This window comes from Nyctereutes procyonoides, unplaced genomic scaffold (genome assembly GCF_905146905.1).
Source record: "Nyctereutes procyonoides isolate TBG_1078 unplaced genomic scaffold, NYPRO_anot_genome, whole genome shotgun sequence".
Taxonomy (NCBI): Eukaryota; Metazoa; Chordata; class Mammalia; order Carnivora; family Canidae; genus Nyctereutes; species Nyctereutes procyonoides.
This window is the reverse complement of record NW_026575142.1, coordinates 21143081-21393786: the sequence shown is the minus strand read 5'-3', so window position 1 is coordinate 21393786 and position 250706 is coordinate 21143081. Positions and strand designations below refer to the sequence as shown.

Sequence of the window (250706 nt, the reverse complement as noted above, 5' to 3'; positions counted from 1 at the left end):
TTACCTTGATTACAGCATATTGTTATAATTGCTCTAATTATTAGCGACGATCGCCCATCTCTTTCTGCGCCTAATTTGTGAATTAAAATTCATCACAGGTATGTATGTACAGGGAAAACACACACGTAGTATATACGTGATCCGCGTAGGCGGCGCCGTCTGCTATTATCCAAGATTCCAGGTACCCACCGAGGGGCCTCGAAATGTATTTCTGCGCGTAAAGGTGGACTACGGTGATTACACCATGCTCACCCCCCGGGGGTGCAGCAGGCCCCCTCGGAAACCCTGGGTGCTGCTCTGTTTCTTCTCCTCCCCCAAGCTCCCCCATCCCGCGCTGTGGAGGATTTCCAAATGTTTCACACCCTCTTTGTTCTTTGACCAAATTAGGTAACATCTGTCCCTGGCATCCGGTCCGCCAGGTTTTGGTAACCTCCGCAACCCCAGCCCAGGGAAGGGCCGGCAGTGCCTCCTGGAGAGGCGAGCGGAACCCTCTCTTCCAGCCACAGACACACACCGCAGCACCAGCCACCGCTAAAAACCAGGGCTCGCGAACACCCAGCTCGTGAGGACACCGGGCTACGCCACAGAAGGGAGATCCTCAAGTCCAAGAGCTCGTGGAATCCAAGTTCTTCATTCTTCTGACGTCAGAATTAGGACCCAGTAAAGAGCAGTATCGGTCTGGGTCCCACGGTGGGTATGGTCTCCAGGAGACATTCAAGGAACCGTGCAGTAGCCACCCAAGGACAGAAGGGTGGTCCTCCTGAGGGATCATGACAGAAGTTAACACGTGTGGATGCTGTGAGCCAGGCAAAGCCCTGGCTCCCATCCGGGTCCTGAATATGGTCTGGATTCCACACGTGAGCTTTAAGAGTTTCATGTCAAAGCATGCAGTTATATTGAGGCCACTCCAGCAAACTAGAAAAGAGGTTATATACTTGCAGAGAACTTGAACTAAAGACATAACTCCTCCTCCTTCCCCCCTCTAAAACGGTATACTCTGGGCATCTAACAGGAAGGGGAATCCGTGGTTAAAGTTTGTGCCCACCCTGCTCCCAGCAACTAACTCTCTCTCTCTCTCTCTCTCTCTCTCTCTCTCACACACACACACACACACACACACACACACACACACACAAAGAGCAGGCTGTCTTTTTTGTCGCAGAAAAGGGTGGTTGAAAACTGTTTATATCTTCGGAATCACTGGAGTACTATTTCCCAATAGTGTGTCCTGCTCTACTTCCCAGGATAAATGTTTAACCTCAAGAAAGAGTATTCATTTGTTGGAATGAGATCTCAATCGTGTCTCCCCTCTCCAGGCATTTTTCTCGTTTAGTGAACATCCAAGGAGTATCCATTTGCAGGCTTTATGTTCCTTCTCTAACCCCCATGGCAAAAATTATAATGCCTGAAGTCATCAGGGACGAAAGCAAAACGGACAAGTCTCTGAGGAATGGGAACTTAAACAGTTGTGTCTTGTAGACTGGTGTTAAATATTGAATTTGCATCTAGAGACCTTGAGGCTCTGTACCAAGAACTACTAGAATTAGCTCATTCACATTTCTGAAGCAAGCCAACAAAAGAACTAGTTTTTCTCCCTAAGAGGTTTACAAAAAAATAATTCTAGGGACGCCCGGGTGGCTCATCGGTTGAAGGTCTGCCTTGGGCTCAGAGCATGATCCTGGGGTCCCGGGATCGAGTCCCACATCAGGCTCCCCGCACGAAGCCTGCCTCTCCCTCTGCCTATGTCTCTGCCTCTTTCTGTGTGTCTCTCCTGAATTAATAAATAAAATCTTAAAAATAATAATAATTCTAAACAAACAACTATGCAATCTAAAAGAATACTATGAGACCTGGTACAGTCTAGAAGGATACAGAGGCATTTTTTCATCAAAAAGGAAGTTGTAACGGGAGATTTTCCTTCCCATAACTAACAAAGATTTCTGAAACCATGAGGCAGATATGTTGGGGCCAAGATTTCTGTAACACTACGGTATCTTGGTACCAAGATTTCTGAAACATTAAGATATCTTGGCACCACGATTTCTGAAGCACCAAGGCAGGTATCTTGGTACCAAAGACCGGATCCTCCCCTGTTGTCCTTTTTGACTTGAACCTGTAAAATGGCAAAGGAAGCAGTTTGCCTTCTGACCCCTCTCCCACTGTCTGCCCCTTTGCTCCTTTCCTTCCTCCCTCTCCCTAGGGATCCTAGCCTTTCTACCCTTCAAGGAAAAGGTGACTTCCCTGTTCTACTACTCTCCCTTCCTTTACTCATCAGTTCAAATTTCTGAACCCTTTTTGTTGAGAAAGATGACATACATCCAGAAAAGAAGTTCACAGACAAAATTGTATGATGACTTATCACTAGACAAACACTGATGGCAGGTCATGAATTGCAGTCAGCCTCTAAAAGCCCCTCCCTCCAATCCAGATGTTCATGGTAATTGGCTCGACTTGATTCCCTTAAGGTTTGATTTACAATATTCTTTTTCAAGTGGCTGTAGCTCTTTCATTCTTCTATTGTATGTGACTACCACAGTTTATCCATTCTACTGTTGGTAAGCATCTGGACTATTTCCAGCTTCTTACTATTATTAATGCTGCTGCGAGGAACATTTTGTATATGTCCTTTGATGCACATGTGTATATATTTCTGGATGGTATATATGAGTGGCACTGTGAGGTCATGGTACACGTATGTTCAGCTTTGGTAAATCTGCTAATTTCTCAAGTGAATTGTACCAATTTCACCCCCTGGCAGCATAAGTTTCTACAGCTCTTCACATCCTTGAGGATTGGAATATTACTCAAATTTTCACAATAGACATTCTGGTTGAGTGTGTAGCCTTATTTCATACTTTCCTGATGAATAATGAGGTCGAGCACTTTTTCAGGTGATTATTTGCCATTTGGACATCCTCTTTCGTTAAGTACCGATTCAAGTCTCCGCCCATTTTTATGTTGCCTTTTTTTTTTATTCTTTTATAGGAGTTCTTCATATATTCTAGTTACCAGATCTTTGTTAGTTAGATTTGGTAAGTATATTCCTCCATTCTATGTCTTCCATCTTGTAACTCTTAATGGTATCTTTTGACAAATGGAGGTTCTTTTAAGTATTACATAGCCAAAGTTATTTTTTATAGCTATTAGTTTATATCCTATTAGAAATTTTCTATATCTATTCCAGAAGTTTATTGTTTTGCCTTCCACAGTTAAATCTGTCATCCAACAAGAAGGATATTTTTATCCCAGGGTAGGAAAAGTGTGAAGGTGTGAGGGTGTAAAGATATTTTTTTTCCCCATATAAATAGGTAATTTTTACAGCTTCATTCATTGAAAGGATTTTCCTTTCCTTACAACTTTCCAGTGACTCTTTTGTCATCATTTAATAGTCCACCTGTCCAGGACGTTTTCTGGGCCCTCTCTTCTACTCCATTGGTTTACTTATCAGTATTTATACCAAAATTGCATTGCCTTAATTACTACGATGTATGAAAATTCTTAATATTCAGTAAAGCAAGGCATTTTATTTTGTTCTTCAATTTATTAATTTTAGAATTAGCTTCACGAGTTTTACAAAGAGCTGCTGGGATTTTTTTATTGGCTTGCAATACATCTATAAATCAGTTCAGAGAAAAATAATATTTAAAAAAAATAACATTCTCAATCCAAGAAATTGCTGTGTCTTTCCATTTGGTGTATCTTTAATTTGTTGCAATGATATTTTATAGTTTTCTGCATAAATACTTTGCATGTATTATTAAACATGCTCTTGGATATATGATATATTTATTTGGGTACCTTTTTAAAATTTGATTTTCTATGATCTTTTTATCCACATCATTACTTCCATACATTAATTTTAAAAATTTAACTGAAAACATTTTTAGGTTTTCAATATACATGAATGACCATATACTATTTATCTATAATAATGACAGTTTTATTTATGTCTTTCTAATTTTCATATCTTTTATGTTTTTCTAGCTTTACCACACTGCTTAGGAATTTGAGTACAATGTTGAATACGAGTGAGGATAGCACAGATTTTAGTTTTATTGTTGATCTCAAAGGAGTAGATATTAAATAAAATATTGTCATACCTTTGTCATAGATATCCTTTATCAGATAAGAGAGGAGGGCTCCTTCATATTGCTTTTTGCTAAAAAAAATTTGGGGGTGGGAAGGGGCAGAGAGAGAGGAGGAGAGAGAATTTCAAGCAGACTCCCTGCTAAGCAAGGAGCCTGACTTGGGGCTTGATTTCACAACCCTGAGATCATGACTTGAGCTGAACTCAAGAGTCGGCCGTTTAACCAACTGAGCCACCCAGGCACCCCCTGCTAATAATTGTTAATCAGGAGTGGATATTGAATATTATTAAGCTGCTTTTCTGCATCTACTGAGTTGATGGTTTTCCCCCTTGGTTCTAGTAAACCAATGAATAATGTTGACTTTTTAAATGGTAAACTAAACTTACATTAACAGTATAAACCCTACTTATTCTTGCTTATATATTTTTGATGTTTAAAGTTTTTGTAACTATGTTCATGAGTCAAATGGTCTGCAGTTTTCTCATAAAGAAGAAATATTTTCATTTATATATAAAATACATATAAAATAAATATAAAAATATGTTTTATTAAATATATAGTATATTTAATAAAGTATATTAAATATTTTATATTAAATATATAATACATTTTTTAAGATTTTACTTTTTTTGAGAGAGAGAGGAAAAGAGAGCAGGGGGAGGGCCAGAAATAGGAATAAGCAGACTCACCACTGAGTGCCAAGCAAACTCAGAGCTTGGTGCCAGGACCTTGAGATCATGACCTGAGCTGAAGTCAGATGCTTAACCCACTGAGCCACCCAGGCATGCCCCTCTCATAATATTCTTATGAGGTGTTCATATAGGGTTATGATGGCCTAGAGATAGGAAGTGGTTTTTGTTTTTCTTTCCTCTAAATGTATATATAACATTGGTGTTATTGTTACTTAATTATTGATATAATTTACTTGAAAGCCATATGACCCTGTGCTTTCCTTTGTGGGAAAATGTATAATAAATGATTTAATGTCTTTAATAGTTATAGGACTATTCTTAATTCTTATTACTTCTCATGTTTATTTTGACAAGTAGTATTTTCTAGAAATCTATCTTGTTCATCTAAATTTTCAAATATTTTAGCAGAAAACTATTCGTATTTTCTTTTTACGTTTTTAATACATAAAGGATTTATTGTTTTGCCCTACTCTTTATTCCTAATATTGAATATTTGTGCCTTCTCTTTTTTTCTTGATTATATTCACCAGAATTTAACAATTCCAAAGCTTTCCAGGAATGATCTTATTGTTTGTTTCTGTTATATAAATAATATAGAATAAAAATAAGCAATATAAACAATACAATTGTTTATTTCTATTTTTATCTTTTCTATTTTTATCTTTCCTATTTTCCTCTATTTTCTTTGGTTTTATTTGCTCTTCTTTTTTTTTCTCTAAATTTTTTACATTGCAGTGTTTAGCTCTTTGATATTTAGCTTTTCATATTTTTTTTAATATTCACATTTCCAAACATATATTTCCTTCTAGGTATGACTATAGCTGTATCCCTGAAGTTTTAATCAGTTATATTTTCATTACTATTCAGTCCAAAATGTTTATATTTCCATTGTGGTGGTGTTTTTCCTAGCTGTCTTTATATTTTGTTCTTTTTCTAATAGATAGCTTAATCACTTTGTTGTTACAGAATATAATCTATATGATTTCAGTCCTTTGAAATTTGTCGAAACTTGCTTTATGACCCAACATATGGTCAATATTTATAAAATTACATGTGTGCTGGAAAATAAGGCGTTTTTTGCAGTCCTTGGGTTTACTGTTATATATAATATGTCCATTAGCTCAAACATGTCAACCACGTTGTTTACATTCTCTGTTTTTGTACTGATTTTTTGTTTGTTGTATCATTTTCTGAGAGATGTTCTACTACAATCTCCCACTCTGTGAATTTCTAAATTTATTTTCACTCTGTGTGTTCTATTGTTGCTCTGTTTTAAGGCTGTATTTTTAGAGGTTAGTTTAATGTGTTACATGCAAAATATGTTGTGGCATGTTAGAATGATTGGGTCTTCATGGTAAATTGAAGCAATTAATATGTTTAAATGGCCTCCTTTACTTCAAGTATCTTTTCTGCCTTCAAACATCTTCAACATCTGTCTGATGTTAATATGGTTTGGTTGATGTTTTATGGTACTTTTTTTTCCATACTTTGTGTTATTTTTCTTTAACTTCATGTTTAAAAGTGTCTTTTGTGAATAACATATGATTAGGGCTTTTTGCTCATTTGATTTTTATCCAATCACATGATCATTGCTCTTAATTGAAACATTTAAACATTTTGGGTTAAATCTCTGTCCCATTGACTGCTCTCTCCTTATCTATTTCTGTGTACCTTTAATCCTTTTTACTTATCTTCTTTTGGACTATTTCATATTAGTTCATCTTTACCCCTCTGTTTATCCATTTGTCCCGTCAGATCCACTTTCCATCCTTTTCCACCTGCCCTGGGCTGTAGGAAGGTCAATTTTATGGATGACATAAAAGTAATTCCTTGCTCTCTGATATCTGGTTGGTTTTGTTCAAAGGAAGCCACCAGCAGGAGATTAAACAGTGAGGAGAATATGAAGTTGGGATATCTATTCCCTTTTCCACTATCTGCCAAGTTGCACAGTCCACTGCTTGTGTAGGTGTTACTTGACCCTCCTCATAGGACTATATGGAAATTTCAGGCTGGGAGAACTGCACAAATGCTGGTACTCTGGTTACTGCTGTTGCTGTGAGTGACAAATTGTCCCTTATCTCAGACCCAGGAATCTTGTGTAAGCCAGGGCCCTTGAAACTACAGTAGAATAATTTTTCAGCTTGCAAGTCAGTCAAGTAAAATCTCAGACCCTTCACAGTTCCTAACACAATAGAGTTCTACACTATCTCCTTTTGTTGTATTTTGTTTTGTTTAAACTTGTTCACATCTTTATAAGGAGCTCCTTTATTAAGGTTTCTTAAAGTAACCTAGCTTGAGTATGCCATCTTTTTCCTCGTTTTTTAAGTTGGAAGTAATGTACATTTTTACTATTCATTCAGTGATTCTATCAGAGATTACAACATATATCCTTGATTAACCAAAATACATTTGTTTAATTTAACCAACTTTCCAGGCAGTGCAAGGATCTTAGAATACTTTATCTCTATTTACCTTTCTCTCAACTTTTATGTCACTGTTTTACATATGAATCTCTGCCTGTTTTGTGTATGTATATTGTGTCTTCATAATATATCATTAACATTATTTGACACAGTCAATACCCTTTTGTTTTTACTCATATGTTTACCTTATTGTTGGTCTTTATTCTTTCTGAAATCAAACTTTAACCTACAATTTCTTCTAATGAGTCTACTGGTGATTATCTGTTTTGTTTGTTTGAAATGTTTTTATTTTACCTTTACTTTTCTACGTATAACAACTATATTGTTAAACCATACAATTCATCACTTCAAGATACAATTCAATGGCTTTTCATATATACCAGATTTGTGCAGCCAACATTACAATCAATTTTAAAACACTTTTGTCACCCCAGAAAGAAACCTTGCTCATTAAAATGCTCTTCATTTTACCGATGCAACCCAAGTAATCACTCATCTATCTTCTGTCTCTATAGAGTTTCTTATTCTGGACATTTCATATAAAATGAATCATACAAAATGTGGTCTTTTATGATTGGCTTCATTCACTTAGCATAAGTTTTCAAGGTTCATGAATGTCGTGGCATGTATCAGTACTCCATTCCTTTTTTATTGAGGAATAATGTTCCGTCATATGTATGTATATTTTATCTATCCATTAATCAGTTGATTGATATTTGGATTTTTTTTTTCACTTTTTGGCTATTGTGAAAAGTGCCACAATGAACATTTGTGTACAGTTTTTTTGTTTCTCTTTGTAACTACAGAGCTGTATGATTGTTCCATGTTTAGTCACTTAAAGAACTGCCAGAATATTTTCCAGACTCTGTACCATTTTATCTTCATACCAACAATGTATAAGAGTTCCAGTTTTTCCCCATTCTCTTTTTTTGTTTGTTTTTGTTTTGTTTTGTTTTTCCCCATTCTCATTAGCACTTGTTATTATCAGTCTTTTCAGTATAGCCATTCTAGTGAGTGCCATGTAATACTTCATTATGATTTTGAATTTGCATTTTCCAGAGAGTTAATGATGTTGAACATCCTTTTTTTTTAATTTTTATTTATTTATAATAGTCACACAGAGAGAGAGAGAGAGAGGGGCAGAGACACAGGCAGAGGGAGAAGCAGGCTCCATGCACCGGGAGCCCGACGTGGGATTCGATCCCGGGTCTCCAGGATCGCGCCCTGGGCCAAAGGCAGGCGCCAAACCGCTGTGCCACCCAGGGATCCCTGAACATCCTTTCATGTGCTTATTGGCCATTTATATATCTTCTTTGGCGATATGTCAGATCCTTTCCCCACTTTTGAATTATTTGTCTTTTATTATTGAGTTATAAAAATTCTTTACATGTTCTACATTCAAATTTGTTATATTTGTGACTTGCAAATATTTTCTTCCATTTTGTGGATGTCTTTTTCCTTTTTTGATGATGCCTTGGAATCACAAAGTTTTTAATTTTAATAAAGTCCAGTTTTTTCCCTTTGATACATATGCTTTTGGTGTCATAGCTAAGAGGACCAGGGTCACAAAGATATACTCTTATATTTTATTCTAAGAGTTATAAAGTTCTTGCTTTTATATTTAAGTCTATAATACATTTTTATATATGATGTGAGAAAGGAGTCCAACTTTTTTCTTTTATATTTGTATATCCATTATCATTTATTGAAAAGACTAATTTTTATCATTGAATTGTCTTGAGATCCTTGTCAAAAGTGAATTGACCATGAATATGAGGGTTTATTTTTGGACTTTCAGTTTTAGTCCATTGATCTACATGTTTTTCTTAGGTCACTACTACACTATTTTCACTATTATAGATTTGTAGGAAGTTTTGAAATTTGGAATTGTGAGTTTTCAAAATTTGTTCTTTTTTAAAGATTTTTTAAGCTATCCTGGGTCCCTTGAATTTCCTTTTGAATTTTATTTTACTTATTTATTTTATTTTATTTTATTTTATTTATTAAGATTTTATCTATTTATTCATGAGAGTCACAGAGAGAGAGAGAGAAAGGCAGAGACACAGGTAGAGGGAGAAGCAGGCTCCCTGCAGGGAGCCTGACATAGGACTGGGTCCAGGATCATGCCCTTGGCTGAAGGCAGCGCTAAGCCGCTGGGCCTCTGGGGCTGCCTTCCTTTTGAATTTTAAAGCCAACTTGTCAATATCAACAAAGGAGCCCGCTGAGGTTTTCCTAGGGATTGCACTGAATCTGTGCTTAAATTTGGGGAATATCAAGTCTTTCAATCCATGAACATGGGATATCTTCCCATTCATTTAAGTCTTCTTTGGTTTCTTTCAACCACGTTTTGTAGTTTTCAGATTATAAATGTTATACTACTTTTCTTGAGCATATTACTAAGTAATTTTTGTATACTTATCTTGTATCCTGCAGCCTTGTGAAACTCATTTATTAGTTCTAAATAGTTTTTGGGTGTTTTTTGCTGTTGCTCTTGGTGGATTCCTTAGGATTTTCTATATACAGGATCATGTCATTTGCAAATAGAGACAACTTTAGTTCTTATTTTCAATCTGAATATATTTTACTTTGTCTTTTTTTTCTTTTCCTCTTCTTCCTCTTTTCCTTCTTGTCCTCCTCCTTCCCCTCCTCCTCCTCCTCTCTTGGTCTTCCCCTCTATTGCTCCTCCCTCTTCTTCCTTCTCTGTCTCCTTTGCTTCCTCCTCTTTCGTTTTTTTTTTCCTTTTACTTAATTGCCCTGACTAAAGCCTTCAGTATAATGTTGAATAGAAATAGTGAGAACAAATATCCATGTCTTATTTATTATCTTAAGGGGGAGTATCTGATCTTTTAGCCTTAAGTAGGATATTACCTGTCAGTTGTCATAAGTGCCTTTTATCAGTTAAAAAAAAGTTAACTTCCATTCCCCTACTTTTTCAGTTTTATTATTATGAAGGAGCATAGGATTGTGTTTTTTATTTATTCTTATTTATTATAAAAGTAGTTTTACTTCTATCCACCCTCTCCCATACTCTTAAGATTTTCTTTTATTCTGGGTTTTTAGCCAATTTCACCATGATGTACTTAGGTGAGGATTTCTTTTTATTTATTTCTCTTGCAGTTTGTACGTGGTCTTGAATTTGTGACATAATATATTTTTTTATCAATTTGGAAACTTTTCCAGACATTCTCTCTGTAAATAGTGCTTCTTCTTCTTTCTCTTTTCTCCCTTTCTGGGATTCTAGTTGTACATATCTTAGACCTTATCACTGTGCCCTCCTTGTTTCTTAACCTTTATTATGTATTACCAATGTTTTTATTTCCCCATGCTTTGTTCTAGGTATTTTTTCCTGACAGCTGAGTTCAAGATATTAATGAACTCATCCATTCATACATAATTTTGGATATGTTTTTAGTTTCTAAATACCCACTGCAATTCTCATTCTTCTCTCTTATCTCCTTGAAAATAATAGGTGTTATTTAGAATATGTGTTTGATAATGTCCATATTTGAAGCTCCTGTTTCTCTATTGTGTGCTATTTCTATTATATTTTATTCATATACTGTCTCTTTGTGCACCTGATTATATACTTTTATTGCTTACTTGACATTGATTTGCAAAATGACTTAGAAATAATTGAAAGACTAGGATGATGCTACTAGCTTCCTTTAGAAAGGATTATATTTGCTTCTGCCTGATTCCTGAAGGAACAAGCATTCAGGAGTTACCTCATCTGGAGATGGCTCAAAGGTAAGCTTTAGGCCCCCTAAAGACTTATCTATTCTCATTGTCTGTCGTTGCTAGAGTACATTCACTTGGTGACCCATCTCTCATCAAAGGGTATTAACCAAGACTCCTTTCTCCACTTTTATAGTGCCTTGTTGCCTTAGCTCTCAAGAGAGCATAAAAAGTTGCTCTACCTTTCCACTTTCCTCTAGAATTGATAAAATGTTTCATTTGATCAAGCATTTTCATCAAATCTAAACCTATTAAAATAGGACTTTTGTAGTCTCCACCCTCCCAACTCCATGCTAGCTGTGATAGCAATGCAATTTGTAAATTGTGGAAAAGGCTATCTGAATTAAGAACCATACAGTTTTTTAAGTAGTTTTTAGAAGTTTAAGTCCACCCCTGAGTCTAAGTTCTTCTAAGATAGGGGGTTGCTGCTATGGCCAGCTAGTGCTGGACTTATTTCATAGGAACACAATCTATTAGAGATCCCATTATCTTCTGGTAAGTCGTCTACTGCCACAAATGGCCATTTAAATAATCTTTGCACCTAGTTAAAAATGAAGCTTCTAGGAGCAATAATTGAGCTGACATGCAAAACTACCTGTACTTCTTATGAATTTATTAATTCATCTCCTCCCATAGCCTTCAGATGTTTGTCTTGACTCATGTAAAAATTGTGGCATGCTTATAAGTTCCTATAATGCCCCAATTAAGTCCCATTACTAAAAATGTTTCAGCAAATTTGTGATATGCCTGCCTGTGTTGCTCTTGCTTTGTGAGAAGAAATTTGGAACTCCAAAACTATCAGTCTGACGCTTTTATGAGCTACTACATTCAATAGAATATCATTTTTTAAAAAGTGGAAAGAAAACCACAACAGTACTCCAGGGAGCATGCTTTATTCTCTAGCCCTGGAAGCATGATTTTTAGTGAGTGCCTTTCAACACACCTGTGCCTGTCTTTATTAGATCAAAAATATGCACTCTCTTAGTCTCCTGAATTCCAGATGGCTCACAGAGAGTCAGCTACCAACTTTTTAAATGAAAGTGTAAAGTACAGCTATTTTACATTTCAACTTTTATTACTTTCAGTGGCTGGATATAGTTCCTTTTTCATTGTTATTATTTTTTAATGTAAACAAATTAGGTATCTCTTAACATCAGTTCCAGCGGAGCCAAAGACTAGCCTTTGAAAAAAAAATGCCTTAAATGAACATCAGGATTAAATAAGGAAAAAAAAAAAAAGAGGGGGGGAGGGGAAGAGAGAAAGAGAAAAAGAGAAAGAAAAAAAAGAAGGAAGGAGGGAGATAGTGGCAAGATAAAATATACGTAAAAATTTACTTAAGGAACATTCTCCAGAAATTGAAATCTCAGGTAACAGTTTTTAAACCAGCAATGCACCATGGATTTGGCCTAAGGAAATCTGAGAATAAGCCTGAAGAAATTTCCCTCAGGAAACCTCTTTTTTGCTCATGGTTCTAAATAACTTGGATTTTCCAAGAAAATTAGAATGTACCTGCAGAGTTCAAATGCTTGTGTAAGAAAGCTCAGTGTATTGTAGTCCATTTACAATATTCTGCACTTTGTGTACAAATGCTTCATTTGGTTTTAGTTTATGTTCCTTTCCTTATCCTCAGCATTGGCTTTGACTTCTTTTTTGTATATTTTGGTTGTTGCTTTTATTTTTAATGTTATATTACTGTATGTGTGTGGGCCAACCTCAGATGTTTTTGGAATGAACCTAGTGATGGGGAGATGAATATATAATAATAATATTTAATAGCTTATAATGATTACCGTGTACTCTACAGCTTTGTGAAGAGCTAAATGACCCACAAAGTGGGTATGGACAAAGAAGCATTATTTTGTTAAGGCTATTTTGATTTTGTATTTTCCCTTCTACTTATACCTAGCTACTATGTATTAGGGATCTCTCTTTTATTGGACACTCGAATACCAAAGGAATAGGAGGAAGCTAGAGGTAAGATTTCAACCTCTCTTCCAGTACCAATCCCATATCACTATACCCATCTAAGGCCCACTTCCCATTTCTTCTTTGAATCCCCAAATGTCTCTCTCATAAGAGGATTTATCCAATGAGCGGATGATGCCTAGATAGGTATGCCTTTGCTTTAAGGATAAGATGGGCCATCCGTTCCTTTCTTAAGCATTGATGCAGAAGGTACTGTCTAATGGGAATGGTGTTCTAATAGTAAGCTAAACCAGGCCTTGTCTCAGCCTTCAAGAAACTTAGATAATATTTTAGCAAGCACATGATTTTATAGGAGTACAATTGACAACTTAGAAATAGGTATGAGAATAATGACATTTCTTTTGGCTCGATACTGAAATCTAGTCTTTGATGCTGAGCTGCTATTTTGCCTAATGGAAGATACTCAGTTGAGTTCATTCTTTCTTATCTACTGATTTCTTTTTGCCACATGAGGATTTACAAGTCGTGCTCAAAATTTAGTTCATCATTCTCTCTTTTTTTTATCATCATTACCCCCAGCTTCACCATGAAGAGGGGAGAGGCCCACAGGCCCACTCTCCCCTCTCTCCCCTCTGTCCTCTGCCCCCTCTGGGTTCCTCCTCTCCACTCCCTCCCACACCAGCCTGGGCCTCCCCCTTCTTCAGTCTTTGCTGCTCCTTCCCTCCTCCCTCTCCCCTCTGCACTGTTTTCCAAACACCACCAGTCCCTCCGTGTCCACTCTTACCTGAAGGAGAGCTAGACATCATGTCGTTCAGCCCTGCATTTGCTACCCGGACCCTGACCCCGCAGGATTCGGGCAGTGGGCCCCAGATGCACATGCATGAACCCGAGATCCCACAGGTGTCCCCTGACTCTATCTGGGGTGACTGCCTTGGCGGCAGGAATCCAGGGACACAGCCCTGGACGGGCGGGAGCTTTGTGCACTCTGGCATCGTCCTCTTCAGGCCCCCCTGTGCCCACTCTGACCCCCGGGGCACAGGCGGGCGGTGAGCCAGAACGTGGCATCCATCTGGTCCCCTCATCCGTGTTCCCATCGCAAGCGCGTCCACTCCCCAACGAGGAAGGTGGAAGCCTAATTTCTGTAAGAACTGGTAGAGGAGGATGGCGTGTGACTGTCCTGATGCCTCTGTGTTTCTCCAGCTCCACGACCAGCTCCGGGTTTGTGGCAGGTAGCCTGACCTCTCGCTGCACTTTGATGTGACCGTCGGCATCGCTGGGAGTTTCTCGTGTGCTTCTCACCATTTTCCTCCGACACATCTTGTGGTTTGGGGAGTGAGGAGGCAGGAGCTGTGAACCCAAAGCCGCCACCACAGATTTAGGGACACACATTCACTAGGACAGTCCACTGATGGGCGAAGGCTGAGCAGGCCAGAGAGCGCAACACAATGAAACTGACTGGGCAGATCAGTGTAGACTCTGCTGTCCCGTCTGGCCCAGACCTGTGCACAGGGATCCGACAGGGCACATCACGCACAGCACAGCTGAGTCCTCGGCTGGGGCCACACTGCGCCTGCATCCTGGGGCCGGGAGCGGCTGTGCCTTAGATGGAGCGGCGGGGAGAGATGCCCTTGGGACCCACAGCAGACGATCAAGAGCACGAATGCTCAACACAGAAAGTAAGATCACGAGAGTCATGTTTAGTTGGTGGAGTTTTTTTGTTTTTGTTTTTTTGGGTTTTCTTTTTTCTTTTTTTCTTTTTTCTTTTTCTTTTTTTTTTTTTTTTGGCTGTTTCTCTCCTGCTTTAAGTGAATAAGGTCACACGTGAACAAAAGTTGAACGCGTGGTACACGGGGACCTGGCTGCCTATATGTCTGTGCGTGTACCTATGTGGAACAGTATCCATGTGGGGTTGGCTTACAGAAGAAGGTGGCCCCTGTCTGTGACCACAATACCACCCAACACTGAGGAAAACTGATGGTAATGAACGTGTCACATCCGAATGCAGATTTCCCCAATTGTCCCAAAACTGTCTTGTGTAGAATTTTTGGATAAGATTAATTGGGTTTATACAGTTCATTGGCTGCTACGTCTCCACCTCTTTGACTCCTGATTCTAGAACATTCCTCCCACGTCATTGACTCTACAAAGCATCCAGTTGTTCTGCAGAGTGGCCTTTCTGTGTGGTGTTTCCCTATACTGCCTGGACACAGGGATGTAGGTCTGTGGGTCTGATTACCAGGTGTCCTAAGGGCAGAGCCGGGGGACTGTTGGTGTCAGCCACTGCACATTGCGTCACGTTCAAGGCCCGTGGCGTCAGCACAGCCGTGCTCAGCTGTGCAGCTGGATTCAGGACTGAACCCCACATGTACTCCCTGTAAAGCCACATCCCCATTACGGTTACAGGGGAGCCAGCGCAGGGCAAGCGCAGTCCCGGGGTGGGGGGCGGGGAGGGGTGCAAACATTGCGTTCCCTCCTCTGCACGTCTGTTTCATCTGCATGTCTGCAGACTCATGAGCCTCTATTTCCTAGTGTTTTACAATAAATGAGTCTTTACACGTCCATGCTCAGCACCAGACCCTCCTGCGTGTGGCTGTTCCCACCAGAGCACCTCCTGCATCCCATCACACAGCACTGGCTCTCCCCTGGACTCTGCCTGCCTCCCGTCATGAACTGGCCCTTTCAGTGATGCGGCTCCCATGGGAGGGATGCGTCCGTGATGGCTAAGTGCTCCTTCGGTGACAACAGAGGGTGTTGAGCTGTACAGTCACATGGGCCATGTGGGATGTGTTCTGAGCGGCTACAACAGAAGGCTTCTATTCGAACCCCAGTCCTGTACATAATGTCCAAGATTTCCAGCTTTCATTGGAAAATCAGTCATCATACCACCAACCAGGAAGATCTCAAACCAAACGAAGGACAGTCAGTAGACACCAACGTCGAGATGACACGCACGTTAGTATGAGAGAACAACTACTCTGAGACATACCTTGTGCAGAGATCTATACTGGGGATTTCCATCCCTACCTGTAGGATCCATTGGAAAATTTGGGAACGTCATCTGCAAATTCTTTAGGAAGCTGAGAAAAATAGATGGGTATCATTCAGGAGCTTCCTTCGACTTAATATCCCAGGTGCCATCTCTCCATATACATATATGAAGAAAGAAAGTCTATTTTCCTGTTGAAAGATTGCCCCATCTGGCTATTAGAGCCCAAGACCATCAAAGATTTGAGTCTTTCCCCCCTTCTCATTTTAATTCCATGTGGCTACCAGTTAAACCATGTCAAGTAGTCAGTTTGTCAGACAGTTGCAATCTTTAGTATAAATAAGAAGCTACTATTCTGATTTTATATGTCAGTGTTAGAGACATTTTTAGCAAGAGTCATATCTACTAATACAATCAATTTCAGATCAAAGTAGAAGATTAGACTTGGATCTGAGGTGAATTTAGACTCTAGAACTGTTAGTCCTGCAAAGGTAGGGACTATATTTATCTTGTTCATTACTCTCTATTTTAGAGTACCTGGTCCTTAGCATTTAATATATCTGAATGAGTGAAAATTCTATCTTCGTAGGCCACTGAGAAGTAGCCACTCAATTGGCTTCTGGTGGCATCAATTATATCACACAATTTCTTTTGAACTTCTTGGTAGGCTGTAGTAGTCTCATTTTATAGATGTCAAAAATTAATTAAAGTAGTTAAATAAGTTTCCTGTTGTCACAAAGCTAAAGAATGAATTTGGAACCTTGATGTAGAGAAGTTCAAAGCCCAAACCCTTTCTGTTACATCATGGAACCCATAGGAATAAATCAAACTAAATAAATCAGAGATCACAATTAAGCTGGCACTATCAGGTAAAGCTTCTTGGAAAAGATTTATTTGAACTAGGATTTAAAGGTTGTTCAGCATTTCAACCTAGATATCAGCGGGAAGCCTGGGTGGCTTAGCAGTTGAGCGCCTGCCTTTGGCCACATGATCCTGGAGTCACGGGATCAAGTCCCACATCAGGCTCCCTGCGTGGAGCCTGCTTCTCCCTCTGCCTATGTCTCTGCCTCTCTCTCTCTCTGTCTGTCTCTCATAAATAAATAAAATCTTTTTTAAAAACCCTAGATATCAGCAAAGCTAAAGGGGCAAGGTATTGCATATTATACTGGGGAAACATAAAGTAATAAAATCCAGCTTTAGTGTATAACTAAAAGTTATAGAATGGTAGGAAATGAATCTAGAGAAGTCTGACACATCATTAAATTCTGGAATAGCAGATTAAGGAAGTTGAACATCCTTCTAGAAGTAATCAGAAGCAAACAAAGTTTTTAAAGAAGATATGGAACATGATTAAAGCCATGCTTCAGAATGATAATTCAAATTTACCTGTTTCTCACTTGGCAGTAAGGAGACTAGTTAAGATGTTTTTAAAGATAATGCATGTGATGGCAGTAAGAGGGGAGACAAAGGATTCAAAGAACTGAGTCTCAAAGCAACATAGGTAGGGGAATTCCATGAGCATTAACAGAAACAAAAGGATGATGTAGGAAGACCATGCATTTGATTTTGTAGACATTACATGTGTATTGTTTGTACTGCATCCAAATGTAGGTGACCAGCAGAAAGTTGGAATGTGAGCCTGTAGCTTGAAAAGTCTCAGCTAGAATCAGCTAGCTGAGGATTCTTCTGCTAGGAGGCAATAATTGAAATCACTGGGTAAATGCGATTATCAGAGGCAAGGGTATGAAAAGTAAAGAGTAAAGACTTGAACTAACCTCAGTCAGGAACATTTCGGGTGCAGAAGGAGGAAGAAGAAGCCTCAAAGTAGACAGAGAAGGCGCGGTCAAAGAGGTAGGTAGTTATTACTTCCCTCAGGGGGTTATTTCTGCTGGTTTCAAGACTGAGAACTACTGTCTTAGTTTAATGATAGAAAATGATGAAAATAGCTAGGAGGAAGTAAGTTGGTAAATATGGATTAGGCCAAGGCAAATTTGATGAGCTGAATAGAATTTTTTTGTGGCCATTTACTAAAAAAAAAATTTATTTTACAATGCTACTTCAAAGCTGCCTTATTTTCCCAAACTTTCTCCGCTATTTTGAATTAAAGTAATAGGCAATACTAATGGATAATGGATTCCTAGTAAATTCTTAAGACATTCAGCCATATTCTTCTAAGCAATGTTTTGATTCAAATGTGAATTGAAATACTAGCAATTGATGTAATAGCAGACTTTGAAATGAAAATAGTCAATAGAATGACTTTATCTCAGCTATTAACGTACTCTTTCTAATATTTTGTCTCTGAAATGCTAATCCCTCTTTGCCCTCTGGTTTCCTATAGTCAGTAACTTAGAAAATGTCATTTTACTTTTTAAAATTTCCAATTCGACATAAGTAACATTTGCTTCTCTATCCTTTCATAATGTTAAAGCCATGGAAATAATATTCTATCTACAGATATTTTCGATTGACAAGCATACAACATATTTCTACTGTTTCAGTATGTAATACTTTTATATAAGTATACAAAAAGTGAAAAAGTATCTTTATTGTTCAAGATCAAAACTTGTTTCGTCTTAAAGGTGTGCATATTTTATAGCTTTCTGAATATATTTTGCTAATTTAGCCTAGTTCTTTTTGAATAATAAAGGCTTTAGAAAATTGCTTTTCAATTACAGAAAGAATTTTTCTTCAATTAATCTCTATTATTAACTTCAACTGACAGGAGAACCAGAGAAAAATCTGTGTAAATGCACAGACCATTTAGAAATTGTAATCTCTGTGTTGATTTGTTGTCATTTTTTTTAAATTTTTTTTATTTATTTATGATAGTCACAGAGAGAGAGAGAGAGAGAGAGATAGAGAGAGGCGCAGAGACACAGGCAGAGGGAGAAGCAGGCTCCATGCACCGGGAGCCCGATGTGGGATTCGATCCCGGGTCTCCAGGATCGCGCCCTGGGCCAAAGGCAGGCGCCAAACCGCTGCGCGACCCAGGGATCCCGATTTGTTGTCATTTTTAAAGAACATTTTGATTGGCAAAAAATAAGAAAAGGAATCGATGTCGTAGTAAATATGTTAGGAGAAGACAAGTAGAATAAAAATTAAACCAAAAAAAGATGAGAAATACCCAATGGAAATTTAACAGAATGGTCTCCAGAGTCTAATAATTCATTATTGCAAGGTGAAAATATCAAATCTTCTATTTGTAATTATTTCTTATCTGAAAAATAGAAAATAAGTTAAGCTGTATTAATCTTTAATATAGATATTTACACTGGCACCCTCATTGCCTGTATTTATCAAGAAAGCATGGATCATATGATGTGTGTAAAGTATATCAACAGTATATGGCATTATCCAAAGGTCTTTAAGAATTACTCCATCCTTCTTGGGTTCCCTTTCAGTATTTTGCCATGTGTTACAATTTCCTTGTTCCATTAAGTGAATTTAAAATTTTTTTATTCTAAATATTATAACCTTTAAATATTTTATAACGAGGAGGACAATGACCATGTTCATTTTGTTATACAAAGAAGTTCACTGGCTTTCTTGTTGTGCTTAAAATGATTATTTAATTAAAAGATAGGTTACACATTTTTCTCTTACACATTAAATAAGTGCTCCAAATTTGAACTTTGCTGCAATGATAAGTGGGCCTCAATAGAATGTTACCTTGTAGATATTTTTTGAGAAAAGAAAGATTTTAATTCATCCCATCAAGATTAAGTTGATGTTTTAATAATGAGTGATTCACTGTTTCTCATTAATATAGCAAAATATTTTTTAAATGGATCTTCAGGGCAGCCCAGGTGGCTCAGCAGTTTAGCGCCGCCTTCAGCCCAGGGCCTGATCCTAGAGACCTGGGATAGAGTTCCGCATCGGGCTCCCTGCATGGAGCCTCTCCCTCTGCCTGTGTCTCTGCCTGTCTCTCTCTCTCTCTCTCTCTGTGTGTGTGTGTGTGTCTCATGAATAAATAAATAAAATCTTTTAAAAAATGGATCTTCAGAGGCGTTTCCATTGTTATGTGATTTTGCTGCATTTTAATAGCAGATACAAATATGTCTTCTATACTCATAATAGCTTCTTAATTTTAAAAAATAACATTTTATAATCTGTTTAAAAATATTCTATACAATGATTTCAGTGAATCTTGAACACATTGCTATAAGTATAACAGTGCAACAACTTCTGATCAGGTTTCAAAAACAAATGATTGGTCCCCAAGAAGCTACTCCCTTGTGTCATTTACCAAGTTGCTGAATTTCAACAAGATGTCTACGTATTTGGTAGATGAGACTGAAAAACAAGTATCAGAGTTTCCTAAGTGCTTTCCTTGATGTACTCATTCCATTGAAATATATAAATTTTTTTGTGAAGTATCTTTTCATCTATGTCAGTCCTTAAAACCAGGTTTAAAGGGCTGAAATTGATTCTCAGATCACTAAATGTAAGAAGAAGGCTTTTATAAAGTTAAGCATATTCACTTACATTGCTTTCACTAAAAACAATTATCAGTATTTTATTAAGAGTAACATTTTAGAGGTACTGAGTGGCTCAGTCAGTTAAGCGTCCGATTCTTGATTTTGGCTCAGGTCATGATCTTGGGGTTGTGGGATCAAGCCCCACATCAGGTTCTGTGCTCAGTGCAGAGTCAGCTTGAGATTCTCTCTCCCTCTCCCTCTGCCCCTTCCTCCACTCTCTCTCTAAAATAAATAAATTTTTTTAAAGAAATAAACATTTTATAGGGGCGCCTGGGTCACTCAATCAGTTAAGCATCCAACTCTTGGTTTTGGCTCAGGTCATGACCTCAAAGTCATAAGATTGAGCCCCACAACAACTCTGCACTCAGTGCAGAGTCCACTTGGGATTCTTTCCTCTCCCTCCCCCTCTGTTCTTACCCCTGTGCTCTCTCTCTAAACTAACTAAATAAATAAAATCTTAAAAAATTAAACATTTATATATCATTAATAACTTTAAAAATTATCTAAACATTATTTCATCTTTAATCTCGCTTTATATTTTATTTCTATAACTGTTTTATTTCATACAATATGGTAGTACATTAGTAGATATATTTTTTATAAGTTAATATGCATCTTTGAGATACATTAAATTTTTTCACTATTAAGGGTTTACTCTTGGGGTGCCTGGGTGGCTTAGTCAGTTAAGCATCCGCCTTTAGCTCAGGTCATGATCTCAGGGTCCTGGGATTGAGCCCCCTGTCTTGCTCTCTGCTCAGCTGAGAATCTGCTTCTCCCTCTCCCTCTGTGCACTCTCTCTCTCAAATAAATAAATAAAAGCTTTTATATAAAAAAAAAGGTTTACTATTCAAATAGTTTAAGTTCACTAAATCAATAAACTAGAGTGAACAAAATAAAATGTTTTTCTATGAGAATAATAATTATATTTAAAAGTAAAGAGTACTTTGATATCTATTACTATATAGGCACCAATGAGAACTGTATTATCACTTTCATGGGCCCTATGCACTCTGCCTTTATGGGTTTCTTCCATCAAAAATATTTAACATTTTAAAACTGCATTGGTATAAAAATGAATATAATAGAATATATTAATATTACTCATTTTCTCTAACCTAAAAGTTCATTTGCTTCTTTCAATTTTAAGATAAATTGAAACATTTTTATGATCCCCTTAAAGTATTGAGGGCCCTAGATCTTGTGCCACATTGATAAGTTGTCCCTGGCACCAACACCATAAGAGAGGAAATAAAGCTTCTCATGTTTAGATTTTTGTTTCTGAACTGGTACACTATTAGTTGCAAAATAGACACATAAGGAACAGTTATACTTTTTGAGGAAGGGTTATTACAGAGGGTGTATATTTTCCCCAAATAATCCCTCAAAGACATTAAATCTTCCTGTTTGAAAGATGGTGGATTCTTTAGAACAGCAGTTAGGACAAGTGAAAGGAGGGAATATGGACCTAAAGCTACAACCTAAGAACAGTTGCACAATGAAAGCAGATTATATACATTACAACCAGAATTGATAAAGCCAAAAGTGAGGGGTCCAATCTTCAGTCAGATTAAACCCTGAACTCCATCCCATGGCCTACAGGTCTGACCCTTCCCATTCTTTGCTGTTTCATCTTAGCCACATGGCTTCTTTGCCATGCTTCCATCATACTGGCCTTTCTACTGTCCTCAAACACAAGCATACTAGCTCACTCCAGCCTAAAGGTCTTTGCTGGCACATTCTTTCCCTACGTTACAGTAAAGCTAGTCCCTGTGTCATTTAGGCTTCTGCTTCGTGTCACCCCCCCCACCCCACCCCCGCCCCGGTCTTTTTTTAGCCACCCTTTTCCTTACTACGCTGTTATATCATCCTGTTGTGTTTTTTCATTGTACATATCACTGTCTGAATCTACTATGATCATTCATTTGTTTATTATCTACCACCCCAAATGGAATATAAGCTCTGTGGTTGCAGAGGACAAGTCTGTCTTGATCACTTGCAGCCCAGCAGTGCCTAGAACAATGCCTAGCATTCAAGAAATACTTAACAAATGAATCAGTTGAGCTCAATTTCATGGCTACCTCAAGCCCTCCCTCTTCTACTTCCATTCAAGCAGCTCAGTTCATGGCACTGTCTACGATGTGACCTTTCCTTTTTAGGAATGTCATCTTTTTAGAAATTCAACACCTAGTTTAACATTCCGTATCTGAAAACAACAATCATAACAGATACAGGATAGCCTAGTATAGAACTTGGCAACAGGAAAACTTCCCCAAATATCTTAAATGCTCATATTTACTGGTGCTAAGAAACTTCACTTCACATGAGTATGTATCACACAATTACTAGCTAAATGAAACTCCCCGTTGTTTCATAAAACATCTTGTGCTATAACTTAGGTGACAATTTTGATGAAATGGCATCATGCATACAGTGATCATCTATCTGTTTCTCATAGTGGAGGCAACAGCAGAGAATGCAAGGCCTCATGTTTAAATGTGATCTAGCATCATTTTTAGGCCCTCTTTCTCCAGCCATCGAGAGCTATTCCCAGAGAGTTTTTCACTCCCTATGGGACACTTTTGATAGGCTTACTGTCAAATGGTCACTAATTGGTAATACTAAGCTCTAAAATTAAACTATGGAAGATGATTTTGGAGTTCCCCAATCACCAATGTTGACTTCAGTCATGAATCCTTCTGGATTCTCTTCAATTTTCGGTCCTTCCTGGTCAGACTTTGTTACCCATCCATCCCCACATACACTCACAAACCGATCAACCAGGAAGTGTTTATTTACTGCTGATGGTGTGCTCAGTACTGTGTTAAAGCTTTGTGGATATGGAGGTGAAGTGAAAAAAAAAATCATTGCTGTTCTTAGAGAACTTAGAGTCCAGATAAGAGACAAAATTACTAGGCATTAAAAAGCATCGATGGTTGTTAACTGGATTTGTTGGGGTGATCATGTCACAGTATATACATATATTAGATTGTTATCTAGTACACCTGAAACTAATATAATGTCATATGTCAATTATGTCTCTTTCTTCCTCTCTCCTCTCTCTATATATATTTGTATATAATATTATGTATATTGCTTTTATGTATTATTTATATATTTGTGTATATAAAATGGTAAAATAAAAGCAACAACACCAGCAACAAAAAGCACTGAATCTTAGAGGACAAAATACAACTATAAGAAGTGGACCTAGAGCTCATTCTCCAAGTAAGAGAGAAGGGCATTTCAGGCAAATGGATAAAAGGCATAAAGAAAGGATGAATATGGCTTGTTTGTGGATTTTAAGGAGACTGATTAAAATGGACTCTATGTTAGGGAAAAAAAGTGGGAAATGCGGTTAGTTAGCAAATGAGAACGTATCATCAAGACGTTGAATGCTAGACAGAAGCATTTAGATTTGTTTGAGCAGAAAACTTGGAATTATATTTACTCTCATCTTTCTCCTGATGTCCCAAATTTGTAGAGAAAATAAAAGACTTCTTTTTGTTGAATAATTCCTTCCTGGAAGTCTTCTATTTGTAGTAATGACAGTCAAAACCCTCTGAAGGTATGTTAAGAATAGTGGCTGAAACCTCAAGCTGGGATTTTTAGCATTTATATGTTTTTTTCATAAGGTCCTTTTGCTATTTTTAAGCTTAAATAATTTGGTTTGGAGGAATGAGAGAAATGATCTTTAATGAGAGGTGACTTTTTTCTGACAGCAAATGGTTTTTTCAATTTCAGCTAGTCTTAGGACACATTTAACTATCATAAGCGGTTTTTGGTTTGTCTCAAGATCTGGAATAAGAATATATTAAATTCAGCTAGGTAATACATGCCTAAATATTAATATTTTTTAAAATATAAGTCATTTCTATCACCCTGTGAGCTAAATTATTGTTAAAAGAAAGAAGAAAATTTGTGGAGCAGGTATTATGAACTATGGCATTGGTCAGGATAGACTAAGATAAATTACTGTAAAAAATCTACATTCAAGTCCCAGTAGTGTAACAAAGCAAAGATTTATTTCCGTCATGGGTTGGCAGGGGTCCTGTTCTGATAATTGCTCAGAGACCCAGGCTGACAGAAACGTCATCATTTGCAGTTCCACCATCTGGAACACATGGTCTCCGGGCTCCCAGCCTCAGAGGAAGAGAGCATGGAAAATGGCACACTGGCTCTTCCGTGCTGTGACCCATTCGTCAGAACTAGTCACGTGGCTGTGGCCAAGTGTGCAGAATCTGGGAAATATAGTCCTCCACGTATCCAGGACAGGTGGGAACCAGAATCTGGTGGGCACTAGTAAGTTCTGCCAAGACCCGGGAGGGAGCCAGTGTGTTCCAGAGGTCTAATGTATTCTTCAAGAAAGCTGAAAGGAATAATATTATCCCCACTTCTGCAGATGAAGAAAACCAAAGTAGTGTGATGAGGTAAAAAGGAATTCGGGTCAGAGGTCCTGGGTTGGAACCTCAGCTCTGTTATATGTATACTGAGATATAAGACAGATCTACTTACATCTCACTCCTGAGGGACACACACTTAAATTGTGCACATCACCACTGGATGGTTTCCCTGACCTGTTGCTGTCTTCCTGTAGCATTCTGAGATGCTCTCTCATCACTGTTCTATATGGCAACTACTGTGATAGTGGTCAATTTCTTCAAGGAAACGGCTGTTCTTACTCACAGTTTTACTCCTTGAGCCATGCCCAGTAGCTGGCACCTGGTACTGCTTAATATTTATTGAGGGAATAAATTTAAATACTTAACTCCTGGTCATCTGTTGTGATAATAGCAATGTCAATGAAAATGACGATGTTGATGACGACACAAATCAGCTTGCCATATTCTAGCCAAGTATAGCCAAAAAAAGTTTGTTTTGTTTTGTTTTGTTTTTTGCAAATTCCAGGGTTTTTTAAATCTGTAACAAAATTACCTAATATTACACGGTAGTAGACTGTATATAAAACTCACAGGCATGTTTATTTACTATTTTATTAATTTCCTAGGGCTTCTGTAACGAAGTGCCACAAACTGTGTGGCTTGAAACAACAGAAATAAACTGTCTAGGGTTCTGGAGTCTAAAAGTTAACAAGACTGAGGAGAATCTGAGGGCTGGGAGGGAGAATCTGTTCCATGCTCTCTTCCTGGCTTCTGGCAATGATTGGCAGTCCTTGCCATTTTTTGGTTTTTAGAGGCACCATTACAGTCTCTGCCTCCTTCACATGACCTTTGCCCTGTGTGCTTCTCTCCTGTCTTCTTGCAAGGATACCAGTCATACCATGTTAGGGCCCACCCTGATGATGTCATCTTAACTTGATTACATCTGCAAAGACCCTATTTTGAAATCAGGTCATGTCCAAGATATTGGGATTAGGACTCAACATATCTTTTTGTGGGATGCAGTTCAACCCATAACTATGAATGGTATTTTTTAAATATTTAGGCCAACATTGATAAGATCAGTAGACTTCAAATAAAAATCTAGATTTCTACTTCTCTTAAAAAATCAGAAAATCTTGAAAGAGATCATCTGCCTTCCTCCATGGATCAATCCCCTGTCACTAACATACCTTTCCCTTCATATCTTTCCCTTCATCTGGGGCCTGTGCTCTCCAGCTTTCCACACTCCCCACTGATCATTAATGCCTTCCTGGCCAAGTTTCATCTTTAGTACTGAACAAGAATTATGACAGCATCAAAATGCCAGAATTCCCATATTCAGCCCCCTTTCATCTACTACATTGGCCTACATGGCCCTGTTGATTTACAATTTTGGAACTCCTGTTATGAAAAAATTTCAGTGCTACTAGTAGAGACAAAATTTTGCTAAATTCATTTTATTGTACAGTTTTTCTTTAAGACTCAATATCATTTACTACCAAAAATAATTTATTCATGACAAATTGTTTCAGAATGACTTATTTAAGGAGTATGGAACATAATCAGATAGAGCCCACGAGAAATGGAGAGTGTCAAAGGAGAAAATAAGGTCAATAATCACTTTTCAACAAAAGCAACTGAAATTATGCTGGCAATAATTAAAAGGAAGAGACATAGAAAATGAATTGTATTATATGACCCACCCATGGGCAAGATAAAAAGATGCTGTGTTCAGAAAAAAAAAAAAGATTTTAATACGATTAAAAGTCATAACAGTCAACTTTTAAGAAATACACAAAAAGAATTTATAAGTGAACAGAGAAAAATCTCTGAGGGGACTCATGAAATGAGGGTAAATGTTAATTCTTTCTTAAAATTGTTGTTTTATTTATTACTAAATAGAAAGTGCTAACTCTATGCAGTATTCAAGGACAATGGACTTAACAAAAGGGAGCAACAGTAATCTTCAGACCTACTGGACTGGACATGAATCTCTCCCACAGTCGTTACATTTTATATGCTTAAGACTCATTTCATTTTTTTGAAGATTTTATTTATTTATTCACGAGAAACAGAGAAAGAGGCAGAGATGCAAGTAGAGGGAGAAGCAGGCTCTCTGCGGGGGACTCAATACCAGGACTCCGGGATCACGACCTAAGCCAAAGGCAGATGCTCAACCACTGAGTGGCCCAAGACTCATTTCATTTTTATTTTTCACTTCCTCCACTGAATCCAAACCTGCTTCTCCTTTTGGATTCTCCAAGTTAAAAAAACAACCCTGTTTTCGGTCACCTGAGCCAGAGACATCCCTGCATGCCTCATCCTTGACCCTCCACCACATTCAGTCAGGGATCTGGTCCTGTCATTTTACCTCATAAATATTTTGGAAGAAATCTTTCCTTTTTTCTGTCCTCACGGTCCCCACCTTCATGAGGCCCTCTCTACCACATACCTTTTTCAAAATGGACCTATGAATAATCAGATGAATACATTAAAGTGATATAGGTCCTCATCATCGTCCATGTGGCCTATTCCACTTCCTGGAAATTGGTCTCCTTACCACATGCCACCCCCCCCCAACCAAATTGCTATCTTTTTTCCACACCCACACTGTAGCTATTCACACTTCTGTGTCCTATATAAAAATTGCCCCTACTCACATGCATTTAATACCTTCTCTTTCACCTTCTGTTACTCATCCCTCAAGTCCATTTCACTTGCTCTGTGGAGTCTTCCTGGTTGAGTTAGCTTCCTTCTGTACTGTTCTAGTGTCTCTCTGTGCATATCTCAATGTACTTGCTCCTCAAAGTAGGGCCCCGGGGTCAGTAGTCTCCACTGCCTGGGAGCTTCTAAGAAGTGCAGAACCTTGGGCTCCCCCCACCCCAGACCTACTGAGTCACAATGCACATTTTAAGATGATCTCCAGCTGATTCTAATGCACAGAGAAGTTTGAGCTGTGTGACTTGCGATATCATTAGAGGTTTGGAGTTCTGTCTTTTATACTGAATTCTTAGCTCTTCTAGATGAGAACCACACATTCATTTTTGTATCATCTAACAAAGTGTATGCTGAGCACTTACAATATATAGAGGAGGGAAAGAGAAAATGGGAACAGACAGTTTAGTGATCACCCAAGTAATAGTGGCAAAGCCAGGACTCCCCAGCACTTACATATCATCCTTTCTCCTACCCATGCTGTGCCTCTTAAGACATCTTTCTTCTCTATTCTAAAATCAAGAGATGTTGGAAGACACCCTTGCAATCACAAGGCTATTGAAAGTGGCAAAGAGGACTCCAGGACACAAGTTTTTCTCTTGACACTTAGTTGAGGATCTTTACGTGGTGTCATTTGGCCTCTGTCACAAGAACAAATGTGAAACACATTCATTGAACTTCTGTTCTCACAATTCAAGTTTCAAAGAGCATCTGCCATAATGAATAAAAATATATTTGTATTTCTCCAGGGTGCTTCGATTCAGTGGGTCCTGGGTTAAGTCAAGCTCCGTGAACATCATGTTTATCTCAAAGTTAAAACAGGAGCCCTAACTAAGGAACAAAAAAGGTAAGAATTAATTATAAATGTAAATATAACTAGTCAATTGACAATTTGATTTTTTTTCCTATCTGGTGCAATAATTTGTAGCTTATAACATTAAGCATATTTTTACAGTACATTTTTAAAATGCATATAATGGCTTCAAGCTTCCGTTTTGAATGAGACATATTTATACTCCAAATGCCACATTTACTTATGTATTTCCAGTGTGTCTGAATATTTTGGGAAGGAAACAAATAGGATGATTGTGTAATTGCCACCAATATGTTTTGCTTTGCTTTGTTTCACTTTTAAAATAACAACCGTATTATGCCATAAGTGGCCTATTCAGTAACGAAGGCAACAAATTATTTGTTGCCTGTGCTGTATGTGCCAGGCACCATCACAGGCTCTGCCCTCAGAATTCCGCTTCCCTGAATTTTGTGGACTAAAGAGGGGAGATAGCCAAAGCAGCAAGCAGTTACAATGAGTTCATGAAGGCAGGTAAACACAGTTAACTGCAGGGCATCTAGGCAAAACAAAAACAAAAACAAAACAAAACAAAAAAAACACCTGGTCTAGGCTTCAGAGACCTAGAAAAGCCTTTGCAACGAAGATGAAGCTCAGTCCCAAAGAAGAATGGAATTTAATCAGGCAAAGTATGTGGGACTTTCCAGACAGAAGTATAGCTGCCTGTGCAAAGGCCCTGACCTAAGAGAAAGAATGGAAGATTGAAAATAATTGCAAGTAGTTCAGCGTGGCTAGAGCAGTGTTATTGGTGCAAGGTAAGGAGTAGTTTGTGGTGTGATGAGGGTTGATGTCAGATAGGAAAACAAGGGCAAGATCATGAGGGGTGCTGAATACTATACAAAAGAATTTGGATGCCATTCTAAACAAGAGTAATATGCAATGCTTTTTTAGTGCTTATATGAGTGGGGCACATTGCTCTAAATGTATCTCATTTAGTCTTCACATCTGGTGTATGTTCTAGATACTGTTTTTACTCCCGATTTTATAGGAAATGAAACTGAGGCACATTGCTCTAAATGTATCTCATTTAGTCTTCACATCTGGTGTATGTTCTAGATACTGTTTTTACTCCTGATTTTATAGGAAATGAAACTGAGGCACAGACACAGACACTTTACCAAAGTTGCACAGTTGGGCAGTAATGGAGCTGGGCTCCTAAAGGTAATGAGAGGGGACATGATGTAACTTTTGTTTTGTAAAGACCATTCTGGCTCAAGTGTGAAGATAGGATTTGAGAAGATATTTCAGCAATCCAAGTCAGATAAGCTTAAGACTTGAGCGAAGTTGAACCAATGGGGGAAGGAAAGAAATAGATAAGTAGAGGGATGCTTAGGGGCATAGTAGGACTCGGTGATGGGTCAGTAAGATGTAAGACCAAGAATGTGACCAAATGGGCTTCTCCAAATAGAGCACGAGTACCAGATTTTAGGACATATACAATCAAATATGCATTTCCTATGACCATATTTGTAATTAAAATGACTAAAATAAGTATCAACTAATGTCCAGCTGATGACACAGAATTTAATTTGAATAGTGGCATAATTTAATGAAGAAAGTGAAAGACCTAGGTTTCGCTTTATTAAAAAATACTATCTCATCTAACCAGGGTGTTATTTCATTCTTTGGTTACTTGTAGTACAGCTCTCTCCCTTTCTGTCTTTTGTTTTCCTGCCAATTCTAATCACCTAGCAGGAGAACCTCATCTATGTGTTCTCTCAATGTTGACAGGAACTCAGAATTCAGGGAATTTCGCTGCATCTTTTGGACCCTTCTTGATAACTCAGATTCCAGGTTATGAGTATCTTCTTTGATCCATTTCTCTGATTATCCTGCTTTGTATACCAGTATCTGCACTTGGGTCTTGCTCCCTGTAATTACCTGCCATTCACAAATCTTTAAACCCTGGCCTCTCCAGCTCAGGATCCCTATTACTAGATGCCAAACCTATCTATTAGTTCATTAACTTGTTCATATTTAATGGTCTCTTCTGCAATTTTTTTGGGTAATATTGGTAATTTTATGTTACAACTAACATCTTTCAAATACTGTTGCTTACGACTTTTATCCATAATCTGTATTAAAATGTCAACCAATTAGGATTATTCAGCTGTGTCCAATGGTCTAGTTCATCTTTGAAAAGACATTTTTGAACTTTTTAAACTTTTGTCACTTATTTTCATGATGCGCCTTTCCTTTTTCCTTGGCTGTAGAGCCAAACTTTGAACTCTCTTTCAATTTTATATCCCCATTTCCTTCTCCTTAAAACAACTATCCTGTGTGTTCATATTTCAGGTCTTCACCCAATTTATAGTCCTGCCTGCACTTTTGGTTCCAATCATCCAAATTCTGTTCATTTCCACTAGGGCCAGTGTTCAGGGCCAATGTAATTAAGAGCCATTAATCCCCATTTTATATTAAATTATTATTAGAACAGCCAAAAACATGAGAGTACATAGTCATGTTTTAAAGATAATCTATAAGGCAGCCCCGGTTGCCCAGCAGTTTAGCGCCATCTTCAGCCCAGGGTGTGATCCTGGAGACCCAGGATCCACTTCCCATGTCAGGCTCCCTGCAGGGAGACTACTTCTCCCTCTGCCTGTGTCTCTGCCTCTCTCTCTCTCTCTCTCTCTGTATCTGTCATGAATAAATACATTAAAAATCTTTTTTTAAAAAAAATAAAGATAATCTGTAAGTTAAGGGAAAGGTGAGGGAAGAAACTTTTCTATTGCTGAAAGGACAGAGGAACACAAACTGCATTTATAAAAACCTTAGAAACAGAAAATGATCAGGGCAAGAATAAAGAAGAAGCTAACCTATTCTTTGTTTTCATTTATCTCCCTGTATAAGTAGTATCTGTTATCATTTATTTCTTGAGTATAAATAACAAAAATATAGCAAATCAAAGCAAGGTTTGAATAATACAGGATTGGGGCAAAATGGCTGGTTGACAATAACAAAAGATACTCTGGATTTGGAATACTTTGTAAGTGCAGGAGTAGCAACAAAAGAAATGTGAATTATCCGTTCAAGATAAAAATTCCCAGGAAAGATAAAAAGTAGAAGTAAATTAGAATGATTAAAATGCCCCTATCTAAAAAAATTAAAAATAAAATGCCCCTATCTTTCTTTGTCATTAACATCGTAGGAAATCATTCCATTGGTAAACTTTTGTTGTTTAATCTACATCTGATTTCACAGTTTACTGCAGGGGTCAGCAAACTATAGCCAGCAGGCCCACCAGCTAAGAATGCTTTTCATATTTTTAGATGATTGAAAAAAATCATAAAAATAACATTTCATGGGTACCTGGGTAGCTTAGTCAGTTGGGTGTCTGCCTTTGGCTCAGGTCATGATCCCAGGGTCCTGGGATCGAGCCCCACATTGGGCTCCTTGATCAGTGGGGAGCCTGCTTCTCCTCTCCCTCTCCCTCTCCCTGCTGCTTGCTGGTGCTTGTGCTGTCTGTCAAATAAATAAAATATTAAAAAAAAGAATAACATTTCATGACATAGAAAAATTAAATGGAATTTAAAATTCAGTGACCATAACGTCTTATGGAAAAATAGCCATGTTATTTGTTAACGTGTTGACTGTGGCTGCTTTTGTGCTATAATGGCAGAGCCGAGTAGTTGCCACAGAGACCATATGGCCAGGAAAGACTGAAGTATTTACTATCTGGCCATGTACAGATGAAGTCTGCCAATCCCTGATTTCATGACTCAAATTTAAGTCTCCTCTCATTTGATAAAGACCTTTTAACCAACATATTTTGTAAGTATTCATTCCCAAACCAATGGATGCCTATATAATGACATAATTTGGAAGTGAACAAAACAAGCCATTTCCTATACAGATTATCATGTTACTTAATTACCAGTTGTACAAAAACAGTTATTTTTATGGCATATGTAACAGCTGAGCAATCTAAAAAAGTTATCTAAGATATTTTATTTCTGTTTTTGACTCCTATGTACTTCTCTGGAAAATTCTTTGTAAAGAAAACGAGGTTGATTTGGACATACAATGAGAAATAAAAATCCTTAGAAATCCTAAAAGGAACAGAGGATAGTGACAAATGAATAAAGGGAAGTAAAAAATGTCATTTTTATAGCACATAAGCATATCCCTTCAGCAATTAATCCCCAAAAATGACATGTGTTTTTGGAGCAAGTTTACCATACTAGATTGAACTTGACCCCCTATATGTAAAGGCCACTAAAACAATTCCCTCAGAAAATCTGTTGTATTTTCCTACATCATCAGTGTACTCAATAACTTCATTTAAAAAAATATAAGAGTTTTTAAAATAAATAAATAAATAAAACAAGAGCTTTAGTTTTTGTTAACATATTCATAAATTTGGAAATTAAGACAACTACACAGTATATATAGCGCAGGTAAACACATATAAACAATTATCACAAAGCAGGTCATGTCTATATCAACCAACAGATTTTATTAAAGTTTAGGAAGAATGAACTTATATACTGATTCAGTTTGATAAACTGAATTTTAGACACTAATACAATAGATTAATAAAATTATATAGGAATAAAGGAGAGTTTATAAACTAGTATTCCAAGAAGAAGATATTCTATCCTTTATGGTTTAATATATTTATTTTGTAAAGAATATATACTTATTCAGCCTGCATCCATCCCAGCCAGTACTGTGGTTAAGCACACAGGCTGTGATCTATAAAGACTTGAGTTTAAACCTCAACCTCATCTTTAACCAGCCAGATGTTCTGAGACAATGTAACTCCCTTGGTTTCTGTCTCTCAGTTTCTCTCCCTAGAAAGTAGCAATAATATGCATGTCATAAAGTTAACTAATATAAACCTTAGTTCATTGTTACCATTTTATATGGGGCTTTATATGCCGGGCTCTATGTGAAGAATTTTTACATAATAGGAGTATGAATATTTATTATCTTCTTGATTTTTCCTTCCATCAGTTTATTAAGCAGATCATTATTCCTGGTCTCTTCTGCTATGATTTTTTTCTATTGATCTTTGTGCATTATGAGAAAATGAAAATGTTTCCAACAACTCTATGTTGTTTTTGAAATTTACCCATCATATGTCCATATTAAGTCTTCAACCAGTCCCACTAGGGCCAGTGTTCAGGGCCAATGTAATTAAGAGCCATTAATCCCCATTTTATATTAAATTATTATTAGAACAGCCAAAAACATGAGAGTACACAGCCATGTTTTAAAGATAATCTGTAAATCTTAAGGGAAAGGGGAGGGAAGAAACTTTTCTATTGCTGAAAGGACAGAGGAACACAAACTGCATTTATAAAAACCTTAGAAACATAGAAAATGATCAGGGCAAAAATAAAGAAGAAGCTAACCTATTCTTTGTTTTCATTTATTTCCCTGTATAAGTAGTATCTATTATCATTTATTTCTTGAGTATAAATAACAAAAATATAGCAAATCAAAGCAAGGTTTGAATAATACAGCATTGGGGCAAAATGGTAATCTTTAGTCATATCTATCTGATAAGTAATAAAATACAACCGTCATTGACTGCCATAATGTGGGGTTTTAAGTTTGCTCATCAAAAAGCAACTTCTGAATGCAGATGCCTGCTCTGTGAACTACTCTGTAACCATGGAGGCAGTCCTAGTGTAAGCTTCACTGAATGAGGTCCTGTTTTAGTCTGGTGTTGGCTTGAGGAGATTGGAGCACACCCAGTTGGTCACATCCAGGACCTCATTGGGAATTTCCCTTTAACATGGGCATGACTCAGGTCTAGTAAATAAAACCAAACATTCCTAAGAATGGGAATTTTATGTTTCTGGATGAATAGCCATTTCTGAATGCCTATTCCAATTGTCTGATTTCTCTGTTATACCGCTGCTTGGAAATTTGGATCCATTCTATAGTAAACTGCATAGCAAATCATGCAGAATTTTGGCAAATAATCTTTTTGTTCAAAAGGCATACATGCCTCTCTGAATTAATAAGACATTGGTCTAGTTGGAAAGTGTCATGCCATTCACGAATAGGAGGACTAGGGGAGCAAGTGAAATCTTTCCTGAAGATTTGGTCTTGGTTTGGTTTGATTTGGGCTGCCAAAAGATGCATCTAGGGGGATTCCTTGTACGTTTAAGAAACTCCTTAATAATAAATACACTGTGAAAGGGGAAGCCAGATAGCTCTGGAGCACCATCATCTTTTCTTCCAAAAATACTTGGGATCTTTCCCAAAGGGGAGAGAGTAGATTCTGTATTGTCTTAAAAAGGTTGGATCATTCTCAGAGGTGACATTGAGGCCACTGAAGGAATGACTCAGATGAGGTGAATTAAATGGAAAGTCCCCAAATTTCCTCATAGAGAACCTTGGAACCAAATCTTTCATGAAAAGATTTCTGTACCAAGAACCCACACTCTCTTGGGAAGGGTGTTTCCTGAGTTTGCCATTCTCCAGGCTATAGGCTATCTCCAGACAATCAAGCTATATTGGAGTTCAGAAAATAAAATGAGACTATGTCTGAAAACTCCCCACATTTCTGCATGCAAAATGGAAAATTTGATGGGTAATCATTCAATTTAACCAACTTCAGTCAATAATCTTTCATACACAACATAAAAATAATCCATTGTAATTTCAAAAGTTAGCTAGTTTGGTTCACTAAGAGTTTCTTTAATGTTATAAAACTAGGGCAATAGGTACTGCCAAGTCCTAGGCATATGGCTCCACCATGTGGATGAGCCTCTGCAAATAACACTCACAATTTTTAAAAGGAGAAGTTAGTTATAATGAAAATTGGAGATCATAGGTCAAACCCTCACTTTATGTAAGAGAGAGACCTAGAGAGGTCAAATTATTTACCCAGTTATGCACCACTACCAAAACTAGAATTTGGCGGTTTATTAAAGTAGTTGCTTGAACTAATTAAACTTTACTGTTAATGCACTCATTCATTTTAATTATTAAATAATCAGATGATCATGTTCAATGGGTATTTGCTTTATATGGGTATTGCCCATAATCCAAGCTCATTTCTTATTGGGCAGGGACTCTGTTGTGTAAATGTGGTGAGGCGAAGCCCCACTTCCCTCAAAGGAACTGGAAGAGCTTTCATCCCCTCTTCTCATCCCCACCGCTAAGTAAGATACCAGCTTGTCACTTAGGTGTGCCAGCAGGAAGATCTGTGCAGGAATATTGGCTATGAAGGAAGTAACCGAATCAACGTAGTTGGGAGTTGTTCTGGAGGCAACAGAGCAGTTAAGTCAAGTCTCAGTGGTAGTGGCTGTTCATGTCAGCAGCAACAGCACAGGCCAATGGCAGCACTGCTGGAGGCAACGTCGCTTCCAGGCTGATCATGAGATACAAGCTTAGCTACATTCTGTACTTCCTAGTGCCTAATTCAGACCCACTTTCTGAGCTTGGTTCTTCAGGCCTCTTGTGGACTACCTTAATCTGCTCCATCTGCTTCCGCCAGAGTCCTTTTCTGCTTAGTAGTACCAGAGCCAGTTTTTATTATGAAACCAAGACCCCAATTTTTTTTAAAGCCAAACTTTTTTTTTAATTATTTATGATAGTCACAGAGAGAGAGAGAGAGAGAGAGAGAGAGAGAGAGGCAGAGACATAGGCAGAGGGAGAAGCAGGCTCCATGCACCGGGAGCCCGACGTGGGATTCGATCCCGAGACCCCAATTTTAAAAAAGTTGTTACCAGTATGGCATCGCAGCACAGAACCTCAGTAAAACTGGCAAAATCCAGCACTTTCATCTGGCCTGGTTGAGGAATTTAAAATCCTAGTCATTTTAGGAATGGAATTTTGATCTGTCTGATCCTAACATGCAAAAGTGAAATATCTAATTAAATTATTTTCTATGATCACCAGGGAACAAATCCTACTACCCTGTGGCATCATGCTGTTTATTTGCCAAGAAAGTCCACATGTAAGTGCTCCAGTCACCAGTCCCGGTCCCTGAGTTAGCCTAGTCTAGCTCATAGCCATTGAGTCATCCCCAGGCTTTAAGACTCCTCTCCAAGGCAGCAGACATCACTAGTAGGGAAAAGCCATCTCCTTGGCTCTCCTGAGCCCCTTATCTGCAGAATTCATGATCATAATAAAATAATTGTCCTAAGCTACTAAGTTGGGTTAGTTTTTTTTTATGCAGCGAAGATAACCAGAACAGGAACCTACACCAATTCAATGACTAATGGACTAGTTGGATGGCGAGGAGATTGGAAAAGCAGGACTGGAGGGTTGTGCGGGAGTTTGGAGAAAGGTTATGTTGAATGGATATGACCTCTGAGAATGAGCTGTGAGTGTATTTCTCAGGAAGCTGTATGTCCCCCATGAGGCCTCTAGTATGTATAAGATGACCCACTCAGTAGATATAGGTCAGCCTCCCTTCTCATCAAGGCCAGTGGATTTACAAACCAGGTGTCCATTGTGGAGGGAATGAAGATTATGTATGGCAATGGCCATCTGGCTACAGCTTTGATGACTGCTCTGTTCTCTGTTATTGGTAACTGATCATGAACTCTTGAAAAGCATGATACCTAGTGGAACCAAAGGACTATTTGGTGTTAGTTTGTCTGTGTGGGATACTATCCTATTATCTTTGGGGCAATGCAGAATGGGGAACAGTTTTTTCCTTGTTGCAGTAGATTATTTAGTTTGGTTCATTTTGCTGTCCCTGGTCATTTTTCTTTGTCATTACATGATCCATAGATTAATTGGTTGCCTTATACAAGGCCATGATATCCCAAGCAAAATTTCTTCAGTTTAAAGGAGCTAATTTTTAAAAGATGCAAGGCAAAAGACTAATGTTCAAGGAATTCATTGGTATTATCACATGCTCCATTACTCAGAAGAAACGAATCCTTGCAGATTCAGATGTACTTTATCCAAGAGTCAACACCTCACGAGTCTGATGTGTGGTTCTGCAGGGTGTGGTTTATGTTCTGCACAAATGACCATCACATGGAGTTCTTTTTCCCATTGGCCAGAATATATAAGTCTGGGATTCTAGGGTTCAGAATTGTGATGGAGGCTCTTAGGATTATATTTACTGATTCTTTTGCCAATTGTTTGCTTTCTATCCTTTTGATTTGGAATTCTAATAGCACCATGAGTATAGGGGTTCCACTGAATTGGAAGCTAGGTCTGAACCTACTTAGTTTGGTTCTTCATGCCCTATGTAAGCAAGCAAAAACAAAAATCAAAAGAGAAAAGATGGTTAGTGTTGTCACTGTATTACTGTGTTTGTTCCCCTTGAGGGAGAGTTACTGCTGCTTTTGTGGATAGGAAGGAAATGTCAGTGTTTGCCTTATTTGAGCAAAGCCACCAGGGGCTTGTATCCTCACCATACTGGGTCAAAAATCGTGACCCACTGAATTTCAAGCTGAAGGCAAAGGAAAGTGTAGTGGAGGAGGAGAGTCATAAAATTCAGTTAATCTCTCAGTTGCAATACAGAGCAACCCCACTTAGTCCTCATACTCCCTTTTTGCTGAATCACGTTGCTTTGTTTTTGCTCCTGCAAATAAATTTGCTACCAAGAATTCTGACTGGACATGCTCTCCTAATTTGTCATGAACTCATTTTCTGGAAAATGATACAAAAGGCCATGAATGGTTATGAGCTTATAACTATTGGAATAAGATAAATTTGTAACTTTTTTAATTAAATTATATTACTTAAAGGAATTATCACTGTAAGAAGAAATATTTCAAGTAAATAGACATAAAAATTTTAAAATAGAGTTTATGACTTAAATGTTTCATCAGGTGGTTATTTAAGGCCAGAGAGTTTCTCATTTCTGGATTTTAGAGTTGTGGAGATGGTACCTAGGAAGTTATTGGTTTTTAGATGATTTTTTAATCATAAAAATATTTATTTCTCAACTTCACATAAAAATTTTCCTGTGCTAATCATAAGGGTGATATTTCAACTAGTCTCTACCATGAAATTGAACTGCTTTCCTAACCTATTCTTGATAATATAGTAATCGAGTCTAGAAACAGAGCCTTACTGCTTTAGTATATTGAATTAAGTAGCTTATTATTGGGAAGAAGAGTGTCAAATTTTAACTCTAAGCATTTTTCATATTGGAGAGAATGTTGATAGTTCATGATCATATTTAATATATTAAAATATCAAAAATATTTTGGGTTTTAAAAAGTGATTGCCAACTATGGGATGGAAGTAATTAAGCATTTTATAAATGTTAGAATTATTTGCTACCAGATAGTAAAATAAATTCCTGAAGGATGCAAGTTTTTGCATCATACAAAGGGAATAATGTAATGATTTGACGGTGTTGGAACCTTTCAGAATAAATTGGTAGTTATGTCAGAATATTATTTCAGTATTAAGAGTATTTTATCACAGAAAAATAATTAAGATCCCAAAATGATTTACCACAGACATTTTAAGCATATCCAAACATTTCCACATAAATTAAACATGATGTAATTGAGTGTTACATTAAGCAATACACCACTGTTGATTCATGTGGAAATCACAGAAGTTTCACTGATTATTATCCTTTCAGTGTGTACTAATGGAGATGACATAGGTATTTTCATGAGAATCATGCTTTAAATCAACTCTGATACACCATTTGTAAAGATTGAGGTAGAGTTGTCAAAATGTCATAGTCTATTCATGCAGATTCATGTTGTTTAGAACTTAATTTATAAATAAGCACTGTTAGGGTTACTTTAAATAAAACCATATATTTAACTAGCTCTTTGTGTTTACCAACACAAGTTACTGTCTATTAAAAAGTGACTTTTTATGGTTTATTTTCTGTTTTAGCATAAAGAAAATAAAGGCAATAGGCTGTTTCGTCATTCTGGTCTTTTGCATTTCCCAATGATCACAAAAATGATTTGATCCCTATTTACTTACATCCACATGCACCAAAAACAATTTAGGGCAGATTACTGAGATTTGTTTTTCATATAGAAAGATTTAAAGAAAAATTAAAAATAAATACATAGACTTGGATGAAAAAATATTTTGAAATTTTAAAAATTAAGTGTTTTAAACATGGTAAAGAATGTTAAGAATGAAAAAGTTAAATGGACCAGGAGTGAGGTTAATATCTAAAAAACATACACTTGCTACTAAAGAGCCACAAATTTAGCTCCAAGCTCTCCAGCAGCCAGATATTCCTTAAATAGCTTGGGGCTGTCTTCCTACAAGAAGCCAACAACCAGTGTGAATGACCTTGAGGCTACTCAGCCTTGCTTAGTGTGGTATAAGAAGATTGCAAGTAGACTGTGCTTTACACAATATATTTGTTACTGAGAAACTGCAGAAATGGAAACTTTGCACTTGGATCATTTTATAAATGTACTAGTGAAAGGATTGTAAATAGTCCCTTTTAAAGAAAATCTACAAATGACTCCCTGTGTAACATGGTGCCAATACACCTACTTCTCTTATGCACTTGGAATGTTCATGATTGATTTTCTGAAATTGATGTATAATATTCTGGGACCATTCTTTTATCTCAGTATCATGGTAGTAGAAATATTCAATAGATGCTCTGAATTTTCCAATGACTTTACCCTACTTGAGAAAACCTCTAATGTCTGCTTTGCTATATTGTGTTGTGTTAGTCATGTTTCATTGCCTTGCTCAAGTTTCTGAGGGCACAGAACAGCCTCCATATTTAAATTTTTTTGTGCAATACACCAGTATTTGAAAATACAAATACACACATATATAGCTATATTCAGAGATACCCTAACAGTCCCCAGTTAGTATGTACCATGTTACTGTCTACCAAACTCTAACTATTGAACCAGGCATCACTTAAAATATATTTATCTTTTAAAAAAAGTTTTGTTTGTGCTGAAATGTGTCTCCTGTGATTCTTGAAATAAAAACAACTAGATTTAGTAGAGACTTTATATTTAAAAGGGACCTTATAGATGAATTATGTTTCCCATTTTGCAGGTGAAGAGCACAGGATGCAGAGAAGGTAAGGTTTGCTTCCTGTTGTCACCCAGGGCCCTGCACTGAGCCTAACACGTAGTAGGTTCTTAGTGAGTACTGTAAAATGAAGGCTGAGTGCTTATTATTCCATGATGGCACTGCACCAGCATTCATCTGTGATGGTTCATTAGGCCTCAGAAGTGCACTGACATGTCACCTATGAAAGCAGAGAAATTGCACTGTGGTGTTATATTCCCATTTGAGAAGCATAACTTTCTGTACTAATACCTGGCATTTTCAAGTGCTAAAAGATCAAAGTCAAAAAATAGAGTCAAATTAGAGTCCTTGCCCAATTAAGTCATTAAGACTCATGACCAATAAAAAGCCCAATTTATACTTATATTTATTAAGTTCAAAAGTGCTTTAGGGCAATGATCCACTTGGAAAAAAATGTTTCAGTGTGGATGACTCAGAAAATAAATCCGTAGCAACATTAAATGAGGGTATAATCACTGCAGACAGACTAAATCTGTAGATGTCTAGCTAGTTTACCTCAGCATGAATGAAAAATAGATATACTAATCAACTATACAACAAACTATATAACCTAAGTGACAGAAACTATTTTAATAATTAGTAAAAAATAAAAAAGAGCCGTTAATTTCCCCACACAGCATCTATTTATACTGAATAAATGTAAAGAAATTGAAAGCAGTTCCTCTGTTTGCAACAGAGAATTGAAATAAAAGACAGGAATAATTGGATATTCTTAGTGACACAATGTCACTATCACTTAGTTCTTCTGAGAAATTATTTAACTAAATACAGTGCTATTTAAGACCTAAAGCTGTCCACTACCAACAGCTAGTCAGCCAGGGTGTCTTTTAAAAGAGACACAAAACAGGTTAAGAGTGAATAAAAGGGGCAGCCCGGGTGGCCCAGCGGTTTAGCGCCGCCTTCAGCCCAGGGCGTGATCCTGGGGACCTGGAATCGAGTCCTACGTCAGGCTCTCTGCATGGAGCCTGCTTCTCCCTCTGCCTGTGCCTCTGCCTCTCTCTCTGTCTCTCATGAGTAAATAAATAAAATCTTTTTTAAAAGAAGAGTGAATAAAAGAATATTGGAGAATCAACTATGCATACCAAATAGAAATTAAAGGCAAAATAGTCGTATCAAGATTGAAGGTAAAAAAAAGAAAATGAATAGGCACAAAAAAGGGAGATTTAAAGCCACATTGATGATTATGAGCATTTTTTATTTTGCAAATCTCAAGCAACATTTAAAGAAATTTAAGAAGAAAAACTTGCACAGTTCTTATTTCTATTTTCACTGCCTCCATTATTCACTGCTACCTTCTTGTTTGTTTACATCATACGATATAATCAAACTATACACATCACTTAGTGCTCTGCTTTTCTACTTTTTGTTTTTCTGTGTTATTATATAGTCCATGTTTATAATTATTTGAGGGAACAAGATATTCCATGGATGTTTACTTATCTGTTTGTCTATTGTTGAACAATCAGTTTGCTCCTTAGGTTTTATTTATAATTAACACTGCATTTGAATTCTCTCTACTTTTGGGTTTTTTTTTATTTTTAATTATTGCCTTACGATAAATTCCCAGGAATAGGGGAAACTGCGCCAAATGGGATGAACATTTTACCGTACACTCCATAAGTGTTGCCAAATTGTTTTTTAAAAGAAATATTCTAAAAAAAAAAAAAGAAATATTCTAGTTTACACTTTCATCAGCAGTATCTGAATGTATCAATTTTACCCAAAAGTTGACAGCAGTTTTGCTTTATCATTTGACCATACATGTGCTTTGGGATGCTTTTTCTTTTCTTTCTTACCCCACTATCCCAAAGGGATGAGTAGATGAGCTTGGAGAGCACGGAATTTTTAGTCAGGTTGGATAACCAAGGAACCTTGTTTTTATTCAGCAGCCATTGTTACATCTACTCAATAGAATACTATTCAGGAATAAATAAGGATAAACAGAAATGCTAATAGTGGCATAAAAAACACATTCTGGAATTCAATTCAGAGGATAAGGAAGACTTAAAAGGTTTGGCTTGTCCACTTATGTTTCCAAATCCACACCATCTGAGAGACAACTGTGTATACCCTTGTTTTATGCCAAAGACTTTCTTGCAACACAGTCTGTTTCCAAGGGTAATACAAATCTATTTTTCCAAGAACATTGCTTGCTGCCTAACCATTTCTAGCTACCTACAAAGTTCAGAAGAAATGGATCGAATGTGAGGTCCTGTAATTTTGCTGGACAGGCATAAGGGGCCAATTGGGAATGTTGCAAAATATGCTATCTAAAAGAATAGGGCATCTAATTTATTTTCTTGGTATTTATCTCTCTCGTTCTTTTCTAATTAATTGAAAATCATGTGCTTTTTAGAATGTTTGACTTAAACTGTAATATTTACAAAAATACCTGCTCGATATTAAACTCCTCTATATTTGTTTACAAGAATGGACTCTGGAACTAGATTGATTGCATTCAAATGCCAGCTTTGCCACTCAGCTGTGAGACTTTGCATGTTACTTAACCTGTCTGATTCAATTTGCCCACCTGTAAAATGGAGGTAGTAATAATAATAATGATAATACCACCTGTCTCAGGACTGTTGTGAGGATTAAATGAACTGTGATTATCATCATGTCTGGAACCAGATAGTAAAACATTCAATTAATTATCTGCTATGTTGATATGTGAAAAATCTGATTTTATGCACTGCACAGACTCCAAAAATCCACACTGCAGTAGCTTATTAGTGACCTTCATTTCTCCTCTCCTTGAATTGTCATTTTTCCATTTAATATATAATACATAACAAAAATCCTAATAACACTAGCTAACATAACTGAATGCTTGCTATGTACCATACATGTTTCATACACATTATTATCTCACTATCATCAATTTTTCTTTGAAACTGATGTTGGTTTTCAGACGCAGTGACAAATGCTTAGAGAAACTAAAAAACTTCACTAAGTCCGACTAGTAAGTGGCAGAACTTGAAAACACTCCTGCTCATCAGACTATGTGCAGAAAAGGAGAGAAAATGTATCCAAATATTGCTAATGGTTTTCTCTGGATCATAAAATTAGAAGTGATGTTATAAAATGTCTCTATATTTATCTCTGTTTTATGTAATAAGAACATATTACTTTGATAATGTTATTTAAATCTCTTTCAAACTGTGTAGATATTAGCATTTCTACTTCAAAATGAATAATAGTTGCTTTATTGCTCACTCCTGTGAACTAAAAAGTAGTCTATCTTTGAATCAGTCTTTTTATCCTTTGGACAAAGCAGTTCTATTACAGCTTTCTAAAAATGAATATAGTGTTTTAGAATTTGAATTTCATCTGCTTGTTCTCAGCACAAATGTAACACACACAGATCCTTTAAAAATTCAAGTTAAAATCCAGCGTTAGTCTTAACTTGGCATCATAAAGTTTCCTTGCTCTTACCCTTCATGTCTCTGAGGGAAATGCCCTCATGAGTTCACTTGGGGATCAGCAACTGAGAAGAAGGCCGAATGGAAGCAGAAACAGTCTAGTGATACTCAGAGGAGGCTGGTTTGTCCCTCTGTCACTTCTCAGAACTTATAAGGAATGGAGAAGAGGAAAGTAGGTAGTGTGTGACAGATCAGATCCATGGCCAACTAACATCTATTCTGGTGCCTACTAGATCCGAGATGCTTTTATCCCATTCTGTTTTCCAAGACCAGTGTGAAGTAAGTCTTCTAGTCCGACCTTACACGTCAGGGCAATGAAGCTCAGAGATCAAGCAGCTTAAATACCATGCAGTTGATAAGTAGTAGAAAAGGGATTTGAAACCTGGTCTTTTTTTTTTTAAATTTTTTTTAATTTATTTATGATAGTCACAGAGAGAGAGAGAGGGGCAGAGACACAGGCAGAGGGAGAAGCAGGCTCCATGCACCGGGAGCCCGATGTGGGATTCGATCCCGGGTCTCCAGGATTGCGCCCTGGGCCAAAGGCAGGCGCCAAACCGCTGCGCCACCCAGGGATCCCTGAAACCTGGTCTTAACCCTACTCTTTTCCTCTATATAATGCTGCCAACACATTCATCATTCATAATGCCCAGAAGTTAAAAAAAAGGCAGTAATTTGTTATTTAGCATTATATGTAAAAAACTATCCATAAATTGGAATACTGTAACAAAATAGAATTAGAAAAAGAAGTATGGGTCTGTGTGCACATCAGCTCTGTAGCTCTGTACTTCCTTTGCTTTTTTTTACAGAAGAACCTATTCTTTGATTACATGCTTCAGCTCAGGATAGTGTTTAGTAGATCTATAGTCCTCACTATAAAGTACAAGGCAAATTTTCATTTAGTGATTTGTAGTAAATAGATCCTACTTATAAAAACAAAGAGTTGGACCCATAATGCTACTGTAACTAGAACCACAATCCACAGACCTGCTAATTATTTTCTCCTCTGAGATCTCTGAAAAGGTGATGATAACGAATCCTGTGACCCATCTCTAAGGCTTTCATCATCTTTGACGTTTCTGTCAATTTATTATTCTATACATCTGTCAACATGGAGATTAAACAGAGAACAGTGTGGGCTTAGATTGCTTTCAGAACTTTATGAGGATAAGGACATTTAGACAATGGAATATGTTACTGAAACACGTTAGGAAGATTTCTTTTTCTTTTTCTTTTCTTTTCTTTTCTTTTCTTTTCTTTCTTTCTTTCTTTCTTTCTTTCTTTCTTTCTTTCTTTCTTTCTTTCTTTCTTTCTTTCTTTCTTTCTTTCTTTCTTTTCTTTCTTCTTTTCTTTTTTTTTTTTTTTCCAAGAGTCTGAGCTGTCATTTGCCTGGAATGGTTCAGGACAGTTCTGCCTGGAGGCAGGACTATGGACTCATTAACCTCCTAGCCCTGCAACTCTGTCAATCTCAATTCTCTCCACGGTTTCAATCAGATACAGCTGCCTCCAGTTTCATTCTGGTTGGTTTCGTGTGGCTGTGAGCTCTTGCAATTTTCTGTATTTCAGGGGAAAAAAAGCATCTATGTGTCTGTAGCTGTGCATGAGGCGGTGTGTATGGTGTATCTTTCCTCACCGAAAGGCTCAGCATAAAATGTATTAATAGATGAGTGCACTGGTATATAGAAAAGCTCCATGTGCCAAATATAGACGATTCTTATTATTTCTCTTTGCATATAGATGAATACACAGCTGTGGTGCTCTCAGGAGGCCTAGGAGTCGACTTGGTCCAAAGGAATGACTGTGCTATTTTTGCTCTTTCCCTCACATTATTTCTCAAGGCTTAAGGGAATTTAAATGTGACTTACTTGGCAATGACAAGTCTCTGCCCCCTCGGTGCCTCCCGAATGAGATCATTTACACAAGTCACTTCACCATATCCCATTCTGTTTCTTCATACAGAAACAATAGATAGAATCTAGATTTCAACAAAGGACAGGTTCTTCTCCTGTCTGCACCCCCCACCCCACCCCCTCAATGCCACTGCCCAAATGGCTACTTTAAATCATGTTACTATTAAATTCACAGTACTGGTGTGAAAATTCATTAAAACATATGTTTTCTAGAAGAGACAAAGGGTCATTCCACAGAACCTTACTATTACTAATGGAGAAATTGGGACTCTGAGAAGTTAAGTGGCTTGGATAGGCTCTCCCAGTGAATTAGTGGCATTACGGAGATTGGGACCCAGATCTCTGCTGTTCTGGCCCAGCATGCAGACCTCACTGCCTTACTCAAGACCCTTTGCACTCCCGAACAAAACGGACTTTAGCAAAAGCAATAAAATCTCTCCTGAAATGTTACTTCAATTTTATCATGAAATAGAATTTTGGAACAAATACATTTATTAACACACCTGTTATTCCTTGTAATTCTTTTTTTTTTAATTTTTTTTATTTATTTATGATAGTCATACAGAGAGAGAGAGGCAGAGACACAGGCAGAGGGAGAAGCAGGCTCCATGCACCGGGAGCCTGACGTGGGATTCGATCCCGGGTCTCCAGGATCACGCCCTGGGCCAAAGGCAGGCGCCAAACCGCTGCACCACCCAGGGATCCCTATTCCTTGTAATTCTTAAAGAATTCTATTATTTGCAAAACAGCGAAATTTGTTCTTTGTGGAAACCTGTTAAAATGGAGTCAAGTCAAACTTAAAATACACAGTGAACACAAATTTAGAGACGGTGAGCATTCAGTTATTCTACTAGGCAGAAGGAATAATAAAGACCTTGGGGAAAAGTGGGGAAATGATTAGATGCCATAGCACTTTACAGAGTGGGCACTTAATGAATGTTTTTAAATTTGATAAATGAATTCACTTACAGGAATTTCTGAGTTTGTAAGCCATTATTACAAGTGCTTTGAAAGATTCTGTGCCTTCTAAATGCTTATGTGCATTTATGGCAAAATATGTTTAAAAGTGGAAATCATGTCAACTCTGAGCAAATTTAATCTAAATAACCAAAATTTCCTTGGTGTCTCTTTTGAATTTGAGGAAATCCTGCAATAGCTGAATCGAGATCGAAGCTTGGCCATTGTCATAGTATTGTACCAACATTACTATTGCCTCCCACTATTTCCTAACAACATTTGTAGGGAGGTGGATCAATATTTCCAATGAGAGAGTAGAAAAAAAAATAAATGATCTATTTCTCAGGCAATCTAAAAAAAAGTAATTTACTGAATTGCTCATCCATTCTTTCAACAAACATTTATATCTCGTGCCTAATGTTACAGACAATCTGGAAGAATGAAGACTCTGGACTCAGCATACCTAGGCTGTGGTCTGGTTTTCTGTTTGTTAGATATGTGATCTTGGAGAGTTTGTTCCTCAGTTTCCTCATTTGTAAGGTGGAGGTAATAATACCTATTGTTGTTATAGGTTAAGTGATTTAACATCGATAAAGCATTTAGAAGAGCATATGGTAAGAACAAATTGATGCTAGCCTCTAGCAACAAATTGTTGCTAGTATTATGCATTATGGACTACAGTCGGAGGATAAACATAATAGATATGGTTCTGTCCTCATGGAGAATAAAGGTTAGTAGGGGGGAAATAGTCATTAAGTAACTAACTGAACAACTTCATAGCTTTATACTACATTTACATTAAGTGCTAAGGGCAATATAGTGTGAATAATATAACACAGATGTAACATCTCTCTGAATAAATGTTCATGTGTCATTTCTTCTATTGCGACCAAGTGAAACCACACTTCACTTTGATATTCCACACCTTGGTGACTGAGTTTCAACATCTTTGCTATTTCTAGGGTAAATCTTACCCTTTCAAGTGAGCAGCAAGCGGAATTTCACATCAGGATTATTGTGTTGGACAGATACCCTTGAAATATAGTAGTTTTCCATTTTTCTTCTCATTTCTTTATGACCACTTAGAATTTTTTTTTAAGATTTTATTTATTTATTCATGAGAGACACACAGAGAGGCAGAGACATAGATAGAGGGAGAAGCAGGCTCCTCGCAGAGAGCCTGATGTGGGACCCGATCCCCGGAACCAGGATCAGGCCCTGAGCTGAAGGCAGATGCTCAACCACTGAGCCACCCAGGCATCCCACCACTTGAAGTTTTAAGAAAGCATTCCTAATTTCAGTTTTGCTACATTCCTTAAAGCAAAAATCTCTGTGATGCTCCAGAGACCTTTGTCCTGATAAAGACAAGTACTTCTGGGAAGAAATGAAAAGACCAACTGCCAGTGTTTGTTGAAGGGGAACTCAGTTGTTCCTCACATTATGCAACAGATGGCATTGACAGCCTGATGGCTGAGACGGAGGAAACATACATTCCCGTTCACCCAACCACCGCTAGCTCGCTCCACGACACCGTGGCATACTTACATATTCTTTTCTTCTTCTCATCCCACTGTTCAGCCTTCTAGAAGTGAGCTCATTCGGATAACCTGCATGACTATTAGCCATATATCCCTTAAATGCACTTGGCATCTCGGCCCCTACTCAGATATCAAAGATGTTTGAGGCAGATTTTAAATTCATATTTAAATGAATGTCAGCTTGTTCCAGAGACAGCTCATCTAGACAAGGATTTTAAAAAGAAAAGAAAGCTGTCAAAGCATCTTCAAGAAGTCAAGCTTGTTTGTCTGATTTCCTTTTCTTAAAAAATAAAACAACACAATTCTCACATTAGGATTCCCAAAACCAAGACTGGACAAAGAGTGAGCCAAAAGTCCCAGAATTACTAAAAATTGTTCATGTTACCTTCAATGCTTGTATTAATGACTTCTCTTATTTTTTTAGACAAGGTTTTTGAGGTCTCTTCTAAGATACAGGGGCGGTCAAAATATTTTATTGCCTTTCTCCCCCCTTATAACAACAGGGATATTCCTTACGAGAGGGGAATAGGAAACTTTGGACTCACCCTCTAAAGTGGAAGACACAGATAACAAACGCACGGGCGGCCTGCAGTGTGGGGGGGTGCAGTCCAGGACTGCCCTGGGGTAGAGAGTGAAGTGTTAAAGCCATTCCGCTGTGTGGTGCTTGAGTGCACTAAAAATAGGTAACCCTGAACTATCCTGCAGTTGAAGGACAAGATAAAAATAGGAAATAAACTTGAAAAATAAATAGAGTACTGGGATTAACAACTCAACCCACAGGATCGAATTCACTAATAAGATTTGTTATTTTTATTGAATGCAAAAGATCAAGCGCCATTTAGATATTTAAGAGAAATATTGCTTATAGAAGAATATTCTGAATTTAAAATGACTGACATTCAGGCAGTGATAACTTACACTATTATTTGGGATAGGGTTTCTTTAACCTTTTTAACTGGGATGTCTCTTTATATCTTTTAGTGATACTCTTCCCGCTTTTATAGAAACAAATAGAAAAAAAAAGAAACTTGGATATTGTCCATCAGATAGATAGATAAAACTGATCTTGCAGATGTAGCTAAAACCCAGCAGTGATTCGGAGCATCACAGCTTTGCTCTTGTATTCAGTTCCCAGTAAACAGTAAGGACTGAGAAGAGTAACGTGGAAGCATTCAGCACTCATTTAGCTACTACAGAGACAATATCAAATGATTTAAGATTCTTCCTATCTGCCTAAAAGACGATATTTAAAATTCACAAATTCTGTTTTGGAAGAATCTATCCTGGATTATTAACTCTTGGCCCATGTTTCAGCCCTCTCCTGTTGTTGCCTTCTGTGTTTCCACCAAAAATACTCTCAATTCTTAGCCCCGCCTCTCTTTCCTCCCTGTTCTCTTCCAGTGCCACTGCCATGATCCTAGGGCCAGAACTCTATCAGTCCACAGTTGGATTTTGGCAAAGGATACTTAGCTTTTGAATTTCTGCTTTTGTCCACTTCTAGCAGGTTAACTTAAATGTATAATTATGTTCTCTTTCTGCTCAAAAACTTCAGGAGATTATATAGAGAATGAACTTTAAAATCTTAGCCTGGAACTCCAGATTTTCTAAACCTGCTACTCATTTTTAAAAGTAATTAAGTATCCATTTGTTTTTACTTACCACTTTATTAATTTTAACCCCAGAGTCCTCTGTCCCAGTTCATAGCATAGAATAATAAATGTTACCAGTAATTTACCCTGTGCTCCTTGCTACTCTAATCCCTTCTACCTTCCTCTTGGAGATAACGAATGTTCTAAATTTGATATTTTTCATGCCTCACTTCTCAAAAGTTTTAGCGCATATATATGTACAAATAAATTATAGATCTTTGGGGTGCCTGGGTGGCTCAGTTGGTTGAGCATCCGACTCTTGATCTCAGCTCAGGTCTTCATCTCAGGGTTGTGAGTTCAAGCCCCATGTTGGGCTCCATCCTGGTTGTGAAGCTGACTTTAAAACAAATAATAAAAATAAATAATCTTTAATTTTATAAAAAAGATTATCATTCTATATAAGTCCTTCTTTGGCTTGCTTCAATTTTTTTCCTTAACATTTTGTTATTAGGATTCATTTGTGTTGTTACATGTAGCTATAGTTAATTAATTTTCACTTTTGTATGATGCTTTATTGGGCAAATATATCTCAATTGGCTTTGGGCTCGTTACCTTTTTTTTTTTTTAATTACCAAAGTGTGCAAAGTGTATTGCAGACATTCTTGAACATGTCTCCTGGAAAGCATTCCTGCTCCAGTTTCTCTTGGGTGTATGCCTGACAGTGAAATTGTTGAGTTTTAGGCTGTACCAGTAAAGATCCTGGCAGGAACAAGATCAAATTGTGTAATTGAGGAAAGTTTAAGAAAGGAGCTATTACAGGCTGATGAAGCACCCTAGGACTAGCAAGGGCAGGGAATCATAACAATCTCTATCCTTGAAGAGGCAAGGGGAGGAAGTGATTATTCAAGCCTAAAGGGGGTAGTTGCAGCTGTAGCAGAGGATTACCCAACAGAGGTCTCTGGCTTTTTTCAGCCAAACAACAGCTTGGCAGAAAGGAAGCTGATCTCACTGAAAACCCTGACCTCACTCTCTACCCTTCTCTCCAAGGTTTTGCCAGGATCTCTCATTGGCTGAACCCAACGAGAAGCCGGAATGCAAGAGAACCCACTGATGAAGTCTACAGAGGTCAGCTTCTAAGAATACAGAGCAGGGTGGAGAGAGCTGGACACTGGATCTAGAGAAGTAAAAGAATATATGCAAATGTTAAATATTACAGAATTCCATCCTATTTTCCAAAGTGTTTATACCAATTTACACTCTCAACGGCAGTGTAGAAGCGATTCTGTTGATCTATCCTTTCCAAAACTTAGTATTCATAAACTTCTGAATTTTTGTCAATAGGTTCAAATGGTATCTCCCTATGGTTCTGAGGTGTATTCCCTCAATTACTTATGAAGCTGACCTATTCTTTTATTTATTAGTAATAAATATTAGCTAGACACATCAACTCTTCTATAAAACTCCCATGGATGTATTGTGGAATTTAACAAGTTCATTCTAAAATTTAAATAGAAAAGCAAAGCCTCAAAAATGGCCAAGATGTTTTTGAAGGAGAAGAAAAGGGAGTGACTTCTTCTCAATATATGAAGGCTTGTTATAAAGCTATAGTAATGAAGAGAGGTGCAGGAGTACACATCCTAAAGCAACTCATTAATTAAGAGAACTTCAGAAATGATAAAGATGGTATGTCAGGTCTCTGGAGGAAGGCATGCTTATTTAACAAATAGAGTTGAAAATATGAACTCTTCATATAGAAGGCAAAAGAAAAAATAGATTACTTTCTCACACCATACAAAAAATGAACTTCAAATGCATGCAGACTTTAATAACTTCAGTGTTTTCAGAAAAAATTCCAATGAATACTCTTTTCTGAACTTCCTTAAGGTAGGGAAGGATTTCTTAACTATGATACAAAAAAAATCCTAACCATAAAATAAAATACTAATATACTCAATTAACTTTAAAGGATTTTTTTTTCATTAAAAATGCAAAGAATAGGAAACCGGGGTGCCTGTGGCTCAGCCAGTTAAGTGGCCAACACTTGATTTCAACTCAGGTCATGATCTCAGGGTCATGAGATTGAGCCTCAAGTCCGGCTCCATTCTGGGTTTGGAGCCTAATGAAGATTCTCTCTTTCTACTTGCCCCTCCACACCCCTCTCTCTCCCTCTCAAAAAAAAAAAAAAAAGGAAACAATAAGCTACAAACGTGAAAAAAGACGTTTGTAGTGCATTTAAGGAACAATGACTAGTCTCAAAAATATATAAAAATTTCTCAAAAATCAAAAAGGAAAGGACAAATGACCCAGTGGAAAAAGAGGCAACATAATTTTCTAGCACCCTTTTTTTATGACCATGTTTCACGAACTCTTCTAGTTTATAATTCTTAGAGGACTGTAATTGTGTCTTGTTATCTTTGTCTCATTATCACTCTGCTCAGTGCCTGGTAGAAAGAAAATGGTCAACAAATGCTCATCGAATCAATGAACAGACTTGCCACTCTAGAATGATGTAAGCTCTACTAACAAGATAGCATATGCACACTGCTTTCAGAGCCTGTGCTCTCATTTGCAGTTTGGACACCTTTGTTCCTGTGTTTTCCAACAGGAACCAAAGGAGCATTGTTTACCAAAGGAACATTACCAACTCCTGTACGTCTTTGGAGTCCAGATCATGAGTCCTCTTTGCATCATAAAGCCTTCACTGCCTCTTCCATCTACCAGATGTCCTTTTGGGACATCTCCTGCACTGTTGAATTGCATTACTCCAGATTTCTACCTCTGTGCCACTTCTCCCTCTTAGATTCGAAACTCTGTGAGGGCAAGGGCCATTCTCTTCTAAAGTACCTCTCACCATTCTATAGGTACTCAATTAATATTTAGTGAGGATGTGTCACAACATCTAGTACAAATTAATAGCCATCTGTCATGTTTCAAAATTGCAGAATAACTGTTCTCAGAGAAATATTGGTCACTCCATTTTGATTTTTCCCAGTTTCACATACTAGCGATCAGTTTACAAAGGCTAGGGATATACTCTACCAGTGATAGCTTATTGCAAAAAACAAACAAACAAAACCCAAAACTTAGCAGTGATTAATCATTCCAGTGCAAATATGTGACTGGAAAAAAGGCAGCAGCAGGGCATAGTACAAAAAATGAGGGCCATGGAATCAGATATCTGTCTTTAACCTCAGCTGTACCCTAAGTGAGGGCATTCATAGCTGCTCTAAGCTCATGTGTAAAATGGGATGATAAAACTCACCTCAAAGATCACCTAGCATATTGGTGGTGCATAGATGATACTTAACACATTTCATTATCCTTAGTTCTCTCCTCCCTCTTACAAATGATAGTATGTTCAATCAGATCTTGTAGCGTTATGTTTTTTAGTTAACACTTAACCATCAAATCCTTCAATAAACTTTGCTACCAGCAAGTTGCTCTTGTCAAATGAACACTTGCATTATATCATATCCCCTGACTTGCCTAAAATTCTTAATTGGTGAAAGGGAAACAATGACCAAAAAGTAAATCTCCCCCTCCCCACATGTGTATAGTACACTTGGTTGCTGTAATAGGTAAGTACCTCAGTAATTGACTTCCCAACTTTACTATTAATAATTTCATACCTTCAGGAAAAGTGAAAATCATGTATAACTAATAATCCATATACCTCCCACCTAGATTTAACAGCTGTTCTAATAATTATCATAATAATAATGCTGAGGTTAATGAGGACATTAGAAGAATTTCTTATATATATTATTTCTTGGTGATTTGAAGGTATCTAACTCCCACCAAGAGAAGTCACCTAATGGGTTTCTTCACTGTGAACTCTTCAGTGAACCTTTCCCTATTCATTACAGGAGCAATTTCCAGACTGTGAACTACCAAAAAGAACAAAGTTTGCGCTACTCTTTTCCCAAATTCCACTTTCTGATTTCTTGACTTAGCTGCACCTGGGCCTGCTCTTTCTCTTTTCCTATGTGGGGAAAAGAGAAAGAGCTTCCATTTACTCCCCCCAAATTTTCATGAAATAGTAGGCCTGCCAGATTTAGCAAAAAAACTTATAAGACACTCAGTTAAATGGGTTGCTTGGGTGGTCCAATTGGTTAAAGCATCCAACTCTTGATTTCAGCTCAGGTCATGATCTTAGGATCCTGGGATGAAGCCCCACATCAGGCTCTGTGCTCATCAGGGAGTCTGTTTGGGATTTTCCCTCTCTGTCTCTTTCTCTCTCTCTGAACTTCGCCCCTCTTTAAAATAGATAAATAAATCTTTAAAAATTTTTGAATTTCAGATAAATGATTAATTTTTTAGCATACATATAATCCAAATATTGCATGGGACATACTTATACTGAAAAGTAATTAGCTGTTATCTGAAATTCAAATTTCACTGGGAAATCTGTATCTTATCTGGCAACCTCACGAAATAAATGAGTTCAAGGAGGTTTGATGGGGCTGTAGATCTCTGATATTTGGGCTCTCATGCTCACAAGTCTGAAGATAAAATGAGACAGAAAGATAAAGGGAGAAAAATTTCTGTACCACAATAATAAGGGAATGATTAAGTTGGATTTGTTTTTCTCTAATTGGGAGTTAGAGTGTCTGAGGTATAGTTGTGTTGGACTTAGTAAATAAAATAGTCTGTGGGATTCTGGGGAAAATAGGGTATGTGGACCTGAACAGACTGAATGAATTTATGATTAGGGTTAAAGCCATATGTGTATGAGTTTAAGAGCATGTATTGCATCTACTGCCACATCAATTCTGTATACCCACCAATCATGAAACCTCAGAGGCATAGCTAGAGGGTTGCATTTATGGCTCCCACATCGGTGTCAGTGAGGGGGTGGCCATGTGACCCTGCTGGTCTTGGCTGAAGTTGCTCAGGTCAGGGGATCTAACTATTGAAAGCCTAGGGTGGCCTCAGTTGGGACTCTCTCCATGTATCTCTCATTCTTTTCTGAGGACCATCCAGCTAGCTCAGAGATGTCTTTCGCACAGCAACATTCTGGGCAGGGAGAGCATGCAAATGCATGAAAAATTTTGAGGCCTAGTCTCCCAACTGGTACAGTCATTTCCACCTCATTCTATTAGTCACAAAACCCACATCTGGGCTGGGGAAAGGGCTTTGTGTCTTTAGTGAGAGAAAGAGGAAATGGCAAGAGGTGTGGATACAGTGAGGTAGAGAATAGGGGCCACCACGATGGTCTACCCCAAGGAACGAGGATGGCTAGGAACATAAGAATAAATTGGAAAGTAAAGAAGTTGCTTGTTTTGAAAACTATAAGTTTGGAATGTAGCACTTTTCTTTCTCCAAGATGAGTAATTTGCAAGACTTCCAAATGAATTTCTCCAGTTTGTGAAGCAGAAATGCCAACAGCTCTACACAAATTACCAGAATGTTTCACAATTCCTCTCGAAATACCTGTCAGGAAAGTTCTTCTGAGGGAGCACATGGTGGCATTTTTCTTGCCATAAACAAAATATATCCATCCATATGAAGAGTCTGAGGTGTTAAAAATGAAAACTTACAAGAAAGTGGTAACACTGAAGAGAAAAGGAAGACCAACTAAAGATCCAGAATAAGTAGATTACTGTGTTGGTGTCCCTTGAGATATAACACGCTTTAGTTCATTTGCAAAGGTCAGCAATTGGAGAGAGCACACTGAAAAGGAGTTGTGAGAATCTATCACTTGCCTGCTTATGTGACCTTTGTAAAGCAGCAATCTCTGTGTACTTTTTTGCTCCACATGTAGGTCAAATAATATGAAAATCATGTGTAAACTCTAAAGCACCAAATAAATGAGCTATTTTTACATCAAAAATAATCTAAGACAAAAGCATTCTGCCCATGGAAATCTTCATTGTGATCTCTAACTGCAAGTTTTCTTTTTTTTTTTTTTTCAAATCATTTATCAGAATCAATAGATGGTAAAAATGATGAGTTTGAGTCTTGGCTTTTTTTTACATTTACTGTTTCTCCTGGTGGTAGGTAGAAAATGAACAGGCACTAGACAAATAATTGTATCAGTTGGGACTCTTGGTTTCAAATACAAGCAACTTCCTGTCTCAGGAAAAAGATTGGTCTCGCTTGAGGAGTTGGATCAGGTGGCAGTAGGGATCCTGTTGCCAGTGCTGGTGGTCAAGGCCAGACCAGGCTGTAGAGTGGGAGGGAGCGTCCTTCTTCAGAGGGACGGGGAACATGTTAGGTAAATAATACCTGTTCATGTTCTAATAGCAGTGTTAGAAATAGCTTTAGGGGCGCCTGGGTGGCTCAGTCGGCTGAGTGTCTGATTCTTGGTTTCCGTTCAGGTCACGATCTCATGGGTCATGAGATCAAGTCCCAGCTGGCGCCCCACATCAGGTCTGTGCTCAGTGGGGACTCTGCCTGAAGATTCTCTCCCTCTGCTCCTCCCTCCACTCACATGCTCTCTGTCTCTCTAAAGTAAGTAAGTCTTTAAAAAATAGTTTTTTAAAATGAATTGTGTGTCAGACTCTCTTAAAATTCATTTAATCCTTACAACTGATCTCATGAGGAAGATGTATTATTTTATTTTTTAAAGATTTATTTATTTTAGAGAGTGAGCACATTTGTGCAAGCATGGAGAGGGGCAGGGGGACAGGGAGAGAGAGAGACCCTCAAGCAGACTCCTGGCTGGTTGTGGAGCCAGATGCAGGGCTCGATCTCAGGACCCTGAGATCATGACCTGAGCTGAGATCAAGAGCTGGCTGCTTTCACCCACTGAGCTACCCAGGAGCTCCAGGAAGGTGGTATTCTTAAGGCAGTTTTTCAGAGGTTAAAATGAGGCCCAGAGAAAATAAGTCATTTGCCCCGGATCCCATGTCTTGTAAGAGGCTTATCTAGGACTCAAGCCCAGGTATTTTGACTTTAGGTATAACCATGTACCACGGCAAGAAACAAATAGAACTATGAATGGAAATATGATAGAGTAAGTCTCTATATGGAAAAAAGTTTTTCCAGAACATTGCTGGTGTAAAAGGCAACTTCCTAAATGATATTAGAGTTGTTAACATTTTTAATGTTAAAAACAGTAACAACTATAAGAAAAAACAAAATACAAAAACACAATATAAATATATGTATTGGGTATAAATATATTGTTTTGGATATAAATATATCTACATAGGGATTTATTTCAAAACATTAACAGTGCTTGGGGCCCCTGGGTGGCTCAGTTGGTTAAGCATCTGACTCTTGGTTTGGCTCAGGTCATGATCTCAGGGTTGTGGGATTGAGCTTGGAGTTGGGCTCGGCTTTCAGGATGGAGTCTGCTGGAGAGTCTCTCTCCGTCTCCCTCTGCTCCTCAGCTCCTCCCACCCCCACACCCCACCTGCGTGCTCTCATGCACTCTCTCTTGCTCTGAAATAAATAAGTTCTTTAAAAAACAAAAACAATAACAGTGGTTGTCTCTGGAGAGGGGAGTGGCATGCTGGAGACAGAGAAGAGTATTTCACTTCATTTCTCATTCCCTATAATTTATATAGAATCTGGATCACTTAAAAATATGTCTTATAAAGAAATAACCTGATTGGGGGGAGAGGAAAAGAAAAATGCCTATATGCAAAAAAAATAAATAGGAAAATTGGTTTTAAATAATTTCTGTATCTTTTTTTTTCTTAAAAAAAAGATTTTTATTTACTTGAGAGAGCACGAGTGAGTGGGGGGTGAGGAGCAGAGGGAGAGGACAAGCAGACTCCACCCTGAGCTGAGTCTGATGTGGGGCTCAATCTCACCATTCTGAGGTGGCAACCTGAGCCGGAATCAAGTCAGATGCTTAACCTACTGAGCCATCCAAGGGCCCCTCTCTATCTTAATTCTGCTATTATTTGAGAATATGGCTGGTGAAAACCACTTGTCTCAAATTTCTTTCTCAATTGAGTAGGAAGGTTAACACATGTTCTCCTCCTAAAGCAGTGTGGATAAGGTAATCGTTTCAGAATGTATGTGTATGTGCTCTTTAAAAAATATTTTAATTAGGGCAGCCCGGGTGGCTCAGCGGTTTAGCGCCGCCTTTGGCCCAGGGCCTGATCCTGGAGACCTAGGATCGAGTCCCACGTCAGGCTCCCTGCATGGAGCCTGCTTCTCCCTCTGCCTGTGTCTCTCAAGAATAAATAAAATCTTAAAAAAATGTATTTTAATTATGAACTACTTCAAGGATGCTAAAATCTGGAGTAATACGAGTACACTTGATCCTTGAACAAATGGGTTTGAACCATTTGGGTCCACCTATATGTGGATTTCCATTGGTATGAGAGTGTTAAATGTATTCTCTTCCTTATGATTTTCCTAACATTTTCTTTTCTTTGGCTTTATTGTAAAATTGCAGTATATAATACATGTAACATACAACATGTGTTCATCAGCTAGTTATCAATAAGGCTTCCTGTCAACAGAAGGCTATTGTGGTTTGAGGGAGTCAAAAGTTATATATGGATTTTCGATTGTGCAGGGGATCGGCACACTGAATCTCCAAGTTCTTGCACGGTCTAAAGTACTTGTTTTCCAACTGCAGTTTATAAAATAAAATACTACAAAACAAAATTGATGACACCTGTAAATTTCCCCAGTCCAGTCTTCATGTCTTGGTACCCACTAGCAAACCTGTGTATTTTTTCTATGGATACAGCCATAATATTTGGTATTGTTTTGCATATCTTTTATCACGTGTCATAAAACATGCAGTGTTCCACAACTTGCTTTTCTTGCTCATTTTTGAGCTATATCCATGTTGACACGCATAACCTTGGTTGTTCATTTTGACTGTCGTACAGAAGACTGTCATATGAATGTACTGCTAACGTTGAGTACTGGATAGGACTCTTTTCTACTGTTATACACAACGCTGCCATGACTTTTTTTTTTTAAAGTCATCTCTACACCCAGCATGGGGCCTAAACTCACAACCAGATCACGGGTCGCATGTATGACCCATTGAGCCACCCCGGGGCCCCACTGTTAATGTCTCCATATGCACAGGCATAAGTACTTTTCTAAGGTAACATGCTAATAAATCTTTATTAGCATGTTACTAGCAAATTTGACGGTTGTGCCCTATATTTTCCCACCAATAGTGAAAGAGTCCCATTGCTTTGCTTTCCTTGGCAACACTTGCTATTTTGAAACTTACATTGTTGCAAATTTGATGGGTGTGATGTATTTTTCTTGTTTTAACCAGCATTTCCTTATTAGTGAACAGAATTCTTCCCATGTCTGCTGACTTTTCAGATTTACTCTTATATTTTTTTTTTCAGTGTGCACATTTCTATTGGGTAGTCTTTCATGAGTTTCAGGAATTTTATATTTTTACACATATATATTGAAAACATTCTTGTGGCTTACTTTTTCACTTCTATAGTATTTAATGTACATGCCTTAAATTTTAATATATTTAAATTATACCTTTTATGAATGTCCCTTTGTGTCTTAATTTTTCCTATGCTGATACATGAATATATTCGACAATTTTCAGGTAAGTTTTAAAATATTACTTTAAAAAGTTGTATTTAGGGGCCCCGGGGGCATAGTTGGTTAAGCATGCAACTCTTGGTTTTTGCTCAGGTCGTGATCACAGGGTCATCAGATCAAGCCTCACATTAGGCTCCATGCTGAGTGCAAAGTCTGCTTGAGTTTCTCTCTGCCCCTACCGCCCCCGCCCCCTGACGCTTTCTCACTCAAATAAATCTTTAAATAAAAGTTGTCTTTAATCCAACTCAGATGTATTTATGGTTTGAAGTAGGGATCAAAATTTACTTTTTTCCATGTGGATAATCAATCATAATTTTACAAAAGTCACTCCTTTCGCTATTGGTTTACGATAACAGAACTTAAGTTTCCATATATGAGGGTCTCTTCAAGTCTGATTTAAGGAAATAGCAACATTTAACAGTGTGCACCTACATGCATCAGGAACTATGCTAAGCATTTGATATGCTTAGATCACGCACTTTGGAGCTGAAGGGGCTACATGTATACCAGAGAGCCCTGATGAATGATGGGCCTTACTATGACTTATTTGTTCACTGGTTCATAGAGATAGATTGATGAAATTCATAAGTATGCTGCTTGACACAAACCAAATATATAACTTGCTTTTATTAAACAGAGGGGGAAAAATCAACACATTTTCCAAAGAGGCAGATACCCCAAGAGCTTTAGTGAAAACCAACATAACACCAACTTGTTTGACCAAGCTTTTAGAATGAGCTATTAGATTAGGACTAGAACATGAATGAGCTCTAGACCCCAGTACAGTTATAAACCAGCAAATTAGGCATGGTTTTGCTTAACAGTTTTAGCTTTAATGTAAATATATATTATTACTTAGAACATTAGCATCTGAACTACATAATGTCTTTATCATTTTAATTAAAACCAGAATTTCTGGAACCTCCAAATAGCCTTTGAAGTTTTCCAGTATGGACCTTGACTAACCCCTATTCCTCACTACATATCAAAAGTGAAATAAATTGTCCCAATAGATCAACATTTTCATAAGGTGATTTCTAAGGCTTCTGGCACATAAATGTGTAATATCTGTGTGATGACAAATGTCACGATTATATACAAAAAAATATTTAAAATGTTTTGTGTGCAATTTAAGTTCTAAAGATTAAAAAAACAAATGTTCCATGTTAATAAAATATTAAAATACTATGAGCTTCCCATAAATTTGACATTGATTTTGTAATTACATGAAGAACACACAAGATCAGACTTGCACACTAAGTGATTCATCATTTTAATTAACTGTTGAACCGAATATACTTGTTTGATATTAGTTCTCTAGATCATACTTTCAGCCAAGAGACTTTAATATAACTTATAAACATTTCCAATTAAACTGTAACATTGAGGCAGTAAATGTTAGATCTACATTTGCTATGTATCACACAAATAGAAGTCTACGAATCTCCATGGATCCTTTTGTTGAAGTCACCATTGTAGAGAATGTGTCAGTAAGTGAAATCAACAAAAGGTGACTATTTCTCATTTGAAAAAAAAAATGAAAGTCATTAACACCTTGTCTTAAAGTTCTAAAGCAGCATATTCAGCTTTTAAGGCAAAAAAAAAAAAAAAGGCCAAAAAATATCATAACTTATAAATTCTGTAATTCTTTTGGCATTAAAAGCCACAGCACAAATTCTTACACTTTGACAATATATTAGTGTACATCTGAATATACATTTGCCAACATTCTCCATTAGTATGAAGTTGTTCTGTGAAGCAGAGGGGAAGTGTACATTGTAACAGGGCAACATTTAGTGGCCATCCTGGGCATCAGAGGACATGGAATGGCTGAGTCTTGACCTTCCGTTCACGGATATTGTATTTGATGGAACAGTAACCTAAGAGAAAGAAACACATTTTGAACCCATCAATTTAAAATGAGAAAGCAATCTAATTTTCAATTTTCAACAATTACCGCATTTTAACTTCTGCTTAATTGTAAATAATATTTAGCATTTAGTATTCAATAAATCACAAATAATCAAGAATAAATGTTCACTCTACCATAAAATTAAAAACGAGAGAGTTGTTATTTCCACAACAAACAAGTTAAATAATCCATTAACACATCTTAGTCTTTACAAAATTACCAAATCAACTCAAAGGACAAGAGCACAAACAGACTGCAGGCCAAGCTGTTGAAGAGCATTTTTTGCTAAATTAATTCTGGCTCCCCAAAAGTGCCTTGGAGAATGTAGAAAAATAAAGTGAATTCCACAAAGCAAAGCATTTTACACTTTTTGTATCAATGTTACATAGTAACCTGAAGTTCCCCTTCCAGGTACCCCTTCTTTATAAGAAAATACAGCTCTCGTTTTTAAAATACTTTCATATAGGGGAACCTGGGTGGCTCAGTTGGTCAAGCGTCTGCCTTGGGCTCAGGTCATGATCTTGGGGTCCTGGGATCGAGCCCCACACTGGGCTCCCTGCTCAGTGGGGAGCCTGCTTCTCTCCCTCCCCCAGCTTGTGCTAATAAAATCTTTAAAAAAAAATAAAAGTTTTCATATAAAGGACTAGGGGATTCCTGGGTTGCTCAGCAGTTTGGCTCCTGCCTTCGGCCCAGGGCATGACCCTGGAGTCCCAGGATCGAGTCCCATATCCGGCTTCCTGGGTGGAGCCTGTTTCTCCGTCTGCCTGTGTCTCTGCCTCTCCCTCTGGGTCTCTCATGAATAAATAAAATTTTCTTTAAAAAAAAAAAAAAGGACTAAAAAAGTCAAATCTATGACTGCTATGCCAAAACAGCTACAGAATGAAAAGTAGTTTTTTCTCCCAATAATCTCTTAATTCCAAAATTCTATGGCAAAGTCTCCTATTTACAAGTGGTAAGTGAATGAAATACACAAAGAATTTCCTAAATTCCAAGTTGTTTAGAACGATTTTTAAAAGTCATTTGCATTCTGTTGAGTAAATAGGTATAATATTTTGAAATAATCATACATAAAATGACAGTATTTTAAGAAAAATGGTTAATCTCTAGATTACAATCTGACTCATTTAGACTCTTAACCAAATGTTATCATCTTCTCACAGGAAGAGACCTGAAGTACAAAAGTCCAGTGGTTCTGCCAGCAACAAAGTCAGTGGAAAGGAAAATACAGTGGACAAATTTAGTTTGGATTGGGTTTTTTCATTCATTGCCTTTTACTAAACAAAGACTGGTCATCTACACTAATCAGCTTGTTTGGCTCTCTATGAATCCGGGATGCATAGAGTGTTGCCACCATCCACCTGAAATAAAAACACTAAAAGATGCCACCTGGGTGACTCAGGTGGTTAAGCTGCCTTCAGCTCAGGTCATGATCCAGGATCCCTGGATCCAGCTTGCTTCTCCCTCTCTCTCCTCTGTCAAATAAAATCTTAAAAAAAAAATAAAAGCTAAAAGAAATGTTGCCACCAGGGGAAGGAAATTCATCTGCATTTTGTTTAGTATTCCTGTGGGATTCCTTTCCAAGATGGTCAACAGACAGCAGCAGACAGGTAGTGACTTTTCATTATGTAACTTGGGCCCAAAGTTTCAGTGTTAGGGATTATTTTTGTGATTATTGCCAAAATTGCAGTTTTTATAATTCTTTGTAAAGTAAAAGAAATTTTAAGCATTTATTTATATTTTATTTTATTTTATTTATTTTTTTTTGTTTTAAGCATTTAAAAAACACACCGATGACTCGAATACAAGTAAGAGATGTTTACTGAGGCACCATTTATGGAATGGAAAAACTAGTATCCAGTTAAATGTCCATCAGTAAGGAACAAATAAACCATGGTTCATTCATAGAGTCAAATACTATGTAGTCTTAAAAGAATTGGGGTGTGTGTGTGTGTGTGTGTGTGTGTGTGTGTACATAAGACAGAAAATTTCAAAGAGATATTTACGAATCTTTTACAGGATTCTATTTTTGTATGTATTTAAATATGTTTGTATACTACTAAAGTGGTCTGGAAGGTTTCACTGTAATCCATCACGAGCAGTTACTTAGCGGGGAGAATGGTATTTTGTTTGATATTTAAAATTTTGTACACTAAACTTTCAAGCATGAGAAGACATCATTATAGACTAGCCCATAAATTCTGGAAGGCCAGAAGCCTTGTCTAATGTAATGCCACGATATACGCATGTTTATTTTAGTGCCTGGCACAGTGTAGATCAATGAATATTTCTTGAACGGAATATGGTGACTTTTTATAAGCATTTATAAAGTACTGCTTGAATTTTTTGAATAATGAACATGACACAATAAAGACATGTTTTTAAAGTAAAGAATTTAGTGTTGAGAGCATCTGCTAGTTGACTGTGTATCCTTTAAAGAGTTTTCAAGAATATTCAACGTAGCTTTCTCATTCTTGTGAGAAACATTAACTATGAAACCATCATTTATTTTTAATTTAAAAATATATGGCAAGAACTGCCAACCTGAAGCCTTTGGACTGTTGAAATTCCAATCGAGGAAATATGAATCAAAAGCAGAGCAATTCAATGAATAAACCAAGCCAGCAAGATTCTGGGTGACTTAGCTAGTTTTTTTTCTTCCTTCTAAGGTTTTGATGTAGCCAAAGATGAATTTTACATTCTGAGGAAATGGTTAATATCAACTACCGAATGCCATTCATCAGTTTATTTTCAGACTTTATTTTTACAAATGTATATTCTACTTGTAATAGTGTGATGACTTTTAGTGACTGAAACATCAGTAAGAATCAAGAGCAGCCAAAATCGTTCTTGCATCAACACAAGTCAGTGACAACAGGTTACCTAATCTCTTATTCTCTGAAAGCAATTTGCTGATTCACACATAAATCTTAACACCAACCACATTTTATGAAATATTGAATAAGATTTATTAAAACCTTAGAAGAAGACAGATCTCCGTGACTACACTGGGGTCAAATAGGGGTAAGGTGTGGAAAACAAAAAATCTTAAGAAATATGAAAAAAAACAGGGCATGTTCATGACCACATTTACACTAGAGCAGTCAACTAGATAATTGTTCTAATGCGAACCAATTATTATAATGAAGGTTAATTACGTGAGTATGAACCAGAGCCATAAGGCAGGTTGGTACCTGAAGTTAAATTGAACATTTGGGTGCCAAAATATAGGCAAACCTGGAGCCAACTTTCTGATGAACAATCTAAACCTACTGTCAAAATCACTGAAGATTTTATTTGGCACCCGAACTGTTGTTCTATAAAAGAAATGTTAGAATTTAAAACAAACTGGGAGGAATGTTCAGTACAGGACAGAAATATGGGGCTTAAGCAAAGATCACAGGGAATTAGAGCCTTCTTGTGTCCATTTCTACTGCCTTTTGCAATATAATATTTTTTGAAATATAACACGTGTACAGAAAAGTGCACTGAACTTACCTAAACAACCCAATGAAAACAAACACAAATATATATGCATATATAATCCACCACCAGGCCAGGAAAAGAATAGCTCCAGCTCCGCCTCCCCCCCACCCAGCTTGTCTTCACTTAAAATGTTGACATTTTCTCTGTTACTAGAGGTCTATCATTTGCACATTTACAAAATATTGCATAAGATATTTATCTTGATCACTTAAGATTTTGGGGTCCTTCTTCAATTGTGTGCCTGTCTTGCTCCCACAGGCCCCCAGCAACCCCCTTCCTTTCCCTGTGGAAGTAACCCTAGTGTGATCTGTATAATTACTTCCTCGCTTTTAAAAATAATTGCCACCTACGCATCTGCCAGACCTTACACATACAGATTTCTACAGGTCTTTACACGGGTGCGGCGTGTGGCTGCATTTTGCCCAGTTTATCCTATCTGATGGTCCACTCTGAACACGGTGCTTCTCTTCTTTTCGGGTATTAAGGTCCTGTGTACTTGGGGCTATTACAAGCAGGATTTCCCGAGGGTGCTTCGAGCCCAGTCCTGGCCCACCTCAAGGCCCTGCAAGCACCCGGGCTGTCGCAGCTTCTACTTCAGAAGCGACCCCCGCACAGAAGGGGGCACCTGGGCCTCCCTAGCAGCCCCCCCACCCCCGGCAGGGGTCAGACGACTCACCCTTTTCAGCCTGGCTGCGGCCTCCCCCGAGCGGATGGCGGTCAGCAAGCTCTGTCGGGCCTGCTCTGGGTCAGGGCCCTGCAAGGTCAAGGAACTTTGCCTTCGAAGAATGAACGACGGGCAGTCTGTTGGAGATGGTGTTTGGGAATTCTGCTCATTATGTGCCGAGTTATTCCCCTATAAAAATAAATGCAAAATATTCATGTGAATACCAGGCGAAGAATGGGCCATTAAAAAAAAAAAAAAAAAAAGATCCATCACCAGTATTCCTGAAGATGCCCATTTGCCAGGCCGTGCCCTCCGCCACGCGGTCCTGGGTCCGCACTCAGCTGGAAGGCGAGGGCACCCCTTGCCCTCCCTCAACCAGGAGGCTAAGTGAGACAAGGGGCACTGCTCTTCGCTTTATGAAACAGCGGTAATTTTACCGTCCTTGGGTCAGACGGTGCTGATTTTGCCAGTGGAGTAGGCGAGAAGAGCCAAATTAATAATGATAAAAATTCCACAGACTAAAAAAATGCCACATTTTTATAGTTACGACATACTAGGTTGTGAAATTATTGTTTTTGACAGTACAAAATGCACAGATTGATGATTTTATTATTGGTTGAACCTAACGTATTTTCAAATAAAGGAGTATTAATGACTATGCTACATGTAATTGCTTTATTTTGGGGCCCTGGAAGTCACAGGGGCTAAGTGATGACCATGTCTTATTTTTCCTTTTATTTTTTACTTTAATGGACTAAAAGTAGGTATTAGCAATTTCCAAATTTAAGAATCAAAAATTTAATTAGACTTCTTAGGAAAGAATATTTATGATTTAACTGGAAACTATTATCAAATGATCTTAAAAATGTCTTTTGTTAAACCGCCAAACGTCTTCACCAAAGATGAGCTAAACAGAGCCCAGGCAGTGACTCAAAAACTGTATTATCTAAATCAAACTTCTGTTGTTTGGGAATGGCATTCCATCCTAAGAAGAAACACAGGCTTTGTTCCCAAGAAAAGAATTAATCTCTAGATCATACATCTCTTCCTGACATTATATCCAAGCTAAGAAACATAAATGTGAAATATATAAAGAAATATTCCTCGAGATGACTATTGCTTTGAGATTGTGGAAAAATCTTTATTTGGCAATATCGTTAATGTTCTGTTACTCTAGGAATGTTTGATAAAGTTGTATAAAATACCTCTGGAACTGTCACACAGTTCCAGAAAGTAATCTTTAAACACTATCAGAGTAAAGGTACACAAAATATTTTTTAAAAACTGCACGGGGATTATTGTAATGCATACTCTAAATTTCATCCTTTCCTCTGACTATCCTGTTTGAATCTAGCAAATTACACTACTCAGTTGACCAAACACTAAGTCAGCAAATGACCCTTTTGATGTAAGTTACTAAAGTTAGACAGTGGCTAAATGACATTTTAGTCAACATACCAATAACTGGAAAAGTTGACACTGCATTAAGAAAAATGGGAAATTAAGAAAATTACCTATTTAATCTCTGGCTTCGGTTTAAATTATATGTGTCGATGTTTAGGAATTCTGGTTGAGTGTATGTGATGGAAAATGCACAGCTGAGAAATGTTTGGTTATTTTATCTAGTCCTTAAATACTGCTTATGTTTCTATATAATTAAAACTATTTATTTTGCTATTATGTAGACTCGGAGAAGAAAATAAGCCAGAAGGTCCAGAGAAGTCGTAAACAAACTGAGATAAGCAAAACAGGAAAGCAGAGAGTCAGAACCAGAAACCAGTACACGGCGCAAATGCATGAGCAAAGAAACTGTAATACCTGCTAATGATACAATCCTAGAACGATGACCCTAGAGTAGTGCCCAATCACGTTCCATGAATTAGAAGAACTGAGAGTTAACAATCAGATTTTATGCGTTGCTACTCTTTTCTCCCTGTGGTAGCTTGCTACTAGATCAATAGGGATTCCGGGGGCAGCTCGGGTGGCCCAGCAGGTTAGCGTCGCCTTCAGCCCAGGGCGTGATCCTGGGGTCCCCAGATCGAGTCCCACATGGGGCTCCCTGTGTGGAGCCTGCTTCTCCCTCTGCCTGTGTCTCTGCCTCTCTATGTCTCTCATGAATAAATAAAATCTTTAAAAAAAAAATAGGAATTCGGAGCTAAGTAACACACAAACATAGCAACATGCCTGTCAAGTCAAGCCCCACTTAAACCATGTTGTTATGATGAGCCCTTGTTTTTAAAAGGGTGACATTACCTTATCACTCACGCATAGCTGGGGGATGCCCGCGAGCTGATTTACAGACGGAGCCTGCCCTTCTGTGTCGGGTGGAGGTGGGGTGGCCGCACCGTCCCCGCCCGCCCCCCTGCGCACCTTGCTGAGGGACTGTGACCGTTTCACTACGGCGAGGGCGAAGGGTGAGGGAGCAGAGCTCGCGTAAGGTCTCGGGGCACCGAAAGTTTTCAAAGTCTTCAGGTTCAGCGCTGCTGACTGACTCGCAGGGAGAGGAGCAGGGGAGCTGGGAGGAGGAGAGGCTTCCATAGGCTTCTCCTTGCTGAGGTCACCGAGGGCACCGACGGGGCCTTTAACAGGGGGCTGTGGGAGGGATGGAGTTGCTTGGCTTAAGGGAGAAAGAGTTTGCTCCGGAGGAGGTATCGCATCCCTCTCCTCCTCTTTCTTTACTAGTTCTTTTGGAGCGGGGTTGGGGGCCACTTGGACACTCTTGGCAGCCGCAGATGTCACATAGTGGCCTGAAACTCTTTTTTGCATCTGCAGGAAAAAAGAACTTGGTTTGGTCTGGGGATTTGAAACCCGAGATTTAAGTTTTGACTCCAAAATATGGTTTATGTCTTCCAAATTAGGCACGAAAGGAGCTGTGCCAGTGTCTTTTGTCATTCTGGGAGTAGGTTTCACGGGCTTCCCCACGGCGATGTGGGGGACGTGGGGCGAGCTCTCCACGCTGGGCACCTGATGCTCTGTTCCCGCGGTAGGTTTCAATTTAAGGTCTGCCTGTGGCTCCTTCGGGCTTTCAGAAATAAGTTCGGTTTGCATGGCAGTTTCTTTCACATTTTCATGAATGTGCTTTTTTCCTAAAGTATGTATCTCCTGGTCATCCTTATTCCCAGGGGTTTCTGATTCCCAATTTTTCAGTATCTCCAAGGATTTGGGAGGCACTATTTTATAAGTAGTCATTCCAATTTTAGGTATGTACTCTCTTGTGATTTCATTTGAAGGTTTTGGCTTGGGATCGTAGTCTTGTCTATAAAGTGGATAATTCTTTATATGAGAAACAGTTGAATTTTTATCAATCCCATCTAGAGGAGGCAAAAGATCATCATCACCATGTGTATACATTGGATCTTCTATGGTGAGTTGAGTATCTGACTGTACCGTCGGGAGGCCCGGACTCCTTAAATTCCTTGAGGCATCTACAGAATCTTGGGGACTTAAAGATGAGTGTTGAGTCGGTTTATTGTTACTTGAAGTCTGCACGCTTTCATTAACTTTGAAGCTAGACAAATCATGATCTTGGTGGTTCCCATCAAAACTGTCAACGGAAGGGACTGTCTGAATGGCTGCATCTTGCATTTTTGTCTTTTCCTCCCTGAGTTGATTCAGTTTTTGGTCTTGTACGAATGAAGCAGCCAGATGATTTTCCTTATAACTTTCAGCAGTATCAGTTTTATGTGCCTGGTAGTTTGATAGTCTGTCAACTTCCATGTCCACGTTGTTATTTTCGGCAACACCTCCTACATCGATTTCTGTTCTCCTCACTCCATTTTTCATATGGTCTGTGTTCGGTGGAATGACAATTACTTCATTTTGATCTACTGAGAGAAAAAAATATTGTCAAGTTAAATGTGAACAAGTAGAAAAACCTCAAGTTTTCAATGCCTGCCTCCCCCAAACTGAAATAGGTTGGTTTGAAGGCTACAAGACAATTTTCAGCTAATTATACAAAAGCAGGTAGTAGCATTAGGGAAAACAGCACAGGCTTTGGTATCATAGAAACCTGAGTCTAGAACCTGGCTGGGTTTACATGTTACTTAACCCCTTTGAGCCAAACCTAGTTTGCTTAGATATAAAAAGGTGAAAATATGGATATTTTATATGTCATTTATACAACATGCTAATTAGGATAGGGAATATCCCTAGAACAAGCACTCCACTGAAGATAGCTACCTTTCTCCTGATAAGTAGACTTCACATTTCAGTCAATGTTAAGAATGACAAAAGAAATGGAAAAATTCCAAAACAGTACTTTTCTTTTTTTTTTTTTTCCTATTTTGATCCGGTCTCTTCTATAACTCCTAGTATATTTATATTTCACACCTTACATTAAAAAGGAAATAATCCTAGCAAATGTTATCAGTTTTAATTAAGGCAAATAACGGAAGTATTACCTTTAAGAGGTAAAGTGAAAACAAAAATCTAAGTTGACTGTCTTGTTAACTAGGTGTCTTGCTAGAGACTCTTAGAGGACTTCATTTTTAGTCACAATGTGGGTGATTTCAACTACATAAAAACGATCATGTGGGTCTTCATTTTTCTCTCAGGGAAAAGATACTTTATTTTCCTGTCAGAGTTCCAAGCGGAGAAAACCACCTCTCTTTACCCTGGATTTCTTTTCCTCTTAATTCTAATTCAGATCACCCAAAACCAAAAATCACTCGCCAGTGTCTAGGTTAATAAGCAACAGTTGCCAATCAGCAACATGATGGCAAACAACTGGAATGAGGCATCTAGAAGGAAACACAGGTCTATGAGTGCGCACCATGTGTCTAGTCCACAGCAGTGATTTATACACTGGGTTCCTCTAGCCAAATGCCCAGAATTATTTCTCGTGGATGACCAGTTAGCCACATCTTCAAAATCCTTAGTGGCCTCCCCTTCCAGGAACAGTAGTTTGCACTGTTCAAGTGAAATGTGAGCCTTGGGAGTCAGATCGTGAAAGAATGTCAAGTATTTCTCTATAGTTGTATTGTCACTGATTTTTACTTACGAGATAAAGAGCAAATTCAGTGCCTAAAATGTCATGAGCTATATTAAATAGTTCCTCTGTTAAAAAAAAGAAAAGAAAAAATATGTGTGCACGAGAAAAATATCATGTTGCCAGGTAGATTTGTATACAAACAATTTCTTAAAATACCTTCATATTTGTACACTATCTAATTGCATGGGTTCTTTTTGTTTGTTTGTTTTGGTCATGTTGGTATGTTTTCTACTATGTTACAAGATTCTTATATTAAATATCTAATTTTTAAATGGAATTCATTTTTATTCTTCCTAAAAGAAATGCAACTGATTATCAGAATATTTATTGTCTATACAACTGACCTCTTGATGACTAATAATTAACTTTCATGATTAGTGACACATTTGATTAAGAATCATCAAAAAAGCACACTTCTGCACATTTCTCTTATTTACTTGATTCATCAGTATTTTTAGTATCTATACGAAAAGTACTATTGTCAACACTGCTATGAGGACAAAAGAATGTAAGAAGAAATGGTCCCTGGCACCAGGAAATGAATATAAATATATTTCCTTCTCTCTTGCTTATTTCTCATTTTCCAATGAATAGTATAGCTCAGTCACACAAGAGAAATATTTTCCAAAACAAAGTATCAACAATATATTTTCAAGTCAGTTCCCTGTAACAAACCCTAATTGGTTTTAGAACTCCAAATGTCTATTTTTCACTATTCTCTAATTCTGAATTTTTTTTAAATTTTTATTTATTTATGATAGTCACACACATAGAGAGAGAGAGAGAGAGAGAGAGAGAGAGAGAGAGAGAGAGGCAGAGACACAGGCAGAGGGAGAAGCAGGCTCCATGCACCGGGAGCCCGACGTGGGATTCGATCCCGGGTCTCCAAGATCGCACCCTGGGCCAAGGCAGGGGCTAAACCACTGTGCTACCCAGGGATCCCCCTATTCTCTAATTCTGAATTGATCATCAAAATCTCATAGTTATTCCCAATGATAAGCCTGGAAACCTAGAATCATTGCTGAATTTAGTAGCTAATCCATCCTTACAAAGACCTGACAATGACACTAACCAAATGTCAATGAATGGTTAGTTAGGCCATTTTCCAGTGATAGCCAGTAGAAGGAAGAAGTAGATTTTGTGCTATCCTGTCCTGTCCCTACTCAAAACTGACACCAACAACTACAAAATGAATCATCTGACTTAAGGATCATTGAAACAAGTATATGGGATAGCTAAAAAAAGAAGGAAGAGAACTAATTAAGATAATGGAAATTATTTACTTAAAAAATCACCTATGGGGCACCTGGGTGGCTCACAGGTTGAGCGGCTGCCTTCAGCTCAGGTCATGATCCCAGGGTCCTGGGGACTGAGTCCCGTCAGGCTCCCCATAGGGAGCCTGCTTCTCCCTCTGCCTACGTCTCTACCCCTCTCTCTGTGTCTCTCGTGAATAAGTAAAATCACCTAAATACTTTGATTTTAAAAAGTAGGAAAAACCTAGAGTCAACAAAGGTAATTGCAAATCAAATGTAAATTTAAAAAAATATATATTATTACAGAACTATACCTGTGACCCTAGAACAAACTTGTTGCAGGTAAAACAACATATATCCATGTCTATCTATCTGTACGTGACACTGGGATAATCCACATTTTATCCAAACATGAATATGTATATCCCTATGTTTTCTAAGAATCTTCACCAACTTTTGCATATTAACAGACTGGAGTTATGAGAATTCATAAGCCAATTCCTTCACATCTCCTTAAAATATCATTGTACATTCCTTGCATCTTGTATTTGTGCTGTATCAGATTTCTGAAGTTCAACCTTAAGTATAGCTCTTTCTCAACTTACGAAGGGGCTACATCCCAATAACCCCATCATAACTTGAAAAGATTGATAAGTCAAACGCATTTACTACGTCTAAGCTACAAGATATCAATAGCTTAGCCTATACTACTTTAAATGTGCTCAAAACACATTAGCCTATAGTTGGGCAAAACCATCTCTCACAGAGCCTCCTCACAAGAGAATAGTGGTAGATGTACAGGTTGTTTACCCTCATGGGCTGACTGGGACCTGCAACTGCTGCTGCCCAGCATCATGCAAGAGGATGATATTGCTAGCCCAGAAAATACCAAAATTCAGATTCTGAAGTATAGTTTCTATTGAATGCATATCACTTTCATACCATCATAAAGTCAAAAACTTGAGTCGATGAATGTATGTATTTTAACAATATGTTAGTATTCTACTACGTGCTATGAGGAAGTCAAAGTATCATATATAATTTCTCTAAAAAAACCTGTCCAATCTGGTTAAGGAGTCAAGACCTTTTAGAGAAATACATGGCTTCTAGTAAACAAGTAACAAGTGAACTGGCAAGATTTGGAGAGTAGTTGGATGGGTGAAGGTAGGTGGAAAATTATATTCCTTGCAAAGAAAAAAAAAATGAGCATAGCCCGAAAGATAGAATGAAGTGAAATAGATCATAGCAAAGAGAAGAAATTGTCTTGATTTGGGGATGAGGGTGTTGAAGATTCTGGTAAATCACACCACATAATTAGATGATTTTAACTTTAAAAACCAGGCACACAAGTTTCACCCAAGTAAAGCAACTTGAGTATGAAGGAAAACAGGTTTGGACTTGGGAGTCAGTAAAAAAGAAAAAAAGAGAAATCCATCACACGTAGATGCATAGAATACACATCTTTTAGATCCAAGATAGTAGGTTAGACAACTGCTAAGATTTAACAACAAAAATAGTACACATGGTGGTTAACAGCACACTTTAAATAGTAATATTGCCTGAGTTAGTTCAAATCCAAGGTCCACTACGTACTAATTATGGGAACTCTTGCGAATTACATAATATCATTTTGGCTCAACTGCAAAGTAGAACTAAAAATAATAAGACCATAAATGAGTTAATATATAAAATTAAATGAGTTTACATAAGGTGTTAAGTATGGCTCCTTAGAAAATAGTAAGTACTGTGACAATGTTGGTTACTAGAACTCACCGTTCTTCTGGTTTGTGCCCAATGACTTCAAGTCTTTTACATGGTCAACTACCCTCTCTCCATTGCTTGCATCATATACCATCATATGTGGTCCTCTGCAAAATAGGATATGGTATGTTATATATTGATACTATTTAAGTACGCGCACGCGCACACGCACACACACACACACACCCCAGATGAGAAAACAGGCAATAATTTCCAAAGACAGATGGAAATAATCATTTTCTTTCTGCCAAATACTGGAAATTTAATAGCAAAGAAAAAATACAATAGAGAGGAAATGCTGCTATGAACCATTAGCTTTCAAAGAGTGGTCCTATTACAAAGAAGATCTAAAGAGCTTGGTAAAAGGGACACTTTTCCAAAAAACAGTGTCTTTTTGTTATTATTTGTCCTTTAAAGGAAAAGAAAACTAAACTAGTCTTGGATCTGGCAAAGCCAACTTCTGGCAAATCAGGATGTGGACTGACCTCAACTGGTTTTGTTTTTTTTTTTTTTTTGTGATAGAAAGGTTTAATTTGGAGACAATCCCATGCAAATTACAGTAAAACTTTGACGAAGATGGTTTATTTTGCCTACTTGATTTCATCTTTATTCACGTTGTGGCATTTCTAACACCGTATAAGTGTACTGTAGTATAGATTTCAATTCCCAGGATGAAGGGGAAAGTGCACTCTCTGCATTATAAAGTTGACTGTAAAAATAATATTAGTAACTTATCATAATCTAATATGCATAATTGTTTTATAAAATCAGTGAAAATCCTTGAGAAGCATTTGGTGAAAAATTAAATGTTTCATTTAGATCAAACAGAAAATAGGGAAAACCCATACAATACACATACTTTTATATTTAAGTCATACAAATTAACTACATGCTATAGCTTATCTGACATAGCGATACCAGAACTGTTGAATTTGAGATTTAAAAACAAAACATGCAAATGGATACTTTATTAATAAGCATTCTTATAATTATGGTGACTAGAATCTAAACTAAAGGGACTACTTACTATATTTGTGTTTAAAATATCAGATCTATAATTCAGAGACTAGTATTAATTAAACAAACCATCACCAACACTTCTGGCACATAGACTACTTACTGTCCATCTGTGTTTCTAGCTTCTTGTTTTTCTTCTTTGGAGTTTTGTGAGGACTCTCCAGTAACATTGCCAAGGGCTGAGTCAGGATCATTTTTCAGTGTATTTATTATATCAGTAGATCCAAAAGGGACGTCTTGTGACTTCAGAGCAGTGTTTTCAGCCTCATCTTTAGGCACTTCACTCAGTTCTTCCTTTTCATCTATCTCTTCAAGGCTATGATCAGAGCTTATTCCAGCTACAAAGAAATGAAGATATAATCCTAAATATTAATTTGCCTCATTCATCCTATGCAATCTGAGCAAGAAAATAATTTTTTAAAATTAATAATTAGCTGGCTCTTTTAAAAGCTAGTCCAAAACTAATAAAATACTCTTCTAATGGTGAATAATCACATTAACGTGCAAGCAAATTATCTCAGGCATATACAACTCTAAAAACAAAGAATATATTTTAGAAAACATAGAATATATTCATAAAAATATGCTATCACACTAGGTTTTATTCATGGTAGAGAAACAAGTTATTGAAACTCATAAGTTATATCAGATGTCTACCTCTGAAAGACCTCTACAGATCTTTGAATTTAAATGACTTTTACATTCATACAATAACTCTAAATGTAAATTAAAAGAACATGAGATTTTTATATTGTTTACAAAGTACACTTAAAAAATCTGACTCAGTAGTTATCACAACAACAATGGAGAATGATCTGAGCCCCTTTTAAAAATGATGTTCACATCCTCCTCTATAGCTGTTAAATCAGAACCTCGGAAGGGTGGGACCAGGAATTTTTAAGGCTCCTAAGGTGATTGTAATACAAAACCAGGGTTTAAAACCACTGACTTAGATGCTTAATACACTTTTTGAAAATACAAACAAGTATTATACAATGAAAATTATTCCCATTCAGTTTGATTCTTAGAGGCAACTTCCTTTAAGGTTTTTCCTATATATTATCAGAAAGTATAATGAGCATACAAGCAGATTTGCATACTCCTGCTACCTTCTCTCTTTTCTGTTAGTTCATTTAATATAAATGGAAGCATACTATACCTGATGTTTTTCAACCTGTTTGTCCACTTAACTGTCTGAAAAATCATCCCATATCCATATGTGCATGTGCGTGTGTGTGAGAGATTCTTTTCAAAAGCTGCAGTTAATACTTCATCAAATAAGAATGCGTTTCATCATTTCTTTAACACCACCAACAAATGGCCAACAGATTAAAAGAGGAGACATCCTAATTGCTGTCCACACTAGCTGTGAAAGTTAATTTAAACCAAAGAATGAGGTTCTGAATCGTTATTTAAATATAAGTTCACACTTCCATTTGCATAACAGCAGCTGAACAAAGTTTAATTTTACCCCAATGGGGGAGGAGAGGTGGTATAACATTGGATCATAGTGATCAGCACATCCACAAAATAAAAACTTCAACCTATTAGAAGAATATTAAAAGTACTTAAAATGTATGTCTTTATCTCTAGGCAGACCAACAGAAAATTGTGCTATTTATGCTATTTAATAAACAAATATGGAGACTTTTAATGACAGTTTCATGGTGAATGAAAAAAGTAGATTTCTCAACCAAAAAAAATATTAAGGCATTTGAATTTAAGTTAATTTTTAAAAAATATATTTTGGCAAGTCTTGTTTTATTATGACGTGTGACAGTGTCATTATGAGAACAATGTACAATATTATGCATCTGCAATAGCACATATTTGTGTAGTAAGAGTATATTTATATAATTTGAAAACTGAGAAAATGAATGGCTGTTCCAGTTTAGATACAAATGTGTTTTATAAATGGCCCCTTGGCATATATTAAGCTCTTCAGCAAGTTAGATTAACTAAGGAAACACTTAGCAAATTATTGTTATCTCTATTTCTCTCTTACCCAACAAAAGTATTTGACATAAGGCCACCTCGGTGGTTCAGTCTGTTAAGCATCTGACTCGGTATCAGCTCAGGTCATGATCTTGAGGGTCATGAGATGAGCCCTTTTTCGGCTCCATGCTCAGTAATGAGTCTGCTTGAGAATCTCTCCTTCTGCCACTATCCCACCCTCCCCATCCTTCACCCCTCATTTCCCCCCACCCCCACTCCTGGGCATGGGCATGCACACATGCTCTTGCTCTCTCTCAAATAAATAAATAAATAAATAAATAAATTTTTTAAGTATTTCACTCTTTTCTTTAAGTATGGGGTCTCTCACTGAGAAACTGATCTCAGTTAATTACAGTATAAAGAATGAGTTACATATTTCAAAAATCTTTTCAAATTATTTTTCTGAAATTTTGTAACTTGATAGTTACAAGCATCACACAGGCTTACCTTAAAAAAAAAAAAAAATAGCTAGCTTCAAGAGTATTCCTGTTCTTAAAAGTCTCAGGAAAGGCTGGGATTCTTTTTCAAAATTCTAGAATCCAAAAAAAACTTTTAGAGTTGGTTGTCTGACTAGCACAAATTTCCCCAGGCTTCAAAAAATAATAAATCAAGTTTGTTTTGTATTTGTTATAGTATGATGGCCACATTTGAGGACTACAATAAAAAAAAAAGATTGGGTAGGGGCTGTGAACAATGAATAAATTTCACAAATATCATAGCGCAACTATTATATTTCAGCTTCGTAAGTTTTTAGATTTTATAAAATTTATTTAAAAGATTTATTTTTTTAGATTTTAAAGATTTTATTTATTTATTCATGAGAGACAGAGAGAGGCAGAAACACAGGCAGAGGGAGAAGCAGGCTCCTTGCAGGGAGCCCGATGCGGGACTCGATTCTGGGATCACGCCCTGAGCCAAAGGCAGATGCTCATCCGCTGAGCCACCCAGGTGTTCCATCAGCTTCATAAGTTTTAAGGGAAGAATACTTACTTTCAAAGAACACAGTGTTCAAAATCTTTGAAGTTTTAAGATTTAACAACTTCCAAAGTATAAGTGTTAAAAATAATACAGAAGTCATCTTTTAAAAGTTTAATTATTGCAATTTTTACCTTTACTTAGCTTTATATGATTTGAATATTTTTAGATGCTTTTTTTTTTAAAATTCAGAGACAGAGAGAGAGAGAGAGAGAGAGAGGCAGAGACACAGGCAGAGGGAGAAGCAGGCTCCACACAGGGAGCCTGACACGGGACTCGATCCAGGGTCTCCAGGATCACGCCCTAGGCTGCAGGTGGCTCTAAATCGCTGCGCCACCCAGGGGCTGCCCTATGATTTGAATATTTTTATCTTAAGGTTTTCAGTTCTTCTAGGGAAAGCAACATTGAAACAAAAAATAAAAATTCAGGGGATCCCTGGGTGGCTCAGCGGTTTAGTGCCTGCCTTTGGCCTAGGGCGCGATCCTGGAGTCCGGGATCGAGTTCCACGTCAGGCTCCTGGCATGGAGCCTGATTCTCCCTCTGCCTGTGTCTCTGCCTCTCTCTATGATAAATAAATGAATAAATCTTTTTAAAAAATAAAAATAAAAATTCAAAAATTCTTTAAAATTGACAAAATGTAATATGTAAAAATGAAATTTATATACAAGCTTTTAGAAGACATGTTTGTAAGTTTTGTAGCACTTTACTTTTAAATAATTAAAGCTTATAATTTCACTGAGACTTTTGGGATACTTTGTATATTTTTCCTGGATATGATTGAAATCCTTCTCTTTGATAAAATAAAATCATATTAAATTATATCTATTCTATTCCCTTCCCCTCTCCCTAAGCGAGGGTGAGCACTCTCTCTCAAATAAATGAATAAAGTCTTTTTTAAAAATGGGGGATGGTGCATCAGTGGCCCAGTCGGTTGAGCATCCCACTCTTGCTTTCAGCTCAGGTCATGATCTCAGGCTCTTGAGATTGAGCCCCGCTTCGGTGTCTCCACTTAGCATGGAGTCCGCTTTAGATTCTCTCCCTCTTCCTGCCCCTCTCCCTGCTCAAGCTCTCTCTCTCTCTCTTAAATAAATAAAATCTTTTTTAAAAATAACATTTATTCTGGTGAACTATTTCTTTTTATTCATTCAAAAAATGCTCACTCTATTGGACACTATTTCAGTTGCTGCCAGACAGAGCCGTTTTCTCTTTTTTAACAACTGAGATACAATTCACATTCAGTAAAATTCACTTCTGGAATTCACTTTGGAATACTCCCATTTTCATAGATATACAGCTGAGTGACTGCCACTACAATCAAGATAGGGAATAAGTCCATCAATCTCCAAAACCGCCCCAGGTCATCATCCCCTGCCCCTAACCCTGGACTCTGCTAACTACTTTCCCCATAGCTTTGCCCTTACAAGAATGAGATCACACAGCATCTAGCCATTAAGACTGGCTCCCCACTTAACATAATGTGTTTGACATTCACTCATGTCATTGCACGTAGCAGTCATTCCTTTTTATGGTTTTGGTGGTAGTAACCCAAGATATGGATTAATCATAGTCTACCCATTCCTCAGTTTAGGGACATTGGGTTGTTTCTCATGTTGAGCAATTATGACTAAAAATCCTATAGAAATTTACATGTAAGTTTTTGTACCCACAGAGGTTTTCATTTTTCTTGGAAAATACCTAGAAGCGGGATTGCTGGGTTGTACTGACAATGAATGCTTATGTTTTATTTTTAAAAACTTCTCAAACTATCTTCCAACCTGTCCACACAATTTTGCATTACAATAAGCAGTATGTGATATTAATTCTAAATAATGACTCACTCTGAGCTAATAAACTGAATAAAATTATTTATGATGAAATACAGTTATTACCTAACTATAAATTTTTGCCATCTGGTAATAAAACAATTCCAATAACTTAACATAAAAATCTCAGTCAAAAGCAATACTACAGAAAATAGGCCATGCCTAGATAACAAAAGAGTAGTTCAAGAAAGAAAAAATATAAATATAATCCTTTATATTCATAAAGTTAAACACTGGAAATAATAGAGTTCAAAGAGTTTTGCCCAAAAAAGCAGAGAGCCAAATAGAAGAAAAGCTGAAATCCTCCGAAGCCATGCTTTGCCATATTCATCTATCTGGTTAGGGAAAACATTCCAACTCCAAACCTATAATCGAATTTCAAGGGAAAGGGGGAAACTACTATTTCTTTGAGACATTTTTACACAAGGGATGACCAAGTAACCAAATTTTTCCATGGTGATAATCTTAATCTGCATTGAACCACTGGGCAGGAAAGGCCCAGTTACCTACTTGTCAGAGATGCTACAGCTGCCTCGGGTGTTCCTGGGCCCTCGGAGAGAGGGGCTTCATCCAGCAGTTTGGGCACAGTGCACTGCTCGTGACTGGGGAGCCCAGGGCCAAGGGAGGCTTCTGCCAAAGAAGTAAAATCTGTGGAAATGGCACTTAGACAACAGAGTTAAGGCAAGCAGAGAACAAGAAGCATTTTGAAGAAATCAGATTGGTTAGCTCACAATTATCCGTGCGTTAAACAAGAAGAGGTAACTAGGGGAAAAAAGGAAGAGAAAGAGAAATCGATATCAAGCAAAGTTTGAATAGCATTCACACCTTTTTTCTAATACTTTCAAATCATCTCTGTCACTTATATAGTTTGATATTATTTAACAAAATTCCTTTGTAGGACAAAACAGTATCATTGGTATTATTCTGGGCAGGACTGAAGAAATAAGAAAAACCATGACTAGTTATATTATGGTAATGTTTTTAATCAAAGAGGACAGGAGAATTCCTATATAAGACATGTCACAGTCTCAAATACCTAAAAATCACCTAGGGATTAAATATTTAGGAGCATTTGGGTGCGCCTGAATTTCTCCTGTGTTTATGAATATTAATTAGAAAAATTAGGTAGGGTTATATTGAGCTATTTTCATACCTATAAAATTATCCCTATGCTAAAATACTGGCATACTAATATTCTATTTTTGGTTAGACAGTAGACATATTCATTTATGTCCAAGAATTAAGAAACTTTACCATGTTTATTCTTATAATAGCTACTATTAAAAATATAGGGAAACAGTATTAAATCGAATTATTTTATTTTTACAGGCATTTATTTGGAGAATCCAAAGGAGACCATATAATAGAAAATGTTTCATGATAACAATTTTTTACCACTGAATTAGGACACTATGTATGTTGAATTCATGCCTCGGACAGTTGCATGAAGAACGGGACCTTACACTTTGGTGTAAGTTTTCTAGTGAACACACTAAGGTACATCCCGAACTAAGATGTGTCCTACCTTTTGGGAGGGACATTAAGAAGTGGTAATCTGACGTTGCATACGGAAAAGTCTTAGGTACCATCATGGAACTGAAATTTTGAGTTCTGTCAGTTTCATACTCAACCCAGGGTGGAGATTTTTTCATTTCACCATATAAAATTTGGGAAATAGAGTCAAAGCATCTGTATCTCTTTCCTACACAGAGTTAAGTTATAACTAGATTCATTCCCTCAACCAACATGAAAACTCTTTTTCAGTAACTACGTGATGTGGAACAAAGGAGTCCTACCTGGGCTGGCCAGACCCTCGGGAGAGTTTGCTTCCAAAACACCGTCTGTAGGAACTGTATGTCCTGTCTGCAGGGCTGGAGGACAGAAGCAGCACAACTTAGAAACAAGCCACACTCACGAATGTAGCAATTCCTTAGTAGCTTTATTTTTATAGAATTTGAGGAGAGAGAGCCCTAACTTTGTTAGAAGCCATTTCACCATCCAGCTTCAACACAACTAAAATCTCCTTAGCTTCCCCTTCCTCCAGGTAGTCAATCCTGGAGTCGGAGTGTCACAAATGATCTCAAGCTCAATTTTAGGATCAGGGAGCTGTACAATTATTATTTTTTCGTTATGTTGCAGATTTTAAAAAGGTAGTTCAGTGAGAATAATCAGACTATTAATATCACTAAAATTAATTAAAAGCTTAAGTTTGTTTTTTAGTAAAAAGACCTGATTCATAACCTATCTCACTTTACTGTGTATGTGAAACAGGACACACATAATATCTACTGGGAAAAGTAACATTACCAAGCACACGACTATGTTCAGCACTTTGATGCAGGGGTATTTTGGAGGGTGGGGAAGGTGCTTTTCGCTTTGTCCTTTTCAAAGATGAACTGCTGACAGAGGTACTACTGAGCTGCAGTGAGCCAGTCCTCACTATGCCTGCTCCACAGGGATTCTGGAAAACAAAATGACCAGACACGATCTCTATTTAGAAATTAACAGCGGAACTTCAGGAAGAGACCGACCTTTATATCAACTGCTTCATATACCAATGTGAGACATAAGAGTCATTCATTCAAAACCACTTACGGAGCATCTGCCATGTGCCAGGAGCTGAACTAGGAGATGGATATGTAAAGTAAAATAAATATGGTCCTTCTCAAGAAACTTAGGCTAGGATGGAAGAATGGCATACAAACAACCAATTAAAATGTAGAGGACTCATAAGCATTACAGTCAAAAACTAGCTTTCAAAGAAAATTATGGAGAAAATATTGATGTAAAGTAAGAGGTGAAAATGGAAGAATATCTGTACATTGAGACAGCTGGCTTGATTAATCGTTTTTTTGTACTAATGTATTAGTGACAAACATCTCAAAAATTTCTATGTCATCTGAGGTCACCGACTCTATAGCCGGCTAATGCTCACACTCACAGCATGTGACTGTCAGCAGACCCTAAGACCGTCCTGCCTCAGCTGGCTGCCTGGTGCCTCCTGGCACCCAGCCATGTCATCTCTTTCTCTTTACAGTTAACCTGTTTAAAGGAGCTGTTTATAGTTTTTTGTCTCCAGTTTCTCATCCCCCACTTGAACCCTTCCAACCAGCTATTTCCCAACTTCTGATCCATTGAAACTATTCCTATCAAAGTCATCAATGACGACCACCACACTAAACTAGTGGCTAATTCTTTGAACTCATTTATTTGACCTGTTATAGCAGCACTGAACACCCTCTTAAAATTCTTTTTTTCTTACCTCCAGATGACCACCTTCCTATTCTGCACAGATCCCAATGCTCCCTTTTCTTTTAGGGTTGTTTTTCATCTCAGTCCTTGGATACTCTCTCTTTAGTATCTATGTTCACTCTCTTGGTCATCTCTATTCCCTTGGATTTATGTATTATTAATGTTGACTAATTCTAAACTTATGCCTCGATCCTGGACCTCGATCTTCTATTTAATATCTAAGGTGATTAGATGGCATGTCTAAAACTGAGATCCTAATAATCCTTCCTTTCCCCTCTCCCATGAAAAATAATCCTGTTCCCGCAGTCTCTCCTGTTTCAGTAAAGAGCAAGTCATTCCCTTCCATTTGTTCAGGCCAGTAACTCTGGATCATCCTCTTCTCCTCTCTCCGTCTCTCTCTCTCTCTCTCTCTCTCTCTCTCTCTCTCTCTCTCTCTCTCTCATCTCCTTTCTTTCTCACAGCCCACAGGAAGTCCATCCTGTTGGCTCACCCAGTTTGACTGAATTATCAAGAACCTCCTAACTGGAATCTGCTTCCACACTGCTTCTCTACAGCCCTTTCTCAACACGCCAGCAAAAGGATCCTATTAAAATAGAAGTTTGACTAGGCCACTTTGTTCATAACCCACTAACGGCTTCCCAATGGGCACAAGGCCAAAGTCTTTGTGAGGACTCCTAAGGCAATTGACCACCTAGCCCCTAGATCTCTCTGACCACCTCCTCCTCTGAGAATGGAGTAGCAGACTCTGCTCCAGCCACACTGGCCTTCATGCTGCTCAAGTGTGCCAGAGTGTTCCCACCTCAGGTGGTTGTACTTCCTGTTCTCATACCTGGAATGCTCTTTAATAATATGATGTCTTTCTCATCTTCTTCAGTTAATTTCTCAAATGTCACCTTTTCAATGAGCTCCTCCCCCTATACTTTTCCCAGCTTGATCTTTATGATCAGCATTTAATAGCTCTAGAACCTACCATGTTATTGGCTTATTCACCTTCTTTACTATCTTCCACTAGAGTTGAACATAAGAGATTTTTTTTTCTTCCTACTTTTCTCACGGTTGTATCTCCAGAATAATGTCTAGCTCATAGAAGTCTCTCAATAAATAACTGTTGAGTGAATGAAAGAAGGAATGAAATACTGTCTTCTCCTCTTGTGAATAAAAGGCCTTGATAAATGTGGATTAGGAGAAGATGGAAATCTTGAGTCATTCCAATGTTGAGACAATGCAAGTACACCTAACAGAAGGGAACTAGTTCATACAGTGTTTGTAGTCCTAATTAATGCCTTGCTACACACCAAGAAAAATGTAGCAAACTTTACTTTTTGTAATTTCATATGTCTGTCAGAGAAGAAAGAAAGAGGGAAAGTTTGGGTTTGTTGTCATCACTGTGAATTGTGTTTGGTACTAAAAAGGAGGGCAGGTCATGTCACAGGGAGAGAGCACAGTCAGGTCCATGATGGCATGCACCTGGTGGAACATGTCTCTCACTGAGGATAACTTCTCTTAACAAGGGGACACGCAGGGTGGCACCTGGCTGACCTGACTGATAGTCAAACCACTAAATATCCTTCATCCCAAAGGAGGAATAGCTGCAGCCACCAACCTCCTCTCCTCTCAATACTGTAGAGCTTTCAGACCTAATCCAGTAAGGAAAGAGTAAAACTCACCATCTAAACCCAGATTGATTCAGTTACTAAAGCCAATTCTGATTAAATCTAAGGGCCATTCCTCATCCCTGCCCCACTCTGGAGTGGATATGGGGACAGATCCCTCATTGCAGTTTGGACATTTGAAACAATCAGGAGTACCTTTGGCAATGAAGGGCTGAGAAAGAAATCTACTATATTAAGCAGCTGGATGAGCAATATTTAAATATTTTGAGTAGAATGTAAAGTTTTTTTCTTATTAATGATATATCTCTGGGTTTGAAAACTTTAATTTGCTATCTTATAAAATTAGCAAATTTAGGAGTTTTTAGGAAAAAGGAAAAAGGCTGAAAACTCTAAAAAAATGTGACACTTCACTTTTCAAAATAATGATGTAAAAATCAAAAGCAATAGGTCATTTTATTTCTCAGGTGATTTTACTCTGTAAAGCCCTATTAAAGCATGCCTCCTTCCTCTCACAGACCTAGTTTACCAGTAAGAGCACAGGAAGTGATCAATAAGTCATCGCTGAATGCACAAATTTGGGCAGCATTTGATTTTCCTCCTACTTCCATGCTGAAAACATGTTTCCCATGCTTAGACTGATTGCTTCCATGAGGTCTAGACCTGTGTTCCCCTGTAGGCCAGATTCCCAATCACTGTCATTTGTTGGTCTTTTCTATTACCTGATAAAAGCAGCCATGACTTGAATTAGTCATGAATTTCTCCTCATAGGACAATATCTGTTTAGGAGTTAGAGCTCTTAAATTTTGGTCATAATAAAATATACAGTAAAGACATTAGAAGGGAGAACTTTGCATATAAGGACTTACAAGTTTATATGAACCTAACCATAACTCAAAGACAAAATAAAAATAGACGCATGTGTTTCATTTACATCCCTACAGGTCTTTTTTTTAATTAATTAATTTATTTATGATAGTCAGAGAGAGAGAGAGAGAGAGAGAGAGAGAGAGAGAGAGAGGCAGAGACACAGGCAGAGGGAGAAGCAGGCTCCATGCACCGGGAGCCCGACGTGGAACTCGATCCCGGGTCTCCAGGATCGCGCCCTGGGCCAAAGGCAGGCGCCAAACCGCTGCGCCACCCAGGGATCCCCTACATCCCTACAGGTCTTAAAACAAGCTAACTTCTTTTTTCAGGAGATTCATAATTTGTATGAATAAAGAATTTAAAATTTGCCAAAATATACAGATTTTAGTTTTACTAAAAATTTTCAATAGTATTTATGAAGACAGTTGTGGGAAAAGAAGGGCAAGGACGTGAACATTTTGAAGGAACATATATTTTGTAACTTTATCCTCTAGTACTTAACTCTCTTTGCCCTGTCTTGTAGGTGTACATGAAAGTAAACGGACATACATTATTAGAGCTGCACTTGGATCCAAGAGACTGAGAAGGAAGACATTAAGGAAAACACCAAGATTGTCACAGAGTGGTAACAGGAAGATGTACATGACTTGTCATAACTGGATTCCATGCTATAATTATGGTTAAGACTTATTAAGTTTATGACAAAAATGTAATTTTAACAATTTACATAGTATGGTCCAAGAGCAGAAGTTTTCAAAGAATAAGAATGGTGGGAGTTTAGATAATCAGCAACAGATTAATGATGGAAATATAAGTTTTATCCTGAGGTACAATATTACTGTTACTGTTCAAGGAAATAGCTTAATATATATTTGTCTTTTAAGACAGAGACAAGTGTTTTTGTTGTTGTTGTTAGAGAGAGGGAGAGAGGGAGTCTTAAACAGGCTCCACCCCCAGCACAGAGCCCCACACAGGGCTCGATCTCATAATCTTTGGATCATGACCTGAGCCAAAATCAAGAGTCAGACACTTAAATGACTGAGCCACCCAGGTGCCCCTGCTTTCTTTTTTAAAGACTTTTAGAAAATAATTCCAATCAGCTAAGAAGGAAAGGTAAGGTAAGGTAATAAAAATCAAACTTGGAGTTATTTTGTGTTAAATATCACTATTAAGACCATAGTAGAGGAGCCCCCAAGCCTTGAGAAAGGGATGTTCTATATCTACTGCAAACATCCTTTTCTTGGGTAAAAGCCCGGAGGAAAAGCAGCAGCATTTAAGTTAGAAGATCTAGGTGTTCCTAAATAGACTGCACCAAGAAATGTGGTGTGTACTGAGGAATGTGGGTGGAATATACTTAGCTAGCACACAAGAATAGAGAGACTCCTAACTCAAGAATGACTACTTCTAGAAAGCAGACTCACTAAACCACCGCAGCTGCTTAAGTAAACACATCATGAGTTCCCATATAAAAAGCTAGGAAAACAAAAGCAAAAATGAACTACTGGGACTTCATGAAGATAAAAAGCTTCTGCACAGCAGAGGAAACAATCAACACAACTAAAAGGTAACCTACAGAGTGGGAGAAGACATTTACAAATGATGTAGCTGATAAAGGGCTAGAATCCAAAACCAATAAAGAGCTTATCAAACTCAACACCCCAAAAAAACAAGTCAAGAAATGGGCAGAAGACAGGAATAGACATTTTTCCAAAGACATACAGATGGCCAACAGACACATGAAAAGATGCTCCACATCACTCATCATCAGGGAAATACAAGACTATAATGAGATATCACCTCACACCTGTCAGAATGCCTAAAACCAACAACACAGGAAACAACAGATGTTGGTGAGGATGCACAGAAAGGGGAGTCATCTTACACTGTTGGTGGGAATGCAAACTGGTGCGGCCACTCTTGAAAACAGTATGGAGGTTCCTCAGAAAATTAAAAATAGAGCCACCCTGCAACCCTGCAATTGAACTACTAGGTGTTCACCCAAAGAATATAAAAATACCACATTAAAGGGGGACATGCACCCTGATGTCTATAGCAGTGTTATCAACAACAAATTATGGAAAGAACCCAAGTGTCCACTCACTGATGAATGGATAAATAAGATGTGCTGTGTGTGTGTATAATAGAGTATTAGCGTAAAAAAGAATGAAATCTGCCATTTGCAAGGATGTGGATGAAGCTAGAGAGTATTATGCAAAGTGAAATAGGTCCAGTCAGAGAAAGACAAATACCATATGATTTCACTCATATATAGAATTTCGGAAACAAAATAGGTGAACATAGGGGAAAGAAAAAAAAAAAGAGGGGCATATAAAAGAGACTTAAAAAAATACTGTCTTTGTTTAAGAGAAAGAACACGATGGGGGGGGGGTTGGGTAGGGGCAGAGGGAGAGGAAGTAGTAGGTTCCCCGCTGAGCAGTGAGCCCAACATTGGGCTCAATTCCAGGACCCCAGGATCATGACCTGAGCTGAAGGCAGACGTTTAACCAACTGAGCCACCCAGGTGCCCCAAAAGTGACTCTTAACTATAGAGAACAGTGTTGCTGGAGGGGAGGTGGGTGGGGGATGAGCTCAATGGGTGACAGGGATTAAGGAGGGTACTTGTGTTGAGCACTGAGTGTTATCTAAGTGATGAATCACTAAATTCTACTTCTGAAACTAATATCACATTATATATTAACTGGAATTTAAAATAAAAGCTTGACACATTAAAAATAAAATGCCAAAAAAAAAAAAAAAAAAAAAAAAGGAAGGCCCTCAAGTGTCCAACCACACTGCGTCCTCAAGCCCTAGTCCTGTGTCCTTCAAGAGTATGTGCCTCATAGTCTCTCCACCATTCCACCCTTGCATTAGTCAGGCTGGAGCTATCCGGTATTTTTGAATGTGAGTTGGTGTCTAACTGGAGAGAGGCTTCTAGAGGGTTTACAAGTTGGAAGGAGGCCTAGTGTAATGCTTACCAAATGAGCTTTGGAGACAATGTCAGGGCTTGAGCCCGGGAACACGGCCATCTAGTGTCTCTGCAACCTTCAGCCTCCTCATCTATAAAGTGGGAAAAGTAACAGTCCCTACACCTCAGAAGGGGCTGGATGCTTATGTGAAATGACATGTGTGAAAACTCAGCACAGTGCTCTGTATACAGTATCTGTTCCATAAATACTAGCTACTGTCACATGCAGCTCATCTAGTGTAAAGTATGGGAATGCGATCTGTAAATAAAATAAGCAAATGATAGTTCTAATGTAGAGTTAGAGTGAAAAGAATGGATAAAAGGGGGTAGTTATTCTATGGCTGTACTTCATCTGCAATTAATGGTGGTGGTAAGAGTCCTAGTAGAGTTCATCTCCGTTATAATCAGCCTTAATATCCCAACAGTGCCCAGCATTCAGGAACTGGGGCTTAGTCCACTGCATAAGCCAAATTCATCATGATTCATTATGTGTAAAAATTCCACCTTGAAGTCACCTCGGGCAGCTCCATCTTACTTTAAAGGAATTTAATAAAACCGCAATACTTAATACTTGCTTCAATCTTGGTGATGGGTATATGACTGTGTATAATATGTAAATCTGAATATTTCTTAACTTTAATGTAAAGAATTAAAGTTGAAAAATTGTTTGGAACCGTCTTTAGCTTTTGGCACCAAGATATGTTTCATCTGGCCAAATCATGACTGAAAAATTTTTAAAGAGGTTGAGATTAAACTATATTTAAATCCAGAGGGTTTACAAAACAAGAACACAGAGGTTTTTTACTTACTAGGGGAAAACACTTTGGTTAATGATTAGAGATGTTCAATTATTTACTTTAGAGTCACTCAGTCTGCCTGCTATTAGGAAAAACTGCACCCCTAACAGGAATGCACATCACTGAATTTTACAGTCTGTGAAAAGGAAAAAGCTGCACAGAGAAAGAGAACACTCTAGGGAAAGTGGCAAGTCAAGCTGAAAACCATGCCAGATACTTAATCCCTCAGAATTCACACCCAGATCAGGATTTACTGGTTCAAAATGGAACTAAATTTAGCTGAAGAAAATAGAATTGAAAGGCATTCAGTAGATTTACTGAGTACTAGCTCTGTACAAGTTATTAGATCACTTATTAATCACAGTGGAATTATAAGATGTGGGTCATTGAAATCAATATATTCTGTATAAAAGAGTCAAAGCAAAAAAATGCAAACAGAAAAATTAGAAAAAAAAACTTGAATCAAAGGACAGAAATACAGTAGCCCAACTTCAAGGACATTTAAATGTTTCTGTTAGAAGCTTTGGGTTTTTCTGTTTATAATTTCCACATGTGGGGAGGGATGGGTTAGAGAGGAGAAAACCTAAGCTACCCCACTGAAACGGTCTTTAAACTCATACTTTTTTTCCTTCTTCTTAAATGACAGATTCATATTATCCTTCTCCAAACTGGATATTCTCTATAAATACTATGACGTACTATTTCACTTCCTATGAATTATATCCCAATGCCTTTTACATAACTAGCTAAAGGTCAAGCTCGAACTCTTAACTCTTGATGGAAGAAGTCTTTCTAAGATAATTTTACAACTTACACAACAGATCAGTTTTAAACTCCAAAACATGTAATTATAATAAAGTAAATGTGATATAGAAATATGAGGTACTGTAATGAATTTGTAAAATAAGCAAATTATAAAGGCAAGGTTTTTTTTTAATCACAGTGAATTCAGTTTTATTACTGATTTGATCATGAAATTAGCACAATCCCGTATTACATGCAAACAATGCATACAATGATGAGGGGGGAAAAGAGAAAAATCACTGTAAACCCCAACAAATATAGGTTACCTCACAGAAGTTTGGTGTCCAACCTTTTATACATATCCTCTATATTTGTACATACACACATTTTTTTTTACTGGTATTGGACGAAGGCATATATGCCAGTTTCTTTCTTTATAAAGTTTTTAAAAATAAAATGCTATTTCAGTGAGGCGAGGGCATGTTTGTATTGCTGCCCTGAATCTCTTTCCACATCCTTCCAATTCCCTTAAATGGTACTTCCTCTGGACTCCTAAAAAATCTAGGACTTATATATTCTATTTTCATGTTCTCTCAATAAACCAGTTTTAAGATCCTTCATTGATAGCACTGCAAGTCTTAGCCTGTCTAGGTCAACTTAGATTAAGAAAAATCCTATCAGCAAAGGAGTGTAAGAAATGGAGGTGGTATGTCAGGTACCAGACTACTGTACTTAGGGCAGTAGTATCAGGGCCCGGAGCTCTTAAATCCATACCCTGAGTCATCTATTTGCCAATTTTAAGGGTGTTCCTATCAATTTGCTCAAATACATTCTATGACAGCAAGTAATGAGATTAAAGCTGGATTCGCTTAGAAGTGTCTAAATACCACCACTTGTAACTTGTATATCTTTTGGTTACTAAACTTATATATTATATTATATATTAATCCTTTCACGGGATTCTGGGTGGCCAAGCTTGCCACTAGATTTCTCTCAAAATGGTCTAGATTTAAACTCATTAGTCAATAATAACATCTGTATCCTCCAGTTAAACTCATTAATCTGAGCATATCTTCCTCAAACTTTGTATCCTCTACCTCTTTTTATTGATGCTGAAAGCACTTGGGTTGCCTTTTGTGTTATAGTCATGAGTTCAGGGAGAAAGATGTCAATCAATGTTTTCTTTTTGTTATTGTACTTTAGAGTTTCAAAAATCCTCAGAGAAGTAATATCAGGACTAGGCCTCACTATCTGATAAACTCTGATCAAACCAAAGATCCACATAACAAAGCATTTTTATCTCTTAAAGGCCAATTTTAAAAGACAACGAAAGAATAAAATAATTTGATCATACTAGAGCTGGAAGAGGCTTTTTACAAATTTAGTTACAAAATGTTATTGTACAGAGGAGAAACTCAAGCCACAAAGTAGTTCAATGGCTTATTCTTCAAGGTAGAAGACAAAGAAGACAATGGAAAAAATGACAAGAGACCTATTGGTAGATCCAAGACTATCAAGCCAGAGTAGGGCTTTTTCTGCCACAATATACTTCCTTTCCAACCCTCTCCATGCATATCAGAAAAATAAAACACAAATTTTACAACCTGGGTTATACTCTTGCAAAGTTTTTAAATCTCTCTCCCTGAGGCAACCTGTGATTTCATTTCATCAACCCTATAATACTTTGAGATATCATATAACCAAGTCTTATTAGTGGTAATCCCTTACTAATGACATTTTTTAAATGCCCAAAGATGAGGGCCTAACTTGGTAATACATCTCAGATGAAAAAAGAGAAGATAAGTCACCAGAAATCAGAGCTCAGGATCAAGTTAAAAAGACAGACACGCTGGGAATCGAGGTTCTCTATGGTCAGTGATCAGAACAAAGTGTCTAGGGGTAGAATAGTGAACATCTATAGATTGACTTAAGGGCCTCCGGCTGAGTAAAGGGGCAATCAAGGGAACAAACGGGGCTCAACTCAGTTCATATCAGAAAGGAAGCCAAGGCTGTATGGCAGTCATCACCCAAGTGACCCCGCAGTCCTGTCACCATGGCTTCAGGAAAGAGGCCTGCTTCTCTCTGCTGTGGTCTCTAGTACATGCTGGTTACCAAAGAAAGGTGTTTTCTCCCCCATGAGCTCCCAAATGTCATGGTGGTAGAAAGTCTAAGTAAGCTTCATACCATAAGAACTTCTAAAGGAAGATTCCTAACACTGATTATCTTAAATGTTAATTCAGTAGGTACTTCAGAGAGGCACAACTTTTATGTACTGGTAGAGAAGAGGGAAAAATCCACCTTAATTCCATTTATGACCTATTGCTCTTTGAATAGTATTACTCTTTAAAAGTTTAACAACTTTATAATGAGCATAGTTCTTTACATCTGGGTCAGAGGTAAAGCTGGCAGAAACTAAAAGTAATGGCTCAGAGGATTTTCAAGAGCATTAAATGAGTAATGTGCTTAGTACCTGGTCTGAAACGTTAGTAAGTGCTACATAAGCATTAGTCATTAATTTTGCTCTTGTGATTAAGACCCTTTGAAAACCTGAATAAAACTACCAAGAGAAAGTATATTTATATATGAGAAAACCTTAAAAGGAGGAAGCAGATTATACTGCACTCGGGCATTTCTCTACTGAATGAAACAAGTCATATTTTTGGAAATACAGACAGCTGTATCCCGTATATCAAACTAAAAATGCCATGGCAACCACTGTTCCTAGGCAATTGTAGAATTATGTGTGTGGTTTTCTTTCTATATGGTAAATGTAAGTGGAAAGTGGCGGGGAAAATCAAATGTTGTGTTATAACCTGGAGAAAAAAACCAAAAAACTAGATTTCTTAAAGATTACAAATACATGCTCTCTTTTTACAACCTTAATGACTGCATAAAACATCTAGGATGAAAACTCATTAAGCGAAACTAAAACCAAATATATTCTTGCACATTTTATAAATATATGACAGTATATCATCTTACCTGCTTATAAACCATGATAAATATTAAAAGGTAAAATTGGGTCAAAAATGAATAATGTCAAACATTTCTTAAAAACAATTAAATCAGCTGTTAAAAAATGAGCACACTCTATGTATTAAATTTCACTTGCATAATACTGGGTGGCAAAGTATTTCCATTTCTCAACATTTGAGTGTCTGCACCAGAATGCAAAATAAGACCAAATAAAAAAAAGTTCAATCAAAATAATTCTTTATTGTGTTTCCAGCCAAAAGCCAATATCCTAAAGAAAAGGAGGTACCGTTCTAGCAGCCTGGGAAGAGCTGTTTTACTGCTATGTACACATATAACTCCAAAGAGCAAAACCACACCAAATGTGCAAAAATAAAGAATTCTCGGGGATCCCTGGGTGGTGCAGCGGTTTGGCGCCTGCCTTTGGCCCAGGGCGCGATCCTGGAGACCCGGGATCGAATCCCACGTCGGGCTCCCGGTGCATGGAGCCTGCTTCTCCCTCTGCCTGTGTCTCTGCCTGCCTCTCTCTCTCTCTCTCTCTCTCTCTCTGTGACTATCATAAATAAAAAAAAAAAAAGAATTCTCCAAAAGTTTCTGTGGGTCAAGTTTATCTGCAACTTGTGTCCAACTCTTTTTCCTCTTATTCAATTGGAAAATACTCTTAAAAGGCTGATTTGTCCATAATACTAGGACATCCTTTGGTGACAGATTTTATTGAATGTGCTCCTCACAGAAACTTGGTCAGCAAATATGGTACAGCTACTGGATTTCTGAAATTAGTTCCAATCTCAGAATTCTAAATCCTTTTCAATTTAAGTCAATGTCATTGCATTTCTGACTTTTGTCATGTGTGAAATAAATGACAATCTACATAAATAACCACACACATATCATCTTATTCTAAGTAACTGTATGCATTTATATAGTAATACATGCAACATGGTTTAGGTAAACAACAGCAGGAGCCAGCCATTACATATGTTGTTGCATAAATGGCATTTCAAATCTTTAGGCAGAATCATATTCACAAACTGCTCAAAAAGATCTGAGAAAAACTGCCAGAAATTTTCTAATTGGATAGTTCTCTTCTGCAAATGAACATTTCCAGATTTCCATAGAAGACAGTATATTCACCTTTATAAGGAACATGACACAAAGGCTTGAAATGTAAAAAAGTACATAGAAATTTAGGGACATGAACAAAGATGATAGCAATGACAGTAAACTATGGATTCTTTAAAAGACATTCTTTAGGTGGATAAAAGAATTTTATTTGCAAAAAAGTTCCAAAAAACAGGTTAGATTCTATTACTAACTTGAATCTTTCTTGAATTCTCTTTGGAAACTACACAATTATAGTTGCCAAAATTAACTCAGAAAAAATCAACAGTCTTTTATGTGAAGAGTTTTAGTTTAGGCTCCAGAATCACTATCCAATACTTTAATTTGCCAGTATTAAGAAATGCCTTACATAAATGAGACAAATTATTAAATACTGACACCAAAAAGCATAAAATAGATGTGGTGGACATTTTTTTCCAAGCTACAGGTAGACTGATCCATAAGCCTGCGTAAGACAAACAGAATATTGAGGACTACTTAAAAGAACACTACCATGAAGTGAAAGCTCAAAATGAATAAAACTGCGTTAATTATAAGTCACTTTGTCATGCATTACTGTTATTTATCTCTCTAGCTCTATCTTTTGACACTTCACCCACAAGAGATAAGCGTTTGCTATTTCTAATGTAATGTATTTCCAGTATTTTCTTTCTGCTTTATTAAAGGATGCTTTGGGGGAAAAGGATAAAAATCAGAACGTTGTAGGTCTGTTAAACAGCGCACCCTTGTGGTTTATTCTAAATCCTGAACAATAAAAATCTACAGGATAAGAATATATCCAAAATTCTTCAGGGATTTGAAAATAATTCTTTTCCAGTACTTTTTCCAAGCCTGCTATTACTTTCAACCATCAAAAACAATGCCTTTCTAAAGTTAGAAATTCAAGGGTGACCTAGTCAGAACCCTCTGCCTTCGGCCTAGGTCATGATCCTGGGGTTGTGGGATTGAGCCCCACATCAGGCTCCCTTAGAGGGGAGATGTGATTCTCCCTCTCCTTCTGCTCCTACCTCTGCTCGTGCTCTCTCTCTCTAATAAATAAATACAATATTTAAAAAATAAAGTTTCAAATTCAAAACTAAATTGTTTAATAAAATGTCTATAGTAATAATGAGTATTTTTTATTTAAAATTTATTATTTTTAAAGATTTTATTTATTTATTCATGACAGACGCACAGAGAGAGAGAGAGAGAGGCAAAGACACAGGCAGAGGAAGAAGCAGGCTCCATGCAGGGAGCCCAATGTGGGACTCAATCCTGGGTTTCCAGGATCAGGCCCTGGGCTGAAGGCAGGGCTAAACTCCTGAGCCACTCAGGCTGCCCTATTTTAAATTTAAAACAGGCAGTAAAGGGATGCCTGGGTGGCTCAGTTGGTTAAGTGTCCGACACTTGATTTCAGCTCAGGTCGTGATATCAGGGTCATGAGATTGAGCCCCACATCAGGCTCCAATCTGGGCGTGGAACCTACTTAAGATTCTCTCCCTCACTTTGATCTCTCCCCTCCGCCCCAAGCTTACACTCACATGAGCTTGGATGCTCGCTCTCTCTGGAAAAAAAAAAAAAAAAAAAAAGGTATACATGGAAGGTGGTGGATGCGTTAATTAACCAGATGGCAAGAATTCTTTCACAATGTATATGTATTTCAAATCACCACAATGTACACTTTAAACAACTTACAATTTCCTCTGTCAATTATACCTCAACAAAACTAAAAAGAAGGAAAAAAGGCAGAACTGTCCCCTCATTTTGATCGGTTTGTAGAGGGCCTTGAATGCCTAGAAAATAACTACCAGTTATCAAAGTTTCCAAACTGGGAAGACAGGTTAAGTACTGGTCTTCTCCTTATTCTGCACCCTGGATTTCTCTAAAGCCTGACTTCAGCAGAAAGAAAGGAAGGGAGAAGGAAAGATAAGGAAGGGAGACTAAATGAAGGACTCACTAATTGGTTGCAAAAATAAAAAGAAAACACACTGAAAATGACCCTGAGCTTTTAAATCTCAGAGAACAAAAATAAGTTTGATTTTCAATATGTTGATTTCCACATAGTGGCGAGTGAATAAGCAACCATGAGTTCAATCTGCAACTGGAATATTGGGAATGGAATTAAAAAGTTGACATATTTGTTTCCCAGCGCTGTTGCAACAACTTAGTATGACCAAGTGGCTTAAAGCAACAGAAACTTGCTCTTTCACATTTCTGGAAGCCGGAAGTCTGAAATCAGGCTGTTGGCAGGACCATAGGTGTCTGAAAATATAGGGGAGAATCCTTCCTTACCTCTTCCAACTTCTGGTGGCTCCTGGCATTCCTTGGCTTATGGCAGCGTAACTATAATCTCTGCCTGCATCATCACATGACCTCTCCTTTTTGTCTCTGTGCGTGTGTCTCCCCTCTTACAAGAACACCAGTCATTTGATTTGGGCCCGGCTTAAGTCCACACTGATCTTATTTACTGACCCTTAGCTTGAACATATCTTCTGGGGAGACACTATTCAAACTACTACAGTTAAGAAGTCAACAAAGAATACGTCTTCTCTGAAAGAGTACGGTAAATATAGGCTAAGACCATGGATTCGGGTGCCTCCAAATTCAGAAAATGGGTAAGGGAAGTGGTGACAAGAAAAAAAGAAAAAGAGTTGAAATATAAAAAGAGAATCAGGACCAAGGAAGAGAGAAAAATCAAGACCAAGGGGGTGATTTAGCACATCAATATGATGAAGAAGTTAAGGAAATAAGTGCTGAGATGTCCAGGAAAGCATGAGTTCACATGAGCATGCACACGTGCACGTGTACACTCATGCACGCACACACAAACACAACCAACCATAGCTTAAGAATTGTCATGAATAAATAAAAAATTATACTTCAGCTTCTCTAGGGAGAAACATAATTCTGGGGTCCTACTTAACAATACATCAAAGAACTACCCAGATGTCCAGATCAAAAGAAAAAATAATTAGAAAATTGTATAAAGATGTCCAGTTTGCCAAAGGCAACATACAAAAAAAAAAAAAAAGATTACTTAACATGGGAGCATCAACTGGTCATAGAGCGGAGGGTGAGAATCAAAAGAAACAGTTTTTGGTGAGGCCACTGGAAACATAGCCTAGAATTTTAAGAGCAGACTATTTCTTAGACGATGTAAACCTCTTCAGGCCCAAAGCACAAAAGAAGTTTACTGAAATAGAATGCATGAGGTCATCTGGAATAAAGATTTGTGACCAGGGGCTAAGATTTATTTCTACATAAGAAAAAAGACAAAAAATAAAAAGGAAAAAAGACAGACATTGGTAATTTAAAATTTAAAAACAATCCTAAAAGTGCTACCTTTTAAATGCCTTACTATGAAGAAATAAATGTAAAGGAGTTACACCCACAAAATGAAGTCTTTGGGGACCGTGACTCGGCCTCTGCTTATCTCACTCAGTTTCAATCTCCGCTTCCTGTTCACGCCCAGGCGTGCCATAGGCTTCACAACACGGTTCCTGTTGCCTGACTGAGGCACTCCCACGTAGATGTTAATACTGAACCCAAGATCGCCTCTTCTGTAACAACACTTCACCCAACTACCGAGTAGTTACTTTGGAAAACTTTATAGCAAACGATTCTATCATTTGAAAAAAAAATAATAAGTTTCCTCCTGCAAGGTGAGATTTTACATTTACATTTACATTTTACACATAAGTTTCTCACCTGCAAGGTGAGATTTTACACCATGGACATTAGATAAGAAAATCTCAACAAAAATAAGAAGGCAGCTTAATAGATAACTACTGAGTTTAAGCATCTTTTTTGCTCATTTCTACCCTGGTTGCCATTTACTTTTTAAAGATTTTATTTATTTGAGAGAGTGAGCGAGCGAACGAGACAGCATGAGCAGGACGTAGGGGTAGAGGGGTCAGAGGGAGAAGCAGACTCTCCACTAAGCAGAGACTCCAGGATCTGACCCGAGCCGAAGGCAGATGCTTAACCGACTGAGCCATCCAGGTGCCTTGCTATTTACTTTCTGAAGGCACATGTGATAGTTTAAAAATTACAATTAAAAACTATAGTTACAACTTTTTAAAGTTGAGAAAACACAGAAATGTTTGTTACTTGGTTAGGGGGTTAGTTTACTTAAGCATTTAGTTTACTAAACTTCCAAGGGGAAATAAAACCCTTCAAGCAGATACATGAAAACTTCTCAGTGTCTCAAATATCTCAAAAATAAAATCTGCTGTCAAAGTTCCTTGAATCATTTGTCTGATTTCAAGCAACAAAACATAAAGTCTCCTGTTTAATCACATTTACTTAAGATTAAGACTTCATTTATAGTCACATGAGTAAAGCAAGGAACACACAATTTTTTTTTATGATAGTCAGAGAGAGAGAGAGAGAGAGAGAGAGAGAGAGAGAGAGAGAGAGGCAGAGACACAGGCAGAGGGAGAAGCAGGGTCCATGCACCGGGAACCCGACGTGGGATTCGATCCCGGATCTCCAGGATCGCACCCTGGGCCAAAGGCAGGCGCCAAACCACTGCACCACCCAGGGATCCCCGGAACATACAAAATTTATAGGCATGAAAAGTAGTTTGCAAATGGACTTCCACAAAACAGCAAGCTCCAGGGAAATGTGGGAGTAAACAGAAGCAATAGTAAGTCAGTATGGGGAAGAGACATACCCAGAACATAAGAGTATATAAAATTAACTGGAAAACACTCTATATGAAAAAAGACTTTTTTTTTTTTTAAACTACAGACTATCTATGTACCAACAAGACACCAGGATTCCTATGAGAACCCCAGAGTCAGTTCAAGAAGATACATCTAGTTAGAAACCCATGAATGCAGCATAAAGACTGGAAAAAAAAAAGTCCAAAATTAAATATTTGCATTCCCAATATATGCATTAAGCACCTCTGGTTGGGCCGTCGGAAAACACAGCTTTAAGGTGTATGGATGATTTATTTGCTTGAATATAAAAGCTACTTAAAATCGACACATTTGTTCTTCACTGCATCACAGAACTATGCATAGGGTAATCTCTTCCCAGTGCCAATGTTATTAATAAGAAGGTTATTACATTAGATGGCATGTAATCATCTTAGTACATATCAGTGATGTTACCAATCTTATTAGCAGTTTATGTGGAAAAGGAAAATAAGAGAAAAAATAGAGTCCCCTGCCCCACCTTCAAAACACAAAACAAAATCACATACCTTCTCTGTTTCGTCCACACTCAAGGATTTCACTACACAAGAAGCTGGCCTCTCCTGGACGTGAGCGAGGTCCTGGGGGGCGCTCTGAGACCCTGACATTGGAGGCAGTGGAGCTCGCCTCTTCTTGGGTGCATCCGATGGCAGTGTGTTTGAAATATATGGCTTGGAAATGGTATTGGACCTTGTAAAGGTTGGGCGATGCTTACTCACTAGAGGAGTTGCAGGGGCACTTGCAGTCTAATAAAGAACGAAAACGTAAAATAAAGCACATGCAATTAAAAACAGATGAGAAGAATCTTATAAAATACTACATAAGAAAAAACTTACCTGCTCCCGCTTTTTCTTACTGCGTTGAAAAAAGCTGAAAAACCCTTTATTTTCCTTCTCCTTCATAATGTCTAGGTTTTGTGATATTTGGCAGGATTCTAAAATAGAAGAAAAGCCTCTTACTTTGGTGCATGGGTTTACCTCCAAGTTTTCCCTCAATTACTTTCCTTTGAAAAATGCATACGATGATAAAAGCTACTCATTACGGTCTACTATGAACCATGCACTCTGCTAGGCATTTTATATCTTCTTTCTTTTTTTAAATATTTTTATTCATTCATTCATTCATTCCATTCATTCATTCATTCTTCAGTCCATTAAGCATCTGCCCGCAGCTCAGGTCATGATCCCAGAGTCCTGGGATTGAGCCCTGCGTTGAACTCCCCGCTCAGCAGGGAGTTTGCTTCTCCCTCTCCCTCTGCCTCACCCCATCCACATTCTCCAACCCTACCCCTGCTCATGTTCTCTCTTTCAAATAAAATCTTAAAAAAAAAAAAAAGAGCAACACGGAAATTTAGTATTTAATTTTATTGTTCCTATTTCACAACAGAGCAGTCTGAAGATTAAAGAAATGAACATACATACTTGGAGCCAATAATCAAGAAATGACAGAGCTAGGACATAAACTTCATTCTCTGTGACTCAGAGTCTGTGTTCTATCCACAATTACCAGCATTTCAGAAGTTAAAATGGACATTTTGAATTAAATGAGATATGAAACTTTCATTAAATTTGTCCTTTTGTTTACTTTGAATTTTTATTTTGTCTCAGAGTTAAGCAATTATGAAATATTTTATTCTCTGGGGCACCTGGGTGGCTCAATTGGTTGAGCATCTGCCTTCAGCTCAGGTCCTGATCCCAGAGTCCTGGGATCAAGCCCAGCAACAGGCTCCCTGCTCAGTGGAGAGCCTGCTTCTCCCTCTCCTTCTCCATTCACACGTACATGCACACTCTCTCACTGCTCTCTCAATCTCAAATAAATAAAATATTTTTCAAAAATATTTTATCCCTTAAAACATGATGTATTATAATTACTTAGTATTTTATTGAGTGTTTCAAAAACATTATTTCTTTAATATGATGATTCTCAACTAGGGGGCAATCTTGCCCCATCCCCACCCCAGAGAACACTGGACAATGTTTGGGGACAATTTTGATTGGCACACTAGGGGTAGGGCAGGAGAATGTGCTACCAGCATCTACTGAGTAGAGGCCAGTGATGATCCTGAACACAATATAATGCACAAGACAGCTTCCCCAAAACAAAGGATTATCTAGGCCTACATGTCAATAGTGTCAAAATTAAGAAACCACATTTTAATCAGAATGGCAAATGTCAAACCTCATGATTGCATATTAACATTCCCTTTTCCAGTCAGATTTCCTAACGTCACCTACAAAGGCCTACAAACTATGACAAATCCAGTACTGCTGAGAAACCTGGACCCAGATGGCCTCTAAATACCATTTCCCCCTAAAAAGGGACCACAGCCGCATAAGAATGGTTGATTCTTTGTCAATATCATATAGATTGTAAACAGGAGTCTGGAATATCTACTTACAGCAGAGAGAAAGCAATAAGAGTCCCCTGGGGTCATTTTAAAAGGGCACAGGAATCAATCTGATTTTTGTTTAAGATTTTATTTATTCATTCATGACAGACACAGGGAGAGAGGCAGAGACCCAGGCAGAGGGCGAAGCAGGCTCCATGCATGGAGCCCGACGTGGGACTCGATCCCGGGTCTCCAGGATCACACCCTGGGCTGAAGGCAGCGCTAAACTGCTGGGCCACCGGGGCTGCCCTGATATGGTTTTCACTGGCCAGAGTCAGGACAATCTGGCAGCATATGAATTACTCAATAAATTGAAACATTCTGCATATATTTAATTCCATGAATTTGTAGTGATGCTGAAAAAATAACTGATCCTTACTGTTTATCTCTGTGTACTGCTAAGGAACCAGTCTGTTATTTTAAAAACTGATGAAGGGGAGCACTTGGGTGGTTCAGCCATTTAAGCATTTGACTCCAGATGCTTAAAAAGTGTCAGCTCAGGTCATAACCTCAAGGACCTGAGATCGAGCCCTGCATCAGGCTCTGCACTCAGCAGGGAGTCTGCTTCATATCATCTCCCTCTCCCTTTGTTCCTCCCACACATGCACACTTTCTAAAATAAAACCTTCTTAAAAATTTTTTTCCTGTAAATGAATAAATAATAATGAAGGTAAAGAATCACACATTTTTCCTGCCTCTTCTGAATGAATTCTACCTACAGAGACAAGTAGCTGACATGGGGAAATTTGCTGTTACAGAAATAGCTCAATAAATAAAGGAATATTTGCAGATGATGATTATCTTCCAACACCTAATCAAGATTTAAGCAATGACTATTGATAGCTAACATCAAAAAAGGGAACTTGAAGGGTGCCTGGATGGCTCAGTCTGTAGAGCATGAGACTCTTGATCTTGCGGTCATGAGTTCGAGCCCCATATTGAGTGCAGAGATTATGTACGTACATACACACATGTGTACATACATAAATGTAACTTGCTATTGCGGGGGTGCTAATGGAAGTACATAATACCACCTATGAAGTATTCTTGCCAAAAGATCTCACTCACATCTGATCAAGTCTCTAGATTTATCAATCAATTTACAGGAAATAGAGACAATCAAGAAACGTGTTAAGTAGCACCACGGGATACAATCCACAAAATTCTGAATGTGAGAAACTCAGTAAAACAGAAGACCCAGTTTCTTCAACAAATGAATTGTAAATTTTAAAAAAGGAGAGAGAGAGAGAGAGAGAGAGAGAGAGAGAGAGAGAGAGAAATAAGGAGCGGGCAATCTGTCAGTTTTGAAAACATTTCTATAAGGAGCACACACGTGTTTTATGATAAATCAGAATAGAATTTCAGTGATATTAGAAGCAAAGTACTATATATGGAAATTTGTGGGATATATCCAAAACAGCACTTAGAGGTAAATGTATAGTCTTAAATACATTTAAATCTTAAATACATACCCTTTTGTAGGACTACATGTGCAGTCTTTTTATTAAAAAAAAAAAGTTTAAAAATTAAATAAATTGGGGCACCTGGGTGGCTCAATTGGTTAATAAGCACCTGCCTTCAGCTCAGGTCATGCACCCAGACTCCCGGGATGGAGCCCCCCATGAGGATCCCTGCTTCTTCCTCTGCCCCTCTACCCCACTTGCTCATGCTCTCTATTGCTTTATCTCTCAAATAAATAAAATATTTTTTTAAAAAATTAAATTATGACAAAATAGGGGCTACTCCAGGAAAGCAAAGATAGTTAATGCCAATAAATATATCAGTGCAATATGCCTCAATAACACATTAAAAGAGAATTATATCTCACAAATTAAAACCATAAATCTGATGCTTTAAATATTAAATAAGCAGTATGCATTCTGTACAATGAGTTTACTGACAATACTAACTTAATAATGAACATGTGGATAGCACTTTATGGTTACAGATTTTTTTTCACATCCCTTATTATCAGAAATTATCACAAATTACCATTCTGATTCCTTTTTCTAAGGTAGGGAATGTAAAGAAATGAAAGCAGATGGTATTGTCCCATTATACATCTGAAGCTTTGGTGACCACAGAGTCTGAATAACTTGCACCAAGACACACAGGCATTAAATTGTAGAACTCAATATGATATCTATTCAAAAATGATGTATTAATACCTCTAACTTTTCCTTTTTTTAAGAAATGTTATCTCGTTTTAAGATAGAATCCTCCACTAACTGAATGTAGATATATAACTAAATTCAGTTGGAACAGGAGATAGAAAATTCACACGGTGGACGGTGCAATAACTACAGCCAAAATATTTCATATAGTTATTTTTGGTAAAGCAATTTCCAGGCACCCTATATCATCCTCCATACTATAACCTAAGTCTTCCCTTACAGCTCTAGGACAGAGATCACCACAAGTCAGAGTTAAACACTAAGAAACACAAGGGCTTGAGCTTACTTAGAAAAACAACTGCAATTTATAGTTTCCTGTTTCCAGGAGAGAGGCTGTAAGTAACTGCATATAAAGTTCTAAGACTTCTGATATTATTAAAATAAGGAGGCAGAGGCATTTACAGCATTGGAATGATCTTGTAGATCCTGACACTGTAAAAGGAGCTTTCTTAATTTTCCTATTCCAACCTCTTGAGATTATATTCACAACATTTAATACTCTGAATAAAGACATTTTCTTGGCTGGACGGGATATTACAAACCAATACATTCAACACCTTCAAAATCAAGCCAATGGAATTTGCTTTGGGTTATGTATTTAGATAATGGCAAAGGTAGGAGCAAAAGTACCAGGATGTTGCTACTGGAAAAAAAGCAGAGACGGCTTTGTCCAATCTCTTATTATAGAAGTGGAAGGTGAGATCCAGACAGATAAAAAGCTATTTGCCCTATCAGCTTGCTAAGTGAAGTTTGACAGCTAATGCAGTTTCAGAATTAAAACATCTATGTTCTGATTATTAGCTAGTATATGCTTTACAAACACAACAATTTTCAGCTCCTTTGATTAACCTAGTCTTTGTGATAGCCACTAATAATAAATAATCACACAATTAATTTGTAGACTTAATTCTTGGGATAGAGAGGCTTATTATGCTATCGGAAAATTGAAGTGGTAAAGAAAGAAGATTCCAGTAACACAAAATGTGTAGTTTCCTTTTTTTAGTAGAATGGGAATTATTATAGCAATCAATTATCTGAGCCTATCCTTTTTTAATGGAGGAAAAAGGCTTCCAAATTTTATTACTATTGGCTAATTTTTAATAAGGTTTTCTTCTATAAAAGTAATGCATTCCCATTATAAAGTTCTGTTAATATAAAGAAAAAAAGAAAAACAATCACCCATAGCCCTACCACCCAAAGGTAATCAGTATTACATTTTTTAGGTACTTCCTTTCAGAAATCTTATGTAAAATTTTTTTACATACTGTATTAAACATTTAAATGCTTTAAACCCTAATTTTAAATAAAGCATTTTCCATGTTATAAAATATTCACAATTTAATGCTGCAAGAATTTCCTATGATGAATATTTCCTGATTACTCTGAGTAACTGTTCAATGTAAATAATCAGAGATCCTTCCACAGTACCACCAAACTATCAGCAACTGTAATGAACCCAGCAAAATCATTTTTTCTTGTCTGAGAGTCAAAAATATGTTTTGCACATTCTTAGGATGATATTAATTTTTAATCAATTATTGAAATGTAATTATTATATTAATTTCAAAAATCAAGGGGGGGGCTTACTTTTTCAGGAGATAAAAGGCAAGGGTTTTCTTATAGAATGTGCATATTAGTAATGTTAAAAGGTAAAATTAGAAGCTTATTTTTAATTTATCCAATAAAATAGAGATTTCATGTTATAATTTTTTCTACTGATTCATATGTCTTACCTTGTAAAGATGATTTATTGAAGGCAGTAACAGAAGTGGCTACAGAAGGAGGGGGTAAAAGAGGGTAAATTGACTGTAAAGATGATGTTTGTTCAAGAATAAAACATCACTGAGTTGAAATAGCTGTCTATGGATTATATAAATCCACAATTTCAGGATAAAGTTTGAAGTGCTCCATGCACAGATGATGTAGTAAGTCATCATCCTTCACTAAACTTTTGTTTCTAGTAAAACAGATTCATGTTGAATAAATAAGCTCGCAGTTGTCTATCAGCATAGAAACCAACATTATCTACAATCTCCAAATTTTAATACATTATTTCTGTAGATTAATACTGCAAGCTATTTTTATTTAAATATTTTAGGAGTTAGATTAGGCCAGTTGATTTTGGATGAACCTAGAAAAAAAAATCTGTCAAACTTACAAATTTGAATGATAATTAAGACTCAAAACCATGGTGAGTCTACAGTAATTCACACTTGATAAAAACAAAAATGAATTTAAATGTAAATCTTTATTTTCTGTTTAAATCTTGATGCCACAAAGAATTAAGCTAAATTCCACCAAAAAAAATACTCATAGATTGATGGAAAAGTGTAACCAAGGTGGATGACAACTAAGAAAGACAAGTTTTTATTCTAATTTCAGAAACCGAAATCAAGTTCAATTTTATTACATTTCACTTTCTCATCTTCTCAATGACACGTATTGACTTCTACTTATAGGATCCATTAACTCGCCATTATGAACTTCAGAAACCTTATACATAAACACAATATATACACTTTTATGCACATCCTGTCAAATGAATAAAACAAAAAATCTTACCTCTGCTGACATCCATGGCATATAATTCTCTTAGTCCCAGGTCGTTAAGAGATTTTGTCAAATCAAGGGGCTCCTGAGATTGATAATCTTTCAACAACAGTGTATGAAGTGGATCAAACTCACATTTGCTGCATATAATGGGGGCAAGTTCTTGGAGTGGTGCATGTGGGCTAACTCTCACTATTGTCTTCTGTGTTTTCTTAAAATTGATCACTACTCTCACAGTTTTCTGAAACACAGATTAAAACCAGTTATTACCATAATTTATTACTAAGACAAACTTTCTACAATGATGTCTACAATAAAGAGATGATTTACAATTATATAGAGTCCTAAAATATACAGTACTTTTCTATTTTGTTGTAAAATTATTTTTTTACTGAAGCATATTCTTAGAAAAAATTGGATTAAGTAGTCTAGATTAAATCCATAACCCTTGTAAAGGTGTTAGATTTTAACTATAAAAGAGAACGTAAAAGACTCATATCTGATATTGATATTTTTGTTTGTTCCCCAAAATATTATAAAATGAGCAAATATCCATAAATAACAGTTATACATGTTCTATTTAATGCTTTGATTGAATATTTATCTAATGGTTTGTCAACTGTCTCCATGGAATAAAGTATTTTGGTTAAAATATAAAATTTTTGTGCTTCTCTCTACTGAAAAGAAGATAAATAGATAAATGAGATAACCCGTGTAAAAAGCTTAGCATAGTGTCTAGCACATAGTAAACTATCAATGAATAAATTTTAGCTACTGTGATTACCTATTGTCACTATTATTTGACAATAATATTTTGGCTAATTTTAATATATTAAAAGAATATTAAAATATTCCTTGATATTAGCTACCTAGTACTAATTAAAATTGAGAAGATTTTAAACATATCACTTTAATCTAATTAACTCATATACAAATGGAACTTAGAAACATGTTACCATGGTAAGTGTAATCTATGGTTTGCAGATCCTCAAAGTTTAACAGGTATTCATTAAACTAAAACACCATGTATAATCCCATGCAATAGAAGAAATACTATTTCCACCTAGATACATAAGATATGTATCTATATAGGAAAAAGCCCAATATCCTAATTCTTAATATCAATATTTTATAGAACATTAATGGTTTAATACTATAAAATAATTAACTTTTTAAATATAAAGTTACATGATATGAAGAATATATAAGAATATACACACTCAAGTCATATGTAAATAAACTATTAATTTAATTAGCCTTTATATATTTTCTGAAGTTTAAAAAAAGTTGGCATTCCTAATGAAAAAATATTTCTTGAAACCCATAAAATTCTATTCCTATTGCTTATAGCAACAGAACAATTTTATAAAATGAACTAATGATATTAGAATGATTCTGGTTAAAAAAAAAAGATTGATTCTAGTTAAAATTTTTTGAAAAAAAAAATATATTTTTTTTGCTTAAAATTCATATATTATGGAGCACCCGGGTGGCTCAATTAGTAAAGCGTCTGCTTTCGGCTCAGGTCATGTCGTCAGGGTCCTGGGATCAAACCCCGCACTGGGCTTCCTGCTCAGCGAGGAGTCTGCTTCTCTAACTCCCCTTTGCCCCTCCCACACCTTGTTCTCTCAAATATTTAAGAACTCATATATTACAGAAAACTGAGTCATTACATAGCTCAAATGAACAATTTAGAATAAGTTACAACCACCACTTACCAAGTACAGCAAAGCCAAAAAATATTTTTAATAAATTCTTAAATAAACTTTCATTAAAAGATTCAAAAACCTTTCTCTAAATATCAGACACTTTTTGGGACACCTGGGTGGCTCAGTCAGTTAAGTGTCTGATTCTTGATTCTGGCTCAGATTGTAACTCAGGATGAGATTGAGGCTCACACAGGGCTCCATGTTAGTAGGGAGTCTGCTTCTCTCCCTCTCCCACTGCCACTGCCCTACCCTCTACTCGTGCACTCATGCTCTAATAAATAAATCAATCTTTAAAAAATACTTTTTAAAAGAGTAAGTTAAAACACAGATGACTGGGATGTCTGAGTGGCTCAGCGGTTGAGCATCTGCCTTTGGCTCAGGGTGTGATCCCGGAATCCAGGATTGAGTCCCACACTGGGACTCCTGGGGAGCCTGCTTCTCCCTCTGCCTATGTCTCTGCCTCTCTCTGTGTGTCTCTCATGACTAAATAAAATCTTTAAAAAAAAAAAAAACACGTCACTTATAATTGTCAGATTCTGATATGGTCCTATAGATCACTTTAGAGCATCTAAAAACTAAAGTATTCCCCAAAATCTAGTTAATCCAAAGACTGATAACCAAATGAATCCTAAACAGAGTGGTCTAAGCAAACAAAACAGCCATGTTCACATCAAATTTAACCAGGGAAATCCATTTTTATTTCATTTGAAGTAAATATGAGCTGCAGATAATGACCAAAAACATCAGTTTAATATTTTTGCCAGAAGAAATCAAAATCACAGTGACAGTCTTACCTCTGGTATTATAGGTGTAGGTTTTTTCTTATCCAAAATTTTTGGCTTTAAAATGACTTTCTCCACTTCCAACATTCCTATTGGTGTGTTTGGCTTAAATTTAATGGGATTATTTTCAGCTGACTGTAGATCAATTGTGTAACTGGATGGATTTAAGTGATACTGTGCACAGAGGAATATCAACAAGTCCATCATAGGTTTACTGTAAAAAAAAAAAGTAATACTGATCATAAATCATAAAACAACTTCATTAAGTGTTAAAGTTATTGTTCCTGGCATTTTTTCTTAGGGTCATTCTGTTTTCAGTGGATAAAAACAAGGCTATAAAATGTATGAAAGCAACTTAAAAATCTAGCTACAAGATTTTTTCCCCCACTACAGGAAGTGGTGTACACATGGGAGCCTGAGCCCTCCATTCTAAGTGTCTCCCTGACTACAAGATATTTAAGTGGACAAAAGTATAATAGCTAAAAAGTCCTGAATATTGTTCAAGACAGCTTGCATCCTAGTGTTGGTTTAACCATTACTTATATTTTGTATCTGCCAAGTAGTCATCCTATTATAAATTTCAAGAGAAGTTCTCCCTTACCCAAGAGTACTTAGTTCAGCAAATGCTCCTTTCACAATATTATTTTGAGTACCAGCAGTCTCTGGCTTATAAACTGGTTATATTCCCAAGATCTCATAAAAATGAAGCATTAAGAACCACTACCACTTCAGGGTGCCTGGATGACTCAGTCAGTAGAGTATACAACTCTTGATCTTGAGTCCTGAGATCAAGCCCCACTTTGGGTATAGAGCTTACTTAGAGGAAAAAAAAAAGAAAAGAAACAATGAACTGTCACCACCCTTTGGGCTTCAGAGAGCACAGTTAGTATCTACAGGAGGAAGCCCACAAAATTCTGAAGAGTATAGTTTTCCTAGTTCATTCAAATGACATTTAATATTTTCTAGGCCCTGGAGACACAATACAAGTGTTACAGCGTATCTACTCTCATAGATCCACACTACTAGATGGACTAGCCCAAGTGTTGGCAAACTATAATCTGCAGGTCAAAGTGGAACCATAGCCAACTTTTGTAAATAAAGTTTTATTAGGACACAACCATGCTTTTTTTTTTTTTTTTTGCATAGTATCTAGGGCTGCTTGCGTCTTACAATAGCAGATTTGAGTAAATGTGTTGGAAACTGAATGGTCTACAAAGCCTAACATATTTACTATCTGGTCCTTGACAGAAAAAAACGTTATGGGCACTTGGGCTCCAACAATTAAAAAGTAACGAAATAAATACATAATCTCAAACAGTTGCTTAAGTGTTAAATATTACTGTTCTGTTTATGCCAAGAATAGAACAATGTGGTCTCCAGTCCCTAATTGTCAGCCCTTAAGGAAAGAACACTAAAAAAAAAAATCTTCTGTATTCTGTGCTTTCCTTAAATGTCTGGTGATCTTAAGCTATTAGATCTTATTTAAGAATGAGGCACCAAAACACTTTATAAAATTCCTATTTTCCTGAATTAAGGTATAGGTTGATGGGCTTCATTTGATGGTAATTGGGTGGTCAGTTATTTTTTTTCCACGGGGAAATATAAACGTTCGTAAAAAATTCTCCAACTTCTTGACTACATAATATGAACCTAGCTACTGGCTTTCAGAAACTTGACAGGGTGAGGCTAGGAATATCATCATTCGGTCTGACATTTTTAATTTAGTACATCTGTGTTTGTATGCACTTCATCCCCACTCGCCCAAGTTGAGTTCCTTGATCTGTAGCTTTTCTACAGAGGCAGTCTTCTCTTGGAAGAGAGTCAGTTGTCTCACACTGTGTGGTCTTGAGGTTAAACGACACTTTATATGGATTCTCAAACTATCCCGTGTTCACCCACAGACCTCACCCTCATCTTCTGTGGCAGTTACCCATTCCTTCACACCTCTTCTCTTCCCCCACCTACAAGTAGCACCCCACTATACCTATATCAAGAAAAATAATACAAATTCTAAGTGCCTTAGTTAAAAAATTTCTCTGGAGTGTTTCAGTTCTCAAAATACATTCTCTATGTCTTCATTAGATGCTTCCACAATAACAACTTAGGAGTTTTATGTCCTCTTGAGCTACCTAGTATGCTAATACATAAAATTGTTTATAATTGTCTAAATTTTGGCAGTAAGTAGTAGATATTAAATTTCATCCACAGGAAGACTAGCATAATGGTATTATTCAAGTTTATTTTTTGGTAACATAGTATTCTATGAGACCAATTTGATCTACATACAAATTCTTGACTTGGAAATGATACCTCCCTTATCTGACAGTAAACAAAATTAAAAGGGATTAGGTAATGCCTTGGTAAATACAATTATAAATATAGTAAAGCTGGAAGAGGAGAGAACTTTCACTGACAATCAAAATGGAGAGCTGTCTACTACTGTCTATGAATAAATGATGATATGTTCAGACTGTATCTCTCTATACATATAAATGTCTCAAGTAATAAATATAAAAACACTAAAGCTTATACTTTAAGCATCTTTCACCTCTTAAATGAACATTCTCCAGAATTGCTGCCCAAAATACACAAATGTTAACAAGATAAGAATAGTGTCATTTTTCATCCCCCATGTACAAAAATATGAACATTTAAGGGAAAAAAAATTTTCCATTTTTAAAAAGAATTTAACACTCTTTATACACACTCATTTAACCTTTTTTGATATGTCTTAATGAAGTACTACATTTTTATCTGTGACGTTTTTAAATTAATAAAAGTACATCATGGGTCAAGAATATTATAATAATGGCCTATTCCCTCAGTCAATTTGGTCACCTTTAATCTTTGCACATGGTCTCAGATTTCATGGCAAAAAGGTTGCATGCTGACTAGACCTGTATCTTGCCTTCTGAACTCAACACTTCCCAAATATTTTCTAATAAAAATGTCTCTTTAAAAGGCAACTGAGGGATCCCTGGGTGGCGCAGTGGTTTGGCGCCTGCCTTTGGCCCAGGGCGCGATCCTGGACACCCGGGATCGAATCCCACCCACGATGGGCTCCCGGTGCATGGGGCCTGCTTCTCCCTCTGCCTGTGTCTCTGCCTGTGTCTCTGGCTCTCTCTCTCTCTCTGTGACTATCAAAATAAATAAATAAATAAAAGGCAACTGAAAATCATAGAACTTCTTTATGACTTTATTCTCTCATTCTATAATTGTTTAATTCTTTGTTCAATAATTCCAGAAGCCAGTTTTGTCTTGAAAGTTTTCCTATTTCCTGACAAATGCAACAGATCAGAAAGTTCTATAACAAACACAAACGCAAATGGGAATTTGGTACTGCATACGATAATGGTATTAGACATTCCTAGGGAAAGAATTGAATTTTCAACAAATGGTATGGGAAAACTGAATAGCCATCTAATAGAAAAATAAAATGTATGTATCCATTTTATGTAAATGCCACTGTGGTAAATGCCAAGTGGACCAGATACATAACTATGAAGATATTACTACGGGGAGGTAACGGGATAGAAATCCATCTTTATGTAATTTATGTTCTAGAGCAAGGCTGTCCTATTGTTCTGCAACATGGAAATTTCCTGTGCTGTATAATACATTGGCCACTCACCACATGTGGCTATTAGGCACCTGAAATACACTGACATAATGGACAAAATTTTTCATTTAAACTCAATTTAAACATCCACATGTAGTGAGTGCCTACTGTATGGCCAGAGTAGTTCTGGTACATTGGTACTTCAAGTAGGATTCATGGACAAGTAACATCAGTATCTCTAGGACTCTGCTGACATACAAATACTCAATCCCCAGTCCAGATCACTGAATCAGAAACTCAGCGTGGGGCACAGCAACACGTGCTTTGACAAGCACTCCAGCCAGGTCTCATGCGTGCACTATAGTATGTGATCAAAAGAGGATAAAGAAATAAGAAAATATATAGTACATCAGATAATGAAAAATAAGATAACAAAGGATGTTAGGAAATGTTCTAAACAAAAAAAATAACAGAACTGAGACCTGAATGGAATGGGTTATCTGGGGAAAGGGCATTCCATGCGGAGTTGACAAGCTGCAAAGGACCTGAGGCAGTAATGTGCTCTACATGTTCAATAAAAAATAGAAAGCAGTCTGCTTGGGTGAAAGTGGTAGACTGAAACAGTGATGTGAGATTTTACCAAATGAGAAAGAAACCCACGGTAGGAGTGATGTGGTCTACTTTACATTTAAAAGGATTATATGGGGCAGCCCCAGTGGCACAGTGGTTTAGCGCCACCTGCAGCTCAGGGTGTGATCCTGGAGACCCAGGATAGAGTCCCACACCGCAGTATGGAGACCCAGGATAGAGTCCCACCGCAGGCTCCCTGCATGGAGGCTGCTTCTCCCTATCACTCATGAATAAATTAAAAAAATAAATAAAATAAATAAAAGGATTATATGCTGTTTTATTCATTTTTTATTTTGACTTGAGAAAAAGGCATGTTTCATTTTTAAAGTAAAACTAAAAAACAAGTGTAAATAATAGGGGGTATACATGATTTAAGAAGCCAATGTCTTATTTACTTATTTAGTGTGTGACTTAATTTTCATTTGTTGTTATTGTATTCAGAATAGTCTAGGGGAGCAGTTACAAAGCTAGTGAAAAAATTTAGAGGAGATAGTTGCCTAGACTAGTCAGATTTCAGTTTATTTTGTGAGGTGATGATAGGATTAAAGCCAATCCCAAAAGAAAAGGGTAAGGAGGGGATCCCTGGGTGGCGCAGCGGTTTGGCGCCTGCCTTTGGCCCAGGGCGTGATCCTGGAGACCTGGGATCGAATCCCACATCAGGCTCCCGGAGCATGGAGCCTGCTTCTCCCTCTGCCTGTGTCTCTGCCTCTCTCTCTCTCTCTCTCTCATAAATAAATAAATAAAAATTAAAAAAAAAAAGAAAAGGGTAAGGAGACGTAAGAAACAGAAAAAGGAACTAAGCAGTAGGAAGAGGGCAGGAGTGCAGGAACACTAGCACATGAAAGAGCTGTTGACAGGAGCCAACAGGAGGCCTAAAGTGCTATTTTAAATGATTTGCTATGTGATACACTTATTCACCTTTCCCTGGTGACCCACAGACCATCACTAAGGTCCTGGTAGCTTCAGGGGTGGGGTGGTGGGGTGGAGTGGTGGTGGTGTTAAATTGGGAAAAGAAAGGAAATTTGAAAAGGTAGAGACTGAAAAAGCAAGAGTCCAAAAATAAGATATAAAGTCAGAATCAGGGGAGGCTGAAAGGACATTAACCCTCAGGAATTTACAATAATATAAAGGGGAATGATTTTTCCACAAGATCTAGAACAAGGGTTCAGGCCAATCTTATCTAGACCTCAGGGAACAAAGTGGCCTCAGAATGATACTTGGCTTCCATTTCTACTTAGAAATTAACTCCTTTCTTGCAGAACCAGCTCTTAGCAATGTATATCCCCAGGACCTGATACAGTGACAGTACAGTGAGGACAGTTTCACTGAATGAGAATATTATAGGAACCAGTGATTATTTCTTGCTCAGGTAATTCTGGTATCTTACATAGCAGACAATATACACCTGAGTTCTCTGCATGGTATTGGATGTACGAAAAGGCAAAATTGTTGAAAAGAGATTCATATACTTTCAACACACACACAGGCACAAAAGCTGGTTTTTTCTTCCTTAATTAATAAACTTGACTAGTAGCCTTGTTGTATCTAAAGTCAAGACATCTTTACACAGAGGTGAGATTCAAGGATTAAGTTGGGCTAAGACCTTTTCCAAAAATAACCTCAGACCAGTTCAAATGCTTCAAGTATTTCACTGAAGCCTCAGCATTTGGTACTAAAAGTACAGAAGCGAGGATTCTGACCTAGCTGATTTTGAGGGTGGGAATAAATGTCCTTTTTTTTTTTTTACGATTTATTTATTCATTCATTCATTCAGAGAGAGAGAGAGAGAGAGAGAGAGATAGGCAGAGACACAGGCAGAGGGAGAAGTGGGCTCCAACAGGGATCCCGATGTGGGACTCGATCCCAGGTCTCCAGGATCACACCCTGGGCTACAGGCGGCGCTAAACCGCTGCGCCACTGGGGCTGCCCGGGAATAAACGTCTTAACTCTATCATATAGAAGCCTTAACACCATAAAAGTAGAGCCTGCTTAACTTTTAAGCAGGCTCTATGTGCAATGGGGGCTGCTCTGGGGATTCACTAGTCACGAACTGCACCATAGAAAGCAAAATCATCTTCTGAGTATAGTTTAGAATTACCTAATTCAATTACCCAGGTTATTTCTAGCAAAAACAATAATTTTGTTTTGAGGAGAACTATCTCATGTTGCTGTACAAACAGCAGTTGGCTAACAAGTTCTGCCCCAGAATCAGCAAGGAAGGTGATTGTGTTCCTGTTTGCTAATGCAGGAGAGTGCATGCCAACAGTCCACCCAAAACCCAAGCCAAATTATTAGAAGTAGAAAAGGACTGGCTGAACTTGGTCATCACTTCCTCAATCAAATAAGAAATAGTATTGTCTTCCTCCATACCACGCCATCACTTTGAATTTTGGTTTATTATATGATTTAAGAGTTCACTGTGCAATATTATTTTCAGGTTTTTTTTCTCTTCTTGTAAAATAATTTCCTGGAAGGCAGATATTTTTTTAAGATTCTATGAACTTCTCTCTTCTTTGAAATGGAGAAATCCCCGGGACATTTCCTATTCCCTTTAGAAATAAATGACAATCTCGCATGTGAATTTCATATTATCTCATTTGAAAGCTCACAACCACACAAAAGCTACGCCTGGTCTATGAATGAAAAAATTGAGATTACAGAAGTTACATGACCAGATTATGAAAAACATATACACAATTACGGTACAGTCAAAATTAAAATTTCCTAAGTCCTAACAGAGCTACATTTTAGCCTCATAAATCATAAATCAAGATTCAGGATGGGGTGGATGGTTTATAACAGGCTAACTGCTATCTGCTGTAGTTTTACTTCAAAAATGATGACATCACTAAATCACTCTCTAAATCCTACAGTGACACTTCATGCATTCATAACACCTGTTAGGGGTAATCTTGTCCTAGTTTTGCTCTCTGCTAGATAAGACCATCATTTTTGTGTTTCAAAGATCCAACTAGATATAAAAAATGAAGGTCATGGTTCCTCAAAGAGCTTCCGGATCAGCAAGATGTCTAAGAACTGCCTCAGTGAATCTCCAACCCCTGGATGTGTTTAAACAAAGTCACTTTCCAGTAGGGTGGCTATGTAATTTATCATCCAATCTGGGACACCTGAGAGCAAAAGGGGGCACTATTAGTAATTAATCTGGGACACCAGGTATAAACAGGGACTGTCAAAGGAAAATGAGGATGCATGATGATAAGGACTTACTATAAATAGATAAATTTCAAGTATCTGATAGGAGTTGAATTTTATGAATAAGAGTCTTCCTCATAATTCTTTAAATCTGCCCTAGCATCCAGTAAAGCATTATACCATTTTCAGTGCATCCTCAAAATTGAGTTGAGTTGAAATGGTTCTAACTGCGCTTAGAAATGTATGCGAACAAAAAAAAAAAAAGAAATGTATACGAACAACCCAATTAGACTTATAATGATAATACGGGAACTTTTCGAACACTCCTGTTAATCACTGATGTTTATTTACCTTATGTTAATCAACCTAGTTCAGTAATGAGTTCAGGAGTGAAATAATGCTCTCTAACTATTCCTATGTGCATGAATGAAGAGGATCACATACATAAAACAAATAAACCTAATCTCAAAATTGAGAATGCTTACTGAATTGTGCTATAGGAAACATTTTAGAGAAAGTAACATAATTAAGATTTGAAGACAATAACAGATCAGATCAGTATTAACTGACAAAAGTTCTTACAGCAAATGCTAAAAACAAGTATTTCGAAAAACTGAAATTCACCACCTTAGGCTAAATCTACTTGGTCATTTATCTCGGATGTTACATTCACAGCTAGTCCTAAATAAGTACCTTCACAAAAACTGTGACTTAATACCATACCTATTAAACACACATACACACCCCTTATTAAAAAAAGAGTACTAGAAATATATCTCACTGCAATTGGTCCAGTTCAAATACGGACAATGGATAAGACAAAATTTTATTAACACAAAAGTTAGAAATCATTAACTAAAAAAAGACAAGTTAACAAGATGGCATGTGCATTATGATGTTGGTTTTTTAAAAAGTGACTATATACGTATGTGTACACATATACATCTGTGTGTATCTGTGCATGTGTGTGAATAAAAGGTTATAAACCACAATATTAATAGTTGTAATCTGTCTTTTAATAATGACATGGTGTTTTAAGTTTTTTGGCTTATCTGCATTTTTCCACTTTATATAATCTCCAATTATTGTGTTTGTAATTATAAACAATTAAAAAGAAAATTAGCAAAAAAAAAAAATTAGCAAGGGTCACTGATGCCAGGAAAGGAAGAGAGGAGAGTAGTCCACCTAAGAATGACACTCAGAGGACATTTATGAGTATTCTGTAATCTTTTCCCAACCAACCAGGAAAGCAATTAGCCAGCAGAGTCTTATGGGATCCCTGGCTTAGGGTTGTGGAGGGCAGAACTTGAGCCCAGATTACAGGATTCTTCAGTCTCACCAATAAAAACTCAAGCACTGTTATACTGAAGTAATAGTAATAATTCCAACATTTATTTTAAGCAGCTACAATTGAATCAGTAACTAACCAAAATTTAAGCATTTTTAGGGAGTTCAACATGATTTGTGCCAAGGAATGGATTTTCAGCAGTGTGTTTTTGAAATCTATTCACCTATTATATAATGTATTTACTACAAATTATCATTATTTGACACTTTTCAATAAATGTAAGTATGATATAAAATTTTGAAATTCTTGAGATTCATACTGTTTTATTATTGATTTTTTTTAACAAAATTGACCCACATTGATCCAGTATTGTCATGTTTCATAGTCTACTTCTTCCAACAGATGGCACTGTAGTCCACATAAACCATTTCTGAGCTAGTCATCTGAGCTACCTAGTGCCAGTCAAAACTGGACTCTCAATTCTGCTATAACCTAGAGCTATTGGACGGGCAAATTAAGTCACAAACCACGTGTAACAGGTCTCTGGGTCATTTTACAGGCAAAGGCCAGAGAAGTAAGATGACTTGCCTGAGGTCACACAGCAAGTTATGGAATCAACCAACTATAAGACCCAGAGTTTCTAACTTCAATTTCTATGCTTTCTTTATTTGTGTTTTCACTCATGGCATTCTCAGATTTGTTCAAATCAAAACAAATTTCTATTTATAGGAGTATAAAAGAAAAATATATCTGTTATAAATGGTGTTGATTTTATTCCTCCTTTTTGTAGGAGAGTATGCTAATAAAGCCATACAATGCTCCCTCCACAGGCTAAAAAAAGAGGATTAATGTCAATCTTTTACCAAATCTCCCAAATGAAAACTATTTTTAAAGTGTCCCAGTGAAAGAAAATAGAGGGGAAAAGGAACACATGCTTATTTAGAGAAATAATTACATATTGGGCAGACACCTGTCTATAAGAATCTAGAGTGATACACAAGCACATCCACGTATTTTCTTATTTTCTGTAGTGTTTATAACAGTTTAGCCCATAAGCTCATTTTTCATTAAAAGTTAACTTTCCCAAGTACCAGTAGACACTACTACTTATACTGTTGCACAGTGCAGCGTTTTCTGAGGAGGGAAGTCCCTAGGCAACTTATCTCTAACAGCAATATCCTTTAATGCTTACTTTTATTTAGTAAGGCACAGAACTGCTCCATCTGGTGAAAAAGGTTGTTTACTCCGCCACCCCACACATACACATACTCAGCTGTTTATGTCTGCATAGGTGCATATATGAGATATGTTTATATATGCACATATACATACACACTATATATATTTCACACACATACAGTAAATATTTTAATTCCATCTCCCTTCAATCTAATCATCCATGATCGGAACACAGAAATACCCAAGGGCTTTTTAGGCTGGCACTGCAGCTTCCCTCAACGTAAGCAAAGTTTGCAATGGCAAGATGGCAGACAAAGGGTGACTTTTGGTCCTTAAAGAGGCATTACCATTAAGCTCTAGTACCAAAAGACGGATAAGTCAGTGCAAAGTTACCAACCTATTTCAGGACAAGTTTTTAGTTTCCCTCCTGAGCATAAAGTCTATTACCACCTCCGACCTTATTGTGTTCCCTAATCTGAATAAGCTCTTTGGTGAAAAATAAATGTACAAATAAGGGCATTCTTCTGAAGATAATGCTATGCGTTCACATTCCTGCAAATGGAACATTCTGAGCATATCTCTGCATAAGTTGTATATGAAGACAGAGAGAAACTTTCTAAAACTCTTCCCCAAGAAGACATTTTGAGGAAAAAATATAAATAGATAAATGGATATATCTGAAAAGTTAAATGAAGCATATGTTTCCTAAATCTTTATTCCAGTCTAATATCGATATTATTCTTAAAGGAAATACATCTAAATAATACTACCAAAATAAATAGCATACACAAGGAATATTTAGACAAATTAAGGAAAGATGGTCTCAAAAAATTGAAGATCACTCACAGTGACATATGAACTCTGACTTATCTAAGAAAACATTATGATGTAAACTTATTTAAAATGACTCTTCCTTAATCTCCCACTAAATTCCTGAACTGTTTTGTTGAAACTTTTCATATTTCATTTATAGTAACAAAACCAAGAAGAAATTTAAGTTATACATGTCATGGGTCTTCACTTTAGGTAGCTAACATTTGTATTTGCACATTTTGTTGTTATAGTTAAACACTTTTGTTTCTTAGCCATGGGCCAGCGGTACCTGTAACATTCTAGATACTTCAAAGTATACTCTTAAGATATCCCAATTGCAGCCTAAAATATCTAAAATCATTCCTAAGATAACAGGAATCACACAACCACTCTTAATCATAAACACTTAGTATTAAAAAATTAGTCACTGATCTACAACTGGAGTTATTCCTGAATGATAAAACTATTAGGAACAGTCCCTGAATCAAATCCCCTAGTGAAAACACAGATATGAAACAAATTCTGCCCTCAGGAAAATTTTTCAGCCCTAATCAAATTGTAAAAAGCTATCAGAATTTGGGACATAACTCTTGTTCTCTACGTGGAGAAATTGTCTTTACTTAGAAGATCCTAGGAAAGTAACCAGGGACCATCCAAACAAATGTCTCTTCAGAACATACCATTTAAGTTGCTACCTCCATCTACATATAAGAATTTAGGGAGGCAATATTCATTTTAATGCATTTATTAAGTGTCTACTATATTGCAAGAAATGGCATTAAGCACTATGAAGTAATGACACCTGTGTGGATCTTGTGGTTTACTCAAGAAGACATGCATATTAATTACAGCAAAGAACGATATATGATAACCATCAATGGTACAAAATGCAGGGAAGTTTGAAAGTTGGGGGTAACAATTCATTCTGGGAAAACTAAGGAGCCTTTGTCAATACAAGTGTCACTTGAGCTACATAAATTGGAGAAAATGTGAGTGGTAAAGTACTCCAGATGGAAAAATTTTCAAAAAGGCATGGAGGTGGAAAAGTAGACTCTAGAACAAAGAGTCATGTGGCTGAAGCTTAAGATATTCAAAGGGGAGTAGGGAAGGAAATCCCTACCTAAGAACAAAGTCTAAGGAGTACTGGTGAAGAAACCATTGTTGCTTGTCAGCATCAGTAAAAAACTAGGAAATATACTGACTAGGAAATATTACTTTGACTTCAGGGAAAATAAGAGGAACTGCCTTCATTACCCCTGAATTAGCTACATCCATTATCATTATTATGTTTAAACCAGGATAATAGAATTCTTTTAAGGATTGAAGATGTTAGCCATAGTCTCTACTCACAAGATGCCTTCCTTACCTAAAAGAAGCACAATCTAGATGATTACCTGCCCCTGAGCTAGAAGCCCACCAAGGACAATCACGGGTTTCACAACCTCCTCACTACAATTCAGCCCATGATCTCCAAAACCACTTTCCATACAAAATAAATGGCAAAACAAAACTTAAATAAAAATTTAATACACAATACTACATACTGCTTGCTAATGCCAAACTTTTCTATTTTCACATACTTGCAATAATTTGTGAAGTTACACCTAAACTTCATGGTAAATCTTAAGATTAAGGTTATCTTGAATGAGTTTCTTCTAGATAAAACCACATTGTAAGAATGCAATACCCAATATGCTACTTATTCTTTTATTCTACACACACTCACACACACATTCTCTCTCTTTCTCTATATATATACAAAGGTCAAATCAGCTTAGATTTCTAAAACAGGATTCCTGATAACAAACGGGCAGGTGAAGGTGAACGGTGGAACAAGACCAAGTATACAACTCATGTAACTTTCCACTTCAAAATGAAATGGAAAATTACACTTGGCTTTATTCCATTTTTCCAATTTTTATACAGGTATTAAAAATATTGGCCTCCTAAATCACCTTTCCACTTCTTGCTAGGTTAAAGTTTAATTTTACATTTCTATTAAATGTATCCACATTATGAGTACTTTAATGAAATGATAAGCATTCAAAGAACTAAAAAAATCCTACTAGTTTTACAGATAAACTTACCTGTTTTGATACAAAAGAGAGTATGACATTTTAAAAGTAGTAACTTCTGCAAAATTAAATTCAGCAAGGCAGCTTAAAATGGAAGGAATAATTTGGAGAGGAAGGAAAGAATTTTCTTATATGCTATTGGCTTGCTTTGTAGGTTTGACGAACAAAATTAATACAACCAATGACTTTTCTTCTGGATAAGGCTTTTTTTTTAAGAAAACTTATTAAATAGGTAGTAAAAGGAAAAATAGTTCTAAATTTAAGAGTCACTTGACTGGGGTCATCGAATTCGTAGCATTGATACTAAAATATTAGAAAAAAATTATCACCTTTTAGCATATTTAACAGATAACTAAACTGATGAAGTATTTTGTCAAAGAAAAATAAATCAAAAAGTACATATACAACAGAAGGTATCAATGACAGAAGGGACCTACTGCTCTTTCATTTGCTCCATCATACCTGCCATGAACAGTAGTAGATTTGATAATATCCCCAGGTAGCACCACTGAGAGTTCAATGTCTTTATCTATCGTGTTTTCTTTCTGTTCCATGATGCAAGCAGAGGATTCTACAGTATCATCTGAAGAGGCATCAAGATGCTTGGTCTCAGCTGGAGGAGGTGGTGCCTTGGCTTTTGGTTTTCTCCTTAAATAAAAACAAGACACAGAAAATAAAATACATCTATTTTTAAAGTAACTTTCTAATATGATCTAATTTAATAAGAACACTGTGTGTACATATTTTCCACATCTAGAAAAAAATGCACCAAAATGTATATTGTTTAACATGTTAGAATTAAGGGGTTTTTTTCCCCTTTTTTAATTGGCATTTTCTTTTGTTTTTAATAATAGGACTCAATTATTTGGTAATAAAAAGAAACATAACAGATTTGATACCTCCATTAAGTTCAATTAATGTGTTTTTAAGCAAAAGTGTAATTTTTTTCTTTGATGAGATAAATCATAAAAATCCTTAATGTGTCAGGATGGAGATCAGTACCTCATTCCCACACCTCATATTGCTCTTGCCTAATGTGCCATTTATTCTATTTGTTTCCAGTCTAGTGCATTTGGCCTTTCTATCCAGATAACCCCTACCTACTCTTCAAACGCTTCAACATACAGAGTCTCTCCCTCTACAGCAAATACAAAAGATTCCATAGATGTAACTTTTTTTTCCCTTTTTTTTTTTTTTTTCCTGGGTACCAGTTTCATCTAACTCCTTGCAAGAAAGCAGCACGGTATATTTCCCATTGCACTTAGCAATGAACAATGAACTGTGGTTATTTAATACAATAGATTTCTGCTTCAGTGAAAAAAAATCTATAATTCTAAAAATAATTACTCTAATGCTTCAGTGTCACTAGGGAAACTCTTAACCTATTTATAACAGAAATAGGTAATAGACATCCTGAAAAAATTCACATGGGCCAATTCATTGACTTGGGTTGAAAAAATAAAAAAATATAAACTAACTACTAGTAATGACATACATATTTTTCTAAGTAATGCAAATTAAAGCTTTTGAAAATGTTGCCTATATGAAAAGCTAATTGCTTTTGGAAGAACAACTACTACTGCTTTCCAGAAATATATATATTTTAAATCCTCCCTCTCCCCATTTCCTACACAAAGCAAAAACCAAACAAGATAAAAGAGCTTCTTTGTAAGTAAATATGTAACAGCCACCCATTTAGTATTTTCAAAATTTAAGGTCTCATAAATCCAAGCACCTTTATGCACTTGGCAGCACAAAAAGCAGAAACAATATATAAACAACAACTATATATATTGTTATATATATATTATATATAGAGAAAAACATCTAATTTCAAAACGTTTTTAATATGTAGAAATTGACTACTCATGTATTCAACATACAATTATCCTGTAATAGACATTATGTAGCAGATTCAGCTAAACACTGGGGATTTAAAAATGGTAAGACCCAGCTCCTACCCCAAAACAGTTCAAACCCCCAACAGACTGGTAGATATAATATGAAATCATGATAAAGTTTGATGACTGCTCTAACGTAGGTACACATGGTACAGACGAAGCTCAAGGAAAGAGAAACTTTCCTAGGAACCCAGAAATGTTTTACAGATGGGAAACATGAGTTGATTTCAGGAGCATGAATAGAAACTCACAGGGAAAAAAAACAAGAAATAATTGATATTTCAGGCACAGGAAACCAAATGGAATATGAAAGAAACTGGTACTTCATAGAATTGAACAGTTTGGTAAAAATCCACAGAAAAGTCAAAGGAGGTAAGAAATCAGTGAATCATTTTTTTAAAAAAAAAAACTTTGATAAATAAGAGAATTCAGAAAAGCAGCTTAGTATATAAACACACTAATGTCAATGGCCTATACAAACGCAAAATTAGAGAGTATAATGGGGAAAAAAGCCTTCTTTTACAATAGCAGCAAAAATGGATCTTAAAAATTGTTACAATACATAGAACAAGAATTTTGCAAAATCTGTATGAAGGAAATCTTAAACACCAAATATTCACTTGGATCTCTCCCTTCAACTCCAGATTTGTAAATCCAACGCCTACTTGACATCTGGACTCAGATGACTAACTGGAATCTCCAACTCAATTTAACTTCTTCTTTTAAATCCTTTTCTCTCCAAGCCTTCCCATCTCTGTAAATCACAATTCTCCCAGTTGCTTGGGCCAAGAAAAAAAAAAAAAAAATCCCATCACACATAGAGCTGCAATCCACTGACAACTTCTGCTAGTTCCAGGTGATAGACCTGGATTCCACCAACAACCCTGTTCACCGAACACCTCTGTTCAAGCTCCTAGGGGATCCCTGGGTGGCCCAGCAGTTTAGCGCCTGCTTTTGGCCCAGGGTGCGATCCTGGAGTCTTAGGATCGAGTCCTGCGTCGGGCTCCCGGCATGGAGCCTGCTTCTCCCTCCACCTGTGTCTCTGCCTCTATGTCTATCATGAATAAATAAATAAATAAATCTTAAAAAATAAAAAAAAAAGCTGCTAAGCAGGCTCCCTGCTCCCAGCATTGCCACCTTACATTCTATTCTCAACATAGAGGCTGAAGTGATCCTCTTAAATTGTAAATCCAATGAGCACACTTCCTCTCATACCATCCAATGACTTCTGACTTCACCCAGAATAACATCTAGAGTCCTACAATTTGTCCTACCTTACCTCTGGTCTAACTTCCTCTCCCCCTGCATTCATGGCACTCTAATACTGTGACTTTTGCCCTTTCTTGAACACATCGAGAATAATTCCCCACACACTTTTTTTTTTAAACTCCTAGAACATTCCTGACTCAAGATGATAGGACCCCTAGTTCTCTGCTTTACTTTTTGCCTTTGGGCTTACCAGCAACTAACCTGTTTATCATGTCTCTTTCCATTAAAGAATAAACAATCACAGGACAATAGGGACTGCCCTGTGCCACACATATATGCAAGTGCATAGAATCTCTGGAACAGTGCCTGTCACAGAGCACTCATATCTACTGAATAAATACAGGGACTATTTCCCACAAAAGTAGAGGTACCTATCCATCTAACGGAAGGAAAAGTCCTCCATACCAAGGAAGAGAATGAATCTTTAGGTCAGAATTACCTGTTGGATTCTTAGATATCGATTATATATTATTTTTAAGAAGATGAGTACTGAAAAATAGATATTGGGTTTATTAGCAGGAAATAACTGGGAAATTTCAGGCTTTAAGAGTTTCATCAGGAAGGCTGAAGAGAAGCCCAACTGCCACAAGCAGGGAGGTGAAGCAGCAGGAGCTTGGTCCAGTGCAGGATTGGCTCTCAACAGTGGCAGTACAGGGGCACCTGGGTAGTTCAATGAAATGTCTGCCTTCTGCTCAAGTCATGACCCCAGGGTCCTGGGTTCCAGTCCCACATCAATGAGCTCCCTGCTCAGCAAGGAGTCTGCTTTATCTCCCATTGCTCCTCCCCCTGCTTGTGCTCTCACTCTCTCATGCTCTCTCAAGTAATAAATAAAATATTTTTAAAAAACAACAAAATACAGTGGCAGTACAGAGGTCTGACAAGCACCTCCTGCTGGGGCCATCTTCCTCTCAGCCCTGACTTTCATCATTCCAGGAACTTTCTCTTCTCCAAATGTGACTCATCTTGGTCTCCATTTGAAAGTGCTCCCCCGCCCCCAACCTCTCAACCTTTACACATATTATTTATCCTTCAACGTCCAGATTGAGTGACAATTCCTTGGGTCGTCTTTTCTCTCTACTGCACACCACAATGAACTCTGATTCAGAGTTTTAATGTTCTGTGTATATGTGACTTTTATTTCTTAAAGTACTTTGAGTCTGTGGATGAAAACTTATCTGAAATTACTAAAGATAAGCCAACTTAAAAGAAAAACAAAAAGCAGAACAAAGCACTAGTTGAAATATTATTTACACAGAACTTCAAGAACATTGTAGTGTTCCCTATTATTCAAATAATACAGTATTTGTGACCTTTGTTCATGATAATTGGAAACCATACTGGTCATCAAACCAAGATCTTTCTACAGTGAACTAGAAATCAAACTGGATAGATGCAATGTCCAAGTAATTAAATAATGGGCACACAGGAAAACATAAGTGTCATATAAAAGAGGAGTAACCTTAAAAATTCAGAGCAATGAGAGCATGAGGAAACTAGCTTTGAGGGGAGGGGGAAGGTATACACTTCAAAAAGAAGAGATATAGGACTCAGTTCTTGAAAGAAAAGTAGACTTCAGGCAAGCAGAACTGTAGGATCATTTCTATGTTGGTGGCCTATTGTGATCCATTTACATTAAATTTGAAAATGTGTCAGTTAAAGTTTGCTTACTACACAGTATCGTCTAGTGAGAATACTTGGTAGAGGCCTGGATTTGGTCTGAATCCTAAGAAGATTTTAGACTTTGTTAGCAGCCTTTTACTCAGGAACAAAATTTTTAAAATACCTTTTACCTACTCACATCTCTTCCAATGTTCGGGGGTTTTTTTTGTTTGTTTTTTGTTTTTTTTTTTTCTTCCAATGTTCTTAATTTTTTGACTGAGATGCTTTGGAGCACTAAAATTAAATGTCACCCAAAGCCAAAGGTATAGTTTAAATCAAAATTTATAACCTAATCCAGATGTAGGAAGTTCTGGTAATACCAAATATACATATATATGTATATATTTATATCTATATATATTTTTAACACATCAACATGCAATAACTGTAATTTACTGCTTAAGAATGCTATTTTTTTAAAAAAAATACTAGTTTTTATTAGTAGTTTAAAATCACAGTAAAGGTCATTGAAGTCCTTCCATCCCTTTCATCTTTTTTTTAGACTGTATTTGAGAGAGAAAAAGAGAGCGAGCGAGCAAGCATGGTAGGGATGGATGGGGCGAGGTACAGGGAGAGGAAGGAGGAGACTCCCTACTGAGCAAGTAGCCTGACACAGACAACACTGAGCTCAATCCCAGGACCCTGAGCCTGAGACCATGACCTGAGCCCAAGTCAGGCACTGACCCAACTGAGCCACCCAGGCACCCCACCCCTTTTTAAATAGGAAGTTTGAGCCAGTTTTCCTACCCAGGGGATTTTCAAATAAGCTCTTCTTCCCCAGTGGTCTAGTTAGACTATCAATTTTCACTCTATAGAGGCCATCGAGTCTTAAAAATAACAAGACATAACATCAAAAATGAATATGGTGAACTGAGTAGTATTATATACATCCATACTCTCATTTACAATAGATTTACATCTGAATACTTATTTCTGTTTGAAGCACATAATTTCCTTTTCCCTCCAACTTGAGGTATAATTGGTATGCAAAAAACTGCACATTATTAATGTATGCAATTTGGTAAGTCTGTACATATGAATACACTTGTGTTGCTATCACCACAATCAAGGTAATAAACATATATACCACCCCCCCTAAAATAATGCTTTATTCATTAAAATTATCTCAATATTATACTCAATTTTTATAATGAAAATAAAGGTACAATTTCACACTATGCGATAACATTTTTTTAAATATCAAAACATAATTTTAACATAGAATTCAATCGGTATCCTGCTATTGCTACTGATTGGTCTTTTTATCACTTGATTTACAAGCACTTCACAATCATGTGCCCCCCCCCTTTTTTTTAAGATTCATTTATTTATTTTAGAGACAAACATGGAGACATGGAGAGCATGAGTAGGGGAGAGACAGAGAGAAGGAGAAAGAGAATCTTAAGCAGGCCCCACCCCAGCTCAGAGCCCAAGTGGGGCTGGATCTCAGGACCCTGAGATCATGACCTGAGTCAAAACCAAAAATCTGCTGCTCAATCCACCTAGCCACCCACATGTCCCTCATGTGCCCATTGTAAACATTACTCCATCTCTGTCAATATTAATATCCTTAAAATAAATGAAAAGCAATAAATGAGCAGCACAGCAAAACAACGGAAATCTACTCAAATCCCTCTTTGAAAGAAAAAGAGCTTTAAATTATATAGGAAATATATGTACAATCCTTAAGAAGCTACTCAAGTCCAGTGGGACCTCATGTGTTTGCTATATTTATACAGTATTCCTGTAGATTCACTCAAGGAAGTACTATACAAAAATACAGCTCTAATATTAAAGACAAAAATATAAAAGTGGAATAGTCAGTCTTAAAACAATAGGCTTTTTACATATTATATTCTAATGACCAAAAAGAAACTGAACAGGGACGCCTGGGTGGCTCAGCAGTTGAGCGTCTGTCTTTGGCTCAGGGCATGATCCTGGAGACCAGGGATCGAGTCCCACATCGGGCTCCCTATACGGAGCCTACTTCTCCCTCTGCCTGTGTCTTTGCCTCTCTCTCTCTTTTTGTGTCTCTTATGAACAAATAAATAAAATCTTAAAAAAAAGAAAAGAAAGAAAACTGAACAGCCACCTTCTCTCAGTATAGGGGGCTACCAAACCTAAGATATATTATGGTAAGTATTGGGGAGGCAGCCATTCAAAATAACTAGCAATGTTTGGTGGCCCCTAAACCATGCATTTCAGCTATAAATTACAGACCAATTCCTCAAAGCAATGTCTTAGTGTCTCTCTCCAGGTTTACTGAAATAAAAGAATTATTTTATTTATTAAATATAAATCTGTTCCAATGGCAGACATAACATTGTGCTACACGTGTGAGGGAATGCAATTAAGAACAACAAAAGGCAGGGATCCCTGGGTGGCTCAGAGGTTTAGCGCCTGCCTTCAGCCCAGGGCGTGATCCTGGAGTCCTGGGATCGAGTCCCACATCAGGCTCCCTGTATGGGGCCTGCTTCTCCCTCTGCCTGTGTCTCTGCCTCTCTCTCTCTGTGCATCTGTCATGAATAAATAAAATCTTCAAAAAAAAAAAAAAGGTTCCTTTTCTTGATGAGCTTATATGAAATTAGAGTGACTATTGGAAAGTGGCTTTAAAAGAGAAGCAATAATGAAAGGCAACAAAGGGAGACCCAAAAAATTATACGACTCGTAACAGACATTTCTCTTGTCAAAGTCACCAATCACCTATGTGTGCAAATCTCACAATTACCTGAGTCCTCTCAGTTACATCTGAGTAAGTTCCTAAATTCCAGTAAGGAAACATTTCACAGCTGTGTGGCAATCATGCTGGGCATCCTTTTCCCTCAACTTCTTTGTGCAACAACACAATCTACTGTGGTCTTCTTCCTTCACTGTCACTCCTGGGTCACAAGGACCTCATCTCCCAGCCCAGGCTCCCTCCCTGCCTTTTCTCTTCTCCTCAGTAGAGGAGTGATCTTTTACATATGTAAATCTGATCACCTCGTATCTGATCTCTCACTGGCCTCCCAATGCACAGAGAATAAAACCCAAATTCCTGTCCTTGGCTTACAAGGATGAGCCATCCTAGTGGCTGTCAAGGTGCGATTTTAGAGCAGGAGAAGCAGCATCAAGGACCTTGTCAGAAATGCACATTTTCAGGCCCTACCTCAGACCTACATAAACAAACACTGCGGGGTAGAGCCCTGCAATTTGCATTTGGCAACTCCCAAGTGATTCTGATGCATGGGAGTCTGGGAAAGCATTGACCTAGCCTCTGCAGACCTCTGTGCTCCCCTCAGGTTACTCTGTTTCAACTCCCTGTGTAAATCCACTGGCATCTTTTCCGTTCCTCAAATAGACCAGACCCCTTCATCTCTGAGGACTTACACAGCTGCTCCCTCTATCCAAACTGCTTTTAACCATAGAACTTCAAATTGCCTGCCCCTGACCTCATTCAGACTGCAGATCAAATGTTTCCCCCGACAGAGGTATTCTCTGGCCGCACAAAAGAGGTGCCCACGCTGATCGTCAGCCATCTCTCGCTAGTCTTCACATAACTGTTTTGTCCTCATCACATTTAGCACTATCTGATATCATTCTGCTCATTCATGTATTCACTTGTTTATTATTTGATGTTAGCCTCCAGAATGAAAATTCCAGGACAGCTGGGACCTGGTCTGTCTCATTCGCTGAGAGCACATAGAGCGCTAAGTGCCACAAGGCAGGGTGGTCTATAAGCGTCGGCTGATTTAACTGAGGGAAGAAAAGAAGAAAAGTGGGAAGGTTATATCAATTCCATGAGTTCACAGGAGAATAAGAGCTTGATGGGTTGCTGAGAATCAACTATTTTGTGATCAGAGATATAAAAAGTTCAAAAAGACCAACACAGGTAAAAGTATTCAACCCTCTGGAAGATTCTAAATCATCTGCCTATTGGAGGGGGTGGGCTGGGGGGAACGGGATTAAGGAATAAATTGGCCCAGATTTAATTCTGGAGTGGAAGGAAACCTCCTTCGTTTTGCCCAGATGTTTGGTAACTTGCTGTGGGTCAGAACTCAAATGTCCTAACTATAGCTTCCCTTGACCAGTGAGGACCATGATTGATAGGAGGAAAGAATAACCTAATTTCACTTTTTAAGAATGGAACTCATCTTTCGGGTACATGTGGCATAATGTACTAAATAAAGAGGTAAGGGTATTCTTCACACCAGAGTAAGCACTTATTATAGGCTAGTGCCTTCACATCCCCAAAATGCCTCCAATGAACACAACAGAAAAAGCAAATAGTTTCATCCTATTTTATTACCATATCATCAACAACTCATTACCACTGAGTGCTGGCTCTGCTGGAAACTTCCCTAAGTGTTTTACATCTACTAACCCATCCTCACAGCACTGTGTAAGGTAAGTGTGCCCATTGTCATGTTCCAGATGAGAAAATTGATGTGCACGTGTTTCAAGAACTTAGCTATCAGCGCTGGAGTGAAGATCTAAACCCAAGCTGTTGGATTCCAAAGCAAGTGCTCTTAACTGTTATACTATGCCATCCCTTTGGGAGCTGAAACAGTCCTATAAATCAACAACAACAACAACAACAACAACAAAAATGAATGAGCAAAAGCCAAGTGGTAGAAAAGAAAAAAACTGAGCAGTTATTGAATATCTACTGCTAAGAACTGTGTAGGAGCCTTTTTTCTATATTTAATATTATGAGGCAGCTACCATTGCTATTTAATTGGGGTTTGCAGAGGTTAAGAAACTTGCTCCAAAGCACATAGAATATGGTACCAAATCCTCTCGATAACCTTAACAAGAGCCATCTAAATAATCTCTGGTATTTAAGCAAAAATGCAGATCCGAGATGTGCAAGTGCCCACTCACACCAACAGAGACTGCTACTTCCCCAGGTGGAGTTGTGGACACAAAGTACTGGGAATCAAAAAGCATGGGAGTGTCCTAAATGGGCTATTGTGTCACCTTAAATTAATCATTTCTCTGGTCCTTCATTCCTTCATTAACAAAATACAGGTATTGAACTAGATAGATGATCGCAGGTCCCTTTCCACATCTAAAATACAGAGATTTGTGCATAATGTTATTAAGAGATCAAAAATGGAAGCTCAGATAAAATATTTTACACCTGAGAACAGAGCACAGTGTCTGAGATAATTTACAAATAACATTTGGTTGAAAGAGTGCCATGGACAGAACCCCCCCATGCCCAGGGAACTCCTTCCTGTCCTGACAACACTCTGACCCTGGTCAGGAAAGGGTCTCTCTCCTCTGAGCTCATAGGAAATGGTTCCATTTCCAAGTGCCTTCCTCGGTCTTGGCATACACACTAGGAAAAAATGATGAACAGAGTGACAAACTCAAAAAAACAGTTTGAAAAGCCTCTGGTTTCAGTCTCCCACACTCAATGCTTTCACATTTCAACACTCAGAATACCAGGTACCTACTACAAGCCGTTCATCACTTAGGGTTTTTGTACCCACCGCACCTCAACTCAAATCTGATCAGAAATCCAAACAACTGAACTATATCCTGGGTTTCCATCACCCTAGATTTCTCTCCTTCTCCCCTTCAGAAAACACACACGAAGTGTACTGATTTCTATTATCTTAATTTCCACTTTCCTGTTCCAAGTATCATTTTATTTCCCTCCTTCCTTTTGCAGCCAGACTTCTAGAACTATGCTGGAAGTAGCCAAGTGGCTATTGAGCACTTGAAACATGACTAGCGTGGCTGAGGGGTTATACTTTTAGTTTGATTTCATTTATATTTTAAAACTGATACTTGATTCAGTTGTTGGAAAATATTTAAGTATATTTGGAACAACTCCAGTATTTGGATCTATTAACTATAAATGTTATGACAACTAAATACAGATCAAGCTCTTCTAATGAAAATATACCATCTGAGTGGAGATGTACTCTAAGTGTAAAATATACACATTTTAAAGGTTTACTACAAAAATATCAAATATCTATTAGTAATATTTATATATTGGTTACATATTAAATAATATTTCTATATACTATATTAAATGAAATATATTCCTCTGATACAGAGCCTGTAAGATGGCCCCCAGTAGCCCTGGCTCCTTGTGTAATCCCCTCTCACTGAATGTGGGTTAGATTTAGTGACTCAGGTTCAGTGAATAGAATGTAGCAAAGAATGTCACTTCTGAGATTAGGTTACCAAAAGACTGTGGTGCAAGTTTTAGGCACTCTCACTAGCTCTAAGAAAAGCCCGCTACCATGTTGTCAGCTTCCCTTTGTCTCTGGCCAACAGCTAAGGAGGACTTACAGCCTGCCAACAGCCTTGACTGTGAGCTTGAAAGTTGATCTCACCTCAGCAGAGACCAGTCCCAGCTGACATCTTGATTGAAGCCTCACCTCCTACCCAATAATCTAGAGAAGTACTGTTCTGTATAAACCCTATGCCTCAGGGTGCCTGGGTGGCTCAGTGGTTGAGCATCTGCCTTTGGCTCAGGTCGTGATCCCGGGGTCCTGGGAATGAGCCCCATATCGGGAGGGAGCCTGCTTCTCCCCCTGGCTCTCTCTGTCTCACATGAATAAATAAATAAAATCTTAAAAACAAAAAACAAACAAAAAAACCTATGCCTCACTTCCAGCATCAGGTAATCCGACATACACACTGTACTCAAAAGCACCCACTGCTCATGCCATGAACAGAGGGCATTCTCTTTGCAATCAACCAATGAAACTCCTCTCTTTGGATGCCTTGTCTTTCAAGAACCTTTCTTGTTTTACACATGGAAGTCCTTCCCACTTTAAAATCTTTCAGTATCTTGTTTATACTTATAGGACATATGTATAAATCCTTTTGTTCAATAAGTAGCTATGATTAGCCATCACACCTAACACACTATGTAGATGAAGTGGGGTAAATCCAAAGAGGTTTTCCCTTCTAGCACTAACAGTATGGTAGAAAGAATAAAGAGAAAGCCAAGTAACTACAGTAGAGGAATAAAGTACCCAGTACCCAAGGCTGCCTTGTGTCTTACAGTGTAGTTCTCAATGTATCTACTTTATCTGCCAGAAAAGTTTTTTGAAGCAGAAACCATGAATATATATTTTTTGTATTTTTGATTATCTTTTTCAGAGTATCCTTGATTATTTCTTACAGAATGAACTATTCAACTACAGTTTTCATTTGGTTTATTCGGGTTTTTTTTTTTTTTTTGTTTTTGTTTTGTTTGTTTGTTTTCATTATACCCCTCTCAAGTCTTCCTTTTTTTACCTTTTTAGGAACTTAGCAATTGTGTTAAGGAAGGTACAGGGACATAATAGAATCTCTTTGTTATACAAGGTCTTCCAGGATAAATCGGCATGGGTAAATGAACCTTTTGTGGCTTAGTTGTCATAAACTCAGAAAGACAAAGGTGTTTCCTTCTGTTTTAACCAAATATCCATTCCAATAGTGGAAATGATATTTCCAAAAGCTATTTCTAGTGAGGAAACATTTAATATCCACTATGGTAGGCAGCTAATGAAAAGCTAAATAACAATTTACACTCCCTACTCCCAGTCTACTTCTCACCAGGTGATTTCTGAGAAATTTCTTCAACATTCAATGATATCCAATAGCATTCTCAATACCCAAAGCCTGATTTCTACTCTTCATTTTGTTTATAAAACCACACAGTATATCACATTTTATAAAAGTTTGTAGGACAATAATTTACTTCTGTTTCTAATCCAAGCTCTTATTCAAACACACACACATACACATACTTGCAATCCTTGAGATCATAAATGCATAATCTGGCTTTCACCTTCTTTGGTTGGGGGGGTATCGGTGGTGTAGCAGGGGTAAAACAAAAATATCTAGCTCACTAGATACATAAAGTATAATCTCCCTGTGAAAATACTAAGATACTACATGTAGAAAAGCAAAAGAAACTACATATGTATAACCAAGAGGTACTGATAGAGTTCAAGATTTTGAAATAAGTCAGAGATTTTGGTTTGTGCTTAGGTCTGCACTTATTAGTGAGCTGGTCATTAATCTCTCTGGAACAATTTCTTCAATCACAAAACTGGACAGTTTATCCCACCTCACGGGATTGCTGAGAGGGTTAAATGGATAATGCATATTGTTTAGCTCAATGGTCCGCAAACTTGGCTTGTGGGGATTTTTTTAAATCTTCCCAAATGATTCTAAAGTGCAGCTAAGTCTGAGAACCACTAGTCTAGCATAATGGCTGGCTTTTAATAAATATTCAATTAGAGTTAATGATTATACCTTCATAAGAACTTTGTATATACTGAAACATTGCCTAAAGGTTGCTACTTAGGTCAATCCATTTTGTATAAATTTAGGAAGGTCTCAGAATCACTGAATATATAAATCTTAAAAGGAGTCCAAAAGTTTTGTAATAAGTTTTCCAAATCTAAATCTCCATAATATTTTTGCTTCCTTTTACCAAATAAGGAAATTCCTTATAAAAGGAAAACATAAATTTCCCTTGATATTTTCACTCAGGTCTAATTTAATACAGAAAAATGTACAGATACAAGTGAATGCATTCTGACTCATAATACACATTCAAGGAACTACCACACAAAGACATAATTTAGAAAAATGTATCTATAAATTTAAAATTAAATGTTTAAATTTCTCATCTGTTCCACAATTGTGGCTGCAACTTCAGTTTGTCTCTGGGCTTTTCTAAATATCTTATGGGGAGGTTTATTTTTTATGTAAAGTTAAGAAAGTCAAACATCAACAAGAGGTAGGATAAGGAAAGCCTCCAGTAGAGATGTGCTTATCAAAGGAAGAGATAAAAAATTCATCAAAACAAATGAGCAAAGTTAAAAAACAGACCTAAAAGCAGTATCAACAATGAGTCACAAGACAGTCAACAACATTTATTGGGCACCCACTGTGTGTTCAGTGCTATAGAAAGAAACTAGGTAGATTAAAGAAATACCAGGAAGTCCTCAGATACCAGTAACTTAAAAACGAAATAAGTCCAACCAAGCAATTTGAAAGATAACCTAAGAGGACCTCATACACACACACACACACACACACAAAAACAAAACAAAACAAAACAAAAAAACCCACTAAATTAACTGAATGCCTATCTAGCTCCAGAAACTAAATTTATTTAGCAAATAATTTCTCTCAAAACAAATTGAAATTCTAAAACCATACCCCAGTGCTCACTTGCTGCTCCATTTACTCTATGCATAGATAGCCCTCTGCCTAGTAAGTGATAAATGTTAGGAGAAACTGGGCTCAGCATTGTCTACTAAAGGCTTCCTTTGAACTTTGTAATTGTTGCCTTGCAGGCAATGTATATGGGACACCCAATCCAGTTTATGAAAATTAGTCTGGAAAGGTAAGAAAATTGCGATTAACAAGAACTGGGGATAGAGAACTAAGCAACACTTCTTGGACCTTCTTTTTATTTCCCGCATAAAAGTTTAAAAAGCCCTATATAGTTCCACTTTCTAAAAAGAGGTTAAATATTTAAAATTTTTTAAAGAGAGGCTGATTAAATTTAACGCAAAAAAAGTATCCATAGATTGTTTTGTCGTATTATATGCTCTAAGACGATAAAATAATAAAGAAATTTCCACCCCTAAATGGAATTAAAGAGTCCTTAGTTGCAACCAAAATGTCCTTCAATAGGTGAATGAACAAATAAAATATGGTACATCTGAAATATTATTCATCACTAAAAAGAAATGAAGTCTCAAGCTGTGAAAAAAAACCTTGGAGGACCCTTAAATGTTTATTCCAACTGCAAGAAACCAGTCTGAAAAGGCTACATTGTATGACATTCTGGCACAACTACAGAGATAATAAAAAGTTAAGTGTTTGTCAGGAATTACGGGGTGGAGGGGTGGAGTTGGAGATGAATAGAGGAAGCACAGAGTTTTTTTGGAACAGTGAAAATACTCTATGATATTATAATGAAGAATACATGTCATTATATGTTTGTCCAAACCTATTTGTCCAAACCTATAGAATGCATAGCATCAAGAGCGATCCCCAAAATAAATTACGGATTTTAAATAATTATGAGGTCTCAGGGTAGGTTTATCACTTGTGACAAAGGCACCACTCTGGTGGTAAATGTTAATAATGGTGGGGCGGGGGGAGGGTGCATATAGAAAATCTATGTACCTTCTGCTCAATTGTGCTGTGAACCTAAAACTGCTGTAAAAAAAAAAAATTAAGTCTTTTAAAGAAAGTTCTTAGTTGGACTATTTTGGACTATTTTTCCAATTTTCTAAAGCTATAGAACTAAAACATTAAATGTGGATATTATAATTATTAAAATATATGTACTTACATATAATACTTAGTGGGAATGTATATGTTAACCAAGCAAGCACACAAATAATATATTACTCATAAAATGAAATCAAAAGTTGCCTTCAAGTCACAATTTCAATGATCTTCTCTCAAATACAGGAGTAACTCAGAGATATTGTGGGTTTGATTCTAGACCACCACAATAAAGCAGAAAATGCAATAAAGTGAGTTAATTTTTTTCATTTCTCAGTGCACATAAAAGTTTTATTTAAGCTATATGATAGTCAAAGTGTGTAATAAATCACATTGTCTAAAAACCAGTGTATACACATTAATTAAAAGACACTGTTTTGCAAGACTTTCTCAAGAAACAAGAAAAGTCTCAAATATACAACCTAACCTTACACCTAAAGGAGCAGGAGAAAGAACAGCAAATAAAGCCTAGACCAAGCAAGAGAAGAGAAATAATAAAGATTAGAGCAGAAATCAATGAAATAGAAACCAGAAAAACCGTAGAACACATCAACAAAACTAGGAGCTGGTTCTTTGGAAAACATAGTAAGACCAATAAACCCCTGGCCAGACTTACCAAAAAGAAAAGAGAAAGGATGCAAATAAAATTATGAATGAAAGCAGAGAGATTATAACCTGCACTAAAGAAATACAAACAGAGGCACCTGGGTGGCTCAGTGGTTGAGCATGTGCCTTCAGCCCAGGGCGTGATCCCAGGATCCTGGGATGGAGTCCCGCATTGGGCTCCCTGAAGGGAGCCTGTTTCTCTGCCTCTCTCTGTGTCTCTCATGAATAGATAAATAAAATCTTTAAAAAAATAAGGAAATACAAAAAATTATAAGAACATATTATGAGTAACTATATGTCAACAAATTAGGCAGTGTGGAAGAAGAAATGGAACTCCTAGAAATATATAACCTACCAAAACTGAAACAGAAAACCAGAACAGACCCAAAACCAGTAAGGAAGTTGAAGCAGTAATCAAAAATCTCCCGACTTACAAGGGGAGTTCTACCTAACAAAGAACTAATACCAGGATGCCTGGGGGTGCTCAGCAGTTGAGCGTCTGCCTTCAGCTCAGGTCATGATCATGTCAGGACAAATAATGAAAAAGTCTGAAATAATGCAAAATTACCAAAATGTGACACAGAGACACAAAATGAACAAATGCTGTTAGAAAAATGGTGGTCAGGAACACCTGAGTGGCTCAGTGGTTGAGCATCTGTCTGTCTTTGGCTCTGGGTATGATCCCGGAGTCCTGGGATCAAGTCCCACGTCGGGCTCCCTGTGGGGACCCTCGCTTCTCCTTCTGCCTGTGTCTCTGCCTCTCTGTGTGTTTCTCATGAATAAATAAAAAATAAAATCTTTGAAGAAAAAGAAAAAGAAAAATGGTGGTCAATGCAGGGTTGCCACAAACCTTCAATTTTTTTTTAAAGCAGTATCTATGAAGCATAATAAAGCAAAGTGCAATAAAACAATGTATGTATATTCTTTGGTAAATATTAAACAGCATTTAGTTATTAATCTCAGTTAAAGTTTTAAATCTTTGTTGGGGAGTGGTGTGTGTTAGAGTAAACCATATTCAAACAAAACCTTCACTGTATACTGATAAAGAAAAGTCCTTGGAATGATCTTCCTAGTTAGAGGTTTTATCAAATACTGCCTAGAAAATCTACTTGGAAATAGTATCTCAAACTTTGGAAATATGAAAATCTAAAGTAGCACCTTATAAAAAAAATGACCTAATGCTAACCTAAATGTTAACTATAAACTTATAAAGTATTTATTAAAATACAGGAGAAAATATTTCAGACCAACAGGTAAAAGGTTCTTAGACATGACATCAAAGACACAATCCACAAAAGATTTTTTTTTAAATATTGAGAATTTTTTAAAAATTGAACTTTGGTTCTGTGAAAGACCCTGTTAAGAGGATGAAAAGACAAACCACAGAATAGAAGATATCTGCAAATCATATACCCAAGTGAGTTATATCCAGAAAATATAGAAAGCCCTCTAAACTCAACAGAAAGAAAACAATCCAATTATAAAATGGGCAAAAGCCCTTATACCAAAGAGGATATAAGAATGGCAAATATGCACATGAAAAGATGTTCAACATCATTTTCCATTAGGGAAGTGCAAATTAAAGCTGTGATGAGATACCACAATGCACCTAAATCGACAACTATTGACAACATCAAGTGCAGGCGAGAGCATGCAGAAACTGGATTTCTCACATGTGGCTGTATAACGTGATTGCAAAATGGTACAGCCACTTTCCAATGGGAAAGACGGGGCTATAATAGGAGGCTAAACACACACATCATATGACCCTGCAATCTACTCTTGGTATTTGCACGAGAGAAATGAAAACTTAGGATCATATAAAACCTGTATATGAATGTTTATGGCAACTGACTTTGTTTATTCATTCTCACACTGGAGGGCATTCGGGTTGTTTCTAGTTTGGGGTTATTAAACTGTGGACATCCAAATAATGGACTCCGCAATAAAAAGCAACAAAGTCTTGATATATTCACCATCTCAGATGATCTCAAAGGCATCGTGCAGAGTGAAAAAAGCCAGTCTCATAGGGTTATGTACTGTAAAGTTCTATTTATATAAAAGTCCTAAAGTGATAAACTGAAGGTCATAGAATACAGATCACTGACTGCCTGAGTTGGAGGCAAGGTATGACTACTAAGGGATGACACAAAGGAGCTCCTATGTAGTGATGCAACAGTTCTTTATTCTGATTGTGGGATCACACAAATCTATACTGTGTAGTAAAATGTCATAGAATTATAAATCAAGACAAGTAAATAACAGATAATACTAATAAAGAATCCATGTAAAAGCTAATGAAGTCCAAATAAGGTCTGTACCTGAGTTTGACTATATTATACACCAATGTCACTTCCCTGGTTTTAATAATGTATTATAGTTATGTAAGATATTATTGGGAGAAGCTTGGAGGAAGGCATAGGGAAACTGCATTGTTTTTGCAACTTTTAGCCAATCAGACTATTTAAAAAAAGTAGATTATCTAAGATAGTGATTCTCAAAATTTTGATAGACATTAGAATCATCTATGGAACTGGTTTCCAACAGATTTGCTTGAGTGGTCTCCACATTGTACCTACTTAAATAAAATTTGTACAGATGGTCCAGATGATATATACTGGTGATCTAGCATATTACACTTTGAAAACCACTGGGCTAAAATAAAGGCAAAGGTATTAGAAAAATGATGATCCCCACTAATACGTATTCTCGTGCTGTACTTATTTTTTTATAGTTTTATTTATTTATTCATGAGACCCACAGTGAGAGAGAAAGAGAGAGAGAGAGAGAGAGAATGAGAGAGGCAGGCAGAGACACAGGCAGAGGGAGAAGCAGGCTCGATGCAGGGAGCCCGGCCTGGGACTCGATCCCTGGACTCCAGGATCACACCCTGGGCTGAAGGCGGGCTAAACCGCTCAGTCACCCAGGCTGCCCCTGTTGTATTGTATTTAATGGCCAATTACTAAACAAGTCCTACCTACACAGACCCCAGACAGTCATAAACTAACTGAACTAAGAGGCTCTCACCTATAGACAGAGTAAAAGACATGCAAATGAAATTAATTCTTGATCTATTTTAAAAGCACAAATACTATTATTCATAACACAGAATGATATATCAATCTGATATATCAATCCAGAGGTGAAAATACTATTATAAGAGAAAAAAAATACATGCTATTAAAACAAAAGCATGTAGGGAAAACAAAGCCACAATATGAAATAAGAGCCACATTTTTAAATGTCCATTAAAGGTCCTTTACCTGCACTTCTATGTAAGAAAAGACTGTTGGCAAATCACACGCACATATAATAAGCATCAAGGCATTTGATTTAAAAGCTTCTTTTGTTAGGGGAAAAAAAAACATGAAAAGACCAACCTAGACATTATTCCATATGCAACATAATAAAAATTAAAATCCAATCTGTTAAGACATCATTCAATCATTCCCCTCTAAGAGGCCATTCACAGAGATTGGTAAGAGCAATACATTTCAAACCCCCAGGCCCTGCTTTTGCATTTGAGTGTCTGTCCTAAACAGCTACTAAGCTTCACCTTACCTCAAGGAGGAATGACATTTTCCCAATGTCTCCCCCCCTCCATCTTTTTATCAAAAAGAAATGCAGCAATAAAACAGAATAAATCAAGTCTTGGAACACCATTTCTGAAAGCCTGCTAATCTTTGATCTTAAAGAGTTGCTACCAATTCTTAAATACTAGCTCATCTGCTCTCAATTCTGGGGAAAATATTTTTTGGATGAAAAAAAATAATGGCATGTTCTAACTTATGCTATTTAGCTGTGCAATATAATAATTAGCAAACATAATAAGAAAAATCTAGAATGTGGATAGCCTACAGCTCGGTTTCCCTACGAATCAACAATGGGGGGGGGGGAAGATGGGGAAATAGGATTGGGACAAGAACTGATGTAGAACAGGAGATTTAAGTGCCATAAGCATCAAAGGAATGTGGAAAATTGAATCCAGTATGAACAAACTGATTGCTAGAGAAATCTGAATTAAAACGGAGTATTGGATATGTTAAATTTGCTAGATATAATATCACAGAAAGTATGTCTAAAAATAAAAGTCCCTATCACTCATACATATATAATAAAATAAAAATAAATAAATAATCATAAGTAAAATGACTTTCTTCAAAAGAGAAGAAGGGGGGGGGATCCCTGGGTGGCGCAGCGGTTTGACGCCTGCCTTTGGCCCAGGGCGCGATCCTGGAGACCCGGGATCGAATCCCACGTCGGGCTCCCGGTGCATGGAGCCTGCTTCTCCCTCTGCCTGTGTCTCTGCCACTCTCTCTTTCTCTGTGACTATCATAAATAAATAAAAATTTTTTAAAAAATTTAAAAAAAAAGAGAAGAAGGGGGAAGAGTAGAGGCAGGGAAGGAGATACCTAAAGCAAGATCATAAGGGGTTTCTGAAACTGGGTGAGGAGGTAATGAATACTCTCTCCTTTTGTGTTTTAAAAGTACTAATATAGAACCTCCCAAAAATCTTATGCCCAATGTAGAGGTGAACAAAACAATTGGAAAGAATTGGGAAACAAAGAAGAAATTGCTAAGGCTAATCAAAAATGCACATTTAGAATATATCTAGAAATCTAGAGCAAATATATATTGATATCCTAAATGAAGGTCACTTCTGCCTTTTGTATGCAAAATGAGGAGCTATGCTGGAAAGTGTGAAATTTCTTCCACTCTAACATTCTCAATAAATGCTTTAAATAAATGATCATCGTTTTTCTTTCTAATAACTGTGTCTTAGCCCTAACCCATCTGGAGCCCTAGGCTGCCACTAATCTACTGTCTCTCTCTATACTTGCCTTTTTGGATATTTCATATAAATGGAATCATAAAATATATGTCCTCTTTTCTCTGGCTTCTTTTACTGATCATAATACTTTTGAGGTTTGTCCATATGGTAGCATGTAACTGTACTTTACTACTTTTTATTACCTAATATCATCCCATTACAGGACTATACTACATTTTATTTATCCGTTCATTAATTGATGGACATTTGGGTTGTTTCTACTTTTTGGTTATTGTAAATAATGCTGCTATAAACATTCACAGGCAAGTCTTTGCACATACCCCTTTCTGGTATATCATTCTTGGTAAGACTTCACACAAAACTAATATAGCATGTTCCTAGTACTCAGTGTAATTCCTCCCAGATCCCTCCACACACAGGGAAATAATTTAAAGCCATGATTCCCCAGTTATTTGACATCACTGACATTTAAAAATACAACATCTTTATGAAAGACTAACAGATGTTCAAGAATTATTAGCCATACTTAACACTACACAAAACACAACCTCAGACACAAATTATCCAAGAAACATTTTATGATTCAAGCAGTTCAAGAATTGCTTTTCCAGTAAGCCATTCTTCTTTTGACTACAGATCAATGGGTTACTATAAATATAAAATGGGCAATAAATATAATGAATATAATTAAACGTCTTTGTTTAAAGGCAAGATATAAAGCAGCCATCAATGAGTAAACAAACACATCTAACAAAAAAGAGGTAATTGGTATAATGAAAAATACAACATAACTGCATTTACTTACTGGTTTCACTACCTAAATCCAGAGAGATGGGATTCCCTCATAAGTGTTGCTTATACAATAACATAGTTCAAAATTGTGCTTTTACACTCAGATGTAGAATTGCAGAAATGTTTTTATATTTTTCTTACGTATTTAATAAATTCATTTGGGGACAATTTTCTCTAAAGTTTTTATATGATAGGTATTGACGTTATTATATATAATATATATAAAAATAATAAGTGTTGACAAAGAAGATGCTTTGAGAATAATGATTTTGGAAAATGATCAAGAAGAAACACAAGTAGAGGAAAAACCTTCTGTATTTAATTAGAAGTTCATTGTTCATTTAAAACCGCCACTTAAAGACGTCTGGGTGGCTCAGCGGTTGAGCATCTGTCTTTGGCTCAGGGAGTGATCCCATGTCAAGGGATCAAGTCCCACATCAGGCTCCCTGAAAGGAGCTGGCTTCTCCCTCTATGTCTCTGCCACTCTCTCATGAATAAATAAATGAATAAATCTTTTTTAAAAAAGCCACTTAAGTGAGAAATCAAAAGTTCAAGTAAACCTTAAGCATTGTGACTTAAAATACACAGATATAAATTCACTGATCTTTGATGTAGAATAAAAGCTTATCTTTGCAAATATACACACTGGTTGGATTTTCACCCCATTGGATCTTGCATAAATAGCACACAATGGCTTGCCTTCCACTTACAATTTTTTTTAAGTGAGCTAAGGATTTCAAGACACCTGCAAGCAACTTGAGTGCAAATTCCTTGATTTTTATCATTTTATTTTATTCTTTTCATGGTCTCTTTCACACTTAATTCAACAGTACATTTTTGATAAAATATAATAAGAGGTACCAGCAGGCAATCTAGAAAGTAGCCTACTGGCTCCAGGGGTTCATTGTGCCAAGCACAGCCATTTCAGCATGTTTTACCAAGGAGGTGGAATTCTTATTTGATCCTGTGAGGGTTCACTAAAGTTTAAGAGCTTCTACAATATTACTAGATATAGGATTGCTGGAGAACTTTGATCCATACACTGAGAAATCTAAGAAACTGTGGCCCCAAACTCATTTTTATACTTCATCCAAACACCTACAGTCTAAGCAAAAAACACATCAACTACCCCTGAATCGTGTAAGAAAGGTAGTAAAAATGAGCACACTGTGGATCAGATCACAGGTCAGAAATTATACTAATAATTTTCTCAATCGGGTAATAAGCTGTATTAAGATATAAATATATAAAGCACAACTCTCCAGAAACCATCATTTTTACCCTCTGTAGTAATAATTCCTTTTATCTGGGGAATGAATAATCTGGAACTATCCTATTTTTATTAATTAAATGCTTTAATAACTGTTTTCAATTCCAAAGTAAATAAAATAAAAAGTTAAAACCTAGAAATAAAATCTTGCATGTGCCATCAGAACTGAAAAATCACAATGTAATTGAAAATCAAATATTTACTAACAAAAAAAAAGGTCTCGGGATCCCTGGGTGGCGCAGCGGTTTGGCGCCTGCCTTTGGCCCAGGGCGCGATCCTGGAGACCCGGGATCGAGTCCCACGTCAGGCTCCCGGTGCATGGAGCCTGCTTCTCCCTCTGCCTGTGTCTCTGCCTCTCTCTCTCTCTCTCTCTGTGACTATCATAAATAAATAATAAAAAAAAATTAAAAAAAAAAGGTCTCTATGCCTTCATATCTCATTTTTTGGTGTCTCTTTATTATAAGCACAAAATGGCATATTAAGCAAAGTAATCCTTGATTACATATTTTATACTTTTTTTCTATAGCAAGAATCTTCAAATGATTTACTGTAAATGTTCACAATTCTGACTAGTGATTAGTTCAGAGTAGTAACATCTGATTAATGACTGGAAGCTTGCTGAGTCCAGGCACTTTAATGCTCTAGTTTAGTGCTATATCCTGAAGAATCCAGAACATTTTTTGGCACAAAGAAGACGCTTAATAAAATATTGTTGAATGAATTCTCTTTAGATACACACACACACACACACACACACACACACACACAGAGTCAGGTGCTCAAATGTTTTCCCAATCAAAAAAAAAAAAAAAAAAAACAATTTCTTAGTAACATGCCAAAATAGGACTGTTGATAGATTTGTTACAAAATCAAAGTTTCACCATTTGACCCCGATTCTCAGAAAACAAGGGGAACTTGCATAAGGAATAGATTATTTTCAATCATATAAAAATCTGGTTATGTTTCAGCAATGTAGACAACCAACCATTAAGATTCCTAACATCTATATCCCATTAAAAGAGTTTTCTCTTCCCCCTCCCATCTATCATAGTCTTTTAACTTGCACTGACATTTTCTCACATTTGTTAGTTTGACAACTCCCCCCAAATTATATACATATATATATATATATATATATATATATTCTACTCAATATCGGTCAATAAAAATATAGCTTAAATTCCTGTGTGAAAAAGGTCAAATTATAGATGAATTAAAATTAGCCAACTTGATAGAGTAAGCATAGAGTTAAATAAAGATACTGATACTTAGGAAAGAACTCTGAACCAGGAGGTAAAGCAACATGAGTTTTCCCACACACATTACCACACAACAGCATCCGTTAAGCTGCCATTACTAGCTTTGGGTCAAAAAAGAAATACAAGGGTGCCTTGGTAGCTCAGCTGGTTAAGAGTCTGCCTTCAGCTCAGGTCATGACCTCCAGATCCTAAGAGGGTCCTGAGATCAAGCCCCGCATTGGGCTCCCTGCACAGCAGGGAGTCTGCTTCTCCCTCTATCCCTCCTCACTGCTTGTTCTCTCTCTCTCTCTCTCTCAAATAAATAAAATCTTAAAAATACAGCATTCCCTGCTCTCAAAAAATTAATAGCTTATCAAATAAATAAAATTTTAAAAATACAGCATTCCCTGCTCTCAAAAAATTAATAGCTTATTATTTTACCCAATTATACATGAAAAGTCCCGAATGTTACCTTGTTCTTCCTTTCTCTTCAGGTATCTTCAGTTTCATCCATCAATGAGCACAGATGAAGTACTCATAACATCAACAGTGCAACTCATTAAGCTACAATAGGTGGGAAACTATGTAGGCATTATACTTAATTCTTATAACAATCTTGCAGAATTTCGCTGTTTTTTTGTATTTTACAGCCTAAGGAATGAATTCCTGCGAGGAGGACTAACTTGTCCTCAGTCATAGTTGGTAAACTGCAGATCTAGGTTTGAAATCCAGGGTTTCCACACCCACTTCCTTTCTCCCTGCCATTCTGCTGCTGAATCTCCACCATGTGCGTCCAGCACTGGTGAAACAATAATCTGAGGGCTTAAAATCCTATTTGGAATGGCAGAAAAAGAAACTGTATGAACTTATTCAATAAATATAATTTGTTATTTTTTTCTGGAACAATATGTAAACGAAGCCCTGGCTCACCAGAAGAAAACCATGAGACATGTATGCTAAAGACTAATTCACTGGAACCATGCTTTCATGATCTATATAAAACGATAGTCTTTTAAAGCAAAGGAAATCACCCACATTCTAAAAAGTAAATTATGTGTCATCTATCTGCCTGGTTTAAGCAACCTAAAATACTATTTCCAACCCTCCTAACTGCTACATATTTCAGCTTCACAGAAAGGTAGCTAATTTAGGGTAGAAATACTGTAAAATCTATTGCAATTCTTCCTCCCAAGAAACAACAGAAGGAAATGACAAACGTACAGTAGTCTCATTCATTTATACAAACTTTCCCTGAGGAAACAGGCGGATCTGGAAACAAAGGCATATATAACATGCCAAGTACTGGTGGTCAATACAGCACAAAGTCTCAGCAAAGATTTTGTTCAAAAATAGCTCTCAGAATATCAAAGTCATTAAAACAACTTTAGCACAAGAATTCTGGCATAATAGGTGTGTCCCGTATTATGAATGCCAAGATAAAGGAGCTAAACATTCACTTTTTGATCCTAAAATAAAACCAATCAGATATATTGCAACGCTCTCACAAAAAGATCATTATGTGCTACTTTTTGTCCTGAAAATTTCATAAGCATTATTCACATGTTATTTTTAGTGTCTTAATATCTCTCTACCACTTTTCTTGAGGAAAAGCTCAAAAGTAAAAAATAAAAATTAGAAAATACAAAGATTACTTATATTCTATCACAAAGGCAAAACTAATCCTTTATTTCTTTTTGATGGACTGTGGCTTATTTTCATGAAGTTGATGGGATATCTTAAACCTGCACTTCAAGAAATGATAGCTCACTTTGACTAACCTTTTTTCCTGCTCTGAAAATTGGAAAATCATGTTTCTGTGATTCCACAAGAGTAATTTAAAACAAAACGGCAAATGTAATCACTCATCAATTAATCTTTAAATATTCTTTATTTACTTAATAGTTTTACATTGTTTTTTTTAGCATCTCTCTTGGGCTGGGGGAACAGAACTTAGCTATGCTTTTACAAGAAGTCAAAACTTTTAACAAGTTACCCCAACAAATGCAATCACCAGTGGACTATACATGTGACTTGAGAGTTAACTGACAATAAGAAAGTTTAAAAGAACCAGGGAGGGGTGTCAGTACTAAGCACAGCATTGAAACAGTTGGGGTTTAGAAAGAATGAGTTTCTAGTTGTATAACTCCATATATTCGGCTTTTGGATTAACCATTCCATTTTTTGTGTGAATAAATACCCTCTTTCCTTTGACAAAGTTAAACAGTGCTATGAAGGCATTTAAACATTCCATTTAAAGTCATGGCTATATAACTCCAAGATTGTGTAGAAAACACCCAAATTTAGTTCTAAAGACTGATGCATAACCATTTCAAACATGAAAATGCAATATAACTATACTCCTAATGTTGAATGTATAATGAGTTTGTGTTAAATAATTCTATTACTCACCTTAGTTTTTTTTCCTTATTCCATCTGGTTCAGTAATTTGCTTTCTAAAGAACATATGCTTAGTGGGAGTAAACAACACACCACAGAGGTACAGTCTCCTTTTTCTTACTAATGACATCATTAAATCTGTCTATTTATAGTCTCAACTATCTGACCTCATGGCCTACATGGATAAACGGATTTGTTTCATTTGTAATCCTCAATGTATGCTTAGCAGCAATTAACCAGGCAGATAGTAACTTGATATATCTTTTTGATCTGTAAAATAAAATATGGTGAGATTGCATTTTCTGTTGTGTTTATATGTGAGTCTTATATAAGGTTTGTGATTAAGATTTGAAAAATAAATCTCGTACTTATTTTTATAGGAAAACTAAATTGAATTATGCAAGTCAGATTTCTATAAGGTATTCAGAAACATGGCTCCTGCTTAAAAAAATATACAAAAAAAAACTAACCACTCTGATCCTACTGAACTAATTATTTTTCAGGTTTTAGATGTATTTTGTAATAGCAAGTTCATTTACAATTTCAACACTTAAAATTTTTCTTAGGTACAAACAACTGTTACTTCTCCATTCTCTAAGGTTTTTGTAATTTTATCATTTTTAGGAAGACTTCTTTAAATACCCAACAGCTGTAAGAAATACCTTTGCACACTGTTAGTGGGGAGGTAAAATGGTACAGCCACTATAGAAAACACTATAGAGCTACTTCAAAAAATTAAAAATAGAACTACCATATGATCCAGCAATCTCACATCTGGGTACATTACCAAATGAAATGAAAAGAGGTTCTCAGAGAACCCTGGGTGGCTCAGCGGTTGAGCACCTGCCTTCGGCTCAGGACGTGATCCTGGGGTCCTGGGATCAAATCCTGCATTGGGCTCCCGGCAGGGAGCTTGCTTCTCCCTCTGCCTGTGTCTCTGCCTGTGTGTGTGTGTCTCTCATGAATAAATAAATAAAATCTTAAAAAAAAAAAAGAAGACAGAAAAGAGGATCTCAAAGAGATTACTTCAATCCCATGTTCATTATATAGCACTATTTCATAATAGCCAGGACACGGAAACAACTTAAATGCCAATCAATGGATAAATGAATAAAGCAAATGTGGCATATAAATTCAATGAAATATTACTCAACCATAAAATAGAGAAATCCTGCCACTTATGACAACATGGATGAACCTTCAGGGTATGATGCTAAGTGAAATAAATCACACAGAAAGACAAATACTGTATCGTATCACTTATATGTGGAATCAAAGTCCTGAACTCAGAAGCAGAGCCTAGAATGGGGGTTTCTGCAGCTAAGGGGTAGGGGAAAAATGAAGAGATCTTGGACAAAGGGTATAAACTTCCAACTACAAGATGAGTATGTTTCTGGGATTGTGATGTACAGAAGGTTGATTACAGTCAGTAATGCTGTATTATATTATTAGAAAGGTGCTGAGAGATCTTCATTATAAAAAAGGGGAGGGGGCGCCTGAGTGGTATAGTCAGTTAAGTGTCCAACTCTTGGTTTCAGCTCAGGTCATGATCTCAGGGTCCTGGGATTGAGCCTGGCATTGGGCTTCATGCTCAGTGTGGAATCTGCTTAAGATTCTAGGGGATCCCTGGGTGGTTCAGTGGTTTAGTGCCTGCCTTCAGCTCAGGGTGTGATCCTAGAGTCCTGGGATCGAGTCCCACATTGGGATTCCTGGATGGAGCCTGCTTCTCCCTCTGCCTGTGTCTCTGCCTCTCTCTCTTTCTGTGTCTCTCATGAATTAATAAAATCTTAAAAAAAAAAAAAAGATTCTCTTTTCCTCTGCCTCTGCCCTATTTGGTCTCTCAATTTCTTGCTCTCTCTAAATAAATAAATCTTTAAAAACAACAACAACAAGTGGTAATTATATGATATGAATTTAAAATTTTGGTGGTAATCATTTCATAATATTTTTTTAATTTTTATTTATTTATGATAGTCACAGAGAGAGAGAGAGAGAGAGAGAGAGAGAGAGAGAGAGAGAGGCAGAGACACAGGCAGAGGGAGAAGCAGGCTCCATGCACTGGGAGCCCGATGTGGGATTCGATCCCGGGTCTCCAGGATCGCGCCCTGGGCCAAAGGCAGGCGCCAAACCGCTGCGCCACCCAGGGATCCCCATTTCATAATATATAAGCGTATCAGATCAACACACTGTACACATTAAACTTACACAATGTTATATGCCAATTACATCTTAATAAAGCTGGGAAAAAATACTTTGTACCACAAGACAATGTGAGTTCACTTTCTTTACCTTGTTATTTAAGTCCCAGACTTTCAGTGGAACCCATCTGGAATTTTAATTAAAAGAAACATATTGATTATCCAGATATCCCACCCCAAAAATTTGGCATACACAAAAAGACTTGTTTCCACATTTCATCTAAGATCACATCATACCAGGCATCTATTTAAAGGATGAAGTCAGAATGGTCTAAAAAGAGAATGAAGTTTTAGCACACACATTTTTACAAAGGAAGTACAGTATTATAAGCAAAGTGATGAGTCAGGTTGTGTTCTTTGGTCAGTTAAGCAAAATCATATAATCAAGGAAGAGCCAAGTCATAATTCTACTAGTAACCTTCTTATTCATGGATCATGCTGACAGAGTTAATATTACACTCAGGGCCTGCTCTAAAAGTAATGTATTATGGATAGGTTCTTTACAGGTCTTTAATTTAGATAAATTTGAATGCTATTTTTACTCACTAAAGAGGTGTTAATACAGAGAAAACCCATGCCAGTATGGTATTGAAAAAAGAGCACCAATCTGGAGATCAAAAGGCTAATTATAGTCTGAATTTCTTGTTAAGTAACACAACACCTTTGAGTCTTAGTTTACTTATTTACTGACATTAAATGAAGAAAATATTCAAAGTGTGCTTTACAGGGTACTTGTATTACAAGAGACAGTGATTAGTACTTGGCAAAAATGAAAGCTCTAAATAATTGTAATTATCATATTATTTATTGAAATGTTCATGATAATTTGAAAGAAATGTCACCATGGCTTAAAGCTTGAAAGTATATCAAATAAAAACATAACAACAATATATATACACAGTTTAATGGATTGTTATATTTAAATTTTTCTTTTCCAAAAAGCACAAACTATACCTTTGCATATATATCTAATGTATCCAAAATAAATTATATAATTTACTCTCCAAAATGTCGATTCACAAAACCATTAAGTTCTTCAGTTTTTTCTGTAAAAATTCTGAAAGAGTCCTCAAATATATTACAATATTTAAAAGTAATTAATAGCTCAAAGAAAAACATTAGACCATTTTTAAAAGCAGATGTTGAGAAATTTTAAATTATGTTTACAAATCATATGTACTTACAATTCTTTCATAAAATCTTCACGAAATGGGACCGTTCATTTGGGTATTTACTCTTAGAGAATGCTATACCAACTGTCCTGTTCTGTTACTGACTCTACTGTTTATCATGCATGTAAGTGCCAGGCACTTCTTACCTCTGGCAAATATGTAAAAGAAGGAATTTACTGGTCTTTCAAAATCATTCCGGGAATGATCATGTAACATTTTAACAAGTCCTTCTTCTAAAGGGAATGTGTTTAATACAGTAGTTTTAAAAAGTAGCTCCTTATTTAGCAGTTTTAAAATTAGAAAATTCAATGTTTTTGCCTGTTTTTATAAAAATTCTTGCAGATTCTTAACATATACAATTTTTTAAAAATCTTAAGCAACATCTCACTAGATAATTTGTTAGATCTTAGTGGTAAGAAACACATCTGTAGGATATTTAAGAAAAACCTTAAAATTATTTGTAGAATAATTTGAAGAAAGCTGGGTAAATAAAATTTGCAGAAAGTCTCAGGTATTTGATTTTGTTAAAAGGAAAAGGAAACAGTCATATTTCCTGCAGAAGCTTCTAAGACTTCTTGCAGTTTGTTCAAGGAAAACACCCTTTCCCATCACAAAAACCCTAATACAGCCAATAGCAGCTGATACTTGAGTTACATGGTTTTACTCCTCCCAGACCAGAAGACTATGGCCCTGAAGCGAATGGAGTGGCATCTGAAAGGCTAGATTTTATAGTCCTTTTATAAATCAAAGGTCATTTTTGTAACAATTCAGATTTTTTTTTAGGATGTTCAAAATCAAATACAGATTATTCAAATAAGAGCAACAGAAACTGTGGTCCAAAGTTACATGTTCCATTATTTCCACTCACAGAAGCATTAGGTCTCTTTCTACATGTGCAGTGTTGACTGATGCAAACTACCCTAAAATAAACCAAGGACTTCCACTGGAATTCCCTTCTAGTTTTGGTGGACATCAATGGCCTCCAAAAGAACTCTATAGCTATTTTTCACCTACATCTCTTGCCACAACAAAACCTCTTTAAAAGGGTGTCTATACTTTTTATGTGTACTCCCTTACCTCATATCAGCTCATGAGGTCTACTCCCTTTGGCTGGTACCTCCTAACTTTACTGATACTGTCCTATAGTTTTAGTATCACCAAATACCTTTATGTTGTTTTGGATTTTAAAGAACAGACTGACTGACTGACTGACTGACTAAATAAATAAATAAATGAATGAATGAATAAATAAATAAATAAAAAGAACAGACCTCGTCACTGCCCTTATCTCACTTGACTTCTTAGCACTACTCTAAACATATGATATTACCAATCCTGAAATCTTTTCCTGGAACTAGATTCCTACGCATCATACCTTTTGGTTTGTCGAAAAAGCCCCAATTTGCCTCTGTTGTCCCGGCTTTAGTATAGTAGTTGGGTTTTGGTAAAACCCAAATCCCACCGCACCTCTGCTTTATTTTCAAAGGTGTCCCACATTGCTTAATCAATCACATGGTCATCCTACCTAAAATATTAACTGCCCATTTTCTTTGGACATCTCTTGGCTGACTAATTAGGCATTACAAACTTGGCAATGCCAAAAGCAAAATCTTCATTTTTCCTCCCTTAGTCTTCCCATCTCAACAGCCCCAGGAAAGGCAAAAATCTAAGAATTAACTTCCCCAGGAAAGCCAAAAATCTAAGAATTAACTTTAATTCTTGTCTTTCCTTCACTGCTCACATTTAGTTCCAAATCAATGCTGAATCCAATCCCCATTACAACCTGGGGTCAACCTGCCATCCCTTCCACATACATACCACCATGTACCACCTGATTCTGCTCTCATGCCACAATTCGAGCTCTTATTTTTTTTTAAGACGTTATTCGACAGAGAGAGCATGTGCACATGCATGGGGAGTAGCAGAGGGAGAAGCAGGCTCCCCACTGAGCAGGGAGCCTGATGAGAGGCTCTATCCCAGAACCCTTGGATCATGACCTGAGCCAAAGGCAGATGCTTAAATGACTGAGCCACCCAGGTGTCCCTGCAATAAACATTTCTGACAGTGAAATTAATTCTATGCAATCCCTTAAAAAGAAAAAGTATATCAGTTTCAAAAATTTAAATCCGTAACTTATTAGTCAATTTACACTTACAGATACAAACACAAACACATATACTTTCTTTTAAAGGCCTCTGGGTGGGGGATCCCTGGGTGGCTCAGCGGTTTGGAGCCTGCCTTTGGCCCAGGGCGCCATCCTGGAGACCCGGGATCGAATCCCACGTCGGGCTCCCGGTGCATGGGGCCTGCTTCTCCCTCTGCCTGTGTCTCTGCCTCTGTCTCTCTCTCTCTCTATCATAAATAAATAAAAATTTAAATAAATAAATAAAGGCCTCTGGGTGAATCAGATGGAAAAATTTTGAGATTTTTCATGAGAGCTTTTTCTAGATTAACTTTTTTTTAGTGTGGCTTCCTCTTGGAAATTCATAATTAAACATTAATTTTAAAGCTAAATATTATTTTCCTTGATTTACAAAGACAGACATTATCATCACTGCATAGTATGAACAGAAGCTGCAGTACTCCTATTCATTTAGCAACCACTCTACTTTTGTGTATTTGCAGCTTTGTGCCTTATTTAGAAACCAAATGATGTTTGCCCTGGGCGGCACTTCCAGTGTCTCGGCACTTCCAGTGTCTCTGCCGGGCTAACTGGAAATCCAAAAGGCAGAGTAAGCAACAGACACAGTGGAGATGCTATGTTTCCATGAAGACATAAGTCACCTTGGGAGGTCTCTGGGCAAGAAGTAAATATAATTCTCAGTCAATAATTTGCTCTTCCACTTAGTCAAACTCCAGAACAGACATCCTTTAAGAATACCTTGCCTATGATGTGCATATTTTCCCCTGGGCGTTTCCTTTATCTTGGGAGAATTTCAAATACACACATGCCCCCTCCAGAATTTTACCAGCAGTTAGCAGTCTGTTTCCTTCCATAATATTCTCAATTTCATAATGTTGCATTTTAATTATGAAAGTAATTCTCACTACTTTAAAATCAAAAGCAACAAAAATAAGATTCAGCACCTTAATTACAGATTATAATGAGTACCACATAGGGAAAACAGACATTTATCTTCTTTGCTGTGATTTGACTCTTTTTTTTTTTTAATCAAGAAGGCTTTTATTTTTTAGGTGCCCTATATCCATATGACAAAAGTAACACAATAATTGCCTATGTCCCAAAAAAGTACATATGGACACTACTAGGTAAGACTGAAACAGTTTTCTAAGAGGTCACTAAAAACAAAATTGCTATTAACAAATTGTAGCACTATTGAGCTAACATTTTGGGGGGTAGAAGGGCAGGGGGAGAGGGAGAGAGAGAATCACAAGCCGACTCCATGCCCAGCACACGAGCCCAACATGGGGGCTCAATTTCGCAACCCAAAGATCATGACCTGAGCCAAAATCAAGAGTCAGATGCTTAATCTATTGAGCCACTCAGGCACCCCTAACATTTTTAAAGAATGCTTTGATATCATCACTCTCCCACACACTGCAATTACTACAGACCAAAGTGATTCTCAGGCATTCTTTCATCCTTTCTCACAACAACTCAAATATGCACTCTGCTCATTTATAAAATACTTAAAAGATAGGAACTATTTTAAAGAATTTATTTATATACAAGGCACACAGAGGCAGAGACACAGACATTAGGAAAAGCGAGCTCCCTGCATGGAGCCCAATGCAGGACTCAATCCCAGGACCCTGGGATCAGGACCCTGAGTCAAAAGTAGACGCTCAACCACTGAGCCACCCAGGCATCCCAGATAGGAACTACTTAGAGAGTTAGTCAATGAGACACCTAGAAGGCAGTATTTGAATACAGAATCTATAATCTATCCATTAAAGTCATATTTAATTCCAAATATGCTCCAAATTAAAATTTTAAAGATCTGGTCTGTGAAATGACTTCTCTATAAGCACTCTGCACTCAAAACATTTTTTTAAAAAGCATGAGAGAACTACCAGGGAACTACCTGAACTACCAGAACTACTAGGGAAAAACCAATTAAATTGACTTATTTTCAACAGACATCAAGAGTGTACCAAAGTATTAAAATCTCACTGCTGCTTTTTAGGAAAAAAAAAAGTGAAAATGATTTTGTAAATAATTGATGACCTTAATTATCAGTGTATGTAATTTTTTAAACTGAACAAAGCCATGCATTATTTTCTTAATGGTGTTTGCCACAGACTAGTAGGGAAAAAAAAAGAATTCTATCCTTATAATTTAGGACATTTTTCATTTAAACAATACTTCGAATTCCCTCATTACTTTGTATTGTCTTTTCTAATTTTAGATTTCCATAGATTACAAAAGTATGAATAACCTTAATGGCTAGTGTGATTATAGCATTTAATTTTAATAGTTATGCTTGAAATGTTATTAATAGTTCAGTAGACTGTCTAGCTTTTCAAGATTTTTTTCTTATGCTATGCAAAGGGAAGATTAAGCCTTCAGTGTATGATTATGTTGACTAAGTACTTGGGGACTTCCAACAGCAACAATGCAACAAGTGACAAAATGCCACAGGTTTTACAGAAAGGCAGGACAAATGCCTTGTGAGTTGCAGGCTGTGGCCCTCAGCAGTGTCAGGAACATGTGTTCTGGCTGAACGGGCCAGATCCAGATCCTAAAAATCCAGACACTAAAATCTCCTCTTCCATCCCAGACATTCCAAACATACCCAAGATTTAGATGAGACACTTTAATGCAAGAGATACGAAGTTAGAACCATCAAACACCAATTGTGGGAGTGGATGCTGTCATTCTCCACAGGTGCTCAGGCAGCTGAGGAGGTGGTGGCTGCAGCAAGACCAGAATCCAGGCAATAGAAGTGGCAGGTCCAAGTGGGCCACCATAACCTTCTCAGTCTTCCTTTCTCTCCTCCGCTCCTGGTGATTTCTCTCCATGCACAGTCCTGACCTCTTAACTTCATTCACACTAATTTTAAATACTGACTAAATGCTACGTTTTCACTTATGCATGTTTTATATTCTCAAATAAGATCCTTCAAGAAGGGAGTGCTATTACCATAGGCACATAATGTGGAAACCATTCAAACACTCTGCATATAATCCTACAGTATCTTTTAATATTTTATTTATTTATTCATGAAACACACACACACACAGAGGCAGAGACACAGGCAGAAGGAGAAGCAGGCTCCCTGCAAGGAGCCCCATGTGGGACTCGATCCCAGGACTCCAGGATCGGGCCCTGGGCTGAAGGCAGACGCTCAACCACCGAGCTATCCAGGCATCCCTATTTTATCTTATAAACCTATTTTTGCATCTGTATCTTGAATCTCTAATTAAATTTTAGTTCCTTTCTTTAAAGAATTCACAGATATTTCTTCAGTCCCCTGAGTTCTATAGTTTCTGATACACATATTTTGCACAGCTTCTTCTGCAAAATCCTTAGTGAGATGTACGTATCTGTTGTCCAAAATACTGGTTCTCTCAAAAAATGCCAGTTTTACTGTTAATTCCTCTTAGAAGACACCCTGCTCTCTCCCCCTTCCTCCCACTGAACACCCGAGTCCCCTCGTCCTGTATTTACTAAGCACTGAGAAAAGGACACTCACAGTTACTCAGTGCAAAAGCTCCATATGATACTTATAATGCATCATCTATTTCCCATCCTACAGTATGGATTATTTAAGGAAAACAAATTGCCATTTTCATTTTTTTTAATTCCATGGGACTAGAAGAGTAAGTGATTTTTAAAATAACGAATATAAAGACCAAACGGATATCTAAGGGAAAGTCGTCAGATATTCTAGAGAACCCCATGATGAACTGAAGTAGTCTTAAAGAGTTGGGGCTTCTTATTTTGTTTTTAAACCCAAGGCTCTGGGATCCCTGGGTGGCGCAGCGGTTTGGAGCCTGCCTTTGGCCCAGGGCGCGATCCTGGAGACCCAGGATCGAATCCCACATCGGGCTCCCGGTGCATGGAGCCTGCTTCTCCCTCTGCCTGTGTCTCTGCCTCTCTCTCTATCATAAATGAATAAAAATTAAAAAAAAATAAATAAACCCAAGGCTCTTCGTGATTAACCAGGAATGGAGCCACCACTTCCAGCAGGGGTTAATACCAGAAGTCACACCAGTTACATCAAACATCTTTCATGTGCACTAGGAGCTCCAAAAGTGAGAGACAATGTAACCGCTGGTAGTTGCTATAGTAGCAAAAATAAACCTTGTACAGATATTCTAGTCATCCTTTAACTATGCTTTATACTTGCTGGGGGTTTTCAGTGGTGGTTGAACCCAAGAAAGGAAAAAATAAATCTGAGGCTTATTCTCCAGGAAGAAAATAGGAAGCTGATACAGGAGTTACTGCTGAAGTCTTCTTTGATTAATAAATAGCTAGAGGAAATCCTCACCCCCACCAAAAAGGGGCAGGGGGGGATTTTTCCCCTAGACAGGTATAAAACAGGCAGCAGTGACATTAAAAAGATAAATCTAGCTTTTCAGTTGAATAGGTCTTAAGTTTAGAGTTTTTTTTAAGTATAAAAATAATTCTTGTTAACAAAGTTGATCTTGGGACTCCTGGGTGGCTCAGCAGCTAAGTGTCTGCCTTTGGCTCAGGGCATGAGCCTGGGGATCAAGTCCCACATTGGGCTCCCTGACAGGGAGCCTGCTTCTCCCCCTCTGCCTGTGTCTCTGCCTCTGTGTCTCCCATGAATAAATAAATAAAATCTTTTTTTTTATAATAAATAAAATCTTTAAAAAAAGTTGACCCTGCTGCATGGGGAAATGAATCAGGAATATTTTGAAATATGGATTAAAACTTGAGGAACCTGGAGAGCTCCTTCCACATCTGGGAGTCCCTTTTGACTGCCCATATTCAACAAGGTATTTTACACACACAAAGGGAATGGATCCATGCTAGGTAGTACAGGAAATGAACTAAAATATGCAATCCTGCAATAAATATACACAAAACATCTCAAAAGTCATGCCAAATAAAATAGAGAATACGTATCTCGGTAGAAGCATGAAGAAAACATCCCAGGGGAGGTGAAAATTGACATTGTTTTACAGGAGGCTGATTACAGACATTGAGATGGACTAGGAGAGACATTTCTGGAAAACGGCATATATGAGCAGAGGCAGGCATAAGTAGGGCTCAGAGAATATCAAGTAGCTTAGTTTATGGGTGGTCTAGCAGCAGTGGCTCAAAGAGCCAGTGATTAACACTACAAAAAAGTCTCAAATCACATCACAAAGAGCCTGAATAACTCCATACCTCTCAGCTTCAGATCCATAATCACCGCCACCAACTGGCTTGTGTCACTTTTCCAGTTCTTTCTCACCAACCCCTACCCATAGCCCCTTCAATAGGAATTCTGGAATTGCTTTCTGATCCCAAGAAGCCTACGTATACTTCCTTTTCCTCAGTTATGGCATCCCCATTGCAAACTTCTCAAATAGCAGATCAGGAAAAGGGAGCAGAGTCACCATCTCCCTAAATCTCTTTGGCACCTTCCATAGGAGTATATTACTCCAGCTCATTAGCAATACTCCTCTTCCTCCAAGGGCATGGACATCTAGGTATATTGCTCTTTTATCCATGTTAATCACTTCATTCCAGCTCACCTTCTACAAACACTGAGGAACTGGACATCTGGCTCATAGTAAACTTACCCTTTCTTTTGCTCTCACTTAAATTTCAGAGCCCATATTGATGGTCCATTCAACATCCTATCTAGCTCACTGACATCTTCACACCTGTTCTCCAACACCACAGGACCTTGTAATTACCTGAAATTTCACATCATATATATCAAACTTTAATATCCTGATTATAACTTCTTACACCTTTTTGAATCCTGTACCGACCCTCTGCACCCCATGAACTTGACCCCTCAAATAAATACCCTAGCCTTATTTATTTGCCATCTACCATACACTACTTGGCAAATCACTGGAGTTACACTTTCAACTACAATCTCAATTATTTTGCATCCTTTACCCTCCAGTTTCTATGGTTCATAAAAACCCCCAAATAGAACAACTAAAATAATACAATCCCTACTCCCATATAGTCTGAAGAAACTAAACCCTGTAAAATTATTCCGTTGATTTCAGACTGTCTTATTATTTTCTAAATTTCTATAAGCAAGCTGGAAATAAACTAGTAGAATTTGAAAATGTTTCTTTTTTACGTTGAATATATTTATACCAGCCACCCTAACAAATGGTTACCAGTTGCTTCCCCAACATCAATTCATACTTCTTACATATCTTACAGTCCTGGTAACTAGTTGGGATTGATTCCCATTAACTAGCCATATAAATGGGCCCTAATTGCCCAAAAAGCAGCAAATCTCACCATCTTACTTCTGAGATTGACAATAACTCAAGACCAAATCAATTAGAGGCTGGCATTACTATAGAGACTGTCATAGTAGCCATAGGCATTGCTATGGAGACTGTCTCAATGCTGGTCCAGAGTGCAGCCTAGGAATCTTTCCGACAATCACAGTAAGAGACCTCTCCAAGAAAGACTGATGTGACATTTAGAATGGCTGCATCCTTTGTGTGATCATGTATCAGAGGGCCAGGGTTCAAACCCAAATTTCCTCTTCTTCCTCCTCCCCCTATCCCCACTTATTTTAATCTAGGGAAAGGATGATAACGATAGCTTAAGTTATGAAAATCACATAAGATATAGGCAAACACTCCACCACTGGGTTATCTGGGCCCATTTCTTCCTCTAATAGCTACTCATCAGCTTGAGAACTGAAACAGATTTTACAACTTAGGCTGATTCAGTTTTATGGCTGGTGGCATGTTGAGCAAAAGTCTGTCTAGGGAAAAAAGAAAGCTTGAAATTGAGCCAGCTACTGAAGAAAAGTTAAAATGACTGACCCTGGAATTTAGACAGAAAGGGAAATAAATGCATGAGAAGCCAGATAACCAGAAAAATAAAATATATTAAAGAAATGTTAGGAGCAGAATAGGTTAGATAGGAAAGAAAAGAGAATAAGAATTAGTAGAGCGAGTAGAGTTTCTGAATTTATCATATCAGAGGTAGGCTAATTCCAGTTAGCAGCAAGAGGGATGGTTTGCAGGAGTAGAGGTTTTTAATTAAAAACAAAAACATTAAGATAGGGTATTTGACTCATCCACTACCCTATCTTAATAAAGATCACGATGACAGGTTAGAGGGGATTGAGAAAAAACTGTAGGAGATGGACAGCTAAGAATGTGGTCCAGAGTATTTGGCCAGATGGTATCAATCTCCAAGGCAGGGAGATTCTTGATTGTTTACGCCCTCTTCCAAGAATATAGAATAATATGAAGCAAAAAACAGGGCATAAGGAAAAAAAGAATGTTAATATTACCTCTGTGGCCAGGAGAATAAATATCTTCCAAAGGAAATGCAATCTTTTTGAAGAACAAGAATAATGTGAGGAAGTAAAAGGACATGTGAAGTTGAAGCTGTGTTTGTCACAGAGAACAGGTCCAGAAGATATAGCTAACCCATTAATTCTCAAAACTATTTCTAGCCTTGTATTATTTCTATTCAAATTTCAGAACAGGTGAAAATATAAGATTAATTTAATTACTACTTAAATACCTACCTGAAAACCTATAATCAGCAAGCCTACTTCTTATATCAAAACCTAGATTGTAATTGCAGATATTCTCTCCACAATTACCCCTTTTATAGGACATTTTCAAAAATAAGTAATAATTGGGTATGAATGGATAATTCTCTGCTAAGATTATTACTTACTTTCCTACTCTTAAGTTGATGGATGTTTTACACACATTGGGCTGATTACATAACTGTGAATGCTTCCAAAACAGCCAGCTGCAGGTTGTGTGTGTGTTTAAGCTTACCAGTTTTTTTTTCTCCTTATACTCAAATGCTTTGAGAGGAAACAGATGAAAACAAAAATATGAATATCAAGATAAAAATATCAAATATACTCTTTGTAACTAAACACAAAGAGACTCCTTCAATTTTTTCCCTTAACTTTATTAAAAGTTATTAAACTGGTATTTTATATTTGCTCACTAAATAAAAAAGCTTTTTAAAAAATGTAGAGACTACACAAGGAACTCAAGAAAAAAAAATAGTTCACATAATATAGCATCCATCAGTGAGGGGAAAGTGCCTTGGAGAACTCTTCAGTTCTCTCAAGAAACTAGTTAAACTTTATGGGATCCCTGGGTGGTGCAGTGGTTTGGCGCCTGCCTTTGGCCCAGGGCGCAATCCTGGAGACCTGGGATCAAATCCCACATCAGGGTCCTGGTGCATGGAGCCTGCTTCTCCCTCTGCCTGTGTCTCTGCCTCTGCCTCTCTCCTCTCTCTCTCTCTCTATCATAAATAAATAAATTGAAAAAAAAATAAAAAAAAGAAACTAGTTAAACTTTTGACAGTTTTAAGCACCTGAATTAAAAACACTACTAAAAGACAGAACACTAGCCTAGAAATTACTTCTTTTCCACATTATGCAAAACTTGAACTATTACCTTCTAATGTACTCTCCACAGGATAACCCCCTTCAGAAATCTCCAGGAAAATACATATCAAAATTACTTCCCACTCAGAAAAGAATGTGTATAATTACATGTGTATATTTGTATTCTCTACTCACACTTTATTCTCTGCAGCCTATCTCTAAAAAGTCCTCTGAAAGATATCATTCCTGACATATAACAGATTTGGAACATTCTTCCAGAATTATAGCCGATTTTTTTTCTGGTATTTTGGAATTAAGAACTAGAGATTAGCTCTAGCATCCCCTGTTGCCCTTGCTATGATTTCTAACTCTTAAAAAAAAAAAAGTTTAGCTGCATTAATCAAATTATTTTAAATATTTATACATATGTTTATTCACTGAGAAAGTCTCTAGAGGCATGGGGAAAAAAATTCTTGAACCTATACATCTACCCACTTAAAACATCGGGAAAAAAGGGTCAAAAATCTTCCACAGGACACATGAACTTCTGAAAGGCCCAAAGTGGTATTTTTTAAGATGTTAAAAATATAACAGCTTTATTAAGATATAATTCACATACGGTAAAATTTACTCATTTGAAATGTAAAATTCAATGTTTTTTAGTATATTCACAGAGTCGTGCAACTATCAACATAATCAATTTTAGAACATTTTCATCACCCCAAAAAGAACCAAAGGTGATTTTTTTTTAATGAGGGCTGGGGATGAGGAAAGTCAGGAAATGCGGACATGGAAAACAAAGTAAGGTCTCATCTATCACTAAGATCAAAGGTAAGGAGCTTAATACCTATATTGTCTTTTAGGAATTTTTTTATTTTAAAGATTTTATTTATTCATGAGAGACACAGAGACAGGGAGACAGAGACCCAGGCAGAGGGAGAAGCAGACTCCCTTACAAAGAGCCCCATGTGGGACTTGATCCTGGACTCCAGGATCCTGGACTCCTGGACTCCACCCAGGCGTCCCTTCTTTTAGGAATTTTATGGTTTTAGGTCTTACATTCAAGTCCTTGGTCCATTTTGGGTTAATTTTTGCATATGTTATAAAATAGCAGTCCAGTTTCATTTTTCTACATTTGGCTGCTCTGTTTTCCCAACACCATGTACTGAAGAAACTGTCTTTTCCCTGTTGTATATTCCTGTTTCTGACATAGATTAATTAATATATGTATGAGTTTAGTTCTGGGTGCCCTATTCTGGTTCCACTGCCAGAATCATACTGTTTTAATTACAATAGCTTTACAAGGGGGCACCCAGGTGGCTCAGTGGTTTAGCATCTGCCTTCAGCTCAGGGCATGATCCCGGGATCAGAGTCCTGCACCAGGTTCCCCACAGGGAGCTTGCTTCTCCCTCTGCCCATGTCTCTGTCTCTCATGAATAAATAAAATCTTTAAAAAAAAAAAAAAAAAAAAAGAAGCTTTGTAGAACAGTTTGAAATCTGGGAGCATGATAACTGCAGCTTTGTTCTTCTTTCTCAGGATTACTTTAACTATTCTAGGCATTTTGTGGTTCTATACAAATTGTAGGATTACTTGTTCTAGTTCTGTGAAAAATGCTGTTGGTATTTTGATAAGGACTGCATTGAATCTGTACATTGTTTTGGATGATACGGGGATTTTAACAAAATTCTTCTAATCCATGAGCACAATATATCTTTCCATTTGTTTGTGTCTCCAATGTTTTTCATCAGTGTCTTATAGCTTTCAGAGTACAAGTCTTTTACCACCTTGATTAAATTTATTCCTACTTTATTTTTTATGCAATTGTAAATACGATTTTAATTTTTCTTTCAGCTAGTTCATTATAAGTGTATAGAAACTCAACAGATGTCTCTACGTTAATTCTGTATCCTGTAATTTACTGAATTTGTTTATTAATTCTAACCATTTTTGGTCAAGTCTTTAAGATTTCCTGTTATCTGCAAATAATGGCAGTTTTACTATTTCTTTCTAATTTGGATGCCTTTTATTTTTTCTCTTGCCTAATTGCTTGTCTAGAACTTCCAAAACTATGTTGGGGAAAAAAAGTGGTGAGAATAGACTTCCTTGGGATTCCTAGGTGGCTCAGCGGTTTTGCGCCTGCCTTTGGCCTTGGGCATGATCCTGGAGTCCAGGGATCAAGTCCCACATCAGGCTCCCTGCAAGGAGCCTGCTTCTCCCTCTGCCTGTGTCTACCTGTCTCTCATGAATAAGTAAATAAAATCTTAAAAAAAAAAAAAAAAAAGAATAGACACCCTTCTCTTGCTTCTGATCTTAGGATGCTGAATGTTTTTCCATATTGAGTATGTAAACTACAAGTTTGTCACATAGGGCCTTTAATATATTGAGGTACATTTCCTTTACATATACCTTGTTTACAGTTCATCACAAATGGGTTAAATTTTGTCAAATGCTTTTTCTGCATCTACTGGGATGACCAATGTGGTATATCATGGTGACTGATCTGCAAACATTGAACTATCCTTGCCTCTTTGGAATAAATCCCATGTGACTATGGTAAATAGTCCTTTTAATGTAGTTGAAATTGGTTTGCTAAGATCTTGATTTTTGTTCATCAGAAATACTGACCTGTAATTTTCTTTTATTGTGTGTCTGTCTAGTTTGGGTATTAGGGTAAAACTGGCCTCATAAAATGAGTTTGGAACCATTCTTTCCCCTTCAAGTGTCTGGAATAGTTTGAGAAAAACTGGGATTAAATCTTTGAATATTTGATAGAATTCACCAGTGAAGCCATCTAGTCCTAGACTTTGGCTTGTTAAAGTTTTTTTTTGATTGCTGACTCAATCTTACTTGTAATCTTGGTCTATTCAAAAATTATTTTTTTTCTTCATGATTCAGTCTTGGAAAACTGTTTCTAGGAATTAATCCACTTCTAGGCTATCCAACTTGTGGGTATATAATTATTCCCAGAAGTCTCTTACAATCTTCTATATTGCTGTGATACCAGTTATAACTTCTCTTTCATTTTTTATTTAGGCCCCCCTCTCTCTTTTTTCTTGAGGAATCTGGCTAAGTTTGTCAATTATGATTATCTTTTCAAAGAAACAGCTCTTATTACCACTGATCTCTTCTTTTTATGCCTCTATCTCATTTATTTTAATTCTGATCTTTATTATTGCCTTTCTTCTACTACTGTTGGGCTTCATCTCTTGTTCTTTTTCTAGTTCCTTCAGATGCAAAGTTAGACTGTTCATTTAAGTTTTCTGAGGTAAGGATGTATTAACACAAACTTCCTTTTGCCACATCCCATAAATTTTGAAATGTTTCCATTTTCATTTGTCTTTGCCTATTTTTTTTAATTTTCCTTTTGATTTTCTTCATCAACTCACTATTTAGTAGCACATTGTTTACACTTCATGTATTTGTATTTTTTTACAGTTCTTTTTTTCTTGTAATTGATTTCTAATGTCATAACCACTGTCATTGGAAAAGATACTTGAGAGGATTTTAATCTTCTTAGATTTACTAAAACTTGTTTTGTGGTCTAACATGTGATCTACCATAGAAAATGTTCTGTTTGCACTTGAAAAGAATGTATATTCCGCTGTTTTTGGAAACATTCTGTAGATATCTGTGAAGTCCATCTGGTAATGCGTCATCTAAAACAAATGTTTCTTTTTGATTTTCTGTCTGGATAATCTATCCATTGATGTAAGTGAAGTGTTAAAGTCTCCTACGATTATTGCATTGCTGTGAATTTCTCGCTTTATGTCTGTTAATATTTCATATATTTAGTCCCTTCTATGTTGAGGGCATAAATGTTTATAAATGTTATGTTCTCTTGTTAGATTGGACCTTTTATCATTATGTAATGCCCTTCTTTGCCTTTTGTTATGGTCTTTGTTCTATAATCTATTTTGCTTCACAGAAGTCTTGCTCCCCCAGCTTTCCTATCATTTCCATTGACATGGATTGTCTTTTGCCCTTCTTTTACTTACACTGTGTCTTTAGATTAGAAGTGAGCCTCTTCTAGGAAATATAGATGGATCTTGTTTTTTTACTTAATTCATTCACCAATCTTATGATTTTGATTTGAGCATTTAGTTCATTTACAACTAGGATGATTTTTGATAGTATGTACTTATTATTTTGTTAAATGTTTTTCTGATTGTTTTCTGTTTCTTCATCTCGTGAATTCTTCCTACATGATTTGACAGGTTTCTTTAGTGGCATGTTTAGACTCCGTTTTTTGTTTTTTTTTTTTTAAGATTTTATTTATTCATTCATGAGACACAGAGAGAGACAGAGACATAGGCAGAGGGAGAAGTAGGCTCCCTGTGAGGAGCCCGATGTAGGACTCAACCCTGGGACTAGGATTAGGCTCTGAGCCAAAGGCAGACACTCAACCTCTGAGCCACCCATGTGTCCTGGTATTTTGTGCATCTACTACAGGTTTTTGCTTATCAAGAGGTTCACATATAATAATCTATATACACAGCAGTCTATTTTAGGTTGATAGTCACTTAAGTTTCACTACATTCTAAAAACACTACATTTTGGGGTTCCTAGGTGGCTCAGTCAGTTGGGCATCTGACTCTTGCTTTCTGACTGGGTCATGATCTTGGGGTCATGGGACTGAGTCTCATGCTAGGCTCTGTGCTCAACAGGGAGTCTGCTTGGGATTCTCTTCCTCCGCCCCTCCTCGCCACTCACACTTTTTTCTATAATAAATCTATAAAAAAATCTAAAAAATAAAAACACTACATTCTTACTCTCCCTTGATGTTTTATGCTCTTGACATTTCACATCTTTGTGTTTTGTGTATTCCTTCCTGATAATTTTACTACTTTTGCATTTTAACATTTATACTCACTTTATTAAGTGGTCAATCCACTACCTTTACTATATTTGCCTTTAACAGTGAAACTTTTTCTTTCATAAGTTTTTATTTCTAGTTATGACCTTTTCTTTTTAGCTTACACAAGTTCATTTAATAATTCTTATAAGGCTGGTTAAGTGGTGAACTCCTTTAGCTTTCTCTTCTCTGAAAAACTCTCCTTCAATTCTGAATAGTAACTTATTCTTGGTTGGTAGTTTTTTTCCTTTGAATATATAATGCCACTCCCTTTCTAACCTGTTTCTGCCTCCAAAATAATCAATTTATTTAAAGTCTTATGGGGTTTCCTTTGCATGTAACTAGTTGTTTTTCTCTTGTTGTCTTTAAGGTTTGCTTTTTATTAACTTTTGACATTTTAATTATAATGTGTCTTGTGTGGAACTCTTCAGATTTATCTTCTTTGGACCTCTCTGTGCTTTCTGGACCTGGATGTCTATCTCCTTCCCCAGGTTAGGGAAGCTTTCTGGTCCTTTTTCTCTCAACTCCTTTTGGGATGTCTCTAAATGCAAATGTTAGTATGCTTGATGGGGCCCCACAGATCCTTTTAATTCTCCTCATATATTTTAATTTTTTCTTTTTGCTGTCGTTTGAGTGATTTTCCCTACCCTTTCAAGTCACTGATCTGTTGTTCTGTATCATCTAGTCTGCTGTTGATCCCTATAGTACATTTTTTGGTTCAATTATTCTATCCTTAAGCTCTGTGAGTTCTGTTTGGTACTTTTACTTTCTATCTCTTTATTAAAGTTCTTGGTGCATTCATCCATTCTTCTCCAGAGTTCAATGACCATCTTTATGACCATCACTTTGAACTCTTTAACAGATAAATTGCTAATCTCCATTTCATTAGTTTCTTTTGTTCCTAGGGTTTTGCCCTACTCCTTCACTTGGAACATGTTTGTGTTTCCTCATTTTGCTTAACTCTTTGTGTTTGTTTCTCTATATTGTGAAACAGTGATCCTTACTAGTCTTAAAAAAAATAGCTCTCTGTAGGACATGAACCCTGTTATTCAATCTGAAATGCTAGTCCTTGGTTGTCTATTAGAGACGTCTCTCTGGATTGTTTCAGATTCCTCGGGTCCAGAAACAAAATGACCTGAACCTGGTGCTAAAGGGGGCATCCCCACTGTGGCCTGCACACATTCGCTGGTTCTGGTGGGGTTGTGTCAGTAGCACAGAGGATCAGGGCTGCTGGCCCACTGTCTGAGCTGTGCAAACAGCACAGGGGTCATGGGTAGGGCTACTCACCTACTATAGCTAGTGGTGTTGTACATCCAGTTCAGAAGGCTGTGTCTGGCAGTGCTGCTCCAGGGGCTCATAGAGGAGGGCTTAAGTAGTTAGGCCTTAGTCTGTGAGCTAAGCGTTTAATACTTAAGTAGTTAGAGTGATAGTACAAAAATGGCCACCAGCACTGGGGCCAGAAAGGTAGAGGGAACCTATAAAAATGGCATCTGTCTGCTACCATTCAGATCCTAGAAAGTGTCCCCAGACTTCTGCTCTTCTAAGAGACACCAAGTTTGGCAAGTGAATCTCCTTCACCTCTGGTCTAGGCTGTTTTCAAACTGCTGGTTTTCACAATGGGTCCTGGGACGATTGGTTCATGCACAAGCCCTTTTAAGAAGAGAATCTTCATTGCCTGTAACCTTAGGTTTCCTCTGAATATAATCCCTGTTGGTTTCAAAAGCCAGACATTTTGGGTTTTGTCTCTCCAGGGCAGGACCCAAGGAACGGGGTGCATGATATGGGGTATAAACCCTTTGCTTCTTAGGAAGAAACTCCCTTTATATTATGTTTGATTGCTTCTTTTTGTTTTTTGTTTTTTTTTTTTTGTTTTTGATACCTCCCTCCCACACCCCCATTGAGTACCACACCAGGAGTGGGGTTTTGGCAAGAGCAGGTCTCTGTCTCTCCTACCTATCTCAGTGTGGAACTTTTATCCTTTGTTTGAAGGTATTCTGCTAGTTCTCAAGTTCTTCTCAGACGGAATTGTTCCATATATAGTCGTGTATTTGTTTTGTTCATTGGAGGAGGTGAGGTCAGGATCTTCCTATACGGTCATCTTGAATTGATTCTCCAAAATGCCAGTATTTTTATAAGCATCATTGTCCTTTTTTTAAACAGCTAGTCTCTGTTCTAAAACTAAAAACTGATAATACACATTTATATTGATATCAAAAAGGACTGGATAAGTGCTCATTTTATTTTTTAACCCAAATCCACCTTTGATAAGCACATAAAAGATACTATTTTAAGTAGATATATTTCCTGAGTTAATTGCCATGGGATCCTAAAAGAACAGAGTCAGAATCTTGGTTATCTCATAATTGGGAATGGTCAGCTTTTCACATAGGATCATGATTATGAAACATATAACCCAAGTTCAAAAAAATCTAAGACCAAATTCAAACTCCATTACTATGTGACCTTGAGCAAATTATCTAACCTCTGTAAGCCTCAATTTCAACTTTCAAATGGAGCAGTACTAATCACTATAACATGTTTATTAAAACTGCATATGTAAAGTACCTAGACAAACATTAGATGTCATGAGGAAGTTTCCTTCCCTTTTCAAGTCACTTAAAAATTTTTTGACTCAAAGAGACTTCTAGTAATAAATTTTTGAAATATCAATTTTTTACTAATGGCTTCTATACAGAAAGAACACTTTTGAGCATATACTTTCTCTGTGAGATCTTGCTGCTCAAACACTCCTGCCCTAAAAAAAAAAATAAAATAAAATAAAAAATCAATATTTAGGAGATTAACTGACCTGCTGCTGATCTACCCCCAGATTAATTTCCTTCCAAGGCCGACTAGATCATGGAATCTCTCCTTGGAGTGGACATTCCATTGAAAGACACACCCTACAGTTCACACCCAGAACCATTCTTACCACAAAACTCCACTAAATTTCCAAACAGAGATCCCTACTCAGCTTGGGAGAAAAAAGAATTACCAAGCTCATTGTCTGCTTCTTACTTTCAAAAAGCAGAACCCCCACCCCCCACCTCAAGAAGAAACAGAAACTCTTAAATTTTACTCTTATGGGCCAAGCCCAACCTCTAGAATTCAGACCTCTGTAATATTCAATTTATTCCTTCTGGAGTGACTTCTACACCACTTAAATTGTAGAAAAAAATGGGACATCTTTTCCAGATGGGACAAACCTCTGCTCCATGACCGTGGTTTATAAACCCTTTAAGGAAAGGTTTTAGCCTTTTCTTTAAAAATAAGAAAGAGGGGATTTCATACCATCTTAGATTTCCAGCACTACCAAAAGTCAACATTTTATAAATATTATATACTTTAGTAAACAAAACTTAATTTTGGGGTGTGTAGGAGGCCCAGATGGTCTGCCTTCGGCTCAGGTCATGATCTCCAGGTCCTGGATTGAGCCCCACATCGGGCTCCCAGCTCAGCAGGAAGTATGTGTCTCTTTCCCTCTGCCTCTCCTCCTGCTTGTGCTTTCTATGTCTCTTTCTCTCTCAAATGAATAAATAAAAGAAAAAATTTCAAGTATCTTTCCATGTAATTGTAAATTTTACTGGAAAATACTAGAGAAAAACGAATTACAATTTGCCCTAATTTATCTATGTTCTTGTACAGAGTCTTATGACTGAAATCTAGTGACCTAGAAGCATGTTGTACTTTGAGACACTTGTTTTTCTAGCTTCCATAGTAAGTTTTTTTTTTTGTATTTTTTTTTTTTATAATTTTTATTTACTTAGGATAGTCACAGAGAGAGAGAGAGAGGCAGAGACACAGGCAGAGGGAGAAGCAGGCTCCATGCACCGGGAGCCCGATGTGGGATTCGATCCCGGGTCTCCAGGATCGCGCCCTGGGCCAAAGGCAGGCGCCAAACCGCTGCGCCACCCAGGGATTCCCCCATGGTAAGTTCTATGTGAAATTCCTTTCCAGTTTTAATGGATCTACATATAGCAAAGAATAAAGTGTAAAAAAAAAAAATTAAAATAACCTAGTATGTTATATAATAGGACAGATATTTGTACAAGGAACCATTCAACAATTCAAAATCAAACATAACTATTTTATAACAAGCTCCGATTAGTATCATTTTGCATATGTGGAATACTAATAAGACCATAAGTTAAAAAAAAAAAAAAAGACCATAAGTATTTCCCTTTGTAAACTGTCAGGAAATATGAAAATCATTAGGGTCATTTACTGGAAAAGTACTTTTCAATTGTAATAGGGTGTGTGTGTGTGTGTGTCTTAAAATTCATATTATAAAAAGTTTTGCCAGATGGTGAAAACAATTTTTATATAATTATTTAAACATAATTAGGACCCCCCCCCCATTATTTGACTTTCTGTCTGCAAGTACTAGGTCCTACAAATTAAAGGAGGAAGAATGAATTTGAAGAAAGCAACAGCAAAGCTCTCTGTGTTAAGCTAAAGAACTGTCTGCCTTTTTAACGTGCTAATCTCTGAAAAATCCAAATCTCAAATGAAGAAGTGGAAGCTGATCTAGAGCCTTCTTATCTGTATCCTGGTGATAGCAGTTCCTATTCTCATGGCATTATTATTATAAGGTTTAAATTATGCATACCATAAATCATTCCATAGATAGAAGATAAAAGAAAACTACTTGTCTAAATGCTACTTATAAGAGGTAAAAAGAATGCCCTTGAGTTTGGGAGATATCTTCTACCTGGGGGACGTCCCAATCAGAACTTTCAGAAGTATACAGGCAAAAGTTCATTTCAGGTGTTCTGTGGGAGGATATGAGGTGAGGCAGGCATAGAAAACAAAAATCAGGTGAGGGGAAAATGCAGACACACTGAAGAATTATACAATGGCATATTTAGAAATTCTGACATTTCAGTGACCCTTTACTAGGCACAGTGATGGCCCAGCGAATTTCCGACCATCTGGCAAATTCCATTGCTCAATCAGGTGCTCACTCCTGAACGACACAGTGATAGCAGAAGAGAACAGAAAAAAGAGGGACTTGGAACACATACAGCACAGGGAGGTGGACTCACCAGGAACCACAAGGAAATTTCATCCCCAAACACAAAGGCTGATGGTTCAAAGACAGGGACAGTCCGCTTCCCACCACACTCCTTTCCCTCCCCTCCCTGCTCTGGGTTGCTCTAGTGTTTTCTTATTAAGTCAACACCATTTATACATAAGAGCAAAAGATATTGTTAAACTCACAAATCCTTTCCCCACCCAACAAGTAGGAGTGTTTAAGACCTCGTATTAAGAAAAGCAAAGAATATGAATTTTTAAAGTCTTCTAAATCAATGCCAACAGCAACAGCCAATACAAACAAAAGTGAATTGTGAGAAATACTTATCACACTTGCCAGTCTTCACTAAGCCCACTTCCTTCTAGGACTCTTCTCATCTTCATCTCTAGGGAAAAGTTGCCTCCACATATCAAGTAATCAAATATGTTTATTTTGAAAGGGAAACTACCCTAGATGTTTCTTTTAAAGTTACTCCTTTATAACGACATTCTAAAAGAAGATTCCTCAAAAAATTTTTTAAAGCAACACAGTATTTCAAAGCACTAACAAGACTAAAAGGATACAGAAACAGAAGAGTAATACAATGCATTTATGTGTGTGTAGAAGAGACTGAAACAGAAATTGCAAGGGAAAAATGATACCTTTTACTTGTGACAAAATCTGCAATTCCTCAAGGTTTAGAAAATTAAAACAAATTCCACTTAAAATATTTTTCATGGTATTACTACTAATCACTTCCATTTACTCTGTATATTTTACTAAGATTACCATTGCAGTTATCTCCTAAACCTTTCTTGCTTCTGGAATAAACAGACTGACCAATGGCCATCCCCCAATTATATTAACTCTCTCCGGGACTGTATGCAATATCTTCATCACAGCCTCTTACAGAGTTTAAATGGCCATAGTAGGCCTTTTTAGAAAATCACGCAGAACATATGTCTAAAATATCTCAGATGCTTTCCTATTTTCTGGAGACCAAAGATCTCATATCAAAAAAAGTCTAAAATAATGCATGTTTAGAGAAAGCTCTGAAAAGCACGGAAAACCTTAAGATGTACATTTTCTTTAAAAATTATTTCAAAGTTTCACTCAGACATTTCAAAATGCTTTCAAAGAAAGTGTGTGAGGTTTTTGTCAGGCTGAGAAATTAGGATTTTCCAAAATTTTGGTAATTTACATACCAAATACAAGAACTACAAGCTGGGCAGAGCCAGGAGGAAAGCAGCAGGGACACTGTGGTCTGAAGAGCATGGCACATGAATGGTCGTCCTGATGTGACAGGGTATGAAATGTAGGACATTACCTACAATATATTTTAGTCAAACACCATTTAATTTTAATCCACGTTGCTTAGATCTAACTTTTTCAAAAAAAGGAATTTAAGAACACACAACGCCAAAAGCAGCAACAGTAAAATACAGAAAGTGCAGTACTGTGCAGGGCAAATTGCCTGCTCTCTTCAAAAGTCAGGCCATTACTTGAAGAAGTTTACAGGACATAATCAGATGCCTAGCAAAGTCCCTGTTAGCTCCTAATTAGAACAAAGTGCTTGTAAATGTTTTTGAGGCAACTCAGCCAGTATGACAATGGACTGAGATTATTACATAATTATTATATAAGATTATCAACGTGGAAGGGTGACAAACATTAAAAGAAAAAGGCAGTTGGGCAGCCCAGGTGGCTCAGCGGTTTAGAGCCGCCTTCAGCCCAGGGCATGATCCTGGAGTCCCGGGATCGAGTCCCACATCGGGCTCCCTGCATGGAGCCTGCTTCTCCCTCTGTGTCTCTGCCTCTCTCTCTCTGTCTCTCATGAATAAATAAAATATTAAAAAAAAAAGAAAGAAAGAAAAAGGCAGTTGATAAAGAGCATGACCAAAACATCATTTCATTTGGGTAAAAACAGGTATATCAAAATAAAAAGATCTTGAATTCTATATATTGAAGTATAACTAGGGATAATTTCTAAGCAAGAGAATGTTACCTTGTATTACTTTTGTTTATTAATATCTTCTGAATTTCTACAATGGATATTTATAATAAGGCAATATTAATATGAGCTTATTATAATTAATAAAAGCCTTAAAAAGAAGTTAGTTTTTCTGTCCAGGCAACCAATCTCTTATTCCATATGCATAATGTTAGATGGGGTTTCTGGCCTCCCAAAAAAGAAGGGAAAGAAGTTTAGTTAATAAAACTGTCTGAAGGAAAAAACTGATTGAAATTCTTTCACAATCTAGTACTGCCTGTAGAAATTCAATGCTATTCATGAGGCTAAAAGGAAAATGAAGCATTAGTTCCAGGAATCTTTTTGATGTCATCAGTTACAGGTAAAATGTCAAAGTAACTGAAAGTCCGTCCCTTCATGTGCAAGCATCACCAAGCTAGGCAATGTTAGGTCCCTGCTGACATTTGCCAAGCAAGGTAGGAGGAGGAGGTGACAGAGAGGAAAAAAATCAGACCTACAGCTTCTCCACTTACATTACAACCCAAAACATCCTCTGCCACCAAATGACCGGCAGTAACTTAAAACCAGCTGCTGCAAACTGAAACAGCTCCCAGCAGATTTAAGGGATGTTATGATCAAAGTTCAGCAAGTCTTTCATGTACCACTGGTATGATTTTAGTTCTCATTAGTTTTATAAATCATTCCTTCAGAAGATAGGAAGTAGTATGCAAGGCAAAATTAGTATCAAGTTAACATTTACATAGTTTATAGATTCGATATACTGGCATATACCCTCACTTTTTCAAAATAAAAGATACTATATGAGTTACCAACTTACAGCATCTCAGTTCCAAACATACACTTCATTGCAGGCCCCGTGATACGCAACAGGATTCCGTTTAGCATTTCTCCTTTAAAGTAGACATGAGGTTAAGCTTTCTCATAGGGGGCACTGAGACATTATGAAGGAGGGGCTTCCTGGAATTCCCTGCCTGGGCTGGGGTTTGGGAGTGTGGGTGCGTAGACAGAGATCTGGTAAAGCCCTGCCCAGACATGGGGCAGAGAACACGATCCCTCTGGGATCTTGCAGCCTCTCCTCCTGGAAATCGTCTGGGTTCCTCTCCACACAGAAACCAGAGCCCCTACACAGACCTGAATGCTCTGAATGCCTCCTGCCTGTGCAGAGCCTGTTGGCAGGGCCCCTCTCAGCCTGCATTTATGGCCTGGACGGTCACACCCTGACAAGTGGCTCCTTCTACAACACCCCTCCCCAACATTTACCAGCCCAACGTTCCCCATCAACTCACAATGGAAAAAACTCCTGGTCCCCCCCCCCCCCCCCGCCACCACCACCACCACCAGCAATGAGACTTCCACTGCACGTCTATACCGGCTGGCCATCTGCACTGCAAAGGGTGGCTTATTTGCCTCCTAACACTAGGGCAGCTCCAAACTGGCTCAACTAGCAGGAGCGTCTGCTTTTTGGAGGCTGAACCATATCTTCTCTAAGGAACCATATCTTCACCTTTATAAGTCTTCCTTGGTTACTCTTCCACAGCCTAGGGTACTATGTAGTGTTTCTTTATATGTCATGTTACTCTATTATCATTGTAGTTTTTTATATTAAGCTTTTCGTCAAACCATCATGCAGCTTTCTACCTCCTTACTGGACCCATACAGCTATAGATGTCAAATGCTGAATAATATGGTCAGTTTTCTCAGGCACATGCAGTGAGAAATTGGTATCATCACCAGAAGGTCCATTACTCTTTTATTCTGCTGTGGCTTTTTAAAGATTTTTATTTATTTATATTCATGAGAGCCACAGAGAGAGGCAGACACATAGACAGAGGGCTCCCCACAGGGAGCCTGATGCGGGACTCGATCCCAGGATCCCGGGATCATGATCTGAGCTGAAGGTGTGCTCAACCACGGAGCACCCAGGTGCCCCTCTGCTATTGCTTCTTTTAAGAGTCTGACATCACAAGCTCACCTTAAGGACTGAAAAGTCTCCACATATCTTCGGTAGGTCTCAAATTACACTAACATGTGAGACAGATGAGATAGGACTAAAATATTTGTCTTTATGAGAACATATGTGTTTATGTACTCAAAAGAGAAGTTAAAGGAAGATGAAAAGATTAAAAAAAAAAAAAAGCCTGCTACCCCACAGATGCAAGGCTACAATCCTGCCCAAACTTTACTCTAAACCCATTACTAGTTTATGTCTCAGTCTAAAGGAATGTAAGCAAACCTGGGTACTCAGGCCAAAACCTAGGCACCCTATTAATAAATAAGCTAATCATTTTCCTTGCTATTTATCAAGGTTGAACATTAGCACTGCTCTTTCAGAAAGCTCTCAGCTATTAAACTACTTTCTCTTTTGCTCTAGCTATTGTACAATAAAGGCTCTATTTCTTAATGAATACACCACTATCACCAGGCATAGTTTTGGGTCCCTTCACAACTGTTCCTGTTGAATTAATCAAACAAGTCTACAAATTAAGGAGGTAAATCATCTTTACCCAAGACAAGAAACTCAGAGGCATTAAGCAATATATATATATCCACCATTTTAGTGACAGAGCTTAGATTCAAACCCAGATCTTTGGTTTTTTCTTTTTAAAGATTTATTTATTAAAGGAGGGTGGGGGAGACAGAGAACTGAGGGAGCGGCAGAGGAAAAGAGAGAATCCTCGAGTAGACTCCTCGCTGAGCGCAGAGACCTACACAGGACTTGATCTCAGCACCCTGAGATCATGACCTGAGCTCAAATCAAGTCGGCCGCTTAACTGACTGAGCCACCCAGACGCCCCTCAAATCCAGATCTTTCTGATCCCAAAGTCTATGCTCTTTCATTTCATAATGACCCACATACCCATTCCTCCCCTCTAACACCTATCCTTCACCAAAATGAAGCGTACCTGAAAAATGCTGTCAGCTAGTCTTTTCAAGAATTTGATTATAGTTTTTGGACTATAGCATATTCCAAGAAAACCAAAAGGAAATATAGAGCACTCTTAACCCACTTTCCAAAAAGTGAGTACTTGCTTCCTCTACCACAGAACCGACCTTTATTTTGCTTCCTTTTTCCCTATGCAAAAACATGCCATATTAGATACAAATGTTAGTAAATATTTCCAGTTTCAAGCACAAGTTTGAAACTGAAGCTATATAATTCTAACCCTATATAATTGTGCTAGGCTGCAGAATTATTAAAATTTACATTGAAAGCATCAGTTATTCCTGAAGATGAGGTCAGAAATCGATAGTGATATTGACTTGTGTCTGGCATACCTAAAACAAATCTTAAGCATAAAAAGTGGCCAACAAATTTAAAAGAAAATGTATTTGCCATAATTTTAATATGAAAATTTTCAATGCTCTCACTGCAGAATTTCTGGCTATATAAATCAGCCTTTTTTTTTTTTTAAAGCAGTGAATAAAAAAGAAAATCTGACGCTCATGCAAATTTCTGGATTGTATTCCTTCTTTAACGTATCTGCCTCTATGTCTCATCACTTATGTAAAATTTAAGTCTGTAATATCAATTTGTTTCACACACACAAATTTGTTTTTAAAATATCAATCCTCCAATCCTTTCTGAAATTTGTGAAGGCTGTGAGCAGAAGCAGTCTGAATTCAAACAATTTTTCAGATAAAACTATAGCTTCTCTTCTTTGAGGAATGTCATCATGAATGTTACTCTGACATTTCATCTTCAATTATAATTTACTCAAGTCAAAATTTTTCTATTTTCTCTTAATATTATAAGACTATAAATAAAACTATTCCCAAGTATTCAGCTTGGGAAAAGAGTTGTACTATAATTTTCCTAGCAGGGAGTAGACAAGGGAGAAACGTTACAAGATCTCAAAACATAGGTGGACTGCCTGCTAAGAGTAAACAAAATTTGAGATGTGATTGTAAAAAACCATTTTTGGTCTCTGCTAAAGAGAGAGAGCGGTCTTGGTTCTTGTTTCAGGAAAGATAAGCACATATTACACCTTCTCTAAGACACACAGCTAAGAAACTCAAAATACGTGAAGGAACAATTTGAGATCTCTGAAATTAAACTGAATTAGGTGGATTGGAGAAGACCAGAATTCAAAAGTACCATTGAATTGGCAGTGAGTTAATTTTTTCTCTCCACTATACCACAGCCAGGATTCAAGGCAGCCCAAATCTCAGAAGCAGACAATGAATGCAAAGAGTACAAGGAAAAGCCCTGTGGTTCAGAGTCAAGGAGCAGAAAAGGGGTTTCAATGCACAGCAGGAAGAAAAATGCCTTTTTTATTTTCTTTTGCAAAAACCAGAAGTATTTCTATATAATAGCAATGAACAATTTTAAAATACCACAAAAATGAACTATTTGGATGAAACTCCATCAAAATGTACACAGGATCTGTATTCTGAAACCTGCATGACACTGATAAAAGAAATCAAAGACGACTGAAATAAATGGAGAGACATACAATGTTCATAGATTAGAAGACTCTACACAGTATTAAGAGGTCAATTCTCCCCAAATTGATTTATACATTTAACACAATTCCACTCAAAACCCTAGCAGGACTTTTATAGATACAGTCAAGCTAATTCTAAAATATATAGTAAAGCAAAGGAATCAGAATAGAAAATTTTTAGAAAAGAGATCAAGCTGGAAAACTCACACTACTAGATTTCAAGACTATTAAACTACAGTAATCAAGACAGTGTGGTACTGACAGGCACATAGATCAATAGAACACAACAGAGTCCAGAAATAGAGCTACATAAATGCGAAGAACTTATTTTTGACGAAGGTTTAAATTCAATAAAGAGTCTTTTCAACAAATGATGTTGGAATAATTGGACAACTGAATGCTAACTAAAAAAAAAGAAGAAAACTAGGAACGTCGTCTTAAACTTTGTATCTTAAAAAAACAGCTCAAAATGAATAATATATCTATCTATATACAAATGAAAAGCTGTAAACTTTTAAAAATAGAATATTTTATGATCTGGTATTATCTAATAAGTTTTTAGATAAGATACACAAAAAGATTAATAAAAGAAAAATATGATAAATTAGACCTCATCAAAATTACAAACTTTTGCTCTATAAAATACACTGTTAAAAGAATGAAAGCACAAGTCATAGTATGGAGGAAATATCTGCAAATCACATTAGACAAAGAATTTACATGCAGAATAAATAAGTAACTAAATATTCAACAAGGAGTGTAGGGATCCCTGGGTGGCTCAGCAGTTTAGCGCCTGCCTTTGGCCCAGGGTGTGATCCTGGGGTCCCGGGATTGAGTCCCGCATCAGGCTCCCCCCATGAGGCCTGCTTCTCCCTCTGCCTGTGTCTCTGCCTCTGTGTCTCTCATGAATAAATAAAATCTAATAAATAAATAAGCAAGCAAGCAAGAAACCACCAGCCCAGGGCACCTGGGTGGCTCTGTCAGTTAACCACCTGCCTTCAGCTTAAGTCACGATCTTGGGGTTCTGGAATCCAGTTCTGTATCGGGCTCCCTGCTCTGCGGGGAGCCTGCTTCTCCCTTTGCCTCTGCCTTTCTCTCTCTCATAAATAAATACAATCTTCTTTAAAAACAGAAAGAGAGAAAACAAGTAGGCCAATTTAAAAATCAGCAAAAGCCTACTTAAAGATAAAAGGAAATAAATATTTAATAGATTGGCCTTTATTACCACACAATTTTCTTTTTGTTCAGCCTCCATTCCATTTTAAAGTAAAAATATCTACAGGAAGAAGTCATTGCACAAGTAAATAACATACTTTACTTCCATTATATAGGAACATGCTGTATATTTCTAACAGAGTAATGGGCTGAAGAGAGGATAATACAAACTCCTATTTTAAACTCTGCTAGTCATTGGAGTCTCATAATTCTTGAGCATTCAAAAAGAAAAATTAACAATGTCTTTTCTGATTCTTTGTAGTTACACTTGAAGTAAATGTGAAAATTTATTTAAGCTTAGAACCTAGAAATATAGTTTAGCAACTAAATCAAAGTTTATGCCAAAAATGACCTAAAATATTTAACATCTTTTATGTTTGTTATTTACGGTCAACTCAATTATCTAGACAACAGATTAACATTCACAAATGAATGCTAGTAAAAAGGAAAGTATGTTTGTAGGGAAATTACAGTTAAAAGTTTGCAATAAATAAAAGATTTGTATTTTTGTAAACCTCGCAGCATAATTCCTGGCATATGGGAAGTACTCATTGTAATTCCACATGGTATCATCTAATGGCATCAAAAAGGAATATCTACCATAAGGCCCATAGATCAAACATTCCCCTTTACACTGAAGGTTTAACAATTCATGGATGCAAACGTGTGCACCTGCCAGTAATAAATATGGGAGCAGGGAATTATCTAAATGTGGGAAACTTGGCCTCATACAGTAGGAAAAAGCAAAGGATGGGGGTTAGTAAAGTCAAAAGAAAGTTGTGTGCCCAGTTCCATCGCATCATTCATCAGGCAGTGTTGACTTACTTTCCAAGTAAGGTCCATGGATGATGTGATGAAGGGAGTCAGAGCATAATTATGTTCAGGGACATACACTAAATGAATTTTACAAAAAATTAGAGTAGAACTCTGAGATAGTTTAATACTGAGAGGTTTTATTCTTTGAAATACCAGTATTTTGGCATATAACTATTTTTTAAATTCTATACAATGGTCTGATAAATATCCAATTATATTTACTACCAAGAAGTTTGTAACATTTAAAACTCAAACTCAAAAAAGGGATAAAGGAAGCAAAGGGAGGGAAGTGAGAGGGACGCAAAAAGAGAAATGAATAATTAAGGAGAGACATGACTAGAAGGTGTCCAAAATCAAACAATCAGGGGACATGGTAAATGGTCTTATCTTTCTGAAGAACAGAAATTGCCACTTCAGTAAGAGGTTAAAGGTTACAGTACAGAGTTTTAATTCAATTTAAATAAATATTTCCTTAAATATAAGAAAATTCCCACTATCTAAAGCCAGATAGATAGATAGATAAATAAATAAATAAATCCATAGAGATCTTATCAAATTGTAAAACTGGTCATAGAAAAAGAACCAAAACTTTTGGAGGAAGTTAGAAATTTTTATTTTAACAATTTTACATTAAGTTATAGCACATTTCTCTGCTTTTCAATAAATGTATTATTAATAACAATATGTGTTGTCCTTAAAAAGTGATAAACCAGTCAGAAAAGTTAAAAAAAACAGAGGCACCTAGGTGGCTCAGTCACTTGAGTGATCATGATCTTTGGCTTAGGTCATGATCCTGGGGTTCTGGGACAGAACCCCACATAGGGTTCCCAGCCAGTGGGAAGTCTGTTTCTCCCTCTCTTCCCTGTTCACGCTCTCTCTTGCTATGTGTTTTTCTCTCCCAAATAAATGAAATCTTTTTTTTTTAACTTTAAAAAAAAGTTTGTCAAAATTAGAATTGCTTATAATCCTTCATCTACTATATTTTGGGATAAAGCTTATAATATTTTCTATCAATTAACACTGTACAGGGTCCTTTTCCCATCTCCCTTACCTTCTCAAACGTGGTTTTACTCAATTTAATCATAATACGTATTACACAGACTAGGCCAATTATGGAGGTCAGTCCTAGAGATTCTTGTTAAAATTTGTCACAATGGAGATAAGCCATTCAGCAAGTCTATGCCAAGCTGACTGGGCGATGGGCTGCATCAGGCACATCTCACCAGGGCTGGAGGCAGAAAGGATCTTTTGGGAGAAGCAATAGTGGGGCATACCTGAATGATGAGAGAAGGATACAGCCTAGGTGAAGGGAGAGAGGGAGAGACACAAGTCCTCTAGGCACAGGTAAGAGAGAGAAAGATCCTTTAGGGTCAGGGATAGGAGGTAAGGCTGGAGAGGAAGGCAAGACCCCTACCAGTGTATCTACGAAGATGGGAATTGGCCCTTAGCATTAAACAAAAATAGAAAGTGTTTTAAGTAAGAAAAAGAAGAAAATGACAATCAGTTGAATTTTAGGTGCATTGCTTGGCTGATATGCAGAATGGATTAGAGGAAAGCTAGACCAGAAGCAGGAAAACCATGAAGACTAATCCAGACCAGCAATCTCCAGCATCAATGAGAGGGAAAAGCTGACTTGGTCTACACTTATCAAATCTGGTTTGTTTTATATGTCTGACAAAAAGCTTATACCAAAACCATTAACTGTCAACTTTGCTATTTCCTCATAGTTCACTCTGCTAGTATTTTTAATCATATTCGCTGTGTGGATTCTTTGCAGACATGCATAACTGACCATCATGATTAGTTTATAAGTAAATGATATGTACAACACTTGCCAGGCACTCATAACTGCAACACACTAAAAGGTAACAATCATGGGAGGCCAGCAAGGTGGCCCCAGCACAGCAGGCTCACCCTCTTCCCACATTGCATTTCCAACATCACACATAGCCTCTTGGACCTGCAACATGAGGGATGTCCTCAGCGCCCACCCTGTGTTAAATACTGATAAAGCTTGGGTGCCTGTGTGGCTCAGTTGGTTAAGCATCTACCTTCGGCTCAGGTCATGACCTAGGGTCCTGGGACTGAGCCCCAAATTGGGCTCCCCACTTAGCAGGGAGTCTGCTTCTTCCTCTCCTCCTACTTTTGCCCCTCCGCCAATTTGTGCTCACTCCCTCTCTCAAATAAAATATTTTAAAAATACTGATAAAACTTGTTTCTCTTATATCACATATTATTAGAAGTAGTATTTTCTTTTCCATACTAGCGAGTCATTTCATATCACCCCCCCACCCACTTGTAGATCCTACTAGTGTACTATTGTTTTATATATATATATATTTTAATCAACTTTTCTTCTAAGCAATAACATCAAAGCCATGAATTTATATTGTTTTCTAATGGGGTAGAATAAAAATGTTCACTAAAAGCAAAAAAACTATATTCTCTTGAAAACATTTTGAGAAATACTTGATAGACCCAGAGTTATTCCAGGCAGGAACCACCTCTTATTGACATTTGTCTCCCCCACACACTAGGAGAGTGCCTGGTCCTGAGCAGGCACTCAATAAACATTTCTCATAATGAATAGACAACCATGAAGTTATAGGCCTAGATTTGCCGAGAAGGTTGTAGGTCCCCAGCCTTGGAGTTATTTAGCATGAGTGAGATGATCATTTGCTAAAACTGGGAGATAGGGTAGGTGACCTGAGAGAAGTCTAGCATAAGTATTATAATTTGTGAAGAGAAGTAAGAGAGTGACTTCCCAGGTCTGGATAGTGACTGGCTAACTTGTGTATCACAAGTTAATCACAAACATTGAGTTTGACACCTAGTTCGGCCACTTACAAACTCTACATGTAATCTTGAGCAAGATTTTTTTTTAACTTATTAAAGTGATATATGAATAGTTTTCTACAATTCGGCCATATTTTAAATTCCTGCAATAATCCTATTTGGTGACTGAGTAATATACTGATGATCTTAATTTTATTTTGCATTTTAAGTTTTGTGTTTTGCAACCATACTCATAGGATAGCTTCTTTCATTTGTGCAGTTTCTTCATAAAATGCCAATAGAGATGCACTAATTTTGTAAAATAAACTCAAACTTCATAGTTTTTTCTGTGCTCTGTAAAGCTATAAAGAATGTATTCTTTGGAAAACCAAATAATCTTGCCTCCATAACTAATCCCAAAACTTCTAGAAGATAGTCCTCTGATAACTTTCTTTCATTTGTTCTACAATCCATTGATTCAACAACTCTAATTCTTGATTCAAAAGTTTAATTTATATATTTTCTAGATGATCCTTCCTTTCATGTGGAATTTTTAACCTATTACCATCAATCATTATCTATTATTCTTATAACTTAAAAACTTTTGGAATACATTATAATACTTTTGTTCTCCTTTTCATTAAATTTGCAAGAGAGTTGTGTGGCTTTTTGAAATCAGTCATATCTGTCAGGGTTAAATGTTAAATAAAAATCTGAAAAGGTTTAAGGAATCTGTTAGTGATCTTTGAGAAAAATGCTTGAACTTTTGACATCTGCGTTAGCTACTCTGACCTTATTTACCTATTTCCTTGCTTTCAGTTCAGTTTTCCAAGGTACAGTATAACTTTAGCATATAAATATTAATAAAATAAAGTACTTAAGTATTTTAAAAGATTCTTAAAGTACTTAAATTGAAAAAATAGACTGTTTAAAATTTTTTGTTAAGCATAGTGCACAAAAGTTCACAGTATTTTAAAGTACACTGTTTTCTTTATCAATACATTTGAAAAAGACTAAGTGAAATTGTTGCAACCAGACAGAGCCAGTTTGTTGCTCTACTCACATAGTCTTAAAGTGTAAGAACAATGTTTCTTTTTATAGCTAAGCAATGCAGTACCTTCTACAACATTCTCTAAATAATCTCAATGTACATTTGTCAACAGCATTAGACCACACTTAAATTCTTTAATCATCACCCGATATTATCCTCAAAAAATACCAATACATTAAGTAGCTCAAACATTCTTATTCTTGTCTAAAACAGCGTTAACTTAGAGCAAAATCCTATAGTTTCAATCGGATATAGATAAACTCTACACTGACAAATTTTAAGAATTAGCCTTCAGCAAGAATCTTATAGCCACATCCTTTAAGATTTTTTTATTTATTCATGAGAGAGAGAGAGAGGCAGAGACAGGCAGAGGGAGCAGCAGGCTCCATGCAGGGAGCCCAATGGAGGACTGGATCCCAGGATTCCAGAATGACAGCCTGGGCTGAACGCCAGCGCTAAACCACTGAGCCACCCAGGGATCCCCTATAGCCACATTTCTATAGAAACCATGATATTGAAAGATATATGCTGTTTATATGTTTTAGTATTCTGGTAGGTATGCTCAACAGTATTCATATAAGCCATTTTGATATAAATAGCACACAGCAAAGGAAATACTCGTTATTAGATAACAAATCTGATTAATTATTTCTACATTATATAATAAAACTTTCATAGACAGCAAAATCCTTGTTTCTGGAAGAGGTCATGTTGGGGGCCCTATTTTTCATCTGCAAGATAGGAAGATTAATATAAACATCATAACATGGTCCTAAATTCTGCAGTATTAGTTGCCTAAGCTAAATGTAAAATAGACCAAATTACAAAATTGATCTTTCAAAAACTAATAGACAAGTTTCAGAGTATTAAGAAACCTAAAGACAACAACGAGAAGACATTTATCCTCTAAGTAACTGACCTTGGAAAAAAAAATTACTATGATAAAGAACAAATAGTGACAAAACTAATTTGCAACTCTTTTGTTCAGAGATCAGTCACTTTAGAAAGGTATTAATGTACTTATAACAGGATAGAGCATACTCTTCAATTGTTTTTTATTAGAACTTCAACATTATAAACAAATACCATGTTGTAAATACCTAAATAAACTATCCAATTACACACTATCATCCTCATTTTCATTAAACACATGACAAATTTATTACTTTTGAAAAGCTCAGTTACCATCTTCTAGTACTGAGTTGGTAATGGTAAACAATCTCTCAAACATAAGTACCTTTACACACTCCAGCTCAAAATTTTGTGCAATACGTGTATTTGCATGACATTCATATACCTAGAATTTTTATAAAGTCACATCATTCGGGATCCCTGGGTGGTGCAGCGGTTTGGCGCCTGCCTTTGGCCCAGGGCGCGATCCTGGAGACCCAGGATCGAATCCCACATCAGGCTCCCGGTGCATGGAGCCTGCTTCTCCCTCTGCCTGTGTCTCTGCCTGCCTCTCTCTCTCTCTCTTTCTCTCTCTATCATAAATAAATTTAAAAAAAAATAAAGTCACATCATTCTAGTAATACTGACATTCACCAGTGAACAATTTTAACAAAAAGTAGTCTTTAAAATAAATGTCAAATGTTCAGAAATTTGTACTTATCTCAGAAAAAAATATCAAACTCATATTAGATACATTTCAAAGAGAAAAACATAATAAGAAAAAATGAATTATTCCCTTTTACAGATCTCACCCTGAATCTATATCATCTTACAATTACAAAATTTTCTAATGAAAATAAACATATCTTTAGATGCTTGCCTATGGAATATTTTCCTTTCCTGGTATTTGAGATAGATTCTATAAATTCAAAATTTTTCCTTAAGATATTTGAAAAATAGACTTGAGGTATTACGTTTGAAAAATGTATGTCTTACATACCATATTTTCAAAACAAATATTTATCAGGAAACTCTGGTTTTTATAAAGCTTCACTTATAAAAATCCAAGTTATTAGAAAAAGTAAATCAAAATCCAAGCTATTAGAAAACAATCTAAATTATATAATGAAATATGCCACATGAGTTAAATGATATACCAATGCAATTGAATAGGATATAGCTATTAAAATTTTAATAAAGGCTGTAGCAATACAAAAATATTTACAATTGTCATAATAAAAACTCAGTAGCTAAAATTTTTAAACAGTTAAAGGAAACATCCTAAAGTCAAAATAGTTAATTTTTTTGGATGATAACGTTGAATTGTTTGTTATTTATGCCATGAATAGGCTTTTAAAATTTATAATTCCCCAAACCACCAAAGCTCAAGATTCTTACTGTTGAATTTTATTCCACTCTCTAAAGGGAATGCAGACGTCAGAAATGTGGATCACAATTGCAGCTTTAAAAAAAAATCTATCCTAAACAAAAATGTTTAAAAGAAAAAGAAAAATGGATATATGAAAGGCATGTACTAAATTAACTAAGTTATAAAAGTATTCAATATCATACATTGTTTATACTTATAAAAACTAGATCATAAAGACTTTCATCATTAATGATATTGGTCACTTCTAGAAGGTGAATTGAACAGAAATGGTGGCTAAAGGGAACTTTATTGGGGCACCTGGGTGGCTCGGTGGTTGAGCATCTGCCTTCGGCTGAAGGCACGATCCAGGGGCAAGGGATCAAGTCCTACATCGGGCTCCCCGCAGGGAGCCTGCTTCTCTATGTCTCTCCTTCTCTCTGCTTGTCTTCCATGAGTAAATAAATAAAACCTTTAAAAAAAATAAAGGGTAATTTATTTCTTAAAGATGATAAAAAGACACAAAAAAATGATTTCTGGATGATAGAAATCTGAACGTGTTTTATAACTTTTTAAATTTATCTGTAACTTTAGAAAACAAAATACAAAGAGGAAAACAACATAAAATCCTTTAAGTATCTGGACATATTACACTAAAGTCACCAACTGAAGTAGGTAGCAACCATGAATTGATGAGGAAGGAAAGACCCCATGTATATTTCATGTCAACGGTCAAACTCATGTTAGACTTTTCTGTCAGAACACTTACATGTGCATGGACCACAGAAACTCAGAAGACAGGGAAGCTTAAAAGTCTTTTTAAGATTTTGGGATCCCTGGGTGGCGCAGCGGTTTGGCGCCTGCCTTTGGCCCAGGGCGCGATCCTGGAGAACCGGGATCGAATCCCACGTCGGGCTCCCGGTGCATGGAGCCTGCTTCTCCCTCTGCCTGTGTCTCTGCCTCTCTCTCTGTGTGTGTGACTATCATAAATAAATTTAAAAAAATTTTAAAAAAAGATTTTATTTATTCATGAGAGACACACAGAGAGGCAGAGACATAGGCAGAGGGAGAAGCAGGCTCCCTGTAGGGGCTTGATGCAGGGTTGATCCCAGGATCATGCCCTGAGCCAAAGGCAGATGTTCAACCACTGAGTCACTCAAGTGTCCTAAGAACCTTAAAAGTCTTAAGAGTTATAAACCATAATTTTGGGGCAACAGATATAATTTCATACAAAGGAAGAAAGTATGGAGAAAATAGTTTTCAATGCTAAAAAAATTCTATGTGAAAATTTCATGCAAGTACTAAGTTAATCATTTGAACAGTCCTCTGAAGTAGGTACCATCATCATCCCATTTCTCAAATGGGAAAAATGAGATAAGGCAACATAAATAACTTTCCAGAACCACTCGTTTGTAAGCAAAAACCAGAATGCAATCAACTAGTCTTTCTGACCACCAACCCAATCCTTTTGCTACCACACCAGCCTCCTGTGAGATCAGAACATCTCTCCCAGGAGTATTATGAAAACACCTTAAAGCTAGCAGACAGAAAGTCAGTGTCTGGCCCCAGCTTTGCTGCCCAAGAGCTCAATGATCCGAAATTGATACCTGTACACCTCAATCTCCTTGTGCATAAAAATGTGCAACAGTGGACTAATACCTTATTTTATCAATTCTAAACCACACTTTTTATACTTTTTCAACAAATATAAAATCAAGTTGTGTCTTACAATTGCCATTGTCCAGCTAACACTCATGACACAGTTCTGCTCACATGTGGTCCTAGGTGTCCATCTTGCCATCAACTCCAGGGAATTATTTGCATCATTCCTGTTATGTATATTGGTACTGCCAACCAAGCAAAACAACAGAAGGCAAAGAAATCTCTTGAAGATGAAAATATGTGCAAGTAACAGTTGATGAGATCAAAGACTTTATATGCATCCAGCAAGACTAAAATTAAGGCTTCAAGCATCAATTAATCAGAAAGTTTCTACTGACTTTGAACCAACGCTGCTTTAACTTCCAGTGGCATCAAGGAAAATCTAAAAACTACAGTTAGTCAAATAAGAAAATGGCAGTCTAAACTTGCATAATGGACATGATCAACTTGAAAGAAAATCCCAGAAGCAATAGAACATATTTCTAGAAGTGCTCTTGACTAAGAGGACAAGACTGAATGAAGTAAGTCATAGACAACTGTGAGTTCAAAGAAGAGTCAGATTCTAAATAAGAAGTTTACCCAAAAAATTTTATTTTGTTTCTATGTTCCTTTTTATGACTGTGTAAGAATGATATGGTGAAAATGTGTCAAATCAATTTAAAATCCCTTTCAATTTTATTACATGTAATTTAAAAACTAAGTGGTAATACAATTGTTCTATATCTCAGTTTTGCTGATGGTTGTGAAGGTGTGTTATGACTGCATGTTATAACCCACAGAGCTTTGTCAAATCTTTCAAAATTAAACATTAAACTAGGTAAATTTTACCATAGATAAATCATACATTAATACAAATTTTTAGGAACACTGTACCAGTTTAATTGGCAGTTTTCTTCTTTTAGCAGTATATAAAATAATGGGGAGTCAAAGATTTGATGGCATCTTAGATTCAGTGAAACACAAGGTATCTAAAAACTGGGGCACTTGGGTTGCTCAGTAGGTAGAGCAACTGCCTTCAGCTCAGGTCCTTATCTCGGGGGTCTTAGTTAGCATTGAGACCCACATGGGGCTCCCTGCTCAGTGGCAGGGTCTGCTCCTCCCTCTCCCTCTGCCCTTTCCCCTCACTTTACTACTTGTGCTTCTCTGACTCAAATAAAATCTTTAAAAAAACAAAAACGTTACCTTTATATTTCTTAATTTAGTACCTCTTTAGTTGACCATGCTGAAATAGTTATCTAACGTTGCATAAAAAACCACCCCCAAACATACTGGGTTACAATATTAACCATCTCTTTAGCTCAGTATTCCGGAGATTGGCAGTTTAGCAAGTAGCCCACTTGCACACTCTCAAACAAAATCTTAAAATATATAGATTTTTTATATAAACTAACTCTGGTAAACAGCTAAAATCCATCATATGTGACCAGTGCTCTATGCTGGGTTAGACTTTCCATACTCAAATGCAAATATGTGCACCAGTTTCTCAATTTTCTTGGCTCTATCAAAATTTATTTTTATTATTTTTTTAAAGATTTGTTTATTCATTTGTTGGGGAGAGGAGCAGAGGAGGAGCAGAGAAGGAGAGAAAGGGACAAGCTAACTGCACACTGAGTACAGAGCCCAATGTGGGGCTCAATCTCATGACCCTGAAATCGTGACCTGAGCCAAAACCAAGAGTGGAATGCTTAACTGACTGAGCCACCTACAACTGATTTTTAAAATGTATTCTGATGGGGGGGGGGGGGGGGCGGCTATGTGGCGGGATCAAAGTTACATTTTAAAAATCCCCATCTAAAAAACATTAAGGATGGAATCAACAAGAGAGAAGTTGAGAAAATGGCACACCCAAAAAGTACATCCAAGTTTCTGTCACCAAGTTAAGACTAAATAAATCAAGAACCTGAAAAACATTCTACAAAAGTTCAAGGGGAGGAAATGTTTCATTTATATTCTCCAAGTCAAATTCTAAATGAATCTACTCACATTAATCTAAATTCATAATTCTCTGTGGTAGCATTTTTGTCAGATATCACAACTAGCTTACAGGTATTTTGAGATTTATTTTCACCAACATCCAATAGCCCAGAGAACAGAACCATTTTAATTTCTGACACTTATAAAAGAAACTAGACCAGTCAAGAACACTTGAATGTCTTTCAATTGTGAATGTCTAAAAATTATATATGTGTGTGTATATATATTTATATAAATTGATTTCAGTGTTTAAAAATGAATAAACTACCCTATGTGCTAGGCATTTATGATCTATATAGGGATTTGGTAAGGTGTACATTGTCCCTGGCTTTCTCAGATTTTATAATATATTTAGTCCACATCTATTATTTATTTATATTCTAGAATAAAATATTGAAGATAAATTTTATATACACAGGAAAAATCTTCATAAAAGGTGAACATTTTTGTAATACTAGAGAAGGATAGACTAGTGGTTAATGAATGTGAAAGGTTCTACACTACTCCCATAACCTTTCAAATTTCTAACTTTGGAAAGATCTCACCTTTCTCTGCTTAAATTTCTCTAGTTCTAAAACAAGCATCTTAGCACCCATCTCTAAGTCGCCACAAAAGTAAAATACATATTAAGCTCCTGGTGTAAGCCCTGGCTTATAGTAAACACTTGATACTTGTGAACTGATTTTTACATTAAAAAGTAGGGCCGTTCTTTAACATAGAATGGATCTTATAAAAAGAAAATTGTTTAAGTACTGTTATGTGGTTACAATCCATTGTATACTGAGATAGAAAGCCTTTTTTGTATTTAATGCAGATTTTTTATACAATTTGTATAAATTAGAGTTTGATTATTCACCTCAAAGATTTCATAAGTGGTTCCTTTAAATATCTTTCAGTATATAAGGCCAAACATTAGATTTCCAAATTTAAAAAAAAACGATTTTTAGGGGCATCTGGCTGGCTCTGTCTGTAGAGTATGTGACTCTTGATATTGAGGTTCTATGTTCAAGCCCCATGTTGAGTGTAGAGATCACTTAAAAATAATTTAAAAAAACATTTAAAAAATTTTTAAACTTTTCCACAATTATATTTCAGAAAGTGACATATACTTCTAATTATGACTTATATAGGTATATCATCAAATGGATTGATGTACAAAGAAATGTTAATACGGTACGCACACATCTTCATCAGTCACTACTTTAAATACAGTTTTTCAGCACAGCTAACAGAATATACTAATGAAAACCCACACTGTCCTATGACATTTGTTTAATCAACAACAAAGATTTCATAGTCATTCATTTACTTTAACCACTGGATAAACAACCATGTACCTTCAAAAGACCTCATGTGGTAACCAAATGTTACAAAATTATAAAATCAAACTAGACCTTCAAGAAGCTTATCAGTGAGGAATATTTTATCTAGAATCATGACTGTTTAGTTTAGCTAAAGGGACAGAAACATTATTCCCATTATGTAACTGACTCCCATCGCCCAAGTGGAACTTTGAAGGTACTAGTTATTTCTCCTTGTCTGACTGCAGGATTGGAACCCTTTCAAGTATCAACAAATAATAAAAAATCATGAGCTAATTATTAAATGAAAGTATTTCCATCCCTATTAAAAGAAGAAATGGACAGTAAAGTAGCAAACTAAACACAGTTTCAAGTCCAGTGTTTAAGTGTTTACTCCCCAACATCACAACTGACATTATTGGTCTTCTGGAACTCCTCAAGCTGTTTACAAGAAAATTATTAGCGGTCAAACTAACAAACTCCAAGACATTTATATAATATACACAAGGGAAATTAACCTATCAAGTAAAATTATAAATAAGAGAAAACCTAAAAATGTAAATATTGGCTCCAAGACATTTATATAATATACACTCAGCAATGGACAAACACAAAGCATTAATTGATTTTGGCCTTCTTGGTTGTACGACTGAACCTGTTAAAGAGTGATAGATTTCCGAGAAGTCTAAGAATTTCTGTGTTTTTCTAGAGTAGGGAATGGATTTACTTTACAATGGAGAAGAAATTGAGGCATATGGCTTGAGGTATATTTTGCATGCATGTCCGCCTAGTTTTCCTTTGTATGATTCATGGAAGGTCTGGATCCCCCACTTCCACCTCTTTCTCTTTAACCAACTAGGACTTCCTAGGGAGGATCTTTTGTCTTTGGGGGAACTTTTGATTCAAGGGAAAAAGAAAGATCCCTTGTTGACATCTTAAGCATTACAACCTGATAAGCACTACTAGTTTGAGGAAAGGCACACACTGAAATCACTTTTTCTACTATGAACTGATCTTAAAGCTGAACTTGATTTGATTTCTGGAGCAGGAAAGTGGGTACAATTTCCAGTGCTCATGTAAAACAAGAGAGTACAGTGATGAAGAATGTTGGCTTTGGAATCAGTCAGGCCTCACATGAAAACCTTAATTTCCCTTAATTAATCTCAGTTAAGAAAACTGCATAAACCTCAGTGTTTCCTCCTGGATAAAGAGATAAAACATGAACCCCATGTGTTGTTGGGAGGATGGAGTTCATGTATGTGAAAGTGCTGCCACAGTATACGGTGTTAATAATCTCAATAGATAAGGATTATGATTTCCAAGAAATTTTTAAAGAAAATATTACAACTACCCTAAATCATCCGTGTGTTCCTTCCCAAACAATTCCTCTTCACACAGCTCCAAGCATTCACCCAGATTCCTCCATCTGACATATATGAGGGAGAGAAGGAAAAGAAAGGACTAGAAGAAGCAGGCAGTTTCCTCCACTGCACCCCCTATGCATAAACTAAGGTTTCTTATACCACCAAAATCCTAATAGGAACAAAACAATGATTTAAAACCCATTATACAGGACTAAATAACATGAACAAGAACTATTCTACAAAAAGGATGCAATAAAGAAGCAAATGCAACTGTGGATAAAAATATGAATAAACCTTGCTCTTAAGCATCTTACAATTTAATAAGGAAAACAAGCTTAGAAACAAAACACAAATAGAAGACAGAAGGGGTTTAAAAAAAAAAAAAAGACGACAGAAGGTAATACTTGCTCTGACAGCCTTAGAGGTACAGCACCATGAAAGAAAAAGGGAAGAAGAAATAAATCTAGCTTGAGGATCTGTGTAAGCTTCAAAGAAAAGGTGGAATTTGGAATTGGGCCTTGAAAAATGTGTGGATTCCTCTGGGCAGTGAGTTGGGCCAGTAGAATTCCACACTGAAGAAACTCTAAACAAAAACAAGGAGGCTGAAACGCCCCAGTTCACAGAAGAACCACAGTCCATCTCCCAAGTCTGAAAAGAATTAGGTGGAAAGAGACAGTGGAAGATGAGGTCAGAAAGGAAGTTAGGACAAGGCATCTGTGCCTTCCCAATGCCTACTACAGAGTCTGACCTTTACTAAACTGGCAAAGAGACCTTTATGGGAAGAGAAGGGGAGCCTGAAAGGAAGTGACTCATGGTTTGAAAATATCCCTGTAGTACATGAAATCTTAAAAAATAAAAACTAGGAGCAAGAAGGGGGAATCAAAATAGCCCAGGCCTAAACAGAACATCAAGAAATGGGTATTAAAAAAAAGAAAGAAAGAAAGAAACACTACATTTTAAGAGCCCACAGGATTTAGCGATTCATTATTCTTATACATTTCTTCTACTCAGGGTAAAAAAGTTAATAGTACATAGAGTAGGGATTTAGGGATAAAAAGGGCTCACTAGGATGTTTGGAAGTCAAAATAACTCCCCAAATTTGCTAAGTATAGGTTTGATACTAGTTATAAGGGGCATCTATATTATAATAAAGGGATACCATCTGGGTAGATGAAACACAAGAAACAAGGTCTCAAGGCATTTGCGGTATGTGTAGAAGTTATGCTGGGGACACAGTCAATGTTTCCGGGGTGGGGGGGCAGGGGTGGTGTCCCTCTAATGAATTCATGGCAGGCTCACAGCTGGTTACTGAGGCCACAGAAATCCAGGCCCCAAAAGGAAAAACTTAAGTTACCCAGGGAATTAGGGCCCAGCCAAATCACCTGAAGTTCAGGGCAGGGCCCCAGTGAGGCATAAGAAACGCCTATGGGCTCATTGGCAAATCCCTGGGTCTCTGAATGCTGAGAATACATTTAACGATGGAGATTAGGGTAACAAGAATAATTCCAGGCTGCCGCCACCACTGATAGACGACTTTGTCTAGATTAACAAGTTTTTGAACCCATAAATTCTTCAATACTGAGGCAGGGCTGAATTAGACCCAAACTAAAATTGTGTTACATGAGCATAAACTTGTATCACAATGTTTTCTGAACTCATCTAAATTCCTTATCTGATGTGAGTGCAATAGCAGAGGTTATTTAAAAACAAAATGACCTAATACCAACCAAGGAAAATAAAACCCTTTTATCCAAAAACTAGACAAACTATTGAACAAAAACTCTTTCAGTCCACCATAATCTTAGGAGAGCTTGCATAATTGGGCCCAGTTTTACCTATAGCCTCACCTGTCTCTGCCCAGCCTGTCCGCTATATTCACACTGGACTAGTCCATATTCCCTAAAACTCAGGGTGCACTGGTGTGTTTATGCCTCCATTTACAGTATCCATCTTCCTTTTCTGGCTTGGCAAGGCCCATTCATCCTTCAAGTCACCTACACTATAAGACCCCTAGTGTCTTCAAGCAGAACTAATCACTGAATGAGTTCTTACAGTATTTTCTACATACCTCTCCTGTGGTAGTATCCTTAAGATCAGCTCACGAGTTCGCTCTTCCAAGAAGCCTTGGGCTCTCGCAGACATCCATGTCTGCCTTTATTCCCAGCCTTGCCATAAACTGTATCATATTACATCACTGCTATTTCAACCACCCAATTACGAACAGCTCATGAGCCATAGCTAAGTCTTATATATGGCATTTTATGGCTTCTACTGAGCCCACATTATGGAATAAGGTAACTTATCAATATGTTGAGTAAATCAACATTCTTCCAGTTTCTCAGTGATTTTAAAAATCAGGTTTTGTGTATTTACTTTTACATATTAATCTTCACCATTTGAATGAAGATATTTATCCTTATTTCACTGTGTATTCGAACTATCCCTCAATTTCTTAGAAATTTGCTATGATAGAGATTTTAAAACTAGAGAAATGTCAGAAGTTTATTAAACAGTGGGACTACAATAATTTAATCCCACACATATTGCTAAAATGAAATTCAAGGATTTCAATAACAGTACCCTACTGTGTCTGCCACTTATAAGGTGCCAGCCTTGAACAAGACAGGGTATTTATCCTCACCACCCCTTCTGGGCATCACCTGTTATCTAGAATCCATCAAAACCAGCAATGCCCCTTACTTTTCAGACTTTCCCTCCATTCCCTTAGACACTACCACTACTATCTAATCCTCATATTGTAAACTACTACAGCCCATGATTATTAAAAAGCAACCTGGTAACAATAGCTACTCATGGTCTATACCCTTTGTTTATAATACAGATAATTCTCACTGCAGCCTGGGATATCTAGCCTTAAATATACAAGTTACTTACCCCAAATCATACTGGAATAGAGCTAAAGTAAGATTTTAGACTATATGAGGGATGCCTGGGTGGCTCAGCAGTTGGGCGCCTGTCTGCCTTTGGCTCTGGGCGTGATCCCGGGATGGAGTCCCAAATCGGGCTTCATGAATGGAGCCTGCTTCTCCCTCTGCTATGTCTCTGCCTCCCTCCCCTCCTCTCTCTCTCATGAATAAACAAAATCTTACAAAAAAAAAAAAAAGATTTTAGAGTATATGACTCCAAAACTATGCTACTCCAGTGGTTCTCAACCTTTCCCATGCATCAGAATCACTTGGAGGGCTCATTAAAACATTGCTTGGCTCTACCCTTCCACTTCCTGATTAAGCAGGTCAGGAGGAGGTCTGAAAATCTGCAATTGATAGTGATCAGAACCCACTTTGAAAATCACTACACTATACCACCACCACAACAAAGTAAATTACATTAACTGAAGACATCTGGATAATTCTGTAGCCCTTAAGATGATTTGCTCTTGACAGAGGGCACCTATGAGCATACTCTCCTCATGGTAAAAGCTTATGTTCTGTGACAGAGAAGTGAGACAACACGGGGAAAAAATTGTGCTGGGGAGATGGTCTTGTATGAGAAAATTCAACAAAAGTTAGGTACAATACCAATTCCCTAGAAATGTATATGGCATCTGAATGCAAGTAATCAATTCTCAATTCCAATTCTAACTTCAATGTGGAAAAACAAATGCGTGAGAGCAGGCCAGGAGAATTTCTAAAAAGAACATTATGACTTACTCTACCAGACCATTAAATCAGAGATACTGCAAGCAAAATATTTTGGGTAGAAAAGCAGAAAAATCAATGGGGTTGAATGAAAGCCCACTAACACATGAAAAAAAAATAAATTTTAATATATTAGGGTGCCAATCTCAAATCAGTGGGGAAAAGATCAACAGTTCAATAGAGAATGTTGAGGTAGTTTTTGTTTTTAATTTAGACTATTTCATACCACAAAAGAATAAACTTCAGTTTATATCAAATATTTAATCTATCAAAAATTTAAGATAAGGGAATATCTTATTTTTTTAAATATTTATTCATTCATTCATTCATTCAAGACACAGAAAGAGGCAGAGGGAGAAGCAGGCTCCATGCAGGCAACCTGATATAGGACTCGATCCCGGGACTCCAGGATCATACCCTGGGCCTAAGGCAGGTGCCAAACTGCTGAGCCACCCAAGGCATCAAATAAGGAAATATTTTAAAGACTTATACATGCATTTCTAAGCAAGGCAAAGGAAAACACACGGAATTGCTAATATAAAACTAGAATGCTAAAAATGCTTCTGTAAACAAAACTGCATGATAAATGATAAAACTGGGGGACTATTTAGAACATAGGACACAAAAGGTCAATAGGTTTTATATATTTAGTACAAAATATATATTAAGAGCTTTTATAAAATAAGAGGAAAACAGAAAAAAAGTATGAACTTTTAAGAGAAAACCAAATGAAAATTAAAACATTTGAAGACTCTCAAACTCAATAATGATCTAAGAATTACAAATTTAAAATAATCATAATCATTTTCCCTTTTCAGACTGGAAACCTTCAAGGTTTGACAATGTAAAAACTTTTTTTTTAATCAAACTGGAAAAACTGGAAAAATGCAATGAATGCTCAGTGATGTCAGGAAAGGTGCCAAAGTGTCAAACACAAAGTGCATTTTAAGGAGAGAAGGAAACAATTGTTCAGACACTTGATATGTTTCAATTGTGTATAATCCTGAGGACAGGTTTTTCACTGACTCATTTTCCTTGACTTTAAAAGATGGAAGATTTTGAAAGGTTTTTGTTTAGTTATTTCAGAGGTGGTAGGTGGTGGGTGGAAGGTGGAGGGGGGGTAGGAACTGCTAGTTTTGCCCTTAGATTTTTTTTTTTTATACTATGAACTCTCTCCCTATTTGGAACAGTCTAGTGCAAGAACAAGATACTGTTATTTTCATAAAATATACAAGTACTGTCAGGGAATTCAATGATGCTCAACAAATCTTTACAAAACAGAAATGCATGACAAGTGTTCTTCATACTGTTCAAATAGCAGCCAGTCTTGGTAAGAATGCTTGTATTTATTAGAAAATACCGATTCAAAATGTAAATATACTATAGTGGGCCACCCTCTTCTATGATCACAAATTCTTTCTCTATGACCTTGAGGGTTCTTACCAATTCTCAATAGTTTATGACCAGTGATAACCTGATTAGAATACCTTAATGAGGAAAAATGCAGCTGTTTGCTTCTTTATGACCAAAGTACTAATCTGCCCTTCTTTGGAAATAGCATTAACTATTTTTAATTGAATGTGTATCCATGTGGAAATGAATCCAGCATGACAAGAATATGGCACCAACAAGCTCAGTGGGAAAGAACACCTTCATGCAGATGTCACCTCACACTCCATACCGGAGAGAATGTGTGCTGTCAAGAGAACTAACTTCATCAAGAATTTAGAAAGGAAATGCGTACTTTATTCAAACTGACTCCCTTTGTTTTAAATCACAGATTATCAAAAACCAACCCATAAGCAGTTCTCATCCTAGGTACCCTTTTCACCTTTTTTTTTTTTTTTTTTTTTTTAAGATTTTATTTTTTTTGGCAGAGAGCACAAGCAGAGGGACAGAGGGAGAAGGAAAAGCAAGCTCCCCACTAAGCAGGGAGCCCCACCAGTGGGGGGCTTGATCTCAGGACACCGGGATCATGGCCTGAGCTGAAGGCAAATGCTTAACTGAGCCACGCAGGCACTCCCTTAGGTGACTTTTTTAATGTAAAGGGGCTATTTATGGTTTACAGATGTGGAAAGTATGTGACCAATAGTGGAACGTTCTAGGCCTATATTCTGCTACTTCGGCTTCCTGAAAGAGGAATGAAATCTGAGCTGTGGATAGGAGAGGTACAAAATAAAAATCTAGTCTTATACGTGCGGGGACTGTCTTCTAGTCTCAAAGATAAGGTCTTTTCATTAGGAACCACTGCCAATAAAATTCAGTGAAAGAACATCTTTAGTTAGTTGGGTTTTTTTTTTTTTCCTAAAGGAAAAAAGGGATAAAGGTTTACAATATACACATTGTGTGCTCACTATCTCCAAATCTATCTCCAGGTAGAGCCTTTTCTAATGATTGCAAAGGGCCAGAAAATCTGCTTACAAAGAATCACATTCTATGAACTGATGAGTTACAAAACAGCATTATTTATATTTGGACAACAATGATCCTTCACCAAATATTAACTACTGATTTACTGAATAAAAACTAAAGTGGGCAGCTTAAACCAATCTTATGAACTTGTATGTGCTGATGTTCAAAAACTTTTAATAATTTAGTTACAGACATTTAATTGTGAAATTAATATGACAGGCAAGGAGTTGTACTAGTATTTCATGGTTTTAGATATAAATACTTCCAATTAATCCCAGGCATGAGTCTACAAGACAGGTATCTTCATTTTCAAATTAAAAAAAAAAAAAAAAGACAACAGATATACAGAGGTTAATTTGTCCAAAATTTCCTAACTGTTCAATGGTTGAGCCGGATTGAACACTAGGTCTCCCTGAAATGCCAAGTCTATAGCCCCCAGACTATTCCTAGAATGTCTGATGGTCACTTTACACAGATAACTTACAAGTTTAAGGCAACAAAGGTGACTAGAGGCTGGTCAGATGAAGAATAAACTCTTTTGTCGTCTTAAGTCAAACTGGCAGCTCTATTCCTGTGCCTGCTGAGCGCGGGCCCTGAAAGCCCCAACCACGAAAGGAATAGGCCAGAGCCACCTCTTGCTGCCATAGCAATGATCCTCAGGCCTCCTGGGTTGTTGGATATTCCCTTTAGGAATTTCCCCTTTGGCACCTCACTGGACCTTGCCACAGTGAGAACAGCATTCTCCAGTCTCACATTAATAATCCCAGTCTGAAAAAGACAGTTTTGATACTTGGTTCTGGCTAAGAAAAATCAGTGCTAATGACTTCCCAGAATCCAATGAGAAGAACTAATCTCAGGAGGAAGGCCTTAAGGGGCTGGGGGAAAGGCACATAGATATTTACAACTTCTATATTTGCATAAAGATTCTGAAAAGATTCATTAAGGCATCTGAGAAACCAGACATGATGTTAACCAAGGGGGAAAAAAAAAAAAACTTAAAACTGCATAGTAACTGGCATTTCGGAGATTTGGACTTTCCTTATTTTAAAACAGAGAGAGTATTGTTTACACTGTCTTGGAGGTTGTTCAAAGATGTGTATTTTTAATAAGACTGAACCATGTTTCCAATCCAGCCAAAGTGATTTTATTCCATGAATACATTTTCCACGTACCATATAGTAATATTTTCAAGACAAATAAGCTGCCAGTGCCCAGCCTGGTGGGTACCTGACACACAAGTATCTGTTGAATGAAAACAAAACAAAATTAATGAACTGTTGATACGTTCAGGAAGATGTCTTATTCTTGTTACAATCGGCTACCTATTAAGTGGCTTCAAACCCAATCCTACCCAACTAATTCAAATTTAAACCCCTCCCTTCTCAAAACCCATACCTGTCCTAAAGCTCACCTTCTTCATCCTTCACTGGAACCTAATATTCCCAGCCCTCCTATCCTCCTTGAGCACAGCAAAGATTAATAACCAGAACCCTCCTTGGGTCCACACTCCCCCAGGGCTGCTGGGAAAAGACCAAGGCCGGCCCCAAGACTACACAGACTGCATTTGAAAAAACGTATACACTACTTCCAAACCAACTAGGTAATTACACAGCAGACACCCAACTTCCCAGCTTACTCTATTAACTGACTACAGATGGTCCTTGACTTACAATGGTTTGACTTATGGACTTTTCAACTTTATCATGGTACAGAAGCAATACACATTTAGTAGAAATCATATTTCGAATTTTGAATTTGCATCTTTTCCCAGTCTAGCAGTATGCAGCACGATACTCTCTCACGATGTGGGAGAGGGGCGATGCCATTCCCAGGCGGCCATGTGATCATGAGTGTAACCAACTGATAGACTTAATGACCATTCTGTTGTTCGCTTTCAGTATTCAACACTTTATTATAAAACTGGCTTTGTATTAGAGGATCTTACCCAACTGTAGGCTCATGTAAGTGTTCTGAGCCACCTCTAAGGTAAGCTAGACTAAGCTATCATATTCGGTAACTAGTTTGGTGTATTTAATACCATTTTTTACTTCCTGTATCTTCAATTTATGATGGGCTTATTGGGACATAACCTCATCCTAAGTCTAAGAAAATGTGTATTTCTATTTCCCCCCTAAGAATGTCCTTTCTTTGCCATGTCTCTCCCTGATGGCAAGTCACAGGACCTTCCACACAGATTTCTCTGAAACTTGGGAAGGCTTTCAGTTTCTACTGTAACAAATTCTGAGACTGGTTTCCTCACTGCTACAGACCTTGCAGTCTTTCAGTTCTGGAATTACCTTCACTCAAATCTAAAACTTATACCCTATCAAGCACAGTAGATAATTTCATTGGAAACAATCCAAGTGTCTAACAATTGAAAGTTAAAAAAATGTAAATACATGGGCAAACAAAAGGTTACACAACTATCTCAAAAAGCAATTTTTTAAAGATTTTTAAAGAGAAAGCACGAGCATGCACGAGTAGGGAGAGGGGTAGAGGAGGGTGAGAGAGAGAAAAAAAATCTCAAGCAGACTCCCTGCTGAGCACAGAGCTCAACAACCAGGAGATCATGACCTAAGCCAAAATGAAGAGTCAGATGCTTAATCAAGTGAGCCACTCAGGTGCCCCACAAAAAGCATTTTAAAATGCATATCAGGGATCCCTGGGTGGCGCAGCGGTTTGGCGCCCGCCTTTGGCCCAGGGCGCGATCCTGGAGACCCAGGATTGAATCCCATGGCAGGCTCCCGGTGCATGGAGCCTGCTTCTCCCTCTGCCTATGTCTCTGCCCTCTCTATCATAAATAAATAAAAAATTTTTTAAAAAAATGCATTTCAAATAAATAACATACAATCCTGAAGAATATAAAAATAATACACAGTTAAAAATCTAAACATTTAGAAGTCTAGATTGATGCATTCTATGCACAGCATTACCTAAACTATATCTGAGAGAACACTGGTTTTAAGACATAAATCAGGAGCACCTGGGTGGTTCAGTAAGTTAAGCTGAAGGCTGGGGTCCAGATCCTGGAGTCCTGGAATGGAGCCCCACATTGGGCTCCTGCTTCTCCCTCTGCCCCTCACTCCACTTGTACGCGCGTGCTCTCTCTCTCTCGTTCTCTAATACATAAATAAAATCTTTAAAAAAAAGATATAAATCAATGTTCTTCTGATAAATTTGGAAAATGTTACTTTCCAAGTTTCCATTTTATTAGTCCATTCTCTTTATCATATTAAAATCCCTGAGAACACCATAAGAGAAAAAAAGATTAATTTTGTTTAACTCATATTCTCGCAAAATTATTTGAGCATGGAAGTTGTTCTTACAAGAAACAAACTGATATCTTATTCAGAAGGTACCTTGTGTGGGGCACCTGGGTGGCTCACTTGTTTAAGCCCTCCACTCTTTTTTTTTTTTTTTAAAGATTTTATTTATTTATTCATGACAGACACAGAGAGAGAGAGGCAGAGACACAGGCAGAGGGAGAAGCAGGCTCCGTACAGGGAACCCGACGTGGGACTTGATCCTGGGTCTCCAGGATCACGCCCTGGGCTCAAGGCAGCGCTAAACCACTGAGCCACCAGGGCTACCCAAGCCCTCCACTCTTAATTTCAGCTCAGGTCATGACCTCAACCCTCATGGCAGGCTCTGGTTCCTGAGAGTGGAGCCTGCTTCAAATTCTTTCCCTCTGCCCCTCCCTGCTCTCATGCTCTTGCACTCTCTCAAAAAAAAAAAAAAAAAAAGGAAGGTTGGCACCTTGGGAAAATTCAAATCATGTTAACAGTTATCTCCAGGTAGCCTAGATAATAGTGATTTTTCTTTACATATTCCTACTGCATTCAAATATTTTATGATAAGCATGTCACAATTTTGTAATCAGGAAAAATAAAACCAGCAAAAAAAAAAAAAAACAAAAAAAAAAACGTTTACTCCCATTTACTTGTCATTTCTACTATTATTATATTGGCTTTGCCACCCCTGTCAGTTCTCAGGGGAGGGTGTGGGGAACAGGAGAGCATATGCAAAGTGGTCAAACCAAATGGATTTCAAATGACTTTTGGGTTCCACTCAGATCTGCCCCTGCCTGGTCACGTGACCCTGGACAAATTATACTGTAAACCTCAGTTCCTCTTCTCCACAATCTGGATAACAACTACATCTACTTTACAGAGTGACTAATGACAAGTAAATGCAGTAGCACCTGTCATGCATTTGACATAGTATCTGGTGACTAGTCAGTGTTTTGTAAATATTCAACACTTTTATGACCAGAGTCCTATAAGCCACTGCCCACTGTTCTTAAATTACTATGACCCTGATCTTTTTAATTAGTGGAAATCTGAACTTAAAAATATTTGTTTAAACCCTGAAGTAACTGAGGTTCCATATTATATACGGTCTTGTAAAACACATTTATTTAAAAGAAAATTTACCGGGAACACCTTAATGTTCAAGAAACTTTCCAAGTACAGAGTCTATGCATAAGTATAATTCATTCGGCCTCAAAATTTTCATTATATTAAGAAAAAGTAGATCTTAATTAGGTCAAGAAATTCTGAATAGCCTTTTCTATATCCAATCTTACCTGCAAGAATATGGAAAAAAATCCTGTATTAGCAAAAAAAAAAAGCAAATCTAGAAAAACATTAATACGACTATTTAATTGTATTTGCGCTAATAAAGGCTTTTAGTCATGGGTTTGCAGGGTTAACTTTCGGATCATGCTATCATGCTGCCACCAGAACCTGAAGAGCTACAGCTTTCTACGATCTGGAAGAAATGCTGCCCACTAGACTCCTATCCTAAATGATAGTATCACTGTAATCACTATGTAAACAAAAAAACAAAACAAAATCTTCAATATATGAGTCTATGGTTAGAACAGTGTCTCGAATTCCCATTCCCTCTTTTGAATAATGATGTTCTTGTCCATGACATTACAATAGAAAATGTTCATTCACTACGTATCAGTCCTAACAAAAAAAAAAAATCAAAGAAATGCAATTAGAGTTACTCTCCTCTCACAGGGAAGAAAAGTGAAATACAAAAATATAAGGCAATTCCCACAATGGTGGAGTGAGGAAACAATCACAACTGCAGTCACCTTGGTAGCATACTCCTAATCTCAGAGGGGGGCATTTTTCTCCCCTAAAAGGCAATGTGATTTTCATTAAGATTAGTACCCATTTTGTATTCAGTGCTCCAAGAACAATTTCCCTGCACTTGGCACAGACTTTCATGGAGGACTGATGAAGAAAACCAACCTCATCTTCCTTCCACTTCTCGGGAGAGAAAAACGAGAACAGACACGTTCTCTCTTTGATTTCCGTTTAGTACAATAACGATGTCAGCATTACAAGAAACTGTTTCCAAAAAAGCAGGTAATATTTATAATTTAACAAGCAAAACTGAAAGTCTGTTATGTGCTGGTGTTACTTCCAGACTTTTGTACTGTATAATTTTCTTCTTCCACCGGACACTGAGACCTGATGAGGGGAAGAAAGTATCCAGCCAACAAGTAGAACACAGACTGGGTTCCAGATCTCCTGTCAACCAAGTCCATTCTGCAACAGCTGCCTGCTGAGTGTTACTCTGACTTCTGGCTGGACCAGTTTTATTTGAAACCAAAAGCAATGCTGGTAAATGCTCGAGAGCCAAATGCACTGGTTCACCGCATTGGACAACTATATGGTGGATTGTAGAGTTAAATGGAGAGAATCAGCCTCACTTAAAATGCTTTATGGAATGCTATACACCTGCACATACATTAAACTTTTAATTTTTAAGGGCTTCTTTTTTTTTGATGAATTCTGGCTTAGAATTTCATCTTATGGGATCCCTGGGTGGCGCAGCGGTTTGGCGCCTGCCTTTGGCCCAGGGCGCGATCCTGGAGACCCGGGATCGAATCCCACGTCGGGCTCCCGGTGCATGGAGCCTGCTTCTCCCTCTGCCTGTGTCTCTGCCTCTCGCTCTCTCTGTGACTATCATAAATAAATAAAAATTTAAAAAAAAAAAAAAAGAATTTCATCTTATTTGAAGACAATGTAAAAAGCCAACTTGCTGCCAAAACCATTCTTAGAAAAACAAAATGAACAAACTTGTTTTCTACTATAATACTTGCAGTTTTGTATACACCTTGAAGTAGACCTTCCAAAAACACTAGGGAGAAAGAACACTTGTACTGATTTTTCTTTCCTAGGTGCCCATTCAACAATTTAATTTCTTCCACTCATGATACACTTAAATTCTCAATTTCTTCTTTCATGAGCTGGAAGAAAATACCCTTTATTATTTGCTCTTATTCTTTAGCTACTATTGTTCACATCAAAGGCTAATTTCTTAGACCAGTAGAATAACTGAATTCAAATAGCAAGGCTCTTGACGATTGACATTCATTCGACACAAATGAACACAATTCTTATATACTAATTAATCATGCAATTAATGACTAATTGCTTCATTTTCAAAACCTATACTCTATAAATCAAATGTTATTCTGCTATCATTATTCAAATAGGAATATTCAGGCTATAAATAATCACATAGTATTTATGTCCTGTTAAGCAACCCCATGATGGCCAAACACTTGGTTTTGTCTAAGTTTGAGATGGAAACATTACTCAGAATTTTCACTTATACTAATGAAATGCATATTTCTCTCATAAACACCACCACAGGGAATAATGCTAAAAGATAATATCAGATCAAGAATGGAATTTTATAATAGAGTGCTAAGAGATTTACAACACCTCTTTAAATGGTGTAGCATTTGATGGTGGTTTAACAATTCAATGATTAATGGCTGTAAAACTGAATGTTACTCAGTTTGATGCTTTGTTGTGTAACAGGGCTTTTACCTCTCTAGTGAACAAATAATCCACTAGCCTTCATCCCCAAAATGGACCTCTTGCTCAGGTTCACACAAATTCAAATAATATCTATCCAAAACTCATCATTAGGTGTCTAGGTACGTGAAGGACATTAAATTAAACCCAGCAGTATCACAAAAGAAGAACACGGCCTCTGCTTTTTAGGATTTCACAATCTAGTTAAGGTAAACATACCAGGAAAAGAGTATTAGCACAGCAGATTGTAAACTGTGTAAAGAATGCTAAAATGGCCACTTCATAATAGCAAAGTGATCAGGGGAACGGAATAAATCCAAGTATCCATCAATAGGGGATTAGTTATGTAAGTCATGGTTCACCCCTACAAAGACATAATACACACTAGGGGAAAAAAATAGAGCCCTTTATGTAGTGAAATGGAGGAACTACCAAATTATAGGACTAAGTAAAAAAGCAAGGTACAAACCACACCAACTGCCTATAAAGAGAGAAACAATATGCATACACACACTCATTTGCTCCTGAGTGTAAGGAGATGCACTCTCCAATATGGTAGCCAATAGCTATATAAGGCTCTTCTGCACTGGATATGTGGCTAGTGTGACTAAGAATTTAAACTTCAATTTTTTGTACTTAAATTTCAAAACTGGGGATCCTTGGGTGGCTCAGTGGTTTGGCACCTGCCTTTGGCCCAGGGTGCCATCCTGGAGTCCTGGGATCAAGTCCCAGATTGGGCTCCCAGCATGGAGCCTGCTTCTCCCTCCTCCTGTGTCTCTGCCTCTCTCTCCCTCTCTCTCTCTCTGTGTCTATCATAATAAATAAATAAATAAATAAATAAATAAATAAATAAATAAATAAATAAATAAATAAAATCTTTAAAAAAATAAAATAAATTTCAAAACTAACTCAGTGCAAAATATTTTGTTAAAGATAGCATTCTTGTTTTGTAGAACTAGAATCATGTTAACCTTTGCATCGTGTAATATATCATTTAAACTGATTTTTTTTTTTTTTTTAAGATTTTGAGAGAGATATCAAGAGAGAGCATGGCGGAGGCAGAGAGAGGGAGAACCAGGCTCCCCATGCTGGGCTCAATTCCAGGACCCCAGGATTGTGACCTGTGTGTAAGGCAGACACTTAACTGACTGAGCCACCCAGGTACCCCAAAATTAAGTTTTTTAATGTAGTGCCTAAAAAATTTTAAATTGTAGTTGTGGTTTCCATCATATTCCCATTGGACAGCACTGGTAAACAATATCCTACCAGGATTTGAAAGAACTGGTAACACTGATTGCCTCTGGGGAGAAAACCTGGATACCAGGAACCAAGGGACTAAAGAGCAATCTCTCACTGTTTGGTCATTTCTTCTTTTGACTGTTGTGCCATTTGGATATATTGCCTAAAATAAAATAATGAATAAGTGGTGTGACCTATAAACACCAACATAAAGAATTATGTCATTAGAATACAATAATTATCAATTATATTTTGGATGGAATCTCTCCCCCCAAAAGTATACATCGTACTTTTGAAGAAGTTATACGTGGTCTTTGACATAAAATGCTTTCTAATAACCTAAGATCACAGAGCTGTTTCACAAACAGTATGAGTACTGCCAACTGAACATAGACATTAAAGACCTCAAGCCTCAAACTGCTTAAACTAGCAAAATCTACCATCTAACACCACTGTCTTGTCTTTTTTTTTTTTTAATATTTTATTTATTCATGAGAGACACACAGAGAGGGGGGGTGGTGCGGAGACACAAGCAGAGGGAGAAGCAGGCTCCATGCAGGGAGCCCAATGCGGGACTCGATCCCGGCTCTCCAGGATCACACCCCGGGCCAAAGGCAGGCGCCAAACCGCCAAGCCACCCAGGGATCCCCACCACTGTCTTTTCTTTCACCACCAGAGACTGTTCTGGTTTCATTTTTCCACTCATCGAATATATTTTGCCCATTTTATCCTTTCTTCATCTACATCCCCAAATAAAAAATTATCTCTACATTTCCATTTAGCACTGAGTGCATCTACTTTGCTAAGCAAAGGGTGGCAATGGGGGAGGGGGGGCTTAGGAAATACTCCCCTTCACAATGCACAAAATTTAATTTTTTTCCATGAAGCAGTATAAAAACGTAAGTAGCTCACAAAAGGCCCGAGTAAATGAGTACTATATACAACAACTGAGATACGCTTAATGTATTTAAATATAAGATGAAAAATCAAATTGAGTATATACAGGGTATTACTATTTCTTTCACATTTTTCCCATCTTATTTTAAAAACTAATGTGTTAGAATTTTTTTCTGCTTTGACATAGTTGATTTTAGAGCTTAAAATGCATGTAGCCATGAAAACTCATTTTAATTAGCAATGGTAAGTTTAAGGGGGGAAAATGTTGCCATCCTCATTTGCACAGCACACCTCTCCTTTTCTCACTCCTCCAGAATGTTCCACATAGGGCTACGTTGGTAAAGATCATTTTGAGGAAATACTCCTAAGGCCACAGAAACAATGTGTGTTGTGTAAAGCCATCCACAACTCAGCCCAAGTAAGACAGGTTCCTCATCAGTCACACAGATCACGTACCAGGATGAATCATCAGCACAATAACCAGAGATTTTGACTAGGTTTGATTCAGAGAGCAAGGCATTCCATATAGCCTTTAACTATTAAAAAACAAAATGGCTAAGTGCCAGAATTTTTAAAAATTGCTTCTTGACAGGAAGTCTTATAAAATTCCCTGTGAAGATCAACAGATGGTAAAAGACAGAATTAAATAGCCATCACCATACTGCTCCCACCTCCCAAACTGCATAGGCCTACAGCTCAGCCCATCATTTCTTGGTATCCGGAGGCTGTTCCTTTAATGCCAAAGGTGTCTTTGTGTTCAAAGCATTCCAGTTATCTGGGGGGTTCCAGAAACTTGGTCTCTACCTTGCCTAAATTTTATTAACCCAAATCCGTGATATTCAAGTATTTGTTACTGTCAACTTGATGTGCTTAGTATTTGGAAGAATACAAAAAAAAAAAAAAATCAATTTGGTTTACCAAAAATTATAGCAAATATTCATTCAACACCTTCTGATAACTTTTAGAAGTGCCACTAACTTGAACTCACATGATCTGCTTAACGTCCCAAATCACTGTGATTCACAAAAAAATGAAAATCTCAAAATAGTGCATCTCCAACATATATATGAAATCCTGACCTTGATTAGAAAAACTCTATGGATGCCCATTAGCACAGTCAAGGCTAGACCACATACAACTATCAATTTAAGTTGGAAACATGTTCCTAAGGCTTCACAAGGATACCAGCACAAACTTCAGGACTAAATTTTCTTAGCACCACCTAAGAATGAATTTCCTATGTTTTTCTACATACACATAGGCACACAGATGATTAGACAAAATTTAGACATTGCTCCTTTCAGACAAGATTGTATTTCAAAAGTGATATATGGTAAACTGGAGTAAGCTACAAGTTGAAATAAGTTCTAGATACAAAATTTGTCCCGGGGGATCCCTGGGTGGCGCAGCGGTTTAGCGCCTGCCTTTGGCCCAGGGCGCGATCCTGGAGACCCGGGATCGAATCCCACATCGGGCTCCCAGTGCATGGAGCCTGCTTCTCCCTCTGCCTGTGTCTCTGCCTCTCTCTCTCTCTGTGACTATCATAAATAAATAAAAATTTAAAAAAAAATTTGTCCCGAAAAAAAAGGTGATGGGAAAAACCAGTCTATTTCCCCTTTCAGATCACTCAGGTTTTTCATCCAAAGTCATCCGTAACTTTCCTAGAAGGGGAAATGTTCACAAGTAATAAAACTATCACGATAAAACCTGCCCTCTTTCAGAGAAAGAGAAAACTGAAGATAGAAGGCTGGTACCATAAGACCACAACATAAAATTTAAAAATTATTTTCATATGCTAAAATTCTTTTCTACTACCTCCAACCTTGCTCTCCTTGCACAGCAAAACGGTTTTCACTTGAAATTAAAGCTTCTAGCTGCTCGCTGGGAATGGACAACTTACATAAGAGCGAAAGACGGGAAGAAAACACGCCTGGAATCTAATAGGTACTTCACTCAGGAGTTTTGCTGCCAGCAAATGACCAAAACATGAATATCCAAGAATATGGGGGCTGCCTGAGACATGAAGTCCTTTAAGAAAGTCACTCAGTGGGGATCCCTGGGTGGCTCAGCAGTTTAGCACCTGCCTTTGGCCCAGGGCCTGATCCTGGAGTCCCGGGATCGAGTCCCACATCACACTCCCTTCACGGAGCCTGCTTCTCCCTCTGCCTCTCTCTCATGAATAAATAAATAAAATCTTTTAAAAAAATTAAAAAGTCACTCAGTCTCAGGCACCTGGTGGCTCAGTGGTTGAGCGTCTGCCTTCAGCTCAGGTGGTGATCCCCGGGGTCCTGGGATCGAGTCCTGCATCAGGCTTCCACAGAGAGCCTGCTTCTTCCTCTGCCTATGTCTCTGCCTCTGTGTCACTCATGAATAAATAAATCTTAAAAAAAAAAAAAAGAAAAGAAAGTCACTCAGTCTCTTTCCTCATTCTATTAAAGCACTGATACTTGACTGGCAGGCATGAAAGAACAAGAGAGAAACACTTCTGACAACTTCCACTTTAGCACAAAGGAAATAATAAATTCAGCAGCTCTTGTAATTATCTTGACCACTGTGGACTTCATTTGGCCTCCAAACTAGAGCACTTCCATTAGACATGGGAATGGTAGGGTGGTAGCCTTGTTCCGATTTAGCAACTTAATTTCCTGTTTTTCCAGCAGATCTGAACTGTAGCAGCTGTTAAAATTCTGGCTCCTGTCACCACTACTCCCCTTGGGGTCATCTCCTACTTCCTCACTGCCATTTCTCCAGAAATAATACGTGTGTGCATGCGCACGCAGGTTAGAGAGAGAAAAACCCTCCGGGACTGGTGACAAACATCCCATCTAGGTTTCAGCATCTTCACTCTATTTTCTCATAAATATATCTTGGTATAACTGCAGAAGCTGTAATGTTAGGCTACAAAGGGAAATGGTATTAATGTTACAAGGACACCGGGATGCATACATATTACTTGGTGTTAATCCTCCAAATTAATCACACTGCAAAACAATGAACGTTTCCCAATGGCACTACCATTTCAAAAATACACTGATGTCACTGGTGTTCAACCCTGTTTAAAGTCAACCTATACGCTACACAGAAAAGCAGAATCATTATTTTGTAGGCATTGGCCAGATCATGGACTCCACTATTATAATTCAGGTGCTCTTTCAACGCCACCTCATTCGGTTGCCTCTGAACCACTTGGGTTATTTTCAAAAAAGTCATCACCCCCCCGCAAAAAAAAAAAAAGACATGGCATTTCACTCTCAATTCTGTCCCAAGTAATTTTCTACAAGTCTGAGGCAATTATAAAAGAAAATCTCTCTTATTAACCCAGACAGGCGTCCCCCACTAACTGCGGTTCTGCTCTGGGCAGCTTCCCTTGCCAATGATCAAGCAACCGCGGCCTGGAAGCAGAGGTGCCCCCTTCTGAGGGCTCGTCACAGGTGGACTGTAGTCTCACCCTGCACGGCAGGGCCTGCGTCGGCCACCTCGCTTCATCTCCTCACCTCATGTCATCAGTGGAAGGGTGAGTCCAAGTCCAATATCCTGAGGTGGGGATAGAGAGCACACGTGTGAGTGCACACGGGAGTGAGAGACACCAACCACATACTACGTGTTCTATAATGTGGGGTCTCTCCCCACCGATGGGGGCCCCCCAAATGCAGGGCGAGGAACAGGAGGAAGCCAGTGGCCTGGAGCAGTGAGAGAATTCACCTGAGGCAGAACAAAAGGGAGAGAAAGTTGACTAAATATCCAGCAAGGGAGCCTCAGGCAGGACAGCAGAGGAGAGACCTGGAGACCACAAGGAGGCAATGGATGGGGGGCTGCTTTTACTGAGGGGGAGGGAGGCCGTCTGGAGACCATAGAATCTTCCCTTTCCCATAACTGTCCTGGGTGTAAGTAGCCCATTGGTTAGCTCGGGCCTGTGGCTATCTAGAGCCGGGGCTCCTGCTGGACCGGTCTGTACTCAGCCTGGTCTCCACAGGCCCTCCCTTCATTCCACTGCTCTCCCTGTTGCCCCAAGGCGATCTCTACATACACATTATGACTGTTCCATGTGATTAGTTTTGTGTTTACTCTCTTCCGGTGCCTACCTTGTAAGTCAAACTTCTCACAGGTGTGTAGGCATAAGGGGGGAAATGGTACACATAGGGTTGGGTACCATTCCAAGTTTCAGGCATCCACTGGGGGATGGAAGAGATCCCCCCCCCAGATTAGGGGTGGGGTGGGGGGGGACTACGGTACTTTTTACACATAATATATAAATTGTTTATCTATACAAAATGGTTTATATTATCTCTGAAGCTCCGTTTCATTGGGCAGAGTGTCTCTAACAGGGAGGGGACAAGAGGACCGAGGGAGAATTAAAATGAGGGACTCTGAGGCAATCCTCCTCCCTGTTTCCCGAGCACCTCCACTCTCGCTACCTCATAACCAAAACCTGAAAGCCTTAACGGGGCACTATTTTTTCTCTCAAGAGTTGGCAGTTAACTGGCCCGATGCCGTAGTATATGTGTGCTCTCCTGTCTCTGAGCAAATTCCCTGAGCTACATGTGTGAAAAGGCACAGACAGGGCAGCCCAGGGGGCTCAGAGTTTAGCGCCGCCTTCGGCCCAGGGCGTGATCCTGGAGACCCAGGATCGAGTCCGAGGCTCCCTGCATGGAGCCTGCTTTTTCCTCTCTGCCTCTCTCTCTCATGAATAAATAAAATCTTAGGAAAGAAAGGAAATAAAGAAAGAAAAGAAAGAAAAAGAAACGAAAGAAAAAAGGCACAATCAGGGCACAACACATATTGGAAACTCAAATACCTTAATGCATCGCCAATGAAACCTGGAAATTCTGACCTTTGTAAACTTTTAATACTTTTAAAATTGTGATAAATCAAAATAGTATCAAGTTCTCAGCTTTCTAGGAGTTGAGTTTAATAGACTTTTTCCTCTCACTGTGGCATTCTTTGCTGTCTTAATACGGAGAGAACCATCCCAATTAAAGTACTTTGTCAAATTACTCCACATTTCAACTCTACAGCTTTTTTAGGTCTAAGGCCATTTAATAGCTTTAACTTATTTACATTTATAAACAGCATTATAAATTTAAACTATATGAAAATAATAATAATTACCCAAGCTCATGCTAGCATTTTCCTGGACTAGTCAGTTTTTGAGAAACTTTTCCAAGGGATTCATTCCTCAGATATGAAGTTTGTATGCAAAACTGAAGACATTTGGCCCTTTATAAATAGTCCTGGGAAACTTCTCTCTCCCATACTTTTAGTTTATTTTTACTGTAACAGATGGGGAAAAAATTTAGCAAAGCAGTCATTAAAAAAAAAAAAAAAGCCTTACAACAAGTACCATACTAATGTTAGAACACTAAAAGACTACAGATATGAAATATCTGTAACAACAACAAAAACATTTGCTGGAAATTATAAAGGCAGTTTGACTTAACTCATAAAGTAGGTATAGATTTCAAAGACCTAGATGGGAACTCCTTCAGCTTTGCTCCTAAATATCTTGACTATGTATTAGTCATTTTTCACCAAAGTGTCTCCAGCACATAAGTTTAGAACTTCTCTTTAAAATATATTCCAAAAAATAAAATATATTCCAACATCACATTAAAATTCTGCAATGCGGGATCCCTGGGTGGCGCAGCGGTTTGGCGCCTGCCTTTGGCCCAGGGCGCGATCCTGGAGACCCGGGATTGAGTCCCACATTGGGCTCCCGGTGCATGGAGCCTGCTTCTCCCTCTGCCTGTGTCTCTACCTGTCTCTCTCTATCATAAACAAATAAAAATTAAAAAAAAATTTTTAAAAAAAATTCTGCAATGCTTGCCAAGGGATCACACCTGTCTTCCCTTAACAAAAATCACCATTCTGCAAAATCTTACTATATTTTATGAAAACAGAACATTAATCATTTTGTTCCAATTTATATTTAAGTTCAATACTTAGAAGTCCTCCTGCCAGTAAATAGTCCCTACTTCATTCATTTATCAATTTCATGAGTTAGGCCAAGAGGGTCAGCCACCTTTTTCTCTATAAGGCCACAAGGCAAGTATCTTTAGCTTTGCAGACCATATGATCTCCGTCTGGACCATTCAACTGTGATGTGAAAGCAGCCATAGCCAATATGCAAAGGAGCAAGTATGGCTGTGTGCCAATAAACTCCACAGAAACAGAGGATAAGAAGTTAATGTCCAGAATATATACAAAACTCCTAAACTTCAACCACCAAAAAAGCAAATCTGACCAAAAAAAATAGGCAAAGTAGAGTGGTGGCTGCCAGAGGGTGGGGGGGAGAAGGGAGGGGGAGCTATGTTTAATGGGTATGCAGTTTCAGTTCTGCAAGATAAAAAAGAGTTCTGGAAATGGATAGAGGTGGTTTTACAACAGTATGAATGTACCACTGAAGTGTACACTCTAAATTGTTTAAATCTTTTTTAAAAGATTTATTCATTCATGAGAGACACAGTGAGAGAGGCAGAGACACAGAGAGAAGGAGGCCCTAGGATCAAGCCCTGAGCTGAAGAGGCTCAACCACTGAGCCACCCAGGTGCCCCAAGATAAATCTTGTGTGTGTATATATTATATATAAATTACCACCCAAAAAATTATGATTAAAATACTGGAAATATGACCACAAAAAAAATTACAATTAAAATACTGGAAGGCTCATTTCAGTCTTCTGGACTTACTTTGCTGGGCCATAGTTTGCTGATCATAGTTAGGCTATTGTACATTATTAAGCTCTAAGCATAATGTTTTAAAGGTAACATGAAAATACCATTTCTATAATAACATCATGTTCCATTTTTTCCTGGGTTAGAGGATTTTTTTGGTAAAGTTCATAACATCAGGAGCCAACCTCCTAGTGCCCAGAAAAATGTGTTTTATATAGAGTAAGGGCTCACACGTTTTGAGTAATTAAATGAAAGCAGTTTTCTCAATAACATGAAGCTTGGCATTTATATTATGTAGATACACCTGGCATTTCAATACTGTCATCAGGTCATTATTCAATATCCTCTAACACATTTAGAGGATATTAGACTTTGGACAAAAAGTCTAATATTACCTTAATTTCATTTTTCTTATCTGATAATCAAAAATTCCTATTTTTGAAATTACACTGTAACTTTAACAGCTACCTAAAGCCACTCTAAATAAAAGTACTCGAGCCATTCAGAGTAATCCATAGTGGCAAACACTGGGTGCCAATATGCCTACTGAGGAAGAGAACAGGTTTGGGGATCAGATCTTGTTCCTGTTACTCTTTCATCACTTAAATATGTGTAGCTCTGAGTATGTTAGTTTAGCTCTCTGAGCCTCAGTTTCCACAACTGCAAAGTAGAGTTAATATACGTCTTCAGAATGAATTAGCAAATATATATTTTTAAATACCTACATGGAATCTTTAAAGAAGCAAACTAAAGCTGAAAGTGAGTTGCCTAAAAATGATTAATAGCAAACCCCATTCCATTTCTCGCTTTACCTCCATTTCAGATGTTTGACAACTACTTAATCAACGGTTCTCAGATCTGATGGGACATCACAATCACTGGAGCAGCATTTAAAACCTCTCCACAGCTTGTCCCAGCCAGGACAAATAAAATCAGAATAGGTAGCAGGTATGAGAGCATGGGTGTTAATTTTAAAGATCCCTAGGTAATTCTCCGGTTGAAACCTCAGCTAAGGTACTCACCTTCTAAGTAGTTAATAAATGTTAGCTAACAAGAATTCGGTTTATACAATCAGTAATGTTTTCAGAACAAGCAATGCATCCAAATAATAGCTTAAGTAGCTGCTAAATCATTTAATTTTTTCTATGCCCTCAATGAACTCCATAGCTCCAAAGCTGCAAAATTATTGTTTTTTTTTTACCCTAGACCATTCCTGAAAATTTGTTTCAGAATCAAAACATTAAGGTCCTTCAAAGCAAGGTTAACTATCCTTTTGACATTTAAATTTCAATGAATTAAAAAAAGGTGGGGGGCAATAGGTCAGGGCAAGTAAATAACAAGCACTAGCAGTTCTAAAGATAAAGTTCCCAAACTGACTCTTTGAAATTTAAATGTATTTTACAGTGGTCAGAAAAAGAAGATTAAAAAATAAATGCCCTGAACTAGGCAACCGAAGTCCTGGGTTGTCCTTCAGGATTTGCCATTCATTTGTTCTGGAACTTGGGCAAAGTCACTCAGTGTCTCTAGGCTTCAGATTCTCATTTGTAAATTACAGAGTTGCACTAGATTTCTTTAAAATGACTTGTTACGACAATGTAAAATTTGGAAAATTACAGAGGGATTCTTTAGAGCCAGGGATATCCAAGGAAGACTAAACTAGGCCTCATAGGTTATTAGAGTCCTGAGTCACAGTTTAATTAGTTTTATAATAAGGAATTTATTTCCCAAACCCAATAATTTCTTTTAGCATATGGAGATTGCTCCCTGCCACCTCCCATATCTAAGATACTCCCCCCCCCCCAACTAAAATCATTTTTAATGTTCTGGGGTCTTTGAGAGAAAAAAAAAGCATACTGAATACGGACTATTCAACAAATAGAAAAGGTACTTGGGATATGCCAAGAGACAAGGCAGAAAAGTAAAAGACGACATAATTTTCTTATTTATACTTTGCAAATATCGATCACTTCTCTAAACAGAATGCAAGGTGAAATGGTATGGTGGGGGTGTTGCTCTAGATTAGACGTTGAAGCATTTTTGCTGATGTCCGTCCTTAAATTTGGAGAGAGGAGTGTCAAATTCCTTAAAAGTATTTTCTTCGTAGTTGAATTAGATAAAGCAGTTTTGTACGCTATTTTCAAGAATGTATCAGTTTAACTCTTACATTCTCAAAGGTGAAATCTGAAGTATCTTAATTGTAGTCAGGCTTCTGAGACAGCTCTTTTCCACTCCTTCATCCCAAAGCCAACTGATCTCACTCACCTATTTTACTCAAAAGCACTGATCTCTGAACACCGGTAAGTCTATTTCACGTATATGCATACATTTTTTTAATCGTCCCTTAACCTAATCCATTTTCAAATCCCCGGGGTTTAATCCTGTCTTATTTTGTGGCACCCAACTACATTTCAGTATTCCTGAAAGTTGCCTCAGCTTCAATTTGCAAATCTCTGCAGTTCCACTTAGAGGCCCATGCTCCGATGATGATTAAGATCTTTCTACCAATAGATTTCTTTGCTCACATGCTGATGCGAGAATAAATGGAAGAATGTATAATACTTAACAAGGAAAACACTGGGAAAATAATAGGAACGGAAGTCAGCAGTAACGGGGCTATTTGCAGAGGGCCGAAGATAATTCAAACAAATGAAAGAATTAATTCATACGCTACATGTTTCCTCTACGTAAGCATTATACTAAATATCTTTTATATTAGTCATGGGGCTTTGAGACTTTTCCATGTTTCCTCTAGACAACTGCCAACGTTCGCAGGGTCTCTGATGAACAAACACGCTGTGACTTGCCTCTAAGGAAACGCCTGTCATGTTCCAGGGAAAAATGACTTCTCTGCGCTAAAAAAAAAAAAAAAAAAAAAAAAAAAAAAAAAAAAAAAAAAAAAAAAAAAAAAAAAAAAAACAGGAAAAGGGCACAACGCTCATTCATTCGTTACAAAGTCGATTTTTCCTTAAACTTTCTTTCTGGAATGTTTGTGTTCTCTGTAGGGCACTGCTGCCTTCAGATGAACTCTCAGAAAGGAAACGGGGTGCGGGGGGGGGCAGGCGGAGGGAAAGTCCGCCCGCATCAGAGGGCTCCGCGAGCGCCCACCGTGAGCCTGTTCAGCAACACGAGGGTCATTCTCAGGTAGGACTACCTGTTCCCATTCCTGTTTACCCAGACGCTCTGCGCGGGGACTGTCAGCAGACCTGGCAGGAGGCCGTGCCTCGTTCAGCATTAACCCGCCGTGTGACCCCCCCCCCTCCCCGGGCTCGCGGGCCCCGAGCGTCGCTGTCCGCCGGGGGGCACCGGCCCCGCTCACCTGCCCGGCCCCCTCCGCGAGCGCCCCGTCCAGGTGCGGGCCGCCGCTCCTCCGGGGCTCAAACAAGGGGCTCTTTGTCAGTGGGCGCTGAGGCCTCCCCGCCCGACCCCGGGCATTCCGCTGCCCTTCGGCAACTGCGAGCAGCCAGGAGCCCCCGGCGGCCCCCTCCTCGCCCGGGGGTCCGGCAGGTACACGCTCCCCCCAGGTGGTGAGTCGGGCAGGTACACGCTCCCCCCCCCGTGGTGGGTCAGGCAGGTACACGCTCCCCCCAGGTGGTGAGTCAGGCAGGTACACGCTCCCCCCCCCCCCGTGGTGGGTCGGCCAGGTACACGCTCCCCCCAGGTGGTGAGTCGGGTAGGTACACGCTCCCCCCAGGTGGTGAGTCGGCCAGGTACACGCTCCCCCCGTGGTGGGTCGGCCAGGTACACGCTCCCCCCAGGTGGTGAGTCGGCCAGGTACACGCTCCCCCAGGTGGTGAGTCGAGCAGGTACACGCTCCCCCCGTGGTGGGTCGGCCAGGTACACGCTCCCCCCAGGTGGTGGGTCAGGCAGGTACACGCTCCCCCCCGTGGTGGGTCAGGCAGGTACCCGCGCCCCCCCCCCAGGTGGTGGGTCAGGCAGGTACCCGTCCCCCCGGGCAGCTTACCCCGCGGCGGCGTCCTGCTCGCTCCGGGCCGAGCGCTCCATGGCCCCGCGGGGCGCTGCGCGGGCTGCGGCTCCCAGGCGGCGCGTGGCTCCTGCGGGCGGAGAGGCCGCTGCTCAGGGCGGGACGCGCGGCTGCCCGAGGCCTGAGCGGGGCCCGCGGCGGGCGAGAGCCGAGAGCCCCGAGCCCAGAGCCCCGAGCCCCGGCCCCCGCCGCGCTGCCACCTGCGGCCCGAGGCTCCGAGCCCGCGGGCGCCCCCGCCCCAGGTCGCGGCGGCCGCCCCAGGTCCCGGCGGCGGAAGGCGGCGCTGCAGCCCCCGCCCCGTGGGGCCGAGACCCGAGGGGCCGCCCCGGAGCCGGGGGGGAGGGCGGGGAGCGGCGCTCGCGGGCTCCCGGCCGTCCGCGCCCACCGCAGGCCCCGGAGCTCCCGGCGCCGACCCGCCTCCCGCCTTCCCGCCGCGGGGAGGCCTCCGGAGCGGGGCCCGGGCGGAGGCGAGGCGGCGGCCCTCCCTCCCCCCCTCCCCGGCCCTCCCCGCCGCCCGCCCTCCCGCGCTCACCCTGCCCCATGCCGCGGCCCGAGCTCCCGGGCTCGCCGCCACCTCCGCCGGGCAGCCCTCCAGAAGTGCCGGCGCGGCTGGGCGGCCTCGGAGCGCGAGGGGCGGCGAGCGGGGACCGCGGGGGGCGGGGGCCGAGAGGACTCCCCCTCCCCCCCTCCCCCGGCTCGGGGCGGCGGGGGCGGCACCCCAGCTCCGGGCCGCGCGCGACAGGTGGGGCGGAGGGAGGTACCTGCCCCGGGAGGCCCGCGGGCCCCGCAGCCGCCGAGAGCGCCGCCCCGGCTCGACCTTCCGCCGCCGGGACGCCGGGCTTGCCTGCTGCCTTTTTTTTTTTTTTTTCCCCCCCCCCTTCCCTTCCTTCCCTTCCCCAACTTGACCTCTAAGCTTGCTATTCGGTTAAAAGCGCACCTGCGACACTGTGATTTTTCTAATCGGTGGCAGGTCTAAGCTTGCCCTGCCCTCAGACGCACGGTTCTCGGCCTTCTTTTTAAACAGGCAACGGCTGTGACAGGGCTGGAGGACGCTGAAGACCACCTCTTAACTAAGAACAAACGTTAGGTTTTTCTGCGCCTCTTGGAAACGGTACAGGAATAAAGGGCCCAGGGCCGCGGGCTCGTCTGTGCGTTTCCGTCCTCACGCGCACGCTCCCTCGCTGCTTCTCCGCACCTGACGAACAGGTACATTTGCGTGTCCTGCCTGTTGTAAGTGTCCATTGTAAAGTGCAAGTCATTTTTGATGGCTCCGGAAGCTTGCTTTCGGAAAAATAACGTGAGATTAAGAAATTAAACTACAGTTTAAGAATAAAGATGTTTCAAAACAACAACAACAACAACACAAACTATTGCACAGACCAGGTGAAAGAGCGTCATAAAGGAGGCCTCTGCTGCAAAATCAGCATCGAGCAAACGAATCTGTGTTAGCCGCTTCACCCTACTGATAGGCTAACCTTTGACAGCTGGCAAAAATTAAACTGCCATGTAAAACCAAGGTTTGAGTGAATGCTCCTTCATATTTCAGCATTGTAGCTGATCAAAAAGATTGCTGAAATTAGCATACTAAATACCCAGCAATATGCTATTTCTCTATTATGGGCAGTCATTACTATGTATTCCTTTCTGTGCATAAGACATTCCTTTCAGTGTATCTTTCCATATGAAAAGCGGGGGGGGGGGGGAGTGGTTTATTTAGGTAGTGAAACACTATCAGAAAAAGTTGCATTTTAACATTTTACCTAATTTAAATATTAATTCAATTAAATGTATCTTCTGGCTTTCATTCTCTAAACTAAGGTAAAACAATTTCATGACTTAATCATGCCTCTAAAGGACTTACAGTTGCTTGCTTGCACAGACAACAACGCAAGCGTTGAGTAACAGTGACCCTAAAGTCTGTTGACTTTCAGTCACAAAATCAACAGTATACTTTAATTAGTCTCAATCTTAATTTATGACATGCTGATAAATATTGACTCCATTAGTCTAACCTGAAACATAAAGCATTTTCATAACATTGCCTAACTGCTGAAGGCGTTTTCAATGATCACCAATTTTTCCTGTCCTCCTAGTTTTAGGCGTAGGGGAGGATTACATTCTCCACCCCGCTGAAATTAGGCATAGAATGTTATTTGTTTTAGTAAATGTGAGCAGACATGAAACATTTCATTTCCTGGTGGAATCACTCAAGGGCCAGCGCTTGACTCTATGCCCTCTTTCCTTGCTGTTGCAGCCATGGAAGTGAATATTAAGATGGAAGGGCACAGGACGGAAGTATCCTGGATTTCCAAGCATGACTTAGCCTTCTTTAGATATGATTGTGTTTGACAACTCTCCGAATCATCAATAGGCTAGATCTGATGTGCCTCTCATATGTTCCTAACCTACACCCCCCTAGAGTCTGCTAGGTACAGAGTTCATTACCAAAACAGGAATCACAGTTGCTGTAACTACCTCCTCCCAATCCTCCCCTCTGGTTATGCTACATTATTGCAAAATTACCCAGGTTTCCAAGATTTGGGTTCATTTCTCTGTGTTTGGAAATCTCCCCTCCTTCATTCCATCCAACCATTTTTAATGCATGTACTTAGGTATTTTCTCTTCTGAAAGACCTTCCTGACTACATGGGTAGAATTAGCCCTTCCCTTTCTTAGCCCCAGTAAATTCTGTTACGTGGGGCCAGGCCCCATGATATTTTCAGTTTTCAGTTACACGGTAACTGGTGTGGGGGGTTGTGAACTTAAGGGTGCTTGTCTTAATGTGTCCTGAAAGGATTGTCCGGAACACCACAGGCTCTTTGCAAATATCTGTGGAATGAATAAAGGAGTGAAGAAATCATTTAAGACTCCATTCCCCCCGGGGGAATTTAAAGAGGCCAGTGGGACCTTAAATGAGGATAGGATTTTTCAAAAGGCCTATTCAAAAGAACTGGTAGACCATTTTAAATGAAACAGATAGTGAGTTTGTCCCTTCTGAGAGAGACTTATTCTCCATGTGGTTAGCTACCTGATGGGGTTAGTTTCAAAATCACCAGGTAGAAAGAAGATCCATTTAGCTATATATCTCTTTGAATAATTTAGGTTTCAGATATTTGCTTGGAGACTATTAAGAGGGAAAAAGACTTAACATACTTAATAAAGCATATATGTGCCTATATAAAAAGCAGACACTATAAAAAGAGCAATGCAAAAATTGTTAGAAAAATAGAATTGGGGAGACCTGGGTGGCTCAGCCCTTGAGCATCTGCCTTCCACCCAGGGTGTGATCCCGGAGTTCTGGGATCGAATCCCATGTCGGGCTTCCTGCATGGGGCCTGCTTCTCCCTCTGCTGTGTCTCTGCCTCTCTCTCTGTGCCTCTCATGAATAAATAAATAAAATCTTTTTTAAAAAATAGAATTGGAATTTGAATATTTTGTAAACTATTTGGGACAATGAAAAATTTTTTGATATTTAATTTTTTTAAGATTTTTATTTATTCATGAGAGTCACAGAGAGGGGGAGGCAGAGACAGAGGGAGAAGCAGGCTCCATGCAGTGAGCCCAATGTGGGACTTGATCCTGGGACAGGCTCACACCCTGAGCCAAAGGCAGATAGATGCTCAACCGCTAAGCCATCCAGGCGTCCCTATTTAAGTATGTTTTTAAACAAGTATAAGTGCCACTGAATAGATTTATTTAAAACAAAAAAGAAATCATACATACATAATAGTTTGTTATCATTTTATCTTCTTATAGTGTTCTTATAATTTACAGTATTCCTACATAACTTAAAACATAAAAGGTGTTGGAGTGCGTGGGTGGCCCAGTTGGTTAAGCATCTGCCTTTGGTTCGGGTCATGACCTCAGGGTTCTGGTATGGAGCCTTGCATGATGTTGTGCTCTCCAATCAGTAGGGAGTCTACTCTCTCACTCTCCCTCTGTGCACTGTCTCTCAAATAAATAAAATCTTTTTTATTTTTTAAAAGATTTTTATTTATTTATTCATGAGAGACACAGAGAAGCAGAGACATAGAGGGAGAAGCAGACTTCTCACAGAGAGCCCGATGTGGGACTCGAACCCCCAACTGGGATCATGCCCTGAGCCAAAGGCAGATGCTCAACCGCTGAGCCACCCAGGAGTCCCAAATAAAATCATTAAAAAAAAAAAAACCAACATAAAAAATCTTGTTGAAGTCAGTGTCTTCCATATAAACATTCCATGAGAGAGCTTTATCCTAAAGTACCCAAATGCTTTTTTCTTTCCAGGAATTTAAGACAGGTTTCTATTTCGTCACTGCTGTCTCGGTCTTTGTGGTTGGCATATCTTCTTTTCCTTCCTCTCTTATTTATCATCTTATTTTATTTTATTTTTTAAGATTTTATTTATTTATTCATGAGAGAGAGAGAGAGAGGCAGAGACACAGGCAGAGGGAGAAGCAGGCTCCATGCAGGGAGCCCGATGTGGGACTCGATCCCAGGGTCTCCAGGATCACGCCCTGGGCCAAAGGCTGGCGCCAAACCACTGAGCCACCCAGGGATCCCTATCATCTTATTTTATTACCTTCTACTTTCAAACTGCCTGGTAATTGTTTCATAGGTAAAAATAATTTAATAGATATATTTTTGTTGAAATATTGTAGTTTCTTTAATACAGATAGAACTATTTTATGAAAAAATTTTCTTGATCTTTTTATTTGAGGGAAAACTTTTCTCTCTTTGCATTTAAGACAGAAATCTTTGCAGGAATATGTAAAAAATGATAAAGTTTTGGGACACCTGGGTGGCTCAGTGGTTGAGTGTCTGCCTTCAGCTCCAGTCATGATCCCAAGGTCCTGGGATCAAGTTCTGAATCAAGTTCCCTGCAAGGAGCCTGCTTCTCCCTCTGCCTGTGTTTCTGCCTGTCCATCTGTGTCTCTCATGAATAAATAAATAAAATCTTTTTTTTTAAATGATAAAGTTCTTTAAATGATTGCATGTTTATCTAATATCTAATATATGTAATTATAATAAAACTTAGTAGTTTTGTCCATTGAAATTACTTCCAGAGCAATTGTTTGTTACGTTTATTTAAAAGTAAAACAGGGCAATCTGGGTGGCTCAGCGGTCTGCCTCTCTCTCTCTCTCTCTCTCTCTCTCTCTCTCTCTCTCTCTCATGAATAAATAAAATCTTAAAAAAATAAAAAATAAAATAAAAGCAAAACAGGGGCCATCCATTTCTGTTAGGAAGGACGTTGGGTTTGAGGTAGGTGTTAAGGAGAATAACTACCATGACTTCAAGTACTTTGATGAAACCTCAGACGCGAGGCCTTCTGGCCAAGCATCTGCGATTTCAAACGTCATACCTTTGCGGTATCCCTGGGGGTTGCAGTTTTCTATAAGTTTGCTGTGGCCCAACCAAGAAAGAAGGAATATGCAGATTTCTACAGAAATTATGATTCCATGAAAGATTTTGAGTAAATGAAGAAGGCTGGTATCTTTCAGAGTGCAAAATGAATTTGGAATATAAAGAATTTCTTTGGGTTGCATTTTATTAAAGCTTGTCACTTACTGTCCTGTGTTCCTGAGCTATGAAACACGAACACTGGGTTATGGAATACTTTCTCTTAATAAACAACAAAAAAATAAAAATTAAAATTAAAAAAACATTTTGTTTAAAAAGCAAAACAGGGGTACCTGGCTGGCTCAGTCAATGGACCATGCAACTCTTGACCTCAGAGTCATGAGTTGAAGCCCCACATTGGGTATAGAGAGCTTACTTAAAACAAAACAAAAAATTAAAAGCAAATACGATAACTAAAGTTTGTATTGTTTATGTAGTTTTTAATAACCATGGTAATCATAGCCATTTTTATGTGTAAAGAATACTCATAAATGTATGCTATGTGAAATAAATAACACTCAAAAAAAAAAGAAATAACACTCAAATGAAATGGTAATATAATGACTATATATATTAAAGATTTTATTTATTTATTTATTTGAGAATGGGCGAGAGAACAGGAAAAGGGTGATGGGCAGAGGGAGAAGCAGACTCCCCACTGGGAAGGGTGCCCAGTGTGGAACTTAATCCCACAACCCCAAGATCATGACCTGAGCCAAAGCCAGATGCTGACCTGAGTCAACCACCCAGTGTTTAATACATTACTTCCTCCTTAAGTATTGTAGATCACACATATGATTTTAGAGGGTATTTGAATGTGGAAGATCTTACATTTTTCATAGTTTTATTTATACTGTTAAACAGAAGAAAGAAGTCATATTTGGCTATAACATTTCTAAAATATCAGTAAATCCATTTTTTCTCTATCAAGTTTAGCTTTTGCTTATATCAGAGTTTGAAGAAAATAATAGCAGTACTATTTATAGAATAACAATGTAAATTGAGCTTTTCATGGCCTTTTGTTTGGAATTATCACATTATACCATTTATCTTTTGGGGGGTCATTTATACTAGAGACTAAAAGTACTGAAATGATTTCTTGTCAAATGAGTTTTTAACTTATATTTTATATTTTAAAAACTAGAAAATCACTGTATATTTTCTTAGCATAGAATTTCCAAGTAGAAGGATACCTGGATGGCTCAGTGGTTGAGCATCTGCCTTTGGCTCAGGTCGTGATCCCGGAGTCCTGGGATCGAGTCCCACAACAGGCTCCCAGCAAGGAGCCTGCTTCTTCCTCTGCCTATGTCTCTGCCCCTTTCTCTGTGTCTCTCATGAATAAATAAATAAAAATCTTTTTTAAAAAAGAATTTCCAAGTAGATTATATATGTATGAATTAAATTCTGTATAAAGGGAGTATTTATTGAATATTTGTAAAACCTAGCATTGGGTTAGAGAAACAAAGATGGCAAAGATACTGCCTCTGCCCTGGAGGGGCTATCAGACAACTGGGTTCATCAATAATATATTTTTTTTAATTTTTATTTATTTATGATAGTCACACAGAGAGAGAGAGAGGCAGAGACATAGGCAGAGGGAGAAGCAGGCTCCATGCACCGGGAGCCTGATGTGGGATTCGATCCCGGGTCTCCAGGATCGCGCCCTGGGCCAAAGGCAGGCGCCAAACCGCTGCGCCACCCAGGGATCCCCCATCAATAATATTTTTGTGGGATTCAATGAAGTGAACATCTAGAAAAAATTGGTCAATAATCATTGTAGGATCCCTTATCTCTGTTCCAATAGATAAATTACACATTATTGTAAACCTAATTATCAAAAGAAGAAATACCTGAGTTTTGTATGCTATACCTCTTATATAAATGGTACTATATTTCTATATTATCATATACATTTCTAAGTGAAGGCTCTTATTAACATGCACACATTCCAGGATAGAGGTGAGGCCTCTGGAAACATGCATGGGCATGCAGACATGTAAAGTATTTCGTACTATAGCCATGCAGGAGGGCAGAGTTTTCCGTGCCCATCCAAATTCCAAGCTGCAGATTCTGATATATCAACAAGTTGTCTAAAAATCTCTTTTCTTATTCCCTCTATGATGTCCTTTCATCAAAATTAATTTCTAATTCTGGATTCTATAATTCTGTTATTCGTTGGCAATAATTGCCTTACTCATTGCAAAATGATGAGCCCTTTTATGTCCTTAAAGTATCAGCTCTGTTAAAAGTAACCTTGTGATTTACATTTTAAACACCGTTCTTACATGGATGTTTTCTTTTCTTAAAAACAAAACCAAAAAACAGGCTAAAGACCAAAAAGTAAATTCAAATTATATCTATTTGATATAATTAAATCTTTGTATTTAGCATTTAAATATTGCCTGTTGAATTGTTACTATAGATGGGAGCTACTTTTCTTCCTTAAGGAGCTTGGGAAGCCCTTAACTGCTTGTCAGTTTTCATATATCTCAAAGTGTAAAACTTTGAGGCAGCCACTGACTCTGGCTTTACAGACATAAGACCTAACAAGTCTCAGCATATTTCATTTTGCCAGGGCTCCTCATGCAACTCCTCTGCCTTTTCTCTTGGGAGGCTGAGCATGTGTGTGGTTAACTAAGTACCACAGCAGTTAAGAGCTCAGGCTCTGGAGCCAGACAGATTTGGGTTCACATCCCTGGCTTGGTCACTCACTATCTGGGTAACATTAGGAGGCTTACTGTTTCTGAGAAAGAATAAGCATCCAGTGAAGGCAAAATAAACATCCAGTAAGGGTGATGGAAACTTTTTTTTAAAGAATGGGAACCACCTGCGTTTTGGTTAAGGCTGGTCTGTAGAACAGAAGTCTTCCTGCTTCAATCTGAGGACTTCTAGCTTCTTGTACCTGTGATGACCTTGGTCAAGTCATTCAACTATTGAATCGTCAATTACCTTATCTCTGTAATGAGTCTGAGTTCTTTTTCTCTCCATCTGCATTGAGTAATCAAGCTCATTGCATTACAAACTATTGAATTGGGACACTTGGGTGGCTCACAGGTTAAACATCTGCCTTTGGCTGAGGGTGTGGTCAGGGATCGAGTCCCACATTGGGCACCCTGTCTCTGCCTCTCTCTCTCTCTCTCTCTCTCTCTCTCTCTCTCTCTCTCTCATAAATAAATAAATAATAAATAAATAAATAAATAAATAAATAAAAAATCTTTAAAAATAAATAAAAAATAAAAAACTATTGAATTTATTTATACAGACTATTACTAACAAAACTTCATGTTATAACACCTTGCAAAGTGCTTTCATTCACTGAGTCTAGTTTGAGCCCTTTAAGAGTTTGCACAGATAAACACTCATGTCTGTATTTTACAGTTCCAGGAATTGAAGCAAATGACTTGCCTGAGGACTCAATGCTAGTGAAGTGGCAAAACCAGGAACAAAAGCTATTTTTGTTTTATTATTTTTAGTAACATTATAGTTACCTTGCTGCAAGGATAAAAGATTAGTGCACAGAAAACAAATGTTACTATATAAATATCATGCTGAATATCCTTTCCCATCTCTGAATCCTAGGCCAAAGGTACTGGCTACCTAAGCCTTCCTTGCCTTGTCCCAAAAGACCTACTTTAGTTTGGGGAGACTTTGAGATTGTGGATGTTTCAATTCTCATCCAAGAAATATGAAGGTCAGAAAGAAACACAAAAATTTAAAGATGATTAGAAATTCAGATGCATTCTGGCATGAGCTATCCTTGACCTAACTTAATTACACTACATACCCCCACCACCACCCCGCTGCTTATAAGGAAAAACCAACTACCTGAGAATATAAAAGGCAGCCAGTCAAGGAAAATAACTCACAAAATATTTGGAATATGGATGGTATGATGGAAAAAGCACACCACCAAAAGTCCAGCTAAAGTAATAGACACTTGGTTGGATGAGCACTGGGTGTTATAATATATGTTGGCAAGTCGAATTTCAATGAAAGCAAATTTTTAAAAAATAATAATAAATAAAAAATAAAGTAATAGAAATTACTATATCTAGCACATATCAGGCATAGTGTTTTTGATTTTTTGGTCATTAATTAGTGGCTATTTTAATTATTTTGCCCTGGTGACTGTGGTAGAAATGGAAAAATGTGATAGAAAAGCAGAAAAGGGTGGAACTTTAAACTAATTGTGTATATGTGAGGGTGTCAACTTTGAGTCTTTTTATATGTAAATGGAAAAAATAATACCTGTTTTGTTCACAGACTGAATAGAATGTCTAGCAATCAAGGGTACTCAAGCATCATTCAGACCATACAAGTCTAAGTCTGAATTAAAAAGGTACTGGAAGGGGCACCTGGGTGGCTTAGTGTTTGAGCAGATATCTCACAGCTCAGGGTGTGACACTGGGGGTTCTGGGATCCGGTCCCAGGTCCTGACCCCCCCCCCCCCCAGGGAGGCTACTCAGCCTCTCTCTGTGTCTCTTATGAATAAATAAATAAAATCTTAAAAAAAAAAAAAGATACTTGAAAAAAGTACTAGAAGGAGCTATGCAGATTACCATTGAGGAAAATATTTCCTTCTGGGTACATGGCATTTATCAGACATCACAAGATACTTAGGTAGAAGATTATTTGTGTGAGGTGATTTTCTTTGGTGTGTTTTTATATGATTTTATATTTATGAGAACTGTATAAATTTCAGTTGGTATATATTTTCTAGATCTTTGCAGTTTTTTTGTTGTAATGAATAAGGTGAATAACTTTGGTCACCTAGGACAAATATTCTCATACAGAGATCTGAGAATGTACTAAGTGTATAGTTATCTTTGGAATAAAAACATGAAAGTGGAATTAAAATGGTCTTTGTGAGGGTGTAAAAGGAATGATATACAACCGTATCAGTTTTAACCTCTGAATTCCCTGACTGCATGGAAACTACTTATGATAATCCATGACCTTTTATTTGGAATGTTACTAAAACATTGTTTTACACCAGGCAAACGTGAGGCTACTTTTTATATATTTTGATTTGGATTAAGTATTGCCTCATAGCTCCAGGCATGATTCTTGTGCATGTTATAAATTTTGCAATCTGTCAATGCTATAGAACAAGCTGAGCTATTGCTAAGACTATTTCAACACCCAAGAACTTCCTTCTAATTCTTTCTGAAATATCTCACTTTTACATATATATATATATAAATGTTAAAGGAAGTTGAAGAATTTAAAAAGTAAGTTAGGGGCAGCCCGGGTGGCTCAGTGGTTTAGCGCCGCCTTCGGCCCAGGTCCTGATCCTGGAGACCCAGGATCGAGTCCCATGTCGGGCTCCCTGCGTGGAGCCAGCTTCTCTCTCTCTCTCTCTCTCTCTCTCTCTTTCTCATGAATGGATAAATAAAATCTTTTTAAAAAGTAAGTTAGTAGAACATGCTAATAGTAGTTTTGGAATACAATCCTTTCATTTATTAGTTCTGTGCTTCAAATGACAATAGCTGTAGAATTCTAACAGGAAAAAAACAATTACCTATTATTTCACCATTAGCATGTCTTTAAATTTCAAAGTTAAGGCAGTTCAATGAAGCTAGTCATTTTACAATTATAGTTTTGTTAGTGGGAATTCATAAGCACTTTATCTGAAGGAAAGTTTGGAAAATAATTTCACATATTTTAGTTTTTTTATCAGTAAGAAAGTGATAGGGATGCCTGGGTGGCTCAGCGGTTGAGCATCTGCCTTTGGCTCAAGGGGTGATCCCAGGGTCCGAGAATCAAATCCCGCATCAGGCTTCCCACCGGGAGCCTGCTTCTCCCTCTGCCAAAGTCTCTGTCTCTCTCATGAATAAATGAATAAAATTAAAAAAAAATAAGACAGTGATAAATTGGTATGATATTCTATGTTGCAAGATTTGAATAATGAATAAAAAACAATTGTACTCTTAAAAAATCTGTCACAGATAGGAATAATACAATGTTAAATCTGAGAAAGAGCCATCATTACATTTATTGGAAAACTGTCAGATTTTAGTAAATAGAAACACAGAATGCCCAGGGACGACACTTTTGGAGGCTCACGGATCAGATCCTTGAGCCTGGGTGGCCCTTCACTCCTGCACTTGTCAGCTGCTGTGCTATGTGCCCCACATGCTGGGCTTGGCCAATGCCTGGACTCTGTGCCACACCCACCCACCCCTGGCCATGCATGTGGCCCTTTGGCCTGCTCGGTGTGCACATGGGCCGGGTGCGGCTGTGGCACCCTGCACATCTAGGAGGACAAAATTTTGAATTCCTAAATGATGAAGTTAAGGAGGAAAAAAAGATACGGAAGCATAAGTCCCTTCCCAAGATGTCTGGAGGTTGGGAGCTGGAAGTGAATGGGACAGAAGCTAAATTACTGCAGAAGAAATTTGCTGGAGAAAAGATCACTCCCACTTTAAACATCCCCAATAGCATCCTGCCAACATTTGATGGGAAGGAGGAGCCCAAAGTTGGGGAACCAGAGCCTGAATTGAGCTCCACTCCTAATTTTGTGGTTGAAGTTATAAAGAAGGGTGGCAAGAAGACCCTGGTACTGACTGGACTGTCAGTAACCAGAAGATGAGGTTAGGCAAGAAGAAGAGGAGAATTTTCTCCATCGGGGAAATGAGCGTTCAGTCCATTGGTGAGTCTGTGTGAAAGAATGCTCAACACCAATTCCATGGACCCGGCCTTCTATGACCACCTGATGGATTTCCTGGCCGGCTGAGGGGTGGCTAACACTATTGCAGAAGAGTTGGTGATGCTCAGCACAGCCCTGAAGCACCAAGAATACATTAATTTTCTCAAAGATCCCAGAAGTTTTGTCAAGAGCCAGTAGAGCAGACAAAACATTGAACATCTTAAATGTATGGCAGGCTTTGGCCTGGGAACAGATCTACCACGAAAGCAGTTACACATGTGCTTGGAGATGGCTTTCAGCCTGATATCCCGGAAAGTAATCCAAACTTAAACTATTTCCTTTGCCCTCTTATTTACTATTCATTTATTTCCTCTCTACAAATCTGTTATTCCTAGATGTTTGTATAACATAATGATGGACAATAAAATTGGTTTATCTCCTCCAAAAAGAGAAAAAAAACAGGATGCCAAGTTAAATTTGAATTTCAGATAACAGTGAATAATTTTTGGCATGAGTATGCCCCCATGCAATATTTCGTTATGCAAAATAATTATTTGTTGTTTATCTGAAAGTCAAATTTAACTGGCATCCTGTCTTTTATCTGGCAATTCTACCCTAAAGGTATCCTAATTCTTTTTAAAAGGCACATAGCTAACTAAATGCTGACACAGGAATAGGATCTGAACAGTTAAGGAGTTTACAGATGCTGCTGCAAAGGATTGTTATATAGTAGCATGTTTTAGAAAATAAAATAACTATATTTCATAACCATAATTTCATAAGAAACTGGAAACAAGGTAGCTGTTTACAATGGAAAACTCTGAATCTATTGATTCTAGTTACCAAGCTCTGGAAGCAGGCCACCAACATTAGGACAGTTGGGAGTTTCCTGGAAGAACACTATATGCTGCTTGCCTCAAGTATTTGCCAATGGGTTGCAAGTTATAAAGACATTCAAATTTATCTACATTTCCTTCTTCCTTGATTTCTGATATCGATTGTGTCACTTTTTTTTTCATTCCAAACATGTTTATTTATGTCTTCCATCTTTTATTCTTGCTAATTTTCCCAGAGACATGTTGATTTTTATAAGACTTCAATAGCCAACTTGTGGCTTTGTGGTTCTCCACTGCATGTTTATTTCCAAATTTTGAAAATGCAATCCAACCCATTGCTTTGTGAAATGGCTCCTGGGTAAAGGTAAAATTGGGGTTAGATATCAATTTATTAGGCATGTTATAGAGATGATACAGCCCTGAGTGAAGGCACCAATGTTTTAGGTGCCTCCTAAATCTAAGAAGCTTGTTTTTGAGAGCTGTGTTATTTAGCAAGAATAGTAGTTGTAGCCAGATCCAAATTACAACCTTCTTTTTTTAATAAAAATATTCCTTAGGAATATGAAGCAAGAAAACATGATGAAAAATAAAAGATCTTAAAATTCTATAAAAGAGATTTTATTAACAATGCAAACTACAGCACATGGTACCTCCCAGCAAACCATAAAAAGAAAATCTCTTAGTAATGTTGTGGTGATAATACATTTGATAGTTGTTATATTTATTGTAAGTTGTAAAGAGCTCTATATATTTGAAAGATATAATTAATTCTTGTGACATGCTTACAAGGCAAAGAGAAGACATAATTATTCTTATTTTAAAGATGAATAAAAGACAGCCCAAATTTATTAGAGGATTTCCCAAGGACACAAATAGTGGATGAGTAGTGCTTAAGGCTGCACATTTTTAGTATGGAACACAGTACATTGGCTTACTTTAGTCTCAGGAACTATTTTTAAATTATTTAAGGAATATAACATTACTTTCAGTTATTTTAATGTTAGATTAAAGTTATTCTAATTACTGGGGTGCCTGGATGGCTCATTGGGTTAAGCATCTGCCTTCAGCTCAGGTCCTGATCTCAGGATCCTGGGATCCAGCCCGGAGACAGGCTCCCTGCTCGTCAGGGAATATATTTCTCCCTCTACCTTTCCCTCTCCCTCTGCCCCTTCCCCCACCTGTGCACTCTCTCTCTCTCAAATAAACAAAATCTTTTTTTTAAAAGTTATTCTAATTACTCATAATGTATTAATGTTATTAGAATAACTATAAAAATAAAAGTAAAAATTTGAATGTTAAATCAAAATATTTTTCAAATTTCTCTTGTAAAAACAATCAATCATGCTAGATGGCATATCCAAAGGTACTATTTTATAGGAAAAGACAATATACAGATAAAGTCTTTAACACCTTAAACTAGATGTCAAAGTCAGTGACTGTGATGTAGTTTTTGCAGTACTGTTGTTGGGGTCCGGAGTCGAGAGCCAAGAAAGAATTCTTGAGACATCTTCAGTGCAAGAAGGTGGCTTTATTAAACCATGAGGACAGGACCCAAGGACAGAATGAGCTGCTGCCCCAGGACTGTGAGAGACAACCCATTATATGCTTTGGGGTTGGGGGAAGTAAAAAGATGAGGGGAGTTCCAAAAGAATTTTCATATGCTAAAGAAGACTCACAGGATACTGGAGGCCTTGCTATTGTCAAATTAAAGTGTTTTTTTTCCCTCTAGCAAGGCATTAAGATTAAGACTGTTGGAAGTTTCCTGGAGGAACATTATGTTCAGCCTGCTTCAACTATTTGTCAATGGCTGCAGGTTAGAAGGTCAATTAATTTTATCTACATTTCCTTCTGCTTTTGTTTCCCACATCAACTGTGTATATTGAGATCCCTAAAGAAAAGATGAATGGATAAATCACTTTTTAAAAGAATAAATCAAACTGTCATTTATTTTTGTCATATTATTTAAGCTTGCTAAAGCTAACTTTATTGTGTAAAAGTTCACAGGAGATGATATTAAGTACTTAGTACTTTTGAGTTTTGGTGACTAAATGGGGAGAAATTGAGGACCTATTAAAAGAACAGCTGATGGCGCCTGGGTGGCTTCCTCATTTAAAGTGTAGGACTCTTGATTGCTGCATAGGATGTGATCTCAGGGTCCTGAGATCCAGCCCCATGTGGGGCTCTACACTGGACGTGGACCTGCTTAAGATTCTCTCTCTCTCCCTCTCCCTCTGTCCCTCCTTCTGCTCAAGTGCTCTCTCTGTCTCCTTCTCTCACATAAATAAATAAATAAATAAATAAATATCCTTGAAAACAACAGCTGGGTGATGAGGGGGAATATTTGTAGGGTCTAGTAAGTATTTCTGCACTATTAATAGTATATATTTACTATTTAGTATTATCCGTTTAGTTTTATTCATTTAATTTTATGTAAACGTGTTAGTGTTTTTGTTTTTGTTTTAAGATTTCATTTATTCACGAAAGACACACACAGAGAGAGAGAGGTAGAGACACAGGCAGAGGGAGAAGCAGGCTCCATACAGGGAGCTCGATGTGGGACTTGATCCTGGCACTCGGGGATCACGCCCTGAGCCAAAGGCAGGCTCATAACCACTGAGTAACCCAGGTGTCCCATGTGTTAGTCTTAAAATAGTATTATACATTTACTATTATACATTTACTATTTATTTTTATTTATTCATTTACATTTACTATTTAGATATTTAATAAAGATACATTAATGAAAGAGATATCCTGACCTAAAAAAACAAAATACACTATTTGTTATAAAGGCTTTTTGTAATGATTTGCACCAACAAATAATGTCAGGATTCGAATATAATCTTGACAAAAATCTTGAAGTGATCCTATTCTAATCCCCATTTTGACTCTCAGAGAGGCAAGATTTCATACCCAAACTCCCAGATTAGGGGGCAGAGGCAATATTTAAAATGTAAATTCAAAATGTTTAATTTAGCATTGGTCACTACTTATGTTAACAAAATCGTGCTTAAAGCAGAGATTAAAGGATAAATATCTATCTTATAGATAAGGCTGTAATTATGGAATTTAATAATTCCGTGACATTTCTAAGATTTGATTTTTATCAGTGATGCAGAATTTCACACCTGGCTGAGCAGCACAGTCACTTGTACATTTTAAAAATATCGATTCTAGGGACACCTGGGTGACTCAGTGGTTGAGCATCTGCCTTTGGCCCAGAGCGTGATCCTGGAGTCCAGGGATCAAGTCCTACATCGGGCTCCCTGCACGGAGCCTGCTTCTCCCTCTGCCTGTGTCTCTGCCTTTTTCTCTGTGTCTCTCATGAATGAATGAATGAATGAATGAATGAATGAATAAATAAATAAATAAATAAATAAATCTTTTAAAAATATATCGATTCTTTCTGTTCCCATCTTCTCTCACCCTGCTCCTCCATGGGTACAGCCCAAGTGTAAAGTACTCTCATTTCAAAATATGAGAACGTCTTAGTTAAGCCATAGTAAAAAAAAAAAAAAAAACTAAAACAAAACTGTCCCTCTTTTGTCTCTCCTGAGACAGAATTTGGGGAATGTACCAAATAACTCTGAGATTCCTTACTGTAATCAGAACTTAAAAAAAACTTCTTAAGGATGTCAAAATCCCCAGGACTTAGCACAGAGTTTAGTGGGCATAAGGGTCACCATATGTTTACTGAATTGACAAAATAAAAAAAAAAATAATCAAGGTTCCTATCTTCTAGCAGCTTGCTCCTTTTCCTGGGTATGATGAGACATACACACAGAAAAGGACAGCAGTGCAACAGGTGTTCAGAAAGCAAGAGCTCCAGAAGTTCTGAGTAGGAGGAAATCTGTGGAAGACTTTGTCAAACAAAGAGCCCTCAAAAATTTGAGTAGATAAAATGCAGATGCAAAACCATTTCTGACTGTGGAAGCTGCTTGACCTAATGTGTAGTCACTGAAACGAGTTCTCAGTCTGAGAGAGAACATGGACCCAGTCCAAAGGGGGCATTTGTGATAATAAAACTGAAGAATGAAATGTCAAAACTCAGGGAGAACTTTGAATTTAAAAGGCGGGATGTGTATATCATATAAAAGGCCAACTTTATTTTATAAATGATAATTTAAAACTGCAAAATGGAGCAAATACTCAGCACACAGCCTTAGGAGTTTCCCATATACCCCACAGAGAGCAAAGGGAAATTGCTAGCTTTCTGAAGCAGGTTTTTGGGGAGAGAGTAAAATGATGCTGTCCTTTTTACCTGCTTTAGAAGTGGTTAGACCAAGTTCAGGTGTATGTCATTTCTGATCAATTTTCATTGCTATATATTTCTTGGCTGGATTTCTTTTTAGCACTTCAACCTGGTTGGCAGGCAGATAAAAAATTACTTCTAAATGAATGAAAATATCTTTACTGACTTTATTTTTCCCATTATCAGTTCAGTCCCAATACTAGACCCATATTTTTCAGTTTCATATAAACTTTTTGAGGAAACTCATCCACTTTTATGACTTCACTTAGCACCTGTTTTTAAAAACTCCCAAATCTAAAAAAATCTAAAAAAATAAAAAATAAAACTCCCAAATCTACACCAATAGTTATCCCAATTTTACATCCCCTTCTACAATAATTTAAGTTACTTAATATGTTGGATATTTAAATTGTAAAAATTCACAAGTTGAACTCTGAGTTTATCACTCTTTTCCTATTTTTCTCATTACTATTATTAAGTCATTATCTTTTGAATAACATAGACGCCTAGCTTTTGAAACCTATGTCATTATTTTTCCTTCCAACCTTACCAAATTTACTGACTTCCCAATTCTCAGTAATACTTTAAGGTTTCAAACCTTCTATCTATTACTATTTGGTTCACATCACTTTGCATGTAATGTCATTGCACAAATAATCAAAGCTAGTATTTAGCAAGCACTTATTATTATAGTAGTAGGAATGCTTCATCAAAATTAATGTAAAGACACTGAGATGTGCCAGCCTTTTCACCTGGAGGCAGGAAATGACTTTATAGTCATTACAGTGGTCAGGAAAAACATTATATCATCTTCATTCCCACTAAGATAAAAGATCAACAAATATTTTTTTAAGATTTTATTTATTTATTCATGAGACACACAGAGAGAGAGAGAGAGAGAGAGAGAGAGAGGCAGAGACACAGGCAAAAGGGAGAAGCAGGCTCCATGCAGGGCAAGGAGCCTGATGTGGGACTCAATCCCGGGACTCTAGAATCACGCCCTGGGCCCAAGGCAGGCGCTAAACCACTGAGCCACCCAGGGATACCCTCAACAAATATTTTTTAATAGCAATTTAACTCCACTATAAGGACCAGAGTGTTACCTATAAGGCAGTAGAATAATGTTGCCTTGAAAATCATCTCTACGTGTTCCCATAGTAATGAGATTCTGAGGATATCATATTTTTTGCCGATATACTGTTAGTGTACATTTCCATGTCTTACAAGAAGATCTCCTAAAGGGTGAAGGTGCTAATTGCTTTTTATATTGCTCTCTCTCCAGCACTTTGAACAATGCCTGGAGAGAACCTGTGGGCCTGTCTCCTTGCTTATACCAAGGAACCACTATCCTCTAGAACAGAAAAAGCCTAAGCAGAAAGAAGCTACAGGAACACCAAACAAACCAAGCATAGGTCTTCCTCTAAGTTTCTTGGTTTGCTTCAGTCCATGTGTTCTGCTCTGACTAGTGGGAGACGGCATGGGGTAACCCACTAGTTGGCTGGCGAGAGGTTTCCTTTCACGTAAAAAATTAAAGAGATGTAAATTTTCTTGCAAATCGTAGGTTTTGAATATTTGTTAAATGAATGAATAAATGGGAATGAGTATGATTTTCTATTATATATAATTTTTTAAGGATTTTCTATATATAGTAACATGTCATCTGCAATTAGTGAATGTACCTCTTTCTTACAAATTTGGATGCCTTTTATTTCTTTTTCTTGTCTGACTGCTATGGCTAGGACTCTCAGTTTCTACATTGAGTAAAAGTGGTGAGAGTGGATATCCTTGTCTTATTCCTGGTCGTAGAGGAAACACTCAGTTTTTTACTTTGGAGAATGCTATTAGCTGTGGGTTTTCATATATGGCTTTTATAATGTTGAGGTATATTGCCTCTAAGTCTACTTTGTTGAGAATTTTATCATGAATGGATCTTGTACTTTTCAAATACTTTATCTGTGTCTATTGAGATGATCATATAGTTTTTTTTCCTTTCTCTTGTTAAAGTAATATAGCATGTTGATTGATTTGTGAATATTGAACTGCCCTTGCATCCCAGTAATAAATCCCATTTGATTGTGATGAATGATTTTTTTGGATGTATTTTGGATTCAGTTTGCTAGGGAGATTTTTGCATCTATCTTCATCAGTAATATTAGCCTACAGTTTTCTTTTTTGGTAGTGTCTTTATCTGGTTTTGGTATCAGGGTAATGCTGGCCTCATAAAATGAGTTTGGAATCTTTCTTTCCTCTTCTATTTTTTGGAATAGTTTGAGAATAAGTATTAACTCTTCTTTAAATGTTTGATAGAATTCACCTGTGAAGTCATTTGGTCCTAGACTTTTGTTTGTTGTGAATTTTTTTATTACTGATTCAATTTAATTGCTAGTAATCAATCTGTTCAAATTTTCTATTTCTTCCAATTCAGTTTTGGGCAATTATGTTTCTAGGAATTTTTCCATTTCTTCTAGGTTGTCCAATTTGTTGGCATATAATTTTTTCGTAGGATCCTCATGATTATTTATATTTCTGTGGTGTTGACTGTTACTTCTCCTTCATTTCTGATTTTATTTGAGTCCTCTTTCTTTTTTCATTATGAGTATGATTATAAGTTTATCAATTTTATCAATCTTTTCAAAGAATCAGCTTTTATTTCATTGATCTGTTCTCGTTTTTTTTGTTGTCTCTATTTCATTTATTTCTGCCCTAATTTATTATTTCATTCTTTCTACTGACTTTCAGCTTTGTTTTTCTTTTTCTAGCTCGTTTACGTGTAAAGTTAGATTATTTGAGGGTATTTTTTCTTTGCTTCTTGAAGTATATTGTATTGCTATAATTTTCCCTCTTAGATAAGGCATCTTTTGCTGCATTCAAAAGATTTTAGACCATTGTGTTTTCATTTTCATTTGTCTCTATGTATTTTTTATTTCCTTTTTGATTTCTTAGTTGGCCAATTTATTGTTTAGTAGCATGTTATTAACCTCCATGTATTTGTGTTTTTATATTTTCTTACAATTGATTTCTAGTTTTATACCATTGTGGTCAGAAAGATGCATATGATTTCAGTGTTTTTGAATTTATTGACACTTGAGTTATGCTCTAACATGAGATCTATTTTGGAGATTATTCCATGTGCCCTTGAAAAGAATATGTATTTTACTATTTTGGGATGAAATTTTCTGAATATATTTGTTAGACCCAATGGTCCAATGTGTCATTCAAAGCCACTGTTTTCTTTATGATCTTCTGTCTGAATGATCTACCCATTAATGTAAGTGGGGGTGTATAATGTCCCCTACTATTATTGTATTACTATCAATTTCTTCCTTTTTGTCTGTTAATAATTGCTTTATGTATTTGGGTGCTCCCAGGTTGGACGCATAAATGTTTACAATTGTTATATCCTCTTGTTGGATTACTCTCTTTATGATTACATAGTGCCCTTCTTTGTATCTTGTTATAGTTTTTATTTCAAATCCCGTTTTGTCTAAGTATTGCTGTGTAACTGGAGAGGTATTGAGGTCTATATCTATTGATATATATGTGTGTGTGTATATATATGTATATATGTGTATATATATGTATATATATATATTTACAAAAATAATTCTCACATATAATCCATATTCATGATTTAGGAGGAAAAGAATCAACTGTATGGTCTCCTCAAAAATATTTTCACCCTTCTTTAAAAAGCAAATAAGTTCCCAGATGCTGGAAACTTTTAGACCTCTGTAATAGAAATACTGTATTTGACATAATGCACCAATGCATTTTTATACTTAATCATCTTCAGATGCTGGTGATGCAGCAGCTTGCATTTTGAACACATGCCTAATATGGCCAGATCTTATGGTTTATTCCACTGAGTAGAGAAACACAGCAAGTGCCATTAAGGCTAAGCCAACAGGCTAAGTGTTCCTTGAAGAAATAGGCTGTGACTAAATTGAAGTGTTAGCAGAGAGGAAAGGAAGTAGAAAACAGCTTTTCAGCCTAGGGGAGTGAGTAAAGTAAGCTGATAGTGGCAGGGGAAGAAGGTCAGATCTGCATGTCCTCATCTCCCCACTTCAAAGGTGGAAATTCCAGGAAGTAGAATGTATTAGAAACACTCAGATAAGTACAAGATAACCTGAGAACACTAAAGATGTGCCCTGCATCCCAACACCTCTAGTAAGAGCCAGCTTGGTGACATACCAGTGTGGTGCAGTGGTGAAAAGGATTGGAGAGATGAGTGAGCTCAACACAGTGCTCCTGCCCTCATGCGTATTCTTTAGACAGAAGCTATTAGAAGGTGTTAATGGAACTAGGGACCTGATACAGGCTGGCCTGGAGCCAGGACAAAGAGTACTAGTGTATGAGGATGACTCAAATGTAGTAAGCATCAGTTGCATCATAGTGGTAACAAATACAGGGATCCTCCAGGCCCAGCAAGATCCAGAAGACAGCACATGTAGATCTCTGGCACCATTATCCCTTTCCTCCAAGAATTCACATAAGCCCCAAAATGCCCAGAAGCCACATTATAGAGATATATCTGAAAAACTGAGCATGTACTTAAAAGACACTGAATCATGTAAAAGGGATACATGGGGCAGCAAGATAACTTCCTCAACCCCCTGCCATGTCACTCACATGGGTAGCTCATGAGGATGAGGATGAGGATGAGGATGAGGATGAGGATGAGGATGATTCTGCTGAATCTTCGTTAAGCACACAGAGGCTTATTCTTGACAGGGCAGAAAGAGGGATGATCAACCGCTGACTGCTTCAGTCTTGAGAGAGAAAAAAGAGTGAGGAAGTTGGTGCCCGATCGCTGATTCTGTGCAACTGTTTCCATCTTCACCGTCTTTTTTAAAATTGTCCTCTTTCAACGTGACAGTTTGGCTGACTGTAGACAGGGAGTGTTGTGGCTAAGAACACAAAGATGGCTATCTTTGATGTCTTTGATCATAGAAGATTTTTAGTTAAGAAACACTCCAGCAGCTGCCTCCTCTTTACCAAAAAAACCAAACCACAAAACTAAAATGCCACTTTTCATCAAGTGTATGAATCATTCCTTTTTTTCCTTTTTATTCTAAATTCCTTCTAAAAAAACGAAATAAAAAAATAAACTGCTAAAGTTAGTTATTGCTCTCTTGTATTGCTTTTCTTCCTTTTTTTTTTTTTTTTAACATGGTGCCTATAAGAACTTGCCTAGGCCAAAAAAAGTGGGGGGAAGGGAGAGATGCATTATAGTTAATTCTAATTAACTAGGCAAAAAAAAAAAAAAAAAATAGGTGATCAAGGATGCCTGGGTGGCTCAGTTGGTTAAACGTCTGCCTTCAGCTCAGGTCATGATCCTGGAGACACGGGATCAGTCCCGCGTCGGGCTCCCTGCTGGGTGGGGAGCCTGCTTCTTCCTCTCTCTGCCTGCAGCTCCCCTGCTCTTGCTCTCCTTTGATAGATAGATAGATAGATAGATAGATAGATAGATAGATAGATAAATAAATACCTTTAAAGAGAGAGAGAGATAGGTGATCTGCACAACATGGTAAGACATTAAAACCTAGTTGACATTTACAGCCCACTATACCCGAGAACTGTATATGTTCACCTGTATAGACCACACATGGAGCTGTATAATAATCTCAGTACATTTAAGAGAACTAAATTCATACAGAGTTTGTTTAATTTTTTTAAAGATTTTATTTATTTATTCATGAGAGACACAGAGAGAGAGAGAGAGGCAGAGACACAGGCAGAGGGAAAAGCAGGCCGCAGGCAGGGAGCCCGACATGGGACTCTATCCCAGGTCTCCAGGATCAGGCCCTGGGCTAAAGTGGTTCTAAACCACTGAGCCACCCAGGCTGCCCCATACAGAGTTTATTCTCTGACTGTAATGGAATAAAACTAGAACTTAGTAAGATATTTAGAGAAAATCTTAAATACCTTGAGAATTCCTAAATAGTTCATGGGTGAAAAAAGAAATCACAAGGGCAATTAGAAAATTTTTCAAACGTTATGTTAATGAAAGTACATCGTATGAGAAATTGTTTGCAGCTAATGCAGCGCTCACAGGAAATTAACATTGTAACCAACATCCACATAACTGATGGTGACTGGTTTTGATCAGATTTTTTTTTCAAAGGTTAGCTGGCTTCTCTAATTTAGAGAAAAAGGTAGAAATCTAAGCAAATCTTGAAAATATGCGTGGAGAGAAATTTTTAAAGTAAATGCTAGGATTCTATTTTTTTTCTTTTAAAGATTTTATTTATTTATTCATGAGAGACAAAAGGAGAGAAAGAACGGCAGAGGGAGAGGGAGAAGCAGGTTCTCCATGGAGCAAGGAGCCTGACTTGGGACTCAATCCCAGGACCCTGAGATCATGACCTGAGCTGAAGGTGGACGCTTAGCCAACTGAACCACCCAGGTGCCCACTAAGTACTAGGGTTTTACAGTAATATGTTGTAACAACCATGTGAGATCTTTGAAATGTTCCTGTAAGTCAGTGAAAAAAAAATGTGATATCATACTCCGTTGTTTGTTTTTTTGTGAGCATTTAATGGAATAACATCTAATGCATAAAGCAACATCAAATATACAATATACAAAAGAGAAAATCATATCTAATTATACGGCACCTACCTTATTGTTGTTGCTTGGTACAAGCATCTCCATATAGCTAGTACTACTTAAAGACTAAATTCACAGCATAAATCTAAACATGGTATTATGCAGTATTATATGGATAGACACAAAGATGGAAATTCATTGGTTTAGATGCTGGATTGAGTTGAATGGAGAGGCAGTTGGATTTTTCTGGGTTTAATAATTAGTAAAGACTGGTGGTTTTAGTGTGCCTAAAGACTGGTGCTTTTAGTGTGCCTAAAGTATTTCTTTGTGCTTTCTAATATTTGAGTTCATAGATTATTAGTGGCTAAATATCACTTGTTAAGAAAAGAGGTGATTTGGACTTCTGCACAGGGCCTTTTATGTACCTTCATTAGCTCAATTATAATTAGAACGTTCTTTTTCAGTATTTAATATTGATATTGTACCTCTCCTATAAGCCCAGATCAAAATTATACCACCATCAGATAGCCTTCCTTAAAGATCCATTCCCCATCCCTCAATATATGAGCTTTTGCCTTCCTGTTAGCTGCATGGTCTCTTAGTTTATTATGCCTGGTACTGTCTTTATTTGTTCTTCCCTTGATATCAGGCACCCCAAATCCTTATCAGAGTAATTTGTACAGTAGTAGGTGTTAACAATTGGGAATGAGTGACAAATATAATCACAGCAATTACTAACATATGCCACTGTTTCCTGTAAGAAAAGGGTCCAAGAAATGGAAGTGACAAACTTTCTACAATTTATTCTTATCAACCCCCTAAGAAAAGGTTGAGTTTTGTGGCTACAGTGTTCCATGAGAGCAGCTGTCCCCAAGACTTCTAGATACTAGCTAGAGTTTGCTTAATGTATGATATAATGCAAGGCTCACCAACTGCCAGCTAAGGGTGGTTTGTACATTTTGTAATGGTTGGAAAATGGCAAAAGAAAAGTAATGCGAGACATGTGAAAATTATATGAACTTAAAAAATTTAGTGTTCATAAAGGAAGATTTTTTTAAGAAGATGGCTTCACTCATTTGTTTGCATATTTTCTATGGCTGTTTATGCGACAACAGAGTCAAGTAGCTGCTGCAGTGGAAACTGTGTGACTCGTGGAGCCTAAAAAATGTTCAATATCTGTCCCTTTACACTAAAGTTTGTCAGTCCCTGACATAGTGAATTATTATGTCCATATGGAATATCAAATTTTCTCTTTTAACATTTATATTGTGTAAACCTGGAAAAAAAATCTCATAGGCATGATTGGTTAGAATACACTTTTATGTGACAGACAATGATCAAATCTAATGCCACACATTCTTTTACTAGCTACCAATTCTACATCACACGGATCATTTTGTTTCATGATCTCTAACTTGATGGTGAATTCTTAACAGCGGTCATAACAATTTAAAGTATTAATCTGTAGGTAGATTTGTAGAATTTCCTCGGCATTGTTTGAATAATAATTTAGTATTGATTACCCTCTGAGAATAATAAAAAGCATCATGTTTGAAAACAAAGATGGGGGATAAAAGTAAAACCTCTTGCTTTGTGGGTTATCAATAAATATGGGCATTTCAAACATTTTAAAAGGCCTAAAAATAAATAAAAATAAAAAAAAATAAAAGGCCTAAAAAATAATGCAACAGTATTTGTTCTATTCTAATATAGGGCATGTAATGTCCTGTGGATGATGTGGAAGGATAATACAATTGTGAATTAAAAAATGAGAGACAGGGATCCCTGGGTGGCGCAGTGGTTTAGCGCCTGCCTTTGGCCCAGGGCGTGATCCTGGAGACCCGGGATCGAATCCCACGTCGGGCTCCCGGTGCATGGAGTCTGCTTCTCTCTCTGCCTCTCTCTCTCTTTCTCTCTTTCTCTCTCTCTCTCTCTCTCTCTGTGACTATCATAAATAAACTAAAAAAGAAAAAAATGAGAGACACAGGGGCGCCTGGATGACTCAGTCAATTAAGCATCTACCTCCGGCTCAGCTCATGATCTGATCCCTCCAGGACTTTTGATCTACAGAACTGTACGATAATAAGTGGAAGTTGTTTTAAGCTACTATACTTAGGGTAATTCATTGTATAATAATAGAAAAGAAATTCAAACCATACCATATACCTTTAACTATTAATATTTCTTTTACATACATACACATATTTTAAATTTTATGTATTTATTTCGAGAGAGAGAGAGATGGAGTGGGCAGAGGCGTAGAGGCAGAAAGAGAGAGAAAATCTCAAGCGGACTCCACACTGAGAGAGTAGCCTGACATGGGGCTTGAGCTCATGGCTCTGAGATCATGACCTAAGGCAAAATCAAGAGCTGGCCCCTTACTGACTGAGCCACCCAGGGGCCCCTTGACTATTGATATTTCAAGATACACACTTATGGGTATAAGATATGGATCTTAAAATGCCATTATTTAGACAACTGTCAGATCCTAAAAGACCGAGTCAAGATTATCAATACTTTTTTTAGTTCTGAAGAGGACACCTCACGAAAGCAGGACGTTGAACTAATTTCTAATATTCAAATAGGAGAGAAATCTAATTTTGAGAATATTTTTAGTGTTTGTTTTTTTTTTTCCTGATCAGTCAGATGAGAAAACCTTTTTTTCTTTTTTCTTGATCTCCCCCTAGCTCTCAATTTAGTAGACTCTGCTTTTGCAAATTGAAATAAAACATTTTCTAAATGGTAATTTATTCTCCCTGAGGCTTCAGAATTCAGGAACCAATACTTTCCTGAGTCTTTTAGCTTTTTTTTTATGGCAATGATAATTAGCTGTGCCAGTTCAGTAAGAATCTGTCCTTCTTTTTACCAGTACACAATTAGATAAATTGATTATGCAATCAAGACCATACCAGGAAGTTTCACACTGTAAGAGAATAAATCTCACTTCATCAGTTCTGACAAGTTGTACTTCAAAGGTGAGGCCAATGCCCATAAAACAGTCCCAGAAAATTGGTCTGATATGGTTCCAGAGCTTATAGGCTGTAAATAATGTCACTCCTTGGCAGCCCAGAAATCTTATTATATGTTAGGGACCTTGAGGAGAGAAGAATCTAACCAAATTTATAGATTCTACTGGTAAACTTTGTTGAGATAAATTTCTGAGATTTAGTTTCTTGGTCTCAGAATAAAACAGCCAATAAGAACAATTCAAAAACTATCTGTAAAATAATAGAAGTTATTGAAAATAAATCTGAGATTCTTTATGAAATTTACAGAGAATTTCCTGGCTGGGTAGTTGTTCACACTATATAGTTCTAAATGAGCTGACCTCAGCAAGGAGGCTTTTGTGTTTAATTAACACCTCAAGCTACACCCACATGCCAAGATAAAATGAGACCAGCCTTCTCTTGTCTTCAAGAATAATCTTGGGGATTATTTGTTTGGTGTGTGTTTGTAGTTTGTGAGTTCAAGTGAATTGGAAAATAGTTTATGCCCACTGGAGAGAACACATTTTTTTGGTCGGTACTAGTAATTTTGGTTATTTCTGACACTAGAACCAGATTTAACATCCTGTTTCCCTAATTCATTAATAAGCTAAATAAAATTTTAGCACATTTTGACTCAACCTTTGTATTAATGTTTTCAGCCTTTTCAAAATGACACATTGTCAAAAATATAACTAAATCCACTTTAGGTTTTACACCTAACTTTTCATAATTTTATTGTGATTAATAGTTTTTAGCTATGGGATTCTACTCTGACATAAAGATTGCTTAACTTTTCTTTTTAAACCATTAGCTTTGAAAATTTTAAAGGAGGACAACTTGGGTGGCTCAATGGTTTAGCGCCGCCTTCAGCCCATGGCGTGATCCTGGAGACCTGGGATCGAGTCCCATGTTGGGCTCCCTGCATGGAGCCTGCTTCTCCCTCTGCCTGTGTCTCTGCCTCTCTCTCTCTCTCCCTCATGAATAAATAAATAAAATCTTTTTAAAAAATAAAATAAACTCTTAAAGGAAACACTGTTGTAACGTAATAGTTGCCTTGTTCTTGGTCCTGGAAATTTCTGTGATATTAAATGAGAGTAAAAGATTTTATTTCTCTAAATCAATTGGTTAACTTAGATTATCACTCTATTTGAACCTAAAAGCATCATATCTGTTTCTTGGTAATTTATTGTTTATTTGCTTAAGTTTGCAACAGTATTTTCCAATTAGTAAATTCATTGCTAACTTTGATATTTACAATCACTTATAGTCATTTTTACATTAAAAAAAACCTGATCATACTTTTTGAAATATGATGTGATACTATCTAGGAGCAATTATAACTGGGTAAATGATAGCTAGCACTAGAGAAAGAGTAAATATCAATGGTTGAGTATAGAATGTGATCATTAGGAGCACTAGACAGACAGGGATAATTAAATAATTAAATTTTCATGCTATTTTTGGTAAACTGAATATGGGAAAAAACAAATATGTATATATCTTGCTTTATTTTTAGTTTTCTTATAGACTGTCTTTCATTTTGATGTACATAATAAAACCAGTAACAATATTTTAAATAAGTTAAATATTTAGCTTAAATTGTATTTTGTCAAATGATATGTCATTTGTTCTTACCTGTCTTATTCTAGGGAGAGGCTTTTTAAGAAGGATAGAAGAGTCGGTCTTGATTAGCCAATAAGTCTTCATGACCATCAATTTTCCCCAGAATCTTAGACACCAAACTATAATTTAAGTAATTACTATGGCATTAGGCTAATTGCTTAGCCAAGAAACTCTTCTAGTCAGTTACTAACAAGCAAAAACAACAGGATATAACTCCTTATTTTTAATTTCAAAAATAGCAATTAAATTCAGCAAATGATAGGTTAAATTCTTTTATTACACGATCAACGCAAAAGCTGAGACCCTATTACAGATGACATTTTACTAGTATTTCCCAGGTAAACGTAGAGTGAAAGTTAGAAATTGCCAGTAAATAAAACCAATATTTTACATCATTTTCAAAGAAAATATATTCATTCAGAAGTGTTACAGTTAGGGCACCTGAGTGGCTCAGTGGTTGAGCATCTGTCTGGCTTGGGTTGTGATCTTGGTGTCCTGGGATCAAGTCTCTGATCAGGTTCCCAACAGGGGTCCTACTTCTCTCTCTGCCTATGTCTCTGCCTCGCTCTGTGTGTCTGTCATGAATAAATAAATAAAATCTTGGGACCCCTGGGTGGCTCAGTGGTTGAATGTCTGCCTTCAGCTTGGGTCATGATCCCGGAGTCCCAGGATCGAGTCCTGCATTAGGCTCCCTGCATGAAGCCTGCTTCTCCCTCTGCCTTGTCTCTGCCCCTCTCTGTGTGTGTCTCTTAAATAAATAAATAAATAAATAAATAAATAAATAAATAAATAAAGTCTTAAAAAATAAAATAAAATCTTAAAAAGAGGAATATTACATTTATTAAGGGATATCCTGAATCATACTTTTTACCTGAAGTCACATTACTATATATTTGGTTGGTGTTCCATTTGGAAAGACTTCAGGATGTCAGTTTCTACTTTGGATATTGGTTGACTGCATGATGAATATGGAAGAAAGTGTGTCCTAAATTTCCTTGGAACCATGGGAGAAAGTTCAACTATGTGATCTTTTTTCTACATATATTATTTAGTATTTGATATACTCCTAATTATGTTGAGAGAGCTAACATTTCCATTGTTATAAAAGCTTATATTTTCTGTCTATATAATTTTCTCAGAAGCATAGAATAAAGAGCCAGGGTTGAAATTCTATCATGTCCTATAATGGTCAGTGTGAAGTAACAAGTGAAAAATTGATTAGGTTGGCTTCTGACTGGCCATAGTATTTTAAATCAGGACTGCTTAGGGAGGTAAGGGATAATGTATTTGCTGTGGTTGTAGGGTGGAAAATTCATTATGGTATAGACGTGCAAAGAATGCATGGGGCTTTTTATTTATCTATAACTGATAAATTTTTTCTGAGCCTTCAGTTCATTCAGCAGGAGTAATTATAGTAGGGATCAATACTTCAGTTTGCCAGTTCAATGTATATCATTTTCTTTCACTTTACACAGTCTCTTTCTAGTTAAAAACAATTTGATTATGTAAACATTTAGTCAAATAAAAACCAACTCTTTATCGAGACTATTTGTCTTGTGCCTGCCGTCTTTATAAGAGGGAATCTAGATGAGGGGAAAGTTTAGGATCTTCATTGGAGGGGTGGAGTGCCTCATGATGGTCTTTGTGTTGGTCTGGCTCTTGGATTTACAATGGTTGATGATTGATATCCACTGACTTGTGCTCATGGTTGGGTCCATGAGTGTCTTGCTAGTGCTCATCATTGAAATCTATGGCTAAGAAATTATGGTTTGTTTATCTTGATTAAGTCAGAACTTAATTTTTTTTCCCTGTAATTATGTACTGTCTTGATCCTAGATGGCACTACAGATCTCCTATTTCTTCTGGGTGTGTCTTCCACACCCATGTGTGTGTCTCCCACTTGCTTTCTAGTTGGTCTGGTCTGCCTGCATTGAAGTTTTTTTTTTTCTAGGAGTGCTTTGATTTCCTCATTGTAACCACTTTTTTAACCACTTCCCTCCAGTGCCTCGGCATTATTACAGTTTTCCTCTTCCTGTCCCAGTGTCAGTGTGAAGATGGTCTGTGGGTACCCAGTGGGAGATGGGCCAAAGCTCCTGCTTCTGGCTTTCCTTTCAACCTAATTAATATCCCACCTCCCGTGATTTTAACTCTGAAAGGGGTAGGCAGATAGCACACATCCAACGGGTTATTTTCTCTGCTTCTTTTTCTTCTCAATATCACCTTTCCTGGAAGAGAAAGGCTTTCTGCTCCTTCCTTTCTGAAAGAAACTTGCTGATGCCAGATCATGGATTTCCTTTTCCTTATGACCTATAATAAAATTTGGCCAACCAGTTTGCTCAACCTTGTTCTTAATATATTAATAGGAGGGAAAGATATTTGGAAAATATTTTGTTTCTTAATAAATTTTGATACTCAAGCCTATTGGCTAGCTGAGAAATTACACTTTGGTTTTCAAAAGCTGAAGATTTTCTTTCTTTTTTTTTTTAAGATTTTATTTATTCATGAGAGACACACAGAGAGAGGCAGAGACATAGGCAGAGGGAGAAGCAGGCTCCTTGCAGGGAGCCCAATGCAGGACTCGATCCCAGGACCCTGGGATCATGACCTGAGCTCAAGGCAGATGCTCAACCACTGAGCCACCCAGGCACCCCAAAAGCTGAATGTTTTCTTGTTTTTTTGATTTCTGCTGTAATCCTCATAACTATCCTGAAGGCAAATGGATGCCTCCAAAACCATTTGTTTATTCTTTCATACAGCAAAAAGTTATTGAGCATATGTTATGTGTTCAGTTCAGTTTCAGGTGTTTGTATGCTAGCGGAAAAGGTGAACAATACATGAGAGAGATAAGGAAGGTATTACAAAGTGATAAATTCTATGGAGAAGACTGAAGCAGAAAAGGACAAGTGGAAGTGTTGGGTGGAGAAGTTGTGCTATTCTCCATAGTTGGGGAAAGGCTTCATTGAGAAAGTGACTCCTGAGAAAAATGTGAAGGAATTGAAGGAATTAGTCATCTGATATCTGGGGAAAAATAGTAAATTCAAAGGCTTTAGGGTAGATAGTGTGTCTGCTTGGAACAAGAAAGTGGTAGGAGATGAGGTCAGAGAGGTAATGGGTAGTTAGAACATATAGGGCCTTGTAAGTTAGAGTTGGACTTTGATTTTTATGTAGGGTGGGTCAGGAACCCCTTAGAGGCTTTTTTTTTTTTTAAGATTTTATTTATTTATTCATGACAGACACAGAGAGAGAGGCAGACAGAGGCAGAAGGAGAAGCAGGCTCCATGCAGGGAGCCCGATGTGGGACTCGATCCCAGGACTCCAGGATCAGGCCCTGAGTCAAAGGCAGATGCTCAACCACTGAGCCACCCAGGTGCCCCACCACTGGAGGCATTTACGTGAGGCATGACATGATCTGATGCAAGTTTTTAAGTCTGTAGGAAAGTAAGCAAGAAAATGAGGAGGCCGTTGGAAGTTATTGCAGTAATACAGATGAGAGATGATGGTGGCTTAAACCAAGCCTCTGGCTGTGAAGAAGTGGCTAAATTCTGGCTATATTTTGAAATTAGAAACATCAAAATTTGACTATAAACCAGATATAGAAAGTTAAAGAAAGAAAAGAATCAAGAATGGCACTGAGAATTTGGCACTGAAAACTTGAAAAATGGAATTGTATTCAACTAAAAAGTAAAATGAGCACATTTGATGTATGGGGAGAGGGGATATCAGGAGTCCAATTTGGACATGATAAGTTTAAAATGTCTGTTAGACATCCATGTGAGGATGTTGAGGATGTTGTCATCAACAGTTAGATCTATGGGTCAACATCCAAGGGAGAAGTTTACATTATTACCATATAGTCTTTCTTTTTTTTTTTTTCCATATAGTCTTTTTTACCTAAGAGTAATAAAAGCTTGCCTTACTTGAGAGGAAAAGGAAAAAACAAGCAAACAAACAAAAAAACCCAGTAAATTTAAAGAAGTTAATGGAATGCCTGAAAACCAAACCAAAAGTTCTAACTAATTGTAGATTTTAACAAACACTTTAAAGCCCTCTCCAACTAGAGATGTAGAAGTAAAAAAGATCAGAGAAGGAACTTACTCAACAGTTCTTCATAATAAACAGTGTTCAGATTGTTCTTAAGTTTCAGTTATCTACTTGGCTCGTTCCTTCACCTTCTTCAAGTCATTGCTCAATTATTTCTCTCTTAATGAGGCAAGGTTGACCACTGTATTTAGACTTCAGCCTAATTGTTTTACTGTTGTCATTCTAAATCTCCTTAAACTGCTTTATTTTGTTTTTTATCAATACCATTTGTCACTTTCTTAAATATGATGTGATTTTCTTATGTTTGTTCATTGTTACGTTGTTTAGCTTGTATATAGCTTTCAATCCTACTGGCCTCGCCTATAATTCTGGCTTTGGCAGTGGTCACTGGTTCCCTGAGGGCTTTGACCAGCTTCATGTGGTTGCAGTGTGATTCAGGCATGCAGTGCCTTACCTCAGACTCACATCTTAAATTCCTGTCTTAGGGCTTCTCTGACAGTGCAGACCGCCTTTGGGAACCTGCTGGGTACAAAATTAATGTAACCTGAAGGTGGCGGGACTGGATCCTGTCAAAGGTGGGCATTTTATTCCCTCAGGCAGATGTTCCTGGACACTTTTACAAAGTATCTCATACATTGTAGAACAAGAGAGTGGCGGCCAACTTATTGTGTCCAATAATTGATACTTCCACCATCCTTTTATTCACCCTGTCCCTAAATTTTGTTCACTGAGATCATACTAATAAATTATTCACTTATACTTACATAAGTCTTGGTCACAGGTTCTACTTTATGGAGAATTCAGGCACTTATTTTTTTTTTTTTCCTTCTACCACTTCAGCTGCCCAAAGGTACCTGATACACCCTAAGCATCCAGAAGATTGTCTGGCATCTGACAGGCTCTCAACAAATATGTACTGAATTGAATTGAAAGTCATTTGGTTCTCTAATTACTAAATCAGGTAAGGATTAGGAATTTGTGATTTCAATGCCAAAGTGAAACTATCAAAATGATACATTACCTAATAGTCATTGAATTAGACCATAGTGGGGATGCCTGGGTGGCTCAGTGGTTGAGCATCTGCCTTTGGCTCAGGTCATGATCCCAGGGTCCTGGGATTGAGTCCCACATCAGGCTCCCCGGAGGGAGCCTGCTTCTCTCTCTACCTATGTCTCTGCCTTTCTATCTGTGTCTCTCATGAATAAATAAATAAAATCTTTAAAAAAGAGAGAGAGTAGGTGTTAAAGGACTTGTATTTAGGAGGCATATTGCTTAGGATGTGTGTGTTACTTGCTATATGTGTAAATTTGGAAAATTCTTTAACCTCTCTGTGTTATAATTGCCTCATCTCTAGAATAGATATAATAATTATCTCTAGTTCAAAAGGTTGTGAAAATTAAGTGCATTTATATATGTGTATATATACATATACATATATATGTATATGTATATGTATATATACACACACACCTGAGTGGCTTAGTCAGTTGAGTGGCTGACTCTTGATTTCAGTTCAGGCCACGATTTCAGGGTTCTGGAATTGAGCCCTGCTGTGGGCTCCATGTTCAGTGGGAAGACTGCTTGAGGTTCTTAC

At 37.5% G+C, this 250706-nt stretch overlaps 1 protein-coding gene and 1 pseudogene across 8 annotated transcripts; one reads left to right on the top strand and one right to left on the bottom strand.

Moving 5' to 3' along the window:
• Positions 1-59765: 59765 nt before the first annotated feature.
• On the bottom strand, positions 59766-217648 carry COBLL1 (cordon-bleu WH2 repeat protein like 1). 8 transcript variants are annotated; one of them, XM_055307732.1, is made up of 16 exons: positions 217558-217648; positions 216776-216866; positions 120805-120990; positions 107658-107859; positions 105167-105395; positions 104338-104376; positions 98878-98975; positions 98551-98787; positions 81337-81490; positions 80826-80900; positions 79540-79659; positions 74340-74574; positions 73232-73326; positions 67469-69042; positions 65228-65404; positions 59766-61036 (listed from the first exon to the last, which is right to left on the bottom strand). In XM_055307732.1, exons 2-16 carry the CDS (start codon positions 216814-216816, stop codon positions 60950-60952), a joined length of 3549 nt encoding a protein of 1182 aa, XP_055163707.1. In that variant the 5' UTR covers positions 216817-216866; positions 217558-217648; the 3' UTR covers positions 59766-60949. The 8 variants fall into 8 exon arrangements, with proteins under 8 accessions (XP_055163707.1, XP_055163704.1, XP_055163705.1 ...); XM_055307729.1 differs by lacking the exon at positions 217558-217648 and adding an exon at positions 217329-217508; XM_055307730.1 differs by lacking the exon at positions 217558-217648 and adding an exon at positions 217329-217507 and having other exon boundaries at positions 67469-69039.
• Positions 217649-228210: 10562 nt separating this feature from the next.
• Positions 228211-229022, top strand: LOC129498422 (complement component 1 Q subcomponent-binding protein, mitochondrial-like; annotated as a pseudogene).
• Positions 229023-250706: the final 21684 nt, after the last annotated feature.

Coding starts and splice junctions, on each gene's coding strand:
- COBLL1 (XM_055307729.1), bottom strand. Junction 98,976..104,337: donor CAATAAATCATCTTTACAAG/GTAAGACATATG, acceptor CTTCTATTTTAG/AATCCTGCCAAATATCACAA. Junction 61,037..65,227: donor CCGCAGCCAGGCTGAAAAGG/GTGAGTCGTCTG, acceptor TCTTTCTCTTAG/GTTACTGTTCCATCAAATAC.